A 288,358-nucleotide genomic window follows, 5' to 3' on the forward strand; every position below is an offset into this window, starting at 1 on the left:
TTTTCTGCAAGTTCAAGGATGGGTGGAGAATGCTATAACTTAATTGTGGGGAAAGGCCCCAGGTGACACACTATCTTAGTTCAGTTAAGGTTGTGTGAACAGCTAACTAAAATCTGCACTAATGGTAAATAGACAGGAATTCCATAACCTGGAGGCTTCCATCACAAATGAGCTCCCAAGTTGCTGCACAGTCAGTGTATATCACTTTCAACAGGTGCTGTGTACTGATTTTAATTCCAGGCAGGCATATAAGGATTAAGTGACTCTGCAATCATCTAGGTCCATGCAAATGGGGCTTTATATGTTACAACAAACACCCTGGCTCAATAGCATTCAGGTAGCACATGGATTTTTAAAATGTTTGCAAGTCACCCTGGTAATATTTTGGCATTTTGTTGTTATTAATGAAGCCCAAACTTTTCTTGACCTGTTGGACAACAATTTTCCAGCATGGCCCACAGTAGCTGCTTTTTAAAGTTTTTATACTATATGCCCATATTTGGGATTTCAGTGATAGTACCTAGAGATCCTGTAGGCATCCTGTGCTCTGCTGGTCTCTTTTTCTATTGCCTTCATTTTTTCCCAAGCATCAGGGTCTTTCCCAAAGACTCTTGCTTTTGCATGATGTGTCTAAGATAGCATACAAATCTCTAAATGAATAATTTATTTTGTAGAGCACACATACAGCACCTCACAATCTTCCACACCTAAACAAGTTCTAGAACAAGATTTTCTTTCTTAACTTTTAAATTAGCTAATCATTTACAGCTGGGATCATATTTGTAAAGCAGTTTTTCTCTATTTTAATCTTCATTGAGTGCTTTAGCTTATAGGATGATTTAAATGTTTCAAGGATCACGGTGGCTTATATTCAAAAGGCTTAAAACCTGCTGCTGCTGATTGATTGCCTGCCTGAAGCTTCATCACAAACATGCAGCAAGGCTTCATGCTCTTTCAGTCATCAATTCCATATCATCCAGCAGATGTTTGGTTTTAGACACCAAAATCTGCTCAACTCTAGACTGTTTCCTTCTCCAACTAATAACTATTTTTCAATGATCTTCTAATTATGGTATGGAACAACAGGGTCCCTCAAACTTCTGAAAAATTGACTCCATGCTGAGAGGCCTGAATAAATAGAACTTAGCTTTCTTTCCTCTTCCATATAATTCTGTCTTTCTATATAATCCTATAACCAAGGCACAACTGATGAAAAACAGCTCACACTTTTATAATTCCACCAAGGATTGTTAGGAAGGTGGGATTAGTCCCTAGATCATTTATGATTTGCAGACTCAAAGATAACTTATCTGGAAGATTGTTTTTGACTGGGCAAAACAGTATTCAGTCTCCCTACACACTCTGGCCTTCACTTATCTTCCTTGTTATATAAAATGGAAGATAAGTGCTAAAGAACAAGAAAACAAAGAAGAGCAATAAAGCTAAACTTCTGGATTAACATGGTTACCATCAGACAGATGTAACCCACAGAATAGAAAAGTAATACAGGTAGTCCCCAGTTTAAGAATGAGTTCCATTCCTAAGGTGTGTCCTTAAGTCAAATTTGTATGTAAGCTGGAACAGTATTATTGTGTAATACTGTATAAGTAATATGGTGTAATTAACTTGAACCAGTGTGTATTTAACTCAAGTCAATGTGTATTTAACTTGAATTTTGCTACAGTAGGCTCCGTTCTTAACTATGGGTCGTCCTTAAGCTGGCCGTTCTTAACCCAGGGATTGTACAACAAAGATAAGTGGTATAAAATATATCTGGAAGTACAAAAGGCAAGCTACATACCAGCATGTGGTATGTTTAAAAACTGTGGAACTCATAGTTCTTATGAACAGTTACTATTGTTGTGACTATGGACCAAGAAGGATTTAGTGGAAATACTGAAATTTTGAAGATTTTGAACTATGCATGTGTTACACACGCTGCTCCCAGGTTCGGCTTATGGTCACTCACTCACACACTCACAGCCTGTTGAGGCACGCGGATCTTGTCAGCCCCCCTTGCTTTCTACCTGGGTTTTCCAGATAGGTGCGGCTGGAGAAGACAGACACACAGCCCTGGTCAACAGCTGGGAAAGAATTAGGGATACACACAAATCACTTCCAACCGAACACTGAGGCACAAGAGGTTCTTTGTAATACATGGAGACCCAGTGAATTTAAAGTAACAGCAAAACTTTACTGGTTGCAAGGTACATTTGCTCTTTCTCATACACACACACACGCTCATCCACACTTACCCAAGTCCTTCTGAACTAGGCTGCCAGGCACTAGCTAGAGCTGCCAAGTCTGGATCCAAAGGTGACTCAGACGACTCAGAGTGGGTGGGCTTTGGGACCCCTTTTATCCCCAAAAGTCCTTGCTGGGTTGATTTACAAGTTGATGGGATTGGGGTGAGGGTTTCCATGTGCTCAGGCCCAACTTCCTTTTTCTGGTTCAGGTCCTTTGTTTTTTCCTTAAGGACTTGCTTCCTTCTTATCTACCTCCCTGAAGGGATCTCATAGATAAGTTTCCTGGCTTTTGTCCTCTCTGCTTACGTGCCTGCTTCATCTTTAGGTTATGGCAGCTTCAGCCTAGTCTCACACATGCTAACCAAAAACAATGACAGACCCCTATTAAATTCAACAGAATGGATTTTCTTTATTCATAGGATTATTATTATAGCACCAGTCATTTATCAGAGAACATCCTGATAACCTATATTACTCAAGCTCCCTCTCTTATTTTCCCTAAATAATCTCTTTAAAATAGGGTTCTAATAAATTATTTGGTACTGTATATTATTTACTCTGCTATAATTATCACAGTTTTGGTATCTAGAGTTAACATTTACTAAGATGACCTGATTTTAGCTCTTTAGAGTAAATCATTCATTGCTGTTTTAACAGATGTGTAGATTAATTATGAGATGTTAAATGAGTTCATTATGTGCATTGCCATGCACTCAGAAGTAATTCATACAGAGCTAGTAATGTTTACTCCAAAGTGTATATAAATTGAAGTTTTGCAAATGTTATACCAACTAGTATCATCTCACATATGCACAATCAGAGCTTAAGGGCAAAAAAGCAGAAGACACTTTTTCATTCTCACACTTAGTCTGTGATCTGCTACCCTTGTAGGAATTAATTTAAGCAGTTTTTCCTGTTATCTGCCTACCAGCTGTGGCCATGATCTTAGGAAATAGGTGTGAATACTGTACACATATGTTGAATGTCAATAAATTTTAATAAGATACACAAGTAAACAATATAGGTCACTTTATTAAAACCATACTGATTAACCATATATAAAAACTTATGCTAAGATTTTATGTTCTGTGCAGAATGATACTTATATTCCCTTGCTATATATAGTTACAGACAAAAGGCATAGAGACCTTGAGCATTGGAACAACTTCTCAAATCAGAGCCTCAAGACTGCAAGAGATGACCCCTGATTGACTCTTAAAGGAGTGCTTATATATCCGACAAAAGCCTACACCAACATATGCCCCCAACAGTGTGTGTGCATAGGCTGTGTACTGATGAACGTATATCTAAGTTATAGCCCTTCCTCTGTTGCACATAGCTGTGATATAGGAATATTAGTGATATATTTAAAAACAATGTCAGATATGATTAACCTTGAATATACACAGGAAAAGTGATTCCTCTTTCTAATGAATGGAACATGTTGATCCACAGAAGGTTTCACTTTCCACCCTTCACTTTTATAGGTGATTGCCAATATATTATAAGAGAGAATAAACACAGAAGTGTGCAAATATTCATACACACACACACACACACACTTATATATGTTTTGAAAGCAAGTATAAGAACTAACACAAACTAAATTAGAACAGAGAAAACAAAAAAGAGAAATAACAGAGAAAGCTAAAAGTGCAATAAGAAAAGAAAATAGAAAATAGAAAAAAGAGAGATATAAAGAAGTAGCTTCCAATATGCTTCACAGCAGTTATATGTACAATTATATTTTAATCTCTCTCTCTAAAGTTACATCATGACTCCTTTCTATAATCTATCCCATCTAATCATCAAAAACATAAATCACAAATTCATTTTTTTCATTTTTACACAAGAAGTCCATGAGGGGTCACACATACATTCTCAAGGTATAAGTTATGAAAATGAAAGGAGATAACAAAACATATTAATTACCTTTAGCTGGATAGCATATAGCCTAGAGATTGTATTTGAAAAAATCCAAGCTTAACATACAAATGGAGGCTGTAAACAAAATATTTGAAAATCCCTAAGTCTAAATCAAAATAATTCAAAAGGAACAGAGAAAGCAGACATAAGCCAGACTACATGAGAAACAAAGTTATAAATTCTATAGTAACAAAAAGTAAAGATAAGATGGAATAAAAGAGGAATTAATGCACCTAGCAAAATTGGAGGGCTTTAAGCTAAAGTAAGGAAATGAGAGTCCTTGGGGTTCTCTGAGCTTGGTTATTTTCTTGCAAATGTTTCATTACCTGGCTAGGTAACATCTTCAGTGCTTGAATGGGATGGGGTTTGCTTTCTGTTTATATACTATGGCATGCCCTGCAAGTGTTGGTGGGGGTGGGGGTTTTGTTTTGTTTTATTTTTTCTTCTGGTAGTTCCTTGCTTGTTTACTGCTTGATTGTGTGCCTGCTGGTAACCTCTGCTTATCTGGGTGATGATTGCTGGCGAGGAGATGTTCTGGTCTTTTGTTTTCTTTTCTATTGTCTCTTTTGAATAGTGTGTAGATGCTGTTTATCTCTATGTGTCTGTTGATTGCTGCCTTGTCTGAATAACAGGCTTCCAAGAATTCCCTTGCATTTTTGGATTTAGCTTGGTCTAAAATGCTGAGAGTTTCCCAGTTAAAACTATGGTTAAGTCTGTCCATGTGTTGTGAGATTAAGGAGTTTTCATCATGTCTTCCGACTGCTAGTTGGTGTTCATGGATGCGCTCTGCCAGCCTTCTGCCTGTCTGTCCTACATAGTGTTTGTTGCAGTCCTTACACTGTACGTTGTAGATGACTTTTCTTCTTGTGCTATTGGGTCTTTTGGTTTACTTAAGATATTTTGGAGGGCTTTAGTTGGTTTGTGTGCTACGGAGATGCCATGTGGTTGTAATAGTCTGTTGGTGGTTTCTGAGACGTTTCTGATGTATGGCAGTGTGATCCTTTTCATAGCACAAGCTATGGGCCATACATCAGAAATGTCTCAGAAACCACTAACAGACTATTAGTTTCTTCTTTCTGGAATGGTCCATCACAGACAATGAAGTCTATGAAGTGTGACAAAATATAGTTGATTATGAGCTATTAGGATATTTGAAATACAAGCTCTTTGAAACTAATCTATTACTTCAAGCTGAAGCCTGTCAATAAATGCATCTTCATGTCTTAATGTGAATGTATTAGATCTCTCAATATGTGATCCATGGGAAATGTGAATATGAATAATGATCACAACTTGCACATTAATAATTAGTTATTTTAAAATAGACTGATAATCTAGAAAAGTGCAAAATGGAGTTTGAGCTCTGGAACATTCTATTTTTCTCCCAGAATAGACCATCACAATGATACATTCCTGGAATAAAACAGTGCTGGAACATTCAGATTCAACTTTGTAAGAGAAAAACATTCCATAGCTGACCAACTCCATTTTGCCTATAACCATTAATCTCCCATCAAAATCTAAAGGCGTACAATGTAATAACGTGGCAAACCTGTGCTAAATTAGAGAAAGTGAGGTTACTATCAGTTTTGTTATTGTACTGCTCAGTATTTGTGTTATAAACAAGTTACACACTCCTCCATAATACGAAATTTACCCTGCCAGGTCACCTCTGCACTGACTTTCTCCTTGATATAGGACTCCAAGTTATTGCAAAATCAATAAAGCAATGAAATAAATGCATTTAACAGCCAACTGTCACTGGAATTTTCTTCACTAAGAGCCAAGCTAACAGATCTAGTTGCAAATGCTAGAGCTGCAGTCAATAGTCACTTGGCTTTTATACAAATAGAAAGATGGGACAGAGAGAAATTCTGCTTGACTCTTAATATATTATATATACAGGCAAGATGGTCATGTGATATCTAAATAAATTAGTAAATTTGTTTTTCTGTACATTTGTTTTTCAATGTTATTTCTATAATTATTATTTTAATTTGCACATTAAATTCTTTCTAAGTTGACACAGGCTTATCAAAAAGATACTGAGATCTCGTTCTCAAAAAATGAGATAGAGTTTGTAGGCCTATGTTATGATCTCTGACTCCTTCAAGTCAAAGGCTGAAGAGGCAGACCAGACAGACCACCAGCCTGAACTGCCTGCACATAAGCAGACACCTGTGGCAGCTCTGGGATACTCTGAGCAGACTCAATGAGCGGCCTGATTCTGGCAGGACACTTAGCCCCTGAATATGTTGGCAATTTCAAAGGGCGGGGCAAAGTGACTCCTTATCAAGCTGCACCCGCACTTGGGGCTATGTAACAACCGTCCTGTTTCCTTCCTGAAATTGGGAACAACTCTCTGCCTCTGGACTCGTATTCCTTGCCCTTTAGTCAGACCTGTGGCTTGACATTCAAACTGGTTTGTGTAATTCTCTGGTGCTAAAACCCTGGACTGTTACAGACAATGCTTTTATTTCTGCCTTTTTCCTGCTAGTAAAAGGCTGGTGTCTCAAACCTGAAAGCAAATCATAGTGCTCTCTGGCTAATTTTAATGGTATGTGGGAATGACCATGAGAAGTGAGGGGAAGAGATGCTGCCTAGGGAACGGTCAGATACAATGGGTAGGAGCCTGCAGCTGAATAACGGGCACAGGAATAAACTTAGAAAAGTTCCGCCCTAACTTATCAGGCTGTAAAAAAAGAAGGTGGGAAATTTGTACTTTCAGACTTGCAAGATTGATGTCAACTTCCCAGGTAGACCAGACAGGAAACACAACAAGACGAGCTAATTCTACTTTATTGTAAGGCTTCCTTAACAGAATCTTCATTCCCACATATCATTACACTAATTGTCCTGGCTACTCTCAGTAAAATTAGGACAAGGCAGTAGTGCCTTTCCATTTGCATTTGCCTGGCTTTTGGTTTTACAACAGTTAGCCCAGGGCAGCATCCAACAAACATAAGCTAGGTGGGAAAAGAAAAGTAATTACTCAAAGAATCTAAATGATGGTTGAGCTGTGTATTTAACTTTGTATGTCCCATTAGATTGTTGTATCCCTTCCCTTTTAGTTAATGTGAAAATAAACCTTCAGGTAACTAGGAGCTCTCTTTTCCCTCATTAGATAATCTGTCCTCATGAAAGGACTTTTCTTTGGACCTGAGGGGTATTTGATTCTGGCTCCTCTGGTCTCCTGATTGGATATAGGTAGAATATTTGAATCTAGACCCTTGATCAGAATTGTCAGGCATTTGACTTGGTTTTAGTTCTATCAACTAACCTTGTGGCTTTAATTCCCAAGGCACTCAGTCCTCAAGTAAGTGTCATTTTGATGCCTCTGAGTAGCCCAAGCACCACCTACTTTTATATAAAATGACTTCATTTTTAGCTCATGCTTGATCATAAAGAATTAAAGCTTTTGATATACATGAGGTATTTACTGCCCACTCTCTGCCTTTGACATGATAGTTATGACTGAGATGTTTTGGAATTTGATTTTTAAAAGCATTTTCTTTAGTGCAGGACAAAACATCCAAACAAGTCTTTCTTCCCATGAATACTTAGGCAGAACTCATTCTGTGGTAGTTTGAAATTTCCTTCTGTACTCAACAAAAATTATTCAATTTTACTTCCAAAGTTCTTGTGATCATTTTTCTCAGCCCTTTAAAAAAAATCCTTACTACATTCTCTGTTAGGCCGTATGATATAGAGGAAGGTGCTGTTTGAATAATATTGTTGCTTATGAATCCTTCACATTCATAACTCAAAGTTTGTTACTATCAGAATAGATAGTCCACAAGTGGCAAATATTTGTTGCAAATTGCTTCTGATATTGTAGAGTTGCAAGGGTGAATTTAAACAGCTGAGAAATTTCAGCTTCCAGATCTTCTAGGAAAGCATAAGAAGAGGTGGCAGTGGCACTAAATGGGGGGAATGTTTAACCCATTTTTAAGATTATTCCATGAGAGGTTTAAGAGAGAGAATCAGAGTATGATAACCTGAAAGAGAGATTTAGCCCCATTCTTAAGTCCCAAACAATTTAAAAACAGAAACAAAACAACTCTGGGGCAGTTTTGTGCTATTGTTGTTTTTAGTTTATAGGGGAGTTAATAGTGGAGATATGAGCAGTTGCCTTCTAGAGGATTCTTCTTCCTAGTCCTAACGTTTTTAAAAAATCTGAATACAGTGATCTGGCTTGGGTTTCTTTTTCTTTTCTTTTTCTTTTGCAAATTTTGATAAGGTTTTAAGGGTGGGATGGGAGTCCCATTTTTCCATTTAATATTATAAAAACAAACGAAAAAGGCCTATGAAATTTGGCCTCCAAATTTTGATGGCACAGCATTTCAGAAGCTGTAGATAACTTGCTCAGCCTGATTTGCGACAGTAAGAATACTTTTTCCCAAAGATGGGCTCATGCAATCCAGGCCCTCCCAGCCACTTTAATGGATATAAGGGTGTTTCTGATGGAGACTGTTGAAACATTTGATGTTGAGGACAGTGTCATAGTGCTCTTTGCATGTCATCACCTAGGTTAGGCTACCATAATTGACTTCATTAAAAACTTCATTTGAAAAGTTCTGAGAAGTGCCTCACAATTGCTGCAAAATGTTATACTGTCTTTTCAATAGGACCCTCACTTGCTTGTCTATAAAGTACAGGCATTGTCCATTCTTAATTCCATATGTCTGGCCCAAAAGGATATTCACCTCTAGAAAACTGCTCTGGGGAGCCCTTTAAAGTGTAATGTACTGGGCTTAATTTCAGAGCTTTACCCCAAGCACAGCAGAAAACCCTCTTCTTTCTAGGAATGCAAATGTACACTCCTGAGGTTAACAGTAGAAGATACAAGGATGAGGCTCAAATAAATTGCTTTGACTGTAGATGTGAAAACAGCTGTTCTAATGACTACAGAATCTATAGCCATATTTACATATCAGCTTCAGGATTTCAAACGCTGCATCTTTTCCTGCTTTTTTGTGGTAATGGACATTTTGCCCCCCATTTCCAGCCTTGGCTATTGAAAGCATCTGCACAGTTGGTCCTATTTGATCTTGGACCCTTTATTTCTAGCTTTGTTGGCTTCAGCCTCATACCACTTCATTCTGAGAAGTATTTGGCAATGGGCACATCTGGTACCCATGACTAGCTTGGAATGGCAAAGTTTGAGTAAGGCATGAACTAAGTTACTGTAAGTGAACTCAGCTACAGTATTAGTAAAAGTTCAAGGTAATTGTCTTGCTGGTAGTTTACAAAGCAATGAAGGTATTGCTCCAGTACCTCCCCATTTTCTACCTGACTGTAGAGGATGGGCAGAGAAGAGCTGGTGCCTAATACTGAAGAGATGAAATAATGCTTTTCAAAGCTGTGTCATGAGCTCTGGGTCCCTGTAAGGAATGAAATGATTGGGCCGACAGTAGATACAAAAAATGTAATGAATAATCCAATGTGCTATCATAGGAACAGAGGTGGTAAAATGAAACAATCCCTTTTGGAGTAAAGATCAACTACTACCAGATTGGTGTCCAGGCCCCTGAAATATAGTAGGTCACTAATAAAGTCCAAGGAAATTTTATCCTTGAACACAGAAGGGAGAGGGGAGGGGACAAATATTGTTGCAATCAATTTGGACTTCAGCTCCTTTCAGATAATGGTGCCAATGTTGAAAGGTTTCTTTGATGGCTAAATGCTGCCTGTTAAAGTTATTATAGGTCCAGTCAGCTGGCAAAAGTTGTCTGAAAAAGGGATCAAGTTGTATCTAATCTCTTGTGTGGATTGCTAAGGCACAGGATTCAAGGCTAAATTAGAGGTGTCATTCTGAAGAACAAAGGGGCAGGTGGGATGTGGATGGCAAAGATGGGCTTAGAAATAAAAGTCTGTTTGAGTAAGAGAACAATTTGATGGACATTAGAATCACATCTAAAAAAAAGCCCATCTTCTTGATGGGATGGCCCAATGTAATGGTTAGTGCAGTAAAATTAGGAACAAATTCGAGATAAAAGTTAGCAAAAGTCAGCACATGTTGCAGATTCCTGAGAGCATGAAGATGTATGGTTACCCAAGAGAGAATTTGTTTTTGGTGGAATCCATCTGGATTCTTTCCAAGGAAATGTGGCAGCCCAACTAGTCCATGATAGGCAGATGACAGTCACATTTCTCCAGCATGGCATAAAGGTTGTATTTATGAAATTGTTGAAGAACTGCCTGAACTTGTTCAGTGTGGATTGTAGGATCTTTTTGCGTAAATCGGCAAATGAGCAATTTAAACTTGTCCACCCTGTTGTGAAAAATTGATTCATAAATCTTATGAAGTCTAAGAGAAAATTGCTCAAACCAAACAGCATTACAATGTATTCAAACTACCCATAACAGTTATTACTTGTTAAATATTCATGACTTTCCATCACGCAGATCAGATTGTAAGCCTCTCTGAGATCCAATTTGGTAAAAGTGCATGTCTTCTGCAGTTGTTCTAAGAGTTTGAAGATGAATGGAAGAAGGGAGTGATTCCTAATGGTTACAGAATTTAGAATCCTGTAATCTTGGAAAGCCATCTTTCTTTTATAACGAAACAAAACAAAAAAAGGTAGAGGAACTGGTGGGGAGGGGGGTTATACTCTTTTGTAAATTGTATCAGTAACCCCCCCCTTTTTTTTTATCTGCACTCAGTCGTTACCGACTCTGCAGTGACCGCTTTTGGACGAGTCCTTTGCAGTTTTCAAGGCAAGGTGTTTCGGAAGTGGTTTGCCAGTGCCTCCTTCCTAGAGCAGAGCCCAGCTGGCGAGCACAGGAAGCAGGGTTTCCGTTGCTTCGTGCCTTTTTCGGGCGAGCGCAGCTTCTGCGTTACTGGCAACTGCTCCCGACTTGTTTTGCAAGGCGCTGCCAGCATTTTTCCTCCCACCGGAGTGAGAGTACCCATTTATCTACTCACGTAAGTTTTCGAACTGTTGGGTTGACAGGAACTGGGGGAGGAAGCAGGAGCTCACTCTGCTACGCAAAGGCTGGGCTCGAACCGCTGAAGTGTCGACCATTTCTGGCCAGCAATTTTCAGTGTCTCAATCCCAGGAACAAGGTTTGTAGCAGCTGCAGAATGAGTGGGAAGAGTCACAGCCTGCATTCCTTCAGTATACTTAGCTGAGTATACTTGTCCACTGCCTCTTCTTCCTTTTCCCCATGAAAGCAGTGCAAATATTCTTTCTTTAAAAAGTAGACCCAGTAGTAGCAATAGTACAAAAATAGTAAAATATAAGGTCAAGGGAGGATCAAATGATCTGAGAGTAGATAGTAAACTAAAATGAAAGAGTAAAAAGACTTTTAGGAGGAGCTCATTATAGGCATTGTAACCATATCACCATCTTCTTCTCCCCTGCAATTATATTGAAGGACCTGAAGTGTAATAGGAATTATGTCAATGTCGACTATCATATGTTGGGATCCAGTTTTAATATCTGGTGTTCCCCAGTTGAGTTTTGTCTTTCAGGTTTTTTTTAGGCTTCTGAGCTGAGCAGATTATAGTACTGCCAGTTCTTTCCCCATGAAATGGTTGTGAAATTAACAAAGAATAAATTATATTGTTTTTCTAGTGCAGTGGTTCTTAAACTATTTGACGCAATTACCCCTTTTGCAGTATCCTGGTGGCAGTTCCAAACTGGATCTTCAACTCACAATTACAAATTACCCTTAGGATATGCCCAAATTACCACCTTAGGGCTAATTATCCCCAATTTAAGAACCGTTGTTGTCCCAATAGGTTGGCTGTTTTAACCTTTTAGTATGAATATCTGTTTGGGAAACATAACACAATAAATATAAATGGTTACAGTTGCATTTATAATATCCATAAAACTTTGCCTCTGTTTATATTATATAGTCATTAATCAAAACTGTCATAAAATATTAATTGCTTTGTTTTTTTATATTTTTTATTGAGAAATTGTACTTGAATAAAAGAAAAATAATATATAAAAGAAGAAAAAAGAAAAAAAGAAAAGAAAAAGTACAGGAAACAATACAGTTAAAGAAAAAAGAAAAAAAAAAGACGAAGTGATTTCCAACCTTTGTTACAGCAGTTGCAATCAAAATTATTATCCCTCTTCCCTCTTAAACATAACCATAATCCCTTCATCTCCTTATTTAACACTTTTCAATTGTCCAGTCTAAAAATCATTTTAGCTCTTTCCATTTTCATCAAGAGGTCCATAAAAGGTTCAGTATTCTGCAAAAGTACTTGTTATTTTATCTTCTATTGTGGGTATTTCAATATAACTCCATTTTATAGACATATAATAATCATACTGACTGACAAAATAATATCCTCTTCTTTTTTTTAATAGTAATTGTATTAAAGATTTTAATTACATTAGTAAAAATTAATACAAATTAAACAAAAGAGGAATAAGAAAAGAGTTGAAGGAATAAGAAAGGAAGATGAATAAGAAAGAGTAGAAGGTGCAGAAAATAAAAATAAAAATAGAAAAATTGAAAAGAAAGAAAAGTAAGAATATAGTAAAGAAAAAGAAATGTATATATAAAGAAGTGACTTCCCACCTTCATCACAAGTATAAGCAATTTTAGTAATTTATCACCTCCCCGTAAAATACAACAAATGATTTCTTCTTCCCATGTCCCATCTATAAACAAATCCATAAAGTATAAATCCAAATAGTATCCTCTTCTATGAATTTATGTCATAAATATATTCTTCTGGAGTGGTCCAACAATCCTTTTCTCCCTTCTATAACTTTCACTCCCTTTGTAATAACCATTTTTCTTTATTTCAAATTTGTAATCCATAAAAGGGGAGTAAAAAATAAGAGAGAGGCTTTTCTTTTTTCCACGTCCATAACGCTTTAGTCCCTTTCAGCACTCCGTACTTCTGTAGTCACATGATCTACTCAGAGTTTCATGTTTCCATTCTTTTTCTACTTATCTTTTTGTTTAACCCAGTCAGCCAATCAGCTTCCTTAACAAATTTAAACATTCTTCTTTCCCAGGAAATATATATTTTCTGTTTATTTAATTCAAAAAATACTTTAAATGAGGCAATATTCCAAATTTAACTGTTCCTTCAGTCCGTTTTTTTAATTTTGTCATTCCAAAATCCTACTTTTTGCATTTAATTCTTTTTAAATCTTTGTAACTGGTTCCTTCCTTTTTACTTTAATCTTTCCTGGATCAATGGTACACTCACCAAGATGGCTGTAGGTTTTCTGCTGCTCTGAAGGTTTCTTTACACTTTACATTTGGTCCATTTAAATGTGCTTTACTTGCAGGTTGCCCACAGGGACCCTCATGAGGAGCTGCCCCCCAGAGCTCGTGTGGGCAATCTTATGGCTTCTCTTGTGCAGAGAAACTCCATTAGCTCTGTGTCATCCCTGCTGTTTTGTGGAAATGTGTTAGTCTGCCAGGTTTCCACCTGGGAATCCTCCAAAATATTTATTGCTTTGTTCATGTGCATCTATCAGGAAGGGACACAAGAATTACGATACAACCCTTTTTTGCAAGTCTCATTTGCAAAAAAATAATGACCTGGATAACAATGTACAATGCAAAAATGGCTTAATCTGTTATATGAACCAGGATTACATTTTGATTTATTTCAAACTAGAGATTTTAGCAGGTTCTATGATTCAGGCATTCTATAAATGTGATAGGAAATTAGCAATTGGGGTTTGTAAGTCATGGTATTATGGGATTATACCACTGACATGGTATTATACCATTGTAAGTCATGGTAAGTCAGCTGATTGTCCTTTGGTGCTGTTATGCAGAAAATACTTTCCTGAAACTGATATTATTTTTTTTGGACTCTGTATTTATTAAGGATAAACTTACAGATATTTTGAACAATTTCATATAGAACAATGTTTGATACAATAAAACAATTTACAGCTGGAAAGTATGTTATAAAGCTCAACATCCAAATCTCTCTTCTGAAAGTTCAGGCCTTGAGCCGTTCAGATGGTTGAATATTAGCTTCTTGTATCAAAAACAGCACTGTAAACAATTTTTGAGAAACAGGAGCCGGATTGTGCTATTCTACCTCTGCCCTCTTGTGGATTTACCAGTAATTCTTGATTGTCTCTTCCACATTGGATAATGGTATGTTCACACTACATTTAAGATATTGACTTAAAAAGCCATTTGAATCCAGCCATTATCATTTGTAAACCATTGTTTATGGCTTAATATGTTGCGTCCACTCAGCCAATTATGATTTATTCAATAAACAATGATTAAGTATATTGTGGCCTGGCACAGTGTACAAATCTATCAGTGCAAACCAATGCAGTTTAAAAAGGAGAGAAAGTAGTCAATGGAGCAAAAATATTATATCCAAGCAGCCTTCTTTTTTTCTTGGTATAGACATGGTGTCCAGGGGCCTCTGACAATTGTACAAATTTTGGATGGCTGCTAGAGATGTACAAAACACTTTGAATTTTAAAAAATTCAAGCTAGAAACACTCTATTTTGTGTTCAAAATGCTCTGACTCATTTAAAATGCTTTCCCTCAAGTTAAGAGCAGTTGTTTTACACTTGAAACAGGCTGTTCCAACTATTTTGAAAATATTTTGAACTCAGAACACCTGCTTAAGGAAAGGCTGACTTGTGAACCTCAACTCCCAGAATTCCTCATCCAGCTGGAGAATTCTGGGAGTTGAAATCCACATGTCTTAAAGTTGCTAAGTTTGAGAAAAACTGTTCTAGGCAGTCAGGCAATGACATGATTAATTAGGGAACAGTCATAAAGAATTTTGTAAAACAAAATGACCCTTTGGGACAGAAATGTGATTTATGGAAACCAAAATCTGAAAATACAATTTGTGAGACACAAAGAGGATAACTAATTGAATTTCAAGAAGCCATATGAAAGTCAGCAGAGCAAGAAATGACAATACAGTCCAGATGACAATACAGTCAAGCATTTATTATCTTCTGTTTCAGTATAAATTCATTTTCATGGTTTGTATGTACAAAATAACTTATACACATGTGCAACAAATGCTTTCAGAATGTTTTCCCCTTAAAGAAGTAAATGTGAAAAAGGAGAAAATTCTTCAACTTTAGGAGACAGATGAGATTCCTAGACCTCTTACAACAAAATACAAATAGTGAATTCAGTTAGAAAATATCCTGTCATTCACAACTTTGGCCCAGGTATCTTTATTCAAAAGTAACCCTACATAATGGGCTGGAGTTTTTTGCGCAAATAATAGAATTGTAGTTTTATTTCTCTATATCAGTGTTTCTCAAACTTGGAAACTTTAAGATGTGTGCTCTATATAAAAGAACAGAAACTATGTATTAATATATAAAAGTTAGAGATGGAGTAAATTGTGTATAGGTCCGTGCACTAGTATTTGTTCTAGAAAGAGATACAAATATAGCTCCAAGATATCACTCATATTTTATATCCTCAAAGTCCCAGATTTGATCAATTCCATCTCCAATTAGACAGAAGTCTCATAGAGAAGATAGAGTATCTCAGAGATTGTTTGTAGAATTCTTCAGAAGAGCAGAGTTTGAAAATAACTGATTTATATTTCTGCAATCCAAATACCTAGCCATTGTATGTTACAGAAAAGTCAGCAGGTGGCACTCTTACATGCACATTCTACATCTATTGCCTTAGAAAACTAATATTTTGTGTTACTTACCATACAAACTTTTTGATGTTACAGAATTATTCTATGGCTCTTCCTTCGGAATTATAATTATCAAGCTTTTAACCAATGAAACACAGGCACTCAAACTTTGAGGCATAGTTCATACATTACTAAACCATAGTTTGTATAACTATACCAAAATTGGCTAGGTTTACTAAATAAATCCTTTAATTTGTTTAGTAAGTTGTTCAAAGGTTGGGTTCACAGAACACAATTGCCAAATCAGAACAAACCCATTATTGCTTAGTTCGATAGTCAACCTTATTTTCATGTTAGGATTCAGAGTATTTTCCATTGTTTCAGTGATATTTATATTCAAAGATTACAATCTAATTATCCTTATTAAGAGTAAACTGTTGAATTTAGCAAGATACTTCCAGGTCAAGGTATGATATGGTGACAACTGAGATGGGAAACAGTCTATCTCAATATTCAGAAGTAACCTCCTTTCTCTGGTATGCTTCAATCTCATATCTATAGGCTACTGTATGTAGTAATGCATCTGAGAGATGGACAGTTAATAAATGTTACATAAATAGTATTTTAACTCAAATTTGCCCCTCATTTATATAGATCCACCCTAGAAATACGGTAATATATGTGCAATAATGTGCAGTATGCAGGAAGCTTATTTATAAGTTTTCTGTACCTTCACCTGCCCTGTGAAACAATGTCCTCTTTGAGGTTCATGTGACCCTCACCCTCTGGAGAGTTTGTAAAGCTGTGAAACCCTGGTTCTTCCAGCAGGCTTTGGGGTATCTATTGCTTGATAACTGATTCCCAATTGTTATAATTATTTTGTGTGTTATCCTCCCCAATCCGTGGCTGTGTATTACCACTTTTTTTCCATTTTATTATTTTATGATTGTTTTAATACTCAGATGTAAGCCACCTGGAGTAATTGACATAAAATACAAAGTAACAGATAAATTTAAAAAATGCTAGCTGCCTTGATAACACAAGCAATTGTTTAAGAAATAAAGCAAAACTGGTTAGATTTACAAACCATGCTAAGCTGTACACCATGATTTATAAACCACAAACATTACTACATTAGGCTTAGTATATTGTGCAAAACCATTTTTGAGTCTTCTAGCACAATATTTTCCATTAGACTACAGCTCTTTCAGGAGGAGTATTTCCCACACCTACTTCTTGATGACAGGAATGGAATTGCGGGTATATTATTTTATTATGAGGTGAAACATTACTGCATAAACCCAGTAATTATTAATTGTATTGCAGGCTTATTCCATCATTTCTCAACAATGCATACTTTATCTCCTCTTGTATCATTAAAATGCATTTGGTTGAAGTATTTCTGAGAGACAATTATTACTTAAGAACACTTATCTCTGTGAAAATGTTTGAATGAGGGTTTCATAGCCTTGAGTCTAATATTCTGCTGTCATTACATTTGTTGGGCTTGATTAGAAGTTACTTAAAAATAAATATCAATGATTTAATAATAAGAATGAATTTCTAAGTATGTGTTCATGATTACTTTTGCTTGCTTATTGTTAATAGGCATATTATTTATGATTAGTTCAAAATATATTAGTCCTATGCTTAATAGCTCCCAGGACCATGTTGTTGTTGTTTAGTCGTTAAGTCGTGTCCGACTCTTCGTGACCCCATGAACCATATTGCGCCAGGCCTTCCTGTCTTTCACTGCCTCCCTGAGTTTGCTCAGTTTCATGCTCAAGGACCATGTACAATAAACAACAAACATGCATGCTATATATCACAACAAAGCATAAATCAATTATACAAATCAAAACAATCCTTAAAAACAATAGAAAAGCATTACAGACAAATCTAAATCTAAAGCAAAAACAGTACTTGAAAACATAATATATTCACATAAACAACAGGGATGGTTAAAGCCATGTAAGGTTTGGTAGCCTAGATTCTATGATTTCCAATGAGGCTCCAGACAGAGGTTTTTCCAAAGCAAATACAGCTTTTATTTCTAGCCAGAAGAAAAGCAGGGTGGACTGATCTCTGGGTGGCTGGCAGAAAGTAGACAGGGAACAGCCACACCCAGAACAGTTTACAACAGCTTTTATACCTTTTTGTTATCAGGAAGCATCTAGGAGAAGGGCCACACACACACAGGTGTGCCCGCCTTCTAAGGTTGACATAACATTAGCAGCATAAACTAATAGTCAAGTCTCTAGTCCTCACTTGTTCCAGGGGTTCCTCATATAAGGCATTGCTATCTAGCTTGCCCAAATCGTGCAGAGGATGTGGTTACACAATGTGGCCAGAAGCAAGAGCAGGTGCAAAAGTTCATGCATGCTCAGGAAATGTGTCTATGGCCTTTAGCTTAACCACCTTTCCATTTCATTTGCAACTCTGCAAACTGTTAAAATGTCCCTTTATAATCGGCATAACTTTTATATGCTTAGCACCTTATAACTTTTATAAGATCCCTACTTGCAAAAGCATTCCTAGTTTCTTTAACTGACCTTCAGCCAAACAGTTCCTATGTCAGCAGAAGCCTGAGGTACAGAAGCAAAATAGGCAGTCTAACCATTCCTTACAGCCGTAAGATGGATCTCATCTGGAATACATGGGAAAATAATTCCTGGGGTGACTGAGGTACCAAATAATTAAGAACTATAAATTAAAGAGCAGCTCTTTGAACTGGACTCAAAAACAGATTAGAAACCAGAAAGGAATATACAAATATTTCTGGATCAGAAGGGAAATCAGTGAGAAAAACCAACCTGACAGAAAAGTTTGGAGAGGCCATTTACGGTTAGTGGGACTCTTCTTTTTCAATTCTGCCTTATATTAGTCTTTTGGCAAAATGCATGGGGAAATCCCATTGGGAAGGAAATCCACCTAAGCTTAGGGTTAGGCCCCCATGAAATCAGTGAGAAAAACCAATGTGACAGAAAATTTCAGAGAGGTTCTTTATGGATAGTGGGACTCTTACATTTCTATTTTGCCTCATTTTAGTAACTTTGCTAAATGGATGTGTAAATGCTATTTGGATGGAAATCCACCTAGGTTAGGCTCTTGTGAAATCAGTAAGAACAACAAACATCACAGCTATATTGGGAGGTGCGTTTTATGGAATGTGGGACTTTTACATATCCATTTAGTATCTTGGCAAAATGCATGGGGAAATCCCTTTTGGATAGTAGTTTACCTATGTTTTTATGCTTTCATGAAATCAATGAGAAAAACCAAACCTACTTGTACATTATGAGGGACGCTTTATGGATAGCGGGCCTCTTATATTTCTGTTGTGCCCGATTTTAATATCTTGGGTAAAGGGATGGGGAGATCTTATTTGGATGGAAATCCACCTATGGTTAGGGTTAGGTTTCAGTGAAATCCATGAGAGAAAGCAACATCACTGACAGATACGGAGAAGCTGTGTATATATAGTGTGTGTCTGACATCCCCATTCTGCTGCTTTTAATTCCGAGGTAAAAGACATTGGCAATCCTTTTTGAGTGGAAATCCTTCTGGCTACAAAATGAGAAGATGGTGCGCTTTTATCTTGCCTTATGTATGTACACAACAGAGTTAATCTGGGCCAGTCACTTTGTCTCAGCCCTAGGAAAAACGTAATGTTAAAGTGCTTCTGAAAATGTTACCAGGAAACCTAGATGGACTTGTCCATGTGTTGCCTTAAAAACTCAGGCACCCTGAGTGGTGTGGAGCTGAAGACCTATTCTCTGAATGTGGGAGAGAAAACAATTTTACCTTTGCAAAGCTTCTTAGCCTACCCGAAAATACAAACCACCCAGTAATTCAGGCAAAATAAAAGGAATTTATTAAGGGGAGGGGGTGTCAAGTCTTTTTACAGGGTACAGAAACAAATGATACATAATTCAGTATATGTGATATGTCAGAAAGCAAGTAATCAATAAGACATTGATTACACATGAGAATTGAACAACAGAAAACACTGATTACAGATAACATGCCACAAGTGGCAAATTTATGGGTTACATCATCCCTTTCCCAGCCGGGATTGTATCTTTAAAACTTGCAAGTGTATTCAAGAACTTTTCAGAATATGCTCTCCATTGTTTAGCTGCTGAAAAGGCAAGTTCTCATATACCAAAAGAAATGGCCTCGGCCCAGAAGAAAAACACACTTTCCTAAAGTTAGAAAAAAGGCCTCGGCTGCCATGTTAAAAATGGTAACAGTGAAGCCTAAAATTCCAGGTAACACATGCAGTTGCCATTAGTCAAGACTGATTTGAAGATACCATGGGGGGAAAAAAAGTATGTAAGATTATCCATCCATCCATCCATCAATCCACCATCCATCTATCCTTGTCCTTACTGTACAGTAGGTGATTGAGTCTCTAGAGATGCCTTTGTCTCTAGAACGTAAAACAGTAGAAGCAACAAATATCAAAACAAAGTTTTTTTCCCCCCTACATTCACTCCTGAGCAGCGTTTCTGATCCGCTTGACATCACTAACGAACTACCGCGTCTTTTCCTTCCTCTAGTAGTGGGACAAGGGGTTTCTATGGGAGGCTCCGAGTTTTTGTCCCCGCTCTTTAGGGCGGAATTTCCGTTTGAAGCCCAGTCGCCAATCAGAGCCCGGATTCCGTTGCGAGGCAACCGCTCCCCAGCCGCTGAGTGCAAAAGAAGTTTGCGTCTCCTTGGAGACACGAACCCTCGGCGTACGAAGCTGGCTTGCTCAGAGGCCGCCATGAGTTCCCGGGAAGGCGAGCAAGGGGGCGGCGGGACCATGGAGGCCACCGCAGGAGTTTGGGACGTCTCCGGAGTGCGCATTACGCCCTCCGAGCTGCGGTTCATGGACGCGGTGCCGGGACGTTGCTACCGAGCGCTGCTCAGCATCCAAAACCTGCAGACACACAGCTGTTCGCTTCATTTACTACCTCCGGGACTGTCTCAGGTGGGACGCGAATAAGGCGAGCTCACTAAGGGAGTGGGGTGAAGACGTTAGAAATCTTCATCAGGACCTGAGTTAGGGTTGGGAAACCCCCCTGCTTCTTAACCTTGAAATTAGCTCTTTCTCTAAGACACGGACAAACTGTTTTTCATCCAGTGTGCGAATCAGATTGGACAGGGTTAGTTTTGTTTCAGCAGCATCAAACCCAGTGATTCCTAATCAGGAACCTCTTTAGTAACAGACATTTATTTTGGGTGCTCATTTTTAGGGAGGGGGGGCATACTGAAAGAAAAAAAGGATCCCGAATGGTTACTGGAATTCACTAGTCCTTTCTGAAGAGCTGTGGTTATCATTTCTTCCCTGCATATTTTTTTTGCGGGGGGAGGGTTGTTTTGATTCCTCCAATTATATATATGTTAGAAACTTGTCTACAATCTGGAATAAAGTAATGCAGTAGGAAGATGAAACAAGAATTCAGTGAATAAAAAGTTAAAATTTAAAGGTAGGAAATATGTAACTTTGCATTGTCTAGTAATGCAGATTTATTATAGTATTTCTAAGTCTGGTGCTAAATCTGTTAGATTACTGTGCCATCACCAGGCCATTACAGGTATAGATTTACAATGGCTGGAGAAGATACGCAATACAGTACTCAAAATATCTGCAGGGTGTCAGTTTGAGAAATAATCTTACAAGATATTACAGTGTACATAGTACAAGGCGAACATGAGTCATGAATGAGATCACAATCCCTTTGAAAATGAGAATAAGATTCTAGCAGGTAAACTTCCTAATTGGTGCTTCCTCTTTCATTTTCCTATATATGTTTCCTATATCTATGATATAATTGCAAACTCACTGTTTATTTAGCTTCAGTATTTCCTCTTTTATTTTTTTGTGCTTCCTATATCTACAGCATAATTTAACTTTCTCTCTCTCTCTCTCTCTAGCTATTGCCAGAACAGATCATGCAACTAAAAGAAATATGTTGCCTTTAAAAAAAAAAGTTTATTTGCACTGGTAATTTGCTGAATAGTAGTTGTATGGCAGAAAAGAAGATTCTCTTGTTCAGATAACATTGTTTGTGGAATTGAATGATTTCTTAATTTTGCAGTTCAAACTAATTGTGGAAAATCCAAAGAAACCTGTTGCTTCTGGTCTTCATGTAACAGCCACTGTGGAATATCATCCTAACAGTGAGGAAGACCTTCATGATAGGATCCTCCTTCATGTAGAGAAAGAAATAATTGAGATTCCTCTGATTGGGTATGGCATTTCAACATATAATTCTACTGCCTAACTTTTGGTTAAATATTAGGCAAGTGTTTTGCACAACACGCTTATCCCCAACAAATGGGCTAAACTTTAGCTTAGTTGTTGTGATGGTTTAATGGTTTAAAACAAAGAAACTTTGTGGTGCTGCAAATCCCTAAAATAATTAAGCTCTGTGAACTGCCCTTTGTGAACTGCATGTATTTTGCTTATGTGCTTAGACAGACTTTTTTGTTTGTTGTTTATGTGCTTGTTAGGGACAAGCCAGGATTTAAAAATCAAACAATCCATGGTTTCCAATTGGGATTTACTATCTAGAATAAACCATGGTTTATTACAGAAGGTAGATTTATACATTTGGACACCCACAATGAATAAAAACAAATTCTAACCAATTATGTGTGAACTAAGGCAGTACTTCTTATACTGTACCAAGTATCATGAGTTTATGTCATATTGAATTCATATAATGGTACTAAAACTGTGGTGATAATTTAGATGTTAATTGTGTTAAATTGTTTTTATCTTGAAGAGAAATAGGCAATAACTATTAAAAATATTTTGACACAATAAAGAATTTCAAGCTAAATAAAATATAGTTGCAAATTAATATGATTTCATTGTGCTTACAATACTTAAGAAAACAGAGTGACATAAGTACTGTTAAGATATGTAGTTTGTGCATCTGCTGAAAAAATCCAAAAATACTTTATTTCTGTACAAAAGTGTTTAAAAATTAAACCAATAAAATGATGACATAAACCAATACAGTGCATTTTTTTTTGCAGATTACGTCCATGTTGTCGCTTAGAAATTGAACCTGAGATAAATTTTGGAACAATAATTGCAAACAGTAAAATAATACACGCAGTAACCAAAATTACAAACTATGGATCATCCCCAGGTAAATATTTTCTATGTAGTTTAGTATATTTAGCTAGGTGTACACTTAGCTAAGTCATAATGTGACTTGTTTTTGGCTCAGCATGAAATATCAACCCACCCAACCAGAAACAAATCACATGGTAAACCATATTGTGCTTTGATTTAGGTTATTGACTGGATTTGGACCATGGGGTACATTATGTTAAGACTGAGTGCTTTAACCACAATATGAAACTGTGTTTATTTTATGGTAGTGTACCTCAACCATGGATATATTATCCAAACTTGGATCTGTTGTTTGCTTATCCTTGGCAAGTGCTTTTGGTTTTGCAAGTATAGTTGCTGACTATAGTGAAGCCCATGTAGCAGCTATACTCTACCACATAAGCTACTTTTTGTACTTGGACTTCCCCATCACACAGTCAGTGGTAGTTACAACTGGGATTGCCCATTGAAAGAATGACAGATTAGTCACCTAATGTGGGTTAATGTTGCACTATATTCAGCATATCCTGTGAATGTGGTCAATATATATAAACATGGGATATGGTTAATGGTTTCAAAACAATCTGGGATTAAGAAGCTAGCATCTATATAATCTATGTAACCATTGGAAGACCTGAAAGAGCAGGTTAGGGACAGTTTGTCACAAAGAATATCTGTGTGGTTGCTAAGAGTTGACACTGACTTGATGGCACATAATCTGTATAATTTATTTTTATTTATGCATAATTGTAAGTAGCTGATTCTAGGTGGTTTATATGTAAAAGTAATAAAAATAATAAAAGCATGTTAAGATGCACCATATAGCCTGATGATTTTTTGTCAGAATGACAAACTAGTGTCGTGACAGCACAATGCCATTTTTGTTTGTGTGTGCAACTTGCAATGGATGTATAAAAGGGTAGGAGCTTGCATTATGATAGTGCGATACTTGTTTGACATTTGTCATTTGTCCCCCTGTGGATGAAAAATAAAGATATGTTACATCATGCAAATGATATAAATCAATACACTCCCATATGTAGTAATTTCCAATTAACTAGCACTCTCTGCCTTCAAGGCTTGTTGGAAAACCAGTCTTCACTGCTGTCCAAAGTGTAAGCAGGGAGGGGGCTATTCCAGAGTAAGGACAACTTTCAAGAAGTTTTGTTCCTGGATTTCTTCCCCCATAATATCTTGGGAGGGGATTTTGCAGCCCATCTTCTCAAACAGGGTGGAAGAGATGGACAGGCTTAAATTTTTAGTTTTCATATAAAGCTAAGGCATAATGTATAAATGTTCAATTTTTAATTATTTCCTTCATTTCTATGGCTGTATCTATGATGAGTCTGCAGTTCTGCTTGAGTTGTCTGTTTGCTTGGGTTGAACATTTATTTATTTATGATTTTTTAGCTTCACTTTGGAGGACTTATAAGCATACATTCGCTTTCTTGACATGGTAGCCCAACTCTAAATTATTATTTGTGACCCCAGCTCTCAACTGTAACAAGACTCCTCTTTTTATACTCTACTTTTAGAATGACATCTCTTCTAAAAAGAATAATGGATGTGAACAATGAATTACAGAGAACAACTCATCATTGTTCATCCCCATGCTTGTACAAAGATGAGTGAGGAGAGAGAGCTGAGGAACACAGAGAACCTTGATGAGGAGCTTTGCATCTAGTCTATCGTGTTTCTAGTGTGGTCCTTTTATTGCCAGAGGCAAAAAAAGTTTTTGTCCCTTAGTATTTAATTCAGTGCATGTTGGATAAAATGGTTTTATTTTTACATTTTAAGGTACATTTGACATAAAATATAGAGGAAGTGTTCCAATTATTATAGCACCAATCAGTGGCGTGATAGAACCAAAAACAATAAAGTTGATTAAAATGGAGATATGTACTGATGTACCCAAAATAATTAACCAACCAGCCATGTAAGTATAGTACATTTAAATTGCTGTATTGTCTCTTTTGATTTGCTTCTTGAGTTCAGTTTTATAGTACATATAAATATGCCTTCTTTGCCCTTTCATTATGTAGATATGTTTAACTATGTGTGTCAGTGAAATAAGTACAAATATTGCCAATTCAATTTACAGTCTATGTAATAAGAACAATCTGAGTGAACCTTTTTATTGCATACTACTCAGTTTCCTATCTAAAGAATGAATGGCTCTGCTTAAATAAATTACATGATAGAGCTCAGTGTATTGGATATCACAGTATCAGATGTCTTTAATTTTATTTAAATAAAATGCAAAGGTAGACCCCAATTCTCAATAAAATCTAATTTGAAGCCTCATTTAAAAATCCTTCTTATATTGAAGTTTGGTGTTTCCTTTATTATTCCAAATTGTTGGAGAATTCCTTTATTATTCCAAACTGATGGAGAATTAGTACAGTCATAACTCTTCTAATATTATGCAATATTGAGCACACTTTCTATTCTGATAAGCATTGAATGTTACGAATAGGCAACTTTATAAGTTTCAGTTATATATGTGTATATTATTTAAATATGCTAATAAAATCTTAAATTCCAAATGATTTATTATGGAATTATTAATCTTACCTATGATTGTCCTCAAGCCCACCATTCCTTTTTATCTATTGTTATCCAAAGTGTGGAGTTGCAGGGAGGGCCCACTACTGAGATAAGGATCAAAGCCAATATTGTGGAACAAGTTCTTGAGGTTTTAGGTGCGCCTCACTCAAATACTATCCAGTGTGTTAATTTTGGATGTGTCTACTTTGGAACCTCCAAGATGGAAGAAGTTATTCTTCACAACAAAAGCCCAGAGCCTATGGATTGGGTGGCAGTCTTGCTGGACAATGCTGTTGGTGGAGAGATGGTAAGGAAACTCTCTTGATTTTAGACCTGCGTTTTAACACCTATCTCTGTTTCAGCAGGACTCACCTTCCTCTGTGTATCATACTTAGAAGCTATCCCAAAGGAGAAATAAAGTTTGTTTTTGTTGCTGCTTTTCATTTTTGTTACTACAGTGGTACCTCGGGTCACAAACTTAATTCGTTCCGCGACTCTAGTCGCAACCCGAATTGGTCACGACCCGAATAAAATTTTCCCATAAGGTTCAATGTAAATACGGTTAATCCGTTCTGACCCCTACGAATTTGGTCGCCAACCGATTTTGGTCGTGACCTGAATCAAATTTTCCCATAAGGTTCAATGTAAATACGGTTAATCCGTTCTGAACCATATGTATTTTTTTTTAAACCACAAAAATATGACACAAAGTACAGTACAGTACAGTATGAAGAGAGAGAACACTAACCTTGCTTGAGGTGTGGAGGACAGGAAGGCGGGTGGGGAGGCGGTTATTGTTTGGAGGGAGAGTCCCCCTCCATACAAGAAGCCACGACCATGTGTGTCAGCAGGGAAAATGGCCGCGGATCCTGTTCGTCACCCGATGCGGAGTTTGCGAAAGGAAGCAAAATTTTGCGAACGGTGCTGTTTGTGACCCGAATTGGTCGTGAACAGAAGCGTTCGTGACCCGAGGTACCACTGTATTTGTATATAAATGACAGTTCCTACTATTCTTGCACTTGATAATGTGAACAAGGAACTATAACTAAAGGGCAGTTTTGGGCTTGTTTTATTTTTAAACACAGTTCATGTAAGTGTTCAAAAGCCATTTCCAAAGACAGATTTAGATTACATTCCAGTGATGTCCACAAATGCACTTCTGATCTCTCCCACAAATAAAAGAATGGTATCAGTGACCCTGTGGGAAAAAGTACAACTTGAACATAGACACTGTGTTATAGTGGAACTAAAACTGTCAGGTTTAGCCCAAAGAACTCCAAGAGACAATGCAAATTCAGTTCTGCTGTGTTTATTAGCTACAACCTCTAGAAAGAATCTCGCCAGACTGAACCTTAGCTCCCAAGCCAGCCAGTCAAAACACCGTGAATTCCTCAGGGAGGTGCCAGCCTCATCCTCTTGCACTTCCCATGCTCTTGGGGTGAACTAAGAACATGCTTATCTCCCTGAGCCTGGCCTTCATAATTCCATTCCATCACAAAAACCGATGCATTGCTTTGATACTATATGACTTTATTGTTTATTATTAAGGTTTCATGAGAGAGTTGTAGGGATGTTACCGTACACCAGGTACATGTTGCAACAGTTTTGGGATTTCTGAAGTGTATGGACAAGTATGTGCCTGTCATATCATTGGACATTTGGTGGTGAATAGTAATTATGTTGTAGAACAGGGGTTCTCAAACTACGGCCCACGGGCCGGATATGGCCCGCCAGGGTCATTTATCCGGCCTGCCTGCCTGACTGGCCACCGCTGCTGTCTGTCAGAAGCGGAAGTGTCGGGGCTGTGTCAGGAGCTGCAGGCGATGCACGAGGAGGGAGATCGCAGAGCTGGACTATTCTACATGACAGGTATGCCGGGTCTGGCGGCTCTCCTCCTCTCCTCATATTCTGCGGGAGGGACCCTCATGTTTTTTTCAAACTATAGTCTAGCCCCCCAACATTCTGAGGGACTGGCCCCCTGTTTAAAAAGTTTGAGGACCCCTGTTGTAGAAATTTCTTTTTAAATTAGGTATGTTATGCTAGATATATCTTAAAGGAATAAATCCAAGGCTAGTGGAGGTCTAGACTTAGCGACAAGTTTGGTTCACATTTTTACAACTTATTTTTTCAATAAGTTTATTGATCTTATATATAATATAATCCCAATTGATTCACTGTATGTTTTCTTTTTGTATTTTTTTTTCTGTGAAACATCCATGCAAATACATGAAGTAATTAACTTTTAGTGTATTGTACATTTTATATTTTCTTAAAGGGCACAGATATTCAGAAGAGTTCAAATGCTGCTTTAAAAGATTACCCCGGTGAAAAACAAGGAACAGATGTTTCCACTCTGATTACATGCATTCCTAATGAAGGAATGCTACAACCTTATCAGAAAACTGTGGTTTTTCTTTCTTTCAGTCCAAAGTAAGTGGTTATGTAAACTGCAGTAATCAGTGTAATGAAAATGATAAAAGCTGTAGTGTGTGTGTGTGTGTGTGTGTGTGTGTATGTGTATGCATGTGTGTGTGTGTGTGTGTATGTATGTATGTGTATATATATATATATATATATATATACGCGTGCATGTGCACGCATACACCCCCCCAAGTATGTATATTCCTAATTTCATAAAACAGAATTTATTTTCTTCATTGTATCTATAATGTGTATCTATTGTAATTAGCCTATTTTGATGCCATCCCCACCATGTAGAACATGCCAAAAAATAAATTTCACAGAATTCTAAAACTACTTTTATTAAGAAAGACTATAGTAATAGAATCTTGCAAGTCTGTGAATCCATGTGAATTAGGGTAACAGTGTGAGACATCTACATATACTTTCTTGTTTTGGGCTTAAGCCGTGTTTTCCTTCTTGTTGTTTTGGTAAGAGATCTGTCTTTTTCCATCAAGGTCATCTTCCTTACTCACCATATCAGGTGATCTGCTCTAATAAATTCTGTTTTCAAGAGGCAGTATGTATGGCTCTTCTTTTTACTCTTTTAGTCATAGCAGGAGATAGGAAAACAAGGTGTCTGTCCCTTCTTTTTTCCATTTCTTTCTGAGGCCAGTTCTTTATTACAGAATGGTGCTACTCAAGATGATAGTTCTTATTGTTAAGGGATTATTGAGGCTGTGGAAGTTCTAGGATTGTATAGTGGAGGCTAGTATGAATTAGGAGACACATCATCTGAGTTTATAAAAAGGGATGGAAATGCCATATATGCAGTATGTGTGTGATCATTTGGAAGTTGGTATGTTGAAATCTTAATGTCAATATAGTAATAAATAGGATGTCAAGAAAATTTTGAAATATTCATTATCCTGAACAATGAATAAGGTAATCCAACACAAATAGCTACACATTGCCTTATGATTAACAAAATAGGAAGATTGATTGATTGATTGATTGATTGATTTATATTTCAAATTTAGATACCACCCATCTCACAAAAAAGTGACTCTGGGCGGTTCACAATAAAACAGCAATAAATATTAAAATACAATAAAACAATATAAAATACAGTAAAAATAGAATAAAACCAAACACATACACAAGTAATTGTTTATGGAAAGATTTTGTTGATGTTACATAGAACATTTCAATTCTAACATATTGTAATTTTAGATTAGTTAAATTTACAGCCTGTACTTCCTTAAAATTGTGGTATCCAATATTATATTTTTTTCTGCTATACTGTTAGATATCAGCAGTTACAAATCATAAATCTGCATGATAGAAATGTAAATTTTTATTTTGAATTTTACAGGCAGCTGAAAATGGACAGGGACCTTGGCAGAACTCCATCACGAAAAGATTATGTTGTCTTTCTGAAATTTGAAGCTGTAGGAAGTAAAGATGATTTCTTACACTCAGTGTCTGGTGCTGATATACCCGCCCAAGGTATGGTATTGGTAAAAACCTGAACTAAGTGTAAATAACTGCATTTTCCAAGAAAAATAATGAGATCAATATATGTATTGTTAAAAAACCATATATAAAAATTAATTTCTTGATGAGCATCTAATCAGAAAATTCTCACCTTTATAATCTAATTGTCTGAATAAGATAAAGACTTTTTGCAGTTTGAAATGCTCTAATATTGATCTCATAAAATTATTTTTATATTTCATTAGATAAAACCATAACCATAATTATTTTAATCATGATTATTGCATCCTGTGGAATTTCTTGAAAGTATTTTAACCCACATTCACAAAATAACATTTTGTGATCATTGTATCGGATCAAGGAAACAAAACTTAGACTAATGCTGAACCTACTGCTAACAAAGTCCCTTTGATTCCCTTCACTCCTCCCAATTTCTTTCAGTATTATCTCTTAGCTGATATATACACACAGAAAGTGTTTTCTCTTAGCATACATGCACACACACACGCCCAAACTTTAGTGGCGATATATATATTCCCCATCAAGCTTGAGGAATCCCTTTTCTTTTCATGAAAGGAACTGCTCGGTGTGAATGCATGATAGATGCTACATATGTCTGGCTGGTGAAATCTCTGGTCCTGTTAAACAGCCACTGCAATTTGCTAGAAGCAAGAGCACAAGAGTATGTACACGGAGGAATGTCTTGATGATATTCCCCCCCCCCTTTATTTTCCTTGTCATTTAGTTATGCAGCTTTTGGGTGGCCCCTATTTTGTTAGTCTTTCTGAAAATATAAATTCTGGTTCTAAATGGGAATGCCAAACATCACAGTTTGGGCTTTCAGGTGCTTTTGAATGTAATGATGACCATTTCCATTAGAATAAATTTGAAAATGCATTACAGCAGTAGAGTGTATGTAGAGTTGTTTAAGGTTGTTTGAAAACTATAGCTTGTACATAGGCTGTTGTGGGATACTGAGAATCTTGAATGTTTGAACTATATTTGGGAACTACAGTTATTTGATATTCTGGAAGCACAGCAGGTGTGGTTGAGATCCTAGCCTATTAGCACCTTATGTATCCATGGCAAGGGTCAGGGATTTTGTATTGGCCATTATTACATGTTAGTTTTAACCAGGAACTAAATCACAGTGTTCATGAGCTATGTACTGTATTGGTGTATGCAACCTGATACTTGCTTTAGTGAGTAAATGTCTCTGACATAGATAATTTAATGTTACAACTGAATTTAGGAATGTTGATTTTACCTGAATAAAATAGGTTTGTTAAGCCATTTTAAACTACAGTTTATTTAAAGAATCCTGGCTTGTTTTGATATAGCAAACTGTAACCCCATCTTCAGACATCATGCTAAACTAATCATTCTAGTTTGCTTTTCTGTTCCTATGAGCAGACAAAATGAGTGTGAACAGGCTGCTTGAACTATCACACAGCTTATGTCCAGTGGTTCCTGGTTCAAAATGATACACGATCATGGCTATCTTTTCTACTTCGATGAGTTCTTAAAAAATTACAGAAAGATCCCATTTCATGCTATTCAGAGGCTGCTGGATATTAATACAGTGGTACCTCTAGTTACGAACTTAATCCGTTCCGTGACTCTGCTTGCAACTCGAGTTGGTCGCAACTTGAGGTAAATTTTCCCATAAGGTTCAATGTAAATACGGTTAATCCGTTCCGCCCTCCGAATTTGGTCACGCCACGAGGCAAATTTCCCCATAAGGTTCAGTGTAAATACTGCTAATCCGCCCTCCAAATTTGGTCGCACCACGAGGCAAATTTCCCCCATAAGGTTCAATGTAAATACATACGGTTAAACAGTTCTGAAACATATGCATTTTATTTTTAAACCACAAAAACATGAAAATAGTCGAGATGGTCGACTTTGCCATCTTGTACTCCAAGGCCAGATCAGTCACACGAATACCACGATCGTGCTTTTCTATAATGTCCTTCTTAAGTTCGATCGTCACTTTTTTCTTCAAAGCCTTATTCTTGCCAAGCCTGCTCTGCATTTTCTTTGGAGCCATGCTGACAAGCACACCAAACACCTTCCAAACGCCACAAAACACACCATAAGCCTCACCGAACGTCTCCTTGCTACCGCGATCTTGCCCACAGGAAGCCGCAAGTGTGTGGCAGCAGGGAAAATGGCCGCGGATCCAGTTTGTAACTTGAGGCGGAGTTCGCAAGTCGAGGTAAATTTTTGGGGCTGGAGCTGGTCGTATCTCGAAAAATTCATAAGGAGGGGTGTTCGTAACTCGAGGTACCACTGTATGAACAAATTACATCATCAATTTCCCTACTATCTATGGTCAAGGTTAGTTTGATAGGGCAGATTAAAGTACTGCTAGCCACCCCGCCTCTTTTCTTTAGTTCTTTCTGTTATTCAGGCAGAATTAAAATGTCACTTACATTTGATGCATCTAATAATATGTGGGCTTTCCTTCAAGAGTTTTCACCTATGGCAGCAACTCCATAGCAATGTAATCTTTTTCCTCTTTGAGTTTTATCATTTAAGTCTAAGCATCTTTTTCAAGAATGTGTTATTATTTATTTGAACTGACTTTTGGAGGGCAGTTTTTGTTGTTAGTAGCTTCTATAATAATTTTTGTTGCATTAAAGAAAACTAACTGTATTTGTAATACATTATTATTTGCTCCCTTATAGCAGTATATCCTATGAACACTTACTGATATACTGTCACCTTCTTCATTACATACAATAGTTCTTTTGTCTCAATGTCTTTTTCAGGGAATCCCCATTGTGTTGAATTGGGACTGATAGGCTCAGGGCTTCCAGTCATGTTGACATTCATCCCAGGACCAGTTGTCAATTTCAGGGAGTGTTATATTGGTGAACATGCAGATCTTGTTTGCACACTCAAAAATGAATGTGATGTACTTCCAGTGACATTTGTTTTTCATAAGATTGCACATTATAATATTTGCCCTGAAAAGGGAAAAATAAAAGCAAAGTCTGCAAAGGTATTAGCATATTTTCTTTCATTCTTTATACTATATATAATTCTCAAAATACTTCATGTTAGAGCATGTTGCATAACATAATATTGCATCTTTAAAGAGAGAGTCCTTTTTTTAGGGTAGAGAAGGTGGCAGAAAGCTGGTGCTGGGAGAGGGAAGAGCTGCTGCTTTTCTGTACCTGTCTTCAACCATGGCAAAGGAGAGAATGTAGCACAGTGCACCAACAATAACACCACAGTCTGTCACAGATATCCCCAGTTTCCATACTTAGGATGAAATCCCTTTTCTGTTTTTCCCTTTCTGGCTAAACTACATACCCATTTTCTTGCTTCCTTGTGCTTCTTCATTCATTACTGTACAGTATTTGAATTGTAACTTATTTTCTCCTACATAGTAGTCACTATTCTTTTCATTACATTGCCCTCTCAGGCACCTCATTAATTTCAAGTTTATACTTAATTTAAAGCTCTGTGTCCTTGTCCTGCATCTTCCTTATTTCCTCTTCTCCCTCTGTCCTGTCCAGCTGATATTTTGCTGGCGTTTACTCATATTCTCAAACTTTTTCTTCTGCTGTTGTGTGGAATGTTCTCTCCTTTTTTTGTCTCCTGGCAAGATTCAGTTTCCCAGAATATTTTATTAAATTATATAAGCAATACATACCCAATTTCTAATTCACTTCTGCTCTCATTCAATTTATTTTATAATTCTTTCTTTGGTTCCTCAGTTTCCTTCCTCCATTGTCCATTTGTATATTTAATGTACATCTTATTATGTCTATTTTGTATGTGAAAGAGAACATGATAATGTATAATTCAATTCTGTTGCATAATTTCAATTAGAAAATGTTTAGATATTTTCATTTCTTAAAATATAAGAAACAAGTCATATTAAAGCTTTAAGTAGAGGAGTGTGATGTAATGTAACAAATGGAACTTGTTACAACTTGCTTTTGGTTTTCTTTCCTAATACGCTTAATATTTTTGTTTTTTTGTCTTTAGGATGTGATATTTTCATTTATGCCACGGCATATAGGAACCTTCACAGTGAGGCAGAAAGTAGATATCATAGGACCAGTAGCAAAGAAAGATGACTTTCCAGTTTTAGAGATGAAACCATTTCATCAAATACACTTAGTTTTTTCTGGCCTCTGCAAGTCGGTATCCACTAAAGTTGTGCTGAAAAGCAACCCGGGTATGTTATTAAGAAAAAAGTGCTAAGTTTTTATTGAGTTAGGAATATTATTTCTTCTTTATGAGAGAGAATTTAAACATTTTCCCAAGAGGACATGAAATGATAGAATTAGAAAATGCTGTTCTTATGAAGAAGTAATTGATTTAAATGCTCTACTAATTTTTAAAATTATCTGGAGGTCCATGAACAGAGAGCTTAACATAAATGTTTTTGAGAATGAGTTTCAGTTTTCAGTTAAGCTTACTTGTAAGCATCAATTTCATTCCCTTGTGAATCCTGTTCCTTTTAGGATAGGTAGGATACCAGATGTCTCCAGTACTCTAAGTGGCTCATAGGGAGATGGGGGACAAGCCAGCTGCTCTCTTGTGCTTAAAACTAAATAGGACATTTTAATGACTCAATTTCATTTTTAAACAAGGAATTGATTGTGGTTTTAATTTCCCGTGTGGATGGGAGGTACTGATTTTAGTTTGTTAAGCATCTTATTTTCTGCTTCTATAATTTATAAGCTGCTTTTTGTTTTTGTTTTTTGGATGCAAAAAATATGCCATGATGTTTTCTTTCCATTTGAAATCTAAGAATACAACTAGTTCAACTTTCATTAGATTAAATTAAAAAATAGATGTTATTTACAAAAAAGTGACAGCATTAAAATCTTTGGCTGTCTAGAAAAAAGATACATGGGAAGGGTGAAAGATGCCTTTCTCATCTTCCAAGAAACTGTTTGCTCCTACCCTTTCTGGCCCCCAAGAAGAATCTTTCTTCCTTGAAGATCATAGCAAGCTGGTAGGAGTTAGCATAAATTGGTTGGAAGTTAATTTGAGATGGAGTTGTACTCAAGCTACAGTTCTGTTCATAGAAATCAAATAAATGATGAACACTATATGAACACTGTTACATATTCCTCTCCTGTTTTGGAGCTTTCTAAAACTATATTTTCCAGTAAAGGATGACTTGTGATTGCCATAGGTTGGTGTCATATCAGAACATTCAAATCAACACTTATTGAGGCAAAAATATTATTAATATATTAAATAATATGACAAGTCTGTAAGTTACTCTTTTGGAATGGAAAGCAAGCATTGTTGCTAGAGCATTTTGGAATTTCAGACCTCTAACAGCAGTTCAGAGGGAGTCTTTTCACGTACACATTTTCCTGAAAGTCTCCCCTGGATTAAAAATAGTATTTTGAATGTGCTTTATAGCTTTTTGAAGAACATAGTCGCTCAAGGCATGCATACTGATTTTGTATTAAAAAAGTTATTTTGCTTAAACGTCAAGCTGTTTGAACAGCTGTAGGTATCTTTATGGAGCATTTCACTTCTAGTAAGCTAATAAATGAGTAATTCGGAACATTCTGGTACTTACATAGAATGCATGCAGACTCTTGGATTCAAGCAGAAATTGCATTTGGTTTCCTGTGTTTTAAAATGATATGCCTTAATTCCATAGTTCCTTTTCAGTATAAAAATACATTTTTATATTCCTTATATTTGTTTGGAGGTGAGCTATAATTTAATCCTGAAGCTTAATATTCTGTCTGGAAAAGTATGTTTTACAACAGGACGTATCCTAACTTTAATATACTCAAGTAAAAAATACTAGCTTTTTGGGATATTTTTGTCATTATGCTATTTTTTAAAAACTTTTAATTATTTATTTTTATTTATTTATTAGTAGCTGCTCTCATCTGACCTATGAAAAGATTGAAGCCTTCTGCTTCAACATATCATTTGAAGTTGAGTTATCATTTGATCATTATAGAAATACATATATTTATGGCAATTTAATTAAATCTCTTTTTGGTGTTTTAGATCTGCCTCAGTTTTAAGGATAAGAAGTAGAATTAACTTATGCTGAAACTCTGAAACATACAGTTGTGTGAAAAAGAAAGTACACCCTCTTTGAGTTCTATGGTTTTACGTATCAGGACATAATAGAAATCATCTGGTCCTTAGCAGTTCTCAAAAGTTGGTAAATACAACCTCAGATGAACAACAACACATGACATATTACACCATGTCATCATTTATTTTACAAAAAGAAAGCCAAAATGGAGAAGCCATGTGTGAAAAACTAAGTACACCCTTACTGCTTCCATAGGTATGAAGAGGCTAAGTAGCAGCCAGATGTTGGTAATCAAATGCCCTTGATTAATTGATCATCAGCAAGTGTAACTACTTCTATAAAAGCTGAAGTTTTAGGAGTTTGCTGGTCTTGAGCATTGAGGTGTGTGTGAACATAATGCCAAAGAGTAAAGACATCAGCAGTGATCTTAGAGAAGCAATTGTTGTTGCCCATCAATCTGGGAAGGGTTATAAGGCTATTTCCAAACAATTTAGAGTCCATCATTCTACAGTGAGGAAGATGATTCAGAAGTGGAAAACATTCAAGACAGTTGCCAATCTTCCCAGAAGTGGATGTCCCAGCAAATTTACCCCAAGGTCAGACTGTGCAATGCTCAGAGAAATTGCAAAAAAATCCAAGAGTTACATCTCAGACTCTACAGACCTCAGTTAGTATGTTAAATGTTAAAGTTCATGACAGTACAATTAAAAAAAGACCGTACCAGTATGGTTTGTTTGGAAGGGTTGCCAGGAGAAAGCCTCTTCTCTCTAAAAAGAACATGGCAGCAAGGCTTAGGTTTGCAAAGTTGCATCTGAACAAATCACAAGACTTTTGGAGCACTGTCCTTTGGACAGACGAGACCAGAGTAGAGATGTTTGGCCATAATGCATAGTGCCACATTTGATGAAAACCAAACACAGCATATCAGCACAAACATCTCATACCAACTGTCAAACATGGTGGTGGATGGTTGATGATTTGGGCTTGTTTTGCAGCCACAGGACCTGGGCACCTTGCAGTCATTGAGTCAACCATGAACTCCTCTGTATACCAAAGTATTCTAGAGTCAAATGTGAGGCCATCTGTCTGACAACTAAAGCTTGGCTGAGACTGGGTCATGCAACAGGACAATGATACCAAGCACACCAGCAAATCTACAACAGAATGGCTGAAAAAGAAAAGAATCAAGGTGTTGCAATGGCCCAGTCAAAGTCCAGACCTCAAACCGATTGAAATGCTGTGGTGGGATCTCAAGAGAGCTGTGCATAAACAAATGCCTGCAAACCTCAATGAACTGAAGCAATGTTGTAAAGAAGAGTGGGCCAGAATTCCTCCACAAGGATGTGAGAGACTGATAATCATACAGAAAACGATTACTTCAAGTTATTGCTGCTTAAGGTGGTTCTACGAGCTATTGAATCATAAGGTGTACTTAGTTTTTCACACATGACTTCTTCATTTTGGCTTTCTTTTTGTAAAATAAATGATGACATGGTGTAATATGTCATGTGTTGCTGTTCATCTGAGGTTGTATTTATCTACTTTTGAGAACTGCTAAGGACCAGATGATTTCTATTATGTCCTAATATGTAAAACCATAGAATTCAAAGAGGGTGTACTTTCTTTTTCACATGACTGTATTCCTGTACCATAAAATAGAAATCAAATATGTAGTACTAACTAGTATATTTTGAAAGATAAGTTCTGTGTAATATCTTTTGCTTAGCTATTTGAATGATGTAATTTATTTATTTTCTTTGTTTTTTTAATCACCAGTCAATTTTACTGAAACTCATTTCAGGTTTAAACAAAGTTGAATCTGAAAATTGTTATATTATGGGAGGTTAGGTGTGAATATGATCCTTAACTGAAAAAATGTTACTGTGAATAAAATATTATGGAATTTGTGGGAATAAAATACAGTAATTTATATTTTGTTTTGCTTGTCCTATATAATTTACTTTTTATTTAAATCCTGACCCAAGGTTTAACACCATTGATTTCCAATGCCACGGGGATATTTATAGCTAACAAGGGGGATCAACAGAGTGATGTTGCACCAGTAGCACTGCTTAAGTCAGATAAGACACAATTACATGCTCACCGGATTAATAGGAATTTAAGCAATGCGCTAGTAGCTCTTCCCAACGATCGTCCAGCCAGCATAAGACCTGCTGAGTTGCATAAGGATTACAGGTAGTAATATCAATAATGATGATCTCGGGACGTACGGTTATTATGTTTATTATTTTATATGATTGTTTTGCCACAGTGAATATTACTTTTATATTGGAAATCTATTTTATTCTGTAAGTGATTTTTATTTGTGCAGAAGCATATGCTGTTAATACTTTCCTAAATCAAATTCCAATTATTTTGTCCTTATTTTTGTGTTTGCCTGATCAAATATAGTAATGATTAGTGGAATAATGGGGGTATAAAGAAAAAAAAATGTAGTAAAAGGAGTAATATCTTGCATCTTCAATGCATATTTCGATATTCCATGTACTGATGAAGTTGTATTTCACTGTTCTGATTTAGGACTATTTTCACAAAAGTTCCCAGATATTGTTACATAGATCCAGAGTTTTCTTACACAGTATATGAAGAACTGGAAAAGCAAATGAATAAAGACTATTATGCAGACTACATTCACAATTTAAGAAAACTTCGTTTAAATAAAAAAGCTGCTCAGTAAGTTGCCTCCAGATAAAATGCCCAAATACTATAACACTGAAACATTTATTATATTATCTTTTCTTTCTTTCTTTTAATTTATTTAAATCTGTATATAATCTAATAAGCATTTGGAAATCAGTGCTTCAGAAAATACAGAGGCAGAAACATGTCTAGTCTACAGCCTTTACAAGCAGCTGTGTCTTTTCCTGACATCATTTAGCAGCTGCAGTGGGAAAAAACAAGGCTGCTTTAAAGAGCTGCAGATGGGTGATCCTGAATAGTCCAAAGCACCTTTTCAAAATTATTTCCAAAACACTGCAAAGTCCTATTTTCTAATATGACTAATTTTTGTAAATCATGTCTCAAATGTTGAAATAATTCTGTGTATCCAAATAAATATGAGAATATGAAATCTATGTAGATTCCAGTTTTACTTGCTTTGTCCAGTTATCAGCTCTGATCCTAACTGCTTACAAATTGATCTCACCTTTGTGGTGTCACTTTCACCAAGCTGTATTAGATTTTTAGTCGCTTTTCAATGAGATGGGTGGTGACAAATTTGATATATAAATAAATAAATGAATAAACAAACATTTTGTACTGCTACTCTACAGAATTGTAAAATAAATAAGAATTGAATAAATAAGAAATGGAATGTCTATTTAAATATCACCATCCGCCAAGTCAATAGTGTAAAAATCCTCAGATTCCTGCTATATCAGAACTGACTTGTTGTTGTTGTTTAGTCATTAAATCGTGTCCGACTCTTTGTGACCCCATGAACCATATTGCGCCAGAACTGACTATTGTGAACTAACTGCCTCATATTACTTTTGAAATGCTTGGTATCACATAGGCTTCAGACTTCTGGAGGACTCACATGGTTATTATCTGCTATTATAAGTGAGGCAAGAAAACATTTGTCCATCAGTCTTGATAAAGTTTTCAGACATGAATTCCTGGCAGTTCTGAGGCTGATGAGTGAACAAAGGAAGAAAATGCCACTGATTTGGAGCACCCTAAGTTGGAGATCTCATTGTAAGCAAATAGGGTAGCAATGATATTGTTAAGAGAATATTACTTTCATCATCACTTTGGACAAAGCTGGTTTTGGAAAATATGCAGTAATTACTTTGGAAGAAAACATTCTATGGTAGCCTTTGTGGAACTGAACATCAGTCAGAGTTTTCAATAACAGTTTGGCAAGACATTTTTTGAAGGAACTTTCCCCTCATATTATATGCATTCAGTTAATAAAACACCTAGCAAAGATATTAAGTCTAAATTTGCTCAAAATTGTGCAATATATGTGCTAGATAGTTGAATGTGACTTCTCTTTCATTACTCTGACCCAATAGGATCTTCAAAATGCTTAATAATCCTGTGGACATAGGATTAAACCCAGCATCAGGGCTGAAATCTCCTAGGTTCAGAATTTTAAATCATGATAACCTGGAGAAACAAGCTGCTTGTGTAAATGGAAATAGCCTGCTAACTAGTAAACAGCTAGCAGAGATTGAATCGAAGTCTATACAAAAAGAGGTATGTTTAGTATTGTTGAATATGACCTACCTTATTTTTAGCTTCTCAGAATATACTTGACTTATAATATATTGTTTATCTCTGCTCTATTAACCGTGTAAATGTACTTTCATATTCTTCTCTGTATTTCCTCTAATCCCTTTAATTTCCCATTAAATTAATAAGATTTATTTCTAGAAAAGAATAAATTATTTACAGTCTATTGCATCAACCTGCAGCCTTTTTCTCCAAAATGTCTTGTGGTAAATATGCATCATGCAAGCTCCCTTTCCACATTCACAGACAGTTGAGTTTCAGTCAACATTCAAGAGTTTGGCACGTGGGCATAATCCAGTTCTCCAATTCCCCCTTCCTGGGATAGGAAAACACTTTGTTCTTTTAAGAACTGGAGGCAGACACCCAGGGAAGCTGCATGCTAAGATGGAGAGAAGGAAGAAGTTAGTATTGATCTCCTCCAGCATCTGATTAAAATGGAATTACCAGGGAAAAGGCATATCCAAGTGGCAGAGCCTATAGCAACGGGGAAAATGTTATAATTAGAAACTGCATTGATATTTTATGTTTATATTACTCTATTTGACTCTAATTCACCCAGAGTCTTTTAAGTTGGGTGGGCTATAAAAATGATAAAATAAACAGGATGTTAAATGCCAGCTTTTGTTTGTTTATATTTAAGATTGGCAGGAAGATATTAAATTTATTTGGAATATTTTGTAGTCTGTATTATTGCATTGCAGCATCTCACATTTCACAAAGGGGATCATGCCATTTGTTAGTGGAGCAGTGCCATCTTGTGGTCTTTTAGATTTTTCCATATAAGTGATTTGCCAACTGCTGTATATTAATAAATTAGGGCATCTCTATAATCCATTTTCTGCAGTCTGGCATATTTATAGTTTTGATATTTAAAATTAAAGTAGTTTTTTACATTCCTCCCCTCTTTTAAATAAGCTTTGATTTCTTAGAAATCTCTTGTGAATTGTTTTAACTCTTAAAGGGGGAAGAAAGGGCTGAAACCTCTAGTCATGTGCCTATATTCTATAGGGCCGGGAGATTATAATGTAGAAATAATTTCATTTTTTTCCCACCACATTTACTTTTACATTTGCCAAGAGGGCAACACAATCTAGGAGCCCTGTGATGGAATGTATCTATGAGGAGGAGAGTGATGTGGGAGATCAAGGCTATTGGGAAGGAGGGGGTGCATTCCAGGAGAGAGGAGGAGGCAAGAGGCAGTTGAGTCTGCAACAGGAGCGTAGGAAGCGAAAGAGGTTCAGGATAGCCACTCCCTAGAATCTCACAGGGTATATCCAGTAGTTGCTGTAGTATAGATTTAGTTTGGCAAGATTCTGTCTGTAAGGTGTAAGCTAATAAAGGAATTGTACTGGGCTGGACTGTTTCATCATTGTTCTTGGGCTGGGCCAGACACTATCTTTCTAATGGGCTGGGGATAGTGGGAGAATGCCAGGTGAGGTGCTCCTGAAAGATAGCTGGTAGCAGCAGTAGGTATCAAGTAGTTAGACCAAAGCATGCATTTTTATAAATATATATTTATTTCTAGTAGTTGCAGAGATATTATTTCTGCATGACATTCCCATCATTTATCCTGATCCAGCATTGCTTTTCTTAATTTAAATATTAGTGAAAGGTGGTGTGTGTGTGTGTGTGTGTTTGTGTAAAGGAGAGAGATTTATGTAAAAAAAGAGCATTAAATGGAAACGGATAGCTCCCCAAAATATAAATATGTACAGGCATATCAGCCAGGGTAACAATTTATGGATTGAATTTAAGAAGAAGGTAAAGAATGTGGATTCATTGTAGCAGTGCAAAAATAAAAGTGGAGGAGGTTGTTGGCATGAGAAACTAAATAGGAATGCTTACAAAACTAATATTCCCCTGAGCAAGTGTATGTTATTTGAGCAGGGCCTGCTGTTTATCTGTGAGAAAGCAATGAGCCTGCTCAGCTTGAGTACTGATCACCTGCTCCACAGTCTTTACCCATCAGTGACCTAGTGACTTCTCAGAACTGGTAGAAAGAGTAGATATTTGTCTCTGTTTTTGCAAGGGAGGTAATCCATGAAGCCTAGAAGGTTGTTTTCCTCCAGTGGAAAATTAGCTCTTAGGCAATGATGGGACTCGCAGTCCTGGGTGCCTCTTTAGAGGGAATTACATTTCTTCAGGGGAGGTGGAGTGTCTGCTATAAATCTTCGAAATGGGAAAAGAACAGTATGAGCCTGCCAAATTTTCTCAAGCATTTTAATTTAATAATCACAAAGGCACAATTTTTTGGGTTCAGATTTCAGGATATTCATGTATCATCAGACAAGAAAATAGATGTGATGCTTTTGTATCTAAACAAATTAAGCTCTTTTAAGTAGTGATTTTTTGGACTATTTTTATAGGTGAATGGTGGACTTAATCCTGAACCATTGTCTCAGCAAGAAATTGAAGACTGCAGTCTAATTTTGACACCAAAACAGCTTCACCAAGTAGTCATTGGTAATACAGTGATTTGATAAAACAAATTTTCCTGTCTTAAATCACCAACTATTGTATAGGCAAGTGGAAAATTGGGGAGACGTGGAATAATTCTAGAAGAGCATATGGATGAATTAGCACGAAGACTATGGATCCTTAGAGACTAAGTGCTCCAGAGGCTATTGCTCTCTTTTTCTCTCAAGCCAACTTACTCTGAAGAGTTGACTTATGAAAGTTTTCTTGATCACATGTAGTATTTTAGTGTTTGCCCCCCCCCAAAAAAAATCCCTCTTAATTTGTACCAGCTGACTTTTGTTTGAGCAAATTTATTGTCATTACAGTAATCCCCTATCTGCAGAAAGGGAGAGAAAACTACAAATGAGACTGTATTGTAATGTTTTCAATTTTTAAAAAATGTTATTTTGAAAATAGTTATAATAAATACAGTGAAATATAGGGATACACACATACCCTTAAACACTACAAAATAATATACAATCACAAACAGTAAACAGGCAATAACTGAAAAGCTGATAAAACCAAAGAAAGCCTTTGGAAAGTAAATATTTTCAACTTCTGTAAAAACACTTCACAGTGGGGGCCAGCTTAAAATCTGTGGGAAGTTTATATCACCAGCTGGGCATCATTACAGAGAATACTTCTCTACCACAACTGAGTGAATATAAGCAAGCAATGTTGTGGTCAGTAGTGCATCCTCTCCTGTACGAAGATTGAATAAACCAAATAGATATAGATGATTTCAGCAATAAACTGGCCCTAAACTACAGGATCAATAGCAGTTCCTTGAAAATGACTTGGTAATTAATTGACAGGTGATGCAGAGCCTTCATTGTGTGGTTAGGGAGTTGAGTAACCTAAATGCATGAGTCTGCCCTCGGTGTGGTCCCTGGACAACTCTGAGGGGAGCCCCACATAGAATGTGTGATCTCAAAAATGAGATAGGAATTGTATAAACATATTGTACATATATAGATGTGTGCTATGATTTATAGCACTATATTCCCCTTCTCTATAAAACATGCCTTTTCTATTCCTTCCAGGTCCCTCCACTATTGACTTTGGAGAAGTCTGTGTGCATTCGACATCTACCAGAAAAATGCATATCATAAATAACCTACCTGTGCATATATGGATAAAAGTAGAAATTAAAAGTGAAGAACTGCAACAGACTAGTCCTTTGTCGCATGTCATGACACCTTTTATGAAAACTTGTATTCCTGTGGTGTTTGAGAGTGACACATTGGGAAACTTTAAAAAGTAAAGCTCATATTTTTATATATGTGTTAATTTGGTAGCTAAGAGAAATAACTCTACAGTAATAACTGTAGAGGATAGATGGAGGACACTCAGGATTCTTGTTGGAAAGCAGTAGTAAAAAGAACATTGAAAATTAAGTGTAGTTTTGTAAAGAGATTTCATATATGTTGTCCTAACCAAATTAAGTTGTAGGAAGTATGTTTAAAGACAGTCTAAGAGCTTCGCAAATATGTAGGTTGATTTCAGTATTCCTAAGTTAAGTATACTTAATGACTCAGTTTTACCATTGCTGCTGCTTACTGGCATAGTAATAATCATAATCATAGGCAAAAAAAAACTAGCAGGCAAAGCAGATAACAATAAGACCTGGCAATGGCTAAAAGCAGGAAAGTTGAAGAAAGAGACGGGGGCTAATTCTGGCTGCACAAGACCAAGCCTTAAGAACAAATGCATATAAAGCTGGAATTGAGAAGACAGCAACAGGCAACAAATGCTGGCCTCTGCAAAGAAGCTGAAGAAACAGTGAGTCCACTGTTAGCTGCTGCAAGAAGATTGCACAGACTAACTACAAACAATGGCATGACAAAGTAACAACAATGATGCATTGGAATATCTGCAAGAATCACCACTTGCCTGCAAACAAGAACTGGTGGGACCACAAAACAAAGTCATAGACAATGAAGAAGCTAAAATGCTCTGGGACTTTAGAATTCAAACAGATAAGCACCTGCCACATAACGCCCCAGACTTAACAACTGTTGATAAGAAAGACAAAAAAGTCTGGATAGTGGACATTGCAATACCTGGAGACAGCAGACTAGAAGAGAAAGAACTGGAGAAAATCACAAAATATAAAGACCTGCAAATAAAAGTAGAATGACTATGACAAAAGAAAGCAAAGATAGTATCAATAGTTATAGGTGCCTTGGGTGTAATCCCAAAACATCTGGAACACCACTTGAAGACCATCAGCATTGACAAAATTACTGTCAGTTGCAAAAGGCAGCTTTACTGGACCAGCTTATATCCTGCGATGATACCTTTAACACCATCAAACCATCGAACAACAACATCTGTCTATCCCAGGTCCTTGGGAAGAATTCAATAGGTGGATAAAAATGCCAAATCCAGTCTAAACATCTCACTGACTCTGCAACCAACAACAACATAATAATGTATTTATTTCAGTCATTGACCAGTACAATACGTAAATATCATACAATATTATAAACAACTAGAATCAACATAGGTAGCATATAACATATAAAGTTAGTCTAAAATCTATGAAAACTAAAGCTACTCTAAAAAAAGTTCAGAGTTAAAATGAGATATACCACTTAAGAATAGTAAATACATTTTACATGAACATTTTAGCTATAAAGACCTACTGCTGCCTGTTGTCTATAAAAGTCTTATGCTTTTGGATAGCTTCTGAGCAGAATCTCTTCGCCTAAGTTGAAACATCAGGGAAGCCATCCTTCAGTAGAAAATGGAGATAGGATTTTGTGGCTTTCCCTTCCAATCTCTTAAAAAGTGGAGTAATTCTCTGGTTACTGACTTGCTCATAAAAAGGGCAGCTTAGAAGAGTGTTTGCTATAGATTCTATTTTTCCTTCTCCACAAGATCAGACTTTCAGAATAAGGAGTCTTGTGGTATTTCTTCTGTGTTACTACAGAAGGAAATGAATTAGTATGTGCAATAGAGAAAGCCCACCTGCATTTATAAAAGGTTAACTTATGTGTTTAGCAGGAGGTCTAGGAGGACTTTCTGGGGCTTTTGACAAATCTTTCTGGGATTCCATATCTGCTATCCTTGATTTGACTATATTAACAGCATCTTCATAGCCCATCTGATTTAGAAATTCAAATGAGAGTCCATATGTCTTAATTTTTTTCTCACAGGTTAATTGCCAAGTGTCTTTATATTTGTCCAGTAATAACAGTGGCAGTAAACCAATGAGGTTTAATAAGACTCTATTCAGAACAGTATTCTGAACCAGGCTTGAGATTTGACAGTTGACATGCCTGTTTCTAGTCTTAATATTGTATTGGCTACATATCTTGGTGCACTTATAATGGCCCTAAGGAAGATGGCAAGGTAGTGATGTTTTCTTAGCATAGTTTGGCTACCAATTAATTGCACCAGCAACAACAAAGGATCACGATACCATGTAATTGCACCAGCAACAACAAAGGATCACGATACCATGCATTTATAAACTAAGAAAAAATAATTATCTGTTCTGACTCTAGAACTCTAAGCACATTTGAGAAAATGTAAATTATGAAGCAAAACCAAATTCTGAGGTTAGAAATTCTATATATGGCCTATTCAGGCATTATGCTAAAATTTGATCTCCTTTTTTATGACATGGAATAAGGTAGCTTATAATAATTTATATTTATTTATTGAAAAAAACAATCTCTCTGATTGAGTTACCGCTCAGTTTTTAAATACAGGGGTACCTCGGGTTACGAATGCCTCTGTTAACGAACTTTTCGGGTTACGACCAGCTCCGGCTGCAAAAATTTACCTCGGTTTGCGAACTCCGCCTCGGAGTACGAACAGGATACACGGCCATTTTCCCTCCCGTGACACGGTCCGTGGCCATTTTCCCTCCCGTGACACATCCGTGGCCATTTTTCCGCCCCTGACACGTGGTCCGTGGCCATTTTTCCACCCCTGACACGTGGTCCGCAGCCATTTTTCCACCCCTGACACGTCTGCGGCCATTTTTCCGCCCCTGACACGTGGTCCGCGGCCATTTTCCGCCCCTGACACATGGTCCGCGGCCATTTCCCCCCCCTGCGGCCATTTTCCGCCCCTGACACGTGGTCGTAGGGAGGGGGACTCTCCCTCCAAGCAATAGCTGACTCCCTGTCCTCCACGCCAGAACGGATTAACGGTAATTACATTGAACCTTATGGGAAAATTTCCTTCAGGTTGCGACCAATTCGGGGTGCGACCAGAGTCACGGAACGAATTAAGTTCGTAAACCGAGGTTCCACTGTAGATCTGTGTAAGAAAAAAAAATGCCTTACAAATGTCAGAAATTGCCAAAATTTTTCAAGATGGAGTAAGTACCATGTTTGCCAAAAAGGAAGACAACCCAAAATTTAAGTCATTATATGGCACCCTGTCAGAGAGAGAGAGAGGGAACAATTCTTTGCAATGAGCAACTTCCCAAAGTTTCCCAAACCTTGTCAAAATAAAGTTGCCAACTCCAGGTGAAACCACTCTTGAAGTTTCTTCCCCACACCAAAAATGTATATGGGTGCAAATATGTAGGTGGGCATGTATACTTGCCAAAAAGTCAAATGCGAAGTCAAGATAAGAAATAAATGTATATTTAATAGAATAAATAACTACTAATTTAAATTAATTGCCTTTAAAATAAGATATCCCACTTTCAAAATTAATTGATTTTCATCTACATAAGCTAAAAGTAACCATTCTTTCTCTCAGGCACAACTCATTCATCTACATAGAAACACTCATACATCCCCCTCCCTGCTTCTAGCAGAAACAACAACAAAAGAAGGCAGAAGTGAGGCAAGAGAGGGAGGTAACTGCAGTGGGGAAAGGAAAGAAAGAGAAAACGGGGTCCAAACTGGCTAGAGATGTGATGAAGTAAAGAGGGAATAAGGAAAGAACTGTTGCTCCTCCCAAGCGATAGCTAATCTGAAAAGTTTCTGCACCCATTGATGCCTCAGGCTAATTCTTTTGTTTCGAACAGTTTGTAATTGGCTGATGTAAAACTCTCTCCCAATTCACAAGTAAAAATTTTGGGGGAAAGAAACCTCTCTTCTTAGAGATAAATTACAATACCTAATGTACAATAATTCAAAGAGAATTTGAATAAAGGTAAAGACTCCTTCAAGTCAAATTCAACTCCCTATGACTACATGGATGTGTCTACTGAGTTTCTTTGGTAGCAATAGGAACTTCTATATTGAATATGATATTGAAATGAAGCATCTGATGAAGAAAATCTTTTGTTTTTGGATTACAGGTCTTTTATATATTCAATAAACCAGCACCATGTTGGACATATTTTAGTGATAGCAAAAATTGTGCCTGTTGCCCTGGAGCTATCTACAAGGGAATTGATTTTAAATCCTGCTTTTAGCTTCCTAGCAAAAACTGGATTTAGAACAACAGTCACTCTATATAATCGAAAAAACTACTCTGCAGAATTTACCTGGAAGCCTGTAGTCACAGATAAAGGAATAGGATTTTCCATCTGCCCAGAGAAAGGTGATGTATAATGTGATCTTTTTTTTTTTCAACCAAAGAGCAAATTATTAAATATGTAATGAGAGAATATTTACTTAAAGCTGAGGGGACAAATCACATCTGTAATAGCTATCCTTTCTTGAAAAGAAGGTGCAGGGTAGTAATAATTTTGTTGTTCAAATATTTACAGGTGGTTATGCATGGTTTTGTCATTTTCTAAGGCAGCCTAGCTGCTGTTAGTGGTCCATATTTATTACAATCCTATATTCTAAATTAGTCTGAGAGATGGTGACTTGGGGCCCAAATTCATACTAAAACCCTTTTGGTGAAGAATTGAACCCTAGTATTCCAACACTTATATTATTGATGCTGTACTAGCTAATAGCAATTCTACTGGATAGGCACAGTTAACCAAATACAATGGTACCTCGAGTTACGAACGCCCTTGCTTACGAATTTTTCGAGATACGACCAGCTCCGGCCCCAAAAATTACCTCGACTTGTGAACTCCGCCTCGAGTTACAAACCGGATCCGCGGCCATTTTCCCTGCTGCCACGGGGTCGTGGCTTCCTGTGGGCAAGATCGCGGTAGCAAGGAGACGTTCGGTGAGGCTTGTGTGTTTTGTGGCGTTTGGAAGGTGTTTGGTGTGCTTGTCAGCATGGCTCCAAAGAAAATGCAGAGCAGGCTTGGCAAGAATAAGGCTTTGAAGAAAAAAGTGACGATCGAACTTAAGAAGGACATTATAGAAAAGCACGATCGTGGTATTCGTGTGACTGATCTGGCCTTGGAGTACAAGATGGCAAAGTGGACCATCTCAACTATTTTCATGTTTTTGTGGTTTAAAAATAAAATGCATATGTTTCAGAACTGTTTAACCGTATGTATTTACATTGAACCTTATGGGGGAAATTTGCTTTGTGGTGCGACCAAATTCGGAGGGCGGATTAGCCGTATTTACATTGAACCTTGTGGGGAAATTTGCCTTGTGGTGCAACCAAATTTGGAGGGCGGAACGGATTAACCGTATTTACATTGAACCTTATGGGAAAATTTACCTCAAGTTGCGACCGACTCGAGTTGCAAGCAGAGTCACGGAACGGATTAAGTTCGTAACTAGAGGTACCACTGTAAATGCAAAGGATTACTGAAGTTGTTTACTTATTGGAACAGTTTAGGGATAGATTAAATTTGTATATGTGTGACATCAATATTTCTTATTAATATGGTTTTCTTTATTGGTATACTTATTTTTAGAACTTAACTGTTCTACAAATACACACAGGGCTATAGATAGTTATTCTACATCTAGAATTTTAGTAAATTTCCTTAATCTATGAATCATTGCCATAAATTCTGAAGTGTTTAGTACTTCTTTTGAAAAATAATCAATTAGAAAAAAATGTGATCCGGCATTAAATATGAATTATCAACTAGTCCTGTACTCAGTGATAGGCTTTAAAAGAGATTTTCATTCTATGAGAGAGCCAAGGGGAATCACTGGGTGCTTTACATAAAGAGATTTTCCCAATCTAGTTCTTTTTCCGTGTGTTGGACTGGCAAAAAATTATGGGGAATTATAAAGACATTGGATGGCTTATAAAATGATATAAAAGGACCACCTAATATGGATACATGGATTTGTGTTGTCTTATACCCTGAGTAGATGTCTAACTGTACATTATATTAATGATTAGCAATCATTTTTTTAATAAATGTATTCTTAGTGTTTGTGTATGCTGAAGTTTGAGTGGGAAAGGGAAACCTTTGTTTTCCAGCCCTTATCTCAGTAAAAATTGCATCTTCCATCTGGCAATTAGTTTTAGGGATTGCATGGTAATAAGAAACAGCACATATTGGCTGCAAACAAACCTACATTAAAGAATTATTTGAAATAGCAAATCAAGTTTGGGGTATTACCAGATTGATTAAAAATAGAGTTCTAATTAATATAGAACAACTTTATCAACTAATTCTGTTAAATGACTGAATGTTGCAACATATTACAATTAGTTTTCAAATGATTATTCATCTCCCATAATATTTATATTTTTAACAGTTGTAGTATTTTCTCCCTTTTTTATATTTAGGTATAGTAGAAGCAAGTAAAGAGCTAGAGTGTGAAGTTGTTTGGCATCCAAGTTTTTCCTCTTCAGCAACTGGAGAATTTGACTTGTGTGTGTGTGAAGGAGAAACACTTAGACTAAAATGTTTTGCAAAGGTATTAGTATAATTTTTGCATACGTAGTTAGCATTTCTTCCGTTTGTGCTTATGATACCTATGTGTTTTATGTTTATAATTCTAAGAAACAAACTATGCCAATACATTAAGAATGAATAAGTAAATGTTAAAGTAACATTCTCTCTTCACTGAATTCAAAACTAACGGGAGAAATATTTGCAACAGTGGTACTGATAAGTATGCCAGTGTAGAGGTAAGTAATATGGTTGTGCAAATCTCTGAAAGAAGGGCTTTGCAATACAAGTAGTGCAATACAAATGCACTATTGCTTTTTGGATAATTACAATAGCTGTATCTTTTTCTAAGCTTGCATCAGTGTTTAATAAACTGCTACATATGTGCGCTCATGCATAACCAGTTTATTTAATTTTCTTCTTAGCAGCAAGTTGGTGCAGATCCATGTACAGACAGTCAAGAACACTTTCCAAAGCAGCTGTCTGAGTCTGGATAAAGAAATGTCAGCTCTTGTTCTTTTTTTTGCCCACCAAAATTTTTTTCCCCACCAATAAATTTTGTGTAGCAATCAGTTATGTCGGCTTATTTCAGCTGTCTTGCACTTTTTTCCCACCAAATGAGTTAGGGTTAGGGTTATTGATTAATTGTTGACAGTTACCTCTGCAAATTTATGTACCCATGCGGTAATCTCAGGAATATCCCACCAATCAATAATATCCATGGCAAACAAAAACTTTTTGGACATGAGATTTTAATACTAGTGGCGGGCAAATAAAGAACAAGAAGTCTGTTGTAATGATTAAAAAAAGGGGTTTCATATGAATCCCTACATATTTCTAAGAACCTCTTTCAAAAGATGTGCAAGCTCTTTCAAAGGATGTATGATCTCTAAGTAAGGCAAAATCATATCTGGTAAGGATCAAGATAGGTACAGTAGAATCTAGCTTTGATAAGATTTTGGAGAGATCACTGATAGAACTGATTGGTTAGCCCATGGATAGGGAACTATTTTGTCAGCAAAATGCATAGACATTCTATTACTTTAAGGAAGTTGGCCAGTTCAGTTCTGCTGAATATGCTTCTGCCTTTAAGGAGGGCCCGTGCCCTTAATGGCTTGTTATCTGGATTTGAGCCTGATCTCTCTGATGTGAGTGGTAAATTTAATGAACCTGTTAATAAACAAATGCCTTTTGGGCTAGAAGCCCAGCATTTTCATTAACAGAAACATAACGTCACAGTCACTTATGCCGTAGTCACCTCCAGATTTGATTAATGTGCTGTACGTGAGTATGTCCTTGAAGAGTATCTGGAAGCTTCAGCAAGTACAAAATGCAGCGACGTGTGCTCCCAGAACAGCACATATCACACCTCTGTTCTGCAAGCTGCATTGGTTCCTAGTTTGTTTCCAGGTCTAATTCATGGTGCTGGTTTTAACCTTGAAAGTCCTTCATTGCATGGGACTGGGTTATCTGAGGGACTGCCTTTCCCCAATTACATCAGCCTGTCCCATTAGATCTTGCAGAGAAGGCATGGTGTGAGTACCATCTGCCAGGGACTTATATCTGGTGGAACCCAGGAGGTGGACCTTCTCTGCCGTAGGACCCACCTTGTGGAACATTCCCCCCTCTGAAGTCAGGTTAGCTCCATCCCTGTTAATGTTTCAGAAGTCCCTCAAGACTTGGTTACAGTGGGGCAAAAAAGTATTTAGTCAGCCACCAATTGTGCAAGTTCTCCCACTTAAAAAAATGAGAGAGGCCTGTAATTTTCATCATAGGTATACCTCAACTATGAGAGACAAAATGAGAAAAAAAATCCAGAAAATCACATTGTCTGATTTTTAAAGAATTTATTTGCAAATCATGGTGGAAAATAAGTATTTGGTCACCTACAAACAACCAAGATGTCTGGCTCTCACAGACCTGTAACTACTTCTTTAAGAGGCTCCTCTGTCCTCCACTCGTTACCTGTAGTACTGGCACCTATTTGACCTTGTTATCAGTATAAAAGACACCTGTCCACAACCTCAAACACTCACACTCTGAACTCCACTATGGCCAAGACCAAAGAGCTGTCGAAGGACACCAGAAACAAAATTGTAGACCTGCACCAGGCTGGGAAGACTGAATCTGCAATAGGCAAGCAGCTTGGTGTGAAGAAATCAACTGTGGGAGCAATAATTAGAAAATGGAAGACATACAAGACCACTGATAATCTCCCTCGATCTGGGGCTCCATGCAAGATCTCACCCTGTGGGGTCAAAATGATCACAAGAATGGTGAGCAAAAATCCCAGAACCACACGGCGGGATCTAGTGAATGACCTGCAGAGAGCTGGGACCAAAGTAACAAAGGCTACCATCAGTAACACACTACGCCGCCAGGGACTCAAATCCTGCAGTGCCAGATGTGTCCCCCTGCTTAAGCCAGTACATGTCCGGGCCCGTCTGAAGTTTGCTAGAGAGCATTTGGATGATCCAGAAGAAGATTGGGAGAATGTCATATGGTCAGATGAAACCAAAGTAGAATGTTTTGGTCTAAACTCAACTCGTTGTGTTTGGAGGAGAGAGAATGCTGAGTTGCATCCAAAGAACACCATACCTACTGTGAAGCATGGGGGTGGAAACATCATGCTTTGGGGCTGTTTTTCTGCAAAGGGACCAGGACGACTGATCTGTGTAAAGGAAAGAATGAATGGGGCCATGTATCGTGAGATTTTGAGTGAACACCTCCTTCCATCAGCAAGGGCGCTGAAGATGAAACGTGGCTGGGTCTTTCAGCATGACAATGATCCCAAACACACCGCCCGGGCAACGAAGGAGTGGCTTCGTAAGAAGCATTTCAAGGTCCTGGAGTGGCCTAGCCAGTCTCCAGATCTCAACCCCATGGAAAGCCTTTGGAGGGAGTTGAAAGTCCGTGTTGCCTAGCGACAACCCCAAAACATCACTGCTCTAGAGGAGATCTGCATGGAGGAATGGGCCAAAATACCAGCAACAGTGTGTGAAAACCTTGTGAAGACTTACAGAAAACGTTTGACCTCTGTCATTGCCAACAAAGGATATATAGCAAAGTATTGAGATGAACTTTTGATATTGACCAAATACTTATTCTCCACCATGATTTGCAAATAAATTCTTTAAAAATCAGGCAATGTGATTTTCTGGATTTTTTTCCCCATTTTGTCTCTCATAGTTGAGGTATACCTATGATGAAAATTACAGGCCTCTCTCATCTTTTTAAGTGGGAGAACTTGCACAATTGGTGGCTGACTAAATACTTTTTTGCCCCACTGTATGTCACCAGGCTTGGGGGTCCCAGGGAACCAATAACATCTTAAGATGGCTCCACTATTGATATATTCACTCTCTTCATGCCTATAGTTTGTATATTTTACTTTTTCATATATTTTAATTTTTAATAATGATTGTTTTATACTTTTAGAATGATTGTATTTATATAATTTGGTTCATAATGTTGCTGAATTGAATGCTAAGGGGTATTATTTTTATGATTATTTTATGATTATTTTAAATGTGTGCTGTAGAAACGCTTATGGCTTAATTTTGATAATTTACATAAACCAGCAGGATTCTGCATGGAGTTGGTGGCATACAAATGGTATAATACATAAATAAATGAAGAAGACATTAAAGTCTGCATCCTCAACATGACACTTTTGGGTATAGTACGCCTGCTAAAACTTCCACTAATGATCGTTAGGTCTCTACCCCATCTGATTTGATTTGTTTTAATGATCTTTTAATTAAAATAATGGAAAACTACACTGCTGCAAAACAAAGCACTAGCCTTAGACATTTATTCATATCTCTTGGACCCATGTTAATCCCCAAATATGCTTTCTCAAAAAAGAAAACACATTTACATGTTGTATCTGTAGTGTACTTTTATTCATGTTCACATTGTTGCCTAGCTTCTGTGAAGTGAAAAAAAATCTGTCTCTGGAAAAATGCACATAGATGTAATACGTTTTTAATTCTTTCACAATATTAGCTTGGCTCAACCAGTGTTCAGTTTAAGGAGCAAAGGATCACCTTTAATCATGCTCCTCTCCACTTAACCACCTACAGAACAGCTATTCTTCAAAACTTGGGGCATAACCATGCGTATTTCCAGGTGAGGCATATTCATAGTGGATATTGGGGTGTGCACTAGTAACTTTGCTTCAGATATTCCAGCACTTTTGGGGAAATACTCAGAATACTTCTAAGATAGGGTAAAAAAAGGACTTTTATAATGTTTGCTTTTATTGACAGGTCCTTGATGTCAATCCAATTCCTGGAATGATTATAACTCCTTTTCAGGGTGTAATACCTGTGGGAGGCCGCACTGAAATTAAAATTTACTTCAGACCCAGTGCATTAATGAAATTTGACAGCAGAGTAGAGGTATTAGTATTTGAATAGTTGACCAAAAGCTTTTATTAACTTGGATAATAAATATACATTGTTTTCAAAATATTTTAATGTTTTACTCTGAAACCTGTGATTAATAGTGATTACTTGAGTTTCTGTAAAGACGTAAAATGTGTGTTAATGTTCTATTTGCTGAAGGGATAAAGCAGCAGCAGGAATGTTGGTAAATTTTTGCTTCTATGAGATAACAGGATTCATCTGAAATTTCTCACAATACTTTAAGAGCAAGGGCTTGAGCAGAGAACGGAAACTGAAAAACTATAAAGTTGACAATGAAGAATCTCAGCAGGAAAATGCAAAGAATAAGTAGATAAAGTAGGAATGAAACTGAAAAATGGGAGATCAGGAAATCACTTTTTTTTCCTTGTTATTTAGGTAGCAATACGCAATGCAAAATCTTTGGAACTTAGGATTGGTGGATCTGTAGAGGTTCCTGACATACATATAAGTGTGGTAAATATTTAACATAATTATGCATCCTTTAGGTTCTAAGATTTGTAGTACTGAATATTACATATTTATTCACAGAGAAGTCCCATTCATTTTAATGAGAGGCATTTAAAGAAACTTTAAAATGCACTGTGCTGTTAAAGGGTCTGTGCATATGGACATGCCTCTCAATCTCAGATATATTTAATCAAGAGATAATGTCTTTACAGAAATCAATACTTTTGGTCTTTCCGGGGATATCAGAAAATTATATTAAAAAATGTAAAGTAGCTATAGTAAATAATAAAATATCCCTTTCAAGAAAATAAGAGAGCTGTGGTTGATAACTCCAAAGGCCTAACTATTCACATTCTGTTTCTAGATGGCTCATAAGGTCCTGAGCATATTTAGGATTGTTTCTCCCCCTTAGCCCACGGTAAACTTTATTCTTTAAGGTAATGATACATCTTTGTCATGATCATTAGGGTGATGCAAATTCTCTGAAATAGCTGTTTTGTAACATGCAGAGGAGTTATATGAAGAACCTCTCTTCAAATTATTAAAGCAGATTTATCTTTTTCCAGATTTATGTGGCTGTTTCATCAGCTGTCCCATAATAATACAGCCCAAGTGGCTGTATATGCACATGTATGTAGAGATAGCAGAAAGCAGCTTATGAATCAGCTGGGGCAGGCTAGAAAAATATATGGTTGCTTTAATGATTTAAAGAAAGGTACTTGGTAAAAGCTCCTATATGTTTTGAAATACCTCTTTCAAAGGGTTTGCACAGCTCTAATAACAATGGTACAGATTTATTTAGTTTGTGTAACATTAAATAATTTCCTTTTTTTTTTTTTTGGTCCCTTTGAGTCAGCATTGATTCCTGACAACTGCCTGGACTAGTCCCTGCAGTTTTCTTGGCTAGGTTTTTCAGAAGTTTTGAGTATCCCACTTCATATTAAGCAGCTGAAATTATGTTAGAGTGAACAGAATGATGAGCTACTGTTATGTGTTCTATATTAATCATTTATTTCCACTCCAGTCACATCCTACCTCTACAGCTTCCTCAGCAGAATTGTTACCAGTTTTGTTTCTTATCATTATCTTGGTCACTCAAATTATTATTTACTTCTTTCTTTAAAGAGCTCGTTTAACTTCCCTGGTGTTTATGTTGATTCTACTCAACAAATTCCATTTTCTATTGAGAACAAAGGAAAGTCATATACTAAAGTGACAATAGATTTGTCTGAACATGATGGCTTTACTCTACGTTTTCAGCCAGGTATTTCTTAGTTTAGAATTCTAATTGTCTAGAAAAGTGTGTTCAGTTTGTTTTTTTAAAGGAAAGGCTGCAATATTTATCTTAAAATCTAAACTTTTTAAATTAAAGAATACTTAGCTTAATCTTTGAATGGATAATTCATGAATGAACAATTGGTTTATATATTCTACTTAAACATAGACATTTATGTATCTATTCAGAGAATTCCATTTAGTAAGTTTATTAAAACTGTCTATGTTAAATGTGGTAACAATTAGTTGTAGTTCTGTACATATTCCTACATCCCACAACAAAGTAATATCAGCCTGCAAAGTATATAGGGTGTTCCCATGTGAAAATGTGGCAAAAATAATACTAGCAGATTGTCTTTTGTTGAAAGTGTATTCAGAAGGTAAATCAAGTAAGTACTTCAAATAGATCACTGCTTCCCATCTTGGTATTCTGAATTAGATTCAACTAGTCCTCAAATTATCTTTTAATTGTATGGAACATAGCAAAATCAGGTTCTTAACAAGCTGCCTTCTAAATATGAGATACCTTGTATTTGTTATTTATTACAAATATTTTTTTACATTACCCTTAAATTAAATATTCCCAAGGCAGTTTACAATTGTTTGTTTCTGCAGTTAATATGAATTAGCTAATTTATATATAATATACATGTTTTCTCCAAAATCTTGAATCTTATGTGGAAGCCTTTGTTATAAGTCATTGTGATAGACTAGCTTCATAGGTTTTATGTGCTTCTTAAACACTGAAATCACTCAGATGAACCTAGGTAGAGATACCTCACCCCAAACCATCAGATAACTTCACCGAGTAGCTTCATGTAGATGTTAAACAAGAGGGAAGAGAATACCAAACCCTGTGGCCCCCCACAAAGCAAAGACTGCAAGCCGGACCTCTCCCCCTATCAACACCAACTGGAACCAGCCACAGAGGAAGGAAGAGAACCAGCACAACATAGTGCCATCCACCCCCAATCCCCACAGTTAGTCCAGAAGAATACCATGATCAATAGTATTCAAAGCAGTTGAGAGGACAAAATGAGCAAGGATGGATGCACTACCCCAACCCTGCTTCTGCCACAGGTCATCCAAGAGTGGTGATCAATACTATCTCATACCCAGGCCTGAATCCTGACTGAAAGGGGTCCAGATAATCTGCTTCCAGAGTTCTCTGGAGCTGCTGCACAGCCACCTTCTCCAGCACCTTCCCCAAAAAAGAAAGGTTAGAAATTGGATGAAAAATGGTCCAGAACAATCAGGTCCAGCAATGGTCTCTTAGGGTGGGAACGAACTACCACCTCTTTAAGGTATAGTAAAATTATCCCCTCTCTCAAAGGGGAATTCACTACTTCCAAGACCCAACCACATGCCACCTCCTGGGAGGCCTTAGCCAATTGGGAGGGACATGGATCCTAAGCAGGGGTGGCTGAGCTAACAACCACAAAAACCCTATCCACTTCATCAGGCCCATCAGGATCAAACTCCCCACAGAGTCCCAGTCAATTCCACAGGACCTGCTCCAAGACTAGAATCCAATTTAGCATGAATCTAATCAACTTTATCCATCAGGTTTCTAGTATATTCCTCACAGTGACCTTGTAGAGAAACCTCTGAACTATCCCCTCCCAGGAGGGCTTGGGAACCCAAAACAAGGCTCCTAGACATGGACACAATAAGGGCAGAAAAATATTGATATTCCCATATAACCAAGAGCCCTAATAGTGGCTCTAACTCATGTTTGGTAAGATTCGTTCCCTGTTGCTCTTCAGCACTGCTCCAGGCATCTCTTTAACCAATTCATCTCTCTCAACTCCCTTGTAAACTAAGGGGGATTCTGGGATCCCCAGGAAAGAAGAGGCTGCTTGGGCACAATCTGATCCAGAGACCCAGCTGCATTCTCATTCCTGGCAGCCACCAGGGCTTTAGTCGGGTCATGCAGCAGATCCTCAGGAACAACCCCAAGTTCCTCTGGAACTCAATTGGGTCCATCTGTTACTTGGGGCAGATTGACTGATACACATATATTAAGGTCTGGTCTCTAATTATCAGTTTTAGATAATTGTTACTTAATGCATGTACCAAATGATGGATTGGCTTTTGCTTATGCATAAGAGGTAGGTGTGTGTGTGTGTGTGTGTGTGTGTGTGTAGGATAGGTCAACTGCACAATGTACCTCTCTTGCATTTCCTTCTCCTTGTTTGGTCCTGTTGATTCTTGCTGGATCATTCTGGTTGCAAGTTCATTGTGACAGCCTGCCTTCTTCTCTCAGCTATTGATCAAGAAAGCCACTTCACTTTCACCCCATGGCTCATGCTGGGAATGAGATGCAAGTGGAGTGTGGACAATACTAGTGCAAGCAGAGCCTCTTAAATCTTTGCATGCAAGTGCCATCTGCAGACTGTTTGTGGTAATCTCTTGATTGTGCTGTTGGATGTAGTTGCTTGCCCACAGATTGATTGTAGTTCTTTCTGATCACCATGAGCAGGATTAAATCTATAGAATAGAAATATACCACTGTAAAACTAAGGTACAAATGATTGGTAAAATGTGCATTTTTATGTTTTCTGATAGATATGCATAATACATCAGAGGCATCTCGAGTATATATTGCGACTTTAGAAGCCAATACTGTTTTGGAATGTTCTCTGAATTTCACACCAAAAGAAGTAAGTTTATGTTTTAGTGAATGTCAATCTATTTATATTGTTTTATAGTGTTATGCCCTCCCGCCCCCAAGTTGTGCTGTGCTGCCTCATTGTGGCAGTATGCGTGTGTGTATTCCTGGGAGAGATGAGCAAAGAATATTGGGAGTGTATGCCAAGAGTATATATTCCCAGCAGGGTCACCCAAGGTGTGAAGATCATCCCAGCTGCCCAGCTAAAGCAAGCGGGCACCTATATTGGGCAACAGCGGAAGGTGCCAGAGGCAGATGATCACTTTAGTAACAATGGGAAAGGCATCAATTCATACTACATGGGAGAAGGCAATGGTAAATCACTCCTATATTTTTACCAAGAAAACCATATAAATATAAAATTATTGATGATATTACAACAACATCTGTAAAGACATTGAGGATGGAATCAAACATGGAAAAACAAAGTCTTTCAAAAGATCTCTGAACTCAGAAGGAGGTTCCAATCTTGAATTGGGCATGCTAAAGGACTCCAATGGATAGATAGTAACTGATTCAAAGAAGATGGGACAAAGATAGGAGAAATACTGTAAGGTAGAAATATCAACATCCAAGATATTCCCTATTTACAAGAGCCTCTAGTATTAGATGATGAAGTTAGATCAGCACTCTGGTCATTACCAAGTCAGAAGGCTACAGGAACTGATGGAATAACCACTGAAATATGGCAAGCAACAGAAGAAGAATCAGTAAAGTTTCTAACCAAGCTATGCCAGCAAATCTAGAGAAGAAAACAGTTGCCAACAGATTGGAAGAGGTCAATCTACATCCAGTACCTTAAAAAGGAGACTTAACAGAGTGTGCAAACTATTGTACAATATCCTTAATTTCACATGCTAGCAAAATAACTCTTGAGATCATCCAATGCAGATCACAGCCCTATATGAAAAAAGAGATGCTAGAGGTTCAAGCTGGCTTTAGAAAAGACCGAGGAACACAAAACATTACTGCTGATGCAGGCTGCATAATTGAGAAACCCAAAGAATATAAAAAAAAAGTCATTGTGTGCTTCATTGATTATAGAAGGGCCATATAAAGCTGTGGAAAGTGCTCAGAAAAATGGTAATCCAGAACATCTCATTGTCCTCATGAGAAACTTATATACAGGTCAGGAAGCCACAGTATGGGCAGAACATGGTGAAACAGTCTGGATCTAGATTGGCAGAGGAGTGAGACAAGGCTGTATACTCTCCCCTTATTTATTCAATCTATATGCTGAATATATATTAAGGGAAGCTGGATTAGAAGAAGATGAATGTGGTTTTAAAGCTGGAAGAAGCAATTTCTATTAGTAAAATATATTGGAGGTTTTTCTTTAAGTTATCTAGTACTAATACACAGTGGTTCCTATGGCTGTTTCCTTTTGTCAAGTTTTCATAATCATATAACCTTGACTTCCCCAACATGGCTCCTTTCAGATGTATTTTATCAGTTTCCATACACTTTGCACTGCCAATGGGAGTTAATATTCAATACTGTTGAAAAACATCAGGTTGAGAAAAATTGATCTACGCAATGTTTTAGATATAATGAATAAGCCTGTATGAACCTCAGGCATGTATGCTTTTTTTTGTTGCAAGCAGGAGGAGGAAAGAGGAAAGACTTTCACTTTAAAATAAATGGGACTTCTATATTGGAGAAAAATTTGGAGCTATTTGTGAGCTGATAGAACATGATGACAAATTAACTATTTTAGTCAGTTCTATGAGTTTCTATAGTGGCTTTTTCTAAAGTTGAAAGTGGAAGGTTTCTCTTTCATCCTCTCAACACGAGAAATATAATGAGTAGAGGCCATGAGCCTGACTTGCACTGCTGGAGTAATTTGATCCGTGGTTTAGACTGTAGCTTTTTAGGCTATTTGAAGTGAAACTTGGTTATAAACGTAAGCATTCATGATAAGGATATAATTTTGTAGTTTGATAGTTGTGAGACCTGCTAACCTGGCATATAAAATAAGTAAATTTTAAGAAATCAAATAATCTTGCTAACTGATGAAGACATCTGATACTGCATGTGGTTCCCTCATTGGTTTTTGTAAATAATGGAAACAAATAATTTGTACTAACAGTATTATTTTTAATTTGTCTTCTACCAGGGAACCTGAACATGTTAAAGTTTCAAGGCAAGGAGTGGTCATTGTAGCTCATTAAATTTTTATATTTTTAAAATTAAGATATGTATATGTGTATATGTATATGTATATATCTCCTAAGAACTCACTATTCAGGAGTTGTCTATTGGACTCTTAGCATAATCTCTTCATGCATAAGTAGCTCATCTCCTCTCCCCACAGCAAAGCTCTGTTATCAAGTCTCATCAAGCTGGATAGTGGAATTAATTATTGGTTTTTTAGAAAATAAATTGTACTGTTGCCTCTTTTTTATCAGTTAGAATCAATTACAGCATCAGCCTTTTAGGGCGATCACCCATGAACTCTCTCAGTCACTCTGCTCATTCTTAAGGAAGAATGTCTTGTTCCCTCTGCCATCTTTTTATCCCTCTGTTTTTTGATGTATATTCCTAAATGGGAACTGATTTTTCTTAGATGACAGAAATAGCTCTACGTCTACCTGATTTTATTTTGCCAGTAATAATTCTCAAGGTATTGATAAGAACTGAAGCAGCTGGATAACCTGAGGTGTGAGGTCACTTCACCTCCCTCTGCTGCTGCCACCTTCTTTCTCAATGCCTCATTCTAAATGACCCGTCAGGAAGATGCATGGAGGAGTGGTGGAGATCTGAAGCACTAACATTCATCATGAGTAAAATCAGTGAGCAAGTCTGGTAATTATTTATTACTTTAGTCAGTTAATTGCCAGCTAGTTAGAACAATGCAGTCCTTCATAGCCTCCTGACACTATTGCCCTCCTGGTTGGGTACACAATCTGGGGATGATGGTACTACATGTTAATCACAGCAGGAAAGTGGCTGGTGGTCGCATGGTGGTGACTGAGAACTCTCATGGTTCTTGTGTGAGGGCTAGATTGAGCAAGATATGGAATGAAGGGCCAAAGACCAGAATGCCCTGTTACAATAACAATTCATAAGTATAAACTGCTGTTCCCGCTCAGAAAGAAAGCACTGCTAGCCCATTATAACACATGGGCAGTAGAAAGAGATATAAGATATGGAACCTTGGATCTGCTCTATATGGTGTAAGGGAGAGAGAGCAAGAGGGGCTTTTTTTTAAAGGAAGAAGATTACATCTCTCCTATTGGTGATTCTGCAGTTATAGGGCACTGCTTTTTCTTTTTTTGCTGACAATATTTTTGTGGGTGACACATCTACTTTTTCTCCTTTTAAATTTGACTATGTATCTCATAAAAATGAGACTACTTTAATTTTTCTGGCAAATTATCACTGTCCAAGGATAAACAGAGTGTTTTTCCTTATAGTAGCTTTTGACATTTTGCCAATCCAGTTTTCTTGTTTCATTATCTCAATGCTACGATTGATCTGAATTGGTTTCACTCTATTTTGTTTTTTGGACCAAACAGTCCTAGAAAATTGTGTGTTCAACCTCTAATGTGGTTTCCTAAGGAAACTTTTATGTCTGTTATGTTAGTGTGTATATAAATGTATATAAAGATAGATTGTCTGGAGCTGTAGGTTTGATATCATCAGTACACAAATACAATACAAAACAGAACAAATAATTAGTACAACATACCATAATACCACTGATACTTAACCTATATTTTTAACTATACTGGCCATGCTATTGCTATTCGAAACTTGTATCTGAAAGCTGAGGTGGTGGATGAGAAAGAATAAATTGAAATTGAATACAATAGGTTATACTTCCGTAGTATTAGGGCTGGTTTACAGTTTCAATATACTGAATCAGATGCTGCCGTTGGAAAAGCAGTGGTTGGAGTACAGTGTTTCAGCTGCATTTGATGCATTGTCTTCTTTTCTTTGCTGAGATTCAACCTTGCACCGTTATTTCAGATTCAAAAGAATAAAAATTTACAAAATTAACTTTTTCAAAAGAATAGCAGCCCAAACTTCTTTTCTTACTGAAAACTGCAACATAATTTCTAAGGGGCTGTCCTTAAATATTGTTTGGGAGCTATACTTTGGACAGAGTGTGGCAATCCCCGCATTTTTATGTATTTTTTCCTTTTTTGTAATAAAAAATTAATAATAATAATTTTTTAAAAAGAGTGCGGCAATCCCAGTGGATCTAGTTCAATTGCAACAGCTGCTGATGAGCTTCCAAGTCCCATTTTAAGCGCTGTTAACTTTGACTTCTTTCATTGCATAGAATGATAATTTCATGGAGTACTCCTCTTGCTTTTGAGATAATTTTCATAAATCTTCCTCTTAAAATCTTCTATGCAGAGAATCAGGTTGCAAGGAGTTCCTTGAATATTTGGAGAAACGAAGGCCACAAATGTAATTTTTTTTACCAGACAGTAGTTCCTTCCTAATTTCTAGAACTATACTTCCATTTACCATCTTTTTAATCTTGCTTTGGGGGTGGAGTGGGGAATGGTACATGTTGTATGATTCACTTCATTTCTGTATGGGTGACTTTTCTTTCTCAGTGTTTTGGGAATATGAATTGGTTACTGCCTGAATACAAGGTTTGCTGGCTTCTGGTTTTCAAACATTTGTATTCTTGTTAGCATTGTGAAAATTATAACTTTATATTCATCCTTTAGGTGGCAGCATATGACTTTAATCTTCCAATAAAAATTAATGCTGATGAAGCTCAATGTTCAACGAATGCTTCAAAAAAGTTAAGTCCTGCTAGTTCAGCAAAACATATGGTTGTTCCTCGGCCTCAGTCATTGACTATACCTACTCAAGTATGCAAAGTTCAAGCAACTGGTATGTAAGCCTCAGAGGTAAATATAGATGTGTGTATATAGAATATGCATTAATAACTTTTAAGTACTTGATAAAATGAGCAAATCAGATGACAAGAATGCTGCTTCAGTCATGAGACTCTAAGCAACTTACTGCAAAACATACAATACATACAGTAAAATGTTATCAAAATGATCAAATGTGTCAATAATAGTAATAATAAATACCATTAACATAAATTCAACGTAACTCCAATATTGTTCTAAAAGCATACATCTTTTAATACCAAAGCAAACAGCTTTATTCCAATGCATGTACAACTCCCATTCTCACCTCAGTCCCCAAAGAGGCATTTAAAAAGCCATCTTGAATACTAGAAGAGAAAGGAATACTTAGGAAAGGGCAGAATCACTCTCAAACTTTGTAGTGGCCCATAGAGATATTATGAAATCAAACATTGCTGGGAGATCTAAAAAGATGAGAAGATATACATCCAGGTTCTCACCCAGGTTCTCACCCAATGCTAAAACCAGTATGGTTTCTGTCTCATGCCCAGGCCTGAATTCTGGCTGAAAAGAATCCAAATAATCAGCATTCTGTAGGGTGGTTTGAAGGTGATTGGAGAGTGGATAATAGTTGTCTAGCATATCTGAATCCAGAGAGGGGCCTCTTCAGGCTGGAGTACACCATTGCTTCTTTCAGGTCAGACAGTACCATCCCTTCCCTCAGTGAGGCATTAACCATTTCCCTGATCCAGCCATTTGCAACCCTACCTGCTCCCGTGATCCACAGGATTTTGTAGCTTTACTTTCAAAGCAAAGCAATGTATGTAACAGAGTAGATAAGCATTTTGGCCCGAGGGCTGTACTTAAAAAAATATTTTGGCCTTGAAGGCAAAAGGGACATAGTGACATCACCAGGAGTATGAGTTCCAAATTTAACAGCCTCCTTTTTGGAGAATTTGCGAGGAGATGTTCTTTAAAATAAAAGTAGACATGGATACTTTAAATCAGGGTTTATTTAATCTTTTTGTGCCATGAACCCCTTTGAGAATCTAAGAACCTTCTTAGAAAGATGTATTTAAATGCATAAAATAAAATACATAGTTATAGATTGTATTACAAAGGAAACTAATAATGCTCAAACACAATTATATTAAAAAATAATAAATACATAATAGAGTAGCATGGTAATATATATGCTGTGTTTATTAATCCATAAATCAATAACAAGAGAATACCCTTTCTTAGAGTATAATAATTTTAGGTAATGAGATTTACGGAAGTTAGCAAACAATTTTGGAGTCTAGATGCCATAAATTACTTTCTTGCCTACATACATTATTGAATGAAAAGCTAAATTTCAGTTAGAAGTTGGTGAAAATACAGTTTTAATTTTTTCCCCATCCAAGTTCACAACCTCCCAAAATCTTATCACAGACCCCAGATCAAGAACACCTACTTGAAAATTATTGCATAAGTTTTCACCTTCATTTTGCCCCCCCCGATGCCCAAGTCCAGACCCACGGCCCAAAATTATGCCACTGAAAATCTGTAATTTAGCCATCAAATATTGGCAGTGGTATCTCTAGCCTTTTTATTAGGCAGAGTAAGGTGGTCTCTTTTCATCAGATGATTCTGGATGTCATAGGGAAACAACAACAACAATTATTGCTGGTCACACAGCCAGATGTTTAGACTGGATTTGGCATTTTTATCCACCTATCAAGCCCAAGGATCTGGGATAGGCAGATGTTGTTTGATGGTGTTAAAGGTATTGTCACGGGATGTAAGCTGTTCCAAGTAAAGCTGCCTTTTGCAATTGACTGCTGGTGATTTTGTCAATGCCGATGGTCTTCAAGTGGTATTCCAGTTGTTTTGGGATTGCACCCAAGGCACCTATTACTGTTAGTACTATGTTTGCTTTCTTTTGCCCCAGTCGTTCTACTTCTATCTGCAGGTCTTTATATTTTGTGATTTTCTCCATTTCTTTCTCTTCTATTCTGCTGTCTCCAGGTATTGCAATGTCCACTATCCAGACTTTTTTGTCTTTCTTATCAACAGTTGTTAAGTCTGGGGCGTTATGTGGCAGGTGCTTGTCTGTTTGAATTCTAAAGTCCCAGAGCACTTTAGCTTCTTCATTTTCTATGACTTTGTCTGTTTTGTGGTCCCACCAGTTCTTGCTTGCAGGCAAATGGTATTTCTTGCAGATATTCCAATGCACCATTGTTGCTACTTTGTCATGCCATTGTTTGTAATCACTGTGATCTTCTTGCCGCAGCTAACTAGGTGGTTCTTCAACTTTTTTGCAGAGGCGGCATTTGCTGTCTGTTGCTGTCTTCTCAATTCTGGCTTTATATGCATTTGTTCTTAAGGCTTGGTCTTGTGCAGCCAGAATTATTTCCTCTGTCTTTCTTCAACTTTCCTGCTCTTATCCATTGCCAGGGTTATCTGCTTTGCCTGCTAGTTTTTTGTGTACTGGTCATGTAATACTTTGCCTTTCCATGTCTCTGTTCTTCATTTGATCTTCCTTGTAGGCCAGTTTGGTCTCTTCAGGATTCAGTAAGCCTTCATGGTGTACCAGCTTCAGTGCATCTTCTTCACTGTCCTTCTGATATTCTTATAATGCCCTTTTTTCTTGTTCAACTGTCTGGTGTACTTGCAACATTCCATGCCTACTTATGCTCCTTGGTAAGTAGAATCTGTCAACATTGCTGCATGGATGAAGGGCATGATTCATTGTCATTATTTTTCTGTTCTTCCTATCTAGGACTTCTAGTTCTGCTTGAGTCCAGTCCACTATCCCAGCTGTGTATCTAATGACTGGAATTGCCCAAGTGTTAATTGCCTTGATGGTATTTCCTCCACTTAGTTTGGACATTATTATTATTAATGTTGTTGTTGTTGTTATTATTTGCGTAGGAGACAACATGATTTTATGTGATTTTCTACCTCAGGTGCCAACTTAATTTGGCAGACCTACACACTTTGATGTTTGTGTGCATATTTACTGATTTAGTTTGCTAAGTAAAACATCTTGAGACCAACTCAAGATGTTTTATCTCCCCATCACAATAACCTGAAGTTTTCCTTATATAGTAAGCTTGGAGAAAGATATATCTGTTTTTGTTCATATACTGTGTGTATTTCCTGTCATTCCAAATCAACCAAACCTTTGAAATATAGATTCTTTATATGAGTCTTGTTTGATTTGCAGATTTTCCATTTCTAGTCAAAATCACTGATTTCGTCCAGGTTTAAGCCATGTGTAGTTTTAATAAGTCTGTCTCCTTGAAGTTAAGATAGTTATGTATGCTTACTTCTTTCTACAGTGTTACAGCCACCATTGGACATTTATCCTTCAGAACTCACCTTTCAGTATAGTGTAAAAAGTATCAACTTGGGTGTTATAAGTGACAGCAGTAATATAAAGGTTGGTATATATTATAGGGAAGTGTGGATCCTTCTGTTATTTTGTAGTTCTGTTATGTCTAGTGGTTTTCAAGCAAGAAAAAGTAACTCAAATGCTGATAATGCATTTTTTGCTCATACTATTTCTGCATATCTTCCTTTAGTTTCTTTATCTGCTTTTGCTTTCCTGCATGATGGCAGAATAAAAATATACCACACACACAAACATATACAGATGCATATATACACTAATAATATAATAATAATACTTTTTCACACACTTATTCACAAATAAATCAAATATATTCTATAGAATATATAATACAGGATTAACAACCAAAAATTCCTACTTGCAGATTTAAAATTCAAACTGAAAGACCTCACTAAAACATAAGGCTAAGCTATTAATCAAATTTATAAGCCTTTAGGTCATACATCCATATTCCCTCCTCTTGTGTGGTCAAAGGTAGAAGAACAGAAGTTTTGTTAACTTTTTTTCCCCTGTTAAGCACAGTTTAGGGTTGTTTTGAAGTAATGCTCAGTTGTGGTCATTTGTAACAGAATGAAACATTTCAATTCTCCTCAGAGTTGCTATAGAGGTAGGGGAAGCCGAGTGCCTTCTCTTTGGGCACTATTGCTTCAGAGGTGACCTGATCACTGCTCCTTCAGTAAAAAGTCTGTGCAACTGAAATCTCTTTTGTTTGGATTTCTGAAACCTTGATTCTGAGTATAGCATTTTTTTTCCTATTTATTACATGAGCACCACATGTTCATACAGCTGGACTGATTGATCCAGTGCATTTAATTAGGTTCCATTCAAAATTCCTGTAGAAACAAAACTTTTGTATTTGTCACTCTTACATTACTCATTTTAATTAGTAATTTGAACACCACACTGCAATTCTGCACAATATTATAACTCTGGTATATTTCAATAACGCTCATAAAATTTGGAGAAAATATGCTTGAAATTTGGGGGAAACATAAATCTTTTGAAGTCAGGTCTCTTTGGTGTCTATTGTTAATTATTCATAGAGTAGCCCATCTTACATCATGTAGTTTGCCTCATCTCTCTCTGCAGAAACTACATTTGAAAAATATTTCAAAGAAACAAATTACCTGGCGATTTGATCTTGATGCTTCAGGCAAAGCAGTAGATGATGGTATCTTCAAATTCAGTTTACATGCTGGGTTTCTCTATCCAGGACAAAATACAGCTATTACTATATGCTTCTGCCCATGTAAGAATTTGTTTTCCTTTCTATTCTGTATATGTTTAAATCAATTTTGTATATTGAAGATTCCACATTTGAAATGTTTTGTAGTTTTGTAGATACTTTCCTGTGAAACATACAACAGATTTGCTTATTTCTTTACAATTGACAAGGTTAGCTATGTTGTTTAAAATAAATGTTCTTGAATATCTAAAATAGTATACTGGATAGAAATACATAAAGTATATATTCCTTGTACAGTATATTAACCCTGATACACTAGGGTTGAATGAGTGGTAGAAGAAAACCTTCTTCTTAAAGATATATTTCCCATGGGTCTTCTATTATTAATATAATGATTTGAAAGAAGAGATGTTTTTGTTTGGAAAGTTTCAAAGAAATTAAGTCTAAATCATTTAGTTGGAAGTGTGACTGCACATTACCATTGTAGGGATGATATGCCTTGTCTTAAACCATCTCAAACAACATGCAAAGCTCACTGCGCAATTACATAGTATACATTCTAGGTTAGCCTTTTAACTTTTCAATTAATAAATGATTGTGGTTTCTTCTGAAAATGAAGACTATCAAATTATTCTGCCTAGCCATAGAAACATGCATTGTCTTCCTCTGGAAAAAGCTTTACAGCAGCGTTCGCTTTTGAATATTTACGTGCTGCAGCAATGATTTTAAAACAGTTGAAACCATTGGATTTAATGGCTCATAACTGGAAATATTACTGTCAGTGCAGTGCCTTTATTCCTTAGTTCTCTGTTGTTGTTGTTTTTACTGAAACTCTTAACATTGTTCCAAAATACATTGATTGGGCTAATCAACTTAGCTCTAGAAATTTATATTGTATTCTACCTTCTCTGAAGATGAATGTGTTATGAATCTTCAGTCACCAAGGCTAATTTAATGACCTATTAAAATACATATTGTATTATAGTTACTTACAGAATTCTGTACTTTAGAACTGATACTGTGTGCAAAATAAATAATGAAATGTAAGCATATCCACAATATATAGAGATACTGCAGATTGTTTTCCATATAGTAATGGAACTCTTTACAAATGTCAGATATAAATGAAGATTTTTGTGCAGATTTGTATATGATTCCTGGAAATATCTCACACTAATTACTGTATAGTCATATAGTGGCTAATATAATTAAGCAAGAGGAACTTGTTTCCAGAAGTTATGCTAAGGAAGCCAATCAGTTTGGAAAATAAACCTAGTAATGATATTCCTACTGAAGCTAGAAACTGACATGTACATGTTTCACTTTTAACTGCTTCAACCATAAATTGACACAATTAATTTTTCAACTTCTGATCTCATTAGTTTAGTTGAATTTGGCAGTGGATTTAATTGAAACACAAGGTAGAGAGAATGATTTGAAAAACTACGTTTTGAGACAAGATGTGCTCAATTGCAAAGGGTATGTCCTAATGATTACTGAGTACCCATTGTAATCTCGTGAGATGGAAGGTGACCAAATTTGAAATATAAATAAAAATAAATTGTGATTGATTTAATTATTGTTTTCAAATGAGTAAGGAGAGGCAAAAACTATAGAAGGAACATAAGGCCGGCCATTTCTATGGAATGAGCTTATTAAACTAATGAACAAGGACAGCTAACAGGTAACAGGAATTGGTGACAGAGTTCGAAGAGGAGATCCTCAACATTTTTTTTTCTCTAAGTCAAAAGCGTGCTTGGCTAATATGAGAACCTGAGACGGGAACAAGAAATAAAAGCATTTCTGTTTGTGGTGCCTTAAGAAACAGAAGTGAACTTAAATGGACATGACAAGGCAATAATGACCTGCAATACTTGTGGCATGTTTTTGTTCTTGCTTGAAAACAATTTGGCATATATTTGCAGCATACACAAGTTTGTAATGGTGCTTGAAGAAAAAATAGGTTTGCAGCAGTGAGTGGCCATATTTCAGCTTTTCAAAAAGATTTATTACACCAAACACCAATAACAACAAAAAGTCATTACCAAAGGAGTTGACAGAATAAATAACCTTCTACAAGGGAGAAAAAAAACAGGAAAGAAAGCAAGTCCAGTGGATAAGAGTGATAATCAGAAAGAAGAGACATGGAAGATAGGGCTGTTCAAACATTCAGAAGAGCTGCTTCATAAAGTGTTTAAAGTTGCCACATCCATGGGGAGGCTCACTTTTTTCATATGCATGCAGGCACAGCAATTTTATTTTTCTGATAGCGAAAATGCTGGTTGTACACAGGCAAGGTGTTGTAGTACTTGGTGAATTTTTAGTGCAAGAGCATATTAGCTCATGAAGTAGGCTGTTTCCCAAGGGCATTGATCAGAATGTGATGGAGTAGCTGCCAAGACTAACAGCACTTCTTCCTTATCCAATGCATGGACAAATGATACCACTAAGAACACATCACTTTGGCCCTAGAAAGAAGCTGATAAGCTTGGGCCTATCCTTTTCCTCCTTGAAATATTAAAGCAGCTGCATCCTTTTGGAAAGTTTATGTAACTGCACTGAAATTCTGACACTTGGAGGCCCAACTATCTTGAGTAGCATGGAAGCTGGTAAATTAACTTTCCTGAATAGAAATAGCTTGGAAACAATTATCCAGGGCTTATTAATTACTTTGTTACTAGACCCAAGTTGCTTATAGTAATCAGCAGTGATAAAATGTGGAATAACATTTGATAACTACCATGACATATAGTACAAAATAAGGTTACCAGATTTTAACAAGAATAACAGCTGAGAAAATATCTTGTCCGAACTGACAGAACTATGTTGATTGCCATTTTGTTTTTGATCCAACTGAAGGTCCTTGTGTTGAATTATTATAGACTGCTTGAATCTCAAATCATTAAATGTCTGTCTATATCTAAAATCATCTACTAATACTCTTCTTCAGATACTGTGCAATTGGAACAGGTTGTGATTTGAGTGGTTGTAAATGTGCCCCCCTCAACCCTTATGGAACTGCTCCTGGAGAGGACCATCTGCTACATACTCTGTTGTTCTTTGGGGATCAGAAACCTCTTTTAATCTCCCAGCTTTCTCTTATTCTAATTTTTATTATTTATTCTTCCTCTTCCTTCTCCTCCTCCTCCCTTCCTCCTCCTCCTCCTCCTCCTGATTAAACTTTTTAAATATGAATTGCCATGGAATATTTTGTGATGAGTTAGAATATATACTTTCCCCAAGTAAAGAAACCACAATGGGTCAGCTGGTAGCCCTGGCACTTATAAAGGCTTCCAGCTCTGAATGATGTGAAGTAAAAACTCTGAGGACTACTTCACTGAAATATCTGTCAGATGCTGTCAGTACCACTTGACTGCATTTAATACAGTATTCTACACTGAAAGTCTTCATGTGATTAATTTTGTTATCAATAAAGTTAAATTCAACATCTTACAAGTACCATCTTATTCTCTTTCAAATTTCATCAAAGCCAGCAAATCTAAAACTTGCTTGCTACATAACAATACCGTGCTAGACAGAATAGGTTCTATAAAGTGATATTTAGTCTGAATACTTTCCCTGCTTACGCTTAAGATTTTCTATTACTTTATGCTGGAAAGGTCAGAATGAAAGGGCTAGGGATAAAAAGGAAGATAACATCAAAAGTATAAATGGGACAGATTTGCAGAGGTGCTGGCCCCAGGATGTGACTTGTATGTATCAATATGAATGTAAATGACATAATGATTAAATGAGGGATTCAACAACTCACAAGAAAACTACACTTTTTTTTTCTTATTTTTAAATAGCCTACCTGATAATACATATTAATGTTAGTAATTTGTAGCCTAAAAGTGAACAAAACATGAACTTCTATGACACTTTTCTGTCTAGAATGGAGGCGTTTTTATTTGCCAGAGGTCACTATGAGCAATTACGTTCAAACCTATGTCAGTTATAAGTGATTATAAATGATATCCATCGTGCATTAATATATATATAAGAAATGTGTGAACATGCATAATATTGGTGATGTTAATATATCTTTGTATATTACTATATCTTTATCAATGATTGTTGTATGCTGCCCAGAGTCGCTTTGGTGAGATGGGCGGCTATATAAATTTGCTAAATAAAAAAATCAATCAATTAATTAATTAATTAAATAAATAAATAAATAAATAAATGTCTTACAAGAAAATAAGGTATATGTTAGCATGTATCACATTTTAAATTGGCCAAATCTGCATTGGCTGCACAAAAAAAAAAGTATTATGTAAATTATAAAAATCAATTTAATAATGGTACCCTTTGGCGTTTTCATAAAAATGAGTGATAATGTAATTTTTTAAAAAGTATAAATATTGATCTGGGAGTGGAGTTTCAATTTCTGTTTTCTGTCTACAGTTAATCTATTTAGGATAACAGGTTCTATACTGTCAGTGCCCTTTTTAGTTAAAACAGTATCATTTTTCATTCTGTTACATAGAGAGCAACACCATGGAAAAGCATTTAGGATATATTAAGGGAACATTCCTGGCAAAATGTCATTGCATTATCAGATATGTACAATTTCAGCAACATTAGATGGGTTTACATTCTAAAATTAGCTATATAAATGCTTCAACTATATAGCTGGTTTAATAATCTGACCTAGTGAAGAGATGAAAGGCAAAGGAATTTTAAAGAATAGCCGAAATACTGCTTAGGTGCTACTGACCAAATAGGACGTAGTTGCTTCTGACTTAGGTTTTCTTCTGAGAATCGTTGCATCTCAATCAATCCCATAAACAGAGGAGCTGTTCTTTGTAATGTGTACAAAAGTATTGTTGCTATTACAAAGGTTACTATGTTTGTTGTGGAAGATGGGAGGTAACTTGGAAGACCAAAACCCAACCTGGCTATTGGATTTCATATATCTCTGGATTTTATCATTACATTCATAGCAATTCATACATTACCTTTTAAAATATTTTTTTGTAAAAGAAAATGATTAAAACGGATCAGAAATGCCAGTCCTATATTATGTCTTCATGCTTTGGTTTGGTAATGTGTTCCCTTTTATAACACCAGTTTGGTCTGTTCTATAAAGAAATGTATACATTGGCAATTTCATTGTTTTCTTCAGGTTGGCCTGGAATATATGCAGCTCAGATACCTGTATTTTTGAATGATGAGATGCCTGTTTACAGAACAATCACTTTATCTGGAATTGTGAAATCACATAAAATCACCTTTGAACCCCAGCTTTTGATACTGACTCCTGTTCCTCTCAATGTTAAAACAGGAGCAGATGTCTGTATAATTCCCCAGGATTATTTAAGGTAATTTACAATTCAAATTTTAGCTTCTTCATTAAGTGTGATTGATTATTTTCTCTGTATGATTTCAAATGGTGAATTTATGCAGTTGATAATAGAAGCAACAGCAATAATTGCAACAAGTAATGAATTTCAGCTAATTTAAACCTTTTCTCATCAGCCTACAAAAAATATCTATTATAGATATTAGCCTGTTTGAAATCTTAGATTATTTGAATTTATTATATATTAGTCTGCAAATGAAATTATCCTTTGTGTTACTGCATCACACAGATTAGGTAGTGTGATTTTTTAAACTAATGGTTGGGTCAGGTACTCTTTGTTACTTATAGCACTAACCATTGAGAGATAATCTTCACTGTTGAGCAAATTAAACAACTGACTTCATAAAAATAATAAAAGAATAAAGTACAGGAAGCCATGACATAGGAAAGAAAGCATAAACATTATCCTGGTTGTATATGTTATTTGTGTTGTCAGTCAAATTCACCATCTTGCTCTTTTCTTTTTTAGTTTGTTATCATTTTTTAATTTTGTTTGTTAAATTGTGAGCTGCTTGAAGTCGTTCTGGAGTTGGGTGGCACCAAATCAAATGAATAAATCAAATAAATAAATAAATGGAAAGGACAATAAAAATGCCTTAAAGTCTAAAACGTTTCTAAGACATTAACAGGAATGCATATGACCTTTAGTACAGTACAATTGAGAGCCAGTTTGGTGTAGTGGTTAAATAATCAGGCTAGAAACCAGGAGACCGTGAGTTCTAGTCCTGCCTTAGGCACAAAGCCAGCTGGGTGACTTTGGGCCAGTCCCTTCTCTCAGCCCTAGGAAGGAGGCAAGGGCAAACCATTTCTGAAGTGTTGCCAAGAAAACTGTAGTCCAGGTAGTCACCAGGAGTCAACATTGACTTGAAGGCACCAAAAAATAAAAGCAAAAACAAAAACAGCACAGTAAGTACAGATAATAGGATATTAAAAGTGATAAAAACAAATTACTAAATTAATAAAAGTCATTTAATAGTAAAATACTGAAATTCTTACTGAAAACTAGACTATTGGGTGAATTTGTGTGTATGTAAATGTGTATAAGTAAAATCATATATTGATCAGTGATATCTGTGACAGGAGAAGAAACTTAGACACAATGTAAGAAACTCGGAAGAACAAAATAAAATTGTACATGGCTGCTGGGAGAAACCTCCTGGTGGTGTTAGGGTTCTGGTATGACAGCAAGGAACAAATGAAATTGTTCTCAAGGCAAAAAGGAATTTTGTTTGCAAGTGAAAGTATAAGGGTGGAGTGTAAGTTACTGTAAAAAGGGCATCAAACGAGTATGTGGGCTAAGGTCTCAGGTTCCTCCATAGTACAGGGGAAATTTTGATCTGCAAAAGGAATATTGTTATATCTTTCTTCTAGTAATGCAAAGAGCAAGAAATTAAGGCAGGCTAAAAAGAAAGTTCTGCAGTATGATGGGCAGGTGATGTCAACTAAATAGTTAAGGTCTCCTGCTTGTATACTGCCAACGATAGTGGCCAGTAACCTTTGGTATAACCAAAACTGCAGCACAGTATTGACATGTTAATGCTTTTTTAGAGAATAGTTAGGTATACCCAGAAGGGACACTTGGTGTGTTAAAACTCTTTTTGAAGAATCCATAGGTCTATTATTGTGTTGTGTAAGTTTCATCAGCTGCACAGTAGAGTGGATCCTCAGCTGCTACAAATTCCCTTCCCACTCTACCACCAGCACGCACAGGCAGCCCCAAACCCATATACCTTATTTCATAAGGTATAAAGGATGTGATTATGTAGGCATCTTACAAACGCTATGGCATCTTCAAGACTTGTGATTAATTGTTGGGTCTTTAGTGAATAATAGCGTCCCCAGATGACATTCTGGAAACATAATTACCTTCTTGGGTCAATGAAGCAAAGAAACATCTTTTAGGGAATTCTAGGCTGTCCAATGCAACATTTTTTTGTTAAGCTTATTGCCTTTCTGACTCCTTTGTAAAGAAGTATTATTGATGTGATAAAATACATTTGTTTGTTTGTCCAATTTATATAGCTGCCCATCTCACAAGTGACTCTGGGTGGCATACAACAAAGCTAAAATAATTAATAAATACCTAAAACAGTTATCATTACTATTATTAAAAGCATTAAAAACTATAAAAAACAAAGCTAAGACAAAGAAATAGTACGTGAAGGGAAGTTAATAATAATGGAGCCATCTCACTATTCACCAGTCCCCTGGGGTCCCCAGGCCTGATGGCACAAGCAGATCTTGAGGGACCTGCGGAAGATGAGAAGTGATGGAGCCAATCTCATCTCAGGGGATAGAATATTCCATGATGTGGGCACCATAGCAGAAAAGACCTGCCTTCTAGGGCCTGCTAAATGTAGCTCCCTCGATGACAGAACCCGTAACGTGCCCTTTCTGCTGGGTCTGGTGGGATGGGCAGATGTAATTGGGAAGAGGCGGTCCCTTAAGTAACCTGTTCCCATGCCATGCAGGGCTTTAAAGGTCAACAGCAGCACCTTGAATTGGACCTGGAAACAAACTGGTAACCAACGCAGCCTGTGAAGCAGAGGTGCCATGTGCATTCTACCAGAAGCACAAATAACTGCTTGCACTGTTGCATTTTGCACCAGCTGAAGTTTCCAGATAGGCTTCAAGGGCAGCCCTATGTAGAGCTTATTACAATAGTCCAACCGAGAGGTGACCAGGGCATGAGTGACCGTGAGTAGGGCCTCTCAATCTAGGAATGGCTGCAATTGGCATACAATACAAAGTTGACCATAAAGGCCCTCCTAGCCATTACTGCCACCTGTACAGTGAGCAGGAGTCATGAGTCCAGGAGGCCCCCAAATTGCGCACAGAATCTGTTTGTGGCAGTGCAACCCCATCCAGTACCAAATATGGCGTAGTCCTAGAACCTCACTTCCTCAAATCCAGCAGGTTCAAAGCATTCCCTGATAACTGGGCAAGACTCCATCCTAGCCCCCTCCTCTGGACCTGCAACAAGGCTAGCATCCAACTGCAAACAAATCCAAGCAATATTGGACAGATGCTGAACAAATTCCTCTGCAGGTCCCTGCAAAAAGTTCCCCAGGCCCCCTTTACCCAAGAGGGCTCGTGTCACCCAAAACAGGACTGAGGGCAGCAATCTGTGGACACAATAAGGGTGGAGTATTGCCACTTCACCACCCTTAAAGCCACAAGGTAGGCCTTAATAGCAGCTTTATCCTGTGTTTGGTCAAGTTTGTCCTTAGTTGAGCACCAGCGATGATCCAGAGGTCTCTTTTCCTGCTTCATCTCCCTCAGCCCCTCCATAAATCATGAGAAGTGATGTCATCCCTGAGAGGGGAGAGGTCGCATGGACAAGATCTGATCCAATGCCTCAACTGCCCCCTTATTCCAAATGGCAACCAAGGCTTTGGATAGACGATGCAGCAGATCAGCTGCAACAGCCCCCAGCTCCCTCTGAAACCCATCTGGGTCCATCAGTCACTTGGGGTGGACCAATCTAATGGGTCCAGCCTCCCTGCAGAGGATAGTGGGGCCAGAGAATCCCATGGAATCAAGGCATGATCTGACCATGACAAGGGGGACACCAAAAGCTCCCCCAGTTGCAGATGACATAGCCACTGCTCCAACAAGAACACCAGATCCGGTGTGACCATTGTCCTGTGTTGGGCTCTAGATGACTGGGATAGATGCCCATGGCCATCATGGTGGCCATGAACTGAGCTGCCTCAGACCCACCTCCCAGGGAGGGCAGATTGAAGTCCCCCAAGACCATAAGACCGGGGAACTCCATTGCCAACCCAGAATTGGAGTCCAGGAGCTGAGGCAGGGAAGTTGCTACACAGCAGTGAAGCTGGTATAACAGCAACTATCCCAACTGATCCCTAGAGGCCAACTTAACATGGCCTCATATCCAGTGACTTGCAGGGCAGCACCCTTGAAAGCTGTAAGCGATTTTTGTATGACAATCGCCACACCACTATCCATGCCCTGTGTTTTCATCTGGTGCCACACCTGAAACCTGACTGCGGAAATCTCCAAAAGGGCCACTCCCCTTTACTGGCCCAGCCAGGTCTCGGTAATACATGCCAAGTTGGCCCTCTCATCCACAATCAAATTGCAGATGAGGGAGGCCTTATTACAGACTAACCTGGCATTTAAGAGCTGCAGCCAGAAGCCATGGCCTCTGAGAGTCTGCTGCCTGGGTACAGGGGCTGAGACCAAGGAGCTGGAGTGCGAAATCTGAAACAAGTATAAAACATGGTTGAGGTTTGGCTTCTCTTAATACTGTCTCCATTTTTTCTTATTTCACTTTGCCACATCGTTAATTATTTTCTACTAAGCATTGTCAGTTGTCTTCATTTGACATTTCATAATGCTTAAAGCATTCGATTTAGCAGTACGTATATTATTAGTGTCTTAGTATTTTCCTTAAGGACAAATAAACAACTATATTAAAATCTATGACAGACTGTCAGTGCCATTCTTATCTTCTATTTCAATCACAGTACTGAATCTAAATTTGCCTTGGTGGAAATGCAAGGAAAATGACCTGGGTTGCTTACAGTATATTCACTAAATTACACTGATTTATTTATCAGATTTAGATGCCACCCAAATCCAGAACATCTCTAGGTGGCTTACCTTAAAAAATGGAAAACAATAAAAAAGAAATTCTGTGTGTGGACAAACGCACTCCCTATAACATAAAACATAACCATCAGGGAGAACAGCCAAGTTTTTAAAGGCTTCCAGAATATCATCATGGTGGAAACCAGATGGATCTCTAATTGTGGTGGGGATATTCCAAAGGGCAGGAACCATGTCAGAGAAGGCATACTTCCTGGGTCCTGATGGATGGCATTGTTTGATTCAGGGGACCCAAAGTGATCCAATTCTGCCTGATCTTACTCGGAAGGGTAGAAACCATGGGAGATAGGTGATCCTTCCAATAACCTGGCCCTATATATTTCTTTTCTGTTTCTATATATTTAGGTCAATTACTTTATTCCTCAGATATTGGCAACACAGATTCAAAGAACGATTCAGCTCATTTTGCATGCTTTTTCAGACTTTGAACCTAAGTTTCTTAAAGCATATGGAATCGCACCATTCAGAAAGGAGGAAAACATACCCACTGAATATGATTCAAGACCTTGACCGCATCAAAAGTTGTTCTTTGGGCCAAACATTGAATAGAATTCCAAACTAATTTAAGATAATTGGCATTTGGACCCAACAAAAGAAAATTAACATTATTTTATTGTACCATGTAGGCTATTTCACTTTATATTTTACTGCTTAGGAAGTTAGAAATATGAACGTATAATTAAAAATGCATCAAGTTAAATACAACCTTCAGTAACTTTCCTTTAGATCTAGCTATTTTAACACAGCATCCTTAGTTGATAACTTACATTTTACTGTATGTTTTTCTTCTGAAAACTACTATTTTTAAGTCTTGTTATTTTGAAATTTCATGTCTTACTGCCTTGGTTTTAATAGGCCATCAGTTTTACAAGTTGAAATTCCAGAACTTGACTCTGGAAATTATGATGGTAGTGATGGTACCAGTGCTCAGCAGACTCATCCCTTGACTGTGGACTTTCCGGAGGGCAATAGGATTGAAATAACACCAGAAGGAAACAGTATTGGATTCACTTGCCGTGTCAATTTCATTTCTTCAAAGCCATTGTCTTTTTTGAAGAATTTATTCTTTGTTGATGGAGAAAGAAACAGGTAGCTACAATATAGCTTTTTAAATACTGAAGTAACTTAAGACATTGACAGGCCTCAACATGCTTTTACCTATCTCTATATGATATTACATGCATAATTTGAAATGTTTTATGTACCCATATTTTATTGCTAAAATACTAACAATTATTGGCTAGTACAAAAGAAATGGTATAATATTACTTTCTTTAGAAAAGTGTCAGCATTTACCATCTGCCATGGATTCTGTGTTCAAAAATTAGCGTATAATACACGAGGGGAATTATTCATTCTCTCCTATGATATAACAGGCCTGAATTATAAATGAACTGGCGATGGTGGCCTATGTAGAAACTCCATTTGAGCTTTGAATTGAATGATTATTGTAATAAACCTTTACCATTAAGGATATCCAGGATCAAAAAGTAAATATAAGATTGTCAAGATTTGTCACTGTTATTGGTATACAGAAATTGAACTGTAGCTGTAGTTGTTATTACAAGGAAATCAGTATCATGGGGGAGATACACATATTTGAAAGAGATTTGATCAAAAGAGGCAGTGCTACATAGTATTCCAGTTTTTTAAAAAAATATTTAACTTAAAAATACAGTGAAAAGCAGTTTTGGTTTCCCAGCTTCCAGCTATTCGGTTGATTTACAATCCCCTAATAACTTTATGTTCCACAGTGAACAGTTCTCCTCCCTCCAGAATGACAATCTGTTGTAAAAGTACTGGAGACAAGCATTTTTTATTTACTTGCAAGCATTTTGGTATATATAATATAGTGTATGCAGTTTTGCATGGAGGCTAGGGCAGTGAAGAAACTGAGAATTTAATTGTATAATTCTGCTAATGGCTAGGAAATATTCAACTATATTTTTAATGAAAGTTACTTTATTTTTAGATTCTCACTTCAGGTGGCTGCCACAGCAGAGAATTGTCTTCTTACAGTGTATCCCTACTTGGCCTGCCACCTTACTGACCAACAAATTGTCTTGGAAAGTGGTGAGCAGATTCTGATCTGTTTATACATTATTCTGATTAGTATTACTTCAAATATTTGACAGATTGAATATGCCGTATCACGATTCTGTTTTTGTTGTTGTTGTGGATCACCAAAAGTCCTTAGATTTTACACACGTACACCCTGATGCTTGGACTGGTGAGAGAGTACTGTACACACTAAAATTTGTAAAAGTACATTTGAAGAATAATAAATGATTGAGAATGCTAAAATAGAGGTTGATAGACATGAAACAGTGGGATGAAATGAGGAATAAATTATGTACATGAAGTTTAGAAGGGATATTAAGATTAGCTTTCTAGTTTTAAAAATAATTGCCTAATCTAAGTTTTCTAAAATGCTAAAATGTAATTCAGAAATATAAAATAAGGATTAATAGTTTGTTGATTAAATTAGAGGAATGTTGACGTATCTTAATAATTGTGTTTCATTGCTAATTACAGGCTAGTGCTTTAGCATTGTAGTATTTAATGAATTTTCACTAATTGAAATAGTTCTTTTTTCTTATTTTTTATTTAAGAACATTTATATTCTTACTTTCAAAACCTCAAAGTGGTTTACAGCAATCTCCAAATAATTTCCTTAACATGTAAAACTCTTTTCTTCCCAAACATGCTTAGATGCTAAGAATTTGCCATGAATGTGATTATCATTAGCTTATGTTAGTTTGAATTCATGATATATTTGTACATAATATACAGCTAAACATTTTAGAATGTAATAATTTAGGATAGTGAACTGAACCCTACATGATGGCTTTTGTGTGTGTTTTCATCATACTTAGATTCTAGTAAAATAATTTACAGCACTGGAGATACTTTGCAGCATCCGTGTTACATTCCTGGAACATGTTCACAATCTTCTTCCAGTACTTTCGATCCAGTTACCAACTCTGCTTATGAAACTTCTGTTGCAGGTATAATTTACAAATGATCTCTATAATGAAGAGATTAAGAAATATGGTTGAGCTTCTCAAGAGTTATCTGGAGATACTAAATTCTATGCTCCTTTCTGAGACTTGCAGCTGGCTATAATTAGCACGCTTGTTGTGGGATATCTATTTGGGAGGCCCCATTTATACAGCAAAGAAAAGTTAATTAATCAGATTTTAATTTGCTTAGGCTTGTTCCTGGAATCAAGTTTCAAATACATACTTAGGCACCAATATCAAATAGTTCCATCTTTGGAACTAGATGCTATATAACTTTTTAATGAGTACTTTGAATTCTGCTACACCAAAATAAAATGGATATGCCAAAATAAATAAGTAAGTAAGTAAGTGAGTAAGTAAGTAAATAAATAATCTTTTGATATAATGGAAACTTTTTTTCTCGTAAAGAGTGAATGAGAAACAAACATACTCCTTACTGATGTTCTGTTATTGAGTTATGCAGAGTTGGACTTGAATCACAAAATGCATAACTATTTATAATATTTTCTTATTATATATTGCATATACACTGTAGCTTAAAGTAAACAAAATGTTTGATAAGTAGATGATACAATTAAGGAAAATAAAAGTGAGAAGAGATGAAATTCTGTGGTTAATTGATAAAAATTAATAAATCAGCTGGTCCATTTGAGATTGTACAGTGTAGTTATTCTAAAATACATACTGAATAAATTAGTAGAAAACAAGAAGACAAGAATTACTCAGTTTATAAAAGAACTGGATTTGAGGAAGAATTAGCATGGCATTGGTTAAGAGAAATCCTGTATAACCAACCTTCTGGAATTCTATAAGACTTAAATAAAAACTATATTGTATTTATATTATATTTCTAAGCATGCATCACTTGTTTGCTGTTACTTTGGACATACAAATTAGGAAGAAAGCTGGATGCCACAGTTAACCAGTCTTCTATTATTTCTGAACTGCATGATCAAAAGCTAGCATTTCAAATGATCTAAATCTATTAACAATAAAACTGACCTTAACTTTATGATTTGTTTTACTACTTATATAAAAAAGGGACTGCAGCAAAAGGACTGAATATAGGTACATAGAGTGTATGTATATCCTGGCTTATTGAGCCTAAATCTGATTTTTTTTAAAAAAAAGTAGATTTAAGGACAGGTCTTCTTAGAGGCTGATAATTGAATTAAGATCCAGAAATGAAAAGTAAAAATAAAAAGAGAATTCTCACACTAGGTGGAAATCAGGAATGGAGTTCCCTTCTACTGGGAAGATCTCTATTGAGAATGATTATTTACTTTATTCATAAATTACCTAGAATGAAGAATAAATAGTGAATTAGTAGTATTTATGTGTTTTTGTATTTATATCCCTCTATATCTCCATGGAGCTCAAAGCACCATGCATAATTCTTTTGTCTTCTTCAGAATAGATTTGATTAACTGATAGTGAATGAAGTAAGATCATCCAGTAAACTTCATAGCTGTGTGGAGATTTTAGTGTAGTATGACCCTCAACCCCATACCCCACATAATACCACACTGATTCTGAATTTGTACGTGATTACCAAGTACAGTAGAATCTTGTTTAACCAACCTTCGCTTATCCGACATTCCGTCTTATCCGACGCCCCTAAAAAAAACACAACATGCATAAATCGGCGATGAGAAAAGTGTGCCGCTTGTTTGCGAGCATGAGTGTACACTTTCTTGTTGCTCCTGACAGTGCGGCACCGCAACACAAAAATCAATTGCAACAGGCGCAGTAGATCGGTTTCTTTTTTTTTTTTTTTACTGTACTCAATCGTTACTGTGTGTTATCCGATATTTTCGCTTATCCAACGTTCTGCCACCCCATTTATGTCAGATAAGCAAGAGTCTACTGTATATAAATTGGTGATATTGCATGATGCAAATAGTTGCTGAAGATAACCCCAAGCAGAGTGAATGGAGAGCCAATTTGTTAAATAGCAACCAGTTTTAATCATATATGTACTAGTATGCTCTTCATTGCCAGTGACTGCCCAAGAATAAAGATTTTGGTCATGGTGGTAGAGCAGTGAAGATGTCATTCAGTGTGAAGTGGCAGTGAGATAAATATTAGTTTGTATTTATTTAATATATTTTGCTTTTGTGGTATAAATATCACAGTGTAGTTTATAACAAATATCAAGCAATAAAAAAGATAAAAGAACAATCTGAATTTCTTCTCCTTTATGATGCTTTTATTCTTTTTAAAAAGTTGTTGGCCTTCAATTGCAAGGTAAAAATAAAATGATTTAATTCTATGCTATGGATGTTAAAAATTACACTGAAAATAACAGTTGTCATGTTATGTCTTATTAATATTAATATCTGGAAGAACAATGAAAATGGTTTCTGTGGAAGATCTCTGCCCTTGATCAGAATTATATGGAGGAAAGTACTCTTCAGGTGCCATCTGGTTTGTTTAATTCAAAACCAGTTCTCTGAACTGTGCTTGGGAATTATTAGTCAGCCAGTTGAACTGATACAAATTAAAAAAAAAGAATCCATTAAAAAGCTTAGTTGCTTTTTGTAATAGTTTCAAAGGGAGACCAGTGTAAAATTATAATAAGACGATTAAGATATGGTTCATCATAGCTAGATCAGAATATTTCATAAAATATCAAAGTTGGAATTTTGTGCAAAAGATCTTCTGGCAACAAACAAGTTGCTAGGCCATTCACTAATCTAAGAATACTTCATAGTGAAGGATCAGTGGGAATCCTGATACCAGCTGAAGATCCAAACTGATTGAAATATTGCTACATTACCCAGACTTCATTTCAACATAGTAATGTTCATCCATCAGGTTTCTATATCAAGCACTAATCTAGAAAATCCACACATATTTTCAATCAAAACCTTTTTTTCAGGTAAGATTATCAACAAGCATAGCCTATGATAACTAGCCCTAGCCTCTGAAACAGCCTACTTCTAGGTAATTATATCACAACCTCCCCCCGCCCCCAAATAAGACATTAAAACAAGGCTCTTGGGGATAAGATGAAAAATCATGCTACCCCATGTACACTTGGCTGGACATTTTTATAGGGGTTGCTCAGTATGTGCTGGATTAGAGTGGGATATAAATCACAGTACATAAATAAATGACTAAATTTTCAGGTTTAAAGACACTGCATCAATAAATACTAATTTCTGAGAGGTCACAGGAGAAAAGGCCATCAAGCCTTCATTTCTCTTTATGAAATTTTTCAGCATAATTAGCTGGTCATTGGGAATAGAATACTAGGCTAAGTAGACCCTAAATCTGATACAGTGGAATTATTTTTTTTAAAAAAAATATAATTTTATTAAGAATATTGAATATAACAGTAACATCTAATACAAACTAAACTTAAAGAAAGAGAAGAGAAGAGAAAAAATAAAAGGTGCAAGTTAAAGGAAAGAGAGAGAGAAGAAAGAAAAAAGTAAGAATATAATAAAGAAAAAAATATAAAGAAGGTACTTTGAACCTTCATCACAACAAGTGTAAACAAGTTTAATGACCCTCCATCCCCTCTGTCAGTCCTCCCAGGTAAACCAGACAGGAAACTCGACCAGATGAGCTAATTTTATTTTATTGTAAGGCTACATTAACAGAATCTTGCAAGCCTGAAAATACAAATCTCTCGCCGTCACTTTTAACAGCCTGATACGTTAGGGTGGATCCTTTTTAAGTTTCTTTCTTTGCCCGTTATTCAGCTGTGGGCTCTTCCCCTTTTTATCAAATTGTTCCCTAGGCAGCATCTCTTCCCCTCGTCCCTCAAGGTCATTCCCACATACCATTACATCCTCTAAGGTTATAAACAATTATATCTTCATCCCATATCCCATTCTTTATCTATAGACAAATCCATAAAGCATCATCTCTTCAGTCCTGGTGTCAGCAGAAAGTCCACAAAGGGTTACCAGAAGTAATCTGTCTTCCTTTAACCTTGATCAAATAAACCAACTTTATATTCCTTCCTTTTACTTCTAACAGTCTTAATCTTTAGCTCGTTCAAATATTGTCATAGGATTTTATTTCTCTTAATTTCTTCTTTGTCCCATCACACAGAGTTCTTTAAGGCTTTAAAAAGCCTCTTTTGTAAATCCAATAAGAAAAAATTGTCCAGGTCACTCTCTTGGTTTATCATTTGTATTTCCTTTTTGAATTTTAAAACAGCCAATTTCTTTTGCAGATCCAATGAAACATCCTTTTCCAAGTCATTCTCTTGGCCTGTTAATTGTAAATCTACTTTCAATACCGTCTCTATCTTGTCAGATAAAATTTGTTCTACATTTGTCATTTCTTCAATAAAATCTTTTGGAGTAATGTTTAGATTACTTACTAAAAATAAAGGTATACTTTTAAACATTCAGCACCATTATCAATTTTGATTTTTTTATATATACCTGTATAATAATTCAATTTCATAGAACCCATTTATACAAATGATTCAGTTCACTATCAATTTCACGACTGTACTGAGAAATAATGACACATTCATAGTCAGTCTAACTTATCCAATATAAAGTTGTGAATTTTGTTTTATTGGATAACTAATTATATTTTCATAGTAAGAATTAGATAAATTACTGATTAGTGGATCAGTAATCACAAATGTTTGGACATACCTGAAGTGTTTGATTTTTTTTTCAGCAAAAAATTAATGTTGAGTAACTAAAAAAAATATGTTTAATTGTTTGCTAGAGGGTTGTGCAATGATAACTAAGTTACTATATTTTTATGCAGAACTGGAAAAAATCCTTGAAAACGAAAAGATAAAGAAGAGGGAGTCTGTCAGCCAAAGTGAATGGGCTAGGAAGAATACATTTGATGGATTAGTTTTTCCTGCAGAAGACACAGCAGAATATGTCTTTTTCCAGAAAATTATAACGGCAGTTCAGAACTGGTTTACTCTTTTCGGTTGGTCTAAAGGACCAAATCCAATTTCAATTCCATATTCTCTAAGACGGTAAGAGCAAACAAATTGTTATCATAGACAACGTTTTTCTAAAAATGAATGCTTTATTAAACTTAGGAAATAGTTTAGTATGCATGGGGGAGTTGGAGGAAGCAGCCGCAATATACATAGTTATAGTTGTAAATAAATTTAAAAAGTTAAAATATCCACCTAATTAATAGTTAGAAAGGGACATATTTTTATGCATGACTTGATCTGGCTATACACAGTATACCATTCATAATGTATCTTTTAAAAAAAGAATAAAATATTATTGTCCATCATATTTAATTATATTAAAACTTGGCCAATGAACCATATTTTTATTTTCATTTTAATGCTGTGCTTCTCTGGAGTAAAATTTTACTGAAGTAGGATGCATCCATGTCTTCCTCATTTGCTAAAGTTTCTGTTAAAATATTTAATTCTAACAGAGTACTCTTATCTTGGTTTGAACTTTTGTAACACCATGATGTTGATGGAATTAGGTATTTAAAATTGTCTGTTTCCCAGTACATCTAAAATAGAACTCTGATACGTGTATCAGTGACTCTGTAAAAAATGCAGTGGCAAATGCTATTTTTTTTCTGTTCACATTTATAATTAGTTCTTCTAAGGAAGTATAATATTAAAAACAGTAATGTCAAATGTGTTTCATGTTATATATACACAGGTACATAAATTATGCTTACTGTCATTTTTTATATTTGAAGCAGCTGATACAGCAGAAAAGCTACTTCAAAACATTCATTTATTTCCTTCATTTAAAAAATGTCATGTATCAGGACCCCAGAAATGTGCCTTCTCTGTAGCAGCACCCACCCTCTGGAATGCCTCCCCCCTCGAGATCTGCATGCCTCCCCCCCAATTGTTTAGAATGGCCTTGAAGACCTGCCTTTTTGCACAGGCCTTTGGCAAGGGAGAGTGAAGCACCCTTGCTTCCTTCTTGTTGGGCTTGTTCTCGCCATCTTTTATTTATTATTTGTCATAAAATGTATTTTTCTTGTTTTAGTTGTTGTGAGCTACCTACAAATAGTAGTAGAACAAATATGGCAAAAGAAAGCAAAGATCATACCAATAGTTATAGGTGCCTTAGGTGCAATCCCAAAATGTCTGGAGCACCACTTGAACATCATCGGTATTGACAAAATCACCATCAGTCAATTGCAAAAGGCAGCTTTACTTGGAACAACTTATATCCTGTGATGATACCTTTAACACCATCAAACAACATCTGCCTATCCCAGGTCCTTAGGAAGGACTCAATAGGTACATAAAATCCCAAATCCAGTCTAAACATCTGGCTGACTGTGTGACCAACCATCATAAATACAACAAAAATAATAAGTTATCCACTAGGAGGTTCTTTAATATTATCTTGTTTTTAGTAATAAAATGGATTTATTTCTATTCTCTGTCTAGTGATATTTGTAAAATTCAAATGACTTCATCAGATGAAAAACTTAAACTAAATCTTAGCAAGGATATCAAGACAATTTATGACATGTTGCTTCATTTAAGTGGACAATTATTGCCTGGAATTAGTTCAAGTCAAGCTTTGCCTTTTGATCCCATCCAGCGAGTGGTGCAACTTCACTGGCAACATTCTACAATGATCACTTTTCTCAAGTATGTGCTTTGAAAATACTAGTATAAGTTGCATATAGTTTCAAAACTTTTCCAGATCAATACATTTTTCACTGAAGTGCTAATATCATACTGGATCTTCCCAAAAAGAAATGATATTAATTTTGAGATTGAACTAAAAAAAAAAAAAAAAGACATATATATATCTTTGTATAGACACACTGGCCAGAGGCCACACTCCATAAATGGGCAAGGTAAGGACAAAAATATAAAATTAATATTAATTCAATTAAAAGTTGTTAACTTATTTCACAGGCAAATAATGTTAATTATCTAATTTGTAAAATTAATAAAACATATGGAAGTACATACTGTATATCCTTCCTTCCTTCCTTCCTTCCTTCCTTCCTTCCTTCCTTCCTTCCTTCCTTCCTTCCTTCCTTCCTTCCTTCCTTCCTTCCTTCCTTCCTTCCTTCCTTCCTTCCTTCCTTCCTTCCTTCCTTCCTTCCTTCCTTCCTTCCTTCCTTCCTTTGCAGTAAATAGGAAGTTGATGATAAATTGAGGGGAGAGAGGACTGAACTGGGAAGAGATGAGAAAGGGAAGTACAATTCAGGATGGAAACGAGAAGAAAAGAAAATGGCACATACTTATCCTATAGAAAATCCTATTGAGTTCAATGGTTTTTATTCCCAAGTATTCTCAGGACTCCTATTCTGTGGTTATGAAATCCTGCAACAGGCTACTCCTCTGCTCAAGAGGGATAAATGTTCTTGTGGGAAGAAATCATATGTTTAGCATCTCTTTTGGAGAATGTCATGTTTATCATATTTCATACTTATGGCTATGGAAAAAAACCCGTGAAGTTAGTGCATTCACAGGAAGTTGAAGAAAGGGTCATTCTTTTCCAATATTTTACATTGTTTCTAATTTTTTTTCATTTTGTTTGGATGTTGATATTAGGAGTCAAGGAGCATCTCTTTCCCACATTATGCCTCAGTTTCTTCTTGACTTTGAAGATTATACAATATGGACCCATTTACAGCTTATGTTGACGGTAATTTATCTAGCCGAACTTCGTATTTTTCAATCTTAAACTTAGTATAATAATAATATAATTAAAAAGGATCTTTTCCTTGGTGGTATGAATATAACTAATAGTATAATTTTTAAATTTTCTACTGTATAGCTACCGCTTTTTATTTTTGTTGTGAGTTATTTACAAGTGATGGCCAGAATGTAGTGCTTCAATGAAACCTACATGAGGAAGGAAATGTACAGATTTGTATAAGGCTGTCTGCTGAAAATACATGAGATTTTCTCTTTCCTAAATAGCAATCTATTAACCTGAAGCATATTTGAAAGTAGATCCAGTTAACAAATAAATGTGGGTATGACTGCAATACCACTTTTATAGTCCCATATAGAACATTAGGCACAGTATTTTCTGCATCCACAGATTTATTACTATTACTACTACTACTACTACTACTACTACTTTATTAAAATTGAATGTCACCAGAATATGCAGAACAACTTAATCTATAATAATTATATTTCAGATGGATAGTTAATATTAAAAGCTCATTGTTGTATAAGATAAAAGAAAACCAAAATGTAAAACAGAATTGTTTCATCTTTATTTAAAGATTAAAAAATCTGATCAAGTTGACAGTTATATTTACATTTTGGATGACTCTATCTTTGAGGCTATGAGTAAGCGAGCCTGGACAGATGTGCTACTTCAAATATACAAGGTGAGATGAATATGTCTAAGCTTGATTGACATAATGTAAAACTATTGCTTGTGTTAGCAGCAATTATGATAATGCAAAATAGATAAAGCATTACTACTTTTTTTGTATGTACAAATTTAATGGGTGCATTTTCATGATGCCAAAGCCTTTTTGGGAGACACAGTGTCTATACATTAGGATGTAAGGGCAAGCCACATATAGCACAAATCATGGCTAGAAAATTACCTTCATATTATCATATTCATCAATCCTAAATTGATTGGACAGCTTAGAAGGGATTCTGTGGTTAAAAAGGAAAAAAGCAGACTGAATCTGGACACTTGCAAGCCTTAGTGAATTCTCTGAAAGATTGAAAGAAGACAACCTGTCTAAAAAAACCCAAACGTCTCCCACAAGAGGAACTGTGTAAGAACATTATTCAGATGAGCACAAATACACTACAGTGACCCAGAACACCAGAAAAAGGAAACAGACTGTCTATACAACAACTTCCAACAAAATGGATACCCATGCAACTTTATCAGAATGTGCCTGACCATTCAGCCCACTACAGCACAACCAGCACAAACTATGAAACACTATCATACATCAAAAACCTATCAGAAATAACCAAAAACTATTACAACCATATGGCATCACCATGGCACAAAAACCAACTAAAGCCCTCCAAAGCATCTTAAGTAAACCAAAAGACCCAGTAGAAGAAAAAACAAGAGTCATCTACAACATACAGTATAAGGACAGTAATAGCCATTATGTAGGACAGACAGGCAGAAGACACAATGAAAACTCCTTAATCTCACAACGCATGGACAGACTCAACCATAGTTTCAACTGGCAAACTGTGAGCGTCCTAGACCAAGGGCTAAATCCAAAAATGCTAAGGAAACAAAAAGACCAGAACCCATCCTCTCCAGCAGCTTACATCCAGATAAGCAGGAATTAACACCAGATAAACAATCAAGCAGAAAACAATACCCTAATCAAGGAACTACCAAGGAGAAAACCACACCCCCATCAAAACTGGCAGGGCAAGCTACTGTATATAAACAGGGAGCAAAACCCATACTCACACTGATGATGTTACCTAGTTGGGTAACGAAACGTCTGCAAGCAAACAACCAAGCTCAGAGAGCACCAAGGACTCCACAAAAAAATCTGTTTTGCTTTGTTTTTAAAATACAAAGTAAATGATGGAAAAAGTGGAAGTAGAGTTTAGTCCATTTGTTAGGGACACAAAATTAAAGGGTCTAGTTTCCAAAGGTTTTAGTAGGGAATTGCTTGAATATAAATGTAAAGGTGAAATCTAAAAACTACTGCCTGTTTGGGAGCTAAACAAGAAAGAGTAAGAGAGTTGCCAGCAAGGAAGAATGGAATACCCTTTTTGAAGGTAATTGCCGGCTGGAATCCTAACTCAGAAGTGCTCCATTTAGGAAGGATACTTTGTTGCAATATTTTGGTGTAGATCTCACTTATCATAATATATTACTGTACTAAATAATTTCAGAAATATTTGCTTAATTACAGAAATTTCTGCACTTCATGTGTTGATTCATATGTCCACTCGATGGCAGCAGAAAGATACAGAGAACATTCTTTGTTGCTATCTAGCAGTTGTCCAGATTTCTACAGTTTAGATTGGATACCCCTAATCTTTAATCCAACACATTTTAGGGCACTGAGCTGGGAAAATTATTTTGGAGAATACTTTCAGAATCAGTAATGCTGTAGTACTAGCCCTGTTTAATAATATTTATTTATTTATTTATTTATTTATTTATTTATTTATTTATTTAAAATTTAGCCACCACCCATCTCACAAGGGAATGACTCTGGACGGTTTACAATAAAAACAACAAATACATATAATTAAAATACAATAAAAATAGTATAAAACTACAGTAAAAATACAATAAAAAACAAACAAATAAATAAATAATAATATCTTCCAAGGTGCTGCTGGTAGAAAAATTATTAACATACAGGAGCATCTTCAAGGTGCTAGCCACCCCCAGGGTTGGTTGCCCCTTTTTTTGCCCCATGCAAGTTGGCAAAGCTAGGTATTAATTGCTTTCTGGAAGATCAAGAGAGTAGGGGCCTGCCTCACCTCTGGGGGGAGGGTATTCCATAGGGCAGAGGCCACGGCAGAGAAGGCCCTCCTTCTGGGCCCTGCCAGTTGACATTCTTTTGCTGATGGGGCCCTCTCTGCTTGACCTGGTGGGATGGGTCGATATAATGGGGGTGAGATGGTCCCTCAGGTAACCTGGTGCCGTGCCATGTAGTGCTTTAAAGGTGATAATCAACACCTTGAATTGGACCCAGAAGCAAACTGGCACCCAATGCAGCTCCCGCAGCAAAGGTGTAACGTGCCATCCTAGGAGCACCTAATATCATCCACGTGGCTGCATTTTGAACCAGCTGTAGTTTCTGGATACTCTTCAAGGGTAGTCCCATGTACAGCGCATTGCAATAGTCTGTATGGGAGGTGACTAGGGCATGAGTGACTGAGTGGAGGGCCTCCCGATCCAGGAAAGGGTGTAACTGGTGCACCGCATGTAGTTGAGCAAAGGCCCTCCTGGCCATGACTGCCACCTGCTCTTTCAGCAGGAGTTGTGAGTCCAGGAGGACCCCCAGATTATGCACTGGGTCTGCCTGGGGCAGTGCAACCCCATCCAGAACCAAAGATGCTAAACTTCGGGACACGGAGGAGCCCCCAATCCACAGCCACTCTGTCTTACCAGGGTTCAGCTGAAGCCTGTTATTCCCCATCCAGGCCCCCACAGCCTCCAGGCACTGTGAAAGGGTAGTCACAGCATCACTCAAATCACCTGGGATGGAGATGTATAACTGGGTATTATCTGCGTATTGATGATACCTCATCCCATGGTGGTGGATGATCTCACCCAGTGGTTTCATTGTAGATGTTAAAAAGGAGTGGAGAAAGTACCAAACCCTGCGGCACCCCACAAAGGAGGGGCTGTGGGCTGGACCTCTCACTCTTTATCAACATTGATTGGGACTGGCCCTGGAGGAAGGAGGTGAACCAGCACAAAACTGTCCCATCCACCCCCAACTCCCCAGGCCAACCCAAAAGGATACCATGGTCGATGGTATCTAAAGCTGCTGAGAGGTCAAGAAGAGCAAGGATGGATGCACTACCTCCATCCCGCTCCTGCCAGAGATTATCCAAAAGTGCAACCAATGCTGTTTCTATCCCATATCCGGGCTTGAAACCTGATTGAAAAGGGTCCAGATCATCTGTTTCCTCCAGGATCCTCTGGAGCTACAATGCCATCATTTCTCAACCACCTTCCCTAAAACGGGGAGGTGGGAGACTGGACAAAAATTGTCCAGTGCAGTGGGATCCAGCGATGGTTTCTTGAGGAGGGGGTGCAACAGTGTGTCTTTAAAGGCCACTGGAAACATTCCCTCCCTCAAGGATGAATTTATCATCACCTTGACCCACCCACCCACACATCACCTCCTGAGCTGCCTTAACCAGCCAGGTGAGGCATGGATCTAATTGACAGGTGGTGGCATTTACAGCCCGGAGGACCCTGTCCACTTCCTCAGGTCTTACAGAATCAAATTGCTCCCAGATAACAGGGTAAGTACATACCCCAGGCATCTTCACAGGCCATGCCACATGCTTGGTATCCAACTGGGAACGTATCCAAACGATTTTATCCTCCAGATGGCCAGAAAACTCCTCTGTGCAGCCAAAAGATATTGGGTGATCTTATACAGGGCTGCTGGGCACCATTCTGTGGATGCAATAAGAGTGGAGAAGTGTTGACATTTTGGTGCTCTTACCGACACAAGGTAGGCCTTAATATTGGCTTTAGCCTGTGTTCAGTTGGATTCAGTCCTTGCTTTCCTCCAGTGGTGCTCTAAATGTCTCATCTTTTTCAGAACCCTCAACTCCTCTGTAAACCACGGGGAGTATTGGGCTCAATGGGTCAAGAGAGGTCACACAGGCGTGATCTTGTCCAAGGCCTCGGCTGCCTTCCTATTCCAGGTGGCGGCCAGGGCCTCTGCTGGACTGTGCAGCAGATTGGTGATAGCACCCAGCTGTCTTTGGAAACCCATTGGGTCCAACAGTTGCTGGGGGCAGACCAATTGAATGGGTCCTGCCTTCCTGTGGAGAGGGGTAGTATAGGAGAATCTCAGGGCCACCAGGAGGTGATCCGACCATGACAAGGGGGACAGATGTAATTCTCCCTTCAGATCACATTGCCACTGCTCTGTCAAGAAAACCAAGTCCAGTGTGAGGCAGGCTGGTACAGTAGCAACAGTCTTAACTGTTCTTGCAAACCCAACTTCAGGAACAGGGTCTCACAGCCGGTCACTTGTGGAGCAGGGCCCCTTAAGACCAACAGAGATTCCCGGATGACAACTGCTACCCCTCCTCCCCTGCCCTGGGGTCTTGGCTTGTGCCAAACTTTAAACCCAGCTGGGCAAATTTCCAAAAGGGGAACCCCCCTTTAGGGCCCAACCAGGTCTCGGTAATACACACCAGGTCTGCTTGCTCCTTGGTGATCAGATCACATATAAGGGGGGCCTTGTTGTTAACTGACCTGGCGTTAAAAAGCAGAAGCTGAAAGCCAGGGCTGCCTTGGAACTGCTATCTGGGGCCTGGGTCTGAGTAAAGAGGGCTGGAACATGCCACTGGTAACAGACACCAGGGGCGCCTTCCCCGAGAGTGGCCCGCCCTCTGACTCCCATCATATCATCATCATCATCATCATCATCATCATCATCATCATCATCATCATCATCATCATCCTGGCACAGAATACCCCAGACTTAACAATTGTTGATAAGAAAGACAAAAAAGTCTGGATAGTGGACATTGCAATACCTGGAGACAGCAGATTAGAAGAGAAAGAACTGTAGAAAATCACAAAATATAAAGACCTGCAAATAAAAGTAGGATGACTATGGCAAAAGAAAGCAATGGCAGTACCAATAGTTATAGGCACCTTAGGTGCAATCCCAAAACATCTGGAGCACCACTTGAACACCATTGGCATTGACAAAGTCACCATCAGTCAATTGCAAAAGGAACAGCTTATATCCTGTGACAATATCTTTAACACCATCAAACCATCAAACAACAACATCTGCCTACCTCAGGTCCTTGGAAAGGACTCGATAAGTGGATAAAAATGCCAAATTCAGTCTGAACATCTGGCTGATTGTGTGGCCAACAATAATAGTTGTTTATATGCCACCTGACTCCCAGTGATTCAACTGAAACATTGAAAGTAGTGATAAAGGTTTGGTTTGCTATAACTGGGAAGGGAAGGAATGCAGTTTGCTAGACATAATGCAAATGTTCAGGGTTCAGTCTGTAATAGTATTACAGTGTAACCTTATGACTATCTACCTAATATATACCACTGAGGTCACTGGGATTTTTATCCCCGGATAAGAGTGGAAAAAATTATAGGTTCAATGAATGTAGTTCTTACATTATATTAGACCACTGTTGTAACAAAGAATCAATAGACATTTTCTTTTTAAAAACATGAGCATTCATAGTTACTTGAGTTTGTTTCTAACACTGATTAGAACCCCTAAGTCCATGTGTGGCATTCAGCAAAGGTAAATATGAAACATGAATGTTCTTATAATAGCATCACAAGTTATAAAATGTAACTCTTGCATAAATAGAAAGACTGGAAAATAAAATTTGATTTAGTAGGACTTTACATAAATGTACAATTGGTTATTGGTAAGAAGCAATATAGCTTGCTGTTTCAGATTCTGATTCTCCAGCGAGTCTCTGTTCTTGACGACGTTAGTCAGACCAACACAGAAGATGCACACCACCTTCCAGAAATAAGCATTGATCCTTTGTCAAGTAATATATATTCTTCATCTGAAAGAATTCTTCTTATTTGGATGAACAGACATTTTGAGAAGTCAAGAAAAATTGTGTGGAAAAATTGCAAGAAAGGTGGGGAAAATCACTGAATTTGTTAAATGTGTTTGTAGACTTCTTTCCCTTGCTGTACAGGAAAGGATTTTATTTTATACCAGTGCTGTAATTTCCTAAGGCAGTTTTATAATTTTATGGTTGGTATATATCATTTAATTTGTTCAAATACTGCATTATAAAGTTCCATTTTCAGAAATGTAATTTCTTCTCTGAACAAAATTTCCACTGACACACTTTTTCTACAAGCTGTTGTCTATTGACTCTCCCTTGCCTTAATAACTTCCATTCATTGATAGACTAGTGATGGGAGGTTGGGAAAAGAAAAGACCATGATTTTATCACTGACATAGGCTAGAAAGGGAAAGTGACAGAATTCTTGTCAATCTTACCTGGGGAGGGGGGGAAATCCACCATTTTTTAAGGTGATAGGTCCCTTCCGAAGGGGCAGGCCAGCCAACAGTCCAGGATGAAATTACTGTGAAGGGCTGTGATCAGTGACTGGTTGGGGGCAGAGGTGCGTGATCTCACCACAGCACGTAGTAGCCAATTAGTTTATTACATCATTGAAAATATGGTAACTGTAAATGGTAGAACAAATTTTTTTTGGTATTGATTGCAGTTGCAATGCAGAATTTCAGTTAGATGAGAATTAGCATTTAAAATAAAGTGCAAAATATTCTTATAATTGTATTATTTGAAATATATATTTTTGTACATCTAAAGATTTATTACATGGTTTGTGATACAAACATATAGTATACATATGTACGTATATATGTAGTATGGCTGTATGTGTGCCTTGAAAAACATTTTGGAAGAAATTCTCTGGACGCCCAAGCATAAGCAGAAGACCTGCTATTCATGTTACTCAGAAAACTATGCTGCATCCTAATTTTCTGAATAACATGAGTAACTCAGGTTATTCTGCATCCTAATACAGTAGATCTTAATCAGTCCAAAAAGTCTATACGTAGAATAATATTTTCTAAAATAATAGTAACAATAATAGCAAATTACAAAGTAGATAGCTTTTAATGCAACGCATTGACTTTATGATTGGCTAGTTCAAATAGCACTGAATTGTTTTTAATAGCCCTGCTATTTGGAATTTTTTAGTACATAATTTTCCAGTTGCCTAAGATACTTTAATATACATAGATACAGAGTTAATAGGCCAAGTACATATAGATATAACATATAAGTACAAAAGAGCAAGAAAGAAACTAAAGAAATGATCATGCACCTTTTTCTTTACTTAAAGGGCTAGATTTCAGATAAGCTTTGAGTTATTTCTTATCCCTCAAATTAGATGTATTAACTTGTAAGCAAATTCAGGTTGGCACTGAGTGTCTAGTGAGATCAATGAAAATGAGGAAGCTCTGACTTAGATTTCATATACTTCAAAGATATTGAATCATCTTTGTATCTTGTTAATCTTGCCTTGGCATTGCTTCAAGCTTTTAGAATTGAAATACTTTAATTACTTTAAATATTAAAAATGTCCGAAGTTATGCTTTTGAATTGGGTTACATTTTAATTCATTATAATGTTTACCCATGAGCCCACTGTTGATGCATTGTTAGTTGATAAATATTCTAAGTGATGAGCTGTATTAATTATTAAAGCACACAAATGTAATTGTCAGTCAAGACATATGGGGAATTGTAATTAATAGATTTGCTAGTTACATATTCATACAGAAAACAAGTAATTGTCGAGATTTGAAAAAGCACACACTGAAGCAGAGGTAAAGCTAGTCAACCTAGCTATATATCAGTAAACAGAAAATGTTTCATTTACATAATAGAATACAGTTTCATTTGTTAGAGAAATAAATCCAAGTAATTCAAATACATTCAACAAATTTATCATGTACTGTATACTAATATTCAAATATAGATATGTATAAATAATAACAAAATTCATCATTTTAGAAGTAATAATATATTTAATGATATGAACATATGGTTAATTTCCATGGTGTCCAGCTATTAACTACAGTACGCATATAGACAAACAGACAGACATATACCACATGCCCCCTGTTAGAGCAAATGGAATATTTAACATTGCCCTATATGTGCACAGGTTTACAGTCAAGGGATCGATTCCTCAATAGAGCTGTTACATCTGTATCCCTTAAACATGGGAAAAACATTTCTCACTCAAAGAGACAAAGTCTTGCTCTTTTAACCAGTCCCATCCTGACTCATTTTAATAGCCAGAAGGCACAGGTCAAGTAAGCAGGTAGTAATCCTCATTTCTCTACAAATATTGTCTGTATCCTCAAGGTCTACTAGCAAAAATAAAATAAAATTCCAAAATAACAGGGCTGCTAGTTGTTGAGTTTACAGTTTTATGACCTACCTTGTTACTCGAGTCCAATCTGAGGTGAACCTGATTGACTTTATGTCCAAAGAACATATGAATTGTTCGTAGAAAGTCACTGATTATTTTGGTTCCCCCTTCCAATATGTTGATAAAGGAGATGATTTATAATATGGAAGAGCAATACTGGTCTGTTGTGTAAGGATGAAATACAGACAGAAAAGTAAGTACTCTTCCCTGATTTCATTACCACAATGTAGATTAATTCAACATCATGCCAAGGACCACCTTGGCATTCTCTTAGGATGACAGACTGTTAGGCAGTGTGATGGGAAATATGCCAAATGTATCCCTACATTTTCCTTGCCATCCAGATGGAGTATTTGATCAGTTAAACAGAATTCCTATAGAACACAGACACTACACTTATTATTATTTACAATGGCTGGAAGTGCTTTATGGGCCAAAAAGCACCCTTTCCAAGGCTGTCTTAACTTTGAACCACTGTTAAATGAATGGTCGTTAAGCAAGGACTACCTGTAATAGCAAATTGCAGTTTCCCACCATACGTATATTCCCCTACTGCTTCATTATTTGCTCCCAGGCCATTTTCCATTTTCTCTCTCACTGACCTCAATGCATCTCTTTATAGCAGTCCATGATACAATCAAGAATGTAGATTTGTTGCCAGTTGAAAACTGCTACCTCACATACTGTACAGTATGCACATACTGTATATAGAAAATGAAGTTTGCCCCTATGGCTCTGGGTACATTGAAACTATTGAACATGTGTCTTTCTACTGTTCATTTTATAGAGGCATTCAAAGTCTGATTTCTCCAATATTTATATGACTGCCAGGTTGTGCAGACCAATTTATGTTTTCTGACTACTCTCAGATGGTAATTATTTTGTGGCTCTGGGCACACTGAAACTATTGAACATGTCTCTTTCTACTGTTCATTTTATAGAGGCAGTCAAAGTCTGATTTCTCTAATATTATATGACTGCCAGGTTGTGCAGACCAATTTATGTTTTCTCACTTCTTTCAGATGGTAATTATTTTGTGACATGCAAGGTTGCTAAATTTGGGGCAGAAGCTTGTAAAATTTGCCAAGAAATGACTGTCAGTAAGAGTTAATTAGATCCAACAAAATCCTTACACTTTGCACTGTTGTGTTGTTGACTGTTATGTGCTTGGTTATTTTTAGCATTTAGACCCATATTCTATTGTCATAAGTTTGGGGTTTTTTTTTGCATAGAACAATATTTTACCCTTTTCTTTCAATATTTTAGATATAATATCTATACAATTTTATTATCTTTAGAAGAATAGACAGTTATTGTTGTATACCAATATTAATATTAAATACAATTTTAGTATTAATATTAGTTATAATTCATCTTGTAATTCTTTGTAGACTTTATTTTCTTTGTTTCTGTGCTATTAATTATAATCCTTTATGTATGTTTCTCATAATCTATAGGTATGGTCTGAAGGGTTGTAAAATTTTATAGTTTTATGTTATCTTATGCTGTTCAATGGCCAAAAGAACAAACTATGAGAAAACAAAGCAATGTGATGCTCCTGGCTCCTTATGAAGTTACTCTTTTGGAAGTGACTTTATGCCCCTGGATGTTGCACCTCTTCTGCTCCATTCTCAGGAGGCTAAAAAAATCTTGGGCAGGTGGCCTCCATTGGGAGTTGGGGCCAGTTCCTATGAAGAGAGACCGTTCTCTGGGTGCCAGGAGTCTCTGGGAAACTGTAATCCAAAGACAAACTAGAAAGAATGCAGCAAGATGGGAAATTGTTCCCTGGTTCTCTGAGTGTACCTATATATAGATGGTTTTCTTTTCTGCCTCAGCTTGCAGGGGTATGATCCTTGTCTAGCAGATTTATGGAGAAGTCAGAAACCTAATAATACTATTTAGTGGGGGAGTGAATAACTTTTAATAGTTGTAAGATGGGTCAGGTTTACCAGATACATTGCAGTATCTTTCCAACAAAGAAAAAACACAGCACTTTTATAAGTCCACATATTTTGCACTATGAAATTCTAAAATCTCATTTCAAATAGGGGACATGCCTCCAACAAGATGGATAGTTAACTTCGATAGAGATCTCCTTGATGGCCTTGTCCTTGCTGCACAAGTAGCAAGCTATTGCCCCTATTTGGTAAGAAAGATTTTAAAAACTTTTTGATAGAAATGTTATTTTTTGGTTTATTTATAATACATTTTAGTATATTAATAGAAAAAGCCAATATGGTACGTTCATGAAGTTTGAACCAAATAAAAATAATACAACTTTATCATTTTATTACTGTTTAAGCTACTTATTTAATATGGTTATCACTTTGGCTGGTACATTTTATATCTCTTTCTCTTCGCCTCAGCGTGTTACTTTTTAAACTATGCTCAAACTCCTTGCTAAATCTTCTCTTTTATCTGAATGTTCCACTCTAGTGTTGAATCTTTTCCTTTATCTTTAGGTTTATTTATTTATTTTATTCAATTTGGTACCACCTGACTCCAAAACAAATCTGGGCAACTAACAATTCAGTGAATAGAATAAAAAAAACCCCAGATAAATAAGAACAGGTTAACACAGAACAAGAAGCAAACTAGAAAAGAGAAGAGAAGAACAAGATGGGAATCTGGCCAATAACACCAGAGCATATGCAACCAACATCCTGCAAGGGGCTCTGGCTGCCTGACCCAAGGCCTGTGAGGACAACCAAGTCCTTAAGGGCCTCTGGAATGCCAAAAGGGTGGGAGCCACCCATATCTAAGGGAGAACTTCATTCTGTGGCAAACGCCACAGTAGAGAAGGCACGTTTCTTGGGTCCTGATGGATGACACACTTTTATTAAAGGAAACTGAAGGATACCAACACTATTTTTTTCTGTTCATCATGCTGTTCCCTGTGGTTGAATTCATCTGTTTTCTTTACTTAAAAGGCTGCCTCTCTTCCTTGCTCCACAGAGGGGCAAATACTTAAATGTATGTGACAATGCAAATGCCATGACTTAGATACTTTCATCATTTGTCAAGGCACAATGTAATTGGAGCATTTGTGTGATGAGATCACTCTGTGTGTATTGCTATTTTGGTACCATTGCAGCTTGCTGCAGATATTGCTGTTTCTTTATAGCTGTTCTCAAAACTCTCTTGCTTAACGTAGTATTTTTTAAATCATCCTATAGTTATACTGCTCTTCTTGATTAGCATTTTGTAATTCTGTTTCAGTATCAGCAGCCATATTCCCAACTGTGTCATTGCAGCAAAGGTTACCTTCTTGGTGTGTTGGGTCTCGAGTAGTTTAGATGTTCTGTCAACATGATGGCTAAATAATTTTACAGCAGAACCATTCTTGTTTCACTATGATGGCTTTGAATTTAGTTCAAGTAGTTTCAGGGGAGGTGTTGATTGAACCACTGAGTGCACTTGAAAACACAGGAATGATTGGAGATCTGGTTAGGGAAGCAGGGGACAAAAAGGGTAAAAGAAGGATAAGTGATATTTAATATAATTTTGTCTTCAAGAAACTAGAAATGAAAATTGAGAGTGGTCTTAGTGAAGCACATATTTTTTAAATAGTTTATGAATAAATCTACCAGGGAACAGTGCTTGGAATGACCTTTGTCCTGAAATGTTGGAGAGCTGCTTCCTGTGAAGAGTAAATATACCACTGGCAGGACTTGCTATAAGGGGGATTTAAATATTTGTAATGGAGAGAAAAGCAGCTAATTCTTGAAGGGCTAAAAGGTGAAGAAATGAGGATTATTACTGCAGAGATATAGAAGTGTCCCATTCAGATAAGGTGTCATCAAAATGAGCTGCAGTGTTCTAAAGGGTGGGGGGGAAGAGAGATTTAGCTGTTTTGGAGTTTCATCTCAAAACTCCTGGAAAAAGAATAGCAGAGGAGCAGATATATTAAAATATTCAGGATTGGTCAAATAGGGTTGCTAATAAAATGCTTCTAACTATTCAATAAGATCGCTCAGAAAAAAAATTCATTTTCTTTTTGGCTGCAGATTTCAACTCACTTTGTGAATATGTACACTCATCCAACAAGTTCTGAACAATATTTTCACAATGCCTTGATACTTGTAAATGCTTTTCATGCAATAAATCTTGACATAGATATAGCGGTAAGTGGTCCTATGTTACAAATGTTCTATGATTAATTATATTCTTTCAGTTATACTATGTTACATTCCAATTTTTAAAGTACAATATTGCACATAGGTAGTTAAATTAATTAAGTATCATAATGCCATGTAAACCAGTTGGTATAAAAATATCCAGTTAATTTATTTTAACTTTTTGTAAGAGTAAAAAGGTGAATAAGAACTTTAATTTTATGGAGGTTTGTAACATTTCAAAATATGGAGGCTTTGAATTAATTATGCACTTCATTTATTTATTTGATTTATATCTTGCCTTTATTTGTCATATTGAGTCAGTGTACATAGTGCTTCCTCCTCATATTTTCACTACAACAACAGCCCCATGAGGTCGATTGGACTGAGAGAAAATAACTGGCCCAAGGCCATCCAGCCAGCTTTCATGCCTAAGGAAGAACTAGAATTTACAATCTTCTGATTTCTAGCCCAGAATCTTAAACCACTACACCAGATTTTAATATCTGTGGATAGGAAATTTGCTTTTCAGAAAAGTAACTACCAATGCCATCTAGGGCATAAATCCAATTAAAAGATGCATTTGTTAGAGGAGGTTAGATTGAATCACAATTTCACTCTGCTATCTGAAGAATTCAAATTATTTTGACACATTAAACAAAGACTTAGCTCTCTGGAGAAGCTTATAATGCTGGGAAAGGTGCAAGAAAAGAGAAAATGAAAATGGCAGAAGCAAGATGGATGGTCTCAATTAGAGCAGCAATGGGTATACCATAAAAAGATCTGAAGAACCAGGTTGGGGACAGGTCGTCCTGGAGAAAATCTATCTTATGTGGTCACTTGGAGTCAATTCTGATTAGATGGTAGATAATCAAAATGGAAACCTTTTTTTAAAAAAAAAAATGGAGATGAGGTAGAATAGAGAAGAGGCACGTGCATCATATTTAAACTCATGCCAAACTAAGTGCTAATAATATTGGCACACATCCAAATTATTGCCCAGACAGTGAAGCAGGCTCCTACCCTTTGGAGTTGGGAGAGATTTAAATTCAGTACATATCCTGTTTTCTTAATTGTCAGCTTAGCCTGGTCTTGGCTTTTGATTGACCAAGAACTGGGTTGTGAGTATCTTCCTTTTAAAGAGTTTTCCTCTTGCGGCTTGTGTTGTACAAGTGTGTTGACATGCTGCTGCAAAAGGATATTGTTTTTTAAAAAATGAAAAATGACATAAAAGTGATTGTTCTGGATGAATTGTTTTATTTATTTAGTGCATACTGTATTGTTCTACCGCATTTCTGTGGGAACATAACAAAAAATACAATATTTCTGAGGTAAGTATTTTTAAATGGCTTGTTTGTATGTGTTTTGATTTCTTATCCAGCTTTCATTTCCTGTACTCCCATCCAATTACTAATTAGGTCCTATCATGCATAGCTTTTTGAGATCTAGTAATTGGCTAAAGAAATGATTAAATGAATTAGTAAATAAAGAGGTAATACAATATTACTGTAAGTTTCATTTCTGGCTTTATAATTGTGTTTTTCATTAATTTGTTTACACTTATAACTTTTTCTTCTTTTAGTTTCCTTGAATGATATTTCCTTTACAGGAAATATGTGATAATTTACTACAAATATTTTTTGTACTTTGTATGTGTAAAGAGAATGTGTCATTGTTCTCTGTAAGTTTATTGTAGTAAGCACCATTTAATGTCATCTGGTTTTATAGGTGCTTCTATTATGGTTTAACCAATTGCTCATTAGTTCTTAATTTACAGTGCCAATTCCAGTATTTACCAAATTTATCTTTTAATACTTATATTCCTAATCAAAAGCTCCCTAGTCTTTTGTAACACCATAACAGTAGAGAATAATGACATAACATCTGTACTTTTCCAGGCATATAGTCATATTGGAACAAATCATCTAATAGAATCATAGAAGATCAGAGGAGGAAAAAAAAAGATGATTATGGGAGGCTAAAAATAAAGCACTTATACTGAATTGCCAATTTAAGAAGGGGGTATATATTTGGTATCTTTTGTTATCAGCCTGCGGTTTTTCTAGCTGTTTCAAATGATTTCTTTTATAGTTGTTTGAGAATTCATTACTACATATTCTTAGATAAGAATTATTATTTCTATGGTCAGTTATTCTTTCTATTTCTTTTTAAGACACAGAAATAGGAAGTCATAAGAATGTCTGGCTAGGAATAGGCTCAGTGGGAATATTGGATTTTAATAGATTTTAGTTTTTCACTAAGCATTGCTAAACTGAACTCCAGGGTAATGCAGTTTAAGGGCTTGATTTATCAGAGCCACAGATAGCTATTGGAGAGTGAACAGCTATTGTAGATTCTTCTGAAAAGTTGCCTGTAAAAGTCCAGCTATTTACAACATATGTGTGTAGGCATCATAGTGTTATTGACTAGAAGCAAGAGCTGGACTGGGAGCCTGCTGTTCAGGTTGCACTGCTGTAAGCAAGCTTCTATCCCCTACTTAATTTCAAATCTGTCACTGTAATAACAATTCTAACCTACTTTACTGTTTCATGGTTTATTTTAGAATGCAATATCTTAGGTTACTGGCTGAGATGTCATGGTGTGTACATACCATAACTGTTCTAAAAGAATTTCACTGACTGTCAGCCTGCTACAAAGCCAGATTCAGAGTATTGGTATAGTATACCAAGTTCTAAAAGGACCAGATTAGCTTAAAGAAGGTCTTCATTTACCTCATTCCCCCAGGCATCTATGATCTTCATGGAAAATCCTACTCTTTGTGTATCATTTGTTTCAGTTTTGATGTATGTTTGTTCCCTATTATGTTTATTCTCTTTTGCTTGGTTTTAGATATTGTGCTTTTTCTTTTTTTAAATATACACCTTCCAGAGCCAGTGTTGAGTTAGGCAGCCTCATATATATCTAAATAATAAATAAATAAATAAATATTTAAATTATCCCTTTCCCTTTGCACAGATTTTTCATTCTGCATTTTTTTTCCTTGTTATTTTTCTTAACACTGGGAGGTTTAGGTGAAATCCTATTTCTAGATGTTTTGGTGTCCCCTTTTTACCTATGTCACATGTCTGATGCACTTAAAAAAGAGACTGGTCTTCAAGCAATAGTGACTATCTTGAATTTTTTAAACTCCCCCCCTCCCACTCCCCACCAAAGATGCCCCTGGAAATAAGCTAATTTCTCTTGGAATTCACTAAAGAGGGAAAATCCAGTTTGTCCTTGTTTTTCATGGAAAACTCTAAGTGATCCCTTGCAACCAGCATCAGGAGGGCCATCCTGGCTGATTCTCAGTTCTTGTCTCCTTTGGGAGTGTCCTACATATGTTCTGCTAAATCTTTTCCAAATAGCATAACATAAAGACAATCCTCCATTACTGCATAGTCCCACTTTCTAACCTTCCTGCTGACAAGGTAACTAGGGCACTTTTTCCTTTGTCTTTGGCATTTATAGTGCCTTGTCCAGGTGTTGGTCATTGATGAGCATAGCATGCATGGTGAAGATAAATCACTATTGGATGTCCATTCACATGGATGGAATAGCATCCACACTGCATTTAGGGAAATCTTTATAGGGAGGTTTCTCAGTGGATGAAATGATTTCACAAGTCCCTTCCAATTGTAGAAGACTTCTAAGGTCCTATCTGGTGGTATGTTTCTATGCTGTATGTTGTTTGCTAATAGAAGTTAAAACCACATGTACTCAAAGACCCACCCATGGAAAGGAAAACAATTGTCACTTGCTTGCCCAGTATGAGTGGACCCTCAATCCATAACAGGCTCCAGCTGAACCCTGGTAAGACGGAATGGCTGTGGGTTAATGGCTCTTCTGTATCTGGGACATTGTCATCGTTGGTGCTGGATGGGGTAGCACTGACCCAGACAGACCCAGTGTGTAATTTGGGGGTTCTCCTGGACTCATGGCTCCTGCTCAAAGAGCAGGTGGCAGCCGCGGCCAGGAGGGCTTTTGCACAGCTTCGGGTTGTGCACCAGTTACGCCCCTTCCTGGATCGGGATGCCCTTCGAACGGTCACTCATGCCCTTGTTATCTCCCAGATAGACTACTGCAATGCGCTCTACATGGGGCTACCCTTGAAGAGTATCCGGAAGCTTCAGCTGGTCCAGAATGCAGCTGCGCGAGCTATTTTGGAGGTCTGAAGAAGGACCCATATAACACCTTTGCTCCGTGAGCTGCATTGGGTACCAGTTTGCTTCTGGGTCCAATTCAAGGTGTTGGTTATCACCTTTAAAGCCCTACATGGCATGGGGCCAGGCTACCTGAGGGACCGCCTCGCCCCGATTTCAACCCATCTCACCCGATCTCACAGGGCATGCTCCGGACCCCCTCGGCAAAAGAACTCTGACTAGTGGGGTCCAGAAGGCGGGCCTTCTCTGCTGTAGCCCCCGCCCTTTGGAACATCTTGCCCCTGGAGGTGAGACAGGCCCCCTCACTCCTGGCCTTTTGGAGGGATTTGAAGACCTGGCTTTGCCATCTGGCCTGGGGTGGGGAGGGAGGTTGTCAGAAATGGGGTTGGCTAGCCCCCTAGAGGCCTAGTGTGGCTTCCATCAGCCTCTTGGATTTATTTATTTATTTATGTTTTCTCTTCTTTCTATCTGTGTAGACGTGTTCGTCTTTTTATAAATTTTAATTATGTATTTATTGTTTTAACTTGATGTAAACTGCCCAGAGTCCCCCATTGTGGGGAGATGAGTGGGGATAAGTCTATGTATAAATAAATAAAATAAAATAATAGATAAACCAGAATCTGGTATAATTTGACATAGCCCCAAGGTTATTGTAAAAATGATAAACCTCTGGTTGACCTAGACTGTGTCATCAGCATGATTATTAAAGCCTGAGTTCAGTCTTGTGTCCACAAACCATGCCACAGACCATCTTGGCTAGCAATTTGTAAGATAGGTTCCCTATCCTGATTTATGTTCCAAAGATCTGTTAGACTAGAAAGATTCATGTAGACTAAGGCTATCCCACTTCCTTCCAGCAGTGCTTGGTACTGCACTGAAAATCTGGTGGAATGTTTATCAGAAATAGGAAGAAAATCATACCTCATCCTTCATCCCCAAAAAACATAATGACATTTCTGTCTTTTGTCTTTAACGTACTGATTTCAAAAAGCTGCATAATATTTTTACTGTTGTTAAGTAATGCGGTAATTGATGCTGTTATTGCTACCAAGAAACATAGATGCACATTATCATGAAATAAATTTTCATTGACTATTGTTCATTTCATCAAATAAATGATATATACTGGGATAGTAGTAAATACAAACCTGTGGAGTTGGTATAAAATTATAAACAATGAATTTTGCAGAAAATAAAATTCAGAAAGTACAGAAAGTAATACTCTAGAGTATTAAATATTATTTATGTATACTACATATTTATGTTAATTAACCAGTTATTTAGAACATTCAATCCTGCTGCTGTATGAAAAACTCTGAATAAAGGAGTGGATATATCCTATCTCTCATTGATTTGATTATGTCCCATCAAGTCAATGTTGACTCTTAGTGACCACATAGATAATTTTTTTCCATGATGATCTGCCTATAACCTTGTCTTTCATGTCTCCCAATGGTGCACTCATTGCCACTGTAACTGAGTCCATCCATCTTGCTGCTGATCATCTTCTTCTTTTTCCTTCCACCTTTCCCAGCATCGGAGCCTTCACCAGAAAGCTAGGTGTTGTCCTAGATGCGCATAATGTGTTGTCCTGGACACACATAATGTGTCCAAAGTAGGATAATTTGAGCTTGGTCATTTGGGCCTTGAGTGAGAACTCTGAGTTGATTTGTTCAATGATCCATAGATTTGTTTTCTTGAATGGTATTCTCAAGAGTCTTCTCCAACACCAAAGTTCAAAAGTGTCAGTACTCTTTCTGTCCTAGAGAAGCGCATAACTGAATTTCAGTAAACTTTTTTTTACTGTATTTTAAGGTTTTATTGGTATATTTAAATGTAAGCAACCAGTCACTAGAAATATATTTGTATGAAAAGAACTGTGATAATTTAGACAGTATTTAAATATTTCTATACATTTCCCCTTGTTTCGTATGTCGATTCAGTACAACAGATTCAAGGCATTTGTTTCTCAGACATCTTCTTTTGTGTACTTCCTTATGTTGATGTTTGAAAAAAATCAGTTCTAGTTTCTAGGTTTTAGTTTCTGTTTTATAGTGGCTTTATATATGGAAGATCGGTAATTAAGATAACTGAAATTGCAATCTCTTAACATTTTTTTTTCAAAGTCTTCGTCTACAGCACCAATTTACATTGCCTTATTTTCAATGTTAAATTAGGCTGCTGACATTTGTGATCCAAATCCAGTCATGATGCTTATGCTTTGTGTCTATTTATACGAGCGGCTTCCTCAGTATTTACCTAAGAAAACACTTGAGTTCACTGGCCAACTTCATGCTACTATTCTTAGAAAGGTATTTCTACATTAAGATTTTAAATAGTTTTTGATAGAATTGAAAGTATAATATGGACCTGGGGATTTCTGTTACTGATATTGGAGAAAATGAGCCTCAATAATTAAGCGTTATTAGTAGATACTGGAAGATAAGATGTAACGTAAAGAAAAAAGAACCTGTACTTACTGATTCATAGCTAGAGGGCTGGTTTCTGAATTTTAACCTTAATAGGGAGTCATGGCATATCAAATATTAGGTTATGATCTGCAGATCTGAAAAATGCATTCACAACAATGGTATCCAGATGTTTTGCACTTCAGTTTCCATAGTGCCTATGATGACTGGTAGTTAAATTCTTCCAACACTTAGGGTAAAAGTTGTGTCATCTTTTTACTATACTATACCACTTTTACTATTCAAAGTGTTATGGATAATGAGGTAATTTATTTTATTAGTTTTCAGTTCTTTTAGGAATTAATCCATTTTTATTTAGCATAATTATTTTAATAATGATCTGTGATTTTGGAAATCCCTGCTTTGTTACTAGAGCTGTCATCTAGTAAAAGACATAATTTAAAACCTCATGCAACTCACTATCTCTTAGCTCCCCCTTCATCTGTAATTTGGGAATAATAATGCTGTTTTTTAGTGATGTCTTAAGGTTCCTGAGGAAATTTATTAGGGCCCTCTACAAAACAAAGAAAGTATAATACATACCTCTTCATGAATTTTGCCTGATCCCATGTCTTGCAGCTGCTGCATTTACTGAAATGGAAAAAATATGTAATATTGTTTGTCAAACTGTTTATGGAGACTTTTTATGTAAGTCTTTTGGGGATTGCTCTGAAAAGGGGAGTAAAGAGATTCAATAAATGAAAATATTGTATTTTTGCAACAGATACAGTTGAAAAACCCCAGCATAAAGCCCTTGGTATACAATGCTACAATTTTAGGAAGAGAATCTTCTGCTTTTTCATTACCTAAAGGAAACACTGTCACAATTTCCCCAAAGTAAGTAAACTTCCATTTGGTTTATGACTGCAACTATGTCCCCATATCTTCCTCTAGACACTGTGATCTTCCAGATATTTGTTTAATTGCATCTTCAGAATTCTGTGCTTACACCAGATTTGCTGTTCATTGAGTACTTTTTTATTGTTTTACTTTTTTTTTTTTTACCACTTAAAAAGCTGCAGTTATTGAGCAGTCTAGAGGTACAGCAAAGAAATACATGAGCTCTGTATTGTTCAATACATATTGTAATATTTGAGTGTCCTTCCTTCAGGTCTGTCCAGAGTTAAAAAAAAAAAAAAAGTCCTTATAGTGATTTGATCCCTGTTGGGTGATCTTTTTATAACATTCTCTTTGAATGGTTCTCCTCTTCCATATTCTTCACATCTCCATAAGTCCTTGCCTTAATATATCTTAGCCCAATGGAATTCATTCACTCAGGCACTCAGCAATATTAATCTCTTTCCCACACTCTGTCTGTTTGGAGGTCTACTTTAAATAATCAATAGGGGTTCTAAACCTCATGATTGTATTCCTTGCACCCATTTGTGCTTCCTTTTTCTTTTTGACCCAGACAACTTATATTTAGAATCTGTGTACTATGCTATGTTGTAAAACCAACCTATCTTCCCGGGACTCCAGACTGCCAGTTGCAATTCTAGAAGTATCCAGTACACAACCTTGTCTCAAGCAGGAATCGTTCTGACGGAAAATGCTTTCCTGAGCATGACTGGGATACATATTTGGGAAGATTACCAAACTCCCTTCACTTATAGAGAGGGAAAGCTTTGAAAATCCAAAACAGAAATCTAGACATAGGGGAGGGAAAGGAGCTAAAGTATTGTTTTTCTATACCCCTGATTTAAGGTTATAATTGACAAGAATCTGAAAAAACCAAGAAGAGCAAGTAGGAATCTTTTGTTGGAGTGATCCTGTGGGCAATTTTGCATGGCAGCCTAAGCTTAAAAGTTTGTTTGTTTTTTCCAAAGGGACCCAGTAAAATACAGCAAGCACAGGGTGAGAAAGAAAGGAAACCTTGGCAGAAACCAAAAGGGTGATCACTAGGAGATGTAAAAATGGAATGATGTTGTGCTGGCAGAAAAGTGGGGGAAAGATGGTGTCCAGGAGACTTTATTGGACTCTATTATCTTGATGGGGCAATGTTGGCTTAACAAAAATTTAAAAAAAGAAAGCTACTAACCACCTAAGAACATTGCTCAAAATGAAATGGCTGTTCAGGACAGTGACCAGCTGCTGTAGGGGGAAGTGTGCCAGCCTCTGTAGCAATGGAACTGGGGATGTTGCTCAATTGGAATGAAGCACGGCAGGCTAACTGCTCAGAAGGGTTTAAGACAGTTCAGGGTGGAAAATAGTACTTTTGAAACAGAGATTCAAAACATTGGTGGTGGTGGTGGGGTGCATTTGCAATGGGCTATGAGTAGGTGGAAGACAGCAACATACGTTCCTGCACTCAAGAAATGGTGGGTGGCCTGGACTAATGATGTGGTAAACAGTGTGGATTTGGCCTTTGTGTCTAAGGTACAGGTGAATATTTAACCAGGAATTAGCAGTTAAGCTTTTGATTTACCTTGATGTGTATATGTTAGTTGAAAACTTTTTGTTTCAAATATTTAAGTTCTTTGTACATGTTCAGTAAATTGTGTGGTTTTATGTAACTTGGAATTGCTTTACAGCAGAATTCTTGTAAATTAGGGGTAGATCAATACCGTTTTGTTATTCACCTTGAACCTTACATTAACTGTAAAGTAGCGTGACTACTTAAAGCAAGAAAAGAAGGGTTTCTTTTTTAAAAATATTAAGTAATTTTATGAATCATTTGTAGATTCTGCTAGAGCGGGAATGAGGGTGCTGACTTCCCTAGTCACAAGCCTTACACTATAGGACTTGGATGTGGTGCTATTTATTTATTTATTTATTGCATTTTTGTCATCTTTTTCTTTCTGTCCTGCTTCAGGTTTCAAATACTGACTCTCACAGAATTGCTGTGGTAGCTCATAGTTTATTCACGATCAAGGGATAACAGTCAAAGCATGCAAACTAAAACAGAGTCTCGGGCATTTGTCTGAATGATTTGCTTTTTAACAGGAACATGCAGAAGAGTAGTTCAATATCAGTCCAAGGTTCAGAGAGCTGGGTCAGGGTTGTCAGCCAGTCCAAACGTCAGAATTTCATGGGCAGAATCCACACATGAGTGTCACACAAGAGCCAGAGGTCAGACAGTTGTTTCTAGCAAAGGGAACATGGGTCAGGGCTGCCTCTTAAATCAGGCTGCAGCCAGCTGTCACTAATCAAGACATTTACTCCTTTGCTTGGCAAGGAGCCTCATAGACATCTCTGCTCTGCTCTCTTCTCCACTCATCGGGTGCAGGGGCTGGGAGGCCTTATGCCATCCTCATCTGACTTCTCCAGCTGCTCAGGTAGTGCCTGTATTTGATCAGCCTCATGTGATTCCTGGCTTTGTCTCCCCTGAGCCTGACATTCCACAGGCTCAGCTGGAGCAGCTTCTTCAGGGTCAGATTCAGATTCACAATCTGAGTCCTGAGCCTGGGCCATGACACTTTCTATCTGACAGTAAAGTAAAGTTGTTGTGGAATTCCAGTCTATCTCACATGCTCGGGTTGGTGGGGTCTGGAGGATATCTGTAAGATACATGGTGGCTATCTTATCAAGCACCTACACCAAGAAAAGAAGATGGCCCCATACTATGTAAATCCCAGAGGACCTCTAGGAGAGGTGCTTTGAGAACTCACTGCAACCTATATCAGACTCAGCCCTGATACTACACACTTATTGAATCATTCTTAAATATAATATATCTTTTCAAAAACAACGTTCTATAATGTTTGAAATTATTGTACACTTAATTTTCTTTTGAAAGATAATATTACAAGTCACTGGTTGGAAAAAAATGTATAATTTCCTCAAATTCTTTATGTAGATCCTATCCAAAAGTCTAGGCTGAAATATACATAAAAATAGAATAAAGATCTCAGTTTAAGTACAATTGGATATATATCTGAATACAACATCCAACAAAGTAGGTACAATATTAGTGACAATAGCAATGGCTATTGAGTGAAATTGACTGCTCTTCTGGAGTTTAGAGAAGTTCTGTGAACTAAAGGAAGGAGAATATTCCTTCTGAATTATCAAATTAGGCCAAATAAGAGCATAATAGGAAAACATGCGAAATGTTCTGTATCTTCTCCGTTGGAAGAAATAGGCCCTCATGCATAGAAGTGTTACTCAATATTCCTTCTGGTAACATGGAGGGCAAAGCATTGTGCCTGGTAAATGTGAAAACTCTTCTGTGGGATGGACATAAAATAATAGCTAAATAATTAGAATTTCAGAACAGTCTTTCAATCAAGCTCATACCTTACAAAAAGGGATTTGTGCTCAGGTTTCTCTGAATATCATTCCTGAGGACCCATTGCTTCAAATCCAGTGAGGCCTGAGCATGGTTAAATAAACCACAACATTTTATATCCAAATCTATGCCTTTTGTCAATACAGATAAATATCCTGTAAAATCAGTGAAGGAAGATAGGGAAATATCAATAAATACTAATTTAAGCCAGAATTTGAGGCATCAGAGGTCTTACGTCATACAATTCTCAATAAAGACTTTTCCAGAAATAAAAAAAAAAGTTGGAAGTGCATTTAGGGACTCACAACTAGGCTTTTAAAAATTTAGACTGAACTACAACTAAAAAGCTTGAAGTATAGTGATTATAATATGTGGGTGCCATATAACAGATGGCTAATTAACTTTACTCTGTGACAGGTGCATAATTGTTGTCATTAGAGCTGGCATAACATAAAATGGCATTTGCAGGTCTGTGGGTCTGGACAGAAGCAGCCATTGGTAGTTCTTTCCAGAGTGCTTGATATTGAAAGGAAATGTACAAGAGTTTAAACATCTTAATTTATTCAATAGAGAATCATTAATTTTCTGAGAGTGATGGCTGATGACCAATCTTTTTGAGAAAACTACATTTGTAGTTTTGTTTGGGTTAGAAGTGTTTCTTCTTCACAATAAGAGACCAGGCTTAGAAACTCCATCTCAAGCCCACTTTAGTTGTAGAAAGGATAGCTGGATTATCAGTGTAAAGGAGAACTGAAATAGGTCTGTTTGCTAACTTGGATGGTGAAACTCAGATTTTGTCTGGGCTAAAACTAAATAATTTAGGAATTAAATTGGAAAGGGCCCAAAATGACACCTTGTTTCACTCTTTTTTATATGGGAATTGGAGGGAAAGAAAACCAGCAGTGCTACAATGGACCTGCATGAGAATGTAATAGTGAAATATCAATTTTCAAATGTTCATTGGTTTTTACCACTTTGTAGACTTGATAGGTGGCAAGTCCTGACTAATATAGTCTGGGCTGAGAAACTAAATCCATTTGGGCCTTGTTCTTGGGTGGTAGACCTCCAGGGAATATCAGAGCTGTAGGTTAAATTGGGATGTAGAAAAACATCCTGAAAGGCAGCCATGGAAAACCCCTTCCATACCATTGCTTAGAAAACTTCATGGACATGTCCCTAAATGCACAAGGAGTCAAGACTTACCTTTTAGTTTCTCTTGGCAAAAGAAGCTCAGTATCAGATACATAAAACTATTGTTACTTTCTGTTCCATAATTGCATTAGAAGTTATCTTATTATTCCCCAATTCAGGAGCCAAGTAAAAGTAAATGTGGAATTCACTAGCTGTTTCCTGTATCCTGCCGAAGCTGTGCTTTTGCTTGTTTCAAAAGCTTTGAGTGGAGTAGGAGGTGTTACAATGGCTTTTTCTTTGAAGACAAAGATTAACTACGTCAAACCTACTGTAAGTATCATATATTTTATGAGGAAATTCCAGAAAATATGTAGTTCATGATAATTAGTCCTTCATATTTAACACTCAGTAATAAGATTAAGAGCAGTTACAGTTCAAACATAAAAGAAACTCACTCATGCATGTAAAAAAATAACATTCCATTTGTAGATGGGAACAATGTATCTGGCAAAGGCTATTTGACCAGTAAGATATTGTTTTGAATGATTAACTCCCTTGTCCTCCTCCCTTCTTGCTAATTAATATGGTTCATTACTGTACCCAGCAAGGAAGATAAAATAGTCTTGTACTATTTTCCTGCTTCTCTCATTTCTTCATACGCCTTCCTGAATTCACAATTTCCTTCAGTTTATGTTTGGACACATTTAAGAACATGTTACAGTGGTACCTCGGGTCACGAACGCTTCTTTCATGACCAATTCGGGTCATGAACAGCTCTGTTCGCAAAATTTTGCCTCCGTTCGCGAACGCCGGATTGGGTGACGAACAGGATCCGCAGCCATTTTCTCTCCCGTGACACGTGGTCAGGGCTTCCTGTAGGGAGGGGGCTCTCCCTCCAAGCAATAACCGCCTCCCCACCCGCCTTCCTCTCCTCCATGCCAGAAGTCGTGTTGAGCAAGGTTAGCGTTCTCTCTCTTCGTACTGTATTTTGTGTCATATTTTTGCGGTTTTAAAAAAAAAATACATATGGTTCAGAATGGATTAACTGTAATTACATTGAACTTTATGGGGAAATTTGATTCGGGACGCGACCAAAATCGGGTCGCGACCAAATTCGGAGGGGTCAGAAAGGATTAATCGTATTTACATTGAACCTTATGGGGAAATTTGATTCGGGTCGCGACCAATTTGGGTCACGACCAGAGTCACGGAATGAATTAAGTTCGTGAACCGAGGTACCACTGTACTGGGAGTGTATTCCAAATGATGGTCGCATAGTAAAATTTAAAAATTAGGAAAAGAAATTTAGGCACTTTGTAAACCTATCTAGGATTGTTAGATAACCTGATATTCTCTGGAAGTTTTGGAGTTCCGTATGTTTCTAACAGACCCACCTAGCAATGAGGGTACCATTTTCAATATCTGGAAGGCACTTGGTTGCCTGCTCCAGCTGTAAAGTAGGTTAATTCCTATATGTTGAAATTTCATAGACATTTATGTCCCCATCTGAAGCAGCAGAACCTGTCCTACACTTTTCATTGGGAAGATTTTCTGAAAACTTGACTAAGAGGATATTGGCCTGTGTGTACTGGTCATACATAAAGTTGAAAAAGTTTTTTGTTTAAAAATAGCAATTTATCATGTATGTTTTTTATTTAGTTCACTACCGATGTGAACTTCCAAGCTAATGCCTATTTCTGTTTATCTTCAGGGCATATTAAAATGCAAATCTTCATGTTATGAGTTGAAAAAATATAGTCTACAAGTTACTAGCCCTTTCAAAACTGATGGGCCATTCAGGTATGCATTTAGACTTGGAAAAATGTAATTTGTTCTGAAAGTAAAATTACTTAATCTTCTGTTCTTATATATATTTTTTAAAAAGTACAAATCTGTGGCCTGCCAGAGATTCTGTCAGATTTTCCTCTTCAGTTTTGAGAGAGGACATTTATCTTGGATGGGAAAAATCAAATATTGGAAACTTTTTTCTAAGTTCCTGAGGCCAGCTCTTCCTGAAATGGGAAATTCTGGTATTAGAAAACCTGACGAGAGGTATGGTAGGGTGTCATTGGTGGGAAGAACTGTTGATCTTTTGGGTCCTAAGCTCTTGGACGTTTTCATCTGTGCTCCAAAGACTGGGAAAAAAAAAAGACTTTGCATAGATCTAAGTAATTTAGCTCCTCTTACGTTCAATGGAAGGGAAATTTATTTTTTAAGAAAATCAGAAAACAGCAGGTGCAAATATCTCTCTGCCCATATTTCCATCTTATTAGTATTAGACTGCCAGCACACTCAAGTTGCATGACCAATGTTGTCTTATAATTCAAGACATGGAAGAAAATCCCTGAATTGTTAATAAATTATTTTTCAAGTGTATATTAGGATATATGGTATTTTATACTGTAAACATTTCCTTTGGCTTTTCTCCCCCCAACAAATTCCTTTGGTCTTAGACATTTAACATTTTTGGCTGCAGATGTTATATTCTTTCATTTATTTATACTCAAAAAGGGATTCTCAGGTTGAGGATCACAGAATGATAAAAGCTGGTTCCCCTCGCACATAGATAAATATATTGCATATATACATGTGTTCTCCAGATGGCTTTTTGAACCATAAATATAAATTAAGTGTAAAATAGAACATTTGGTGCAGTTTTTAAAAATACTGTTACCCTCCAGAAGCTTTGAGATACATAGACCTAAATTCTGAATATGACATCAAATGTTATGGGTGATATCAGGACCTTAGCCAAACTGCTACACTGGGATTTGGGAAACCATATGAAAGAAATTGATTATGATGGTATTCAAGGAGTGTTGGAGAAAACAGAAAGGTGGGAGAAAAATTAAATAATAAGTAAAATAGAAAGGAGAAAGAAGGAATTGAAGAAGAAGAAGACTTGAGAAAGATATTGTTTGTATCTGATTTTGGTGATTCTCATTAATCCCAGCCTTCATGTCACAACACTGGCCATTCAGGAGGATCTGCCAACTATTCATGCAGTAATTTTGCAAAGTTTGGGTGGGAGGGTGGGGGGCTGCTGAGACAAAAAGATTGCTGTTAAGTTGTTTTCACAATTTTCCTTCTGTCAGTACAAAATTAGATATCATCCTAGAAATCTAAATAAGCATTGTTGTGTTCTGGTTTTGTAAAATATTTTCATTTTATTATTTGTGAAAACTAGAGGCTTTCTGATATCTTGGATTTTTTTTTCTTTTGGCAGTGTCATTTTAATTGAATCAACAAGTTGTATCATGGATCCTGAGGCACTTGATCACATCAGCAAAATAAGGGAAGGAAAAATTAAAAGGTAAGTCTTTACTAGACTGTGCTCCTATTAGACAGAAACCCAAAACCTGACATAGGATAAGGTAGTCTGAATGGTTTTTAGTTCACTTCAAGCAGGACAAAGATTCTTAATTCATCTGGTCTCAAATAAAACATTCTGTGGAGCTCCACCCTGATGTGAGGTCTTGGAGCTCACTGCATTCAGGAGGGCATTATGCTATGTATACCTTCTTCATGTAATGCTTTGTTGAGAAGGGAAAATACCAGATTCAGGGATAGACTGACTTTTGCAATCTGTTGCTTCAGTTATAGACTTCTGGATGGGTGGAGAGAGAATGATAAATGGAATGGAGTAAATATTTACTTCCACTTCAATCATGCTTCATTGTTATCAAGGATTTTTGGGGTGGTTTTTGCTTGCCAAGAACTGATTTCTCTCCCCCCCCCCCCAATAATCCTTATTTCCATTTTTCCTTAATTTTTATTCATTTGTCCATCTTTCCATTCTTCTTCTTTCTCATCTTTTCATTTCCTCCCTTTCTTGAATAAAATATTTCAAGCTTTTATTTTGTTTAAAAACAATATCTTCTCAATGTTCCTATTCATTGTAGTACCCCACTGTATTTGGTTCTCTTCCTCCATTCATTTATTCTTCCCATGTATGAACACTATTATTAATCATTATTATTTTTAACTATGTAAATGATTTAATATATATCTTTATGTGTATCTTTCTCTTATGTTTTGCCTTGTAGGTAATATTACATCCAACCATGTCATTTACTGTAGATCCCAATTAATAGGTATATTACATTAGGCACCAGAAAGAGTGGAGGTGGGTGGAGTGCAGTGATTTAGTCATATTGTGCTGGCAGATGATTATTGGGGATGCTGCAAATGTCACCTTTTGCAAAAGTATTTTGATCAGCTGCTATGATCAAAAGACCAAATTTCTTGAAACCCACTGCATTAATTTCCATAAAATTTGGTTGGCTATATCTCTTCATGAAGGTCTAACTTTCTTGCAAATTTCATTCCTTCTGCTGAAAATGAAGACAGTAAAGATGTTAAACATTTATGTTTCTTGATTACTAAATAACAGGTGGTTAAAGCTTCAGTTTTTCCAGTTCATACTCTAGAATCAAAAATAAGGAGGTGAACTACCTCTGTTTTTTGAAATGAGGATTTTGCCATGAATTGGGCAGTCATGATGCAACTCTAAATTCTACCCTTATTAAAATATAGGGCAGAGCTGCATCTCTATTTTAGAAGCAGAGATCTCCTTGTTCTCCAAGCCCTTTGTGCATCTCCAAAGTTTGTGGAGCAGATCTGATGTGTGTGGGGTAGAGGGGTATATTGAAGAATGGGCAATGGAAGTTCTTTTTCACCTTTTCCAGTTTCTACTTTGCTATGAGATTAGAAGCACTGGATGTAATCCATAATTATTTGAGGCATATCTTTTATATAACCCTTATAATAGCTATGGTAGCAAAAATTACAGTAGAATTTGGAACTAAGAAATACTATAAACCTCTAATTAAAACATATATGTCAGAATGAACATGTGTATTGCCATATACATGACTTCCTCTATATAGCTTTAGAGACTAAAAAGAAGATTTAGTTTCATTCCAGCGGTGTGTTTTTTTTTAGGAGAGATTTTCTTTGTTGAATAATGGTAATTTTACTATTTATATTGTGTAACATTTGTTTATGGATTATAGATTTCTATAAATGGTAGGACTACTGAAAATATTTAAAAGGGGTTATTTACACAATGTCCTGGCATGAGTGTAGCACCCTGCCTCAAGTTTTAAAGCAGTCATGTCCTCTGGAAGACACAGCTACTTCAAAGGGTTTCCCTGTTTTCTCTGGGTGTACATGCACAGATAAGACTTTCACTGGAATTACTAGTAAAGTGAAGCTGTCTACACAGGTGCATGCAAAAGGAGTAGGGGAAAATTTCCAAAATAGCTATATTGAGTTTTTGGAGGATGCAACTGCATTAATGCTTCAAGGAACAGTGCTTTATCTGTGTCAGTATGAACTGACAAGCCTAATAAGTGGCACTTTTATTCCACAACAGTTATTTTCTCTGTAGTTCCACCAGCTGACTAACTTCTCTCCAGGTTGCCTTGATCTTAGCCTCCAGGGGATGTATGTACTGCTGTTCTTCTTGATTGTGTAGCCAAGCATTTCTAAGATTACAGTGGCTGTAGTGTATACCAGTTCATTGGTTTGAGTTATGGTGGTAGTAGGGATTGTCATGAGGCCCCTATTGGCATCTTTCGGCATACTGTCTGATGGTACTTCTCCACTGAGCCTTGGTAATCGGCCTCGAGGGTTGACTATAGCTAGTTTATCCATAATATTATGCCTGATATCAGCTGCTGTGCTCTGTAATGGAGGGGGTGGCAGTGATGTTCCAGCTTCAAGTGTTGGCTGCACATCCAGTTGTTCTTCCAAGTCTGCTTGAGTCTGGGTTGTTATGTGGAGTTGGTCTATCTCAAGTTGTGAGAGCAGCTTCCTCTTCACTATGCTGAAGTGTTGGGTAACTAGCTGTTTTTCAGTTAGTGTGGATGTAGGTCTTCTGTCCATTCATAGTTCCCTCATGCATTTGATATATCCCCTCTCATTAGGTCTACTGTTGTAGTAGCATTCCATCAATTCCAGGTTCTCTTGTCTTGTCTATGTATGGTTTGTTCCAGTATCCTACCTATCATCAGGTTGTCCTGTTTCCCCCACATCTGACGTGGACCTTGCTAATCCAGGTGATGTCTGAGCCGGCATGACTGTGTTAGTTCATGTCACTTTCATATTTGAGGTAGGCAGATGAAGCGTCAGGGGTCTTTGCCCAAGGGTCTCATACTGGTAAGGTAGGTACCAACCAGCCAGGATTGTAACCCTGGTCTCCTGCGTCAAAGGTGGTGCTCTAACCACTACACTATTTAGCCACCTGATTGATTGATTGATTGATTGATTGATTGATAAATTTTATATGGAAAAAAATGAGGCTTTCTGAGAGGAATTTGCTGTACTAACTGCACTGCAGATAAATATCAAAACTGCTGGCTAGTAAAGTAGCATGTTTGAGTTACTGCCCAGGTAGAAGGAGGCAGACATTGGCAAGGTAGGCTGATATGTGTGGAGAAAAATGCATTCAAAGATGACTGTCAGCGGCAACAAGTGAATGTAGCCATGATGTGGTGGACACTAAGCTACAGGCAGGTTGGTAGAAACAGCCATAACTGTGTTGCTGCAGAAGGGACTGCACCAGGTAGGTAGGCAGGTAGGCAGGCAGGCAGACAGGCAGGCAGGCAGGCTGCTATAAGTGGGCCAGCAAAGTATCATTTAGAGTTAAGTGACTGTGCTAGATAGAAACAAGTGTTGGCAGGCAGGCTGGTAGGTGGACCAGCTTTGGAGGGGCAAACTGGTGCTGTTTAACATTTCAGAAACTATGCCCTGTGGAGGCAATGGTAAGTGGGCAGCTAGATAGGCTTTGGAGCAAGGATGTTGACTAAATAGCTGGCACAATGAGTTTGAGTGAGTGCACTACACAGAGACAAGTGTAGGCAGGAAAGCTTTAGTGGAAGGAGCAGCAAAATGTGACATATATACCATTCACAAGACCATTATTATCAGCCACACTGCTGGGTTGTCAAGGCATGGCTGGCATGGAAAAAGGCAGGTGGGTAGGCAAATATGCTGGTGGAGACCTCCCTGTTTGTAAAAGTAGTAAGCTTGTGGGGTCACACCCATAATCAGTATTGTCCTCTTTGGGACCATTCTGGATAACTGTATACTTCCTTTGGTATGGTGAAACAGATTTGTTTTCTTTTTTTAGCTTTCAACCCCTCACTCTGAAAAGAGCTCTGTTCGCATCCTTGTTTGTTGAAAAGCTTCTTGCAATTATTTTATAGCCAGCTTTTGACCATGAAACAGGACAGTTTGTCTGCAACCTAAATATACCCCACCAATTATAGCAGACTTAGTTTTTACAAGCTTAGCTGGAATTTAGCATAGCATCATCATGATTTCCGGAGCAGGATCACTCTGTCCATATGTAAATTCTTAGACAGCAACTCTCTGCTATTCATTAAAGCAACATGACTTCATTCAGGCTTCCGTATGAATCTGAAAAAAATGGTACAATTTCTTTAGGAATCACTTTAGCTTTAATGATGTGCTTCCTTACAACAGTGGCATGTTTTTCAGGCTGGTGCAGAAGCTTAAAACAAGTTGACCACTTGAATGTGTAACTGAAAGGTGCTATGTTCATGGTCATGCCTAAAACACTTCTCAATAATTTCTATTTACTAAAGTTTTATTTATTTATGAATTCCTCCTCAAACCGGACTTTGGGCAATGTACAGATACTAATTTTTAAAGTTTGCACAATCCTGATATTTAATTTTATACTGCATTATACATATTTCTGATGTTATGTAATTCATTGTTGCATCAAATCTGTGCTGTCAAGAAAACCTAAACTGCTATTCTGAATATAGCCATGTTAAAATAAAATTGCCTTTAACAACTGAAATTTCAGGTTATTTCATTGCATCATATCTGTTTTTTTTTCTTTCTGCTTAGTTCTGAAGCAGATATCCCAGAGTGTTCACGTGATATGATAGGTGTATGTGGATTTTATAATCAGGAAGAAAAATCCAATGCTGGTAAATGTTCTCTTTTTGGTTTCTTATTAGTTTTCCAGAATATGCATGAAATTTTTGCAAATTATTCTTTTTAACTGGTAAGACATTGTAACTCCCAATCCAATTAATTAGTTTTCATTTACATTGTACATTTCACTACTTAAAAAAACATTAATATTGCAATGTTTCAGATATCTGCCAATCATTTCTTAACTTTCATATTGCATATAAACCTCTCAATTATGTTTTGACAGCTAATGAGTCCAACTGCTTGCAAGAGTTCTTTAGTCCATTGGATACAATATTTCTGGACCAAGAGAACTCTACTACCCTTGATCTCTGCTATCTTCCTTTTAAGATGGGAAAACGTTATTGTGTGATAATTTTGGTCAATGAGCAGGTAAATTTCATTGAATGCTGAAATGGATTAAATCCATCATGGTGACAACTAGAATGAAAAAAATAATGTGGTGCAATTTAAACTTAATTTCAGTGAAGTGGAATGGTAATGTCAAGACTAATAGCATTGAACAATATGCTGTATATATAATAACATAGTATATAATATTTGATTATAATTCTCTTACTGTTTGTTTTGGGATTTTGATAAAATTATGTTTTTCCATCAAAGAAAGTATTACTATATTTTTACTACTAGAATTCTTTCCCCAGAAAACATGCCCCCATATTAAGCAGTTAGTTAAAACTTTCATAAAGAGCTAGTGGAGGAGGTCAAGTTTTTTCAAATTTTATAATGACACTACTAATTTACTGGATGTAAAGACTGCCTGTAGTTGGATTATAAGTGGAGTCCTTGGTGCTCTCTGAGCTTGGTTGTTTGATTGCTGACATTTCATTATCCAACAAGGTAACATCATCAGTGCAAGGGAGTGTAGGGTTTGTTCCCTGTTTATATATGTAGCTTCCCCCGCCAGCTACTGGCATGGATGCAGTACATAAAAATATACAAGCCTGGTATACCTGTTCATCCAATTGTATAATTACCAGGGACCCCAACATACAACATAGGGAACGAACTTACAAAAAAGCTTGGAGATCTCACAGAAGGAACAAATATTCTATCAGCTCCCCACTACAGTGCCTCCAGAAAATCAAGGACCTAAAAATAGATGAAGATGAAATTATGATTTCATTCAACATCACAGCACTCTTTACATCCATAGACCCAGAACTAACAAAAGAAACCATGGCAGCAGTACTACACAACACACCCGACCTAACCAAATACACTTTTTAGATTTTTTTTTATCCCGCCTTTCTTATTTTTATAAATAACTCAAAGCGGCAAATATACTAATACTCCTTCCACCTCCTATTTTCCCCACAACAACAACCCTGTGAAGTGAGTTGGGCTGAGAGAGAGTGACTGGCCCAAAGTCACCCAGCCAGCTTTCATGCCTAAGGCAGGACTAGGACTCACAGTCTTCTGCTTTCTAGCCTGGTGTCTTAACCACTAGACCAAACTTGCATACGTTCTTGTATTTCAGATTGGGGAATTTTTGTATTTGGTGGAAGGAATATGTGGCTTGCCACTGCCTTCAAGCCTAATTCCAATGGACAGCCCAAATGTTCTTTGCATTAATAGCATATGTGAAGGTAAGGGGCTACAGACATTAAATTTTGGGGTGTAATGAAGCTTTTACAGTAGCAAGAAATAAGATAATGTGCTGTTTGATGTATGTATGTGTTCTTCAAATAATCATTTTTTAATTATAAAGTACTTATTGCCACATGCCAACTTTGTGCTTGTACAGTTAACCAGAGACTAGTTTCATGTATTATTCTTACTATTAGTTCAAGCCTCTTTTCCAGTTGTCTTAGCATAGGTGCCATATATAGTCGTGAATACTACTGCAAGCAGTAAAAGCTATTTGTGACTATTACTTATGTAAGCACTGTTTCAAGTGAATGATCCTAAACATGAACATATTTGGGAAATGTGCCTTGTTCAAGCCACCTGAAATAATTTTGAAGTTATAGAAACAGCTTAAAAATATTATTCTTGGGAAATAAAAAGGAGACCTAAATACTTCTAAAGATATTTATATTAGACTAAAGTTTAATTTGGTTTACCAAGATTAAATTGGCTTTGTTCAATTAATCTTTTCCAGGAATGCTGACATTAGAATTTATTGGTGGTTGATAATGACCACAAACTGGTATCCATAGAAGCAATAGGCAGAGAGAAAGAAAGGTTACTGTACTAATCAGTAATTGTAATTTTCAAAGGTAATGACTTGTGTAGCCTTCATTTCCTTTGCATGGATTCATACAACGAATTGTCTTGAAATTGCTGCAGTTACTATACAGGTGACCTTTCTGTCATGAATTGTGATTCAAGCATATTCTAATGCGAAAAGCAAGGGTGAAAGGGAAAGATATAAGCAACTGAATGCAGATTTCCAGAGAATAGCAAGGAGAGATAAGAAGGCCTTCTTAAATGAACAATGCAAAGAAATCAAGGAAAACAATAGAATGGGGAAGACTAGAGATCTCTACAAGAAAATTGGAGATATGAAAGGAACGTTTAGTGCAAAGATGGGCATGATAAAGGACAAAAAAGGCAAGGGCCTAACAGAAGCAGAAGAGATTAAGAAGAGGTGGCCAGAATACACAGAAGAACTATACAAGAAAGATCTTAATGTCTCTGATGTCCATGCTGGTGTGATCACTGACCTTGAGCCAGACATCCTAGAGAGTGAAGTCAAGTGGGGCTTAGGAAGCATTGCTAACAACAAAGCTAGTGGAGATGACAGTATTCCAGCTGAGTTATTTAAAATACTAAAAGATGATGCTGTTAAAGTGCTACACTCAATATGCCAGCAAGTTTGGAAAATGCAACAGTGGCCACAGGATTGGAAAAGGTCAGTTTATGTTCCAATTCCAAAGAAGGGCAATGCCAAAGAATGCTCAAACTATCGCACAATTGCACTCATTTCACATGCTAGCAAGGTTATGCTCAAAATCCTACAAGCTAGGCTTCAGCAATACATGAACCGAGAACTACCGGATGTACAAGCTGGGTTTCGAAGAGGCAGAGGAACTAGAGATCAAATCGCCAACATTCGCTGGATCATGGAGAAAGCACGAGAGTTCCAGAAAAATATCTACTTCTGCTTCATTGACTATGCAAAAGCCTTCGATTGTGTGGATCACAACAAACTGTGGCAAATTCTTAAAGAGATGGGAGTACCAGACCACCTTACCTGTCTCCTGAGAAATCTGTATGCGGGCCAAGAAGCCACAGTTAGAACCAGTCATGGAACAACCGATTGGTTCAAAATAGGGAAAGGTGTATGACAAGGCTGTATACTGTCACCCTGCTTATTTAACCTATATGCAGAGTACATCATGAGAAATGCCAGGCTGGAAGAATCACAAGCCGGAATTAAGATTGCAGGGAGAATCATCAACAACCTCAGATATGCAGACGATACCACCCTAATGGCAGAAAGTGAAGAAGAACTAAAGAGCCTCTTGATGAAGGTGAAAGAGGAGAGTGCAAAAGCTGGCTTGAAACTCAACATTAAAAAAACTAAGATCATGGCATCTGGACCCATCAATTCCTGGCAAATAGAAGGGGTAGAAATGGAAGCAGTAACAGACTTCATTTATTTGGGCTCCAAGATCACCGCAGACGGAGACTGCAGCCATGAAATTAAAAGACGCTTGCTCCTTGGGAGGAAAGCTATGGCAAGCCTAGATAGCATATTAAAAAGCAGAGACGTCACCTTGCCGACAAAGATCCGCCTAGTCAAAGCTATGGTTTTTCCAATAGTAATGTATGGCTGTGAGAGCTGGACCATAAAGAAGGCTGAGCGCTGAAGAATTGATGCCTTTGAACTATGGTGCTGGAGAAGACTCTTGAGAGTCCCCTGGACTGCTAGGAGGTCAAACCAGTCAATCTTAAAGGAAATCAACCCTGATTGCTCATTGGAAGGATCGATAATGAAGCTCAAGCTCAGATTCTTTGGTCACCTAATGTGAAGAGAGATCTCTTTGGAGAAGACCCTGATGCTGGGAAAGATTGAAGGCAAAAGGAGAAAAGGACGGCAGAGGATGAGATGGTTAGATAGCATCACTGAAGCAATGAGCATGAAACTGAGCAAACTCAGGGAGGCAGTGAAGGACAGGAAGGCCTGGCGCAATATGGTTCATGGGGTCACGAAGAGTTGGACACGACTTAATGACTAAACAACAAAAAAACTGTCCTGTCAGTAAGGGATTGATGCTCATGGAGTCATTGTGCTCTAGGTTCTCCAGAACAGGGCTTACACTGATATAATTGTATCAAAGAGAAATATTTCTACAGTTCTGAATACTATTGGTTTAAAGACATGTTTCTGTATTTGGTGGATTGAACCATACTATATTTGGTGGACTGTATTGTACTGGATTTGGTGGTTTGTATTGTCAATAGGACATGCAATGCCTCTTAACAGTTTACTTGATCTGTCTCTCTTTAAGTGCATCCAGTTTTTTTCACAGTCAGAATTTACTTTTGTTCTTATGCTTCTGAATAGCTGTTTCAGTTGTAAACCTGGAAATGACTTTGTCAACCACATATTTACATAAACATTGGTCTTTGTATGCCATGCACCAATCACTAAACGTATTTCATGGTTTTTCTCTCATATTTATGCTTTGGAATGGTTGCATCGAGTTGATCATGGCTTCATTTTGGCACATTTTAAACTGTATTTCTTTACTCTGGTGAAAAGTATATTTTATTTTGTTTCTTATTCTGCATTTAAAAGCACTTACACCCTTTTTTGAAATCCTTCCTCAGTCTTAAAAGCACTTCAGTTTTTGTTTAAACTGTTTTAAACGATAGTTTTCTCAACCTGATGTTCAATTGTATAATGACAGTGTGTAATATAAGTGAAAAAACGTTAACTTTTTTTTTCAGTGGCTTTAATTAAAAAAAAATCAGTTGATTAAAATTATCTTTTCACTTATTTTCACTATTATGGAAAACTTCACATTGGTCTTTAAAGGAACAGAAATCCTGCTGACAGATAAGTCTGCAACACTGGTTGTTGGCTATGCTAAACTTCTCCATTATATCCAACTCATCTTTTTATTTTAGAGAAGCAAATAAAGCCAGTGCTATTGTTCCAGATTTAATACTTGCATATTGTAATTAACTTGCATAAGCAGAATTTTACTGGGAAGTTTATGATGCTGCTACCCTTTCCTACTCAGCATTAGAGCAACAGAGAGGAGGCACAACATCCCGTTGCAATGATGAATCTTTCTCTCTCGCTTACTCTCTTTTCTGCAGTGTGAGTAAAAGGCAGATGACAAATGATTTTGTGTATTACAGGCCAGAGAGAAACACCACCAGTTCTTTATCTGAAGTGCCACCTTACTGATATACTTCAAGAAAAGCTGAAGATCCCTTTGATCAATGAAGCGAGAGAGAAAGCTCTGGCTATCGCAGCACAGCAACACATGTCTGCTCTGGAATATGAGCGAAGAATGGCCACAGGAACACTTGAGAGCAGTAGTGTTCGAGTTGCAGTCGCAGCTTTAGGATTGTCAAGAATTGAGGTGAAAATACAATTGATTTAAAATATGAGTACAATTTTGCTTCACTCATTACCTTTAAAACTGATAGCTAAGCAGATTTTTATTGCACATAAAACAGTTTGAAAAGGCACTTTTTGTCCTTCTCTTATCTATCAACTTTTGGAGTCTAATTTTCTCCCTTCTGTTATAAAATCACCAAAGCTTAAAAAAAATTTTTTTTTTTACCCAGAATGCTGCAAAATGGGACATTTATGACTTTTTCCTGTGTTGCTATTTTAGAAAATAAGCAGAAAAAAGAATTAAGGAACATGTTGTTTTCATAAATGCAGTTTTATAGCACACATATCTTAGCCGAAGCAAGTCAGTCTGAATTGGATTTACTAATGAAATATAATGGACAATAATGTTCTGGCTCCCTTTGGAATAATTTTTTATTTAAATAGCAAAATTAATATTCTTATCTCCTGAGCACTTTGTATTTCTCTGCTCTTTCATGCTATTAGTTTTAAGGGGGTTTTATGTTTCAAGGTTTTCTAAGTTTGTAAGAAACTCTGTATACATTTATTCTAACTTCCTTTTGACATGTCATGTACTAGGGTGTATTAAAAAAAAAATCCAAGAAAGATTTCTCAGCTATTAATTACAGCTGTTCAGAGGTGAACTCTAAATATAATCCCATATTTTTCTTTGAATCTTGTTTGTAAAAATAAGGATCCTCACACAGGTTATTAAATCTATATCTATCCCATTTTTTACAGGAAGATGTTCTGCACAACTATCCTTTATTCTCTGAAAAATGTATTGAATATAAAGTTGAAGTGAGCATGCCTGAGTGTTTTGAAATTCCTTCAAAAATATATATACCTGTGTTAGCATCTAGCAGAGTTAATTCCTCAAAGGGTAGAAAAAAAGACCGTTGGCTTGACAAAGAAGCAGGTAAGAAGCATCAGATTAGTGCAACTAAAACAAAATTAAGAATTAAGTGCCATCTGATCCTAGGACTCAATTTATCTGAATATTTTTTCAGGTGCCACCTGCTTTGCTGCAAAATTTTATCTTAAGCTTTGTGTAGCAAAGAGATACCCAGTGAGTAGTACACATTCAATATTGGGCAGAAAGGAATTAGTTTGGAGTTGTTTATAAGTCATCATGACTACTGTAGGCTACAAGGTGGTTATCTTATTTTCCATTATAATATTCCCAGTTCTGGGGTAATCCATACTATTGCAGCCATTCTAAACATAATGTGGGAATAACTCAATTATCAGTAGGGTTCACTTCTGAATAGGCATTTATATAAACCTACTGTAAACTTGTGTGTTTAAAATATTCTAATGAACTGAAAATTGTGTCCAGAATGTATTAAGTCAAAACATATTTCAAAATACAGGTAGTCCTCACTTAATGACCCCAGTTGGGACCAGAACTTAGGTTGCTAAGCTATGTAGTTATTAAATGAATCATTGTGTGACCAGACCCAATTTTACAACCTTTTTTGCGGCAGATTTTAAGCGAATCACTGTGGTCATTAAGTGAATCATGTGGCCATTAAGTGAATCACACAGTTCCCCATGGATTTTGCTTGCAGGAAGCTGGCTGGAAAAGTCGCAAATGGTGATCATGTGTCACCAGGTGCTTCATCCGTCGTAAGTGTGAGCTGGTTGCCAAGTGCCTAGATCACGATCATGTGACCCCAGGGGTGCTGCAGTGGTTGTAATTTTGGGCACTGGTCATAAGTCACTTTTTTTTAGTGCCATCATAACTTCGAACAGTCACTAAATTAATGGTTATTAAGCGAGGACTATCTATATGCCTTTTGTGCTTCCTATTTCTAAATTTGATAGGTCTACTTTCTGTGCTCAGTTACAAGAAACATATATTTGCTTATTTAACAGCACTAGCTAGAATTCAAATTTCTTGAATATCTTTATAACTACATGAAAATACAGTTTCATATTTTCATCTGAACTTTGCCTCAGATACTTGTCCAGTGCAGAATGTAATCAGAAACATATTTTATTTCATGGTAATTTACTGGTGCTTCAGATCTGTTTTTTAATACAATATTATTATGGTTCTGTCTCTCTTCTAGCAATATTCCATGGGTGTCATATCCTATTTTAAATACAAAGTATGATAATAGAGGAGATTCTTGGATCAGATTATCTATTTTCCTGTAGTAATATAACTTTATTTTTATAACCTCCAAATGCTCTGACTTGCAAACTTTTGAGATTATAGGCAGTCCTCAGGTTATGACCATTCATTCAGCAACTGTTCAAAGTTACCACAGTGCTGAATGGGGAGGATGGCTCCTCAGAGTTCCAGCCATCGCAGCAACCGTGTGGTCACATGATCGCAATTTCTGGCATTCCCTGCCAGCTTCTCACAAGCAAAGTCAGTGGGGAAGCCAGTAGGAAGTCAAAAGTTGTGATCATGTGAGATCCTCACTTAACGACCCACGCGGTCCTTGTTTAATGATGGCAGTTGGGACTGCTGGAAATGCCATTGCTAAGCAACACAGTCACATGACATCACACTTTACGACTGCATTGTTTAGCAGTAGTGTTCCTGATCCCAATTGCCATTGTAACCTGAGGACTACCTGTATATAAGTATTCAGGTCCCAGACTAGCAGTGGTATCCAACTGTAATTATGACCATTAATTGTGGATCACAATTGTTGGCCCTAGAAACAAGCCAAGTGAATGCACTTCTTTCTTGAAACAAAAGTCATACCCAGTTACTTTAGTTATGGTCAGATGAGTATGACACTTGGATACAAATGGAAAGGACATTTGGATTTAGCACCTTCATTCATGTTAAGAACTGCTTATATATGCAGATCTGTTTTATTAGATCTGTTTACAGTCTTTACAATAATATTACAGAACTGAATATGCTATTACTTCCTCTTTTTTATTTTGACCTACAGGATATTATTAAGCCATTTTATTATCTGTCTGTGATGGAAATGAAATACATTCAAGGAGAAACTATAACTGTTCTGCTCCTCAAGTTTATTTTCTTAGTTGCTAGACTGAGTGTCATTTAAGTCTAAGTATCAAAACCAGATTGCAGTCTTATAATGAAAAGAAACTCTACATGTAGCCAAAAGGATTAAGCCATATAAAATAAAATGAATACTTAATTTCTTTATAAACTTTGGGAGAAAAATAAAATAAATTAAAATAAAATAAAATAAAATAAAATATGGGGGTTAGAGAAATTAAATTAAACTTACACTGATGATGAAAAAAACATATCCTCTATAAATTATTACTGAAGTTTGATTTACTTCAACATATTAAATGTCAAAAATTGCTCATATTTTGAGATAAATTAAGTCAGCATTGTGTTAAAAGAGCAAAAGTTCTTATATTGAAAAATTAGCTTTTGTTTTAATTTGGATATTTTCTGTGCTCCTGTTTAAATGAGAAGAGACAGTTATAATCTCATTCAAAGAAAATGTATTTATGTGCCAGGAATATGGAAATGAGTTAGTTGTATTGCTTTTCTAATTGACAAATGTGAGTGTTTTTCTGAAAGATAGCCAGTGAGGATAATAACTTGGTGACAAAATAGAAAAGAGGTAATTCATAAATTAGCAGGTCATTAATCTTATCTTTATGAGAGAATGAGCTAATTTATTTCATATAAATTTGAAGCTAAGGTGCAATCTATAATCTGTTTGATAGCTTAGTAATATTGGATGCACATAATACAATGGTGTGTTATTCTCTTTAAATAAGAGTTCTATTTAAGAGAACTATTAACTCCAAAAATTATTATATCCACTTACTTGCATATGTCAGTTGTAAAAGACTTAATTTGTTAGTGAATTTTAATTTTCAAAAGTCCAATTACTAATGAAGACATTACAAGAAAATATTCTAATCAGGAATTAGCAAGGAAATTTGTCCATCAAAGTAGTAGACCAACAAGAAGGAACAATTTATAAAGCTGATCAAACTCTTGAGCAAATTACAAGAGATTAAAAAAGATCTCAGAACTAGCAATGGTAATCTACATCTACTGCATATTGTTTTCAAGAAAACTACATGGATATGTCCTTCAGTCACCAAGCTGCACTGTCACAAACAGAAGGCTTGGCTTAAGGAGGGCAGTGGGACACACAGAACCCTATGAAGTGGCTCCCGCTAGAACACAGGGATCAATCCCTGGAATCTGCTGAACTTCATTATTAAACTGTGCACAAGCTCCAGTTCCAAGCACATCCAGCTGGTGCTTCTGTTTGGCTTGTAACAATGGACAGAGACACAACCAGAGCCCCCTATGGAGCATTTGCTCAACTCAAGCCAGTCTTTACTTTTAACTTATGTATACCTGTTCAGTGAAGCTTGGTCTTGGTAAGTAGATGTAGGATTGCAGCTTTAGTCATATCTTACAAACCCAGTGTGGTATTCTTTCACTTTCTAGTTCTAGTTTTCTTCCATAATTCAGATTATGAGATACCAGTCAGATGAACTGGTGTCATCCTTGCAAAGTAGTCCAGACAAGAAGCACATCCAGATGAACTAATCCTAGTTTATTGTAAGGTTACATTAACAGAATCTTGCAAGACTGAAAGTATTTCTCTCCTGCTTTCTTTTCTCTGGAAAACTAGGACGGTCCCTTCTCATGCGTTCTCCCAGCTGCAGACTGAGCTGCCTCTTATCAGACCATTGCCTAGGCTGTGGGTCTTCCTCCTGTCTCCCAAGGCCATTCCCACATACCAGTACAACTGGGGAGATTCATGATTAGAATCTCCCAGTTATTTATTTTTTCAGTGTATAAGTTGTCTCATTTGTCCAAATGGCTCTAGGTGATATATAACAAGGAATAAAATCCCAGTAAACTCTCCTACCCCAGGGTCTGTTAAAAAGCTACACTTTTAGGGCTTTCCTAAATTACAACAGAGTCGAGGCCATGTGAACTTTTGGCCATTGGACAAGTGCAGCCACAGAAAACACACATCTCTGAGGCCCCAAAAGATGGCATAACTTTAATGATGGGACATGGAGCACGCTCCCTCTAGGTTAAGAGCAATGGTGCAGGAACCCAACCTTGTTTTTCACCCAATAGATTGTGATGCTGAGGCAGAAAATGCTAACTTTTCCTGTTGGTGCTTTACCCAGTCTAGTAAATCTGTTTCTGATTCATATAACAAAAATGGCTCTTATAGCATCTTTATATTTGTCTTCTGAGGGGACAGGATGGAAATAGTTGTTTTCAGGGGATGCATAGTTTAACATCTTCTTTCTCAGTGAACAAGTTTAATATAATTTGCTTACACCACCATCAATAGTTTGTTTTTCAACACAGATTTTCTATAGCACATTAATTTGACTCAATTGTTAAAAATTTTCCTATAATGTAATGCTTCTATCTCCATGTTATGTTACATCATTTGAAGAGGATTTCATAAGTTATTAGCTTTTTGTGATATGTGAGGCAACTTCACAAGAAGTTTTTGAGGTCAGTGTTTATATTTTTGTAAGTGCACAATTGTACATTGACATTGATGGTGCTGAGATCTTAGATTTTTCATGATCTTAATTATGATTAGCAATCCCATTAATGTATACCCCGATAAGCAAACTTTTCAGCCCCACAGGCCATATAAATTGCTTGTTGAATTTTGACAGTTTCATATATACATCCTACCTCTACTCTAGCACTCTTATAAACACCAGAACTTAATTACTGCAGCCATATCATTCATGCTTCCCTCTTCTTCCCAGCTATTGTGGTTCCTGTCATTGGATCACCACTGTCATTCTGAGGCAGAAATCCAGTGATGTATTTCCCACTGATCTGGTCATTGTGCTGTTCATGGATTGGTATAATTGAATGCAGGGAAATTCATCAACTATGCTTTGTGCAAGCCAGCTCTTTTGTGGTCAAATGTTGATTAAGGTTGCAGCTTGCTAACTGATGCCCTAAACAATATTATTGTACTAGCCTCAGGCTACAACAAATAGCTTTATAACTATAAACATAAATGATGATTGGAAGACAACAGCAAAATCTATGAAGACTGACTCCTGTTGCTAATTTCAGTTATCTTCTGCGTATTTGAATTACGAAATTGACTAAATCAATTTCCAGTCAAATTCTGGGCCTATTTTCATATCGTTGCAATATTCCAGCCAGATGCATAAAGTGCATTTTCCAAATAGCTTCTGAAAAGTTTCATGCATCTCAGCAACGTTGTTTATAATGGAAGTATGGAATTTAGAAGCACTTTTTTCTCCCCCCACAGAAGATGATGCTGTTGAACTTCCTCTAAAGTTTATGCCCCGGTATGCTGGCCGATATCCTTGTGATATTCTTCTGGAATCTAAGTATGACATCCGCCTCTTTAAGATACAATGTGTGGTGAACACTGATACCATTGAGGCTGAACTAGAGTTTGTAACTCCAGCATATCAAGCAGTGACGCAAGACATCCCAGTAGTATGTCTTTTTTTTTTTACTTTATGAAAATTAAATAAGGCTAATTGTAAATAAGTTAAATATTACTAGGGTCAAAATGCTATCTTGTACATAATCTGTATGATTTGAACTAAATTATGAAATCATTCTAGTAATATAATTACTATATAGCTCACTCTAATACAGGTTTATTCAAACCATATGTTTTCTGTGAGACTTCCAATTTAAACCTTTAATTCTCATTCATGTTGTTTCTAACCACTTTTAAGCACATCTAAATGTGTTTTTATATCAGCTCCTTTCCCTTCCCTCCCTTCTGTCAATATTAGATTGTAACATCTTTCAGAGTAAGTATTTTTTGTTACTGATATTGTACCAATTACAACAATAATTTAGCAGTTTATGTAAAAATAAAAATATCCAAAATCATAGTATCTCGTTATTGCATGTTGAATTGAGATCCTTTCCCTCCCCCCGCCCTGCATTCTGTGCTGTCTTTTAAAGTTCTTATATTTCTTGCGCCTGTATAAAATATTGACTGCTTTCCTGTTTCAGACTAATATGAGTCAACAAGATTGGAAGCTTAAAGCAGATTTAAAAGGATACTGTTTTTATGGTCCTCCTCTTATATATGTAGCTCCTGGTGAAACAACTCTGTATACTCTCACGTTCAAGCCAACTACTGAATGTGTAACTCAGGTAAGAAATTAAAATATCACTTATGTGTGTGTGGTTTTTTTTTCTGAATGGTTCTCTAGCATGATACTCATTGGCACATATGACAAGAGTGCATCACACAGAAATAGTGACTATAAAACAGACGAAAGTAGTGTGCAATTTGTACATGTAAGCATACATAAAAGAAAACCTAAACCCTGCACTTATGAAGTGTTTTCTATAGCCATATCTATTTTAGTTTTATCTTTTAATCATTCACCAAATTATTTAAACTTTGATCACATTAACACAGATCATCCAGGATTTCAGGAATCGGCATATAGTGTTAACAAGCTATGTGCTGATGTTAGCACATATGTTCATACCCAGTTGATCCTCCTATCCACAGGTGCAGCTAAAATAACCAGAAATTCAGAGTTTACTATATTACCTGAACCAGGACTCTTACATTTGTTGTGTCCTTTATGCTACAATTCATTCTTGGCTCTTGAGAGCTTTGGAATAGCAGCATATATGTAGTTTATGCTTTTTCCTGTACTATGGTAGCATTCATCAAATAATGTTATAGGCCATGCTAATATAATATTGTTTGTTTGTGTTATGGTTAAATATATGTTTAACTTAAGGTGGTCTGGATGTTATATGAGATATGTTGTATATATAAAGGATTCAATTAGATGACCTCCAAGTTCACAGAACTTTTTTGATTCTGTGATAGTAATAGTTGTCAGAGTTCAGCAAGATCAGAATCGCAAGAAGTTATTTTGCCTTTTTCCAATGTTTGCTGCCATAATAGACAGCTTCTTATAGGAATATTAGGGTATATTAAAGTTGCATTCAGAAATACAGTTTAGCTCCAGAAAATAGTAAGCAATACAGGTATTCTTTGAGTTCAGCAACTGTTTGAAGTTATGGTGGCACTGAACGAATGGTACTTATGCCTGGTACTTATGCCTGAAGTTACGGCCATTGCAGCACCCCTGTGGTCATGTTATCAAAATTTGGGTGCTTGGCAGTCCACCCACACTTATGACTGCAGGGGCATTTCAATTCCCCCCACCCTCCTATCTCCCCCCATCTGTGCCCTTTTGGCCCCCTGCAACCCTGTGCTCTGCCACCCCAGCTGACCTTCGCCGTCTTCTTGCTCCCGCTGCTGACCAAGCATACCTGGCCTGGCCCTTCATGAGGCAGTTGCTAGCCACATGAAACTTTCTTCCCAAGGTTGTGTGTGGTGGTTTCCTTGCAAGACCTGGGGAAGAAGACCTCACATGATCAGTTGCGAAGGGCCAGGCTGGGCATACCTGGTCAGCAGCGGGAGCAAGAAGACAGTGAAGGTAAGCTGGAGCAGTGGAGCACAGGGCGGCAGGGACCTCAGAGTGCAGTGGGGAGAGGGTGGCTGTGGCTGGAACTGAGCTGGGCTGGGCCAGGTGGAGTGGCTGAGGCTTCCTGGGGAGACTGTGGCTTCATGCCATGCTGCTGGGCCAGGCTGGGCTGGCTGTGCCTTCTTATCATGCTGCTGGGCTGGGTTGGGGAAACTGCAGCTTCCTGGGATGGCTGTGGCTTTGCACTGCCCCAAAAAGCCCTTGAGATGAAGCTGCATGGTTCTGGGGCTGCTTATCACCTCACAAGCCAGGGTGCAGAGCAGCCAAAAGGGCAGAAATGGGAGGAAATAGGCGGTTGGAGGGAGTTGAAGGGGAGGCAGTCCTTTACCTTGGAAGAACTGAGGCTCAGGGCTGGGAGGGACCAAGCCAGGAATGGCCTGGTTCAGGGTGAATCTTCAGCTAACGATTAATGGAATTCAATTAACAACAGCAGTGGGGAATGCTGGGATTGCTGTTGCTAAGTGATGCAGTCATGTGACATTGAGCTTTATGATTGCATTGCTTAGCGACAGAAATTCCAGTCCCAATTGCCATTGTAACTTGAGGACTACCTGTAGTGCACTAGTTGCACCCATTCCTGGACCATGAGGCTCTTCTTGCAGTCATTCATTCCTTAGTCACCTCCCAAATGGACTACTACACTTTATTTGGGGCTGCTCTTGAACAGCATCTGGAAGCTACAGCTAGTGGGTTCAGGCAGTTATGTGTGCTCCTCAATCAGCTCATGTTACACCTCTGCTCCACAAACTGCATTGGTTATCAGTATGCTTCCAGGTTTAATTCAGGGTGCTGGTAATGACCTATAAAACCCTTTATGGCATGGGACCAGGTTATCTGAGGGACCACCTCTCTGCAAATATGTCTATTTGTCCCAACAAGTCCATCAAGAGAGGCATGCTCAGGGTCCCATTTGTTATGGAATGTCATCTGGTAGGACCCAGGAAGGGAGCCTTGTTTCATGGTGTCTGGCCTTTGGAACATCATCCCCCTAGAGATTAGAACAGCCCCAACCCTATTGAGTTTTTGCAATTTTGGGGGGATTAATTTTTATCGTATTCTTATTTACTTGTTTTCACCCTAATAATAAATGTTCATTTCTTTCATTATCACAGGGGAAGCTTACTTTACAAAATGAAGCAGATGGTACAGATCATGTCTTTGTCTTGAAAGGGATTGCAACAAAACCATTGGCACTGGATCATATTAAGATAGATTGCCAAGTTAGACAAATTACACAGAAGGTCATAATGGTGCCAAATTTTACTAAGAATGAATTGATATATAAAGTAAGTATGTCAGCTTGAATGAGATTGTATAATTGTTTTACAGAATAATCAATCTAATAAATATACAATGGACCCTCTTTTAGCAGACTTTGGATGTAGTGGACCACATGTCTTGCTGTACAGACATTCCCCTGAAATAATAGACAAGTCTATTGCTTGTGACATGGTCTAGATGAAGCAGATAAATTTACACTGACTTTACATAATTCAAGGTGATTTATATCATGATGTAATTTTGCAATAATGCAAATCACATCATTTGTGGCGACCTGTGCAATGATGTCATTACACATATGATATAAAGTGCCATCAATTATGTAATATGTGATGTAATGGGTTTTCAGAAGTAAGAGGTATTCCCTTCACCCAACTAGTTTGAGGTTCCTTTGTATCTTTATTATTAGTTAGACCAGTTTCCATCTTGTCATCCTGAATACTCTCAGAGTAGTAAAATAACAGAAACAAAATTTAACATTTCCCCCTCTTTTTATAAAATCATCTCAAAATCAGAAGATTTGCCTACAAAAGCTAAAATGAGAGATGCTTAAATTGTGTTTTTGTGTTTGTTTGTTTTTAATAGTTTTACTATTGAATGCAAAAGCCAGTTTGGTGTAGCAGCTAAGGCATCAGGCTAGAAACTGGGAGACCGTGAGTTCTAATCCTGCCTTAGACACAAAGCCATCTGGGTGACCTTGGGCCATTCATTCTCTCTCTCATCCCTAGGAAGCAGGCAATGGCAAACCACTTCTGGAATTTTGCCAAGAAAACTGCTGGGAGTTGTCCAGGCAGTCATCAAGAGTCAACAAACTCTGGAATGTTCTTATGATGCTTTACCACATCATTCTGTGGAAATTTGTTCAATGGATACATTCTGTTTCTTGCCATTTCTCTCTTCCACTCACACTATGTATTTATCATTCCAAATTATTTCACTTCCCCTCCACCCACCCTTATCCATAATTTTTTTTTACTAATGTAAAGGAATGGTCACTACATGGCATCTTGTCCATGTTACTGTAACAACATAGCTGCGTTATTACAGCAGGGCTCCTCAGCCTTTATGGCCAGCAAGCATATCGGGCATTTGGATGCATAGTGTAGACACTTTCAGTTCTATGCTGGGATGGGAGTGAAGTGCCCATTCATTCTGGTGGCATGGCCAGCCACCTAGAGGATGCCAGGAGAGAGGTTATAAGGATGTATAGATGCCCAGACTTCACAATGGAGACCTCTAACTTAGAACATTTCACACAAAGACTTGGCTAAAAAAGAAATAGTGGTAATGCTTTGCTGAATTACAGTGGAACCTCGAGTTACGAATTTAATCCGTTCCGTGACTCTGGTTGCAACTCGAATTGGTCGCAACATGAGGCAAATTTTCCCATAAGGTTCAATGTAATTACCGTTAATCCATTCTGGTGTCCGCGGACCACGCGTCAGGGGCAGAAAAACGGCCGCAGACCACGTGGCAGGGTGGAAAAATGGCCGCGGACCACGTGTCAGGGGCGGAAAAACGGCCGCGGACCACGTGGAACGGGCAGAAAAATGGCCACGGACCACATGGAACGGGCGGAAAATGGCCACGGACCACGTGGCACAGGTGGAAAAATGGCCGCGGACCACATGGCACAGGCGGAAAATGGCCGCGGACCACGTGGAACAGGCAGAAAAATGGCCACGGACCATGTGGAATGGGCGGAAAATGGCCGCAGATCCAGTTAGTAAGTCGAGGCAAGTTTGCAAGTTGAGGTAAATTTTTGGGGCCGGAGCTGGTCGTATCTCGAAAAATTCGTAAGGAGGGGTGTTCGTAACTAGAGGTACCACTGTACTTATTCTTTTAAATATTACATATTTAGTGATAGTCAACTGGTGTACCTGTCTCTTTTTCTCACTTCTACCAGTAAGCATACTGCAAGAAGTTTAACTAGTATTGTTAATCTTTTAGCTTAGAAATCATTACAGAATCCTATATATAAGAAAAATGCTGCAAAAATATTTTATATTTCCCAAAGCAAATTTTTCTCCGTGTATATAGCTTAGACCAATGATGGGGAAAAGGTTCTGTATTGTCAATAGCTGTCCTTGGCTAAGTCTGGGAGGATCTGTCTGCTTTCCTTGTTGTCACAGGCTCCTATTAATTGCTGGGTGAAAAACAGATATCCAGAAATACTCAGTCTCTTTCATTACTGTGTTTCAAAAATCTGGTAGACCTTTGTGACTTTAGATTAGTCTATTATTTTTATATTATAATCTGAAATCAGCCTCAGTTTCAACTATGAATAGGTTTAGATCTGAGTTTGTTTATATTAAGAATATAATTGTTCTTGTACAAAGGCTGCCTTTGATTTATGAGTGCCATGCTAGAGGCCCTACTCAAGAAGTAAGTAAGTAGAGTTAAGACAAATTAAATTAGATTTATTTCATTTTAATTTATACTTAATTAAAATTATATAGTTAAAAATATTTCTTCTTAGTCATATATTTAATAATGTTTCTCATTCTGCCACAATGAAAATTTTAACTTTTGTGAGTCTTTAGGGTCTGTATGTTTAGGAGCTTTCGAGAACTGCATGATGTCCTGGGGTTTCAGGCTGTCTACCTCTGATTTTCATTATTTTATCAATTATGCAAGCCATCTATTCCCTCAGAAAACAGTTTTTAACACTAAAATAAGAAAAATATCCTGTTAAGAGTAAGAAGACAACGTATATATGAATAAAAAGAGACCTCTAAAGCATTGCTCTGTAAAGTTTTTCTTTTCAATGACAGATGTCAATTAAAATAATTTGTAGGTTTGCAACATGCTTATAGACATATGAGTTTATTGAGTATTTCTTGCTTTTTAAATTTACTGTATGATTTTAAAACTTTAGAAAAAGGTCTTGATCTTGCAACCCTCACTTTGTCAGAAGATTTTCAAAAGTTATTATACCTGAGCCTAATACATTTGAAATGACACCCCAGAAATTGTTTCCTTCAAAAAGTAATCAACTAAGCTGGAGCTGCAAAATCCAGACGACCACTAGATGATGATCAAAGTGATAGCAGTAACACGCTACCTTTGAGGTGTGGATATTTGCAGTTTTGTAGTGAAGATCTGGTAGTTCTAATTAAGCATGGTAGAAAAATACTGACATTTGAACTCATTTTAAGAGCTAGATTTTCTACATGATTTGCAGTGAAGTTGTAGTTGAGATTTTTTTTTTTTCTTGTCATATTAGGTGTCTTCAGATCTTCTGATAGTGAGTGGTGAAATGACTTTGAAGGTAGAACCTGGTGATACAGCTGCCTATACTCTGAATATATCTCCATGGAAACGTGGAAAATTTAATGGTATGTTTTAATTTTAACCTAGCATCAGATTACAGCTATGGGATAATTAGCAGATGATTAACAAGGACTGCTAACCACTCATGAAATTATCTGATCTCTAACCTGTTTTATTTTTCAAAGAACCAATTAGAAAAGCTTTTCTCTCTTCCTCTTTTAAAGCCCATAAAATATACTTTAACCCTAGAATAATTCTAATCTAGATCATATGTTTTCCAAAGTTTAGGAAAACTATTTCTCATTTTTTTTATCCAGCCCATTATCTACTCTGCTCTGTTGCTTTCATCATGCTGAACTTGGTTTGTGTCACTTTTGTCTATTGTGATTCGATTACCACCCAAGGGAGTCACTCATTTTCATGAGAGGACTGCATTCATAGTCAGAATGTTCTCTGCTACATTTGTCACAGCAGTTCTCAGCACTAAAGAGGGTAATCATTTTTTAAATAAAGTAGCAACCTTCTTGACGGGTAGCAATGTCTGTAGAAAAAGCCATTATTTCTCTCCTGGGGTTCTCATGAATTCCTTACCATTAATGTCAGTTATTTTGAACAAACTGACCATGCTTATCAAAATATATCTACCCTTTTAAAGTTATTTCATAATGCTTCATCATACTTTAAAATGTTGACTGACTTTCTCAAAAGAGGGAAATCCTTAATTTACTGTTCATGTGTTTACCCAATTCTGCAAATGGGAAATATGTTGTAACATTTTATTGGGCTTATAGTCTCAGTCAAACACTAGTACATTTTTAAAATATGATTTCTTCCCATGTGAAAATAAAAAAAATATTATTTTTTGTTTATTTGGGCATAACTGGGCACACCAGTTACCTTGGATATCTACCCATTTTACTTTCCAAATTTCATTTTCCCTGTTTTTCTCTCCTGGCTTCCTTTGCTTCTGGTGTAATATGCTTTACATCCACTATACATGTTTGCTTATTCTCCACCTTATGTATATTAGCTTCCTCACCCTTCCAACCTTCTCTTTGTCTTCCTCACCAATATAATAAATGGCATATTATTCTACTAATAGATTGTTTCTAGTCTTTAGTACATCATCTGAAGGACCCTCATAGGATGCTGCCTAATTTCCCATCCCCTTTCCATTGCAGCCATCATTTTCTTCTCCTCCTCACCTTTTTAACTGAAGGTGCAAAATGAGAAACTGACTGATGCTTTGTCACTGTCTCCTTCATGTTTCAGCAAATCCATGCTTCCTTTTCTTTTCACATTTGTACTTGACATCTTTTTAACTGAAAGTGCAAATGTAAAATTGGATTGATCAAATAAAAGCATATTGTCTGAATAAAATAAAGATGATAGTATCTGCAGGATGTGAGAAATCCAAGTCCAAACCACACACATACCCATTGTAGGAATTTTTTTTAGCTTATTTAAGCTGGAGATCAGAACACTTTAGTTGAAACATAAATTAGTTAATTGATTAGTGCTGGAATCACAGACAAGATTGAAGAGGGGAGGGTTATAGTCTCTCTTAATTGATGTATGCAAATAGTAATATTCATTTAATTTGACTCTAATTCATAGATTGGGGTATAGGATGTGCACGTTAATAGGCATGTTAAAAGGTGAGACGGGGTCAACTACAGTGGTACCCTAGATTTGAAACAAAGGGTCAAAGAAACTCTTCCTTTAGCCACCATCTAAAAACCTGGAGTTCCCAGTGTTATGTGTTAATCCCTTATTGTCCTGGTTAGCATTCTTGTAGTTGACACTTTCACTGTCTCACTTCACTTGCAGCATTCTTTCTGTCTGAGTGTTCCTAGCACCTAGTTGATTACAGATGAGCTAGTACTTTATTTTTTCCCTGAGAAGATGAATTTGGTAAGAGCTTTTAGCTTAACACCCAGAATTCTACTTCACAATAATTCTAATCTCTTTAAGGGGAAAAAAAAATCCTAGGTGGTGGCTCACTAGGGACACTGAAGATTTTTACAGCAGAGAAGCTATTCCATTCCCCTCCCTAACTGCAGAAGAAAATATGTTTAGCTGTTAATTGCCAAGAATCTGGCAGGAGAGCAACTTTCCTCTGGGAGCTGTTCCTGAGGGCCAAACCCCTAGGATTACACATCTTCAAGAGATTTACATCAGTCTCTGAACAGCCATCTGCAGTTTACAGCAGCATGTATGACAGCCAATGGAAGATACCTAGGCTGAACTTTCAGGTTTTAGTTTAAGTTATATCTTAAGTTTAACTTTAGTTTAAGTTATATCTTTAAGTTATATCTTAAGTTATATCTTATATAAAATTCATCTTGTCTGAATTTTTGAACTGTTTCTTTCTGAACATCTGTTTAAAGTTTTCTAATGGGGCTTACAATTCTTTTTTCTGTGTTTAGGAGGACAGCTGAATTAATTTTCTGCACTGGCATATTTGTCTTTATGGATTGTTCAATGGCTTATTGTTTTCATTTTAACAAAATTTAGAACTCCAAATTCTATTTAAAGGGAGAACTATTTGAAAGAATAGTTAATCTGATCAACACAGTAAGGACTCTCCCATTTCTATTTTTTTCTACTTTCTGAGAAACCCAAAGGGAAATTTGCTAGGACATAAAACTCCAGTGCAGCTATATAACTAAAAAGGTTATTAATTTGGAGATATTTGAAGAAGTTTGCTTCAACCAGATACATGCCACTCAATTTGTTGAACTAGTTCAAATCAGCTCCATTTTTCTTTTTCTAATATTTCTTAAGTACAGAAGAAAGTTCCAACATAAGGTACAGTATATTTATTTGAAATGAAATGCCCCTTTGAAATGAAATGAAATGTAGTGAAATTCAGTTCTTAACATCTGAACTGATTGCTTAATACTTGTAGCATAATATGCTTTCTTTATCTTATTTCTTCTCATACTGTATTAATTGGCTATGCCATATGGAGTATTATTGAATTTTACTTAATCTCCTAGTCTCAGTGTTATAATTGGCTTTGGTTCAATTTAATGAATAGAAATTCTGGGTGTAACATCGCTTTTTATTTCTCCAAAATGAACGGGAGGAAAGATAATAGAGAAGAATCTAAATTGGAAGAAGCCCAGCCTGATTATTTTGCTTCCTTTCCCAAACTTAAAGAATTTGTTACAGATGAGCTGCATACAGTAGAAGATAATCTTTCTAAATTAATTCAGCAAACACAAAATTTGGAAGCAAAACTGGACTCTCTCAAGACTGAGATTAATGACAGATGTGACAAGTTAACAACTCAAGTAGAATGTCAGAATAAAGAGATTAAAAAAAATTGCAGATAGGACATCTGGAATTGTCTTCAGAAGTCATAGCAGACAGAACTGAACAAGAGGAAAGCTGAATTAGAACTAGCAGAAACAGGACTACATAAAATCAGCTTTAAGTTGAGAGGTATACCTGATAATGAAGAAGGTATACCTGGTAAAGAAGATCTAGAAATTGATATGTAAAAATTACTTATCTCAACTTGGGTATGGATGAAACTCTGGAAATTCAGGAAATCTACAGAATAAATTCTTGAGTAGAAAACTGCCAAAGGATATACTTGTAAAATTCACGTATTTCAAGACTAAAGAGACAATACTAGAACTAAAAAGAAATGAAACTCCTTTAAAATTTGGAGATACAATAATTGAGATTTTATAGATGTACCTCTGCATATACTTAGGAGGTGGAGAAATCTGAGATATTTTATAACTGTTATTCTGATAAAGCACACAAAAAAAGTCAGATACAGATGGGCTGCTCCATTTTGTTTGGAGGTGTTTTGGGGTGTGGGGAAAGCCTTTGTGTATTCTATCAGTAATGATAACTGAATTCTTGAGTCTTTATCTGTAACACAACATGGGATCAAAGACCTAGAACAGAGAGAAGATCAAAACACTGGATGAAGCAACTGGTATCTCTTCATAAAATAACCTAGGATTTATCATGGATCAAATTAAATTAATGTTAATAGTCTGAAAAGTCAATTTAAAGGGAAAAAATCAAGTTAAAAAAGAAAAAAAAACTACATTTATGCCTTGAATTAAAAAAATTATTAAAATGTTAAAAATGACAGTGTGAATCTACTGGAATGTAAACATCTCTTTCACAAATTTGTGGGGTTGGACAGATGGAAAAAAAATGGAATATGTGAAAAGTTTACCAAGTACTCTAGAAAAGCAAATCCAAAATGAGGAAGGAAGATTCATAATAATGCATTTCCAGACTGAATCCAGAAAAAATCTCTTATCACAATTTATATCCTAAATAAAAGTTTTATGAAAAATGTTTTTAATTATTTCTTGAAATTGCAGAAGGATATATCTTAATCCTTGGAGATATGAATGGGTTTTCTCCCCCATATGTGGATAAAACTATTTCACCCAAAAGGCAACACACCCCAAATATTCTAGCCTATATGTTATTGTTATCTCTCTGTGATACATGGAGATATAAACATGTTGCAGAGATTCATAAACCCTATTCAAAGATATGTGATGGATTTCTAATTCGCTGTTAACCAACCTTAAAGAAGTTGAAGTGGCATCTCCTATTTATGCAGATATTTATTTATTTATTTGATTTAAAGGGCCACCAGTCTTATGAAACACAACTCTGGACAGCTCACAACAGATGTCTTACTGTTGGTATATTTTTTTCCAATTCTTATTGCCAAAGCAGATAATTCATTTTCTAAACTTTGTTGGAAATGAGCAGGTCAGATTATTCTTTCATATCTGATGGCAATGTTGCAAAATTCAACAATTCTGGAAACTGATTCATACCAGAATGAAACAACTTTTGCCAGAATGAAACAAATCTTAAAAGTTGAATTCTCATTTTAACCTTCAATATTTTATTAAACTTTACTGAATCACATATCCCTTCCAACTCTACTGAGTTAGCTTTGTACATACTAACTGCTGCAAGGATATTACATGTTTTTTTCTGGAAAAGTTGTTAGATCCCTTCAGTGTAAGAATAGCTAACAAGTTGTTGGGATATGCTTACTATCTAGAATAACTTCATATTTTAAAAGCAAATCTTGCACAGAATTAAATTCAAATTGGAAAGTATTCCTAGACTATAATCTAACACAGAGATTTGTACCAGTTTGGGTTTTTCTGTGCCTAGAGCTTATACCGTATGTCACTTTTATCCAACGGACTTTTAGTAATGTGGATAGAATTTATTGTAGTTTATAATCTTACTCTGTGATTTTTCCCCTTGTTTTGATCATGGTTACTGATATATTCTGCTTAGAGTTTAATAGTGGTTTTTAGACTTTTAAAATGATATAATACATCCCGTTATTCACAACTAACTAATTATACAGGGAAAACTCTGACCTCCATGACATTTGTAAATCCCTTGTTTATTCATTTGTATGTTATTCTTTTATCCTTTCTCCTGCTTTCTTTATCTTGTTTACATGTTTTCTTTAAAGTGTTCAATAAAAAAAGGAAACAACATTATGCAAAACAGAGAATATACAGTGGGGCAAAAAAGTATTTAGTCAGCCACCAATTGTGCAAGTTCTCCCACTTAAAAAGATGAGAGAGGCCTGTAATTTTCATCATAGGTATACCTCAACTATGAGAGGCAAAATGGGGGAAAAAATCCAGAAAATCACATTGTCTGATTTTTAAAGAATTTATTTGCAAATCATGGTGGAAAATAAGTATTTGGTCACCTACAAACAAGCAAGATGTCTGGCTCTCACAGACCTGTCACTACTTCTTTAAGAGGCTCCTCTGTCCTCCACTCGTTACCTGTAGTAATGGCACCTGTTTGACCTTGTTATCAGTATAAAAGACACCTGTCCACAACCTCAAACACTCACACTCCAAACTCCACTATGGCCAAGACCAAAGAGCTGTTGAAGGACACCAGAAACAAAATTGTAGACCTGCACCAGGCTGGGAAGACTGAATCTGCAATAGGCAAGCAGCTTGGTGTGAAGAAATCAACTGTGGGAGCAATAATTAGAAAATGGAAGACATACAAGACCACTGATAATCTCCCTCGATCTGGGGCTCCACGCAAGATCTCACCCCGTGGGGTCAAAATGACCACAAGAACGGTGAGCAAAAATCCCAGAACCACATGGGGGGACCTAGTGAATGACCTGCAGAGAGCTGGGACCAAAGTAACAAAGGCTACCATCAGTAACACACTATGCCGCCAGGGACTCAAATCCTGCAGTGCCAGACGTGTCCCCCTGCTTAAGCCAGTACATGTCCGGGCCCGTCTGAAGTTTGCTAGAGAGCATTTGGATGATCCAGAAGAGGATTGGGAGAATGTCATATGGTCAGATGAAACCAAAGTAGAACGTTTTGGTCTAAACTCAACTCGTCATGTTTGGAGGAGAGAGAATGCTGAGTTGCATCCAAAGAACACCATATCTACTGTGAAGCATGGGGGTGGAAACATCATGCTTTGGGGCTGTTTTTCTGCAAAGGGACCAGGACGACTGATCTGTGTAAAGGAAAGAATGAATGGGGCCATGTATCGTGAGATTTTGAGTGAACACCTCCTTCCATCAGCAAGGGCATTGAAGATGAAACATGGCTGGGTCTTTCAGCATGACAATGATCCCAAACCCACTGCCTGGGCAACGAAGGAGTGGCTTCGTAAGAAGCATTTCAAGGTCCTGGAGTGGCCTAGCCATTCTCCAGATCTCAACCCCATGGAAAACCTTTGGAGGGAGTTGAAAGTCCGTGTTGCCCAGCGACAGAGAGGAGATCTGCATGGAGGAATGGGCCAAAATACCAGCAACAGTGTGTGAACACCTTGTGAAGACTTACAGAAAACGTTTGACCTCTGTCATTGCCAACAAAGGATATATAACAGAGTATTGAGATGAACTTTTGATACTGACCAAATATTTATTTTCCACCATGATTTGCAAATAAATTCTTTAAAAATCAGACAATGTGATTTTCTGGATTCCCCCCCCCCCCCCATTTTGTCTCTCATAGTTGAGGTATACTTATGAAAATTACAGGCCTCTCTCATCTTTTTAAGTGGGAGAACTTGCACAATTGGTGGCTGACTAAATACTTTTTTGCCCCACTGTAGTAAGAAGTAGTGAGCAAAAATTAATTTGAAGGCAGGAAATAAGAAACAAAAAAAGAAATCTAACTAAAACTAGTTTACTTCAACACTGTTCACTATACCTCTTCACAGAGTTTTTATACCTGCAAATCAACCTCCTTATATCAATTAATATGTTGCCTTTGGCTCTTCAGATTTCTCACCTCTTTCTTTTTAAAGATATCAACTCCATCCATTATTTTTCTAAGCTCCTCTTCTCCTTCCTCATTCATGATTTCTTCATATATTTGTTATGTGAGTTGATCCTTATATATTCTGCTATATGACCACTCAACTAGACGCAGTCCTTTCAAAATGGTTGTGCACTGTTTATTTCTGGTTCCTTTTTCTCTTTTTCCTTCTTATTTTACCAGACACAAACTTATCCACTCCTACTGCATTCAATTTTTATTTTCTTCTGTTATTCCCAGCTCTCATCTAAATATAACAAAGTGGAGTACAATCTCATGCATAGGCATTTTTGCTTCTTTCATCATACATTGTTCCCAGCAGACCACATACTACTTACGAGCTTTCTTCCAGCATTTGACCATCTTAATATTCATCCATTTTCCCATCTTTAAAAACCATTTTGCTAAGGTACACAAGGTGGTACTTGTTCTACTACTTTTTCACCATATATGTATAACGTGCAATTGTTCATTCCATTTTCACAAACACAATTACTTAGGTGTTTAACACATTAATTTCAGATCCATCTGCCTTGCTGAATCATATGATCCATCTAATGTTCAGTACAAATCATTCAGATTCTCAACCAGCATAGCATAATCTGCATACAAAGGTACACCAACATTTGTGTCCCAAACCAACAGAACTCTAGTATCACCACAGGTATTCCTTTTATATTTTTCCATTAACCCATTACATAATAAAAATCATACATTTTTATCTTACTTACTGTTCAGTGCAGAGCCATTTCTGATTATTTATTCTCACAAGCTTACTTCCATTATAAATTGCCATTGTTGCATTCAGCAATCCGTCTTCAACTCCATATTTAAGCAAAACATCTCATAGCTGAAGCTTATTCATGTTAGCTAGATTAACAGACAAGTAATCCTTTCTTAAATTCACACATTCCTTAGTGACTTGAAGGAATTCACACATTCCTTTTTGAAGAACAAAAATCTGTTGTGCTCATCCTCTAGCTGGCATAATGCTACACTACACTTCCCAAGCTTTGTTCATTATCACTCCTGTACCCTTTCAGTCAGAATCTATCAAACTTGTTCCCAAGTTTACATAACAAACTAATTCCCCTGTAGTTTTTGCATTAATTCTTGGTACAAATTCCTCTGCATTGTCTCTGTCTTTTACAAATCTTAACTATTCCTTGCTCTTTAACTACATTCTTTTCCTCTACATTATGAAATATCTTCATGCCTTTTTTACAGCATTCATTGTCTTACATGGCTTTTTTCCCTCATCCACAATCTGTTTAACTTCATCCACTAAGCATCATTTTCCTTACTTTTTATTAGCATAGCTCCATACAATTCTGTGGCATTTTATATTTCTCCCACTCCTTTCCAAGCAACTTCCTGTAATGGACAGAGGAATAACCTTGAAGAATAGGAGGAAGACTCACAACCAAGACAATGGTCAGTTGAAAGAAATCTGAGTCCAGGCCAGACTTGTAACCTGAGTAAGCATCTCAGACAAGATCCTCCCTAGTTCTCGTGAAGATAAAGGGAGGGAGGGTGAAAGCACATTCAGAGTTGCAAGATTCTGTTACTTTAATTTTATAATAAAAGTAGTATTAGCATGCACAACTTTGGTTTCTTAGACTGGCCTACCTTGAAGAGCTGATACTTCCTCTTTCCCTCCATCTACTTTCCATTAATTTTTGGGGAAAGTACTTTGTTTTCTAATACTTTTTCAAAGGACTTGTACTTTCTCTTCCCACAGCCAATCGACTTCCACTCTCACTTCTTTTCTTTTCATCCTTGTCTAATTTTCCCAAGGGTCCACCCTAGGTACTACCAAAAAAATTGGGGTATCTGACACTGAGATGCTTTCATCATCTTGTATCCTTCATTAATTATTTCAGTGTTTCATTATAAACAATCAAATCAATTTTTTAAAATTGCGATTTAGATTGCTGTTTTTGCCATATGTGTATGTGAATAGACTTAGTGAGATTGCATATTCAAAAGAAGCCACTTTTTCTAAGTAGATACCAGTAACCATTCTCAATTATTCTTGGGTTTCTGGATGGCTCAGCTACTTTTTACGTATTGACTTGTATGTTTCCATTCATTCATGTCACCTAACAGAATAACTAGGGTACAGGCATTAGTCATACTAGTTTACAGCCTTAGTCATATTGCATGCCACATGGATGTGACCTACTAACAGTACGGATAGTCCCTGTCACTTTTGGCACATTCTGACCAATATACCACAAATGTGACCAAGGCCTAGTTTTACCCCATATATGCTCACACTATTGAAGCTAGGGTCTCTAATATAGAGACTATCCTGGAAGCCAATGTACTATGTCCATAGAAACCCAGTACATTTGTAATCTGTATTGTTTTCTTTGTATTAATTCTGTGGGAAAGAATTATGAATGGAAGACTGAGGAAGATCATCACCAAACCTTGCTTCAGCTAGCCTTCTCCTCCTTTTTACCCTGCTACCTCACAACCATGAAGTGCTCTGATAAGTTCCCCAAGAGAGAGGAAAAGAGGCAGAGGAAATAATGAAATCTTCCTTATTTCCACCTCAAATAAGGATATTACTATAAACATTTTTTGGGAGGATCTCAAAATTTGTAATTTTTGCTGCATTGTTGAAATAATATTTTCATATGTTTCCAAAATAAAGTACTGAATACCAAAACTCAATTTGAATTAAAACTTTGGATTTTTTTCTGTAATTAAGCACAATATCGACATTGGGATGAAGATAGCAATTGGTTCTATGAAACTGATGCTTTGATTAACAGAACATCTGGTAACTATTTGCTTAGGTATAATTGTATTTGTTGCTGAAGATAGAGAACAGCAGCAGTATCAACAAAACTGTTTACTGGAGGAGCCAGATGGTGTTCAGTACTCTCGGAAATCATCAACAGAGAAGCTGGAAACAGGCAATGGAGCAAACAGTGGTAGGTTTTTCATTATGGTAGTTTTATTATTAGTCTGCTTAAATATTCTATCATCACTCATTTTGCACTGAAATGCTTATTTTGTATGCCAAGCCAAATTCTCTTTAAATAATGCATTCTGCCTGATTCTAAGACAGGTATCTCTTTGTTGTTTAGAGAACATGTTTTTTCAATTTATAATCGGACTGTGGCTTTTCCCAGTGCTACAAAACTATAGCATAAATATTTTTTCATTGAGAATATATTGAATTCCAGGATAAATTTCAAAGTTTATTCAGATATTAACTAAAATGTTTATGTGGTCCATATATACAAGTATAAATCGGCATTATGGTACAAGTGAAAATCTGGTAATGTTTCTTTGTCAGTAGATATGGTAAGAATATTAACCACTTTGTTCTTTTGCAATTTTAATATTGATTATCAGTTTTTATTGTTTGAGTTTAACACTTATGCAAAGAATATAATAAGTTAGACACATGGCTCATAACTAATATACTTTGCAAAAATGTGCACAGTATACTGCTGTCAGTATCTTCTATATCAGAAGTATAAATAATATAGTGGCCTTCCAGCACCCTTTTTGTAGCCTCCAGAGGGCCACTATTTTTCACATTAGTTTTTTGTTATTGTGCCTAGGGGTTGGGGTGCTTTGAAACCTGAGCTTCCCCCAAATTGGGCCAATTTCTCCTGTTTTGAGAGATTTTAAGGATCAAAAGACACAATTTTACTCCTTAAACCTCCAACTCAAAAAAAAAAAAAAAACTAGAAAAATCTTACGCCCTCAGTTCCACTTACATCAGTTTATTTCTTTAAAAATTATTGAAACATATAGTATTTAATAAACTATTTTAAATAAAAAAAGAAGATGGTAAAAAGGAGAAAGCATAAAACCAAAAAATAAGTTTTGAAACATATATAAATACATGTAAATACATTTGTAATCTTAGGCAGAAACATTACATTTTAAACATATGCAATATTCCTATCCAAATATATTTGTATACATTGAAGTAATATATTAGGAATTGCTTTGCTGATATAATTAACACATTGAGACAAAATGTGAATAAACATATTTAAAGTTTTGTTCAAGATTCTTTGCTGATTGTTAATTTTTCAGTGAATGTTCTGGCTCGCATCTTTAAATATAATTAATCCAAAGAAATATGAACTTAGTGCTTCTATACAGCTAACTATAAAACTTAGTGCTTCTAACTATACAGCTAACTATAAAATTGAATTAAATTCTTTTGCTGCATCATTTTATGTCCCAAAACATGAACACTAAAATTACATTAGTATTCATTATTAAAAACTAACTTCTTGAAGCATTTTCAACCAAACTGATTAGTTAAAAATGGCCTTTACCACCAGGCGTGTACATATCACATATTGTGACAATAGTACTGATTTGTAGAGCTGCTTTCCAACATCTTTCCTGTCTCCAAAGGGCCAACATCTCTGGCATACCACTAAATAAATAAGTAAATAAATAAATAAAGTTATAAAACTAGTAAAACAACTACAAGTTAATATTTTTCCTATGATTGCATGATAGAGCCTCCCATGTGCTCATGTTAGGAGTCTTGGGATAATCCTGAGCCACATTCTAATCTTAAATAGAAGAAGAATCATTAGTTGCCAAAAGAACCTTTATTTGATACACTTGAGGCAACTCTAGAAATTGTAGGAAATATACCCTCAAAACCATATAGTCCTGCTTATTTTGCCTCCTAAAAACCTGATGTGATTGTTTTTTCTCTTTCTAATGTCTCCCAGTGTTCTATCCTGATTCTTTCTAGTAGTCTGAAATGGAAAATATGTTTTATTTTGACTTTGGGACAAAACAGCCCAAATTGTAACACTCCATCAAGATCTTCTGAGTTGTCTGTCTCCTAATAGGACAAAACTCAGAATGAACTGAATGCTCCATAACGAACAAAACTCAAAACCATCAACATCTAATTAGCCATGCAAGAATATGTGAGGCGAATGGGGTGGGTGGGTCGTATAGTGGTTAAATAGTGAGTTGCAAGGAATGAATGTTAAGAGAAGCAAAAACGATTATCTATAAGAGCATCCTTCTATTCACCTTTTTGTTTGGAAGTGAGAGTTGGGTATGTCAGAAGAATTATAAAAGTACATTGAATAGAGTGGTCATGGGAAACTTAATAAGTGTGCGTGTGAAAAAGAAGAAATAATATGGACAGTAATGGATGCATGCAGAATGAATGTGGACTGAATATAATAGTGAGTGATCAATATGAAGGAAGTATGTTAAAGTTATTTGGTTGTATAGAAAGAACGAGTAAGGATCAAGTGGCAAAACATATACGAAGGAAAAGTGAATGGGTTGAGAGGAAGGGAAACATGTTGTTGAATAGAGTTAATGACATCCTCAAAAGAAAGAGGTGAAAAGTTTAATAATGCATGGATGTGGAACAAGGATAGTTTGTAGGGACAGAAAAGAATGGAGAGATATAATAGTGGCAGTGGGGTAAATTAAATTTAGGTAGATTTCCTTTTCCCTTATCTTTTTTTCTTTTTTTCTTTTTCTGCGCTTTGCATACCCTGAAAAGGAATAGCATAAGTGTATATGAAAGATATATTGGGAACTAGACTTTTCAAGGGCAGGAATGCTGAAACATCAGTAAACAACTGCCATCTAGCATGGAGCATGTGAGGCTTCATAGCATGAAAACCACAGTTCTCCAGACATGCACTTCTTCAGCACTTGGATTGATTTGGCATAAAACTGTTCCTCAGCCAGATTAGAATCTTTATTGTGGACAGTAATGAAGCTTTTACACAATAGTTAATTGCCTACCACAGAGCAAATAAGTGTGTGTGTGTGTGTGTGTGTGTGAGAGAGAGAGAGAGAGAGAGAGAGAGAGAGAGTGTTAAAACTCTAGCTTTTTCTTCCCAAACTTCCAAGATAACATTGACTTGGTGAGTCTCTTGATGGCCTTGGAAGGCTGGTGATAAATGTTCTTTCTAGCCTGGAAACCACTGGTTCCTCTTTTGCCAGTTTCAGCTGTTGCAAGCATGGGAAGTGGAAAACAAGATTTCCATTAAGCCATTGAAAGGGTGGGAGAAAAATGTGCTGAAGTTAAACTAAAAATATGTAAGATGTGGCAGTAGTTTTGACTACAAGGCAATCAGCTGTTGGACATGGCTTAAGTTATAGTATTACAATCAAAATTCATTATTTGCTGTGTCATGTCAATTTTCTGTGAAGCTTCAGTAAAAGATAGCCTGACAGTATGCATATAAATCAGTTATATAAATCAAATAAATAAGTAAATGTGTGTGTCTGTGTATGTGTGTGTGTGTGTGTGTTAAAAGGTATTTCATTGTCTAAGGCATCCAGTGTACATCACTCAGATGGCATATGGACTGTGAACCTCAGCACATATCACTTAGTGGCACAGTGGCTGAGATCTCCAACCTATATTCCAGTGTTCATCATTTAGTTAATATAGTGACTGGTTCCAAGTCTAAGCCAGGTGAGCTGGTGTCTGAGAGATAGCACCATGTTGGTAATGGTCTGGAAGATGTGGTGTAAGTCTAGTCCTCGATCACTCTCTAGTGAGAGGTCAAAATAACTTAGCAGGGAATGTTGAAGAAGATGAGTTGTTTCCACCAAGTCATCATCCAAGCAAGAATCATGTGTGTCATCACATCATCTGTCTAGAGAACAACCTCTCCTTTAGAATATTGGTTACTGGGCAAAAGACATGGGCAACTGTTGAACTGTCTGAAAGAGTCTGGCTATCCAAAAGAGGAAGATCTGTTTACTTGCCTTCCTTTGGCTCAGAAGCACAAAATGTCCAGTGAAACATGTAACTGAAATTTGTCATGTAAGGAAATATGTGAAAAATTCAATTTTCAAACTATTTTGGTTCAAACCTTTTAAGCATCAATCAGCATTTTTTAAATAGGTTAATTGGCATTTAAATAATAACAAAATTTACTCCCATAAGCCTAAGAAAATAAATCTATCAACTCATTCTGCTCCTTGGCATGTATTTGAAACAGTCAGAATACTCCAAAAGCAGTTATGTAATTTAAATGTTAAAGTTTGTGAAGGTTTTCTATACGTGAAATGCTTGAATAAGCCTTCAGCTGAGACTCAGGACTGTCTTTCTTTCTTTCTTTCTTTCTTTCTTTCTTTCTTTCTTTCTTTCTTTCTTTCTTTCTTTCTTCCTTCCTTCCTTCCTTCCTTCCTTCCTTCCTTCCTTCCTTCCTTCCTTCCTTCCTTCCTTCCTTCCTTCCTCCCTCCCTCCCTCCCTCCCTCCCTTTCTTTCTTTCTTTCTTTCTTTCTTTCTTTCTTTCTTTCTTTCTTTCTTTCTTTCTTTCTTTCTTTCTTTCTTTCTCAGAATACAAGTCAGCATGCTGCAAAGTGTGGTTCTCCTTGGAGATACATAGTATGCCAGCACAACCAGAAAAAACTCTAGATGTTGAATGTGCCGTTTTGGTAAGTCAGCTTTCATTAATAATGCTAGAAAGCAGTTGTCTATTTCATATGGTGAACTGTGATTTTACTGATGAGGCGGGATGCATGTTTTCTGACTTATAGGCATCTTCTAAATTCAGAGAGAAATCTAATTGCAGCTGTGTTTTATGGCGTGAAAAGAAAAAGAAAGAAAAGGTGTTCTGCATTTTTTTATTATACAGTTTAAACCTTGTATAACATCATCTTTGAGGATGGGCTTTTCTTAAACCACATCACCTAAGACTATAGATTAGTTTATTGTAGTCTGAAGCTTCTTTATGCTTATCCTGGGATAATTCTGTAAAATGTTATATTTTCTAATCCAGCATGCACTGTTCTAAGATAGGAGTACAGTGAATGTTACTTTTTTTAAGTAAGAAACCATAGGATTGTGTGCACTATCCATCCATTCATCCATCCTTCAGTCTGTTGCTCTTCTTTAATCCTCAACCAACATACCTACTGGCTATTCTGTTTGGCAAATTATTGGGGTTGAAATCCAAAATATACAGAGAACACCTGATTTGAGATGGCTGCTCTACAGTTGTTGTGTATAATGTTACTGTTTCTGGATACATTGGGCTTACTTTCTCTTATATAGTATATGATTCTGTGCTGTTCCCCAATAGTTTTTTTTCCCCTGAAATAAATTTCAGAAACGAGGTAAGAAGTTTTGTGCCATAATTATAAGATAGAGGGATTAGCACAGAAGTTTCACATGTAAGAAATGTCTTCTTATCATAAAAACATGTCAGGCTCAGGAAAATTCAGATCTTGCTGCTATTTTATGAAAAGTATAGAAACAGTGATAAGAAAATGTTAATGAGAATAATATCAAAGGAGAACTGATGGTTATTGTCAGAGGGTAGGAAAAGGAACAGGAACTTCCCAGACATGGGCATGCAGTTCTTCTCTACTTAGAGTGATAATTAATACATACATTGTAGGAAGAGAGCTATGTTACTCTATAGCAGCAAAAAATCAGAAGGAATAAGGTTTTGTGAGCTGCAGCTCAGGTAAGATGCCTTTCAATAAAATGTTTTAGTTGGAAAAGGTGCTACCAGGCTCCTCCTGATTATTCAGTATACGTGATGGCCTTATTTAACAAACCATGCATATGCAGTTCAATTTCAAAAATAACTTTTTACAGTGTCTTAGCTGTCCACTTCCTCCCTCACACAACTTCTTTCTGGGCTTTCACGTTCAGGCTTGCTTCTGTCCTGGAGAGGAGAACAGGAAGAGGAAAAAACAACTCTTTTCTGAGCTTCTTGGATTCTAGCACCTTTGTTAAGCTGGTTGTTCTCCACAAAATGCAGTCCTTTCCACCAGTCAGTTTGCTTAGCAGATCTCTCTCCTCTGCTGGATCTCCAACTGCAGATTCCTCTTCCTTGATACACACAGTACCAGTCCATGCTCATAGAACAGCTCCTGGAATAACTAGCAACTTCTTCCATTTCTTAATACTTCTATCTTTTTGATATATACAGTTATAAGGCAGATGTGCCTGTGTCCAGGTGTTTTAATTTGGCACAAAACATATTGATACCTACATAACAAGGAGCCTAACTTTGGCTCACAGGAAAAAATGAACAAACCAATTTTTAACCTTGAGACCATTGCTTCATCACAGGTCTATCAGGGAAACTCACCCTGTTAAACCCTCCCCCCCACCTTCCTTAAGATAGAGCTTGAGGGATCAATTTGAGCACTGATGATACAGTAAGTATTATTAAACTGTTTCTGAGTGGAAGGGGCAAATTACTCCATTCTTCTTAGATGATTCCTGTTGAACTCTGGGTCAAGGGACAGGTATTCCAGGATAAGATTCAAAGCAGCACTACCCTCATAAATGTTGAGGCTGTGGCAGTCTTCTGTTATGACTGGGTAGTAGAACCATCACTCAAAGCATGGTAATGGGAGTATTTCCTCCCATTTTATATTCCAGAAGGAACTGAGGAGAGAATGGTTTGGGATGAGTAGGTTGAACTTCAAGTCTGAGGGATGCTCACAGTCCTAGGAAAATTGACATATGTTAGAGCATTGATCTTATAAATATATATTCAGTGCCAGGGAAGGCAAGGATTAGCAGATTATAGATACATTGTAAAATATAAATTACTAAGAGTCATTTTGTGATATGAAGTAAGACGCTTCACAAAGTTAAACTGAATTCTGATATTAAGGGAAATCACTTGCAATCCACTTTAAGTGACTTAAATTTAATTTGATTCTAAAATGTTAAAAAAGGGAGTGTTCTGTATCTTTGCAATATTCCTCCAAATCACATTATGTCTGTCTGTCTGTCTGTCTATGAATAGAGGGAAGAAAAAAAAGAAAGAAATTTCTAAATCAGGAAAGAGGTTGGTGATGATAGAAAACTAATGAATCCTTTAGAGATATCCCAGGATTAGTGGGATTATGCTTAAATTTTGAAGGGGGGAAAAAAGGACACCCATGATAGTATATAATACTTTCTGTCTTTTATTTTTTTTTTGTCCTGGGTTTATCTTTGTTCCTGGATAGTCAGCTTGGTTTTCTATCTAGGATTCCTCAGAATTCTTTGAGAAAATCTTGCCCAAGCAATAATAAGCTTTTTAAAAGCTTGAACACTCTAAATGGTTCTTTACTCTCTTACATTCCGAATAATTGTCAGGCTCCCTGAACTGAACTCAGCAGATACTTAACATGTCATGGCTAGATAAAAATCTTAACTGCATTTTAGACTGAAATCATTTTAAACAATTGATTTCTCTGTAATAACATGAGAGTGCAGTCCTTACAGCTGCCATAGTTTAAATCTGGTGCTTCTTTTTCCTGCCTTTCCTATAACTTAACAGTTTTTTTTTTTCTTTCAATTTTCGGTTGTGAAGTTAGGCAAATGATGATTGTTGACATAGCTGACATGATAAATTCTGGCTGTATGTGGCTCCTAAGCCACCATTTGGGCACTCCTGGTTCAAAATAATAATTGTTCCTGGGAAATATATATATTATACATGTACATACTATTCACTGTATAGTTCAATGTATAGTTATTTATGAAAAAGAATTGCTCAGTGTGCCATATATATATACACACATCCAGATTTTTAATTTGCTTTATGCTTTCTCTGTTCTTTAAATATAAAATATAAAAATGGTCTATTGATTTCTCACTCTGAATACCTAATCTCAGTTTTTAAATTCATTCAGAAGAAGCTTGCTTTAAACAGTAGCAGAAACAAGCCTATAAAACTTGTTTTTTTTCTGTATTAGATTGCTCTGAAATTCAACAACTAATTTACTGAAGGAGATGTTGAAACTGCTAAGTTTTTTCCCCACTGGTATCAATATGCAGTAACTCTTGGTAACTGAACCAAATGAGACTTATTTGACTTTGGGACAGTTACATTAAATGCATCATAAGACTCAAAACAAATTATGATCATGAAAATAAGGATTTGGTTTTTTTAAAAAATAATTGTGTTTGCTCAGTAGGAGTTCTTAAAATGAGGGAAACATTAACAGCTTGATTATATAACAGATATCCTGTCTTAAGCAGATTTTGACATACAATACTATTTTTTGAAAAGTCACTTGTGTTTTAACACCTTTCTATGTATTAATACGATGTCAATTAGTGTAGTAGTATTAAATATCCATTGCAGCATAATGTAGGTGCTCTTGAATAACATTCACTGAAATTTCTGATTATAGAAGGGGTAGAGAATAGGACAGAGCATCCTGACATCCTGAACAGAGATGGATTATGATGATGCCCTTTCACCCATGTTTTTTTTTAACCTTGATCTCTTTCTGTAATTGAAAGGGGTGTAATCTAAATAGACTCTTAGATTAAGATCAGTGTTTGGAATATTGGATAAAAGGCTTTGCGATGTCTGTAAGTGCTTATATGGAAATATCTAATCCATGCAAGCCCATTTGTACGTTTTGTTTATTTCTCAGTATGCTTCTGTAGTTTGCTATCATGATTCCATCTTAAAATGTTAATGAAGAGCCACAAAATTTAAAAGCACAATTTAAAAAAAAAAAAAACTTAGGTAGTTAAGGAAAACAAAAGCTAAGTGTTTATGAATATTTATATAAACTCAGAGTAATGTTGAGCAGGATTCCATGGAAGCTAATCGTAAAATGGAGATCAAGATAGTTCCTAAAAAAAATGAGATACTAAAAAAAGAATTTCAGACAATTCCAATGAGAACAAAAACAAACAAACAATAAAATTCTGCAAACAGTAAAAGAGTAAAAAGAGAAAGAGAGAGAAGTCACAGTTCTGGAAACGGTTTCAGAAAAACATGTTTAGAAAGTGGAATTTTACAGTACATTCCCGCTAGCAAAGCTGAAGGTCAGGCATTAAATCACACCAACATCCAAGCTCTTTGTTTGTTCACCTTTATGAGTTCATAAAGATAGCATGGAAGATAGTCAGATGTCAAGTTTAAGTCTCCTTGGAGTTCAATATATCATATACAGTACTTTAAGAGGTTGTTTAACCAATCACAGCACAGACCCATTAGCATGAAGATTTTCAGCCAAATATCACCACTTGTCAAATAAAACACTATTCTGTAGGCTTAGAGGAGCCAAATCTTTTGGGGATTTTTTTTTTTTTAAGTAAATGGGGCTATACCCTCATCTTGATCATACTTGCCTCTAAATGTAATAATGCATTTGATACCTATTGGGCTGGGGATAGTGCTGAATGATAGCTCTTAGGAATTTTAGTTGCGCACGTGTGCGCGTGCGTGCACACACACACACACACACACATTTTTCTACAGCCACTACTGTGGATTTCCAGCTTCAAATCTATTTAGGTCTAGTACTACCTGGCTGACCTTTCCCATTCCTTTCCAATCTCTCACAAGTCTGTCTGAAGGTAACCTATGCTTTCATTCACTTCTACCCATCTTATTGTTGGAGCCTGATAGTATCTTATTTGTTATTTTATCAATCAGTGTCTCCTATCAGAGTTGCAGCATCCCACCTCTCCTACCAACTGTCTCTTCTGTTAGAGATGGGTCAGAACACATTTGGCGACCATTGGAAAAAGAATATTTTATTATGGAAAGGTATACAAATTAAACTTGCTTCTTACCCAAATAAGGACATGAATTCTTATTTGCTGAACTTCTAAATCTTATCTCTCTATATATTTCTAGGGGTTTGTTCTTCATCATATTATAACTTAGCTTATATTTTACCATAACTTATCTTGGCTTTCTATTGTCCTGTGCTTGATTCTTTATTCTGTTCATACGGATGCATAAAAACTTAGAAACTTAGTTTCTATTGTATTGCATTATTTCCTTATAATTCTGATTTCTACTGTGTTCTGATTTTTATCTTACATTACAATGTGAAGCACTGTTCTTTTCTTCTATACCTTCAGGAAGAAAATCGTCTTCCTGGAATTTTCTCCATTATTATAATTTTATTTTTATTATTAGGCTTTAGCTTCTTTTAATCATTATCCTGTATACTTACTGATGGATTTTCTGCCTCCTGCTCCCCCAACCTTGAGTCACTTGCTGTTCCCAATTGAACCTCTTTCCAAGTGTTTGGTAATGTGGGTAATCTGTTTCCATTAGCTCCTCCAGACTTCTCTTTTAAGGTTATCATTTCACTGGAACAACTGTCACCCATCTTCCCCCACTGAAGTGTCATTTTCCCTCTTAGCCTTAATACTTCACCCAGTGCCCTTTAAGAAGTGTTTTTCTTATTGCAAATGCCTGACTGTCTACCAGCACTGTAGCTTCTTCTCAGCTTGTTTACACCCAGCCACTGGAACAGTGTCCTTGTTGGCTTTCTTGGATCCCCCTTAGCTGCTTCTCAGCCGCTTCTTGAGAGATTTTAGGATCTGGGCTCCTCGAAGCTGCCACCACCTTGACTAGTCCTGCATGGGGTGAGGGAGGGAGGGAAGGAAAACAGAAGACTGTCTTCTTCTCCAACCCTCGTCTTCTCCAAGTTCATCCTGTCTGGGACTTTTAGGACTGCAGTTTACCATATTGCTTATTACTGCTGCTAAACTCCCATCATGCTCCCACATGCATACCTCTCTGTCATCCTGAGGTTACTGTTTGCACCCTTTGGTGCTCCCTACAACTCTTCTGGCCCATATCCATGCATGCACACTTGATGCTTTTCTTCTCTCATATAAAAGTAGCTGCTGTTTTTGGTCATTAAGCCTACCTGGATGGTGTTCCTGGGCTACATCATGGGAAGGATGCTATCGTTGCTGGTGGATACTATTATGCTTGTGATACTTTTGTTTCTTCTGGGTTGTCCTATGCTCTGGGGCCCATTCCTGGAACAGGAGACTCTACTCATGTTGAGTCATGCCTTGGTCACCTCCTGAATGGATTACTGTAATATGCTCTTCCTTGAAGAGCATCTGGAAGTTGCAACTGGTGCAAAATGCAGCTTTGTGGGCAATTATGGGTACTCCCCAATCAGCACATGTGACACCTCTGCTTCACAAGTTGCGTTGGTTGTCACTATGCTTTCGGGTTCAATTCAAGGTGTTGGTAGTGACCTATAAAGCCCTACATGGCACAGGACCTGGTTTTTGAGGGACTGCCTCTCCCCAGTTATATCTACCTGTCCCATCAGATTTATCAGGAAAGGCATGCTGTGGGTCACATCCATTAAGGAGTGTCATCTGATGGACCCAGGAAGATTCCCTTTTCTGTTGTGGTGCCTGCCCTTTGGAACATCATCTCCCCTGGAGATAAGATTGGCCCCGACCCTACTGTCCTTTCAGAAAGCTCTGAAGGTGTGGCTTTGCCATCAGGCTTGGGGATCTGTTTGTGATGTGAAATGTGTTCAATGGTTATGTTATTATTATGGTTTTTAAGATGATTTTTAAGATGGTTTTATATGTTTTTTTAATTTGTATTTTATTGTTTTTGTTGATTTTTTTTAATGTTGTGAGCCACCCAGAATCACTTATGTGGGATAGGCAGCTATACTAACTAACTAACTAACTAAATAAATAAATAAATAAGGCTAGATATATGGCATTCTTTAGCTTAGAAAAAAGATGGCTGACCAAAGATATAATTAAAGTGAATACAATTATGCATGGCATGTAGAGAAAGTGAGCATGGAGAAGTTTTACTCCTTCAAAATATTAAGACCAGGGGTCATCAGATGAAGCTAACTAAAGGAAATTTAGAACAGGAGAAATAAGCACTTTTTTTGCACAGTGATGGATGTAAAAATGGTGTGGGTCTTTGATCATACTGCCATCTTGATTTTTCTTGATATCCCCCGTGGATGCCCCTGGGCAGATTTGTACAGAAAAATTTTTGATCCCAGCCAAAAACCAGCACTTTGAATTGACCTGGAAACAAATAAAAATAATTTTATTTAAAAACAATGTTTTATAACATATAATCTAGAAAGCAATATGGCATCTGCATTTTGCACTAAAGTACCTTCTATACATTCTTCAAGCCTAAGAAGAATTACCTAAAAGCTGGGTAATTATGAGATCAGTTACAGTAGGCAGGTCTGTCTGTCTCCTGTAGGAAGAACTGCATCTTGAAGCTGTGTAAGACACCCTTAGCTGCAGATGTACAACTTGAAGCAGTCGGGCTCCAGAACAATCTGTTTTTCATATAAACTGTTCTGTATTTAATGAGATACAGTCAATAAACAGACCTGGGAGATGCATACTGTATAGAGAATTTCAGTACTGTTTCAAATAAACATTATTTTCCTGTCATCTCACTAAGGTTTGAAAACTTCTGTCTCTCTTAGGATAATGTTGTCATTGGAATTCCAGTAACTAATCCCACAACTGAAGTTCTGCCATTAGATATAGAATTAATAGATGCTACTATACTTAGTGGTGAAAACAAGCTTGTTCTTGAACCAAAAGAAATATTACATTATGAAGTAAAGTATTCTCCAGCTACCACTGGCAATATGGATGGAAGGTATGTTCTGCTATTGTAGTTAATATATCTTATACATTTCTTGTCATTAAATGTTTTTAATTTACCTTTATCTGCTCTTTACTTCGAACCTTCAAATTACTAAAACTAGCTTGTTGCTGAGTGCAACTGTCTTATGAATGAATGGCTTTTAGATTACTTCAGTACTTGGATGTTTGTCTTTTTAATGTTGTCTATTCTATTATGAATATTACTATTTGAGACACAGCCTTCAGACTGATGGCTTTTTTCCTTGAAATACACTTCTGGTGATGAAAGACTTTTGTTCACACTTTTTCTGAACTTAAAAATGTATTTCAGTCAACTAAAAACAAGATCGATTTTTAAAAAATGGAAAGATTATGTTGATTACAATTACATCTGATTACAATAGAAGGCTGAGCCTCAGCCCTCCCAGTCAGAAAATATATTTTGTTCCAAATGCTACTTACTTTCTCTGGTAACCTATCTTGTGCTACTGAGAGGCTGTGCCATCTGGCCTCCAGAGGAACCAGCCTCAACAAAGCCAATGGAAGAAGCACAGTGGAAAAAGCAGTGATTCCTTTCTTCTGCCTTCACCACTGATCTTCCTCTAGCTTCTGTTCTGTTAGACTGATGTCTGTGATATGAGTTTTCATATCTGATGTAGGCTTAGAAAAAAAATAGGTACTTTGAATGTGTTAATAATCTATTTCAGATTGTCTCCGTGTAATAAACTGGTGTTTAGTGACAGCTCACCTATAAATTAATCAGCCTAAATTGGGGGGGGGGTGAAATTTCCAAGAAAATTTATTTAAGGAGATATTGTTTGAATTATTTGCATTCTTTTTATGTATTTATTTATTTATGTTTCAAATTTGTTACTGCCTATCTCCCTGCAGAGCAACTCTGGGCACTAGATTTTTACCACTAAATATCATTACATGTTATAGATTCTGGGATTGTAGTTTTAGATAAATAATGGGAAAGAATAAAAGAAGCAGAATTTGTAGAATTCTCCTAAAAAAACCATGAATTTATTTTGCAGCCTCAGTGTATCTCTGGTGCTTTTTTAAAAATGAAAATAGTTTTACCGTATTTTTCCCCATGTAATAAGACGCCCCCATGTACAAGACGACCCCCACTTTTCCAACCCAAAATTAAGAAATCAATATTTTAAAGGTACTGCAGAACACATTTTTATTTAGTAATTAGGTAACATTTACCTGATACACTTGGTGGGAGGAGGTCCAAACCGTCTCTCTGCAGCTCTATTTCCATGCTGTTTTGCATAACTGATTACATTCAGTCACGAGTGAAACTGCCGATAGCTTGTCTCTGCAAACAGACTTCCTCCAATTGGTTTGTTCAGCATCAGCTGATGTCAGTTACATAAGGCTCGTGATTGGAGGAAGTCCGTTTGCAGACTCAAGCTATTTCACTCGTGATTGGAGGCTAACAATAGGAGGAAGCCTGTTTGCAGACACAAAGTATGGGCAGTTTTGCAACCGCGCGGTTCTCTCCTCGGCTGACTTCCTTGAATAAGATGCCCTTCAATTTTTAGCGTAAGGATTTTAGAAAAAAGTATCGTCTTATAGTTGGAAAAATATGGTAATTCTACAATAGTTTAAGAAGGAATGTACCATGCACTGAAATGTTACTCACTTCTCTGTGTTCTTTGTGGATTAGATTCTTTTCTGCAGTCTAGCCCTTTTAGTTTTATTTATAATAGACAATGTTTTTTTTATTTCTAAGACTCTTTTTAGCTAAAATTCCTTGTATGTACCTTTTTATTTATTTTAATCCTACCAGTTTAGCCTGCAGATATACTGTGTGGGTATATGCCTCATGATTTGCTTTGTGCTAGTTAATGATTGAGGAGGAGGAGGAGGAGAAGGAGGGGGAGGAGGAGGAGAAGGAGGTGATGATGATAATAATGATAATGGCGTTGTTGATGATGATCTGGGCAGCCTCTAAATAGGAAGGTTTTGGTTCCCAGCAGAGTCATAGCTGAGCATTTTAGTGTATTACTTCTATTTTGCAGAAACAATGGAAATCTTATACACTTTTAAGTATTAATACATTTACTATGACTTAACCACTGATGCTGAGACAAAATTATTTTGCTATAAATATTTTCAAGGCAATCTAATCTGTGATTAGATGTAAGGAAATTAATTGAGGTATAACCGAAAAATCCATTTTGCTGACCCCCTTTATCATCTTCCTTTCTTTTCCAATTTGTTGCTGGCTTGGTATAACAAAATAATCTTACTCACAGATTTATAACTCTCATTTTAGTGTTATATTTACATCAGAGAAGTTAGGAGAGTTTTGGTATGCATTGAAACTGAAGGGACAAAAGCCTCATCCAACAAGATTGCCTGAAGCAGAGTGTGAACTTGGAAAGTAAGTAATCCTACATTTAACTTGATTCATGGGTTCAGTTATGTAACTAGAACAAAATATTGTCATTTTCTAAATTGTTTTTTAGACTTTGATATCCAGACCATTAACCATTAGTTCAGCTCTTCATAGACCTGACAGAAAACTACAGACAATGCTCAGCTAGATTAGAATTTTTACTGCAGACAAAAATGAAGCTTCAGCACAACAGTTCATTGCCTATTGTAAAGATGTCCCTGAGACCTATATATTTGTTCTCCAGAGATTAAAAGTCTAGGTTTCTCCTGCCCATCCTTCCATATTAGCAGCTATTTGATGGATCATTTTGTGGCCTTGGGCATTTGAGATGTGTTTAAATAATAATCCTCTTTAGCCTTTGTATTACTGATTCTTGCCTCACCACCCTTACAGTTTCACTCATTAATCTAGCTTGGTTCAAGGTCTCAGGAAGAGAATGGCCTTGCCAGCTAGCACAGAATAAGAGGTTGCTTAGTTATTTAGTCCTACAATTTAGGTTATATGAGATTATTCAGGAGGGAGAAGGTGAATTCTCTGATAAATCCTCAAGCAGGATTCCATGTTAGTGGTGACAGTGGCACCACTATTGGGGGGTGAGGTGGGGTGAGGAGATGAAGCAATGGGAGGAATTCCCCTGTGGAATCAAAGTGTGACGACCAAAGAGACTTTTGACTCCTTGAGAGATTACTACATAAGATGTGATATTCAGACAGCACTCCTTAGCCAGTTGTAACCAAATAAGTGCAAGAATACCATATTCCACCCATGAGAATTTATTTGAAATGGTTAAAGCAGTTTTTCTAAAGTATCCTGTCCCTATGTAGCACCCTCTTGCTTTGTTGGGACTGCTTTGGCTTTGCTGGCTGGGAATTTTGGAATTTGCACTATATTTTTAGAGAGATTTCAGCTGGGAAAGGCTGTTCCAAAGACTGCATCTGTTATGCACACACACTTCAGAGTTGCAAATTATTAAGAAGTAAATAGAGATTATTAAGCAGTGTACAGTTATTAAACAGTGTACTAATTTAAATAAAACCCTGCATCTTCCATTTCAAAACTCACTGAGGGCTTTTAAACCTTTTCTCCTTTAAAAACTATTAGTTTGAACCAGTGTACCTAATTTATATTTCATCTAAAAATTAATCTGTAATATCTTTTTCATCATAAATGCAAAGGCTATCCAAAATGAAATTGGTAGTTAAAACATCCGGGAAAAACCTAGCATGCAATTCTGGGAAAAATCTAGCATGCAATCAAATGCTATTTGGAGGAGTTAATGAATTATAAGTTGCTCTTGGCAATTATTTGTATTGAAAGGAAATGCAGTTATTATCATTTATGGTTTGATTATTATTAATTTTTGCCTGGTTTTTCTGAAGACAGACCTTTATAGAGTGTAGGTGTGCATATAACCTATTTCTTGCTGTAAAATATTTCTAAAAGGTTCTGTAATTGATGTGTAGCTAGCATGACCTATATCATGTCTTGAAAAGACAACTAAATTGATCCTAAAGCTGTTAAGTTTCATTTCTGAAAGCAATGTTACTGCAGTAGATGTTTTAGATGTTTTAATATATTATGAGTGCTGTGTTAATTCTATTAGTGTCTATTACTGTTTTTTAAGTATGGTCATAATTCTTTCTTGAAGAGAGGGAATTGACAGAATGCTTGTTTTTCTTTGACTGGAGTTTCTGTCAATTCATAATGACAAAATATGTGAAATGTTTGCCAAAGGAGTAGAATCAGCATTAGCATTGGTAAAAAAATAATGAACAGCGTGAAGATATTTCCTTGAATAACTTTTCAGAGAAGGGAAAGTGCTATTTAAATAAAATACCCAGCAGCAAGATCAGAATTACTCAAGTATTTTATAATGATTAAGTAACTGGATTTTTTGTGGTGCTTTGTTACAGATGGGTCCGTCAGTATATTCCTCTGGTTAATCCTACATATGAAATTCTGGAACTGAATTTTGTGAACAGCAATCCAGGCCATTTTTCAGTGGAGATTGACCCCAAAGCTCAGGTACATTTTACTGATAAACATTTTGTATTTATGAGAATGTTTCATATGAGACATTTTTCTTTAAGAATGTAGATATTACTGACATTTCCTGTTTTATTGCTTGGGGGGGGGACTCTTTATAATTCAGTTAAATAGAAAATAAAATGGGATTTCAGGAACTTTTACAGTAATAATTGTCTGGCCAAAATTTCAATAAAGTATTTAGTTTACAGTGAGCAGTTAAGACAGAAGCCCAAGAATGATATAGGAATTAGAATAATCAAAAATATCTTAGTGGAGCAAAGAAGAAATAATGCAATATAATGTGAAAGCCAACACAACTATTTTGAGGAAAAAAAATACTAGGGTAGATAATTGATATTAATTATTGATGTTTTAATGTATAGGATTCCTTTATGCCATAAAGTATATTTGAATTGAGTTTAAATCCTGGTGATGTCATAGACACGTTCATATTGTTGTCGTGGCAACAATATGCAATGGTTTGTTGTTGTCTTCTCTGAGGATTTGTTTTCAAATGCACAGTCTAGTATTTCCTAGTGGTCTCCCATCCAGGTATTAACTAGGCCTGACCTGCTTAGTTGTTTGTGATCAGCTGAAGTTAGCAAGATGGTGCAGCACTCCGTTTTGCCACAGTGAATTGTGGATAGCAGGTTCTGGAATTGGGAGACAATGAACTCACATACAAGATAAAAGCAAAGTATGATTTATTGAAGAAACCTAAGGAAATGACAGAAATATTTTAAAAGAATATGTTGAAGTGTTTTCCAGAATTGATAAAACTCCTCAACATGTCAGTATAAGAGAACTGCATGTTTCTTGCCCATTTTTGCAACAATGAGTCTTTGCAAAGCCAGAAAATCTACTGAATCTCTGAATTTTTCCAAAGCAGTTGAAGCCACCTAATTAGATTTAGTGCTTCAAAATAGTTAGCCTGAATCTCCTTTGAATCAAATCACTCCTTTGAATCTTTTCATAGCTTATATAAAAACAGCTCCAGTAAATCAGCATTACGTAGCTCATTCATTCTGTGCTGGTTTCTGGAGCTTGTTTCCTTGAGATGAATAGCTCATCTAAGAAATATAACCTCCCTTCCAGTGGGATTTTTTAGACAGTGGTGAAATATATGCTTTGTACTAGGAAGATACTAGTTTGAATCCTTAGCATCTCCAGTTTTACGCAGATCTCAAGGACAAAAGCTGCCTTGTAAGTTGTTGCCTGTAGTAGCTTATGCTGTTCTTGATAAATCAGTAGTCTGATTCAGTATAAATTAGTTCTGAAATTATTTGATTTAGGTTATAACAAATTATATATGTTTATTCCAGCTTCAGGAAAGGAAAACCTGAATGAGAGGCCTAAGAAGTTTTATTAATTGTCAGACAGCTGGGCGGCTGGGTTGGGTTATATTCATCACCAAACTAGACAAAGTCTATTGCCAAAAATATTACCATCTACAACAATGGAAACTAAATTTTCAATTAAATGTTGTTGCCTATCTATAAATGTTTCTTGAATTTCTTAAAGTTCGTACTATGTTTTGCATATCTGAAGCAAAATAAGCTTGTTTTGTTCGTTATTTTATTAAAAGTTTTAAAAAATAAGATAAAAACTAATATAAACTAATAAAAAGTAAGAAAGAAAAATGAAAAAGAAAGAAATCAAAGAAAAAACTAAAAGTGCAAGAAAGGAAAAAAAAGTAAAAGAAAAATAGAAAAGAAAGAAAAAAGATACAAAGAAGTGGCTTCCGATCTTCTTTACAGCAGTTATAAGTACAATTTATACATTTACCTCTTTCTCTAAAGCTGTAATGCGTCTTTCTTCTTTCTATAATCTAACCTGTCTAATCATCAAAACCATAAATCATAAGTTCATATTTTCTATTTTGTGCAAAAAGTCCATGAGGGGTTTTCAGTCAGCAATAAATGTAGATATTGTCTTTTCTCTAATCAAAGAACTGAATCTGGCCATCTCAGTGAGTTCCATTATCTTCACCAACCATACCAATGTAGGGATTGCCGAGTCTTTCCATCTTTATGCGTACAATAATCTCACTGCAGTTATCATATACAAAAACAAAATTCCATAACTTTTTCCTAACTGTTTGTCCATCAATCCCAAAAGAAAGACCTCTGGCCTCAATTGTATATTAATCATTAAAATCCTCTGAACCAGTGTATGTATTTGAATCCAAAATTTTCTAGCTTGTTTACACGTCTGCCAAGCTTGATAAAATGTCACTTCTTATTGGTCACATTTCCAACGTGAATTTGAAGTGCCTTTATACATTCTAGACAATTTCTCTGGTGACATATATCAACAGTACATCATTTTGTAAAAATTCTCTTTAATATTATGACATAATGTAAATTTCAATCCTTTCAACCACGTATTTTCCCACTGTTCCATCTGTATATTATAACCAAAATTTTTAGTCCACTTTATCATACATTCTTCCACTTGTTCTTCTCCTGTTTCAAATTTCAACAGAAGTTTATACATTTTAACAACTGCATGTTCGTTTGTATATTTCAAACTCAGTCTTACAGTGTTCAGAACCATAAACTCTTTTGTCTGTTTTACACCTTTCTAACTGTAAATAAGAAATAAGAAAGCCATTGGCAACTATGTTTATCTCTACATACTATTCAAAAGAGACAGATGACCAGAAGATCACCTCACCAGCAATCATCACCCAGATAAGCAGAGGTTACCAATAGGCACACAATCAAGTAGTGAACATATGCTAATCAAGGAACTATCAGAGGAGCAAAACAAAACCCCCACCCACACCAGCACTGGCAAGGCATGCCACAGTATATAAGTAGAGAGCAAACCCCATCCCATTTTAGCACTGAAGATGTTACCTAGCCGGGTAATGAAACGTTTGCAAGAAAAGAACCAAGCTCAGAGAACCCCAAGGACTCCATAGTTCAACCCTGAGCTACACATATTCGGCTTTATTAGTGCCAGATTATCTAGTTCTCTTTCCAGTTCCCTGTCCATAACTTCTGTCTTACTCTCCAAAATTTCTACTTTGTCATTAATTTGTTTTACAACTCCAGACACTTGTTTTACAGAGCTTTCCATCTTCTCGACTTCTTCTTTCATCTCCTCTTTCATCTTTACAAGTTTTTGATCCATTCTTTTTTCAAAAGCTGTCAATTTAGTATCAAGTGATTCCACTAACTCATTGCCCAGTTCCTCAAACATTTTCTGAAGTAAATCTGGTGTAATTCCTCTGTGTGCAGGTTGCTCTAGTGATCCTCTCCTCTGCTATTTTGGCCTCTTTTCTGGTGGTTGCCATTGTAATATTCTAATCCAAAAGTGAAAGTAACTGAATTACAAAGGAAAGAGTAAAAGGCAAACTCCCCCCCTTTTTTTGTTTTGTTTTCCTGTGCCCTTAATACTTTCATCTCAAATGGTAATCCGTAATTATAATCAACATCACAGTCTGGCTCGTATTACCTTTATCTTTTGTTTTGTAAATTCCACCAATTGTCTTCACTCTTTAATGGTAAAGAAAAAACATTCCCACAAAGGTCCAGTTCATTTGCCTATTTTAATTCCAATTTATTCAAGAGCACTTTCATTTCCCAAAAAAATAATATATAAAAAAAACTATCCCCTTTATCCGTTTTAAACTTTCTTACATACACTCCTTGTTAGGCTTTTTGCCAAAAGTTTTTAAATGTTTAAAACCTTTTTTTTCCTTTTTAGTCCAGAAAGAATGTTGACTCACCAAGTGGAATTCTCTTATCTTGCTGCTCAGAAAATCTCCCTTTAGCTCTAAATTAATTACGTCTAAAAATATTTAAGAAAGTGAGGCATGTGTGAACCTTATGTCTACTTGGCTGCATCACATCTGTGAGCTTGACTGAAATCTCTCAACTCCCAGCTGCTCAACTCACAAGTTGACTGCAAAAACCTCAGTTCCTGCAGTCTTCTCATGAGGAGCAGCTGTCCAGAGTGCAAGTGGGTGATCTCAGGATCTCTCTTTTATCTGGAAAGACAGCGCTGGCCAAAATTCAATGTCTAGCTGCTGATCTCTGCTGCAATATCACCTCCACTCCTTCAGTCTACCACTGATCCTCACCCAGAAGCTGCAAAATAAGCTTATTTGTGTCTGTTAACTTGATTGCATTTTAAAAATATTTTTGCTTACATCAGCATATTTTTGTTATCGTTGTAATGTAGAGGAATAATATTGATTTTTCAGAATTTAAGAAAAAGACATTTTATATATTACATATTTTACTACTATAATCAAACTGAGTAAATAAGCTAAAGTATACACTGTGTTTGCAGTATTATTTTAAAATGTTTTTTAATGTTTAAAAATTTTTAAAAAGCAGAAGCTGGATATATTCTGCTATGAGTAATTTCAAATAATATCAGTATTTCCATCTTCTACACTATTATTAGTGTAATGCAGATAGATGTTTGGAAGTGTTTTAATAGGTTCATACATATTACAGAGAGATCATTAGCAAAGAAATTGATTACACTAATAATAATTAATGTTTTCTAGTAGCCAGCATGCAAACTGTCCAGGCAGTTTAATGTAGACTTTCCACTTGCAGCTTTTCTAATTCATTACTAGTTGCTAAAATGCCACTGCTGTTCATGGCACATTATCTGTAAAGGCACATTACAAATGGATTGCCTAAACTTGTAAAAGTGTTCAGTCTGAAGTATATCAGTCTTTGACATTGAATATGTGCATTTTAATCACTATTACTTCTCTCTCTCTCTTTAAATATTTTGCCTTTGGGGATTTTCAGTTACCAGCCAACAGCCACTCTGTTTCAAGAAAAAAGTGGAAAGGGTCTTTGCACTAAATTGTATGACATCTTTCCTTATTGAGCATTCATTATAGTGTGTATGCATCATTATATAGCGGTCCTTTTAGAAAAGGTGCTATTTTTAAGTACTGATCTTACTCTCATCTTTAGGTGTCCTCCTTTGATAATTTCTTTGAAAGCACTTAGAGGTATATTTTATATATCACAGAAATAAACCTGTGGTTATATATAGTTAACTATAACATGGTATGTTGCTGAGTGTCACAGATATTTGAAATTATTCTTTTAATTCTTTTTAATTGCTTTCTAAGGTGGCACAGAATAGATTTAATGGCTTTCCAAGGTGAGACAGAATAGATTCTGACATTTTTAGGCTCTTTCTATAGCCTCAATTTATAACATTCTGAAACTCTTCTCCCTGAGAAGTTTGTAACCTGAACTTTGTTTCTTGATCATAGCTGAGAATGACCAAGATCAGCTAAGAAAAATTTACAAACAAGAAGCAAAGTAATTTGTTTACAAATTACAAAGTAAACAAAATAATTTGTCCAGCTAACTCATTAATAGAAATAATGAAATTTTCATATGAACACATATTTGTGTTCTATTTCTTTTTCAGTTTAATCATTTTACAATGTTTAGTCATATTACTGTAGGAAAAGGCTTTAAAAAAATACTGAGCATGAGATCCAAAGCATATAGAAGTAGATAAAATTCAATAATATTCCATGCATAATCAAGATGTGAGCAGTGCCAGTTTCTCTAACTGCTGAAAAAAGATAGATAGTAAGATATAATTGGCCATAAACCAATTTTATTTCATTAATTTCCAAGTAGTATTATTTTATACTTATTTTGAAACTATAAACAACTGGATCTCAATAAGAAAAAGCAATGTAAAATATTTTTTTGTGTGTGTCATCATCTGTTCAGTAGAGATTATAATTGAAACATGCAATTTGATTAGAGTGCCTAACTTTTAAATGCTACCGTATATGTTTGGGGAAGATATTATTATAAATTGAGACCTGCTACAGCACCAATTTTATCAGAAACTTAATACTATAGATTATTAAATAGGTACATATGTTCCAGATGTCAAAAACTGAATCATAACCAATAACCAATCTATACAATATTAAATAATATATGAGACTAAAGGCATACAAGGCAAATAATAAGCAGTTGACAATATATGAGGAATGTAGTACCAAAATATTTAAGGCTAGAATTCACAGTAATCAAATAAGCAGTAAATAATCTATGCAGAATTTCATAGAATCATAGAATCAGAGGATTGGAAGGGACCTTGAAGATCTTCTAGTCAACTCCCTGCCCACGGCAGGAGTCCACATACAATCTTGGACAAATGGTTGTCCAATCATCCAGAATTTAATATATTAAGTTCAGTAAGAGAAAGGCAAGAAGTTCAGACAGTAACACATTCAGTTCAGCAAAAGAAACATGAAGCAAGAATTCAGAGTGTGTCATAGGAAATGGGAAAGTTTCAAGAAATGATTCAGTGTTCAGCTATACAAGAAGGCATAAAACATACAGAATCTAACCATAACAAAGCAAACAAGAATTTTTGAAGATTCCTGCCTGAACTTCATGCATTAATGTAGAGAACAAGAGAAATTTATAAAATAGGGTTCTCTCTCTCTCACACACACACTCTTTCTCTCAGTCACTCACTCACTCACTCACACACACACACATGCTAAAAGAGAACACTTTTTGCACAAGCACAACTTCACTTGAGAATGGAGAATAAAATAGAAATAATCCTACTGGACTGAAGAGGAAGTGGAGCCTGCAAAGAGAGAGGAAAGGAATCACTTTTTCTCTGGAAAGGGCATATTTGTTACCGGAATTTCAGTACCCAGCAAATGAACAAGAGCAGTTGAAGGCACCCCCCTTTTCATCAAACTAAGATCCTTTTTCCAAGTAGATCTACCTCCCAGATTCCTTCTCGCACATGTGATTATCAGTTTTACTGAAGAAGGGAAATGTCTGCATTCAGTGTTTTTTATGTGTCAGCTTGACTGTAATATTAACAATGTGTGAACATTTAGCCAAATAGGGAATACAGGTTAGAGGGAATGGATCAAATCAGGCAACAATAAACTAATGTCAAGCTTGAAACTGGGTTGCAAATTATTTTATCTCTGGATTTGCATGCAATCCTTTCTTAAAAGCTTTGAGCTTTATGGTATCTTATAATGGTTGCTTGGCCATTGCATGTAACTATGGTTCAGTCTCTTTTAATTTAGAGTAAATAAGTCACAACAGGATAATTTCTTTGAGTCATATGAATGTGTACAACTATTGGAAAAGCATAGAAACATTCCAGTTAAAAATAACCTGGATAATGTCCTTTAAAAATTGCATTTTGACTTTTCAAATTGTGTCACATGTAAGACTTTAAAGTATCTCTGTGATGGGTTAAGAAAAAAAGGAAAAGGAAATTCAGTAGCAGTGTATGACTTCAGTAGCAGTGTATGACTCTCTTTTTCCTCATATTTTAAAAGTAACCCTACTTCCATTTTTGTGGTTGTAGTAGTTTCTAGTTTCTCAGGAATAAGTGTGTTATGTCTTCACTAAGCACTGTTTACTGCGGTGTATTTTATCAGTCTTAGCAGATCCTGCACGCTGAGAGCAGGGAAGGCATACAGTGGAACACATTAATCATGTAAACATCAACAGTGTTGATACAAGGAACATGAAAAGAACTGACTTTAAAAGAAAAGGAAAAAAATAAATACAAGAACACTGAGGTTTTTTGTTTGTTTGCTTGCTTGCTTGCTTTTCATCTCTCTCTTCCCCATCCCATGTTTTTGCAGCTGACTGTTGCTCCTCATTCCACTACTGAAGTATCAGTTCTGTTTTGTCCATCTGAACTAGGACGAACAAATCACACCGCAAGCATAATTTTCAAATGCCCACAGGTATGAATGCTCAGTTACATCTAATGAATGAAAGATTATCTAATATTAATACAAATAATTGTTTAGGCTGACAATAAAAAGCTAGCAGTGTATAGTCTGGCTCAACTGTAATTCTTATCTATCTGTCCGTCCATCCATCCATCCATCCATCCATCCATCTTTCTCAGCTAAAAAATGTTGAGACAACCCAATCCCTCCTCCTATATAACTAGGAGAATACTACTATATATACTGTATATTTCCTATATACTTATGTATAAGCCCATCCTCATTGTTAAATGTTACACTTACTAAAGAAATGCATGACTCTTGGAAGTATTTCATAGTTCAGTCTGTAATTAGGACAACATCAGATTGCTAGAACTCATTTATTTTAACTGGATTTCACCTTCATTCCAGTACACTAGTGGTGCTAAGATACTTACAGGTTTTTGTTTTATTTTGTTTTTACAAACCAATACTTTTTATTCTATGAATTTCTCAAGTACTATACACTAGTTGTCTATAAATATTTTTTAATATTTTTAATAACTCTGGGTGATTCACAATAAATATTAGAACATAAAATATATAAACACATAAAACCATAAATTAAAACATAACTAAAAAGAAGAAGGAAAGACCAAGGGGATGAAAAACTGAGGCTGAAGGCCGCGGCCTCTATGGGGCTAGCCATCCCCATGCTTGAGGTATTCTCACCCCACCCCAGGCCAGGTAGCAGAACCAGGTCTTCAAACCCTTACGGAAGGCCAGGAGTGTGGGGGCTAATCGCACTATTTACTTATGATGTGATCCTGTGATCTTTAGAGAGCATAGGCTATTTCGTATTTCCCCTTCAAAAATTTGAATTTGCAATCTAAATTACAAATCTGCTATTCAGTCCCTCTTAGAAGGTTCTAAGAACATTTCCTTCTGACACCAAAATGCCAGTATCCATTTCTAGAAATAGTACTGCCATGTGTCCATCAGATTCAAAGTCCTCTTGTTTTCTCTGTGTGCCTCCATAGTGACATTTTCTATCTGGTTTTAATGCAAGAGAATACATAAAGATAAAAAGGATGGGAAGAATGGGAAGAATGGGAAGAATGGGGAAAACTCCCCCCAAACACTTTTTTCTTGCTATCCTGCCAATAGGTTGATTGGGGTCTTTGATCTTGAAGCTCTTTGCACCTGCCAATATCAACCTGTTAGTAGGATTCAGTTTACAGGTAGTCCTCAGTTACCAACCATTTGATCAGCAATGATTCAAAGTTACGATGGTGCTGAAAAAACTTTATGGCCCATTTACGACTATTAACGACCTTTGCATTGTCCCTCAGTCATGTGATCGCCATTACAGTCAGTATACATTATCCTGTGCCTGACCTGTGTTTTTTTTTTCTTTTTTCCCCCCTTGCAGAGCACATAGATTGGAGAGGAAGAGATTGCAAGACAGTAAGCTGTTTGCTCTTGTACACATCAAAAGCAATGCAACTGCGCCAGTAGCCCGGGGCTGGGAGCTGCGGGCACACTATGCAAACAGCTTATAGTACTCTCTTGAAATCTTTGTCTCCAATCTCTCCACTCTGCAGGGGCGGGGGAGCAAGCAATTTATGTAGGCAGTCTTTCCTTTGACTGAACTCCCCCCCCCCCCCACCACAGAGCAGAGAGATTGGAGAGAAACAAATTTCAAGAGAGAAAGCTGTTTGCTCTTTTATACACTGAGAGCAATGTAATCACACCAGCAGTGGGAAAGGGTTGGGCAAAGGAGCAAGTTGTCAGGCCCAGCCCAAGAACAACAGGGAAACAATCCAGCCAAGTTCAGTGCTTTATTGCTTACACCATATAGACAGAATCTTGCCAGACTAAATCTGTACTATGCTAACCTAATAGATATACCCTGAGAGAATCTAGGGAATGGCTATCTCTTCTTCTTCCCATGCTCCTGCTCTGGATTATGTTGCCTCTTGTCTCCCCCCTTTCTTTCCTGGAATGCACTCCCTCCTTCCTGAAAACCTGGATCTCTGCTGCATTCCATCACAGTACCATAAGCTGTTTGCCTAGTGCATCTGCAACTCCCAGATCGGGTCTGCTGGCATGATCGCATTGCTCTCAATGTGTAGAAGAGCAAACAGCTTACTTTCTTGAAATCTCTTTCTCTGCAATCTCTCTGCTCTGTTTGAGGGGGGGAAGGGAGAAAAAAGCATAACATTTCTGTAGGCAATCTCTCATTTGCCTGACCTCCCCCCGCTCCTCAGAGCAGAGAGATTAGAGAGGGCTTTCAAGAGAGTAAGCTGTTTGTTCTTCTACACATCAAAAGCAAGGTGATTGCATTGGCAGCAGGAAAGGGTCAGGCAAAGGAGAATGTGGTGGAATGCAGTAGAGAGTAAAGTTCTCAGGAAGGAGGGGACATATTCCAGGAAGGGCAGCAAGACAAGAGACAACACAGTCCAGAGCAGGAGCATGGGAAGTGTAAGAGATTTAGGATAGTCACTCCCTAGAATCTCCCAGGGTGTATCCACTAGTTGCAGTAATACAACTGGCAAGATTTTGTCTATATGGTGTAAGTAATAAAAGAATTGAATTTGGCAGAACTGTTTCCCTGTGGTTCTTGGGCTGGGCCTGACAGAGAGATTACCACCAGAAATCGCTTGCTTTCTCCCCTCCCCCCCAAGTGGAGAGATTGGAGCAAAGGGGTTTCAAGAGAATAAGCTGTTTGTGTAGCACACCCTGGCTCCCAGCCCTGGGCTGTGGTATGATTGCATTGGTTTCAATGTATACAAGAGTAAGCAGGCACTTGAGCATTCCAAAGAGTGTGGGAGTGGCTAGGAGGCAAACAAAAGCCGTAGGTGTGAAACCAAGTAGTCTTGTCTTTTTCCAGCTGGAAAGCATAGTTGTGGTCATGTGATTTCCCACTTAGCATCTGTTTTGCTTAGCAGGGGAGTTGCTGGTCCCAGTTAGGGTTGTTAAGCGAGGACTACCTCTACTATTTTTAAAATAAGATGGAAAGTGCCTGTTGGGGTTCTGCAAATGTTTCAGAGGAGGTTTCTTGCAATCTTTCTCTTTGCTGGGAAAAATGGGAAGCAAAGTGGCTGTGTATGGATATTAAGCAGCTGGGAGTACTGTAATTTACAAATCAGCTGTGCAAAATCTGGCAAAGGAAGAGATGGCTTTAATGATTCCAAGAAAGATGCTTTGCTCCCATGTGTTGAAGGATACATACAACCCTAGTACTTGAATCCTGATGTCTTTTACTTTTAATGTGTTTTGCATTGCTTTATAATTTCAACACAGAAAGTTAATTTCACAAATAATGTGGATTATTTCTCTTTTTAATTTTATTTGGAGGAAGTTTTTTAAAAAGCAAGTGCTAGTATTTCTGGAATATATAGTTGAGTAACTGACTCAAGGACAGTTCAAAGCAATAAAGTCCTATTTTGTCTGAAACCATGAGAGCTTACTGATCAATTAAAAAGTTAATTTTTTATTAAAAGCTAAAGAAAGAAAACGAAGCAATAATTTACTGAAAACTTTCTAGTTCAAACTGAAACTTGACAATTTTGTCACCTTCTGCTTCTCCTATCAAACAGTGACAAATCTCCAAGTTTTTATTTTCAGCTAAACCTTTAATCAATATCTCATTCTTACATTTGCCGTGTCCTGCTATCTCAACCTTTTCCATGTTTTTTTTTCTCTAACCTGTATGACTTCTTTTAATCTCAAAATCATTCTTCTCTTTTAATCTCAAAATCATTTGAAATTTTTGACTTCTTAACTGGATCTCTTAAGGCAAAGGTGCCAGATTATTGTATTGAAAATACATGAGTATTTTGGTTGCACTGATTCAGTGCCCAGACTTTGTTGCAAAGCCCTTCAGAAGTCATTTTGATAATGTATATAGAAAAGATGGCAAAACTTTTATTTTAAAAAAGCATTGATTCTCTTCTCTTGATTTTACTGATTAAATGCCTCTGAACTTTACCCTTAAAGATGAGTAGCTGACTAATCTAAAATCAACTAATGACAGCACTTACAGGACAAGCAATAACCATTTATGATTGTACCTCATAGCTGAACTGAGAGAAGCTGCTATGGTTATTATATGCTTCTTTTATTTCTAGTTCTGAATTTTTGGGAAAAACTTTCTACAATAAGAATTTGAACTCAGACTGTAATCATTTTGCTCTTGGTTTTGTTTTGTTTTTTTATCATTCAATTTAATTGAGTTGGGACAGCACAACTGAAATGCCAGCCTGACTGTAATGGTTACTTAAGATGTTAACATACTTGTATTACTAGCTCCCTTGACAAACCAGCAACATCCATTTATAATGGAATGAGACTAAGCGCTATTAGAGGTGAGGAGGATCTGTTATTAGGTCCTGTAAAGTATTCTTTGCTTAGATTTTTTTCTTGCTCTCCTATTTAATATGCTATTGTGACTAATACAACTTGTCTAAATAAGCAGAACTCATCAAAGATAACAGGTATAGCAACACAAAGCTTAAAAAAATTATTTTAGGGTTTACTACCTTTCTTGTTCTGATTGAATACAACTGCCATTTAAGTAAAAAAATGTTCATTATAGTAGACTTTGTTGCTTTAATTTGGTGACCTCAACTTTCTAAAAATTACCTTTCTGGGATGCTTTTAGAAATGTTATTTGTATAGTTGTGCTATCATTGATCCAACTATCAAATATCATGTCCTTTTTACAAATTTATTCATGTTTACTATTCATATTTACTCTGAAGTGAGGATGAACTCCAATATTCCATGAGTTCCCCAATCCTCTAGAACACATTTTGAAGGCCTGCTGAGGTGGGGGGTGGGGTCTCATCATCAGAAGTACAACTGTTAGAAACAAGGTTGTCAGTGGAAAAACGGCACTGGATTTCATTCATTGTCTCACTGCGTTAATGGGATTTAATTTCTGGTACTGTCTTTGGGATTATAGCCTTTGCTGCTTCACTGTTACATAAGTATCCCTAAAATTCTTTGAAATACTCATTCTGTAGTGTTTCTTGACCTAAATGTTATACATGTTTTGGGTTTCTTAATGAAGTACTTGTTTCTATAGAAGTTGTTTTCTGTAATAATTCTTTTCTGTGTAAAATGCCTAATTTACTTGCTCTCGGGGCAGTGATTTTTCATTTTTATTTTAATGTTTTTATTGTTTCTTCCACTGTCATCTAAATAGTGTAATAGTCATCAGTGCAGAGGTCTGATTCATAAAACATTTCTCAGCTTTTTGTTGTATGAAAATGCCCAAATTAGGTCTCCATGTGGAGCAACTGTGTCATGTGTTATTTATGTCAAAAGTGATAAAGAATCTAATCTGCCATCACAATGACAAGAATAACCAGCTTGTTGTTAACTATCTCACAATGTTTTCCCAAATCATAATGAGTTATAGTAATCATAATCAACAGTGACTTCAGTGGGACTCTAACAGCAGAGCATTCCCCGGTGGTAAGAGAGTATTTTTCTTGCACTCAAGCTCTGAGTTTGTGTTGTAATAAGCACATGGGTACCAAAGCTACTTGACTGGTGTGGTGTCAAATTTATTTGTATATTTTTATTTTATATAAGCTAAAAGGCTTATTCTAGTTAAAATATGAGCATTTCTATTCCATTTACAGCTTAAAGAATGGGTGTTTTACTTGTCTGGTATTGGTCAGATACCTCAACCAATGGAACCAGCTAGTGTCAGTTCTTGCCTTGGTCACCATTCTTCTATCATCATAAACTTCAGGAACCCTGCATTTGAAGAAGTAGTGGTAGATGTCATTTTAAGAGGTATGGCAAATTCCTTTTATCACTAGGAAATTGGATATTTAATCCATCTAAATAAAGCTTAACAATTCACTTTTCTACTATACTCCTTGCAAAGGTTTCTTTTTAAAACTATAATTATATTACATAAAATTAAATTCTCCCAACACTGAAGACTGGGGTTCATAGTAAGCCTTCTACCACAGTAACTAGGATGTCATATAGGGCTTTATTCTGCTAACCACTACCTAATACTAGAGAAGGTAGGCATGATGCTGATAGATGAGAACAAATTAGACTGTACTCTTCTGTATCAGTTTGTTTTTCTTGTGTAACAAGAACCTTTTAACTCTGTAATAATGCATGCTGCATGATCATTGAAGCTGACAATTTTTAAGATTTCAGTCAATCTCTGACTTTAGGAATCTCTACTTAGAAGGTACATAGAACAAAATGCTAGATATAAACTTTATTGTCTCTTTTCGTCTCTTTTCAAGAAGAACCAATACAAAGAAGTTCTGAATCCATCCATGTACAACTATATAGCTGTAATTGTGCAATGCTCATAAAATAGCAATAGAACATTAATTAATATACTTTATATTTATCTATAGACATCTTGATTTACATATAAGCAGGTCCTCACTGGGGAGAATGCTTTAAAAAGTGAAGCTAACATTTATGTAAATCAAGACAGAGCTTTGCTGAACTAAAAGATTAATGCCTCTGTGCAATTACTAATAAGTTGTAGGTAGTAATTATTTCATTTTTTGTATCAAGCTGCATCTGCTATGTATGCTTTTAAAACTTTAAACCAAGCTCCATAAAAATATTTGATATTGCACTTAACTGGTGTATTTTATTGTCACAGTACAATAGTTGTTTCATTTTTTTGGATTACTACTGCTAAGAGCATTTACGTGACAAAATTGTAGATAGGGTACCTCCATTACTTCATTTCCATTGTGAAATTGCCATTTTTCTACTCCTTTGCTTCTCAGGGATCCTATTATTTAGATAAAATATTCAGCAGAACTAGTATATGCTGGATACAATCTAATCCAAATTCATATTGTTGTTTATAATTATAGTATTTTAAACTGCAAAGATTATTCAATACATTTATTAAGAACAAATTATTTTCACTTTTATTTACATGTGATAATGAAAACATTGAGTTTGAGAACAACTATAATTCTGATTTTAAATAGGTTTGACTTAGGATGGTAACAGGTTCAGGTAGATGTTCAGACAAATCCCATCACTCAGGTAGTTTATGGGCAGTTTGGTAACACAATAATAGTATGATTCCCTCTCTAAGCTGCTCCTAATGGGTTTGGTCATGCTACCTTCACCTCCGGCACTGAGTAAGTATGGTGATCGGTGAAGTTAAAGTGATCTGTATCCTGAGACAGATCACTCTCCAGCTGCCTTCTGGCTCGCTGGTGTCACCCTCACTCATTCAATTGGCCCATCCCAGGTGACTGATAGACCCAATGGGGTTCCAACTAGCAATGGAATCTCTGGTTACTGTCTGTCATTAGAGCAGTAAGATGTGGTCTCTAATTAGGTTGCTATGCTCAATCACCATATCAGTACAGTTGCTTAAGGAATCCTTCTATTACAATATCCATCAATTTGTTTTCAGCTTTGCTGTGTTGATGATGTAACTTTTGATTGGTTGCAGACTATAACAGTAAAATTATTATCATTCAAATCATGCTAGTCTTTTAGGATTGTGTTTTAGAATCTTCTAATTTTTTGTAATTTAACAGTAACATAGAAGAGAACAATTAAACAAGATAACCTTTGCACACTGCCAGCCAGGTGTACATGGATTACTATTGTGATATAAGTTAAGTGTGTACCAGAACAGTTGGAAAAAATTACTCATAGCAGTTGGACTTTATTTAGTAATCTGCTAGATGGTTTGATAGCACAGATGTAACATCGTTTTATTCTTAACAGCCTATTTTTCCACTGATGGTAATATTTTTTCTGCATATGTCACTTACCATAGCCAGTGCAAAGCTTTTGAAATTGGTTTTCCATTATACTTTTTCTGCATTCTCTGTAAATGCCATCTTTACTAATTAGGTATCTATATTTTAATGTGCACTAACTATCTCAACATAAATTTTTAAAAACAGGTGAGATGAGTTAACAGAAACAATTTGTAACTGTTAAATCATAAAAAGCAAATCCGTATAGGTTATCATAAATCTTTGTAATCATGGAAAAAAAGAGAAAATGTGATTGGTTTGCTTCATAATTACCTTATTTAAGTGTTCATCATAGAGGGCTTCTTACTATCCATTTACTCTTCTTGTTGCAACTTGTATAGCTTTAGTATAGAAATGTGTATCTCTTCCTCATTGCCTAGTGCTGGAGTGGACAATCTATGGACCAAAAAGCTTACTTTGTTTGTTTAACATTAATACACTGGTACAGGATATTCAGTTGATGCTGATTAATATAATAAGATGTCAACAACTTTCATGTGATAACAGCAATTTTTACATAATAGCGATACTGCTAAAAACTGCAGTTACCTAATTTGGAATAGAAATACTTAGTTCATATTGCGAGGGGTGAGGCTGACAAGGCAGGAACCAGTTATTCCCAGGCTAGAGATCCCTTATCTAAACATGTCTTAGCAACCTTCCAAGACCATTAAAAGACAGGCCAAGTATCCATTAATTGAAGGGTGAAAGGAGGAATCTGAGAGTTTAAGCTCTACATAATTAAACCTAGTCAGACACATCTCTGCCTTCTTTGTTTGGGAGTGGGCAAGACACGATTGTATGTATGGCTTCATTCTTGTCTGCAGTAAAATTTGTATTCTAGCTGAGTTGTATCTGAAAGTCTGCTGCCATATTTAGCCAAGAGCTGAATTCAAAGTTAAGCATCTGGAGACTCGTGATTTACAGCTGAATGCTTTGTGTAAACCCTGATACATACTGCTCTAAGTCAGTTTCAACCGTTGAGCATAGGGAATCAATGTTTTCTTTTTGTATGTATTTCTCATATGTATTTCTTAATTAAAAGGGGTTCATATTCATATGTGCACACACAGATGTATATTAAAAAACACACATACATGATATATATACTAACATACTATTGTCAGAGTTATCTGTTTGTATTTTAGAATTGTGGTTGTTCTCTTTATTTTTTAAGGTTTCATTTGAAAAGTTATTTTCTATAATAATGTCTAAACTTTAAATTTTAGCCATCAATGTCCTTGTCTGTTTCAAATATTATTATGTCTAAACTTCCTCTTCTTTCTCTCTTCACTGCCTCTACCTCGAGCTTTGCAGTCACTCTGAAATTCTAGACAATGTCATTTAAATTGACCAGGTTTCTTCTTCAAAGACACTGACTCTGCAGAAGAATGGAGCTCCCCTTCAAAATACGAGGTCTTTCCAGTATGGCAAGCTAAACACATCTCCGGGAGAGCAGAGACAATGACCACAGCAAAGAACCAGTAAGTAGACCAGTTCTTCAGAAACTCTTCAGACAAGGAGAGGACAGGAGATCACCCACATTTGCTTCAGATGGCTGCTCCTTGTGAGGAGACCCCAGGACAGCAGTCTCCCATGGGTTTGAGCGCTGGGAGATGAAGGGATCAGTCATCAAGCTCACAACCACAGCAGAGCCTTTTAAAGGACACTTTTTTTTTTTTAATCCGCTTTCAATCGTGACCGATTCTATGGAGACTGCCTAGACGAGTCCTTGCAGTTTTCCTGGCAAGGTTTTCTTGGAAGTGGTTTGCCATTGCCTCCTTCCTAGGGTGGAACCCAGCTGGCAGTCGCAGGAAATCAAGCCTCTTCTGTTGCGTTGCATCCAGCAACTGGCAACCGATTCCCATTTTCCTGTGCAAGGAGCTACCAGCGTTTTTCCTCCCACTGGGGTGAGAGTACCTATTTATCTACTCGCTTATGCTTTCAAACTGCTAGGTGGGCAGGAACTAGGGACGAATGACGGGAGCTCACCCCGCCGTGTGGAGCTTGGGCTCAAACCGCTAAAGTGTTGACCATTTCTGGCCAGCAACTTCCAGTGTCATTAAGCTGCTGCGCCACCGCATCCCTTTTAAAGGACACTACGTTTCACTAACCTCACTTTCTAATAACTTTTGGAAATTGCTTATCTAACCATCTTAAAGCTATTAGAGATCTTTGGAACAACAAGTTTGAAAAGCCACCTGGTGAATCTATCTTCATTTCTGAACAAAAGAAAAAGTAACTATAAGTTTATGAACTCAAAGAATTTGAAATAAACAGCAAAGAGCTAAATACAATTTTGAATTAAGGAAGTTATAAACAAATTAAGGGTCCACACAAATTTGGAACCTTGGAACTTTTACTATAAGATTTTAGAAGAAACTATATAAAATAAACAGCTTTTTGTGGGAACCAAAATTATTTTGTCTACTGTAAGTCATAACAGAGACTTTATTATTTAAATTGGACACTAGAGGGGACTAAAGATTCCAGGCAAAAAGAAAAAAAAGTGTAAACCTGCCTTTGGTTTTGATCAGTATTGGGATTTACAAAATGACACAAAATGCTATGAGTTTTGAAATATGAAAGGAAATCTTCAAAGAATGGGGCCAGAAATTAGAAGCCACAATATCAACAATATCAGTAACAACATCTGCTTGTATGGATAGACTATGTTCAAAAGATGTTAATGAAGGAATGAGAGATGTGAAACAAATCTTGCTTGATGCAGAAATAGTAGGATCAAAAATACTGGATAAAAAGAAAGACACAGAAGGCATTTAAAGTAGGCAAAGAGAATGACCTGGATAAGGACTCTTTACTGGATATACAAAAGAAGCTGGCTGAAGTTTTAAAAATTAAAGGAGAAATACAAATAATAAACTAAGAGAATGACCTGGATGATAGCTTTTTACTGGATTTACAAAAGAGGTTTGCTAAAGCATCAAAGAAGCCTTTGGAATGGGAAAAAGAAAAATGGAAGAGAGACCAAATCCTATGACAATATCTGAATGAATTAAAGATCATGATTGTCAGAAGCAAAAGGAAGGACTATAAAACTGGTTTATTTGATTAAAGTTAAATAAGACATGTTTTTATAAAGTTCTGGCATCCCTTCATGGACTTTTTGCTGACAACAGGATTGAAAAGTTGATGTCTTATGGATTTGCTTATAGATAAGGGGTGGATTATGGGAAGAAGAGATATCTGTTTGTAACCTTATTGAGGGTGAAGAGCTACCAAACTTGTTTATATTTATTGTGACGAAGATTGGAAGTCACTTCTTTATATATTTCTTTTCTTTTTTTAATCTCACTCTTTCCTTTTTCTTTTTCCTTTTTTGCACTTTTTATTCTGTCTTTTTACTTTCTTTCTCTGAGTTTAGTTTGTATTAGTTTTTATTACTGTAATTAAAATTTTATATGTATTATATATATAATAGGGCTGACAAAATATTTCATAGAAATCTGTTTTTCTTTTTAAGAAAACATTTTATGGTAAAATGTGATTGGTGTTTAAAAGTTCTTTAAACATAGTGGTTTCTAGTACTGAATTCTATTTGTTGCAAGTTCACAGAATATTTTTAAATACAATGGTTACAATTACAATTACAATTTTTCTTCTTTGACTGTTGAGACTTTCTGAATAAAGAATCCAGTCCTGGTTTCATGAAATGCTTATTGGCCTCCACCCAGAAGTTCACCTTGTGCCCTGTTGAGTGGTGCTAACATAGGCAGTACACTGGGAGTGGGAGGAGCATACCTAAGAAAAGCTCAGTGACAGCTTCTTCTCCTTTCTTTGTCAGTGTGAGGCTTCCACCCGTCCTCTCTTAATGCAGTAATGTGCAAGCATATATTGTTTGTATTACGGATGGGGATTTTTTTTCTTTAGCTAACCCTTCAGTCCCTGAGGTTGTTTTTTCACCCATTTTTCAATCTTACAGGGTTCACCTTAAGGAAGGAATTTTCAGAATATTTTTTTCCATAGATTGTCACAATTTAGGAATGGAGTGCATTGAGATTTTTTGGGGGGGGAAGAGAGTGGGTTAGCCCATGCCAGTTTCCATTAAGAATGGCTGGCTATGCAATTGCAAAGGAGTGGGTGGTAAGAATCGTGCTGTGGAATCTCTAATTCTTCCTCTGGCATGGAAGCTGGCTGAGTGACTTTGGTCAGTCTCAGCTCTAGACTGTGGAGTAAAAAAAACAAAAACAAAAAACTATCAACCTGCGCTGGACTGGCATGGTGGTTACGGTCCATAGCTTTCAATAAAAAGACTTCCATCCTACAGTATACATCCACTGTATACTCATCACATACTCTTTTGTGTAAGGAGTATATGCTGTTTCCTTCCCCCTTCCCCAGCACTTCTTTAGAGAGCTAGATCTTCATATAATATGTCCAAAGTATAATTTGAGCTTAATCATTTGTGCCCCCAGTGAAAACTCTGATTTGTTCTATGATCTATTTATTTGTTTTCTTGGATATCCAGTATCCAAGAATATCTTGGTATTCTCAGGAGTCTTCTCCATTACCAAAGTTCAAAAGCATCAATACATGCTTCTTCAAAGGCCAGATTTTGCTTCCATAGAGTGTCACAGGGAAACTCATTGCCTGCACCATTCTGATCTTTGTAGGTATAGATAGTCATAGCATCTGAATCTCTCTTCTGAGACTTTCATTGGTAGTCTACCAAGTGCTAGTCTGTGACATATTTTCTGACTGCTGGTTCCTTTACTGTTGATAATAGGAAGGCAGAACCTATCTATCACTTAATTATCTTCATTGTCAGTTCTAAGGCTGGTTGTTGTACCTGTTGCTATTAGTTTGGTCTTCTTTATATTTAATGTTAACCCTATTTTTTCACTGTCTTCCTTGACTTTCATTACCAGAATTTGCAGATCATTTGCCTTTTCAGCTATAGTAATTATCAGAGAAATACTGTTAGCATAGTTCAGGTTGTCTATGTTTCCTCTTCCAGTTTAAAACCATGCCCATCTTGTTTCAATTCAGCCTCCCTCTATATGTACTCAGAATATATGTTGAATAAATAAGGAGAGAATAAACAGCTTTATCTCACTCCTTTCCCAATCTGGAATGAGTCTGTTTCTCCATGTTCCATCCAGATGTTCTGGGATTCCCATTTTCAGAAGAACATTCTACATCTTGACACAAACAATACAGTCAAGGGCCTTTGAATATGAAACAATACAAATCACATATTGACTTCTTTTTGGTTTCTTTGTTTTTCTAATTATCCAAAATGCATCAGCAATAATTCTATTGTTCCTCAGCCTTTTCTAAAACCAGCTTGAGCTTCTGGCATCTCCCTTTCTATGTTTCTAGTACCTAGTGGTAAGTTGTGATTTTATCTCAGTGCAGCTGTACTGGGAGAGGGAGTGCCAAAAGCAACTTCCAGCCTGCCAGTGTTTTGCAAGCTGCAACATTTTAAAAGCGGCTTAACAGAAACTTATTTAAAGCAAGGAAATTCTATTTTTTTCTTCTTCTCAACTTTAGTGAATGTGAGGGGCCGTATTCAACATTTATCCCAGATTTCAGGAATATGCAAGATAAAGCAACTTTATTTTTTCTATTAAAAATATGGTTTCTTTTTTATAAAAAGGTTTTATTTTGTAAAATGTAAAGCTCTTATGATTGTTTTTACTTGCTATGTAGACAAAAAACAATTATTAAAAGTGATGTGGGTTTTTTGCCCAACCTTCACCCCAGTGAAATCACTAGATAGTTTTATTTATTTCACCATGTTAGGAAGTCATGGTATTGCAAATTTTAAGAATCCTTATGTTAGATGTCTGCATGCCAGTCATAAGTAGGGCCTCAGATTGTATTTTGGAATGGGCAATTCCTTTTTTTTTTTTTTTTGGTCTCACTTTCTTCTACTTTCTTTTCCATTTCTTTCTCCTCCTGACAGCTCTGGCTCTGTCACAATCCATACCCAAGAAACCACTGGGGAGTCAGCAGAATACTCTTTACAGAGTTCTGAACTCATTACTTGAAGTTATGCCATGGGCTATATGATTCTAGGCCACATGTGTCCCTAGGGTTCCACATAGCTGCCACTGCTTTGGTTTAATAGCCATATTGTAAGTGGCCAGCTCCTATCTGATCAGAAGCTACTCTTTCTCACATGAAATTTAACTCTTCTGATTGTAATACTGAGTTGTCAATATATGTTTTGTTTTATTCTTAAATCTATTTATTGCATTGGATTGTTAAGAGTCAATCAATTGAAATGGCATGTATATTTTATAAATAAATAAATAGATGATAATATTCAAATATTAGGAATTTGCAATACCTGATAAGCATATCTATATTTTCCTTTTTTTAAAATCAACCGGTCTTATTTTCTCTCTAAAGCAGCAGCATTTATTGCTTTCTACTGCTCCAGCAGTAGCATTTATCCCTTTCTATTACTGTATTTTTCTGTCATCTGATATTAAAAAAATCATTTTAGCATTGAACTATATTCAGAGACTTGTTGAATCAGGAGAACATCACTAATCTTCAGAAAATTTATTGCAGAAAGAAATTATAAAATGAAGAATTACTAAAAGTAAATCTTGGTCTGATTATGTTTTCATTGCAGATCATAATTTCTTTTAAATTATAAGCATTGTTTTAAGTAGCAAAACCTCTAACTCAGCCCTTTTCCAAAATGGATTTTTTGTGGGGTAGTAAACAAAAGAAATTATTTATACATTATTTCAAAGAATGTTAATATGACTCTATGAATATTTATAGTCATTCTGGCATGTAAAGTATACATTAAAATGCAAAAAGACCTTTTAACAAACTGTCAATTCCTGTTTCAAAGAATACTTTGAAGAGCATTCATAGTTCCTACATTAAAATATTTTTTGATCATTTCAATCTTTAGTGAATTCTCTTTCTTGAATGTGATATTGAAATGTAAGAGTTTTTTTTTTCTTTTTCATTAGATCAAGATCATATCATAGATCATCCTCATGCATCTGCATGCCACCATTCCAGTAAGGACAGTATTTTCTGGCTTCCACTCAAAGAAAAACAAGGTAGCACTTTTATGGCTTGTTTATGTTCCTATAAGATACTGTATGTAACTGTGAAATTATATGGTTATGTAGCTCAATTTTCACTTAATAGTTGTATGGAGGCATAACCATTCTACAGTAGAGAAATTTCTGTTTGATGTAAGGACAGTTTTAATATGAGAGATCACTTCCACTTGGTTTGAAAACAATCTGTTTGTGTCAAAGGGGCAAGGCCCACAAGAAAAAAGCAGAGTGTAAGCCAGTATCTTAATATACCTAACTAAACTCTAGCTTTTGTTTTCATTATATCTATCTCTTGTCATGCGAAAGCATTACAAACACAGTGGGTAAACCAAAGTAGTATTGTAAGAAATTTAGATTGAACAAGCTCAAGAGGGGCAAAGCTGGAGAAAGGACCCAGTGGTATTCCATACAGGAACTGTGCTACTGATTTAGTGTTAAATAATTTGACAGCTGACTCATAATCACCCTTTTTCATCTCTTTGCAAACACAACAGTTTTGCCATAATTGATCTTTCTTATAGTGCTGTACTGTAGTACGTAAGACTCTTCTAAGAATCACTGCATCATGTGCATAGAGGCAAATAGGCACATGCTTGTCTGCTGTCTTAGGAGGATGAAAATTCAGGGTACTTAGATGATCCACCAGGACAGTGATATAAACATTAAACCAAAATGGAGAAAGTATGCAGCCTAATTTGATTCCCAATGTGTTGAAACAGCATTTGATAAATCTGGTGGACTGTAACTCACCTTCAGAGAGGTGGTGCTACAAAGCAGCTGATTAAAGAACAATAAGCTGGGTTGAATTGAGGCAGCCAATTGAGGCAACCAATTTTGACTGGAGTATAACAGGAGATGGAATCAAATGTTGCTTTCAGATCAATAGAAACTGCATATAAAGAGATTACAGTATCAGAGGAGTAATTTTCAACAAGATGCTGGAGCAGCAGATTTTCTTGCTCAAGCCAGTCCCTTAATTTCCTTGGAGATGTCTGGCATACAACTTGCTAATAGTATTAAACAAATGACAGCCCTATACATGGCAGGATCATCCCTGTTAACTTTTTTGAAAATAAGGACTATGATTACCATACTTAAAAACATGGCCACATTTATCAGTATGTATCAGTTTTATTGATACAGCATGGCTGGAATAGTATCCACCATTAATGGTATTTTTTAATTAGGTCAGGAGGGATTAAATCATCACCAGGAGCCTTTCTTGCTCTCAGATGAGAGATCAAGTTCAAAATTTCAGAGACTTCCACTGGTGGCCATTTGATATGGGCCTTCATATCATGGTAGGCTAGTAGACTGAACATTTTACTGCTGCTATACAAATCTCTGAAATGTCATTTCCAGGCCCTTGAAGGGGATGACACTGTCCAGTTGAGATGGTCTATTACATCAAAAGAGAGCCAAGACTTTGTTATTAACTTTTTGAATCCAGTCTTTTTTCCTAGAAGCCTTATATTTTAACAATTCTTTGTGCATACTTCTTTCCCCAAATCAATGTCAAAAGTCTGCATGATCCTTGTATCTTCCCTTCTCTTTGGAGAAACAAAATCCACGGAAAAGTGCTGAAGGGGCAAGAACTGATGCCAGAAGCAGCAAACATTCACTAATTATCTTTTCTGATGCCATATTCTAGAGTTACTGTATAGCTTGTAGAAAACCCAGAGAAAGCCAGATGTATTATAATGATGTTTCATAGGTTTTATTACTTTATTTATATTGTTTATCTTTTCCAAAACTCTGAGAAATTTAGTAATATCAGAACTCTTGTTCTAGACAAATGGAGTCATTTAAATTGTTCGCTGTAGCAAAAGATTAATTCAATTAAAATGAATATATCTGCCCTGTTTCACAACTGTAATGCTCTTCTTTTTGATAGTCAATCAAATATTTTTAGAATGTTCTAAATCTTATTAAGGTAGAGATGATAAATAATTCATTTCACATATACAAACCCATCCCTTGCCATTTAGATTTCCCCATTTTCTATTCTGAAACAGTGGTATTCGGATTAGATAAAACTCATGCTGTTGAACCTGTCTGAGTTAATTTAGAAGGAATATTCTTCCTCCTCTCCAATTTATATTTAATTATTAATTCATTTTAAAGTATTATTTCTATTTCTCATGACTGAAATAAATGGAGCATAGGATTCAATGCTCAAAAGATATTAAAATACGTGTTTAATATTCATTATTTATTTTACATATTAGATTTATATCCTGCCTTTCCTTTAGGTAGTTAAGGCCATATTCATAGCACTTACTCTTTCAATTTTTCCTTATAACATCAAATGTGAGGTAGGTTGAGCTTTAGAATGAGGGACTGGCATGTATCAAGAGAAGATCGTCCATTTGCAGTAGCTATTATGATCTCCTATACAAGCTTATATAAGGATGCCTTTCCCTAACTTGGCACCCCCCCTGCCCCACTTCAGATTTGTTGGAATATACATTCTGTCATTTGCAACCAGTTCACACAGCCAGGCTTAATATATTAAGAGCTGCAGTCCAACATACTTGAAGTCAGTAGGTTGGGAAAGGCTGAATTAAGTAAAGGCGTATGCAACTTAATAACATCATTTATTGATCAAAAGATGGAAGCAAATTTAATGCTTTTATCATGCTGAGAATATTTAAAATTCATTCATTTTTCACATGGCAGTGATGACCTTTGGAATAAGAATACACTGAAAAGGTCAGGACTGCGGGATATAATCAATTTGAGACTGCAGGAAATTTTCTTGCAATCACGGGAAATATAAGGGAGAAATAAGGACATCCTATTGAGTATAAAATGCTAAAAATCTTTGGAACCTGAGTATATCTGTACTCTGTATAAACCTAATGGATAGTGTTATGCAGACAACAGTATATTAGCTTGGAAGACAGTCCCTAGATGATGGACCCTAGCATGCTTGAAAAAAAAATGGGCTTAGGTTATACTTGTGACATGCTGGCCAAAATGTGCCAAAATTGACTGATACTGTTCTTACTGTTAACAGGGAATGAGGGATATAGCATAGGTACACCTAAAGCTGGTAACCTAGTATATACGTTTTCTAGCATTATGTGAAAATATTGATCAAATCTGTGATAGTGTAGAGAGTAAGGGACATGACCTTGAGAGAAATATGCAAAAAATGTTACTTAGGTAAAGGAGGCTGAAACATTCTTTAAATCCTGGGAAACGTGATAATATTCAGAAATGGCTTAGGCAAATGCCTCCTTGACTCACTGGAATATAAGGAGAGGAGGTACAATGTAATCAGACTTGCAAGGTTCTGTTATTATAGCCAATCTTGATAAAATGTATCTGGTTTTCCTGATTTTCTGATCTGGACTACCTAGTGGGGCTGACAGATAAGCAGCCAAGATCAATATCTGTGGGTTCATCTGGTGACAACGATGGCATATACAGGTATTCCTCGTTTAGTGGCTGTCTCATTTAGCAACTGCAGCTACTATGGTGATAAAAAAGGAACTTTATGACCAATCCTCGCATTTATGACCTTTGCAGGTCTGTAAAGCAAAGGAAAGCTGAAGTAAGATCATAAGCATAGTTGTGGTTTCACTTAGCAACTGCTTCACTTAACATCTGAGTTGCCAATCCCAATTGTGTTCATTAAATGAGGACTGCCTATAGAAGGTTCTGACTTAGAATGTAAGGAGAATAAATGATAAACAGCATGAAATAACAAATGAAATGAAAGAAAGAAAACTAGATAATATACAGTATGTCTATATAATAGATCTGAATGAAGGTGATCTGATTTTGTGGAGTGGACTAAATGAGTACATACAGAGAAGTGAAGGTGAATATTTCCATATGAATGAAGGAGCTAAAATGTATGTCAGAAAGTATGAATTGGTAACATCTAGCTTGTGGGTGCATACGAAAGTAAGAATAGTTGGTGAGAGTTGCATGTTACGTTCCAACGAAGGATGATAATGGAAGAACAAGGGATGAATTTGGAAGAAAATTGTGCAAGATTCTGAATGGATGCAGTGCAGAAAAAAAAATGTTCCTGGTGATATGAATGGAAAGGTGTGAAATAAATTGAGGGAATACAAAAGAAGTGATTGGGCCATCCAGAGTCCCAAAAATGAATTAGAATTGTGGCTGTTTGGCAGGTATCTATTTCAAATGCACGAATAAAGCAAAACTCTGCTCAAGCACATGGCAAAGGAAAGAATATAAATGTAAATGAATTATCGATTTGATTATATTTGAAGATGGAGAGCATTAATGAAGGACTCAAGATAAAGAGAGCTTCCTAACATGGGACTGACCTTTAATTTATAGTCAGGAGTGAATCCTGAGAAAAATAGACATATAAGAAAAGGAAGGAAGTGAATGAGAGTAAAAATAAAACAACTGTAGGAAGAGAGATTATGTGTCCTATGTGAAAAACAATATTAGAGATAGATTAATTTCCTAACAGAGTGAACGGAAGAGGCAACAACAGAGGATGTGGAAGCTGTTTGGAACACAGTGAAAAGAATTATGTTACAAAGTGCTTCAGAACTGTGTGGAGTTATGCTAGTGGGAAGTAAGAAAAAGGATACTTGATGGAAAGATGCAGGGAAAAATGCAGTAAGAGGATGCTTGCTGCCACAAAAATGGACAACAGTATCATGAGAGTACCATGTGCATAGAGAGAAAAACTAGGAAGACAGGCAAGAAATGGCTAAGATTGAAAAAAGCAGAGAAAAGTCAGTGATTGGGATGAAAATAAAGAACTGTTTTGAGTTAAAAAGACTAAATGAGCATTCAAGAGAGTGGGGTGAATTGAATTAAATATCAAAGCAATGAAAATTATTTGAGACATATTGAAGTGAGGGAATGATGAAAGATGTATTTTTACAGACTAGTGTGAGAATAACATGAGTGAAATTGAAATACATGCTATAAATATCCCTGATCTAGAAAAAATATGAAAAAGAAGCAGGAATGCTATGAGAACATTGAAAAATGGAAGGCTACAGCTATAAATGGTGTATCTGTAGAAATAATATGGATGTTGATTGCTTATAGAATGGTTGTACAACTTGGTTAAATGTATGTGTGAAGACTGCATCCCTGCCACAATTGGAAGAATGCCATTATTGTACAGAAAGAGAAAGGTAATAAGGGTAAACACAAAAATTACAGTGGGATTAGTTTGCTAAGTATGTCTGAGAAGGTGTTTAACAACATTCTGATCAAAAGGGTACAAGATAGGACAGTGAGCAAAATTTGGGAAGTGTAGAGAGGCTTTATGTTGGGTGGAAGTGTGCACACCAGATTTTTTGCTTTTCAGCAGGTCACTGAAAAATGTACAGATGTAGGAAAGAAAGTTTGTTGTATGCTTGTTGAGTTAGAAAAAGGGCATGGTAAAGCAAATGGTTATGGAGTGTTTTGGTGGGTATGGAAAGAGATTGGTTGCTGAATACAATAAGAGTGATAGATGATACAAATAAAGCATGCATGAGAATAAATGGAATGCTTAGCAAATGGTTCAACATTCATCAGAAAGTAAAACAGGGATCTGTGATGTCCCCTTGGTTGTTTAATGTATGTATAGATAAATATATTGATATACCTGTGGTACAAATATATTCATATTCATATCACACTATCATCAATTCTGAATTTATATGTTTTCAACTTTAGTCGAAAAACAGGGATTATGAGTGGTACCCTCTTAGTTCATTATTTTCATCAGAGAAATTGAATTGGTGCCTACTTTTTGGTGAATTCAACATTAAAGACATTTTACTATGTAAAGACTTTTAAAATTATGGTATAGCTCTAATCTCCATTTTAGTTTGTGTGGGTAGGAGGGAGGAATCTATTTCTAATAACATTTTCTGATTTTATCTCCTATTTGTATATTTGCATAACTTTCTAATTTATATTCATATTTTATGTTGTATATTATGATCCAGTGAATATTGTAAAACTACTGATAATCTATTGTCTAGGGAAAATTCCTTTTTTGACTGAATTGTGTAGCAAAATTTTTGATACGTGTAATTAGTAAGAGTTTTCTATAAGTTCTGTCTAGATTCATCTGTTTTTGTCATTCCAAAAGCCCATAATGTGTTTGCTTATGCAAACTGTTCACTACCTCGTAGGTTGCCCCTGAGCTTTCTGGTCTGACTTCTGAAACTTCTGACCCTGGCTACAGTCTAGCATTCTCCTTTATGTAACAGAACAGCTAAGCTAAGAGCAGATCCTTCCCCTCTTCATACCCACCATAGCACCTTTATTTACTCACTCTTGTCATTTGAATAAATCAACCAACAAATATCTGAATTAGAAGAGGAGTTAAATGGTCCAAGGAAAAGACTGCAAGAGTGATATGGTCAAAAGATGAACTATTACAGAAGAATGAAAAATGCTCTGTATAGCAATACAATTAGCTTTGTCATTTATTGTGGCAGAAACAAAAATGAAATATATATTGATTTTATAAGGAGACCTATAAAATTTTATAAGGAATTTTAAAAGAAATTCCTGGTTTGCTAGAAGATAATTATAAATGAAGCCAGCAATAAAAGAATTATTATCAGTAATAAATTTTTGTACTAAGAATGATGTTTATTAAAAATCAGGTGAGCAATTGTACCATGATTTATTATTGACATTATTCATTGTGTTTGTTTCATTTTAATGATCAGTTTTCATCAAAGAGAATTATATAGATTTCTTATGTAAATGTATGGGAAATGTGTAAATTCTTTAACCAGCAATTTGGGTTTCAAGAAAAACAGAAATATATAAGCAGTTTTCTTAACTAAAATTAGTACAGAAAAATTACAATGCTGATTATTAAAGTTATTGTTTTCCTGAAAAAGAGGCTCATCAATATTAGCTACTTTATATCTGCACTTTTCTGGCAACCCATGTATAATAACTCCTAAGTAAAGGACAGATACTGAATTAGGGTTAAAAGCATTTCATTCGATTGCTTATACTATAATTACACACAGAAAGCATATATCCATTTTCCTTTTCTAATTTCACACTCCTTTGCTTAGTTGCCTAAACGTATTTAAGTAGGATATCTTCCTTGTAGATGTTTATGGAAATGTCTGCCTGTTAGATACAATATGGCTAAACGGTGACTGTGCTGAAATTATTCTCATGAGCGGTAGTGGACTCCAGGCAAAATAGGAACCATGCTATTATGGAAAGCTTACTTTGATGTCATAGTATTTGTGGTCAGAGGCTATGATTCTTCTGGAAGATAGAAGGTGCACTCAATGGATAACATTTCTGTTAACAACATTTCCGTTAACAACAAACATTCTGTGAGCCTGATTCACTGATTTGCTGTTTTATTTCTGATGTTGATTAATTGTGCATTATTTGCTAAGGATGAAACACTGAAAGACAGAGAGTTCTAAATAAATTGCTGAACCAACTAAAAATACAAAAACTCACAAAATTCATATGGCTTCTGACAATTGCCATTTGTCACTGATACAAAAATTATTCTGCAAGGCTGACCAGCATGTGAATCTTTTACTATTCAAGCTAGTTTCTTCTTGCCGCTTCCCTCAAGGAAGTCATGCACTGCCTCTCTTTGCTGCAAGGCTCCGATAACAAGCTTGTGGCTTTCCCTTTCGGCCCTCTAACAGTGCAGCTACTTCGGCTCTAATAAGGTAATTGCCCTGACCTCTTTCGCATTAACAATCTACTTGACTTCCCTGCCTTAGATATTGAAATAGTTAACCTTTTGCTGCATAACTCCCATTCCCATCGATTGACTTCTCACACACACAGCTAGAGGAGAAAATACCCCTTTTGCCAATATAAATATACAAAAGTTAATTTCATGATCAATCTCTCTGGCACCATTTCCCAGTGTCACATGGGAGTTGGGAGACTGGGACTATAAAAGTGTGTACCAAAAGACCTATAAGGACAGTCACAAGTCATGATGAATAGCCTTTCCCCCCACTGTCGGTCATGGTTGAATGGAATAATAGCTCCCCTACAGTAAAATACAAAGGTACATTGCCTTTGTATTTTACTGTAATTCTTTCATCCAGTCATAATTTTTGAGGAATCTCACCTGCAATGGCCACCACTTGCAATAGTCATAATAAGAGATACAATAAGAGACCCAAGTGACTCTCCCTCAGTGGCATTTTGGAGGGCCTTAAAGATCTGGCTCTTCACCCATGCCTTTGCTAAGATGGGTATAGCCCCTTCTGAGAAGTGGGTGTGTGTTTTCTTGCTGCCCGATGTTGCCCTCCTTGCTTTCTGGGTTACATTATGTTACTGCAACATTGTTTATAGTTTTATAGTTCTGTTTTCTTGTAAACCACCCAGAGTTGTTTGAGTCAGGCAATGCAAAAATTAATTAATTAAATAATTAAATAATTAATTAAAAGTTTTCTGTATAGAATTCAGACCTATTCAAATCAAATGGAGTGAGTCTCCAGCATTTCATATGGGGGTTGTCTTGCATGCTGCTTAAACACCTTGCTGCTGTTAGAACATCTCCTATGTCAGCCTTGGTATCTAAAGCATCATGAGGAAGCGTTATAAAGCATTATAATACATTTCTTTCCTGGTTACTGTTTGGGCTAATGCTCCCATCTTGATGTGTCTCCAGTAACAACTTTTAGCTCTTCCAAGTACATTCCAGTAATAATTTTGATCCTATTCATCCACCTTACATACAGTATTTCTTTTCCTTCTTCTACTTCCTTCACCCTTGTCAAGCATGCATACACACATACACACACACACACACACACACACACACACACCATGATCCACTCAGATCACTTACCCAAAGTATGTGACTTTTTCCTTGCTGACCATTCTCTCAAAAGATTGCTAAGGTTGATTGATCAATTCTTCTTACCATCCACAGCAGTCTTGATTGACTCTTCTTACAATCCACAGTAATAATCATATTCAAACCCATTATTTGAAGGGGTGTATCTGCTTTAACTATTTGCTATAACTATTCCTATCTTTTATGTCATAGAAATAGCTTCATCTTTCATCAGAATAAACTTCTTTACCCTTTCACTTCTTCACTGTCAACTGTAGAGTTACTAAGAATGCTGGTTGACTTTATCTTCTTAATAGATCACAGTAGACCAGATTTTCACTTTCTGTTTTTACTTTCATAATGAGCTCGTCTACAAAGTGCTGTTATCTTCATATCTCAGGTTAGGGTTTTAATCTCCCATTCTGATTCCAGTTATTATCTCTTCCAAGCCTGCCATTCTTATCATATATTTTCTGTGTGAGTTAAACAGCTATGGGGACAATATGCATGCTTGTCTTACTGTCTTTCCTATGTTGAACCATTCCATTTTTCCATATTCAGTTTGAACAGCTTCTGGTTCATTGTAAAGGTTCCTTAAAAGAATGAGGTGCTCTGGCACACCCACAGATTGGTTGATTGGTTGATTGATTGATTGATTGATTATGTACCATCAAGTCAGTGTCAGCTGTTAGCAACTACCTCAGTACAGTATCTCCAGAATAACTGTCTCTGACCTGGCCCTTCAGGTCTTCAAAAGGTTCACTCATTGCACATCATATTCAGGTTTAATATATTCCACATTCTGGCATGATCTTTACAATTAAGGGTTAGTGATAGTCAATGAAACATAGGCAAAACTTCTTATATTCTCTGGGCTTTTCCATTATCATTCTTATGTTATCTATCTTATTTTAAACTATTGCTTGTCATATCTCATTTTCTAGTAGAGTAGGGTCTGAACATTCTTTCTGCAGATGTTTTTGTCATTCTATAATCCTGATAGTAAAGAATTTCAGTATAGTTTTTCTACCTTCCTCTTTTGCCTGTGCTAGATTTCTTCCATGATTACTCTTACTCATGGAAGAAATTTAGTTCTAAATTTTCTTGTGGTTGCTTTATCTTTTTAAAAACATATTTCATTTTCCTGTTCTTGTTATTTTTCACTATGTTGATCTTCTCAGTTAAGATATCTTTCTTGATTGACACTGGAAGTCTGTGTTCTGTAGTGTCACATCCTTTTTGTTGACCAAAGCTTTCATTTTTGGTTGGTCTTTGATTGTCATGATAGCATACTCTGAAAGTTACTTGGATCTTTTACTCTATGGATTTTTTTTTCTGCTTTAGTTTTCAGGATGTCTCTTATCTCTTTTCATAGCTCATCAAGTTCTCTTTCACATAAATGAAGCATACTGAACTATTATTTACCTTGCTGTTATATCCTGACTCTATCTTCTCCATGTCAGATCAGATATTGGCAATAAATGAAGAATTCTCTTCAGAAAACTTTTATTATATATCTCCTGCATGATTGTATTTATCCAATTCAAATCATTCCAGATTCCAGATTCCTTCATTTCTTCTATTTTTGCATTCCAATCACCCATTAGTAGTTCTACATCCTTTCTTGATTTTGCATTTAGCATCTCTTGCATTTTTTTTTGAAGCAATCTCTTCCATTGCTGCACCTTGAATACTACCTACTAGATATGGATTAATTCTAAAATATATGACCTTGTCATTTATAGAGTTATAGTCAAACATATACTTAGCATTTTTTTAAAAATGTATCATTGCCACTCAGGTCCTTTCTTTGTTCCCCTGCCTTGAGTAATGTATCATGTGAACCTGCCCATTCTGGTCCATCTAAATTTACTTATTCCTAAAACACCCAATTTAATGTGCTTCTTTTCCTTTGTGTCAAGCCATGCTTTACTTTGCTTCCTTTTTTAAAAAAAACTCCTTTTTCAGTACTGACCCAACCAAGGACCAGAGTTCTTGTGCTTTTGGTCTGACCAACTCATCACTTCCAGTTCTATTCATGAAAGTTCAACATTCATGCCTACATAATTAGAGAAGTGTTTTCTGATACGTATGTTTCATCATCTATCACCCAAACTTACCTAGCTGTTTTAGCTATGTCCATACAATTCCATTGGCAACAATACACAAATGATTTACCAATTCCTTTTAATGGGTTTGATTCTGGAATTACTTCTCCTATGGTCAATTGGCTTTCTTCACACTTAAAGTTCTTGGTCCCCTCATCCCCATTGTGGATTACTCTTAGCTTCCCTGTCCACATTCAACTTTAATAGTGACCCTTGTGGTAGCTTATGTTCCTGCCTGTATTGGTCCTGGAGCCATGGGTCACTTCACCATGTCAAGGTGGTAAATCCCTTTGAAGGCTAAAGGTTGACTGTTAGAAATAGAAATATATTTTGTCTAAATGAATCTAGGGAGAGAGAAATAATCACAGGGTGGCATTAGAGGAAAGTTAAAGAAAGCAAATGCATAGATTAGGCAGTCACAAATCTCATATTGCCACTATTTAGACATCAAACACTTGTGGTAAACTGGTTACCTGTTTCTGAGAAACAATGGCTTTAATGCTGTTTATATATGGCAGTGGACCTTTTTAGTGGAAAAGGGAAACTTTATAAGCAATTTAAATGGGGTTCCTTTTATGCTGAAGGGTTTTTTAAATACATTATATAATTAAGAGTAAATTTCTTGCAGAATAAAAATTAGTAGACAAATCAATTATTTATACTATTTAACTTTCTGCTTAGGAATAATTTTACCTCCAAAAAGCAAACTGGATATTCCAGTATTATTTGCCCCTCTTTCCATGAAACTCTATGAAACCGTTCTTCTTGTTGAAGTTAAGAAGATAAATGAAGAAATCTGGACTTATGATGACACATTTGAATTAAGTGAAGCGCTAAACAGGTATATGTTTTAATCACTAGACATCCAAAACTAATATTGATTGAAATTGGAAATTATTATGTGGATTTACTTTATTTTTTTTTAATAACTGATATAGAATATTTCACATTGCTATACATTTGCTATTATTAGCTTTTTATTGAGCATAGGACATCTTAAGAGTTTCATACTTTAAAAACTTTAAAGAATTCTGTACTGCCTGAAAGTATTAAACTGTAAAAGAATGATGAAGCCATCTTTAGTTGTATCATCACACAACTCTTTCATAAGATTTGTCAGCTACCCGAGAGGGTATGGATACTTTTCAGCCACTAAACTCAGTGGAATGCTGGTTATATAAGATGAGCCAAGTTGCTATCTTTGCTGATTAAAGCTGCTATAGCATGCCTGATCTAATGATTGAGGGAGTCAGTATAAATAATGTGATATTTGTAGCTATAAAAGAGGCTATAATGAGGTATGTCATCAACATATGTGTTGTTATTTCCTTTCTATTTTGACATTACATTAAGTGTTTGTACCAAAGCCACTTTAATTGCTTTGGTGGATGGCATACACTACGAAATGGAATCAGCCTTAGTACATGGCATAATTTTCTAAGAAGTAGGTTTTTAAATTAGATACTGTATGAGATATATTATTCGTACAAAGAATTTCAAACAAGTTTTTAATGGCTAGATGAGGTCACCAAGTAATGTTTGTACAGTATTAGTTTTTCAAAGCAATAATATTAATATTTATATTGCTGATATTTCTTAGCCAAACTGTAATAGTAAAGGATGAAAAACTTCATGGACTCCGCTGGATCTACCCAATTTATGGAATACCGGAAGCCCCTCCCTATGAATCATCTCCAGGTACCTATGAGCAATGAAATACAAATTGCGTAGACTAAAATGAAAACATTCTCCAGCTTTGATTCAGGCTAAAAATAAATGGAATAGTAGATCTAGTGAACTTAGCATAAATATTCAAATAACCAAGTAAATTACTATTGGTATTATAATCAATCAGTTCCTTCTTCTTGTGGTATATTAAAAGAAATGTGTATTAGTGTCAGATGTGCATACCCTATTAGATATGTAATAGGGCTTGACAAACTGCTATTGCCCTGGAAAACTGGAAAATAGGTCAGCATTTCCAAACCAATTCCATACAGACATTTTGCCTCTAACTTTTTCAGCAGTTTATTTTGCAGTAAATCCATCAGTAGATCCATACATTTATAATTCATCCACCACTGACAACATTCAGGAAGTTATCTTATCAGCTTTAGTCTGGATTGGATCTATTTTTAGGAATGGAACTCTGGATCACCCTTCCACAGAAAGCCTATTTCTGTTCATTCTATCCCTAACCATCAACAGGAAGATTTATATAGCTATTCCTTAAAACAGGTTATTGTATTTACATGGATTGGGAGGAGGCTGAAGTAACTTATATATTCATGTGTCTTTTCATATAATTTCTATTGCTGAAATTTCTAGTAAGAAGGAGATGTCAAAAGGTGAACTTGTGAGTTACATTATTATAATATTTTATTAAGAGGAGTGAAAGGAATTATTATAATGAATAGGAATAAATTTTTTTCAATCAATTTTATATTTGAACCACAAATAGCAGTACTGGACTTTGTGTCACAGGTGCTATTCACAGTGAGAGAATAAAGCATCTTAATTTTCTGGATCTGTTCTTCCAATATCTATGATGAAAGTTTACTCCATATGTCTACAGAGCTATATACATCAGACACTTTTCACATAAGACATTTGCTATTAAGGTGACAACAAACATCAGTGAGTGATCAGAACTCCCTTATGTAGATTTTTACCACTAGTCCTAGTACACCAGCATTGTCTACCACTTAGGGGGCTTTCCCAGTATAGAACCTTCTTCACATAAATAATCAGTTGTGTCACTGAAATAGAAATATGTAAGAGGTTGTTGAACAGGCATTACTGTTTAGTACCTTGTAATCTCAAAGCAATTTTATAACAATATAGGAAAATGAGTGTAAGCAAACTCATTAACTGGTACCAGCTTGTTTTAAATAGGGAATATGATTCCATAATATTTCTTTTTCAGGTATACGCATTATTCCTTAGCAAAAACATAATTATGCAATTAATTTATTTTTACTTTCTTTAATGTTTTCAGTGGTGGGTGGGTGTGGTAACTATTAAGAACACTTGGAAACGGTCTATAAGCTAATTGCATTTGTAAAAACATACCATGTAGGCTGATAACTACAGTTCAAAATGTGCTTGTCAATTATATATCATTCATTTCATCAAAGAATAAAAACAATGGTTTTTGTGATCTTGGTTTGAGAAGGTAATTGAGGAACTGATTGTGAAATGAAATTAATGAAAGAGATATTATTTGTATTGTCATAGTTTTATGTTTAACTTGAGGAAGAAATGCCAGTGTGATCTTAATCACAGATTTCAACCCATTAATTTGCACTTTAATTCATTTAGGGTGGAACACAGAGCATTACCCAAATCATTTTCTTTCTCTCAGCATGACACTCTCATTAAGTACTATATCACCAAATATGTATAATGAATAGTTACACAATTTACATAAGTTGTGTGATGTATGGAAGGAAACTAATGCAAAATGTGATAACCTCTGTTTCCTGGGCCACATTCATGTGAGTGTTTTAAAAATATAGGTAGTGAATATGCATGTTACCATACATCTTTGTTCTGGTACATCACTTGCCCCACCATGCCAACCTTCCACATTAATTTAAGTAGCAGCCACTTTATCAGGCCTTAACAGAGGGAGATGTGATGCAGATTCACTCCATCTGCCCAGCTTGATCACTATTTAAACTATTAAACTAAGTTTTGTCCATGAACTTTCTGCTCTCCACCAATTCCCTTCTGCTTTTCTGTATTTTTTATTTTTTTTAGCTTTTAAATTTGTAGGCAGAAACTGTCTCCCCACCCCCAATTATATGTATATAAGTCCCTGGAGAAGCCACTTTTACTGAAAAGTGGGAAAAAATGATTTAAATATATAATGCAGCACTCCACTCAGAGAAGCAATGATGCATTCAGTACCTCCCATGCATAACAGTCATTGGAGAGTTTAATGTGCTAAATTTAATGTAATCAAAGAGTTGAAGCATAGCCAACACTGTCTTGGATCATGGCTGCCATTTCATTACCATACAGTGTCAATTCAATTCAAAGCTTCTATCTCAGTATGAAAATGCTGAACCAAGAATGTGGAATATTCTTTGGATATGCCATACAGCAACCATTAATTGCTTATTAAGATTATTGCTATTACATGCCATTTTAATTTTAGCATTTAAATTGGAGGGGGGAAAGCTCATTTTTTAAAGGAATTTTTATGGTTCTTTTGTGATTGACTTCATCACAAAAGATTATGCACAATGCCAATTATGCAACTGAAACTTTTTTTTACTGAATAGAGCTGACACAGAAATTTTTGAGACAAAAGGGAAGAATATATGACTCTGGGCAGCCTAAATGATTAAGAACAAGTTACAAGCATCATAACAAAATAATAACATATATAGTGGCCAAGACAAAAACCAACCAACACAATTGACATAACCATGATACAGGCTCAAACCAGGACCCCAGGCTTGGTAACAAAACCAGGTCTTGAAGGCCTTAAGGAAAGCCAGTGGGGTCAGGGCAAGTCTGATTTCCAGGGCAATGATGTTCCAGGGGGCAAGATCAGAAGCCAAGGGCCTGAGACAGACTAGTCTATTGCAGTAACAATATAGAGGTGTCAGCTACTACTACTAGTCAGAAACAAATGGCTCTCAGTCAACTATGATGTTGTTGGGGTGGGAAAGGAACAGGAGCTTTACACACACACACACACACACACACGCACATATACAGAGTGTAATTCTAAAAACTAAAGTATTGTTTATTTTTACAGTGCTATCCAAGAAAATAATTTGGGCTTATTTCTACTGTGCAGGGGCTTTATCTTCACAAACTACTATATATTTATATACATACATTTATATACAAAGCTTATTACAGTGTATTAACTGTCTCATTCCATTATTCAAACAAGTGTTAATTTAATTCCTGCTTTGTTAATATTTCACTTTGAGCTTGCTGTTAGCCTTATATAAATTAGAGAGGAGGAGGGAAAGAAGAATAACTCATTCATGAGCCTCTTCTCACATCTTTCCTCACTGAATTTTGGTCTGTGTTTTCTAAATGTTTTCTTCACTGCTTTGGATTTTTATTGTGAGCCGCCCAGAGTCACCCTCTGGGGAGATGGGCGGCATATTGAATGAATGAATGAATGAATGAATGAATGAATGAATGAATGAATGAATGAATGAAGCTTTTCACCAGCCAAACTGCTCCATAGATCTCCCTTTCTCATTCTGCTTGTTTTTCCTGGGTCCTCTATTACAGATTCCTACTTCCTTCAGGGACCCATTCTTCAACTCTTTACCTGCTTTACTCCAATGACTCTCGTCCTTGCACCTTAGCACACACAGTACCTCCAGTTCATATAGCCCAAAACAACTGTCCTTGTAGATATTTTCACCAAAAGGCATATGAAAAATAAATGAATAAATAAAAATCCTCAACCTTGGAACCAAATTACAAGTCAGTCTCAATCAGGACAGTTCACCCTACTATAAACATACAGACAGGAGAAAGAGACATAAGATTACACCTTGGATCTTCTGTATTGAATTTACACTGGGGTGATTTTCTTCATATTATCAGCTTTTCAAGTATCTTTTCAAGAGTTATGTTTTTGAATCTCAGCCTATAAGCCTTCTAATTGCAGTATCAGTCTAGGGGAAGCCTGACATAGCCTGAGATATTCACCCAGTATATTTGTTCAGTGAACATTCAATGAATGGAAGGAAGTTTGTGCTACTAAGGCATAAATCAATACTATCAACCTCAGTATGAGGGGAGGATTCTGAAGCAACATCTCTGCCTATCTAGTGTCTGGAGAGTATTATTTGGATTTCTTGTTCTTGTTCATTTTTTTCTGACTCCTACTACTGTTTTGGCATAAAATGTGTTAAATTATACCTGTCTTTCAAATGAATCTGATTCATAGTATCTTAAGGACTGGAATTTGCAGAAGGAACTATTCTGAGAATGTACAAAACTGAAGCTTTTTCAACTTCTATATTCTTTCTTACCTGGATTAGTATAGCATTTGAAAGGGTGTATGCAGTTGTATTCATGAATACATTGGGATCAGGCCTTTCTTCTGTATCTTCTTTTTTAATTAAATAGGTGTTTCACAGCTTATTGGAGCTCTTACTGGATAATAGGAAATTCAGATATGGTCCCCAGACTGTATCTTTGAGAGTGATAGTCACAGATACTGCTTGGACTAAAATCTGCACTAAGTAGCCCATTGTGGATGAATATATATCTTGTAGATAGAGTATTACTACATGCTAATAGTCAGGAACTGAAGAGCAGTTTATAGCCCCAGACTAATTTGAATGAAGATTCATTCAAGATTCATTTTTTACATGAATGAATTGAAACTTATTTTGGTATATATTTCAGAGATGCATCAATGTCATTGTAAAGGTCCTATATTGTGATAGTACTGTGATGTTCACTTATGTAAGTATGAGAGGCACAGCCTTCAAATTAAGACTCTGACTGCTTTTGTAACAAGTGTCTTCTACATATTAGTGGCTCCTCATGTAAAATATGCTCTCAGTTGGAGTTACAGAAACTGAAAAATAATGTTACACATTTTTTTTCCCAGCTGTTGTATGCTGCCATGCCCGCAGTAGACTGGAGGAAAAGGTAGAAGTGCTGTTAACTGGTGTGGTTCCTGGGACAACTGGTTCACAAATACTCCGAGATACTGTAATGTTAACTCTTTCTAAGAGCAAGTCATCCCCAATTCATGATGAAGTTCAAGTCACAGATGGTAAGGAAAGAAAACAAAATATTTACTGGGTAAGGAAGTAAGTAATCCTATAGCTGTCTTAAAACTATATATATTTAAGAACATGTTTTGAATTTTGATGGGGTTGCAACAGCATCATCCAAAGATTCTACATTAAAGGTGATTCATTCCATATATCAAGTTCAGAACAGATTAATACTCATCATTCCAATTATAGTGTATAAGGATAGATAGGATATTCTTTGCTGGAATACACTGATAAAACATAATGTGCCTCATGGGATCTAAATGAATCAGTCAGTATAGTCATGAGGAAGTGGAATGAATACATAAATCTCTAGTTGCTAGCTATTCTGATTGAGGATTTAATCATCATTTAGGCTTTGAATTTTAAGCAAAAGCATTCTGCCTAATAGACTATCCACCCAATAGTCTGTTTTGCTCATTGACCTATCCTGATGTGTCCCATCTGTTATAGTTCAGAGGGAAGGAGACAAACCCCATTATTGTAAGAGTGGTCCTTAAGACCTCAGAATATACTTGGTAATATGTCTTTTAAACAGTAAAGGTTAAGCATGTTCTCATTTTGAACTCTCTGATTGTTTTGCCTTTTGAACTATAAATATTGTCATGTGAGTTTATATGCTACCCAAAGGTTTTAATCATTGTATTTTTTTTTAATCGTATCAAATACTATTCAGTGTTTCAGATTTCATTTCAGAAGGGTGCTTTGAATGCACAAGAATGCAAATATGGCAGTCTGCATCTTTATTTATTTATTTCATTTATTTAGCTGCACATCTCACATACGTGACTCTACAACATGGTTGATAGAGTCACATATGTGAGATGGGCAGCTAAATAAAGCAACTAAATAAATAGACACAGCTGCTTTAAAGAGTTGCAGATAGGTGCTACATTTGTGACCATGTAGTCTGTGAATCATTTTTTGGGATTGAATCCAAAGTATTACATAGCCCTGTTATATAATAGCAGCAGAAAACCGGCTTTGGGTTTAAAAATATATAATAGAAGAAAATATAAATAGAATTCCATCTAATTTTCTATTAACAATATTTATCAAATAACCGTCATAGTATTTTGTAATAGCCTGACTGTAGCTATGCATGTCTTGTTTTTTTTGAATTTTTTTGAATTGCAAGATACTGATTTGGAATAATACAGTTTTACAGGCAAATAATGTAATGAGAAAGTGTTTTAACATTAAAAATTATGTGACATATTTCTGACTTCTGTCAATGACTTAAATGTTATTATTTCTATTTAATGTAGTAGAATATAGAATATAGCAGTAAATCAGGTTTATTGATATTTTTAATAGGGAGGATTGGATTGTCAACTTTGGCAGGGCCATTTTCAAGGCTGGTACTTTTCAATAGGTTTAAAAAAAAAATAGAAACATTCCAAAAAAAATGTACATCTTAGGCAACATTTTTACCAAGATGAATCACATTTGATTTCATCCCTTGGAATTTCTATAAGTTTCTTTTTATTTAGATGCAGATAGAGGAACCTAGTGCTTAGTAAGAACATATAATTGCAACAGGAAACAAAGGAGTAGAAGATCCGGATATGTCTGTTCCACAATAATAAGAGTGGTTTTGGCTTTCTACTTAGAATTTTGATAGATTATGAAAGTGCCTAAGCCAACATTCTTTGTCTTTTTGAAACTCTTGTAAGTATATTCTTTTTACTTGCTGCATTTGTACAAATAATCACCAAAATCCATGTCTCATGAGATCGTATGAGAAGAAGCACTAAGATTTACAAAGAATGCTGGATGCCTCCTTTTTGAGTCCCAGATTAGTTTCCAAAGGTGACAAAGCATTCCTTAATATTTCTTTTAGTTTTTGGGAAATATTATAGCCACTGGAAGAAATTGCTGAAATGCAATATATTTATGGATAAGTGGTTTTTGAGAAGCAAATAATGGAATATCAATTTTTCCGACTAATGTACGTACGTACACCCAAATTACAGCAACTGACAAGAACACAACCCGGAGTGAGAGTAATGCTAGCGCTGCTGCACAAGAGAATTTATCTAAATGAAACAGCAGCAACCAGCAGTCTTTGCAACTTCTCTTTCTCTGTCACATGGTTTGCTTAACAACCATTTTGCCAGAACCAATTGCAGTTGCTAAACGAGGACTACATGTACTGACAAGGCATGAATCAAAGCATTCAGAGAAAGAGCTAGCACAATATGGGAGATAATTTTATTTTTGTTTAGTTTTGAAAATATCTCTGTTCATTTTTTTAATGTAAAGCATACAGTTTGTGAGAAAATAGTTAAATATATTGTTTGGTCTACTCTAATGCTCAGAACCTGTAGCAAAATTTGTTCTACAGAGATAGAAAAAAAAAAAAATCTTGATAATTCCTGAAAGATAGTTCCACCAAAATTCTGATCTAGTACTTAAAGTATTATATGAACAAAAGAGTGTTCACTGAGTGTGAGCTTACCTGAATTTAAGTGCAGTAAAACTGGATGAGGTACTAGAATTTAATGCACATTTTAAATGCTGACATTTTAAATTCTTTATGTAAGAAAATATTTTAAAAGATTATACATTATTTCATTAGGAAATTTCAGAGCTGGGGTTATGGAACTTTTTATACAGCTGACAAATATCAGAATAATTTAGAATCAATTTGAAAAAGGTAGCATCTTTTCAGTAGTTTAGGTAGCCTTTAAAATAATAATCTAGATATTCCTGTTGAAGGTTATATTGTTTCATTTTTCTCCATCACCAGTTACATAAATGAAGACCAAGTATTAGATTTTAAGGCAGTTTTAAACTTTATAAAACAAATTGTGATGAAAAAAACCCCAACCCCTTTGTTTGAATGTATTCAAAGTTCAAACTTTGAAACTTCAGGAAAAATATCTAAATGGTGGCATTTCAAATGTTAGAGTTAGTTCTCACGCTGATAAAAAGACTCACTCTTGCCAAAACAATGGACAGATATAAATTGGCTCACCTTCACAAAACCAGGAGAAAAACAGACAAGGGTTTTGCTCCCATAAATTGCTTATCTAAAATGTCTCATTTGAAAATGAAGTATTTGTGGGAATTGTTAAATTGTGAGCTTCTTTTTAATAAATATTATTAATCAGAGATCCTTGATTCTTGTTACTTGCATTAACTCGAGTCTTGGAGGAAGATCTAACAAATTCCAACAAGTCTTTACTCCCTCTACAAGGAGGCACCCTTGCTTTGAGTGCTTACACTTATATTGTGGCAACTGATTCTCTTGATTTGCTGTTGAATGTTGAACGGGTCCCCAGTACCTTACTCAAAGCTAAATGTCTAGTTGCCATGCACCAGAAAGAGCCAGATGGTGGTCCAAATGCCACTGGCTACTTACTGGCTGTTGCACCACTTTCTGCACTGATCTGCTGGTTCCTTGCCTGATAAATGTGGTAGAAATTAAAAGCTTTTATTACTCAGTGTGGATCACAAATATCCTTGAGATATATCCTATACTTTTTTGTACAGTTCTTCCATTTTTCCACAGAACCACTTATTTATATTCCCTCCATTTCTTTGATTTTCTTAATACATCTTTTTTCCATACCATTCAGTTCTTATCCTTGGTTTTTTATTTTTTTATTTTTTTATTTAATAGACTTGTTCTGCTCCAGAACTGTGTGTTTAGTCTCTGTTGTTTCTGTCTCTGCTGCCTTTTGCTTTCTGCCTTTCTTCTGCTGTTTTCAACATAATATCCACAGGCAGCCATTTTGTTTCTTTTGCTTTATTGCATTTGAGGATATTTTTGTTTGCTTTCTTAAATGTCACGCATTTCATTTCAGGGTTTTACAGGTACTCTGTTTAGCAAATCTAATTAATTAATCCCATTCTTTACAATAACCAGATAATCATCAGATAATTCTTTGTATTGGTCAGATTATTTTTATGTGTTTTCTTTAACTAGTAATTTTGCAAGGAGTGATCCGAGCTTCAGTCAGCACCAGCTCTTGTTTTTGCTAAATAGGACTATTCCTTTTTGCTTGCAAAGTATATAGTCAAATTGATTTCAGTGTTGTCATCTAGTGATATTTGTTGTAGAGTCATCTTTTAGGTTGTTGAAAGAAGGAATATTTACTATAAATATTTAATTATTTTTGGCACAACTCTATTAGTCAGTCTACTGCTTTTTTTATATATATACTGAGGCAATTTTTCCTATTTTCCCAACTTACTTGCAATTTTAATACTCCAATATCCTATAATTAGTATGACATGTTTTTATGGTGCTGTATTGCTGTCAAATTGTTGCAAGTCACCATATAGTTACTCAATTTTGCTTTTTCTGCATATGTGGTTGGAGCATAGACTTAGGTCACTATAATATTGATAGGCTTGCCTTGGACTTGAATTTAAGTCTATCATTTTTTTGTACCTTAGTAGTGACTTTGACACTGGTTTGTTTATAATGATGGCTACTCCATTTCTGCTGCTATTCTTGTCTGGAATTGAAGCTCTGATGTAAAGTGATCCATTCCAGTCCATTTCAGTTCACTAGAATATCAGTGTTCAATCTTGAAATTTCTGTTCTGACAACATCAAGTTTGCCTTGGTTCATTGTTTTCACATTCCATATACTAATGATATACCTAACTTTGCAGTACTGAGCTTTCCTTTTACCTATGGCCACATCAGCAGCTGGATGTCCTTTTGGTTTTTATCAGCCATATCATCCATATCAGTGCTACTTGTATTTGCCCTTTATTCTTCCCCATTAGTTCATTAGATATCTTCCAACCAGGGAAGCTCATCTTCCAGTATCATGTTGATGTTGTCTGGTTGTGAATATCCATTTGATTTTTGTGGCAGAATACTGGAGTGGATTGCCATTTCCTATCCAGAGTATCATGTTTAGTCTGACACTTTAGCATATGTTACGTACTAGAAACCCCACAGCTGGATCATACCAAGCATTTATAGCAGCATAGCTTAATTTGGGGGGGGGGGTTACGTTCAGAACAATTTGAATACAGATCACTGCTTTCAGATTGAATCTACTTTAGGATTCTTGAAGAATGTACATTTTCTGGTTTTGTAAAAAGAAATACAATATATATATACACACACACACAAACACACGTACACACATACATATACTTTACACACATACATACACACACACATACATACATACTATATAGGAATATATGTATAGGAAAACTGTCCATGTTATTCCAGTTTTAAAAAGAAATCTAGGAAGAATACAAAAAAATTATAAACTGGCTATTTTAACATTGATTCTGGGTATTTTGGTGGAAAGCACTATTAAAGCACTATTAAAGAGAATATCTAAAAGCAATGGGGTTACCTTACTAACCTTCAAGGTTTTCTTCAGAATATCAGCAACTCTTTAGATAAAGTGATGCCATAGTAAAATATACGTGCTGATTTTCAGAAAAGCCTTTTAAAAACTTTCTTACAAAACTATCCTGAAAATTTTAGTAATCTTGGGTAAGGGCAGGCATGATAAAGTGATATAATCATGGATAATGTTGAAAACATGTCTAGAAAAAAAATTATCTTGTTCTCTCAGAATATTAGAATCTGGAGTCATTCATTGAAGAAGGAAGTACTTACACTGTAGAATTTAGTACCAGAAAATGTCTTGGTGGCTCTCAATTTATATAGTTGTAAAAGAAAAGTAGAGAAGTTCATGTTGGATAGGACAGCATAAGTATAGTCATAATTCCTGTCATTTCGGCCATACAGAAGCCTTGGTTGCAAACATTCTATTCTTGAGCAAAACTACAGACTTTGCAATGTCCTGTAGCATCAGCTTCATACCAGCCTTTGGATAAATAAATAATTAAATATTTTAAAATAATGAATAGTTAAAATAATTGTAACTTCTTTAATAACACTTATATAATGAACAAATGCAGTTATAGTTTCACAATAGCAGCCAGCTAGCTATATCTTCTTACAAACAGTTTATGGAAGTAGTAAACCTGTCTCCAAACTACATTACAAAATAGGTAAGTCACATATCCTGCTGCTCCTCGTCTACCTCTGATCCACCATGCATCCATAGCATAGAACAAATTTAGGATAGAACAGACAAAATTCGCTATTTGTCTAGTTTAGCTTTCAGGGATTGCACATTAAGACTTGGAAGAGAGAAAAAAACATGCTACACACATTCATTTTGATATGTCTACAAAAAGACTTAGAGTAAACATTGTTTTCTATTTGCTGGGATTTTTTTTTAAATGGAACTTTGCTTCATGGGGATCCTCGGTGTCAATCTTAAATGGTACAGTCTATGAATATTTTTACCATTCCATCTGTGAATATCTATATAACAGACGATGTATTTGAAAATATATCAATATCTTGTTACAATATATTTTGTCATGCATAAACCCTAATAGAGATTATCCAGAATCTCCCTATTAACCCTGGTTAACCCTAATTGCATGACTCAGATAATTCAGAATCTTGTAGATCTGTGATGTACTTTGAACATATCTGTGAGCTAGAGGTGAGAAACAGACTACTTTTCACCTCAGATTAGTACAGTTCTGTCCTTGTGATAGAATGGTTTGGTGAAGGCCACACTCGGGGAGATAAGCATTGCCTTAGCCCCCAGCAGGAGTGTGGGAAGGTTAAGAAGATGAGACTGGCACCACCCTAAGGAATTTGTGGGGTTTTGCTTGCTGGCTTGAGAAGTTTAGATTCAGTCTGGCAGGATTCTGTCTTGTGGCTGGAAGCTAATAAAAGCTATCAAACTAGATCTGTACTGTCTTATGGAGTTCTTTGGGCTGAACCTGACAGTCCTTGACTAGGGGAGGGGAAAAAAAAAAGATGACCCTAGGGCCATAGAAGAGCGTCAGATAAAATCACCAGACTGCTTCAAGCTCATTACTAAGGGTAAGTAGTAATCATAGACATTAGATTCTTTATATATACATATACGTATACACACACACATACACACACATGCTAGTTTATATTACTGCAATTTTTCTAAGTGGTTTTCCCATTTTTGTCCAACATGGTATCAGAAGCTCTCACTGTTTGATTTTCAGATAATTTTTGTGGTGATAAAACATGGCATTTTGGATTGTTGTGTTTGTTTTTGTTCTAGTAACTAGCAATATATTTAGGCAGCTCACAAAATACTTTGTCTTAAGGTGCTGTAACTCATGCTTCTGTATCTTTGATTGCAAAGCCTCCTTCCTAGGAGAATGGCCCATATGTCATGTGGTTATTTTTTGCTTGTTCTGTAGCACCTTCCCCATCAGTAAAATAAACCCCTTTTTTGTACTACATTATTTCTCTATTCCCTTATGCTTCCCTATATTATCTCTATTCACAATTATGTGTAGTACCTGTTCTATGAGAGCTATATTTAACAAATCTGCAGCACTGGGCCAATTTTACATTGTTTATGATGGGCATTTTTGCTCCTGATAAGATAGTTTTAAAAAGAAGAATATTTCTACAACCCTTATTGCATCTTGCCACTTTTTCTTTTACAATCAATGCACCCTTTTTCAGGTTGCACCATTTCGTATTTATTAATTTCACACACAGAAGAAATCTGTGAGTGAGTGCACGCTGGACTTTCAGGCACTCTTTCTTTTCTCATTTTGTTCTATGCAAAGCATACATTTCCTCTTTTGGCACTCCTGCCCCAAACACCTCCACAAGTATCTTTCTCCAGCAATTTTCTACTTCCCCACGGTGTCATTTTGCCTGCTCAGAGGGAGAAGAAAGGGAAAGAGAAGGAAGAACATTTGCTGTGCAGAAGACATGTGATGGTTCTCCTTTTGCTTATATCCCGATTGCTCCAGCGACAAAGCTGCATCTCCCACCATACTCCCCTGAGCAGCAGGTACCCTCCTTGCAAAGCTCGGCAGGGCTCCCCTCAACAATGAGTCTGCATGGCCGCTATAACCTGCTCCAAACTATTCTGCCTCTGGTCCTGGAATCCTTGGGCTTCAGTTCCTCCTCTCCTCTCCAGCCTTTGGGTGCAGGGATGGCCTCACAGCTGCAACTGTCCAAGTAAACCCTGTTTCATTTGCCCCTGTTGTTGTTTCATGACAGAATCACTTGTCAATGCCCCCAACGGCTTCAAGAGCTCCACATTACCATTTCCTTTTTGTGAAATCTTTCAGGGCTACTCCCAATCAACAGTCACCAGTTGCCTTTTTATTTTGATCTTTTTTTTTTTCTGTTTTATTTTCAACAGCCACACTGCAGCAGGCATCTTTTCTTTCTCTTGGTCACCATAATGCTGGGCAGCAATCAGGACCTCTTGCAGCAAACTGGTCTGCTGTCTGGGTGTAATTAGCTCATCTCACAAAGCTTTCGCCTTTCACAGTGCTGTCTCAGACTACTCACATGCATTCCCAAGTAGTTTAAGAATTATCCACCAAATGCCCCTGCTAGCTTCTTGGCCCTCCAGCCATCCTGAGCAGCTTGCCAACTTGGTTTCTCCTTCAGGGCAAATTTATATTTGCAGTATTCTCAATCTACTGTCCTGCTTTTGCGCTGGTAATGCCATCTATTGTAATGTTACTCTTTTCCCAGTGTACCACCTTTTCCCATCATACGGTTTGCTCCATCCCAGAGTCTTGCCCGGACTCTTTGGGTTGGTACCTAACTTGTGCTGGGTTTGCTCAGCCCCCGCTACTTTGAACATTCTTATTTCTTAATTTTTCTTAAATTTTTAAATTTTTCTTAATTTTCTTAATTTTTTTTTTTAGTACTCCATCCTGAATTCTGCCAACTACACCACTGAAGGCTGCAACTCTCCTTCAGTGCTGCTTGTTCTTAATTTTTTTTACCCACAGATTTGGATATGTAAAAACAAATGCAGGCTTACAAGTTTCACTCAGTCATTCCCACCCATGCGTACTTATCCAACTTAAAATCTGGCTGGGTTCCACATGTGTAGAATTCAGACAGAACACCCAACATAGAAGAGTTGATTCCCAAGAACAACCATTCCCCTACATTTTATACCTTCCAACAAGGTTTGACAAGTCCATGAAAGCTTGTCCTGGCCCATCCTGGCATTTTTTGCACCCCTCCTGATACTTTTCACTAGAATGCATTACCTCATTCATTTCATGTAGGAAATAATTACTTTGTGAACCATCTTTTATAGTGTTATCTTCATACTCTCCATTCTGGTACTTTTCTACATGCTGCAGAAGCTGAAATCTTCCTGAGCCTTTTGGCCTGCTTTGAGAGAGTCTCACATAAGCCCTCCTTCATACACGTCAATTCACGCTAATATACTGCATAACACTATATTATTGCTATATCATGGCATTATATAATAATTGGTTTGATGTGTTAGTGCTAATATACCAACATTAAAATAGTGATATGTGATTCATTATTTAAGATGGTTATTCATGGTTAACATATTCAATAAAGTACTTGGTAGAGGCATTGTATAATGGATAAAACAGAAAGATTTCAACAAAAATAAACATAGTGAATGACAGGAGGTGGTGAGTACATATGGAAGAAACAAAGCTAACCAGGTTCTTTTAGAAATGCATGGAGACAAAATATACAACACAATTATAAGCCACAGTTCAGACCTTCATACCTGAACAACATGAACTACAATAACCATTGTCTTTGCACAATAAATAATTTGATTGCTGAAGGAAACATCTGCTTAGCAATAGCAATTTTGTCTGTGTGGTAGGTTTCAAATGATGTCATTCTTCCTCTCCCCTACTAAGTTCATTTTTATGTTAGAATCTCTGCATGATGACATTTTCTGCTGTGGAATAATTATGAGCCTTCAGTGGTATCCTACTGTGAATGCACTACTTTAGTACACAATTAGTAACCGATCAATTTGACAAAGGCTGGAAATGGTATTCATACGTTAATGATATAGTATGCATATCAGCTGGAGGACATCATGATTTTAAACATGACATAAATGAATAAGTCCTAATATTTTAACCCAAGAGCTTTCATACAGAATTTAATCTTTGTTCATGAACTTTCATTTTTGGCATTATTCCTTACTGTAGTACTAATCTAACTTCCAGTTACTGAAATAACTGTTGTAAATAATATATTAAGTGAACAGTGAACAAACTCTGGTTCATGGGCCAGATTAAGCCTGGGTGGCATCCATTTCTGGCCTGTGACCAGTGGAAGTCCATTCAGGAGGTGGAAAGTAATTGTTTCCTACCTCATCTTGCCCTGATTTCCTTATTCAGTAAGGGAGAAGACAATGATCCATACTTCAATCTATATTGAGTGTCTTTTCCTACATAGGAGAAGATGGGAAACAATTGCTCATTGTCCTCTCCTGCACTGAGAAAGGTGAAACCTACTCCATAAACAAGGAAAGGGATACCATTTGCTCTTTCTTTCTACAAGGAGAAAACACTCCAGGTAGACATGGCTTTCAGATGGAGAAGTACTTCCACTCCTTTAAATCCCGATACTGTGGCATCAACCAGGTGACAGAGAGTGAGATCATTCTTCATCTTAATTTAGCAATTCTAGAGAATACCATAGACAGCCATAGATAGCCACTTGTAGTGGATAACTGCAAGTAACCAATGGTATCCTGCAAGAGACATATTTGTAAAATTCATTGATCCCCATCTGCAGATATGCGTATAAACTGTTACCTCAAAGTTTCTAGCTTTGCAAATATGAGATTATTTTTCCCACTTCAGGAATAATTACTTTGTGAAAAAAACTTCCTCTTCCTCTTCCTCTTCCTCTTCCTTTTTTTCTTTTAAATGATAAATGCAGTGCTTTTATAGGTGAGAATTTTGGGAACTTCAGCAATTTAGCAATGGTTTTTCAGTTTTTTTGTAAAAAAGAATTATATGAGGAAACCCATAAGTGATTGGAACTGACTTCTGTGGAAACATACATTGGTTGCACAAAAACATACATTTGTTTGTGCTTAGCTATTCTTTGGGGAGTTGACTCCTGTTTGTTGCTTAGTTATTTCAGTCAACACTTCAAACTCTTTACAAAGCCAAATGTATTTATATTACATGGATAATGATCTGGATCTTACAGGATTGTCTACAACTGATGAATTTATGTATGAAATTGAGTTTGAATCTGAAAGAGTGAAATCTCAGCTGAAATCTACAGTAGCTATAAACTTGGTAAAGAAAGAGCGAGATCTGAAAACTGGAATTGTGACCTTGATCTTCAATATAATATTTGCACCCTACAAACCAACAAGGTATATTCATATGTATGATAGTGTCCACAATTTACTTACTGGAACTGGTACAAGTAACATGAGCTTTCCTTTATTTCCGATAATTGGTTGTCTATCTTGAACAAAACTAAAGGGTTGTTTATTTTCCATTAATTCCATAATTTGCATATGTGATCCATCTTCAGTGAATCATCAGGAACATAGTTTAGTACAAATGGATGACCTCCTTGCAGTGTCATCAATAGTACTACTCAGAAAAAAAGAGTCAGATCATACTCTGTATTAAATATTATTGAATTTTGTATTTTATGTGAAATCTACATACTATACAGAGAACCTGGATCATTCTCATCTATAGCTTGTTTTCTAAAAGCCAGTAGAAGACTGTAGAAAGAAATATCAGCCAGTTGAATTTTATTCTATGTTTAACATTATCAAAATTTTACTAACGCAGTCATATTTGAAAAACAAGTACGTTGTACTGGCGTAAAGGGAGCAGCATGAATAAGCATCTTTAAAGTGAGGCATACCCAATTCTAACCACATTTCAGACTTGGAAAAAAAATGATGTACTAAAACAACTTCTGGTTTCGGGATTCTCTTCCTCCCAGAAGAATTCATGCAGTTTTAAAATGCCACTTCAATTATAGGTAGCATTGGCTAAACTGTATCTGAAAAAACACTTTCAGAAGTTCAGTGCCTGGTTGTGGGGAAGGGGAATAGGAGGGAAGAGTTCTCTTTTCTAGCTTCCTAAATAATGAAATCTCACCTCTGATGAAGTTTGGAACGTGGACCTTAATGATAGAAAGTTATATTTCTTTCAAACTAGAACTTAAAATACAATCTCAGTTATTGGATGTCATACTGTTGTAAATAGTTCTCTCTTCACCAGACTACTATCTAAATGTAGCTTAAAGTGCATTAGATTGCACCAATTACAGTGGTACCTTGGCTCACGAACTTAATTCATTCCACGATTCTGGTTGCGACCCAAATTGGTTGTGACCCGAATCAAATTTTCCCATAAGGTTCAATGTAAATACAGTTAATCTGTTCTGAACCATATGTATTTTTTTTAAAACCACAAAAATATGACACAAAGTACAGTACAGTACACTATGAAGAGAGAACGCTAACCTTGCTTGAGGCGTGGAGGACAGGAAGGCAGGTGGGGAGGCGGTTATTGTTTAGAGGGAGAGTCCCCCTCCCTACAGGAAGCCACGACCACGTGTCACAGCAGGAAAAATGGCCGCGGACCCTGTTCGTCACCTGATGTGGAGTTCGCAAACGGAAGCAAAATTTTGCAAACGGTGCTCTTCGTGACCCGAATTGGTCATGAACAGAAGCGTTCGTGACCCGAGGTACCACTGTAGTTTTGGTTTTTCATTTCATAAAAAAGCACATAGAAAAAGTAATACAATATTTAGCTGTCAGGTCCTTCCAAAGTAAGAAAACGTTTTCTATCCTGCCTAAACATAATATCTACAATCCAATTTAGAAAGAGCTGTGTAATGCATTACTATGCTACAGGAATATAAGCTTACATTGCACCTCTGTCATTGATTTGACTTATGTTTCATTAAACTTTTAATTATAATTAATATTGTATGCTTAATTTTTCAGGAATCCAGCAACTTTGGTGGTACAGCATAGCACAGGAGGCATTTGGAAATTTCCAATATTGTTCATTGCCACAGATCCAGAAGTAGATGATGTTATTAATATTGAAGCAATTGGTTTAAACAAGGAGTCTGTAGTCAGCTTTAAGCTTACAAGCCAGACAAGGTATGAATATTCAAGAGAAAAATGTCTCATTTATTTGGGTGATATGTAGACTCTAGTGAGCATTTCATCATGGTAAGAATAGCAGAGGCTACAGAATTAGTCAATAAGATGGTTCACTGAGCATTTTCTTTGGTTCTTCATATACAAGTAAGTCAGCTTATAGGTGAAAAGAGTTGGTATGAGAATTCTAAAGCAGATTAACATTTGCTGGAGCTGTGAAGTTATAGAATCTCCCCAGAATCCAGTACACAAAGGTAGTTTTTAATTTTTAACTTCCTATTAGATTTATGACTTGCTTTCCTCAGGGAGGTCAAGCCAGTGCACAGAGAGTTTTTCCTCATGTTATCTTCAGAACAACCACCTTGTAAAACCTGGTGATTATGCAAGGAGTGCAAACCCTCTCCGATTATTACAAAAGAATGGGAGGGGGATTGGGAAAGTGCTATAGTTCCTTCACTTCAGAGGGGAACGGAAACATCAAGAGCCAGGAGGTAGGTCAACAGAGAATGCTTCCCCTACAGCTCTAGATAACACACGACAGAATTGCATTTGCATTATTTGCTTTGGCGCAATAATATTCCAAAGTAAATCAGCACAATGGGCAAGGTCCTCCAAAAATTTCACAGTATAATGGGGCTACAGGGATCCAGTATCAGAGCAATGTTTGTCAGACTTGGCAACTTGAAGATGTGTGGACTTCAACTCCCAGAATTAAATTCTGCTGCTCTGGCCTTTCAAAAAGCAGTGAGGACTTCAGTATAATAAATAAGAACATAAAACAGAAAGTCATGATGTTGGCAATTTAACACATTTATGATAGAGAAGCTGATATTTTCCTAAGATGGTTTTTGGGGAAAAAAATGAAGGCCAAAAAACTGCCTCAGAGGATAGGCAAAGTTTTAAAGCTCCCTTATTCTTCTCTGGCTTGAAATGAAATCTAGGCTCAAGAATTGCCAGTGTGGCTTTGGTTGCTAATGCTGTCTCTCACATCTCTTAAACTTCAGCCTATGGAATATTGTGGTGCCCCGTTATGTTGTATAGGGCTGATTTTGAAGAGGCTGGGAGTAAAGTTGCATAATGAGGAGAGTGAGTCATTTCCAGGGATTACTATTGGAATGATGGCTTTGGGATTTTCTGATTTTGTTTCACAAAACTGATTTGCAATCCTCAGAGCAACTAATGAAGTTAAAAGGCCACCTGCCTCTCCTGGAGCCTTTTCCCACCTTCACAAGCATTGCTAAAGACACTTTCTCACCATCATACAAACTGAAGGGGCAAAATTAGGAATGAGGGGCAGAATTAGGAGAAGAATCATACCCCCATGAAAGGTTGCTAAGACAAACATGTGGCCCTCAGCAGAACTCTACTGCTGCAGTATCTTTTTTTCTATCCCTTGTTATGTCCTATTAAGGTGGGCAAAAGACTGGGGAGGTTAGGAAATATTTTCAAGATTCTAAATGGGCTAAAAAAGAACATGTGTATTTCCCATTTTATTACTTTTTTTTCCGGGGGCAGAGTTCATATATGACTAATTTGTGGGAATTGGGAAGTTTTTAAAATTTAAAATTGATTTTTTACGACCTACTCAGTGATATTTTTGGAAAAGGGAGGATGAAATCTTACCATCATCATTTTCAAAGGATATCCTTGGCCATAATTGATTTTCTGTAAAGAGCTCACTTCTTGCATTTGTGTATCTGAGAGGGGCGGTTGTCACAGCTGTCTGTTTTGACTCATTGAAGAGGATTCTTCAAAACATGGCAAAGTTTCTATCACAATGCTAAAGATATCCATTGCAGTGGAAAAGGCTATTTTAGAGCACAGAAGTGAAGCAATTGCCTTGTGAATGCTATAATCTACTGGTAGGGGGTTGATAGTGGTAAGAGATTTAATGTTCTCAGAAAAGGTATAATAAAGAATTTATAAAAAGGGCTATGATGCAACCTTGATTCTGCCATTTCACGTTAAATGAAATTAGAGAATAATCTTATTTTGTTTGGAAAGTGTTTTCCCCATCCTCCTCCTTTTAATTAGCCAATTAACATATGTAATTTATTTTGAAAGTCACACAGATATATATACCAATATATTTTTCTTTATCTTGGAATAAAATTATGAATCTTGCTTTTTCAGCAGGTATTGAAAATAATTTTAGTTTCATTAATGTCTAAAGAACAGAAGTTAAGATAAATTTACTTTAATCGCTAGGGCTGTGTGTGCGTGCTTTGAAAATGATTTGGAAGAAATCTTTCACATTTCCCTGCTAGGAATCAGTAGAACTTTTAAAGCAGCAGCACCTTATTTTCAGGTTTCCATGGAAGTCTAAAAGAAGTTGGGCCATTTTAATGAAGAGCAGAGAGGTTTTGTGCTTGAGAGCTCTGACCTATAAATTAATAGAGGGTTGAAGGGAGTATCTGCCTATGGAAGTCAAACATGGAACAAAACTGCTGTCATGTTTTCTTTGAAAATAGTACTTTATTGCTGTAGCAAGACATCTGTGAGCTTTCTAGTTCAGATGTTCTTGAAATAAATAATTAGAATATAAATGGCTTCGTTTCCACTCTTTCTTTGTAGGATGAAAAAAGGATTTTGCATATTACACAAGTTATTACTACCTTTTACTGTCTTTGTATTATACAGTATGTAGCGTGCTGTCTCAGGACAGAAGAATTCTAAGAATCTACCAGAATGATAAATGTCATATTTCATGCTCTTTGGAAAATTATGGTTGTTTTCTGTGAGGACTCAAATCAAGTACCAGCAGAGAAGCTCTATAAAAACCAAGATATTCAAGTGCCAACTGTTTAAAGCTCTAAATGGCTGCTTCCAGCATGCTGTTCTCAGCACAAAGCACCTGTGTTTTGAGAGTTTGTTTCAAAAATACTTGGACCAAAAAAGTGCCCATTTTAAATGATGCTTTTTTGGGTGTTTCCTGCTTTTCTGGGTGTTTTGATTAGAATGTTGTCTTGAGCCTTGCTATTTCTTTAAAATATTCCATCTTGGCTAGCGCAGCAGCTGTTCTTGGCATGGTATGTGGGATTGTGGAATGGTAGGTTGGGGAAAAGGAGCCAAACTGGCATATACTGTAAACAGATTAGAACATTATACAAGGAGCCATTCTGGATCTTACTGCTGTTGGTGAAGACAGAGAGAAAGATCAGGAATTCTGCAAGAAACTTGTGTCTGTATTGGTCTCTCTACACCTATTGATGCTGCTGCTGGAACTGGTGAACAACTTTGAGGCAGTCCTCATATTTTAGTTTAAATGTGCTGCTTTGGATTTTGACTGTTAGGTTGAAAGCAGCACAGTGAAGTGATAGTTAAAGTGGATGAGTAAGAAACAAAAGAGAAATTCCCCTTATTTTCCTTGCTTTTCAATTCATCCACTTTAAAATTTCAAATTTCTTTTCCCGAAATCAGCGGTTCCTAATAAGGTGAGCTTATTTATCTGGGAAAATTAATGGTGTTGAGTACTGGTAGTGGAAATAATGTTTTCCTGTTTACTAGATACATATATAGCATATTAAATAGAACCCTCCCCACTGTTTCCCCTTTTAAACATACTTTCCTCTCTTTAATCAGAAGTTTACATTTAAGATTTTCCCCACCTCTCCCCCAGTGTGAACTAGTGAATGAAATACTTTGTGATACTTAGGTCCCTGATTGCAGGACATTCTTATTGTTCTTTAGTTGCTGCCTCCTTATCTGTGCTGAACAAACATTTTATGATGGTGTTGCCAGAAGGTATCACACTAATACTCAGATCCCATAATCAATGTTCAAACTAGTATAGGATAAAATACATTATTAAATTCATAGAGTCATTTAATGAGATGGGCGGTGACAAATTCAATAAATAAATAAATCCTGAAAATCCAGGAGAAGAATTTAGCTTCTTCCTTTCACAAGATGACTGGAATTTTTATTTCTCTGTACTGTAGATATTATTTTCTAGATGCCAACTATCCCTGGGCCCATTCAACCAGTAAGTAAAAGATGAACCACCTTGAATTGTACTCACTGGCTCACTGATGTTTGTTCTACGTTTGGCAAATTATCTTAGCTCCTGTTTTAACTCATGAATCAACATTGTTTACATTTCTTTTCATGAAAATTAAAAATAAGCAAAAATATTTACATGTTTGTTCTTAATTTGCTTTGCTTTAGACAATTGCTTCTATATTTTTTAAAAGTATCGGTATACCATACAATTCCATATGTGTGAGAAAGTTTGCATATTTACATTAATTTTCTGTTTTCTGATGTAATTCATTTGGCCCTGGATGAATTGCATGTGAATGCTAATCAACAAGGAATGGTGTTTTACCTATTAGCTTTTACATAGAAGAGATTTGTTTAGAAGTTGCAACTAAAATATTGAAATATATTTTAATAATATATTCTTTAGTGTGTTAGTACAGTGCATGTTTCTCCTGGGTGGTGGAATGTGGGTTTTAGTGGAACCTCACTTTCCTAGACACCTGTTTAGCAGGTTTCAGATGCAACTAACCAAATTTCTAACAGATATCCTTCTGAAATAACAGAAAAGTCTGTGGCTATCTGAATGGAGCAGACAGCTTGAATACTGATTTTATCTTAATTTTATGACATCTGTAGCAATTTACTTCATTTGCATCATGACATCATAACACAAGTGATGCAAATACAGTTACTTCATTTATATCTTTTACATCATGATTTCATCATGCAAATTACATACTGCCATGATGTTGTACTTCCTCATCCAAAACAGTAATTTCTCTTACAGTTCTCAAGTATTTCAGGAAATCCAGACATCAGGCTGGCAAGCTGTGTGGTAGTATTAATGTTTAATTGCTGACCTCCTATAGCAGAACACCAATTACTTGGGATTATTCTTCCATTATGATAAATGTTGTATGACTTATTTTCCTTTGCTGTTCATTAGGTACCCAGAGCCTTACACAGCATACTTTCTACCAGGCAGTGATCCCGAATTTGCTGTATCGCCTCAAGCTGGGGAACTTCTTCCACTTGACACAGCAGGAACCTGCATTACTGTTGGATTCAAGCCCAGTATGTACAGCAAAAAACACCAAGCAACTCTGGTAATACAGGTGAGCCCAAGAATGAGAGTCTTGATACAATGTGTGTAGATTTAACAATTATTTTTTTCCTCCATTTACTATGGCTAAATTTCCCTGCTTTGCTGTACAAAAGCAACTGAGGAAAGGTTTATTTTGTTGTTCCTAATTGTATTCATTTTTCATGCTGTACTTGCAGAATTGTTTATAAGTTGTTCATAAGAAAATAAATCAGTTGAAATCAGTTCATGAAATACAAACACAAAATATTTTTGCTTGTTGCATTACAAGAAAACCTTGATTTAATGAGCCACTGTGACTTCTACATGTTTGTTAAATCTGAAAGCATGTTATTCTTGGTGAATTATGTAATTTGCATGAAGGTGTAATTTGTTGTTTAGTTGTTAAGTCGTGTCCGACTCTTCGTGACCCCATGAACCATATTGCGCCAGGCCTTCCTGTCCTTCACTGCCTCCCTGAGTTTGCTCAGTTTCATGCTCATTGCTTCAGTGATGCTATCTAACCATCTCATCCTCTGCCGTCCTCTTCTCCTTTTGCCTTCAATCTTTCCCAGCATCAGGGTCTTCTCCAAAGAGATCTCTCTTCGCATTAGGTGGCCAAAATATCTGAGCTTGAGCTTCATTATCGATCCTTCCAATGAGCAATCAGGGTTGATTTCCTTTAAGATTGACTGGTTTGACCTCCTAGCAGTCCAGGGGACTCTCAAGAGTCTTCTCCAGCACCACAGTTAAAAGGCATCAATTCTTCGGCGCTCGGCCTTTTTTATGGTCCAGCTCTCACAGCCATACATTACTACTGGAAAAACCATAGCTTTGACTATGCGGATCTTTGTCGGCAAGGTGACGTCTCTGCTTTTTAATATGCTATCTAGGCTTGCCATAGCTTTCCTCCCAAGGAGCAAGCGTCTTTTAATTTCATGGCTGCAGTCTCCGTCTGCGGTGATCTTGGAGCCCAAATAAATGAAGTCTGTTACTGCTTCCATTTCTACCCCTTCTATTTGCCAGGAATTGATGGGTCCAGATGCCATGATCTTAGTTTTTTTAATGTTGAGTTTCAAGCCAGCTTTTGCACTCTCCTCTTTCACCCTCATCAAGAGGCTCTTTAGTTCTTCTTCACTTTCTGCCATTAGGGTGGTATCGTCCGCATATCTGAGGTTGTTGATGATTCTCCCTGCAATCTTAATTCCGGCTTGTGATTCTTCCAGCCTGGCATTTCTCATGATGTACTCTGCATATAGGTTAAATAAGCAGGGTGACAGTATTCAGCCTTGTCGTACACCTTTCCCTATTTTGAACCAATCGGTTGTTCCATGACCGGTTCTAACTGTTGCTTCTTGGCCCGCATACAGATTTCTCAGGAGACAGGTAAGGTGGTCTGGTATTCCCATCTTTTTAAGAATTTGCCACAGTTTGTTGTGATCCACACAATCAAAGGCTTTTGCATAGTCAATGAAGCAGAAGTAGATATGCAAATAACATTTGCATCAATTGATATAATTTGTGTAATGACATTACATATTGTAAATTCTATTTCAAATTGGTAGAAATGGCATAAATTTAATAATGTAAATGTAAGTGCCTTGTCCAGGCAATTTTAGATACGATGGACTTCTCTGTTATTTTAAAGAGATGTCTATATGGAAATTTGCCCATTGCACTGAAACTCCCATAAATGGGGGTATATTAAATTGCGGTTTTACTTTATTTGAACAATTAGGCGTATTAATAAGGGAATGCTTGAAATCAAAGCTTCCATGCATGGCTGATTTTTTCATTTTTTAAAAAAATTGTTTGGGTTTTTCTTCCATGTCTGAAACATGGGGAATGTTAGTGCAACCCTTTTTTTTTTTTTAAAATAAAGGTGAATCCTCTCTTTTCACTAACTCTGAGATCATATTCCCTCAGGATTAGTTGTGGAACTTGGTTCTGCTCTTGCCCTGAGAAGAAACCAATGTCATAAACTGCTTGGGAGTTATGGCAGACACAGACGGACACAATTAGAAACCAGAGTTATTACATAAACAAATCTTTCAAGAATTAGGGAAACAGAATGGCAATTCAAGTTATTTCCTAATGAGGTTGTTAAAGGGCTGCTGGTAAAAGGAAACCAATGCTACCTATAATTGAAGTGGCATTTTAAAACTGCATGAATTCTTCTGGGAGGAAAAGAATCCCGAAACCAGAAGTTGTTTTAGTACATCATTTTTTTTCCAAGTCTGAAATGTGGTTAGAATTGGGTATGCCTCACTTTAAAGATGCTTATTCATGCTGCTCCCTTTACGCCAGTACAACGTACTTGTTTTTCAAATATGACTGCGTTAGTAAAATTTTGATAATGTTAATCATAGAATAAAATTCAACTGGCTGATATTTCTTTCTACAGTCTTCTACTGGCTTTTAGAAAACAAGCTATAGATGAGAATGATCCAGGTTCTCTGTATAGTATGTAGATTTCACATAAAATACAAAATTCAATAATATTTAATACAGAGTATGATCTGACTCTTTTTTTCTGAGTAGTACTATTCCTTCCACTGCAAGGAAGTCATCCATTTGTTCTAAACTATGTTCCTGATGATTCATTGAAGATGGATCACATATGCATTTCCAGGATGGAGAATTAAGCTTGACAAGCAATGAAGTATTTGATACTGGGCGCCTGAAAAATGACTGAATATTACATATACCCAGAAGTGTGTGAGGATCAAGAACATGGATCACTGCCTTTATGAATCACGGGAGGCATACTTGACCGAGCATAAGGTTTTCTGCACTGTGCTTCCTTTAGAGCATCTGCTCTTCCTAAACTTGGTTAGATTGGCTTGCAGTCTTTTTTTCAACCACCCAACCTTACTTCCCACCTTTCTTCCCACACAGCCAACCCCTATTTTTTTTTTCCTGAAGGAACCAGTGCTGTGGGTGGACTCATTTCCAGCTATTAATGCCTGCAGAAAGACAGGGTGCCAAAGGTGTAAAAATGCAGTAGCGTACAGATTTCCAATTGCTAGCAAGTAGATCATCAGAAATTCAGACTTCTACATTTCAGAATGATTTCACATGCCTGATTTGTGTCTTGTCATTTGATAATATATGTATTCATTTGTTTATTCTATTTTTTTTGGCCACAATCCAAAGTGACTCTTGGCAGCTATCCAAAAAGAGACTTAGAACCATACTAATATTATATAACAGCCTGTGTTAACTACCAGTAAATTACAGTGGGGCAAAAAAGTATTTAGTCAGCCACCAATTGTGCAAGTTCTCCCACTTAAAAAGATGAGAAAGGCCTGTAATTTTCATCATAGGTATACCTCAACTATGAGAGACAAAATGGGAAAAGAAATCCAGAAAATCACATTGTCTGATTTTTAAAGAATTTATTACTTATTTTCCACCATGATTTGCAAATAAATTCTTTAAAAATCAGACAATGTGATTTTCTGGATTTTTTTCCCCATTTTGCCTCTCATAGTTGAGGTATACCTATGATGAAAATTACAGGCCTTTCTCATCTTTTTAAGTGGGAGAACTTGCACAATTGGTGGCTGACTAAATACTTTTTTGCCCCACTGTATACTGTATACTAGATTGTAAATTGCTGCAGCTGATCAGATCTTTTTTCTGACCTTGATATCTCACTCACTGATTACTATAATCCAAGTGTTAAATGTCTTTTAAAGTTAATATATGAAAAATAATCATTTAACCTTCTGCAGGAATTAATAAGGAAATTAGCTCACTGAGAACTTTTTTCTTCCTTAATAAGGCTAGTTTACACAAGTGTTTTGCATTATATTTTCATTCATATAAAATGAAGTTAGATTATCAGTGTATAATTAAATTTTTAGCAGAAATTTACTAAATGTCATGTGCAATCATGGATATTTACTCAAAAGGAAATCTCATTAGGCTCCATTTAAGGGTGTATATATTGTTTTGTATAAATAATTATGAGTATTTCTTCTGACCTCAGATAACTTTGTTCCATATTATGTCCACACATCATTGAGTGAAAAATCATAGGAAGTTCTCTACAGTTGCTGAAAGCTCACTTTGCAGCAACCAGAGAAGGAAATTTCTCCATCTGGAGATCCTGCTAGAGAGATGGACCATTTTGTTGGCTTTTGAAAAGCTCTGACAAATTCATCTTCTTCAACGGTCCCTAATTGTTGAAGATTTTAATTTATGTTTTTTTATGATTTTAACTTGGTTTCATGATTTCTTGCTTTTATTATAAACTGCCAACAAACTTCTGTATAAAACAAATCTGATAAATAAAACTGGTAGGAGAAGACAGATTTTTAAAAATTGTTTCTAGAGGCACACTATAGAATGTAGGTAATTATGAATTAGTGCCTTCAAATGAAAGTCTTTGCAATGCACATGAAGATAGCCAGAGACAGTTTTTGAAACAGCTGTGCCAGCTTGGAGAAAAATGCATCTGCTTTAATTCTACTATTGGCTCATTAATTATGTGTAAAAATCAGAATATTTGGGAGGTTTGCCCAGCTAGGAATATGATACAATTCTCAGTTTTGGGGATACTTGTTTTAAAGGCATGGCATCACAAGTTTGGTTAAATTAAGATGCTCATATTCAAGATCCTTGGTCAATATGAAGCATGTTTTTCATTCAAAGGACTGTGAATAGTCAGCATTATTTCTGACTGAATTGATAATCTGTTATTTTCATTCATCTCTTACAGTGTTTCTCAACCTTGGCTGCTTGAAGATGAAGCCAGCATGCTGGCTGGGGAATTCTGAGAGTTGAAGTCCACACATCTTCAAATGGCCAAGGCTGAGAAACATTGATCTAGTAGGTCCTAGCAGCAGCATCCATGAGGAAGTTTGAAAAAGTCAAGGTAGCAGTAATGTCAATGTGATCAAAACCCCATCCATTTATACGTATGGTGAAATCAAGATGTGTACAAAAGGGTCAGGGTTTTGCTGGTACTTCTACAGCTGCTCTTGATTTTTTTTTCATTCCCCACCACCACTAAGGAGGTCACTAGATCCTACATAGGTACCAGATATAATTCCTTCAAATCTCTCAAATTATTGTGCCTAATAATATAGATTTCTCTCTTAGTGTCTTCATACAAATGCTAAACAGTAGATGAAAAAAGATGAACTCCATGGTATCTCACATTTCTTAGACATTGAATTAAATCCAATGTCTAAGAAATAATCAACCACATGAACTTCTGTGATCACCATTGGGAAGGAATAAAAGCAATATAAATCTGGGTTTCTTACATTGGTCTCAATTGGATATAGTGGTAAATTACCATATAACGTTATAAGACACAACTAGTATTATTGAAATGAAAATTGCAATCAGGCTGCTCTTTTCTTTGTGGCACAACCACAGTGTTTTGCTTTTCTTTAATAACAGCTGGTCACAAACAGTGGTTCATCTTCCTGATCATGTTTAAATACAACATTCAATATTGATTAAATTGTCTTGTTTCTACTAACTCTAATTAGTAATTTTAGGATTTAGACAACATCCTAAACTTGATGTGGTCTTGCACCTAGTTTTTATTTTAAATCTTGATTTAATGTTACATCGTAACAACTCCACATATTAATTATTGTGGTAAGAATCTTGTGCAGTGCATGCAAACACAGGAAGAGCTGTTGAATGCTAATGTGAAGAACAACACTTGCTCTTTGCCAGCAGTAGACTTACCAGCAGTAGATTGGTAGATTATATCCATATGTCACAGTGACTTCAAGTACAGAAGTTTCCAGTATAAACTACTCGCAGTTTGCTTTTTCCATGCCATATGAGATAACTCATTAACCCAAACTAAGACACTAAAAGTTTATGCTATTTCTTGTGCTTACCCACAATAGTCACTGGGATACAAATAAAGCCAGCACCTTATTTGTTATCTTTGTGTACTTCCTACTGTGAAATAATCTCCTTGAAACAGAATTTCAAACTGTTGCAGATTAACAAGGGTATAGATTACCTAGGGTGCTACACAGTATGTATATTTGGACATGCTGCTTGCTCTTAGCACATAAAATGAAATGTCCTTCTTTCCTTATTATGCATGGTAATGCTTTCTTTCCACTATGGTGCAGTTTCGACAGTGTAGCTGTCTGAAGCACCCCCACATGGAAAACAGTGAAAGGCATAATTACAGGCATTGTGGCAGATAGCTGTTGTATGATTCACAGTAACAAATGATAAACTTCTACTGAAACTTTACTTCTGTGTTTTCAGACAGCAGCAATGCAATGGATGTATGAAATTAATGGCCTACTCCCCAAGACTACCCCACCCACTTCTTCAGCAAAAGTAATTTGCAGGAATGGATACATGAGATCAGCAACAGTGCGACAACGCAACTTTGTAAGGGAAAATATGAAGCTCCTATCCACCAGCGTGTCCTCCCCAATTAAAGGAGCACCTCTCATTTTAAGAATGAAATAAATGTTTATACAAAATATTTATTTTATGCAAAAAAATGTAGAACAAATATTGAGATATAGACAGATGTACAACATTATGTTAATCAGCAATTAATGGAGAATTTTGTTTTATTTACTTGGAAAAATGTGTAAATCTGTAGAGTTTTCTCTGTCCTTGAGATCTAGTGGCAGTGGTGAAGAAGAAAGAGAGCCTTGCAACCTTCACAGTGCCTGAGATTAGAATAACACATTACGTCATCTGTTTTTAGGGTGGAAACAAAAATTCAGTCAATTGGCTAAGTACAAGGTATTATTACAAAGCACTATTGGGGCTGCTTAAGATAAACCAGGCACACAGATAGGAGCATCAAAGTTATTGTGGTGTCCTTTATTAATAAGTACTATAATTATTTTCTAATACCAGTGCAATACTGTTGATTGTTAAACTACTCTTTTATGCTGACTTCTGTTTGATATCCTTTGATTTTTTTCATATCCATAAGAAATAAAAATTATAAAAAGTTGTAAGTACCTAGAATGCTTAGCAGTGCATTTCAGAAGATGTATTTATAATATTGATGATATGGAACTGGCAGAATCTCTGATTTACTGTAGTTGCTGTGTCAGCTTCATTGGCAGGAATAGAGTGAAATTGTATCAGTAGCCCCAAAACTGGGATTCTGGCTGAGTTCTACTTGGCAGAGCAAAGTAGAAAGATGCTCTAAGACACATTTAAACTTACTCAGTCATGAAGGTAGTTAAGATCTCGGTCACCTGCTAACATATATTGGAACACTGAATAAATGGCATTTATAATAAGATGTGCAAGCAGTATTGGAATGAATATAGACTACACTGTGCAGAGTTGCATGGATTATGGCCCAGTGCTGCAATTACCAAGGCTGTGACTGATTGGATACCTTAAATACTGCTCATGAGCATCAAAATGTCCATAGACAAGTCCTTTGGCATCCACCAGGATTTTTGTCCTACTTAATTTTGTTTTGCTGTGTTTTGTTAGATGCTAACAACAACAACAATGCAAAGCTGACATACTACAAAACAAAGCACCAAAGCACGGAATTATATTTATTTTCAAAAATGCTTCTAAGATACATAGTCTTTCTTAGAAAATCAAAATGGAAGTGTGACAATCTATCTAGGGGTAGTAAAAAGAAGATAAAGTTAAGGGAATGTAGGGAATTTTCTGGAATGCTAGAGGAGATGTGGGAATTAATCTAATCAGTTTACCTTCTGATAAATGAGTGATTTATGACTGGCAGTGCCTATTGTGGTGGCCACTTTGTGGCTAGCCCAGTCCCCTTGGGCAGTGACTTTGCGAGAGCATCCTCAGTTAATAAATTTGACATGCCCTCAGTGGCGTAATAAGATTATATACCTGTGAATTAGGATTTATTGACACTGATAATTGGCCTTGAGCAAAGATGGGCAATTCAAGACCATGTGTTTTAGGTGGAGAGTTAGAGATTTACATACACAGCTGCATAAACATATTGCTGGTCCCTGACACCACCACTTTCTCCTGCATTCATCCCTCTTCCTTGCAGTTGCATTGGAGAATGCTTTGGTATTTCAGTCTCCCTGAATCTCAGTCTACATCCTGCGGTAGTTAATCATTGACAGTGTACATTACCAGACATCTGCCTCCCTTCAGGTATTACTTCAAAAGAAGGATCATTCCATTTAGCTAGGGAGGAAAATGCTATGCTAGAATAAAACTGAAATAAAATAAATCTACCTTAATCCTGCAGTTTAAATAGAAAATTATTGCAAATTTAGAAATGATTAAAGTGATTAAAAATACTTTCTCATTGGAAGTGAGACTAAATAAATAAATAACCAAATATTTCAATAGAAATGTAAGTCTAAGTAAATCTAATATTGGGAATGAAAAAGAAACAAAACACTTTGTCTGTTTCTTGGTATTTATCCATCCAATGGATATTTAACAATTGCATTTATTCCTGCGGTGATTTCTTGTTCTAAAATAAATTACTGAGCAGTGTCTTAGTGCTGACACAGATCACAGTTTATTGCTGATGGAATGTTAACTGCTTTTTAAATAACTCTGAATAAGTCTGCTGATCCATAAATAGGTTCATCTGAAAGGAATCCACTTCATCCCTTGGCTTGATTGTTTTGCCCAACATAATTTACTTCGTCCCAGTCATCATAATGCAAATAGTATCCAGCTTGTAATGGCAACCTAAATGGGGGGGGGGGGAGAGAGAATGGGAATGTATGACATTAACAGCATAATGCAAAAGATAGATGATATCTTCAAGAAAGTGAGAAAAAAAATTCCACACACTATCTTATCTGCAAAATGGGCAGATTTTCTAAGCATGAAAGGGATCTAAAAAGAAATAACTCTCTGCAAGAAACAGTCCCATCAAGACTTTTCATTTTGGAAAATGAAATTAAGGATAAATCACTGTAAATCCTGCTGGCTTTATTTTGTCATAAATGATGTCATAAATTGCCATATATTAATGTTTTGAGTGCTGTTGGACCCACATTTCCCTACAATGGCTGTAAGAGTAGCAGATGTCAGTAGGACTTCCAACCAAGAGTTGCAGGATGTGAAGTTATGTCTTTGTAAGTATGATTGTTCTGATGAACAGAGAAACATGGCAGCAATATTTTGAAAACTCCTTGGAATATTGGGACCTAAAACTATGTCTTTTTATATGAAGACAACAGCAATAGTGTAATGTGTATCTAGAACCCATAGAGGGAGTCACAACTTCTAACTAGTTGGCCATTCCTCCATTATCAGTTAAGAGAACAGCTCTTCACTAGTTCACAGAGGAGTTATGAGTGAGAGGCTGAGAAAGTCTCTTAGGAAAAGGAGATAAATTCTAAAAGGGTGGGGAGGCAATCCAGATGTCTAGTTTTTTGTAACCTATCCTCTTTAAATCTCTACAAACTCTAGAAAATCTTGCTTTTTGTGGAGGTAGAGTGGCCAAGAACTTAAGATTAATCTCAGCAATTGATTCATGTTTGTTACAAATGAACAACTTTGCAACATCAATAGTATTCCAGATTCAGATTCTGTCTTTTCCCCTCTCTCTTTAGATTAGTTTTAATTTTAAATACTTACAATCAGTGGAGGAAAAGTGGCCTATCTTGCTGCTTTTCAATGGACATTGTGAAAAACTCTCAAGATATTCACAAGGCAAAATGTATGAATGAGGTAGACATACTTTTTTCCTATCCAAATAGCCTTTCATCTCTCTACAGTGTCTCAAACAACTTCAGATTAAAAAAAAAAAAATACAGCTACAAGGGTATGAACACTCACATAAAAGGCTCTGCAAGAATTTTCTACATGCAGGCCTTCCACTCATAGGGAAAGATCATGTCTACATTGTGCAAAAATTGGCTTAAATAATTGTCAAGGTTTTGAAGAATTAATCAAATGCTGGCAGATATTGAGAACTCTAAGGGCAGACAGACAGCTGCTGAGAGGTCAGGTTATATCTGATAGAAAAGGGTAAGGCAGAAATTAGAAATGACTATCAATGGTCTTATTAAATAGAAAACAATAAAACAGATGCTGATGCTGATCTCTAGATAGTAATGCTTACAGAGTAATACTAAGCATTTAACAACAAAAGAAGCTAAACTATAATGCTAAAGAGTGAAATATGCATTGGAGATGCAGAATAGAGTGTAGCAGTACATTAGTGGAATGCTGTACCTGGAATTAGAATAAGGTTCCTGAAAAAATAAAACAGGTTTAGCTGTAGTCTGCATATGTGAAGTGCTTCAAATTCAATTTCAGCAAGATGTTTCAGCATATCTGGGAAGCCACACAAACCCAGGTAAAGACACAACCACTTTAAAGAGTTGTAGTTGTGGCAGTTGTGCCCCCAGGTACTCCACAGTTACTTTTCCGAATTACAGTACATCTGAAGCACTGCCCAGCTCTCACTTCAGCTACCAAGGAAGAGGGTTTTTTTTAACAAGATGGGACACACAAACATGTAAAGTTGATGCAAAGGTTAACAATACTGCAATCCTGGATTTTTCTTTCTTTTAATATTTACAGAATGCTATATCTGTGGAACATGGGATCCAGACATGATCTTACCTTACTTTATTTTTATCCCATTCATTTCCAAGGGAATTCAAAGTCACATACTTCTGTTCCATATATTCCATATTCTTACATGTAGATTAAGTTGCAAAACAGGGACTGGATGGGTTTACAAAGTGCATTCCACCATAAATTGAATAGTCTTGTATGCATGGGTGCCTACTGGGAAGGGGGGTTCGGAGCAAAGGACAATGTGTGCCATGAAGTCACCATGCAAATTACATGACTTACATACTAGTGTCAGACACGATACATCTACTGGTGGTTTTTGTGTGATGACATCATAATGTGTATATGATAATTCTGACATTATGGCTTATTCAACCAGCCATTAGTAGGATGCCAGATCATTACCTTTCTGATTAGGAGTTGAGAGGTTTGGTTATCAAATTTGAATCAAGATGCTTCTAGATAAGGTTTTTATTAAGCAAGTGCTACTTCATGGCATTGCCTTTCATTTGAACCCCCTTTTCTTTTTTTACCACCACATTTTCAGTCTGTCTTCTTATCAGGAAAGATATGAAACAAAGATGGAATAACAGAACAATGCCTTTGAATTGATGGTGTTAGGAGCCACACATCTGAAAGCAACACACTTGCCATTATATCACGATGCCACTTGGCTGCGTGCAATTCTAAACCAACCAGTATTGGACTGGTGATATCACTTCCTATTTTCTAAATTTACTGAAATGCTAGAACCAGCCATTCTTTAGATTATAAAATCTATTTTGCTTTTCAATATATTTTCCAGGCAATATTTGAAAGCTAGCAAATAGTATAAACAACAGTATGGTTTTTCTGTAGGCTTCTGAAATATTTTAGTACAGCCTATGAAGGAAAACAAGGAAAACAAATCAAGATCAGGCTGTGTAAGAGAAAACCCCTTTTCCTTGCAAGATATAAAAGAACTTGTCAATTTGATAGTTGCATAAAAATTCAAAATTACCAATGGAACAAAACAATATTCATTTGTTCTCTTTTAAAAGATGGCAGTATTAAGCATTTCACATAGATCTGAAGATATGAGCAGGATGTAAGTCAGCTTTAATATGTTTTATTTATTTGTCACATTTCTAAGGCTGTCTGACTCCATAGAAATGGCTTGATTCCAGTCTTATTATTTCATTTTAAGCTGTGGTTATGACAGGAACATTTTACTGAAAAAGGATTAGCTTTTTCTCTCATATAGTATGTTTTTAATATTAGCAAGTCTAAAAGAATATTTTCTTAAGGATATCATTTAAAACACTAGGGCATTTAAAAAAAAAAATCTATTATTAGAATCTGTACAATATATATAGTCATATACATGCTCCCCCCCCCCCCCCCAAATCAGAGAAGAAACAATATACAAGTTATATTTGGTGTCCTCTCTGTGTTTCAGTAAGAGAGGGAAGTCGTATTGTCAGTAATGTATTTTACATTCTTTTATAAAAGGCCTTCTATTTTAAGAACATTTATTGCAGCAACTTTTCAGTTTCATAATAATAATAGCAAAGTTAGCAAGTCAGGTCAAATGGATTGCCCTTTTCTTAAACAAAGAATTGTGTGTGCCAAAGTTTAAAGAGTAGTATAAAAATTGTTTTCTTTAACCTGGTAGCTTCAAAATGTGCTGAATTAAACTGCTGAGAGTTGAAATACAACTTTGTCTGGAAAGTATAACATTGGAGAGTGGATCAGCGACAGTCATTAGGAATTCATTGGCTGTAATTCACACGTTGTGCAAAGAGATAGTTTGCTTTAATAATGGTGTTGTAAACAAGCCAGATCAGTCTGCTTCACACACTACCACAACTGCATTTGTATGACTTTTTGCCCTGCCAGAGGTATTGGCCCCATCCTCAGTTCTCTGGAATGAAAGCAGCACTACCAAAATTCTGTGCTTGAAAATACCAGAGAGTAGACTGATTTTAGAAGCAGCCAAGGAAAAAAATACCTTGTGTTGTTTTTTTTAAATGAGAATAAATATCTTTTGTTCTTGTTTATGGTACGAGTATCTTTTTTAATAACCAAAACTGAAGTCAGCCCATTATCTCCTTGTCCTTCCTCCAACTGGGATAACATACAGTATATTTGAAGGGAACAGAGCCTTACCCTAGTTCTTAATTTCCAGGGAAGAGGAAACCAAACTAAAAAATGGATACCAAGGCTGCTGAGGGTAGGGCTGCCAGGCTCCTGAGGAAAAAGGTACGGGAAACTGCAAGTTCTTTCTTTTCAATCTTCATTAAACAGCAGTTAAGAGCAAAGTGAATGGAAATGCTGCTGTTGCCACTGCTCAGCATCCTTGCTATTTTTACAGCGACTTGGTGAAAATACCACCGTCAGGAAGGCTTGGCAATGAGGCGCTTCGGTTTAGCTCCTTCGAGCCATTTATTGTTTGCAGCTTTAGAAATGCACAGGGCCCAGGAGAAACATGATTTTTTTTTCTTTTTAACCCACAGCAGTAGATTGACAGTGACAAGCAGAAATTAGGCCCTGGAGGAATCAGTACGTTGCAGCTATTGGTCATGATGGCTTCCACACACCCCAGAAAAGAATTAACAACATCCTTATGGGCCAAGAAAATGGGCTTTCAGTGGAAAGTCAGATCTTAGTTTCATGCAGTGCACTTCCTAAAAATCATTGCTAGATGTCACTGGCTTAAAGATGATCTCCTGCCAGGCTTAAGTGATGAAAATGTGATTGCCTAAATGAACAAATTATGGTAGCTCTAGAGCTGTGAAGCAGGGGGCACAGCTTACCTTTCACACAATCTTTTTTTAGCCCTTGTTTACCAAGAAGCAAATTTCTCAAGCATTCGGGAGGTCTGTGAATAAGTAATTGGGCAAACTATTGTGTTGCATACAAACAGCATAACCTGATGCATGTTTACTCAGAAGTAAGTGCTGCCACAAGGATTGGCAAGAGTTTTCTGTGAGGGCCCTATTCTTTTATGCTGGACCATGTGCCAGGCATGGGAAGCAAAGGCCAAAGGTGGGGAGAGCTGGCTGACCATCTTCTGTATTCTATTAAACACACACACACACTTTTTTTTAATGCACTATATTTATGACATCCGCTTCTCTCTCTCTTTCCCCCCCAGTTTTACACAAGTAGGTTTACAAAGACCTTTTGAAATTAGGCCAAAGGCCCACATACTGTATATGTGTTTTGATGGTTATAAGTGGCTTATCCTTTTATTTTTGCATTCCACGGTTTAAATCCTGTGCAACTATGCTGAAAATCTGTCAGTTTAGCTAATATGATAATGTCAGCCCTTTGAGGCAGTCCAGACAAGAAGCACAAACCATGAGTATAACACTACCTTTAAGGTAAGGTTACAGTAACAGAATCTTGCAAGTCTGAAAGCACTTCTCCCCTCATTTTCTTCTACTTTTCAGAAAACTAGGGAGGGTCCCTTCCGAGACACTTTCCATGCCCCCTCTGCTTCTTTTATGCTGTGAGCCGAGATAGCTTTTGCATGACAATTGTCTAGGCTGTCGCTCTTCCTTCTGTCTCCAAGGTCATTCCCACATACCATTACATATAAATTGTGGTACAAGTTCATGCCTGATCTTTCTGATTTCTATTGTGGCTTGACTTTGGGATATTTCTAGAATGTTTTCACAATGCAATTAGTAACTAGCGATTTCTTTATCCCACATAGGGGTGAGGTAACCACCAGAAGGCAAATATATATGAGCCCTCTGACTCCCAACAGTCAGATGTTCTGCATTAGCCAAAGGAAACATTGCGCCAGAATAACCTAAGACAATTGCACATACCTCTTTCAAAGATTCAATAGATGGTATAAGATTAAATGGTCTTACAACCCAGTCAGTCACTCAGTTAACCAACCAACCAGCCATCAATCAATCAATAACAACCAACCTCAAATCTAATCTTTATTTCCAAGGACTCCATATAGACCCCAGATTTGGAAATAAAATAGTGGGTGGCTCTAGCTCAGTGTTTTGTTTGGAAGTATACTCTCCTGCCCAGAAAGAAAAACAAAAATGAAACAAAACCCACAAAGCTAAACTGAAGTTGTAGAGAATATTGTGGGAGGCTAGAGAAGGATGAACAGCAACCAGACAATTTTGCTTAGGGAGAAATCAGTGTTTTGTGATTAGCCACACCCACAATGGCAACTGTTGTAAGACTATCAATAAGATGTTTTCAAAATTCTGAATGGGCCAATAGCCCCAGAAGTTGAACATCCCAAGCTTTCTCTATATAGGGTCGTGTCACGTCTGTGTCTATGTGTATGTGTATCTCAAAACCTAAACAACCACACTGTATCTTGTTGCACGTCATCTCTGAATTCATGTGCTTAAATGCGGACCCAGTTGCTCATTTACTTTCTTCACCCAAAAAATGTATTTTCCCCACAAGTGCACTTTGATTTTAGCTATGGATTTTGCTTATTTAGAACATTTTTATACTGTCTTTTGAAAAAAAGTTGTAACCAGAAATTAGTAATCTGTTTCTGAAAATTATGCAATAGTAGCTACTATGAGTAGTTTTATGCTATCTTCAATTCATTGCTAGTTTTTAAAATAAAAATAGTAAGAATGCTATGCTCAATAAATATCAGTAAATGTTATAATTGTAAATACTACCAGTGGGTGGCAACTGTCAAATTGTATTTTAACACAGAAAATCATAAAAACTAATTGTTACTATCCACAAGTTGATCTAGCCAGCTGTTACATAAAAGTCATTTTTTAATCCATTTTTAAATCTGGATTACCCCATAGTGACAATTTAGCACAAGAAAAGGGATCAAAGTACATTTTCCCAGAAATAATAGACCTCAGTTTTCAAATTAATATGATAATTATAGGAGGTAAAGCAAAAATACTATATTTTAATACTATAATTAAATAGTCTAATTAGCTAAAGGTATTGTATACAAACATACCCCAAAGGCCCAGAATAAAAATCTTCACTAGGTGAACAGCTAAACATATCCAGAATTTGGTACTAATAAAAAAGTATGCATAGTGGTATAATTCAAGATTCAGAAACCAAACCCCAGTCTCTGGCAATGACATCTTTCTCAAACATATCTTTGGAATTGAAGAACTCAGTAGAAATTTACAAAACAGTTTACTGAGCTTTTGAAAATATTTTCGAGATATATAAATGGAAATTCCAAGCAAAATATAAAGTATCCTGGAAATTACATTTATTTTAAGAGTGTTTACATAATCCCAGAGACTAAAGTTTAATGACCCCCATCTATCAATGTCCAGCAAATTCTTTATATACCTTATTCATATTCATAATTATTGGAGAAATATTGCTTGTAATAAGAATACCTAAATAATTGACAAATTCTGTCCATATATGAAAATGACAGTCAGTTAGTGCTTGACTAAACAAGCCTTCATGTCTAGGCACCAATTCTAACTTAGACCACTTAACAGAAGGTCCCTCAGTCTGAACAAAGGCAATCAGATACATCAAAGCAGGAACTGAAGTATGAGGTTCAGAGCTAAACAATAAAATATCACCAGCATTTAATACAAATTTGAATTCTAATAAGTTATGCAAAAATCCATGGATATTATAATCTTGTCTAATGGGACAACCTAAAGATGTATTTATCTATTTATTTGTTTATACAGTTTATAGGTCATCCAACTACAAAAACAACCCTGGGTGACTTCACAAAGTTAAAAAGTACAATCTCTTACATTACGCCCAAACTAAAGGAGTCTACCAAACACCCCAACCCAAAGCCTGAGGAAAGAGCCACATTTTTAGAGCTCATTCTAAAGGGATGCTCTTCCAGAGGGTAGGCGCTGCAACAGAGAAAGCCCGCTTCTTGGGTCCTGCTGGATGACATTGACTAACTGACAAGCCCTGAAGCAAGCCAAGTCTAATTGTACAAGGTACATAGATACTACAGGAGACAGATGGTCCATCAGATAGCTAGGCACTTTGCCATGTATGGTTTTACAGGAAATAAACTGTAGCTTGAGTCGAACCCAGAATGTTACTGGTAACTACTGCAGCTTATGCAGCAGTAGTCATAGTAAGGCCGGTCCATCACTGCTCATATTGCTGCATTCTGGACCAACTGTGGCTTCCTCATGATCCTCAAAGGCAGCACTGTGTAGACTACATTGCAACAGTGAGCTAACCAAGGCATGAGTGATTGTAATGAGGGCCCCTCGGTCCAAGAATGGGCATAACTGGTGCACAAATTGGATTTGTGCAAAAGCCTTCCTTCTGACACCTGCTTCTCAAGCAGGAGCTGGGAATGCAAGAAAGCCCCTGATTGTGCACCAGTCCCAAATGGAGTGACTGGTGTGATTCTAGACAAAGATCAAAAATAAAAGTGGGCATCTTGTCGAGTATCTTAATAAAGTGAACAAATGCCATTCACTTTCACTTGGGTTTAGATATCTCACAGAGAATCTGGACCCACTTTATAAATTCTTTAGGAAATCCACATTTAGGTAATATACATATATTCTCTGTATTTTTTTTTTATCAAAGGCTTTTTCCACATCCAGATAAAATTTCAGCTTTGTCTTCTTTATTTTTATTCAAACCAATCCAAACTCTACCAGCCAAATATTGGCTGATAAATATCTAGCTTTGATAAAGCCTGCTTGATCATGCTCAACCACTGAAGAGATGGCTTATTGAAGTCTAGTTACTAAAGTAGCCATTAAAATTTTAATATCTACATGAATCAATGAAATAAGTTGTTATTTCACATATGTATGAACTTTACCAGATTTTGATATAAACTGTAATATTGTATATGCGCCATTAAATGAAGAAAGTAAATTCCATTCTCAAAGACCTCATTATATAATTGTTAGAGTTTAGCAGCAAGAATATCAATAAATGTTTTATACCATTCCATAGGAAAGCCATTCAGTCCTGGTGTTTTACTATTACTAATATTCAAAATCATTGAATGTATCATCCATGATCCAAGGAGCAAGAAATTGTTGTCATAAAAAATCCAACTGTAGAAGGTCAAATTCAGGTTTACTATATAAATCCAAATAAAAATTTAAATTGAATATGTATGTTCTCTGGAGACTATATAGCTTATTGTTCCTATCTTTAATAACAATGAATTTTTTCCATCTTCTTCTTGCTTCGAGCAGTTTGCTAAGATCCTGCCAGAAATACTGCTGTGATATTATCCAGCTCATACTTAAGTATGTTGTATCTTCCTATATGGTCTGGTAGTGGGACATCTGGCCATCTGTACCTGAAGAGTTTTCAACTTCTTTTTCAAATTATTCTGATATTTATTTTTGCCTTTCTATCTATATGATGCTTTTGTAACAAGAGGATCACACAGATAAGTCTTACAAGCCTCCTATTCCAGAATTAAGGAACTAGCCAATCCCATATTAAATTTAAAGTACTGCAGTGTCTCAGAATGCATGTGCTTTAAAAATTCATGGTCTCTCAGTACAGAGACATTAAATACCAGCTTCCACGTGATGGAGTAAATTGTTGTAGATGTAAATTTAAGTCAATTGGGCTATGATCTTATATAAGAGATGTATATATTTGAATTTGTTGAAATGCTGAAGAAACCAAAAAATAATACAATTTTACAAAACATTCTGATGCACTGCTAAATAAAAAGCATATTTCTGTTGTTCGGGTTGTAACAAATGCCAGGGAAGAATCAGGTTTCATTCAGCCATGTATGATGTAACTGTAATACTCACTGATGATGGTCGCTTATGATTGGATGTATTCTTATCTAATTCAGGATTTGATATCTTATTAAAATCTCCCACTACAATAATATGGAGATAACATGTATCATTTGAATGATGAAAGCACCGTAGAACATGGCAGGGAAGTCTAACTTATCACTGTAAACATTGATTATAATCATAGTTTTATGAGAAATTTTACCAGCTTTAAAGAACTACAATTTAACATGTTGAATCTGTAAATATAAAAGTTTATGAATCAGAATAGCCACTACTTTCACTTTGGTTGAAGCATTAGTCAAATACACCTATCCAATCCAGTCTCTAAACAAAGAGTATTTACTTTCTTCTCTTAGATGTGTCTTCTCTTTAAAAAAGATACCCCCTCCCTAAAATCAGCCTTTAACGATCTGAGATAAGTTGAAACCGAACATTTCTTAGATTCTTTCAACTCCTTTCATGCTAAGGCTAATTACATTCAGTTAAATGTATTTTATTGGTCCAGAAATATTTAGCACTCAAATAGCACTTTTTTTAAGACCTAAAGTGTATCTTTGTATGTATATAGTATAAAACATTCTTATAATAAAAAGGTTAATCATACTTCCACAGCTGCATATTTATAGCTGATAACTGTATATTGAATACAGATTAGACGAAGAATCTAAGCCCATAATAGTTCAGGAAAGAAAAACAGCAAAACGGAAAAGAAAAATAATACATGATGAAATAGAAAAACAAAAAAAGAAGCTGTAAGAAAAAAAAAAGACCATTTGACTTACAGTTGACATGGCTCTGCACTTGTTTTCCTCGCAGCTAAAACAGGTTCATATAACATCATCCTTATAAAAGAGGAAATTAAAAAAAACAACAACAAAAACAAGTTGTAAGGCAGGAGAGAAGAGTGGGATGGGGAAAAAGAAAGAAGAAAAATCAGACATACAATATGCCCAGATACCACATAAAGTAAGAGAATAAACCAAAAGTTACTACCTAGTGACCAAAGGGGTCCAGGGATGGGGAATCCAAAGTTATCAGCTTTAAATCCCATTAGAAAGTCCTCTATTGAAGAAGCAATTCATGAAGGAGATCTTAGATTGATAGTGATATTGATAACAGTAAAGGCAGTATTGATCTTCATTGCTTCAATAGTTGAGGATAGAATTAAGTAACTGAAAGAGCTTTAATGCTCATTAAAAAAAGTTTCAGCCAAGGCTGGTATTTGAAATGTTTTCATTTTTTCCTGATAATTGGTCCAAAATATAACAGGGAAGTGCCTAAGATACTGCAGCTGCAGAGATTTAGCAAGATTCCTTGCCTTGGAAACATTTCATCTCTTGTCTGCAACTTCCTAGTAACATCTGGATAGATAAATTATTCTTTTTAGGCCCCCAACTCCAAGTCATATTTCATTATTCTACCCAAAACCTTTTCTCTTATGGTAGCACTCATAAGTGGAAGAATGACAATAACAGAGCTAGTCCTAGCCCCCAATCTTCACATAATGGGGATTTTGTTCACCTGTTCAATTTCAATTAAGAAATCAGCAGGTAGAGAAAGAAGATGGATAAAAAAAGAATTCCCCATAAATGTTGTCAGATAAGTTTAACCAGGAATATTCTCCATGCCAATCACAGGCAAGTCCCCCCCCCCCACACACACCCAGGGTAACTGAGATTCCAGGAAACTAAAATAATTATTTAAAACACTATAACTAGTTTGCAGCACTGTCTCCTGGATTTTTCTTTGATCCTGTAGGTTACAGACTCTCTCTTGGATCTGTTTAGGAGTGTTATTAGTCTGTAGTTACTATGTGAAGAAAAGAGATGCAATCTTGGGTTGGCTTCAGAACCTTTCACTGGCAAAGCATTGCTTTTAATAAATCAGCTAGAAGATCTTCCCACACTGTTGAAAGCACAGATGGATCCAACTGAAGCTGCTGCAAGGCTTTCTTGGCACTAGTTGACATATTTAGAGAAAAATAATTGTATATACAACACAAATATCCTTAATCTACTGGTTTGATGAAATATTGTCCACACAGTGCAGGATTTTATGGAGTTTAAGGAGAAAATAATCAGGACAGAAGACAGAGACATCAGCTCACATTGCCACCTCCAATCAGAATTACTTGATTTCATAAGTGAAGGTAACTGCCAAGTTGACATTTTTGACCCTGACTGCACATGGATGCCCCTGCATGAGCTGTTCCACAATTGTTCACAACTCCTTTAGGCTAGGTATTACTGCACTGGTAATACTGCTTGTACCACTGACAGAAGGAAGCTGCCTCCTGGTGTGTGTGTGTTTTCCAACCTTCTAAGTCTTTACTGGGCACAAGCTTCTCCAGGTCAAAACATAGAAAACAACTATAGCTTTTTTTTCTTTTTTTGAATATTTCCCCACTCCTTAGCCATAAAGTCTTCCCAACTCACTTTTCAAATTTCAGCAGTGAGACACTTCCCACCTTTGCACAATCTAAAAGTGATTGGGTGAAAAACAGAGAAAGACATGGGAGGAGGACAATGCAACTGGGTTGAAAACAGCCTTTGGACTATTAGGTGGCTACTGAAGGAGAATCAGCAGCAGCCAGTGACTCAGCAGAGGTGATAGAATAGCTCTGTGTCTGTCTCTTCCTTTCTCTTCCCTCTATAGCCACTGACTGATCTAGACATGAAGGGACACTTAAAAGAGACAGAAAGGTGAAGGTAGAATCATTGTTGATTTTCAACTCTTCAGTGATTTTTGACAAGGGGATCCATTCAAATGTACAATTCTGGAATAGTTCTGTCCTTGGAGCAGAAGATCATATACATACATACATAGCCATCTCCAGTTTTTTAAATTATGCAGCTGCTTGAGAAAACAAATTCTCTTTTTAAACCTTGGAAGTTCTAGAATATTTAAGTAGCTGTCATTTCAAAAATCAATTTTAGATACAAATAATTTAAATTATCCTTCTCCCATATGATACCATGAAGAGGTATTAGATTACCACCACATGAACTACATAGCCACTCTTCAGAGTAAACCATGACAAGACCACCAATCTGAGGAAAACTGTGTTGAATCCGTCCATACATTGTTTGCATGAAAACCAGAGCAACTGCGAGCTGGTTTTTTGTCTCTCAAATACATGCATTTTAATTCTAAGATAGGAAGTAGCTGGCAATGATGAGAAAAGAAGTTCTGTAATCACATATTTCCCATAAGAGCAACCTTCTCCTGTAATATATTTGTGCTATTTGTATTACCTTTCAAGAGATTTTTCAAGGGCTTCCTTTCAGAGGAGTCTGCAGAATCTGTTTCAAAATGAGTATCGCAACATTGCAATTCAAGCTCCCCATACGTGCAATGTCACCAACCGTGTACAAAATGGGCAATGCTTACATGATGTTCATTTTGTCCTCTGCCTCCTCCTGGTTCCCCCTGCAGATGTCCATGCTTACTTTGCTATTTTCCACAGTAATTTCTACGCTCACTGTCATATTCAGTTATGTGCTGTTTTATTTCTTTTACTGCCTGTTAATGCAGGTTGCTCCCTTCCTTCAATGTGCTCCTTCTTTTGTAACTTAGATCTTCTATGATTTTTTCCCCTTCCCACCTGACTTTTTACATAAATAAGGCAAAAAGAGTTTTCCTGGAATGCTAACTAAGGAACTCAAAAAGGTTGAAGAGGTTAAAAAAAACAAGTGGCGGGAGATGGAGAAAAGATAGCTTTGGAAGGAGAAAAGTAGGGCCTTTATGTGATCATCTTTGAGGGAATTCATTTCACATACTGTATGTAGTAATTTCCCTGTATGGTAGTTGAGTGCAAGAGACAGAGCAGGTCCTCTGTGTGTAGTAGTTCTCAAGGAACCTCCTCACTCTTCTCAAAGCTTTAACTCTGGTTGCATGCTCATTTCCGCTGCCTAAACCTGTTGCTGAAGTCCTCTTACACCAAGAAAAATTAATGTTGCTTGTTTTCCCCAGATGTGTTCTATGGGATCTGGTTCCTGAAATATTGTTTCCAAGAGCTTGTGAAAAAGAAATATGAGTTTTCTCTCAAAGCACAATGTTTCTATGCAGATATGAAGCTAATATTTGCACTCTGTCAAGCAAGTTCTCCTAATAGGATTTAAAGCCTCTAGCTGGGAGCAAAACTTCCATTATTACAAATAATTTACACATACCACTGGCAAATGTTAATGTTGAAACAATAAAAAAGAACATAACTTCTATTGTCTAAGAGATAGAATGTAGAATTACAGTAATCATATTTCTAGTTCTCCCTACCATCCCTTCCTAACACTATATAATCTGGGTTCAAAATCAGTCAGACATGAATTTAGCTGCTCCATGGGGCATTTAATATCTGCTAACCCATTTATCTGAAGGCTATTTTTGTTGGTAAAGTTCTCACAACATGGTTTCACCTGCTTATTTTCACACAGGCAGCCTTTTTATAAAATAGCTTCTCTGTCTTTTTGGATGAGTATCCTGCCAGAGAGATTGTTAGTCATGCACCATGTGAAATCAGCCAGCTCAGAACTCGGTGGGGAAAGAACCTTCACTGTTTTGACTTTCAACATACAGAGGTAACGTGGTGCACTTTGGAGGACACCACAGAACCGGCTGAAAATACATGTATGCAATCATGTCAGTTTACATGGAAAGATCTTTGAGTATATTTACTCATAATTACTTGGGGGCTGTTGTTACAAGGCAACTAGGAACCTTGGAAGGTAATTTTGTTGTTGTCATTTTGCTTTACATCCATAAACTATCTTTGTATGTATCTAGAGACTATGTTTGTTGTGCAATTGTCACTGGAATCTTCTGTGTTATCTAGACATTATCATTCTTATTTGTAACTTCCCACTCTCCTTCCCAAAAATCTATTAAAGAGGGAAAAACCTATTAGTTGTATAATATTTTAGTAGCCAGGACTATGAAGGGCTCTGTAAACAAGACTTGGCAGCCTGTGGCCCATGCATTATATGAGCTGCAAATTCCTTTCTTGTACCCCTCAGTATACTAAAGTTCAATGGCACAATCATTCTTTTTTGGTAAAATAAGCAGCAAAATGCATGAATTGCCACTGCCCCCTCAACTCAATCTCTGGGCCAAAAACATGGGTCTCATCTGTGATGATGCCACCAGACATCTTCCAGCAGTGACTGTTGGAAGCGTAACTTAAAACAACAACAGCAAAGTACCTCCCCCACTGAAGAACAGCTCTTATCCATGGACTATTGCTAGCAGTGTTTATTTTGGGGAGCATGTTATTGCCTATGTTCACAAATTTGTGAATAACAATAAGAGAGGGGGTGAAATATATCTTAAAGGATAAAGTATTATACAACATAGGCAATGGAAAAAAAATCTACTCCTTTTTCCCAGCTGATTCTGGCTCTGTTGTTCATGGGTTATAGAGATGATCATTTTGGAGAAAATGGTCTCCAATAATAATCCCTACTAGGTTTAGTGCATTTCCTCTCAGGCCTCTTTAACAATTTGTGTTCCTGAGTTTAACTTCTTTTTCTATGCAGCTTTTGCCATTGTATTTGGATTTTTCCTCGGAATACTTAAACCTGTAGCTTTAAGATGGAGTTAATATAAATAAATAATAAGACACATACTTAATATTCAAACTCTTATCGATTTATTTGTTAATATGGAATATATGTTTTGTTTTGTTCCATTTCTCCCATTCCATAAAGAATATGGAAGGACAGCCTAATCTTTAAAACCAAGGCCAGAACTAGCAGAAGTGCTCCACATCCAGTGGTCTTTGCAGGGAGTGATCAAAAAAATCAAGATGGTGGCTGTGGTGGTGCAACTGAAGCTTCACCTGTTTTTTATGTGTGTTACATAAAACGTGGCGGAACTTCAATCACACCATCAGGGTTTACGTCTTGACTTTTCTGACAATATCCTGTAGACATCCCATTTTATAGAAATCTGTTAATAAATGTGGAAAATGTTTGTGCAATAGAAGCTTTTCTCCAATCTTTGAAGAAATAAAAAATATTAACAGAGCTGGTCTCACTACAGTTTTGCAATTATGGTGATGAAAATATGAGAGTGCACTATATTCCAGTTAGGTGGCATGTGCGGTTTGAAGCACACTTTTAACTTCTGCACAGATGATTATCTCCTTTATTTCTCTAGAAATAGCAACATAACGGACACATACTTTTGCACCCAAAGTTGTTCTTACAGTTAGGAAGAGTGGAAGTGACTTTTCAGGGGGACCTACACTGTGTAAGAGTGTACTTTAACTGTGCAGCAAGTTCCTTCATGGGAAAATTAGTTTCTGTGAGATTCAAGTGATCAGGACTGGGCACTGAAAAATGTGAATTGCACCGATTGCTTTCCAACAAACAAACAAGCTGCTGCTGCTGCTGCTGCTGCTGCTCCTTCTCCTTCTCCTTCTCCTTCTCCTTCTCCTTCTCCTTCTCCTTCTCCTTCTCCTTCTCCTTCTCCTTCTCCTTCTCCTTCTCCTTCTCCTTCTCCTTCTCCTTCAACACCTTTGAACTTTGATGTTGGAGAAGTCATCAAGAAAACAAACAAATGGATCATCAAACAAGCCAACCCAAAGTTCTCACTCAAGGCACAAATAATCAGCCTCAAATTATCCTACTTCAGACACATTATGTGAAGACCTAGCTTTCTGGAAAAGGCTCTAATGCTGGGAAAGGTGAAAGGAAAGAGAAATGACCAGTAGCAAGATGGATGGACTCAGTTACAGAGGTGATAGGTACACAGTTGGAAGTCCTGAAAGACCAGGTTAGAGATAGATCATTATGGAGAAAATCTATCTATGCAGTCGCTAGAAGTCAAAAACAAGTTGATAACACATAATCAATCAACCATTGAGCTTCAGGTTTTAGAAGCAACTTTTTCCTCATTACTGATTCTATAATTGAGCTGCTAGAAATATAAAAGATCTGCTGGCTGGCCCTAGGATGTCAGGGTGTGATCAGTATGCACTGCTTAAAGCAGTCATTCTCATATTGTGGTCTGCCACTGCCTCCCTGCATTCACAGTCTACAGCCTGGTTGCCATCTGACCCCCGCCTTCCTGCCTTCACCAATAGCCAGCTCAGTTTCAGTCCTCACCTTCCCACATATCTGACAGTCAGCTGATCCATGAGAATCGATCAGGAGCTGAAAACTGGTTCATGAAGGTATAAAAGTGATCATATAAGCAGTAATGTGAATACAGTGGTACCTCGGGTTACGAATTTAATCCGTTCCGTGACTCTGGTTGCAACCCGATTTGTTCGCAACCTGAAGCAAATTTTCCCATAAGGTTCAATGTAATTACGGTTAATCCGTTCCGGCGTCCGCGGACCACTCAGCAGGGCGGAAAAACAGCCGCGGATCCGGTTCGTACCCTGAGGCGGAGTTCGCAAACCGAGGTAAATTTTTGCGGCCAGAGCTGGTCGCAACCCGAAATGTTTGTAAGCAGAGGCGTTCGTAACCTGAGGTACCACTGTACTAACATTCAGAAGATTGATAATAATGCATAAGACACAAGTCTAAAGCACAAATTAGACAATATGTTTCTGAGTATTTAAAATAGAATTTCATTGGCTGGAACATCCACATGCCCCTATCTCCTTAAGTAAACAGATATTTATATAGAATGGCATTTTTGACCTGTCCTGAGTTGTTATTACTGCATGAGCTACATGAAATAATTTAGGTGGGAAATTAAAAAAAAAAAAAGGATCTGTACAGATCCCAACTCCAAACTTAACATTTTTAACAGAAAAATCTAAATGGAAACTTCAGATAGAATTTTAATTCATATTTTGCAGGATAATTCTGCAGTGGCTACATCACAGCCAGATTTATAAGCTGTTAGGCATTCTGTGGCATGTTCTGAAGATTTATGTCATAAACAAATGTGTTGGTTGTACAATACTGCCTATTTAATTACAAATGGAGGCTTCTCATCATTCTTAACACCTACATTGGATATAGGTTTCAGATGTCCCAGCTAATTATTCAGGAAAACAGCATTGATAATCAATGTATGACACAAATGGTATAGTTTTGTCAGTGCCATGTATGTTATTTTGGGTAGAACAAGTCAAGAAGCTAGCCTGCAATTGGAAATGAAATAAATAAATATAAAACTTTTACAAAGACTTTCTGGAGCAGGAAGCTTCAGAAGCATATCTGCTTGACAACACATGTTTAATCAAAGATTCAAAAGGAAAGGAATCAGGAACTGTCACAGACAACAGAAGGAACAACTAACAGGAAATCTCCCAAATGATCTGCTGGGGCCCAAAGCAGGTTCATTACTTCACTTATAGGTTTTGTGCAGGTGTCTTTAGGAAAATGTTTACTCAGAGTGACATTTTTTTTTTTTTTTGCAACAAAAACGAACTGTAAACAAAATGTACTAATCTGCTTGAAAAATGTTAAATCACAGATACGAATGCCCAAGTTTGGTTTTTTATTATACTGTAAGTAGTATATCTCCTTAAATTTCAGTTCAACTTCTGACGACCTCATAAAGACATCCATGCAGTTATTTTTGGGAAACAATATGGAAGTGGCTTGCCACTGCCTCATTCTGGGATGTTGCTTCAAGTTCCCTAACATACTGTCATAGGATTTTCTGGTGGTCTTTTCTTCAAGCACTAACTAGGTTTGAATCCAGTTTTCTGAGCCAAGAAACAAATCAGCCAGGTACTGTATCCACTGAGACAACATTGTAATTAATTGTGTGAAACGATATTATTGGTCATTGATTAGTGTAGAAGAATTCCTAAAAAAAAGTTAAACTGGGTGGATGGAGCCACTTATACAACAGTTTAAAAAATGTCCTCTTGCCAATTCTCATTACCAGTTTTTACTATCCGTCCTTATTTTACACTTTTGAAAAGAAACCATAACTTGGCATCGGTGTGATTGCAGCTGATGGCTAAGGTCAAAGAGAAGAAGGCTGAAGATTTCAAACATCCCTTTCCATATGTGATGGAATGGCATGGGACTGGAAGGGGGGTAAAGAACGTGATCTCGTCTCCAGAGCAACGCACTGGAGATAAGAAGCGAAAGCTGACGCACCCCTAACATTCCAGGAGATAGTGAATTCCTGTTCCTGGGAACTAGCCGGCAGTCTGAGAAGATTCTGTAAACAAGCACTAGCTAATAAACCTTGCTGATTGAACCTGCACGGTCTCCAGGAGTTCCTTGGGCTAGGCCTGACATCAATCTTCTCAGACTGCCGGCTAGTTCCCAGGAACAGGAATTCACTATCTCCTGGAATGTTAGGGGTGCATCAGCTTTCGCCTCTTATCTCCAGTGCGTTGCTCTGGAGACGAGATCACGTTCTTTACCCCCCTTCCAGTCCCATGCCATTCCATCACACCAGAAGCTCTCTGGCTCTTCACAGTCTGACCCTGTTTCCTGTTCTGGGTTAGTGGCTTAGCAGTTCCTACTAGCACTTATCTTCTGAGAATGCAATACTTGGCATTTGCCCCCTAATGCTGCTGACTGGCAATTACAAAATGTGTACCTTTTTCGAAATGTACTCTTGCCATAGCAAATTCATTGTTAACATGTGCCCTTATTTAACAGTTTTGAAAAGAAACTTTAACAAATCAATCAGATTACATCAGTGTAATTTTCTTCATAATATAGCCTGTCTCCCATTTTGAGGTAGTGACTTGGTATCACTCATTGCCACCACCTGTCTAACAAGGGATGCCTCACTTGGCATATATTACAGATCCCCAAAATATTCTAGAGAAGAAAACAATACATTCTTTGGACATGTCTTCAGTGCTGGAGTTACTATTATTTTATACTTTTGCACAACACAGAATTATTAATCAAGAACTAGCAGAAATTCATGGCTAAAAACCTATTATGAATTTCTACCAAATACAATCCTTCTGTCTTTCCTTTGACCTGAACTTCCCCTTGTCCAAACTTTAATGATAAGCTGTGGGGAGATGGTAAACTCCACTTTTTCCAGTCTCAGTCCATAGCTTCTCTGTTTTCTATCACGAGTGAAGAGAGACCTTTGGGTATCTGGCTTTGTGTACATGACAAAGAGCGTTCCTTCCTCATGTGGATTGAGCTGTAGGTTTAAGCCTGCGTGCTGCTATCTGGCATGTAAAAGCTACAACCACAATGGATAAAAATGACTTAGATCCACATATGAAATAGCGTTTTTTTAATATGTCTTAAATCTTGTTTGATACATTGCAATTGGCCTAAGTTATGATAACATTGAGCACCCTTTGTTTATTGTTCTATGGCTCACTCACAGCCAAAAGTCAATTTCTTCAAATATTTTCATCATACTTAATGCTAAACACTGCAAAACCATTAGCCTTGGAATTTTTAAAAAATACAATTGATGTCTGCCATTTATGGTGTTCAGTGAAGCATTTCATGCAAGCAGTTTTGCCTGGAATATATCCTGCCTTGTGAATTACTTTGCTTTTCATCTTACCAATGGTACTAGCTGTCATTGTCAAACTGAACTGCAATGGTTCCTGTCTTGACAGAGTAAATTGGAAGGGGATGGTATGCAAATGCCTTATTGAAAGTAACTTTAGAAAAATTAATCAATTCTTCCTGCAAACTCCTTGAGGGTGAGTTGCTATATTGGATTTGGTGTAGCATAAACTTGCTTGACCAGGTAGCTTCAGGTGAGTTAGGACTTCCACTTCCAAGAATTGGACTGCACTGGCTGGCAATTCCAGGATTTATAGTTCCAAAGCATCTGGGCACCACCAGGACAGGGAAGACCGATCAATCACAAGTGAATAAAGAATAATAATAAAAATCCAAGTTCATAAATATATTACATTATCATCACTTTTTAAAAAAGAACATCCCCCTTCTGAATATAATAATAATGCTTTCACTTTTAAATCTGTTTGATTTGAGCGAATACTGAATGTATGAATTATATACTGTAGATATTCTTAACTCAGCAATTATTTTTGGTTTACTCTTTGGTTTATTGGGATTGAGATAAGATTATACTGTATGTGCTGTCTCTAGCAGGATCTCTACCATTCAACTTCACAGCGTAAAAATCTCTCTCTCCCCCCTTCCCCCCTATTTGTACACGTAGATTTATGCATAATATTCTGGGTCTCCATAACTTTCATGTAGTTTGTACAGATTCATGTACAGGTGATGAAACTGTATCCTTAGAAAATCCATGCCTCAATAATAATTAAATCACCGTTTAGCTAGCACAGGACATTACCATTTTTGTTTTATAAATTTAGGTTAACCTACATGTGATGTTCTGTTGGGAAAAAGTTACCTGTGGAATGGAGTGACAGAGAATGTTACTGTATTAATGAAAAGATTCTTCATTCTCTGCTACTAAAATCTGCCTGCCCAAACTGCTTTTCTGTGGAGATTAAATAGGGATGTTATAATTGGGTTGCGAAAGTCTGACTATCACTAGTTAGCAGCAAGGAATTCGAGTTGTGTTATTTCTTTGTTGACATCTAGTGGACATTCAGATTTTTTGCAGCTCATAATTGTTAGTCCTACATTAAGAGGAATATGGCTCCAAACTCAGGCTAAGAGTGAATGTTCAATTGTACCCATACATAGTTTGTGAGATTGTGCAATGCATTTGCTACTTACATGGCATAAATAAAGGCAAGTGCAATTGCCCTGCTATTTGAAAAAAAAGTGAATAAAAAAACCCTAATTCTTCTCTTTTTCATTTTTTTAAAATATAATTTTACATTATTTAATGCACTGAATCACATTCCTTCTTCTTGTAGCATAGTAGGACCATAAGCTCTCAAAGCGCACTTTTGCTTTCATTCTGCACTTTCTGTCTTTGCCTAAATTTGAAAAAAACACAGGAGTAATCCCCTCCCTCCAGTAATTAAGCTCTAGATACTTATCTTCAAATTGCTAGTGGCACATGTAATGGGTTTTCTCTCTTCTTTTTTGTAGACCCAAGAAAATACTTTTGGTCATTTTCATGGTCTACTTTTTCATCCCAACTATCTCACTCCATTGCTTAAATGGGGTGGAGGTAGCGGTTGAATGGTATCAGTGGCACTCTGGATAGGCAATCCTAATTTATCTCCTAATACTGATAAAATTGAGCAGCATGAACTCCCCCGGCAGCTGGTATTCGGTGTGATTATCCCAGAAAGAGTGAAACAGTGGAACCCTTTCTGTCTGTTGGGTGTTGCAGTAGCTGATTCAGCATTGGTACAAGCCATCTAGAAAGTACGACCAGACCTTGCTGCAATACAGCATATGATCCTGATTGTGTAAAACATGGGTTTTTGATCAGTGCAGATGTTCACATCCGTGTGGTATATATTATGCCAAATTTGCCAGTCTTTTCTATTGCATATGACTGTTAACAGGTGATACAATTCATTGTAATAAACCTTTTATCAAGATTGTAAAAACTGCATGAGGTGTCCTCATTTGAGGTTTATGAAACTCCTTCAAGCCTGGGTTCTGCTTTCGTTTTGTATTCCATACACATTCTCCAGTAGCAGAAGGAGCACCACCAAAACAGTGCATGAAAATGCTGCATGAGACTACAGAAAGATGTAGCAAGAAGAACGCTGATATTCTGTTTGCCAGCTCTGACATGAATGCATTATCTATTCCCAAACAAGTCATTTAAGTTTTATGTTCTTTTAGTTCTTTTTTTTTTCTTTATATTATCTGTTGAGACTATAGAACAAGAGTACTTTCTTCTGTAAAACAAATGTTCGGAGTATTTTTTTTTAAAAAAACTAGTTAAATATTATCCTTTTCTTTCTTTTGCTTGATACAGATCTACTGTAATTTGTCAAAGGCTGCTATGAATCTACTCCTGCTCTTCCAGTGGTGTCAGAGTTTAACCGGATAGTGTTTTAATTATCTGCTGTGGTTTCATAAAACTACATACATCCTTATTTGCTATTCATGGCCACTACCTTGATTCTTCCTGTATTTTTCATTCTTTCTGTTCAGGTGCCTCTGCTCTTGAGGACTTCTGAATATAACTGGTGCTGTGAAATCTTTCTGGTTGAAAATTGTCTGCAAATGTTTTCTGTGAAGGCAATATTGTATAATAACCCATCTATGAGGCTCCAGAATGAATAGCTCAGGCCCACTGAACTGCTGTCATAGCTACTGTCTGTAGCTGAAGGCCCTCATAAATTCACTGCTACAGCAGAAATACTAGTCTGTCTTTTCAGCTGAAGATTCATTGCCAGAAGGGAGGAAAAATCATAGCTGTATGAAGCGTTCCATGTGACAGTCAATTGTGATGCACAAAGGACCCAGATGTGTGGAGAGGTGATATATCATGGCTAACGTGGCAATAATAATCTACTGGACAGCTTTCTGTTAAAAAACCTTTTCAGGTATTGCTAAGCCAGAAATCATATAAGAATACTAGGGTCCCAGCCATATATGCAAATATCATTATGATTAAAGGCATAGCTCTGATAGTCATTTATTTCTTATTTCCAAGTATAATTTCCAAAACAGGAAATAAGAGGAGGAAATTCAGCCTGATGCTAGTAACAAAGACAGAGCCTAGTAAGTATTTTTTATATGATTGGATGCAAGTATTCATGAAAAAAAAAATGACATATTATTACATGATCTGTCAGCCGTTGATTGTTAAAGTTTTTCATCTGAAAATTCATACACATTTTACAGCACTTGGCCTTTTTTAATATTTTAGGTCCTTGTCTTCCTGTATCACGTTTTTCACCATCCTTGCAAAGTGTTTTTCCTTTCTTTGAGTTAATGTGATGATTGTACCATCATACTGATCAATCATAGATCCTTTCCTCCCTTCCTCCTCCTCCTCCTCTTCATCATCTTCTTCTTCATCCAGTCTTGATGTCCCTTCAATTCTGGCAGACATGTTAATGGTTCAACCTCTAGAAATCTACCTCAGGCTATGCTTGTTGTAACAGTGCCTTTCTCAGCATGCTTATTCAAGTTAAGTCTCCAAGTGGTATTACATTTCCACTTTTTGCTTCCTTTCCTTTTCATGTGTTGCTGTAAGCAAGTCAGGCACATTCAGTTATTCAAACACATAAGGGAAAATTTGCTCTACCTACTTTCCCAGCATTGTTAAACTATCAAAGAACTGTACAAAGAACACCTTTGATGTTGTCTGTTCAACAACCATTACAATGGATACAGGCTTATGTTGTATGAACATTGTGAAAAAATGGACAAAATGCAAGAGAACAGGAAAGATAGATTCCAGGCTGCTACAAAGGGGGTGTATGTGGTGGTACTGGGAACAAGAAAGAGATTAAATCCTGAAGTTATTTGAATCAAGTTTCAATAGAACGTAGCTTTTGGTCTTGACTTCAGTGCCACAGCTTAATGCTGGGTCATGTAAATAATAGTAAACATAGTATTTAAGCAGAGTACCACCAATTGCAGTATATGATTGAAGTAAAACATGTGTGAAAAGAAACTGAATGCTTAGCAAATGGTTCAACATTGATTCTGGAGGAAGACAATGATGTGTGATATCTCCTTGGTTTCTTAATGTGTTTGTGGATTAATGTATGAAGAATGCTAGTGTGGTGAGCTGATTGAGATGTATAAGGAATGGAGGTGAGGTGACTGAGATGGTGAATGTGCACACTTTTGTATGCTGCTGCTGCTGCTGTGTTGTTTGCTGAGAAACAGAATGATTTTTGTGATACACAGATTATATGATTAACAAGGAGCATTAATTAAGGTTTCAAAAATCAAGGCAACAATATTTGACAGGGAAAATGAAGTGAACAATTATAAGTTAAACAAATGGTCCCAAAAGTAGAGCAAATAGATGAATTTGTATACCTTGGTAGAAAGTTTACTAAATATTGGAAAATGGATGGAGAAATTATAAAATGTGCCAAGCTGGTAGAGAAATTGTATGTAGAATGTGGTCTGTTACAAGACGTGAATGTCAAAAGAAGTGAAAATTGTTGTGTATAAGAGTGCACTTCTGTACACAATTCTCACATATTTAGAATACAGAGATAGGTATGTCAGGAAAAACCAAAGTAAGTTGAATTCAGTGGGTTATTAAGATGTCTGAGAGGTTAAAAAAAGAATTGCTTCAAGGGTGAAAGGGTGCTGAGTGAATCTGGATTGAATGCAGAAACAGTACCCAATATGAAAAAAAGTACATTGAGGTGATTTGGTCAGAGAGAGAGAAAGAGAGAGAATAAATCAGTCTCCAGTTTCAAAGCAAATATATAAAGGAAGAGTAACTTGATTATGAGGAAGGGGAAGGCTGAGAAAGTCATGGTTGTATGAGAGAAAGATGAATAATTTTAAGAACAAGTCCAATATATGAAGAATGGTGTAGTAAATTGTGTTGATGTAATTAGATTTAGCTATATTTATTTTTCTTTTTTCCTTATTTCTAGTCATAATTTGATATTTCTAATTATTTTTCTGTGCTTTGCATATTGGTGTTTGTGTGTGTCTTCAAGTCATTCTTGACTCCTGGTGACTGCTTAGGCAAGTCCATGGAGTCTCCCAATTTCTCACCTGGTGCCTTAAACCACTTCAGCAACCTGGGTCTTTTGTATAGTATTACTTACCCTGAGAAGAAATAAGATGATGGCTCTGTCTGTATGCACTTAAGGATTTCAAGAAATATTTGAGTTCTAACATTTTTCTTTTTACAGATGAAACTTTTCCCAGATCAATCTAAGTTATGCTGGCTGGGGAATTCTGGGAGTTGAAGTCCACACATCTTAAAATTGCTAAGGTTGAGAAACACTGGTCTAAGTTGGTAAAGTACCACATCAGTATGCTAACCCAGTGATTCAGCATGTTACCCACTGTTTGTTTTGGCCAAGTGTTAAAATTTAATGATGCAGGTCAAGTATTATAATACTTCCTATTGATAAATTAAATTAGCTTCTTAAGCTGAAAGTCTTGATGAACTCAGTCTTTTAACACTCACATACTAAATAACACCAATATACTAAATAGAATTCCATTATGAAATAACCCATCATCTAAGCTCTAAAATTTCCAGGCACAGATGCTCAAAGCATAACACTTACTTCACTTCACATTAGGGTACAAATTTGCAGAGGACTGTGCCCTCCTGCATTGATAAGGCTCTAACGGGAATGGAGCACTTTACATTTTTGAGCACCTTGGCTTCAAAATATATTCTGTTAATATTTACGAGAGTTATGTGTGATTTAAATTACTCATTTCTGAAAATGATATACAGTAGATAAAAGTCCTAATTTGTATTCAAGGTTTCAGGATCTTAGAAGTAAGGAATTACTATAAAACTCTGGTACTCCTCCATATGGCTTCAGAGTATGTACATTTAAATCTTTAAAGGAGTATGTAAAGTCTTCTTCAAGTCTTCATTGATGATCTAACTTTAAATATTCATGAATAAACAATGTTTTGTAAACCAAAGATCATCATAGGCTTGTTTGTTCTGGCCTGTGGACCTCATCTAAGAAGATCAAAAGAGTTTTGTCAAGAGCTGACAGGCAAGCTGCTTGTTCAGTTACAAAGGCCAAATGAATTTTTCAAAATATTCGAAGACCACGTATTTAAAATCCTTTAAAATAAAGCCTGAGGTTGGCCATGCATTATGCATGTTCTTGTCAATATATTACTTATTATTTGCCCCCATGTTTGTTTATAAGTCTTTCTTCATTTGGGAAACCTGCTAGTGTGACTTTTAGATCAATAAAAACAAGATAGTCTCTACTGTCAGGCTTAAAATGACATGATATTAAAAAGAACCATGGAGTGAAAAAAGGGAAAGAACAAAAATCAGGATCCAGTTCTTAACATTACACAGGTGATTAAATGATTCAGCTGCAGTACTGATGTCCTGCTAGAACGCCTTAATAACTTAATTCACAGAGATTTTTTCAGTAGGTAAAAATGGCTTGTCCCCTTAACACTCTATGTGATATGTTAATTATTCCAGCTAACAAGATCCATTGCCTTTCAGTGAGGTTATCCACTACTAACTTTCAGTAGATTGCAAACAAGGTATTTAGAACAACTGTATACATCTTTCACATTATTCATTCAGCTGAATGCTCAGTATTGCAGGACACACATTGCATGTGGTGGAAAACCTCTTGAGGATTTCCATTTCAGCAACAGCAACTGAATATTGGCAAGCAATCAAATATGTATGTGTATGAATTTTACAGATATAAAAATAATGGTCACTTTGCAGCTGCTATATGCCTTACTATGTTGTTATGGGCCTTTTCCAAGATTCACCCAATGCCCTTTTGATATTGAATTCTTTTACAATAATGTATCCATCCATACACACATATATGTATGAGATAAGCAGAGCTTTACAGGGGCACTTTACTGTTCCAAAGCTTTGAACAAATCACTTAAAGTGCTTTGATGAGGCAAAAGGAAATCCCCACTTACTGAGTTTTAAACTCTGAAGGGAACTAGCTGAAACAATCCTCTCTGACTGATAAATCAGACTCCTGTGCATGTGCAGAAGATCACCTGAGATGAAGCAGCAAGCTGAAGTGAATTTCAGCAAAGTGCACCATTTACCTTGTTAAAGTGTTAAAGTGGGACGCTTCACTGAAGTAGAGTGTCTTGTTGCTGAGAGGCGAAATAACTCCCCAAAGTGAAGCGCTGGTGCTGCACACGCCTCTAAAGTATGAAGTCTGTATTGGCTTCTGTTGAGATGCATGTTTGCGTATTTGTCTCTGTTCTTACATTCTTCTTACCCATCTATCTCTCTATATGAATGAGGCTAAGAATCAGCACATTTATTATCAATTAGAACATTTGAAGTCATTATGATAATAATTTATACTTAATCTGGGCAAGCAGCTGAAGGGCAAATGGGCACTGCAATACAGCTTTGACAAGATTTGATTGGTATGACGACCATATGAATCATCTCCAATACTCCTTTTTCCCCCCAAGGCAGCTTTTGGAACAAATATATTTCACCCTTTTCTTGAAGTAGAAGGACTACAGAAACTGTAGGCTTTGTATACATTATGTGAACATATGCATAGATAACATAATACCATCTATATTTCTTCTTTCTATTACAGAAATTACAGCTATCCTATATGCAGATGAATGCACATTTATTGATCATGTGGCATTTTCATGCATGTTCACTCTTTCATGAGTGAAAATCATCTTTATTCACATAAATGGGATTAAAGAAAAGATGAGTGAAAGCAATATATTTGGAACATCACCAAAAATTAAAACATAGTTAATATAAGAATTTCAGCAAAAAAGGAAGAAAGCCATCTGCTGCATTAAGTCATTATAGCATTAAATGTTTCATCACTTGCCCCCCTGTGAATGGCTATGAGGCATCTATGGGGGCTGGGGGGAGAGGAAGTATAAAGGTACTTTGTAGCACCTTCAAATAAACTGTGTCTCTTTTGTAGTTGTGTTGCAATGGAGTACACAGATATATAAGAGGTGAAGCTTGTGTTGACAAAATCTCAGGTTGCTGCAGGTACAGACTCAGATACATACATGTCTATTCAGAAGTGAATCTTGCTATGTCCAGTGGAGCTTACTCCCTGATAAATGGGTATAGGCTTTCAGATTTAATGACTAATCTTACCTGGTTTAGGAACCTGCTTTCATTTCATTTCATTTCATTTCATTTCATTTCATTTCATTTCATTTCATTTCATCTTCTACTCCAATGTAGGATTGGTTCTCCTTATATCCTATATATATGTATTAATTTGATGTAGATAAGATGTTACCCTCACAAAATGTTCATTTGTTAGAAGAAATATTGCTCATTCTTCCAGGGCAACATAAAAATGATTTGTATTGCACAGTTTAATGATACCTTTAGGGAATACTTCATAGTGGAACATATGTTTTCCCTGAGGGATTTTATCAGTGTTTAGTCTCTCTCTCTCTCTCTCCCTCTCCCCCCACCCCCATATTTCATCATGTGGAGTATGTCAGTTCAACCTTCTGCAGAATAAGGATTAGCAGTGCTTTGACAAGAAGCAAAAACTTGGAAGATAGGAAGGACAATAATGAAACTAGAAGGGGATGTGAAATTCCACAAGAGATAAAAATAATTTCTGTCCTAATGCTGATACAAAGCAGTCACGGAGTCATTTAGACAGTCTCTGGCATGCTTGTATAGATATCCGGCAGCTCGCCTTTACATTCCAGAAATGTACTTGTTTGTCCTCAGATATCATAGAAAGGAATTCCAGCAGTCACAGTGGGGAGTGCTAAACACCTTCAGACCAATAGAAACAGATGTCTACTGTCTCCTTTCTGAAATTCAAGTTCACTAAATCAGATTTAGTTAAACCCCAAGGCTCAAATTACAACAGCAGAAGAGACGCAGTAGACATCTGACATCTGTGGATAACCTTAGTTCAGTAATAAGATTGACAATGATCTCATTGTTTTAGAAATGTGGGTGCAATCCATTAAGGCTGTGGGGTAACATACATTCAGTGTTCCATTGCTTTATTGGCCATTTCAAAAGATAAAGGATAAACTACATGATAGTCCAAGAAGTTTATAAGAGCAATCTACATTACCACTGTGATAAATAATCTATCAGAGTTCATGGGAATGTGTGAAAGGAATACTGAGTCAGAAACTGCTTAAAATTAAATTCCTGTGCCATACTAGGTGCTGCAATGCCATTGGTCCCAGAGGATGTTTAGACTAAGGATAAAGCTTCATAGTAGTAGTATGTGTCAGGGAAACCTTTTCCTGTGCTTATAGTAGGAAACTAACCATTATTATGGCTTTGTCTCTTTTAGCCTCTTTTGAGTGAAGATTGGTATGCACTGTGAAGCTTGGATATTCTGCCAGAGAAAATCGAAATCCTTGTAATGCTACATATTAGCTTGGTTCATACTTTCTCTGCCTGTGGATTAATTAATCCTCAAGATTAATGAGTGAACTTGGTTTGCAGCCTATAAAGCCTTGTTTACAGCTTAGTTTGTTATGTGAATCTAACCAGTTATTGTTGATTCAGTTATTGTTGAAATTTATGAACCTTTGTTATCCTGACCATAATTTAGCACAATGTGTAAATCTACTACATAAGGGAGACCAAGTCTGTGCAACACACTGAGCAAGAACCCTTAGGTAGCAAGAACATGTGTCACCATTCTTTATACTCCTGCTCTGTGTTTTACCATTCTTGTTTGTTTTACATTGTTTGTATGACATCACATCAAAGACTCTGGGCAGCTCACAATAATAAAAAACATCATAAAAACATCAAAGTCTAAAATCATAAAGTAATATCTTAAGCATCCAGAAAGCATACTGCTACTGTAAAGCATAGCTGTCAGAGGCAGCTACCACACAAACTACTATAACACACTACATTAATATACACTACTATATGCATTACTATAAATGCATACTATTATAAACCATAACTGTTGGAAGCTGTAAATAACAACCATCATCATTGTTCCTTACTCCCTAAAAGCCCAGAGGGACAGAATGTTTGAACCAGTATCCTAAATAACAGCAAGAAGAAGCCATCCTAGTCTCAAGCGGGGGGGGAATCCCATCAGGGTCAGAGCAACCACAGAGAAGCTTGGGTTTTATGTGTGTGTCTATGAAACTACCCAAAAGTAATCAGAAGCATTTTCTTCCAAAATGAACATGTAGGATGGGAAGATCTAGTTGGAGCAGATGGTCCAGGAGAATCTAGAGAGCTGAGCCATAAAGGGCTTTTTTCAATAATGACCAGTATTTTGAACTATATCTGGAAATATATTGATAAATAATGTAACTGCCTCAAAATAGGTATCATTCTGTGGAGTCCTTGGGCTTCTCTGAGCTTGGTTGTTTTCTTGCAAACATTTCTAGTACTGAAGAAGTTACCTAGCTGGGTAATGAAACATTGGACTCCAAGTTCATCCCTGAGCTATACATATTCTCTTCTATAGGTATCATTCTGCTAAGCCAGAACACCTTGGTCCAGAAATGGCTGCATCTGGCATGCCAAATTCAGATTCTTTGAACTGAAAATGGAATCATCTTGGAATAATTTAATCTCACTGTTGTTCCTTGGGCTTGTTGCTAGTTACAGTTAATTATACAACATGCTACAAACAAGGAAGGCAAATTTTGGTTGTATCTTGCATGAATCCAGCCAGTGTATGGAATGCAATGGTTAAAAGAGTAAGCTAAGAAGTCCTCACGCCAACTTCCTCCTTACCCATGAACTTAATCAGCCTCCTGTCTCTCAGCTTTTCTCTTCTTAGGATAGAAGGGGAATCAAGGAGAATCCTAGAATAGTTGTTCAAAGGATTATCAAGACATTACATGTGAAATACTTTGAGCAATCAGGAAAATGGTTATTATGGAAAACAAATCAAGGTAATATCAGCAGAATAAATTAAAACAAGTAGAATGCTGGAGTCATCAAAATATAAATACAAAATATTTCTGGCTCTCTCTAAATGTTTTAGATTATAGCTTTCATCCTGTTTTAGATTATAGCTCTCACAAATGTTTTTATACGTGATTGAAATCCCCAAACTGGAATTTTGAAAACATGTTCACTCACAAAATGGCTGCCACAATGGACATAGCTAGTCACAAAATACCCATTTGCTAAACAAAGCACTGGGCTGCAGACCTCTATTATTTTTTATTTTTTAAATAATTCAGGTGTACAGTATGCATAGTGCTCAGAAAAATTCTTGGAATTAAAAATTATATTTGAGAATGGCCCTTTCTTTGCAGCATCCTAATTATTTTAAATTAATCTATAAAATAAGACAAAATAAAATTATTTGAAGTGAAGTAATAACAGGCACATTTTTGCTCACAGGCACCATGTTGGGGCTTAAGGCAAACATAGGCCAAACTACCTGTGGGGCACCATATTGCCTACCTCTGACGCAAAATGTTGTATACTAAGAAACACCTAATAGTAAAAACAAAGCAAAACACCTTGGTTACTATTCAAGTACATCAGTGCATTTCACATTTATTATCCATCTTCCTGTTCTTAAACTCTGGCTATGATAGTGACAGATTATATATCGTGAAATTCAAACTATCTGATTGCTAGACTTAAGCTCCTGGGCAAAATATATCAGAAAACCCCACATATATTTTACAAGACAGTTATAAAATAGTTTTCATATTCAAAAATAGCTGACACATCTAAAATTCATGTAATTTATGAGAGAGAATGTTAAAGTATAATTAAAACCTTTAATTAGGTACAGTCACACTTTGTCATTTATTCCCAAAAATCATTTCACATTTTCTCAGCATTATTTTACATGTTTTTAATTTTTAAAAGTATTTTCAGTTCCTAACCTTGATCAAAATCTAGTCGTAAGCTGAATAATTCTTTTATAGAAAAAAAAAACAGAAGTAAATTCTGTTGGTCAAAGGGTATTATTCCACATATGAGAATGAAGAAAATTAAATTTCACACTGCAATTCTACACATGTCTATTCAGAAGTAAGCCCAGGAAGCACAAAGTGACTCATATACAGATAAATGAGACTGCAACATCCCCCACCTTTTATAGACATTTATATAATAACAATGATTCTCCAATTTAAGAGTTGGCTTCAGTTAAGACAGAGAGAGAGACTCTTTTTATACACACACACACACACACATACATACACATATATACATATATACACATACATAAATAAATGAAGGTCCTATTTATTATCAAGACCTTTAGTCTGAACCAAATACAAGACTGGAGAAGGGACTAGGAGCATTGTGTCTGAGGGTTAGAAAGCTATTTAACTAGCGCATTATAATGTACTGGCTTTCTAACTGCATTATCCAATTTCAGTGATATGATCTGGAAGGGCTTGGGGTGGGATGGTAGGTTGATGACCACTTTTGGAATTTAGGGATTTCTTCCATTTCTCCCCTTCCTTTCGCAAAGAAATATATTTTTTTAACATTCCACATGAATGTACATGAATTCTCTTATTCTATCCTATATTACAACAGAAAACAAGAAACAATACATGATAAAAATAAGAATATTGTTGAAATTACAACTCTACTGCCTTTTCTTTGGGCCTTGTAAAAGGAGTGGGAAATTGTATTTAAAAGCATTTCTGTGATAGTGATTAGCTCCAAGATTCGTCTATAGCTGCATACATTCTGTGTTGATCGTTACCCTCTGAGGAAGTCTTCTGATGGAAATTGATTGACTACTTTTTTCCTATTTGCACTGAATCAGAAGAGGACAGGGAGGTCTTCGGTAAAATGGAGCTCAAGCGGGACACTGTTAATTCAGCTATTCCATAAAGTTGCTAAACCACTACAAATAAGGGTGATGAGAAATAGAGCCAGTTCCACCAACCAGGATTTGTAAGAAGTTTTGGACCACTTCTGAAGATGTTCTCCACTTGAGTAACCTTATATATCATAAGCCCTAACAAGCAGATTGACTTGAAAACTGTCATAACACTTTAAGCATATAACACACATTTGCTCTATCTGTTTTCACAGAAGTCATTGTGGTTAATCAGACCATCAGCCCAGCATGTACATCTGGCTCCACAATGATAACCCATATCTCAGTCTTCAATAGTGCATGTTCTAAAGTCTACCATAACCCCTTCAGCTGAAGAACCTAAAAGCACATGACATGGAACATTAGGGTCTAGCTTCTGAAGAACATGATTGCACCGTGCTTCTGTTGGTGGGATTGAATTTTTTTACCCACTGAAAATCAGTGTTGCCCACATTTTAATGCCTTTCATCCTATTCAATCCACACCCTGACAGCTAAACTACTTTCATGCATTACACAGTGCCTTGTACATTATTCTTGTTTTCATTCTCTCCTGCCTTCCTTTGGATATTTGAATTTTGATTGATTGTTACCCCGAGAAAGTATTAGAGACCTCACTTATGCAATATTTTTTATACTTTACAAATAACGTATTTAAAAATAAAATAAAATGCAAGTTCAAATTACTAAGGTGATTTGATTCGCTGTAGATTACCTGTAACTTCAAATGTTGCTTACATTTATGAACATATTGTCATATTTAATATACCACAGAAAGAAATGTCTACAATTAGAAGAAATGTTCTAATATATATGAAGTATGTACTATTTGAGAGGAGCCCTTTAAAACAATGATACATGTAGTTTCAAATGTTGAAGAATAATTTTACATACATTTTTTATCCAAAGATATTTGCAACTACTTATTATGCAGTCTTTTTTCCAAGCAGAGTTCCTCCACATGTTTTTGACTACAACTTCTATTAGCTCTGAGAAAAGATGGGAAATATAGCCCAGTGCCCAGATTGGGGAAGGCTACAGCATATTCTTCCTAATTTTTTTCTTAAAACATAGTTTGATTGGCTGTTACCACTGTTATTAATTATTAATTTTGTGCTAGTAGGTCATCTGAGATGTAGATGTCACACGCATCATCCCAGTAGTAGTTGTAAACAGAATTCCAGATATAATTCAAGGGATCTGCCTTTTTTCTCCAGAAGAAAAAGAAAACCTTTTTGCCTTTTTGCCCCATTCCAACACTTTTCTCTCTTGGAAAGTGTTTTGGCATCTGATCTGATTTTGATACATATAAACAGGTGCTTCTTGATTCTAAATTTACAACTGGCTAAATCACAGTCTGTTTATGCAGACAAATTCAGCCCATATAAAGAACACAACACAGTGGTGCATAAAATAGTTCCATGGTATTATGCATCAGCCAGACCTGTTTATGTCACAACATAGCTGAGAGATGGGCAAACACATTATGGTTTCACAAAGGCTCTTAGAAGACTGATGTGAGATTGCAATACCAATGGAATTCATATAAGTGAGAGTTTCTGCATTCATATTTGTACAGGTAGTCTTTGGTTGATGATGGTAATTGGGAATGGAATTTCCATTGCCAAGTGATGTGACTGTAAAGCATGATGTGACACAACCACATTCCATAGTGACAACAATCCTGGCAGTCCCCATTGCTGTCATTAAGCAAGGTTCACGGGCTGTTAAGCAAGGATGTCCTTGCAACTTGCTGCCAGCTTCCAACAACCCAAGTCAGTGGGGAAGCCAGCAGGAAGTTGCAAGTCCCAGGTGGCTTTTAAGCAAGCTGGCAGGCAGGTAAGTGGCTGCTGTGAGGCAGGGGAGCCAAAGTTTCTGGTGAATGAAAGCTCAACAAAGATGCAGGAGGACCATGCTTTGTGAGTTCACATCTACCCTATGCAAAGAGAGAAGAGAAAAGGATCCAAAAATCAATGTTATGCCAGCAAAATTTTATCAGAAGTTCTTGATTTACTCTAAGAGAAACTTATGCACGTAACAATCACTTAAGTACAGTGACGTCAGAAGAAGCATTACTTTGCAGGAAAATAATTAAAATGCTGAATGGCAGAACAGTTAGAGTCATGAAGTGATTTACTGCTCTTTTTTTTTTTTTTTAATTATAAGGCAGTTCACCAGAATGAAAATGGGTGGGGCAGATCTGAAGATCTGTTTGCTTAATTTTGCTCCAATCAGAATCAACCTGGCCTATCAGGTCATCTTGAGAGAAACTACTCCTGCTTTCTCACTTTCAGGAAATTAAAGAAGCTGATGATAGAAACCACAGCTTTTTGAAGATTGTCTAGAACAGTGTCTAGACAGTGGAGATCAGATTGCTCCCTTCCCTGGTAGTATTCAGGAAGATGCTGAAAACCATGTTTTTCTGGCATGCATTCTACTTAAGATTGGGCCATCTTTTATTTATTATTTATTTTTATTGTTGGTCTGGATTCATGAAGTTCACCAGTATTTTAATTACCTTTATATTTATTTTATGCTTAATACTGATGTTTTAAACTCTTGCAGAATTTATTTGGATTGCAATGAGATACGAATACAATGAATAAACAGATGAACTACTTTAGCTGCACGCTATCTTACTGTTAAAATCAAGCTCTTCCAGAAACTGATTTTTTTTTCTAACTCACAATGTTATAAATAAATAAAAATATTGAACTGGCTCACAATATGGCTCTTTTGTGCTGTGGTTTTGTCTGGTCCTAAGGAGTGCCCCCCTCCCCCATTTGATTCACATAAGCACATACCCATGGACATAATATTTCAAAATGTTTCCTATCAATAACTTTAACACATGACAGAAGGAAAGTAGGCAATGTGCATATGTACAAACTTTGCCAAGGTGAAAATACAACAGACTCCTTTATTGTGAAGGACTTTTCTTAAATCAGCTATCAAACTGACAAGGAGAAATAGCAATTTATGGCAGAGTGTGTTTATCTCTGAAACTGTCTTCTTAAAAATGGCATTGTAGTTATTCTAAGTTCTAGTCAGTAAGTTTTGCAAGGAGAAAAAAGAAGATTTTTGCATGCAAAAATAATTACAGCATAAGTTACAAAGGAGGAATTTACAGTGACATTCTGGTCAGCTGAATTCAGTCTCCCTAAGCTAAGGTTCACATCAGCAGCAGTTGAAGCCTAAAATCCAGGCAAAGAAGTTGTACACCGGGGACCTGTCCCTGGTTTATTTCTGACATAGAAAAAGAACAGCAGCCAATTCCCCAAGGTTTCTCAGTTCTGTTTAATTTTTTTGTGAAAGACCTTTTATGAGCACCTTGCTTTCCAGTTCTACTGTTTAAAAATGGTTGATATAGGCTTTATGCCTCCCAAAGAGGAGAATAATGAAATGAGTTAACCCACATTAGCAATCCATAGGAAATGTAAGAACCTGGCTCATTCTCTACATCCTTTCCCCATAACCATTCAGTTCTTTCCTAGACCATAGAACATTTTTGCAGGACTTATAACATCTTGAATTCAAATGGATCTCTTTCCTTGAGAATGAAGAGTTCCAGGTTCAATCTCTAGCCTTCCTGACATCAGAGAAGTGTAAAGGGGGAGGGGATATGAAGGGTCTCAGTGGATGTGCAGAATCTCTTCTAGTTTCCCTTGGTATTCTTTAGATATGTTGCCTGATTCAACAAATTTATTTTACAGTTTGCTTTTGGTCCTTTAAATACTTCCTACACAACTCAGGAGAATCCTGCTCCTGTTCAATAGTTTTGAAGCTGACATTAATCAAAGAGGGACAGCAAAGTTAGCTAACCTTTATCTTATAAATGTAATTTTTCTTCATCCACAACCCTAATGTCAGCAGGGAACCATTCATATACTTAAAATATTGAGTGTGAATAATCTCATGTTTTACTAAAATATAATCATTCCTCCATTCTAGCAGAGAATAAATATTTTTTGTTTCACTTGCTGCTTCAGCAGATGATTCTATTGAATTTTGGAGAATTTCAAGGGTCTCTTGGAGAAATTTCTCCACCAAGTGAAGTTAGGTACTAGAAAGCAGAAAGCCTTTCAGTTGCAGGGACTTTGAAGGGAAAGGCAGCTGGCATACAGGCCTATGTCTTTTCAGAAACAGGCTAATATGATCCTTTCTACTCTAGGCTTTTAAGTCTTTATATTAATACTGTGTACTATGTTGGGACATTGGCTTATATATGGTTTCGTGATTATGTGCACATATTTTGGGCATATGCTAAGACCATAGATATGGCCTGTCTTAAAGCATCCAAGTATCAGAAAGCAAACTGGTTACTCAATATATGATTACTGCAGCAAGACTTCTTTATGCACAATTTTGGAAAACCCAGACACTACCAACAATACAAGAATGGTTGTTAAAACTGATGGACATGGCAGAAAATGACAAACTGACTTGCTTATCAAAAGAAAACTCAAACAACTACTACCTTAAAGAAACCATAGATGGACTATTTGCAAAATGCAGGTGGGGTGAAGATTACATGGGGATTTGAAGATTAGATTATAAATGTAATGGGATATATTTAGACAAAGAATTATTCTTATTTAAAGTATTAAAAACTAGCACTTATGATAGCCTTATTAAGACCAGAGATAGATTGGAAGTTATCTATTTTTCATACCTTTTCTTCTTTTACTTTACTTTACTTTACTTCACCTTTTCTTTTCCTTTTCTTTATATTTTGTATTTCAAATTTTCTTTTCTATTTCTAACTTTTAAATATGTGTCTTTAAAATTTCAATAAAATATTATTAAAAAAAAGAAAGAAAGCAAATTGGTGAAACCATTTATTCCAGTATCCCAGGCCCCCTCTTCTCAAAGTATTTTCTCAATAGATGATTTCATTTTCAACAAATGACAATCAATCACCACTTTATTTTCAAAGAACGCCTCTTAGGAATATATGGGGTCCAATTGCATAGAAGATACTTATTGTACTGGAACTGGTTTCAGGTTTTATTTTATTGTTGTTGTTATTTAAAAAATCTCATGTCTCATCTCTAGAGTCTAGCAGGTAATAAGGTGAATTATTTCTTAAAAAATAACTGTTCTACTTGTTTCGTTTTTAAAAACTTTATGATCCACCTAGAGAACTTTGGTTATGGAACACAGTAAATAAAAAATGATAGATAGGTAGGTAGGTAGATAGACAGACAGATAGATGATAGATAATATTGCCCTTTTGTAAAGGTCCCATTATAGCTTGCTAGATCTTGTCCATTGAATATGAGTTTTGAGTCTAAACATTTTTACATCTTTAAGCATAAATGTTCAACACGAATATAAAATATACAAATAACAAAGAAAGTTGTTGTTTCCACTCCAAGCTGAAATTATTCATCGGAAAAGCTTTATGTTCTTCAGAACAAATAAAATAAAAGAACAGGCTGCTCTTATTAGTATGCTGACAGACCCAGTGTAGAGTCCTTCAGCTAACGGGTCTTTCCAAGCTGAAACGGAATGAAAATGTTCAGCAAAGAAAAAATATTACATATGCTACATCTGTACACCCCTGTGGCTATCTGAAACTCTTGTACAGTGAAGATTCAGAAAAAAATTAAATAATCATTATGTCAGCATGATTTATTTGGTTTGCTCACCAAGTACTTTCAAGTTAGTCTGATGGTTTTTGCCTAGTATAGAAATGACTGGTCTCTTGAGTCCCATGACAAAGTCCTAATTCTTAAAATACATAGCATGGGCAAACTGAAGAAATTAATTATTCAGATGGAAGTGTCACTAACATTGATCCTCCCTTCTTCCAATAAGAAGCAACTAATGTTCAGGAAAAAAAGTGAATTTGCATTTAAGGGAAGGGTGAGGGTTCCTGTGTGGATAGATTAGTAATTTTTTTCACTTGCTCTATATAGATTTTATTTTAAGGGATTGTTGGTCTAATTCAACAAAGTATTCATCATGTTAGGCTCTTTCTTTAACTATAACTTGTATGGTTGTGGAGAAACAGCTGGAAAGAGGATAAGAAATTTATTTTAAAGATAATGTAAGAATCTTCAGCTAACAGGATAGAGTAGTGTTGTGGAATATTTTGGAATGTCTATTCTTGTTATAGTGTGAAATGACTGATCTTCTGTTTGACAGCTTGTAAAATGGCATATAACAGAAACAAATCTTGTGGCTTGAGAATAGGGCTCCATTTATGCCAACAGCTGATGTCTGACCTTTGCTCACTGGAATTTGAGTCTAATTGCTGTACCTCAGATATGTTATGGTCAGTATTCCAGTCATTTGTGATTACTGTTTAGGAAGTCAGTAGTAAAGTGAGAACAAATTGCTAGATGACATGATTTTTTTGGCTTGAAGCTAGAATTTAGTTAAGGGCATTTTGAAGAGAGAGAATTTTCATCTTTTACAAGTAGGCAAGGTGTGTTGGAACAGTTTTAAGAACCTCCTCATGCACCTTAGTTTCTTGAAGGCCTCTTTAGACTCATAGGTGAGCTTGTATTCCATCTTGTTATTCCAGTTTTGGGGTTTCTACCAAAAACAGAATACAAACCATTAATGTAGCATTTGTCCAACTCAGTGGTCTTCAGATGCATCAAACTAAAATTCTGTGGAGTCCTTGGGGTTCTCTGAGCTTGGTTGTTTTCTTCCAAATGTTTCATTACCCAGCTAGGTAACATCTTCAGTACTAGAATAAAATTCTAAAATTCCCATAATGCTCTTTTTTTAAGACTTTGACAGACAGAGAAGTAGAATGTTCAGTTAATTGTCCCCTATTTCATCCTCACTGTCTTTTATGTCAATGTAATTTTTACCCATTTTTTGGTCAACTGAACTCAATGGTTTAGTAAACAAGAGTATTTAAGGGAAACCCTGAACAATGAAATGGTATTTGGGATTATAGTTTAATTGACTAGATTTGTTGGCTTGAGTGAAAAGTACGGATCCATTTAATTATTTCAAATAGTGGTGCCCACAATTGCTCCCATTTCCATATGTCCATCTCAGCCAAGATGGTTGTCCAGCACAGACAAGAAAAAGATTAAAACAACAATAACAACAAAATGCATGTGACAAATTTCAGGACTTATCCTTTAGACTCCAAAAGATGTTCTGCATGATTGAACACTACTACTAAGGACTGACAGAGCACTTTTGTTATTTATTTATTTTATTTTATTTAAAAGATTTATATAGCTGTGTATCTTATGCAACATAACCCTGGGTAGCTCACAAATAACAGTTAAAATAATAAAAAAGAAATAAAAAAGAAAATAAAAACCAATGCAGAAACTCTGGACACCTCCAATAGCAACATATCCCTACACATCCACAAAGAACTTTTCTGGGCTTCAGCTTCATTCTATCTCAATGCTTGCAGGAAAATCCAGGTCTTCAAGGCTTTTTGGAAGGCTAGAAGGGTAGAGGCCTGCTGGATCTCAGGACAAAACTGCAGTTATTCCCAAGACAATGGGCACTTGCAAAGAAGCACTTAGGTAGAATGGTTTGAATTTTGTGTGATCATGGATTGTCAGCTGCAATGGGCCTGTGCACTGTAAAACCAGTCCTGCTCTCAGTGGCTGCCATCTATTGTCTCTACCATCATTGGTCTTTAAAGAGTCAGGATTGGCAATCTGAATTTTTGTACTGTGACTACATCTATGACATTAGTGGTCACACTTGAATCCACAAGGGCAGAGAGTTCTACTCTCTGGCCTGAATCTAAACAAAGAGTAAGAGGAACAATAAAACATGTTTGGCTCCTGTTGGCCTCACAGTACAGGAATGGATGCAATTGGTGAATAAGGTGAATCTTTGCAAAGCCCTCCCCCACCAGCCATGACTACCACCTTCTCCTAGAGCAGGAATGAGTCCAGGAGGACCCCCAAATTGCCCTGCTGAACTTGTCTTCTGATGAGGAGGAGGAGGAGGAGGAAGCAGAGCCAGGGGCATCTAGGGATAATAGTCCCAAAGAAACATTTAAGCCAATGATTTCACTCTGGCTAAGGCAGATTCAGGAAGCCTCCAGGACTCCCCTACCTGCACCAACTGACAGTCTCTCAGACTCTAAAGTTTACCCACCCAGTCCCAACCAGAGGCATGCTTAAAGCTTCAAAAGCAGGCCAGCAGGAGAGTAGGCTGGAATGAGTAAAGTGCTTCAGCTGTGCATTTGGATAGTGGCTCAGCTTGGCTTATTTATTGGCCTCCCTTCTGAGGCGGGGGAAAAAATACACTGATGACTCTGGATTCCACCTTGCTGTGTCTCATGTTATTTCCCTTGGATCTGTCACTTATTTATTGGATTCCTGGTCTTGAACCTGTACTAAGCCTTGACTTCATTATAGTTGCTGTCTTCAGCTATAGGTAAAAAGGACTCTTTTATTCTAAAAGTTTTGCCTGAGCTTGCAAATCTCTGTACTGTGGCAGTCATCCAGCTTGCTATCTTGCTGTCTGGCAGTCATCAGTGCCAACACAGAAAAAGTTTCTTTTTTGCCCTCATGAGCATTCGCCTAGCTCCCAAAGCAGTCATCCATGCATTCAAGCCATCTCAATGTATTTTTAATGAGTTTTTTTCCTGAGGGTTGATGACTGCCCCATGTCCAGTCTTCTGAATCATACTTCTTGGGCTGTCAACCAAAGCTGCTAATATATCAGTAACATAAACCAGGGGAAGACAGTTCTAATTCATTTGCTAACTATCTCTTTGGCATTTGGAAAACAGTGCTTAGTCACACAGTTAAGACCTTAGTTGCACTGTAGCATTTGGTGTTGGGATTCAACTTTCGAACACTGTCTTTCTGGATATACAAACTTATTAACCACTAGGCCTGTAGAGATAGGTGGCAGAGGGATTTTGCACATCCATCTTTTCTTCTTTAAATGTCTCGATGTCACATACCTCTTATTAATTGATCTGAGATTCTCAGGCCTTTCATCACTTTCTTCCTCTCTCAGTTCAGCTTTTTTTCTCATCTGACCTGTGCAGTTAGGTACTTACCTGGCTCATCTTCTTTCCGTAATGGAGGAGAATACAACCTTAGCTGCATATTTAATAGCTTAGGCTTTCTTATCACTGTAATATTTTCTAATAAAGTTTATATTTACTGTCTTCATACAAGCACTAGCCTAAAGAATACTTTTTCAGGAAAAATTATATTAACTTCTTGTGTTTCTCTGCCCACACTTCATTTATGTTGCATCAAGCTATTTGTTGTCCAACAATTCAAACCCTTATTCTGTTTTAATTTGTTTAATTCCTTGCCTATTAAATTGATCAGTTGGAAAGGACACCAGTAAGATTATTCTGTTTTTAATCAACTCTCAGAAATGTTTCTCTTATTGAACCTGCATATCCACACTCTACACTTCTATTCATTATTTAAGGCTACACTGAAGTCATCATTAGCATTTCATTCTTCTTCCATTCTTCTTTGGGTAGTTCTCATGGGGAATTGCCTCTGCAGTTTTGGGTCTGAAATAAAATAATGGGAACAGCATGAACTGTGGCGGTTCAATTAGGAAGTGCCAGGAATGACAATGTTTCCTAGAAGTAGAGTCTTGGCCATAAAAAGCTTCCTACAAGTGAAAAATGTAAGGCCTTTGGCACTTTTTGTAAAATAGCATGAAAAGAAATGAAAGGACAGAATATGGGTAACCAAGTTGGAACACTGCTGAGAAACTTGGCTTAAATGAGTCTGTATTGGCTTTTCTTAATAACAAGCACAACAGCAATGGTTGCTAAGATCTATATTGACAATTTTCACTGTGTTTTTCTCTAACATCTTTCTTCTGGGGCACTTTAATTTTATGTTCCAAACACTGTCATTTTGGATTTTTTTTTTTAAGGTTTTTTTGTTGACCAGGATAGATTACTCTGATTAATGGTATGTTCATGGATTTATAGTTATATTGTGATGTTGTACCATCTGTTAATGAGAAGAGAATTCTTGCAATATAATTCAGAGATTTTTAGAATACATTTATATTAAGTAAATTTATATATGTTGGCATGAATTCAGGTTTTGTGTAGTACCTTTTAAAGGATAGCTTGCACATAAAAGCTGATTACTTTCTTTGAAACAACTCATATTTAAAAGCCATTTGAGTTAAAATACATCAGATAAACTTTTCTAAAAAATTAATAAATAGTCAAATTATAACCAAGGCTGGTGTTTAATCCCTCACAGTTTTTTGCTGATCACAGTGAGCTATGTGATTAGATTTGTTGGGCAATTGCAACCTGTTTCTAGTGTTTTCTAATCTTGGGTATTCGTAATTACAACAGGAGAGAACAGTTCAAAAGCTGCTGTGGTTGAAGCTACAGGTGATAGTTCTCAGGAGACAGTGCATCAACATACATACATCAACTTCACTAACCAGGAAAGAACTCTTAAAGAAAACAAATTATTCTTCTTTAATCTGTCACGAAGAAAGCTTATAAATACCAAGCTATTCAGAACTGAGAACCGAGCCAAGAATTCTATTGTTCATTAGTGCTCATTGGAAGCAACTGTAGGAAAATGCAATTTTAGGAATGCCATTAAATTTCATACTGTCTTCTGTTTTCATTATATATAACCAAATAAGCTTTGCAATACAAGTTCTGTGTGAATATTCTTATCTTGTGTTCTAACCATCCATGCTCCATTTCATTAACTCTATTTAGCTTTTGAACCATCATCTTCCTGATCTAACTATCAGGTAGTATTCTATTCCAACTGGCTATGCCCAGCCTTCATTCTCTCTCTCTCTCTCTGTCTTTCTCTCTGTCTCTCTGAACAGGGATGTCCCACTAGGATTTTTGTACTTCTCCCAAGTTCACTGATATCATTCTTTTTCTTACAATATAATTTCTATCAAGTTAAAATCTATAAGGAATGATTTACACAGAGCAGGAGGCCAGAATTAATGCTCTAAATGGCCCCTTCCATTTCATGATTCAATTACTATTATATATAGATAACATCTATATATAATAATATATAGTTACTGAAGGATCTATACTGATTTTAATGTCACCATATAGTAAAGGAGTCCATGAGAACAATATCTCATTGAGCCTAACATTGCATTATTACATTGAATGAGGAAGGATCCCTATTTTCAATCCCACTTTTATTAAGCATGCCTTGCAAGATGTCCACCCACGTTCTTGTGCTATAAGTTGAGGATCCTGTGACTGTTACACATATGCTAACTCTGCTTTGTTTCATTTTTTCCACTCCATATCTCCCAAATTAACATTAGATGACATTCCTAGTGTCCAAACTCTCCTTGGACAGTTCAGATATATAAAATATTCTTCATACCACCATCAGCTGTATGCTATGGTGTTCCCTTCTCTCTGCTGTTCCCAACCTTCATAAAATTCCAGAGTTACTAGCTGTTATTCCTTGTTGAGTGGTAAGTCTCCTCCATGGCTGATTCTGTTCATTTGTGGATGGCCCTATGCCTCCAATACAGAAGTTGTCATTGATAGACATCTAGTAGCCTACTCATTCATCCCTGAATACATCAGGATCCTTAACAGGCACTAGCAAAGATACTGTCGATCCAAAGCACTTTAGAAATTATTCTATAGATCATGTGCATACTGTACATGCTATGTAATCTAAAATATTCTACATTTAGTATCAGCAAATGTTGTATCATTTTCCTGTTTTATTGGATGGGGCTTACAGTAATGGGAAATTAACAGAAAGTACATTTTATTCAAAGTGTGTATGTTAGGAATATTAATTCTAACAAAGAAAATTATGTTAAATGTTAAAACTTGGCAGTTATCATTTACTGACATTTAACATCTCACTAAGTAAATAAAAATCATATACACTGATACATTAAACAAGTAAAAAGGACAGCATTAATTTACTAGCAAATATTTATTCCATCTATAAATATTTGCTAGTAAAAGTTTAAACATTTCATTTTTGCCTCTGCATTGCATATAGAAGTGAACAAGCTCAGATACAGCTGTAGCAAAAAAATGTTAACAAGAAACCAATTTCATCACCAACCAGTGCTCTCATTCCACATGCTGTTGCACATGGGCTTTTGAGATGATCAATAGTTAAGACAATTCTGACAGGTGGAGTTTTTATTTCCCTTTTTAATGAAAGGAAAGGAAATATTTTTATTTTTCTTCTTTTCCCCCTTTTTGCTAATACCTAGGATAAATCAAGGGTTAGGATAATATAAGATATATATTATTAATAATAATAACAACTAATAAGATATTATTTTACAAATCATGTTATTTGAGAGGTGAACTGTGGGAGCTAATATCTGGTCAACTCTTGAGTTGCATGCCATAAAGTATTAGTGGTGTGTGCATGTGGGTTTAGATTAATGATGGGCAATGAAATGTTTAATATCTGCAAGTTCCTTTGGAATCAGGATTTTGGGGTTGAATTATTTGTCACTTCACAAAATACTAGGAGTAGATTTCATATTATTGTTATGGCTTAGTCATTTTACAAAAAAGTATAAGCTAGGCTTGAAAAGATAGATTTGTCTGAGAAGCAAAAGCAAGTATTAGCATAAGCTTTTAAAAAAATGGTACATGTAGCCGAGGACAGGTCTGTACAATGCTTCTCTAGGCTCCCTGGTATAACTGCAGAATTTACACAAACAAACAATTCAGTCTCATGTACTGGAACTTGCAGTCTATAATGAATCGACTGAGATAAAGGCACACAAGGGAAGCATACTTCATTATAGTAACAAACTTTAAGGAATGATCAGGTTGAAGCACTGTATGCTTCTTCACGATCTCAGTGGAGGGGCTTCTCTATGGTACCATCTTCAATTAGGGATAGAGAACTTAGGGTCCTCCAAATGTTTGTACAATCCCCACAATCCCTTTCCTTTGCCTTGTTGATTTATATCCATAGGCTTGAAATCCAGTACATTCAGAGGGCACCAAACCTTCTATTTTGACTTAAGTTTAATGAACCAAGTTTTGTCTATAACACACAGAATTTCCTCATTCACAACAGGACATGCATTTTTGATAAGAAGGACACAGTAGTGTTTGATTAACCAACTTCTGTAATTAACCAACTACTATAATTAATCAGGGAGGGAATGAAATTGGGAAAAGTAGCTGCTGCCAGGCAGAATCAGTTCACACCCCATTTCCCTCATACATTCATTCATTAGCTTTACTCACGAGCTTCCACGCCAGTGTTCCAGCTGCCTGTGATAACTGAGCGTTTTCAAGGATGTGCTGACCCTGAGGAGCCTCACCCTGACCCAGGCTCTTAGCTTACAAAAACAAATGCTAAGACAGAGTGAGGAGGTGTGTGTATGGGAGGAAAGGTGATAAGCAAACAGCATACAGACAGGGAAGCGGAGGCGACGTTTGGAGATTGGTAGCTACAGTATTACAAATAGGCAAGAGGACTATCATTCAGCTGCCAGGACCACAAGTATTGGTGAGCAGCATATTCTGGTAGGAGCCCTGCCTGGAGCTTGGAACTTTGCTGGGAGCTCAGTAGCAACTAGAAGAAGAACAACCACTCTGAAGTAGGACTTCATCCCAATTAGAATAAGAACTTTTGGAAGGACACAAAGGTTGTATGCCACTTTATAGGCTTATAGACCTTTGCTTGAACTCAGTATTAAAGGACTGAATATGAAAGACATATTTACACAGCAACATTGCCTTGCAAGTCTTAGATGGGTGGAGAGCAATAGTCTGTTGTAGGGGAAGCATTTTGTACAGATTTGCTATAGTGTGGTGTGTCCAGTCCTTCGAAAACATAGAACCCTCACAATTAACTACAATACCAACAAAAAGGACTTGTGGCACCTTTAATACTAAGTTTTTATGTACTTCATACCAAGACAGCACATTAAAATCCACCAGTATGAATTATCCTGAGATGGTATAGTTCCATGGGTAAGTAGTGGGGAAATATTAAAGAAGAAGGTAGAGGGAAATGAATAAAGAAAAAACAAAACAAAAAACAAACAAAAACAAAAACAAAACCCTGGCAGGGATACCTTGTTTGTCACTATTTAATTTGTCACTATTAAAATATGTCAGTACAAATGGTAATTTCCAAAATTATCTGTCTCCTGGAAATCTTCTGTCCTTGTATTTATTTATTTATTTAACCCAATTTGAGGCCAACTGATTTCTTGGGGGCTTACAGATAAAATATAAGAAACAATAGAAATAAAAAAAGAATATGATTGGAAGACAAATACCCAGCATTAAATCACACCAAACTAAACTAAAGAGGGCTCCACAACCACCCTATTCCAAGGCCCTATCCCAAGATCAATTAAAGGAGAAAATAAAACTAGCTTCTAGGTGGAAACCACCCCAGGTATTATTCCTAATGTTGAATAATTATAGAAATAAAACTAATAAATCAAGACAAACAATTAAAAGAAGAGCATATCTTGTTGAGACTTACAATAGTCCTGTTTCCACTGATGAGGTAGGATTTGGGAAAATCAATAAGCTCCAGAATTGGCACCGAGTGACTAACAGATTTCTTGAACTATGTATTTAAAAAGATGCTTTTAATTAAACAAATTAAATTGTAAAGTCACATGCTGCAAAGTTTCGGCTTCTAATATCATATTTATTTATAGCAATGCCTTCGGGCCCCATAAAGTTTCCACTGGGATGATAAAGAGCATCTTGGAGTGGGAGTAAGTTCACCTTTGGGTAAGCGCATGCTTTGTGATTTGCCATGCTCCTCATGGTTAAAATTTTGGGAAAAGGAAGCCTCCCATGGTAGAATTTTGGGAATTCACTCACCCAAAAACCTGATACCCTCAGGTCTTTACATACACAATGAATGCTTGTCTGTGTCTCTCATTATGCATAACTTTTCAGAGATAAAACCTAGTCAAGTAAGAAAGTGTAAAACTTGCTGGCTGGAAATTCTGAAAATTGGACTCTCTCTACATCTGAATTGCAACAAGTTGGAGAAAGCTGTTCTGTAGGCAAATGAACAATAAAAATGTTGAATGGCTCTTTTTTTTTTCTTTTAAGATGCAGTGACTGTCCTTCATCTTGCAGTCAGAATGCCACCCACATCCCCTTTCATTTAACTTATCCTTGCATGATTTTTTAGTTTTCTCTAAGCTTCTTACAGTGCCATTTAACAGATTTATTAGTACCACCAAAAGTGTCCTATTAATCATAAAATGGATTGAGCAAGCACTATGTCTAATCATAGAGGAAGGATTAAATGAGTTTGATAATAAAACAGAAATTCTGGAATAAAATCTTTGACAACAACAGTGGTTTTTTCGGGGGGGACTTTGGATGGCCTTATATTTTATGCAGCTTCCCCTTCTGAGGCAACCATAATCAATCCTCTATGTCATTTAATTCCACACTGGCTACCAGTAGGAAATTAGTCTCTAAAATTGTACTGTCAGTTTTAAATATCTTTGGTTGCTTTCTCAGTTGTTATTTTCTGTAAGGTAGTTGGCTGAGTATTCAAAGAAAACTACTGTGAATGATCACAATGTATTAAGTCACGTCCACTTAATGCAACAGAAGGAATGTTGAAGTTAGTGCATAACCTTAAGTGCATTACATGGCATAAAACAAGTGCATGGCTAAAAACAATATGAATTTGCAAATTCACTGCTATACATCTTAGCTGGAAATATATGTCAATAATGGGACCTTATTCTGAATAGATGTGGATAAGGTTGAATTAATGGTGTTAGCACCAAGAAAACAATGTTTAAAAGAGCCTTTTAATTTACAGACATTTCCAACAAAAAGAAAACAAGTAGAATTCAATAGTTATCTTTGTATATGGACTACTACAGGAAGTAGTCAAAGAATGTGGCCTGAACAATAATCTAAATACAGGTAGTCCTCACTTAACACTTAACTTAGCTAATCGGGACTGGAAATTCCATCATTAAGCTACATGGCCATAAGGTGAAAAACCACATGATCACACTGCTTAGCAGAGGCAGTTCTGGCAGTCCTGGTTGCTGTCATTAAGCAAGGACCATGTAGGTCATTAAGCGAGTTCCTCACGTGACCGCAACTTGCAACTTCCAGCTAGCTTCCCGTTGACTTTGCTTGTCAGAAGTCGGCAGGGAAGGTCACAAATTGTGATCACATGACTGCAGGGATGCTGCAATGGCCATAAGTATAAGGACCAGTCATAACTAACACTTGTTCGGTACCATCATAAGTTCGAATGGTCATTAAATGTGGACCACCTGTATAGATCTATTAAAGACAATACTTAAAACTCTTCCATAAAGCATTACATGCATGATACAAGTACTGAAAATAGGACATAAAGTTATATTTGAAAAAAATTTGTGAGTATATGTTAGGCTTGGGTCATTTTCCATGCATACCCAAATTGTGGGCCTGAGATCAGTTTTTTAAAAAAGAAAAGACAAAAAGAATATAGACAGCAGTTCATAGTTTTCTGTCATTATTGTACTGCTGTTTTTCTAAATATCTAAGTATCCATAAAGTATTTCCCAGTTCATTGCAACTGCTCCCTGAAGCTAGAGAACTGCTGCTTCTCGTCGAACACAAACTTTTCTAAAAAAAAGTTGGTCTTCCTTTTTTTCTTTATGGTAGCAAATATCCCTGCAATTCTAGCTATAAATAGTCTATATAAAATTCCTTGCATGTTTCTAAGAACATTTTTAAAAGATCTCCCTTAAAACTGAATTTTATATCAAGTGAGTGTATGAGTTTGAGGTAAAAACTTGCACACTTTTTGCCCAATTAGTCTCTGAATGAATTTAAAATAACTGAAAGAGATCCACAATTGAAATTAATTTGAAAAGCATCAGGGAAAAAATGCAGAATTGTGAAAAGAGTATTTCAGTATAGATGGATGAAATCATGTGTTTTGTAGCTGAGCAAGGGAATGACAACTCCTGGCCTTACAGCTTGATGTAACATGTCTTCTTCTCTAATTAGCCTGTTATCAGAAGCCATGCAATACCAAGAAAATTAAGGCTTATGACCTAATTACCAGGCAAATTTCATCTTAATGTCCTTTTCTACCAGGGACTACATTCAACAGTCATTTAAAGCTATATGCATTCTATACCTTTACCCAATATAAAATAATTAAAATATTAATCTGTTGATTTTTCAAAGTTATTTCATTAGATATTCCTAATGAATATCAAGGAATATCATCAAATACTTATTTGGCAGCATTAATAGATTTTAGATTAATTCATTTATCTGCTGACATAGATGTAATTGAAAAGTGAAAGTTCAGAAATGTTTGCTCTGATCCACATTGTTGTTATTGCAGATAGTGTTTGAGCATTAAATCAAGCACTTGTTCAAATTTTGAGACCTTTGTCAGTTTTCTTGAGCTCTGACTAGCAGCATCCCAGTGTCAGATACATTTCATCCAGGTGGAAAAAATGCTGTAACTACAGAAGTTAATACAGTTGCAAGTCTCCATATTTTTACCTGCAAATAAGGTTGGGGTTAGAAGAAGTTTTTGAGTCTTTCATGAAAAGCCCTCTTTCTTATCTTATTACAGCCATCCCAGGCTCAATAAATCCCTTTTATTCAACCTCACTTCCTTGTCTCCAAAGGGAGTATCAACCTGCTAGGATATCAAGAATAAACAAGGAAGGCAGAAAATGCGAACACATAAATAAATGAATACTTTTTGAGATATTGTTTGGCACTGTTTTGCAGCTGGTTCTTTCTCTGAACTGCATTTACTTACATGCTAATTTTTATAAGAACACAAGTTACCTCCAAAAGGGGCTGTCACTGTTGAGTATTCATATTGAAAGTTAGGGTTCTGACACTCCCCCCCCAAAACCCTCTGGAACTATTCTTGCCTATTTCACATCTGTCGTTCTGAGAATTTCCACATGGAATTCATATTGTAGGCTGCATTTCTTTTTTCTGATGCTGTTTTTTTCCCTGTTTTCCATAGTTTTCAAGAATACAAAAGAGAATGAGGAAATAAGGTAGGAGGGTCTTCTAGCTTCTAAAAATTTATGCTTGATTATGGTGGAGAAAATCCATACCGGAGTCACTGTGGCTTAAGCTGATTCATAGATTTAGGATGTCATACACCACAGACTATTTTTTAATACAATGTAAACCAGTCTTCTCAACCTCAACAACTTTAACATGTGTAGAATTCAATTCCCAGAGTTCCTCTGGAGGGGAATTCTGGGAGGTGAAGTCCACATATCTTAAAGTTGCTGAGTTTGAGAAACACTGATATAGATTATAAACCATTTTACTTTTCAAAATGGCTGAAAATTTTTGGATATAATAGCAACACATAGAATGCAGAAAGCTTTTAGATTTAGGTTTTCTTTCCAGTTTTTTTCCTCAATATTTTGAGAAAGGGTTGTGTATGAATTTCTCTTATTGCCAAAACGTCACACCTAAGGGAGGACTATACTGCAGGTCATCCTGCTCCTGGTCCAACACCTTAACCACTACACCAGGGTTCCTCAACCTTAGCAACTTTAAGCTGGGTGGACTTCAACCCCCAGAATTCCCCAGCCAGCTGGCTGGGGAATTCTGGGAGTTGAGGTCCACCCATCTTAAAGTTGCTGAGATTGAGGAACCCTGCACTATACCATAGCAGCTCATGTGCTCTCTCCCCCCACCCCCACCCCAAACACACCATACACACATTCCCTCAGGCAGTTTTAAATCAGGAGGAAGCAAGTTTCTCACTGGGAAAGGACAACTGAGTCATTTGTCTTTAAAATTTATTGTTATTCTGCTTACATAGTAGTAATGATAGTTACTGAGGGTAGTTGTGATAGCTGACCATGTGCAAAACACAAGGCAATGGGAAACGAAAAGGAAAGGTTATGCTGTAAGCCATACTATAGAAATCACTAGTATTTTAAACTCAGCAACTTTATTGTGCAATGAACTCCAATAAGTGAGTGAATCCCAGACTTAAAATAGCATCAGCTAATTTAACCCTCCTACTTCTTGGCTGGTGTAGATAGAGAGAGGCAGAAGTAACCTTCACTCCCGCCCCCAGGTTTCCTTGGAGCACTGAAACCTCCTTGCAATATATTTGGGAACAGATATGAGTTGGGGTATGGGGGATATGAAAGGGTATCAGTGAATATTGCCTGACTGCATTTCCCTAGCACAAATGCCCAGCATACAAATCCACAAGTTGAAAAGAATCAGGAATCCTTACTGTAGGATTTACCACTGTTAAAATAATGTTATTAAATGCTATCCTAATTCAAAAATAATTCTTGATAAATGTTATTTACTGAGAGTAAACAAAGGCTGATAAAAAGCATTTTCTATGAGAGAGAAAACATTTGTAGTAAAATTGGAAATGTTCTGGATCATTTATCCTTCCCTCTTCACAGGTTAACCTCCTTATCTATGCTCCATAAGAATAGGAGCACAAGACATTTACTTGCGTTCAACATAAATTACTCCCTTGATCTTAAATCTGACACGAAATTTATGTTAAGTGGCACCTCTACAATATTTGCACATATTTGGTTGTTTGGAGTGTCCACAACTGTATAGCCACCTAGATGTAAGTATCCATTTGCAGCTTGCAACACAGTTTAGATGTCTTTGAGAAAAGGTGCATGTGGAGCAGTATTACTCAATCTGGATGTCCTCCAAAAGCTTAGACCAACTCCTAGAGTTTACCAGCTTGCCCATGGAGGGCACTCAGTCTGAGAAGGCTGATGCAGACGATGGAATAAACGGAAAGTTCTGCTTTACTTCTACATATTGTCTATATTCTTAGATATGTTACCCTCATCCATTAAACTGTTTCCTTCATGGTGCAGAATAGAAAAGGGATCAACAGGTGTCCTATTTTCCATCTCTATTCTGTTGCCATTATCTGCATAAAATTTGGAATAACCAAAGGCTATTCCCTTTGAGACTCCATGCTAATTATTCACAGTACTGTTTCCAGTGGCTCTGAAAAGTGTTGTGTGTGTGTGTGTGTGTGAGCAAGAGAGAGAGAGAGAAAGAGGGAGAGAAATTGCAAAATTGTTTCCTCCCTTTCACTCTACACACTCTTGCCTGCTTTTTGTCTCTTTTTTACCAGTTAACTGTCTTGGATGTTTGCTGATGTTTAATAAATAAGCAAACAAACCTCAAGCTATAGCTTTTAAAAGCTGAACTGAGTGGTGTATGTGCTATATCTTGATCAGGATATAGGGACTGAAGTATGCTAGGTGAAAACTGATCTGGAAATTACATTAATTTCCCAACATATATGTCAATGTTAATTGGTATTTTTGAAAGAGAGCTAGATCATTCTTGCCCTCCTAATAAGCCACAGATTCAGAAAGATGAAGATTTTTAACTCTAATGTGTGAGTTTCAGAAACAATCATTCGTGGGTATTAGATATATTCTGCTTCACTAATCAGGCTAACATTCTGCACGAATTCTTTAGATATCTTTTATAACCTTAGTGGTGCTGCATGAGGTTCTCGTGATGCTCTGCAGTTTGCTATTAGTGACAGAGGGTTCAACCAGTCTTCATGTAACATACCCCTCCATCAACATTAAATGCTAAAATGGTGACAATCATGAACTCAGTACCCATCATTTATGTAATGCATGCTTTTCTATCAAAACTGTCTGCAGTAGAGAAATTAATTAACCATCAATAGGTCATGACACTGAATACATTCCTAGTGCTTTTTATAAACAATTTGTAATAAAATGAAAATATAAAATAAAATGAAATAAATGAAAAATGAAATAAAATGAAAATGAAAACTAAGGCAAAACATCTATAGTTCATTGTCACAACTGATGATGCTAGTTGGTATCGTCATATGCAAATGTATATGTCCACAATATACTTGCGTTTCCACAATGTCAGGAACTATGAAAACTCTCCAAACATCTCAACTAGCATAATTTGGCTTTAAATTGATGGCATCAGCTGGTAATAAAAGCTGTGTTCTTTCCCTGAACCATCATATTTCCTTACTTTCAATCCAATTTTTTTAAGTGGTACACATCTTTCCAAAACAGCCTGGGGATACACAGTTTCTGACTTGTGAGTGCAATTGTTTTTATAGATCACATTTAGATCACATTTAGAAGAAAAAGCAAATGTTTGCTGTATAGCAAATTCGGTATAATGAGCT

The 288,358-nt window shown here is 36.4% G+C and overlaps 1 protein-coding gene across 1 annotated transcript; it reads left to right on the forward strand.

Annotated features, from left to right (window-relative positions):
• The first annotated feature begins 20,488 nt into the window (after nucleotides 1-20,488).
• Nucleotides 20,489-233,156, forward strand: CFAP47 (cilia and flagella associated protein 47). Its single transcript, XM_088144456.1, has 64 exons — nucleotides 20,489-20,729; nucleotides 21,841-21,992; nucleotides 22,787-22,902; nucleotides 24,666-24,804; nucleotides 25,494-25,722; nucleotides 27,691-27,845; nucleotides 29,191-29,324; nucleotides 32,087-32,319; nucleotides 33,315-33,507; nucleotides 37,341-37,551; nucleotides 37,897-38,049; nucleotides 39,393-39,576; nucleotides 41,979-42,075; nucleotides 43,116-43,332; nucleotides 47,345-47,589; nucleotides 49,657-49,787; nucleotides 53,771-53,893; nucleotides 54,034-54,165; nucleotides 54,568-54,645; nucleotides 55,765-55,903; nucleotides 58,483-58,577; nucleotides 63,274-63,442; nucleotides 66,753-66,853; nucleotides 67,913-68,072; nucleotides 73,138-73,333; nucleotides 78,865-79,098; nucleotides 79,982-80,082; nucleotides 80,886-81,017; nucleotides 85,776-85,998; nucleotides 87,409-87,615; nucleotides 88,534-88,627; nucleotides 89,220-89,327; nucleotides 95,094-95,289; nucleotides 99,678-99,775; nucleotides 101,637-101,753; nucleotides 108,082-108,216; nucleotides 109,097-109,209; nucleotides 113,911-114,061; nucleotides 115,443-115,531; nucleotides 116,958-117,044; nucleotides 121,616-121,698; nucleotides 121,932-122,077; nucleotides 123,186-123,294; nucleotides 127,025-127,251; nucleotides 127,989-128,166; nucleotides 133,496-133,689; nucleotides 134,224-134,367; nucleotides 136,841-137,014; nucleotides 140,236-140,347; nucleotides 150,421-150,558; nucleotides 154,941-155,038; nucleotides 162,821-162,999; nucleotides 165,277-165,384; nucleotides 167,313-167,424; nucleotides 175,070-175,174; nucleotides 180,796-180,952; nucleotides 189,891-189,983; nucleotides 201,570-201,729; nucleotides 202,489-202,586; nucleotides 207,493-207,660; nucleotides 218,714-218,885; nucleotides 220,488-220,649; nucleotides 225,577-225,745; nucleotides 231,967-233,156. Exons 1-64 carry the CDS (start codon nucleotides 20,523-20,525, stop codon nucleotides 232,174-232,176), a joined length of 9,570 nt encoding a protein of 3,189 aa, XP_088000582.1. The 5' UTR covers nucleotides 20,489-20,522; the 3' UTR covers nucleotides 232,177-233,156.
• The last annotated feature ends 55,202 nt before the right edge of the window (nucleotides 233,157-288,358 follow it).

The sequence above is a fragment of the Python bivittatus genome, unplaced genomic scaffold (genome assembly GCF_059951505.1).
Source record: "Python bivittatus isolate LINGU-HERP-01145 unplaced genomic scaffold, Pbiv_v1 ctg000350_np1212, whole genome shotgun sequence".
In the NCBI taxonomy this organism is placed as follows: domain Eukaryota; kingdom Metazoa; phylum Chordata; class Lepidosauria; order Squamata; family Pythonidae; genus Python; species Python bivittatus.

What these genes read in the sequence shown, in the direction of transcription:
- CFAP47 (XM_088144456.1), top strand. Translation starts at nt 20,523, where the DNA reads ATGAGTTCCCGGGAAGGCGAGCAAGGGGGCGGCGGGACCATGGAGGCC. An exon ending in ACATTGGGAAACTTTAAAAA is followed by an intron (nt 43,333 to 47,344) that starts GTAAAGCTCATA and finishes TTTGGATTACAG; the next exon opens with GTCTTTTATATATTCAATAA. An exon ending in CTGACATACATATAAGTGTG is followed by an intron (nt 54,646 to 55,764) that starts GTAAATATTTAA and finishes CTTTCTTTAAAG; the next exon opens with AGCTCGTTTAACTTCCCTGG.